At 43.8% G+C, this 237,747-nt stretch overlaps 6 protein-coding genes across 14 annotated transcripts; 4 read left to right on the plus strand and 2 right to left on the minus strand.

Annotated features, from left to right (window-relative positions):
• Positions 1-1,785: 1,785 nt before the first annotated feature.
• LOC124038181 (A-kinase anchor protein 13-like) lies at positions 1,786-101,105 on the minus strand. Of its 8 annotated transcripts, none has more exons than XM_046353754.1 (39): positions 100,753-101,105; positions 78,985-79,028; positions 67,860-68,013; positions 62,090-62,413; positions 58,250-58,436; positions 55,074-55,269; positions 52,440-54,756; positions 49,507-49,586; positions 34,904-34,991; positions 31,168-31,292; positions 28,777-29,153; positions 28,038-28,094; positions 27,199-27,258; positions 25,991-26,159; positions 25,705-25,804; positions 24,617-24,727; positions 22,528-22,570; positions 22,291-22,405; positions 20,245-20,401; positions 17,297-17,364; positions 16,960-17,014; positions 16,439-16,592; positions 16,076-16,188; positions 15,555-15,701; positions 15,103-15,356; positions 14,858-14,983; positions 14,533-14,650; positions 14,101-14,352; positions 13,804-13,880; positions 11,970-12,151; positions 11,521-11,603; positions 11,210-11,410; positions 6,907-7,071; positions 6,729-6,799; positions 6,150-6,194; positions 5,867-5,917; positions 5,278-5,742; positions 4,672-5,008; positions 1,786-4,537 (listed from the first exon to the last, which is right to left on the minus strand). In XM_046353754.1, the coding sequence occupies exons 2-39, from the start codon at positions 79,015-79,017 to the stop codon at positions 4,479-4,481; spliced, it is 7,716 nt and encodes a 2,571-aa protein (XP_046209710.1). In that variant the 5' UTR covers positions 79,018-79,028; positions 100,753-101,105; the 3' UTR covers positions 1,786-4,478. The 8 variants fall into 8 exon arrangements, with proteins under 8 accessions (XP_046209710.1, XP_046209685.1, XP_046209701.1 ...); XM_046353729.1 differs by having other exon boundaries at positions 16,954-17,014; XM_046353745.1 differs by having other exon boundaries at positions 16,960-17,017.
• Positions 86,019-90,891, plus strand: LOC124043524 (putative proline-rich protein 21). Its single transcript, XM_046362243.1, has 3 exons — positions 86,019-86,581; positions 86,634-87,400; positions 90,767-90,891. Exons 1-3 carry the CDS (start codon positions 86,019-86,021, stop codon positions 90,889-90,891), a joined length of 1,455 nt encoding a protein of 484 aa, XP_046218199.1.
• Positions 101,106-105,170: 4,065 nt separating the features above from the next.
• Positions 105,171-155,135, plus strand: LOC124038216 (synaptic vesicle glycoprotein 2B-like). The gene is given in 14 exon segments (XM_046353796.1): positions 105,171-105,283; positions 142,937-143,279; positions 143,282-143,660; positions 147,304-147,484; positions 148,691-148,842; positions 149,691-149,824; positions 150,032-150,121; positions 150,251-150,364; positions 150,473-150,561; positions 150,862-151,026; positions 151,554-151,687; positions 152,008-152,208; positions 152,543-152,702; positions 152,875-155,135. Coding segments are annotated over 13 exon segments (2,064 nt in total). The 5' UTR covers positions 105,171-105,283; positions 142,937-143,198; the 3' UTR covers positions 153,059-155,135.
• A 2,618-nt stretch (positions 155,136-157,753) lies between these two features.
• LOC124043588 (mesogenin-1-like) lies at positions 157,754-158,810 on the plus strand. The gene is made up of 3 exons (XM_046362374.1): positions 157,754-158,351; positions 158,406-158,557; positions 158,757-158,810. Exons 1-3 carry the CDS (start codon positions 157,754-157,756, stop codon positions 158,808-158,810), a joined length of 804 nt encoding a protein of 267 aa, XP_046218330.1.
• Positions 158,811-175,737: 16,927 nt separating this feature from the next.
• LOC124043651 (mesoderm posterior protein 2-like) lies at positions 175,738-176,702 on the plus strand. The gene is made up of 2 exons (XM_046362494.1): positions 175,738-176,460; positions 176,643-176,702. Exons 1-2 carry the CDS (start codon positions 175,738-175,740, stop codon positions 176,700-176,702), a joined length of 783 nt encoding a protein of 260 aa, XP_046218450.1.
• Positions 176,703-178,728: 2,026 nt separating this feature from the next.
• On the minus strand, positions 178,729-205,618 carry LOC124038217 (aminopeptidase Ey-like). 2 transcript variants are annotated; one of them, XM_046353820.1, is made up of 21 exons: positions 205,312-205,618; positions 193,896-194,294; positions 190,714-190,856; positions 190,064-190,200; positions 189,710-189,836; positions 189,453-189,607; positions 189,235-189,348; positions 188,922-189,065; positions 185,603-185,668; positions 185,309-185,374; positions 184,683-184,858; positions 183,392-183,468; positions 183,121-183,248; positions 182,966-183,021; positions 182,720-182,867; positions 182,514-182,605; positions 182,302-182,412; positions 181,981-182,148; positions 180,546-180,686; positions 179,763-179,844; positions 178,729-179,561 (listed from the first exon to the last, which is right to left on the minus strand). In XM_046353820.1, exons 1-21 carry the CDS (start codon positions 205,563-205,565, stop codon positions 179,409-179,411), a joined length of 2,937 nt encoding a protein of 978 aa, XP_046209776.1. In that variant the 5' UTR covers positions 205,566-205,618; the 3' UTR covers positions 178,729-179,408. The 2 variants fall into 2 exon arrangements, with proteins under 2 accessions (XP_046209776.1, XP_046209768.1); XM_046353812.1 differs by lacking the exons at positions 178,729-179,561; positions 179,763-179,844; positions 180,546-180,686; ... (15 more) ...; positions 190,714-190,856; positions 193,896-194,294 and adding exons at positions 197,323-197,895; positions 198,023-198,104; positions 198,235-198,375; ... (14 more) ...; positions 204,402-204,550; positions 204,665-204,807 and having other exon boundaries at positions 204,913-205,601.
• Between the last annotated feature and the right edge of the window lie 32,129 nt (positions 205,619-237,747).

Here is a 237,747-nt window from a genome sequence, read left to right on the forward strand (position 1 = left end):
GATGTCTGCTCCTCCTGGCCACGCTGCTTGGTCCATTTTTTGGTAGGCTCTTCTGTCACGTTCATCATAAAGAGTGGACCAAGATGCAGCGTGATATGTTGCCAACATAAATCACTAACCAGCTAGATGACCCACCCTAGTCACTATCACTCGCCAACCAACAGAGAATAAACAGCTCTCTATGATCAGGCCGTGTCCATATGTAGATGTCTTTATTAGAATACCACTATATTTCCCTCGACGGAGTGATGCTGAATGAAAAACGATCAACTCCAGCTCTCCACTATGTTTACTATCACACCGATCAGCTCATTGAGGTTTGTCCTATAATACTGTATGTAAAAGGGGAATAATGACTCATGTCACCAGGCTGCCACTATTGTTCTAGCGAACATACGGACGATATTTATATGCCCATCGTCACGCAACACAACAAAGGCTCAGGTTTCTTTTGATTGTTTGTCCCTTTCCTTTCTTCCCCCAGATGGAGCAGAATGGCTTGGCTCTTTCACATTACACACCAGTCTGCACCAGGAGCTGGAGAAAGGTCACTACTGACTGTGAGCAATGCATGATAATATAATCCGTCACAAGCCAAATCTTTGCTGATCTGCTCTGCTCACATTCTAATGGTGTGACAGGTTGCCCAGTCATTCTTCCACTGCAGTGGAGGGAGAGAGGGAGGGCATAGGGCCAGGGGATTTGGAAACACTTTGAAAAGGTCATACTAGCAAAGATTAATATGTGGTTTGGTGAAGTTATAATGGCAGACATCTTGTAGGCTGGAGCTCGGGGGCCTTTCGGAATGTATATAGATCTGGACCTGAGTGTGTGACATTTCAGAGAATCTGCCAGAGAATGCTCACTACAGCCAAAGACAACGGTCTGTAATCCTTATCCAAATACCATTATCAATCTGACTATAAACGTCAAATACGGATACTAATTTGGACAACATAAAATTCAGTAAGACAGAAACTAAAGGGTGGTTAATGGGTTAGTTATACCACTGGTATTTTCACGAGTTAAACAAATATTTGGATGAACCGTTCTTTTTATGACAAACTTGAGAAAAATGAGTGCATTCTTCTGTCAACACTTGGGATAAGATGAAGATTGGATCTGATTACAAACCATTTTCTTACCTTAAAGTCCTGCGTTCCTCCTATGCGCAGTGCGGTATGGTGCAGGCCAGCTGGGCAGGGTCACTTGTCACGGACAAAGGCAGAGCTAGTCACGTCCAGAAGTGGGCTCCGCCACATCCTCTCCCACAGAATTCCTGCTGAAGCCACTCTCAGCCCAAAGAGCTAGCAGTGAGCTGAATGAAGAAGCAAGCTTTAGTGAGAAAAAACAGCATATTTCTATCATGTCAATGGAATTGAACCCACCAGCTCAAAGACAGACAACGTCCTCTGCAAAGAAGAACGGCAGAGAGAGAGAGAGAGAGAGAGAGAGAGAGAGAGAGAGAGAGAGAGAGAGAGAGAGAGAGAGAGAGAGAGAGAGAGAGAGAGAGAGAGAGAGAGAGAGAGAGAGAGAGAGAGAGAGAGAGAGAGAGAGAGAGAGAGTAACAACAGGTGGCTAAATCAAACATACTACCCTCCATGCAGTTGGCATCAGTCAAGTCAATTAAGGCATACATTCACCCAATAACTGAGAAACACGATCCTGTCCTGCCTGACTGACTGGCCATTATGTGTGGTCCAGAGGTACACCAAAGCCATTCTATTCTAGTACAAGCTATTAGCACACGAAAACAAGGGGAGAAAATAGACACAGACACACATCTCAGTTGACAAACAATAATAGTTATTTATTAAGGGGAAAATGAATGTACATTTTATGCCTCCAAAACAGGGAGGACACTGATAAATAAAGCCTCATTATAAAAAGCTTAAATTGATCCAAAAATCCACAATCAATACTTTAAAAGTTGAATTTGTACATGACACATATTTACATAATTGTTGCTTTGCCCTTTTTTTATTTTATTTTTTTACATGGAATTCAGCAAGAAAATAAAAATTGTACCTTTTTAGTACAAACAACAGTTTACCTTAAAAGCACTGGTTTACAGTATCACTGTCAAACACACTCCAACCCCTCACAGATGCTGGTTAATAGTGCATTTCAATTTGAGCATAATATCTTTGCATTTGCCACAATGCGTCATGTACAACATTTCAGAGCTACTGCATCACTGCTCAACTTCCACACCATAGACGGCCATGACAGTTCATGTTGACGGGATAATTAGCATATATTCCTGGAGGAATATAAAGTGGTAGGATCTACTGTAGGTGCGTTCACACCTGTCAAAAGTGGAATCTGTCTTTTAATGCAAGTCAGTGTGTGAATGACCCAATCAATCAAAATGCCAAATGATCCCTTCCTATGCTTTCACTTTTCTAAAATCACTAAGCAAGGCCATAATACACCATGTTAACGTGGTGATTCACGTTTTATATACATGACCAGGGGGAATTGTTGTGAGATATCAAGATGACAAATGCCACAGAGTGAATAGTGGTGGGAGAAATTGACAAAGCTCTGTCTGATGGTCAAAAAAAAGGCAAGATTAGCCAAGGCAGAAAAAAATAAGCAGAACAGTTATGAGTTAGTGATTAGCACCATATTTCAGTTTTACAGACAGTCAGGAAAGGGGATGGCCTTGCTGTGCTTTCGCTATCAATTCTGCTCATCGGCAGAAAAGAGAAAGAACATACCTCTGCTGAAATATTAGGCTTTATGCAGCTCTGGTTATACGGATCAAAACCCGAAACTGGAGCGTGGATGGGGGAAAAAAATCTATGAATAAAATCCAGGGACATTAATTATTCTGGACCATTTGAGAGGCACAAGAGAGTTTATGGCACCACAGTCCATCAATACAAGAGCAGACTGCAGGGAAAATAGGGAAATATGGGGTTGTCCAGAGTAAAGGTTCGGTTTGGTTTTAATAAAAGAACAGCCTGTCCCGCAGGCTGATTTATCAGTGTAATTCCAATGGGATTAACAAAGGGAATGGTTGGTCAGGTCTAGATTAATATATTCCAATATCAGCATTCAGATATTACTATGGGAAGATAATCAGAATTTCGGTCCATTCTTGTAAAATAGCTATTCCTTAGTTTCGACTCATTCTGGGTCATTTGAATGATTGTCACTCAAAGTCAAGGAGAAAGTCTCTTCTCTTGTAACAGAGTGAATATAATCTAAAGTGCTCATCACCTTCAAACCATGTGTGCCAGTATTGCATTGCAGTGATTGACAAATAAAATGGTTCACAAATTCAAGTGTGCAGTGGAGGAATACAACAAGTACCGCAAATGTTTCTTCTACCCATTCCGTCTGCTGGAACCGTAACAAACAGTTTTCATCATTACATTCAATTGCAAAGTGGACAATTATCTCCCTTACAGACTCTCTTTCTTCCTCATTTGGCTCTCTCGCTCTCTCTGAGACGTGCTCATCTTTCTCTCCTCTGCTATAAGCTATTCTTTCTCTTTGCTCGTCTTCCATTTCTCCCAGACTCATTCATCCTCCTGTCATAACTCTGAGTCAGTCATGTTTCCTCTGCCCGGACCTTGAGTCGCTTTTCTTTAGAACTTTTAAAATGTTACCTTTTAGTCATTTTGCAGACACTCTAATCCAGAGCAATTTACAGGAGCAATTAGGGTTAAGTGCCTTGCTCAAGGACAAAACAACAGATTTCTCACCTAAGCAGCTCAGGGATTCAAACCAGCAACCTTTCGATTACTGGCCCAATGCTCTTAACCACTAGGCTACCTGCCACCCATTTGAGTGATTACATTGCATAACTTTTGATGTAGAGTTGATGGGAGAAATTAGCCTCTAGTTCCTTACAGGCGGGAGTGAAGCATTATGGGGCCCAGTGTTAAGCAATACCTTAACAAGTATGACAAGAAACACCATTATATAAGCTTGACTCACTGAACTGGAGTTGTTAAATAGTGCGTATGCTCTCTTTTGTCATTTTGGCTATTAGGGTATACTTGAATTTGCAAAATGCAGAACATTCTAATACAGGTCCCACGGCACCCGCAGATCTTCCCTTCGGATAGAAAATGAATGTTAGCTACTGTATACTTCATGAATGATAAAACTTCCTCTAGCCATGGTATAACTCCTGAAACTGTCCAAATCATATCTGAACACTATCAAAGCCAAGGCAACCAACCCATGCAAGCCAGTCCAATCCATGCCACATCAGACTTGCAGAATCCTAATTCTGTTCATCCAAAAGTCACAACTCGACACTTCAGAATTGCTGGGAAGCGTCTGCATGTTTCCCTATAAAGGTCACAGGAAATGCTCTAGTTGTACTTCCTGTCCATGGCCATCCCCTTCAGGTCAATGGGGTGCATATCTATCTTCCCACGCTAGTACAGAGTCTGGGCAGTCAGCTGATGCAGTCACTGTGAGTGTGGGGCATTGTGGGATAGTGGAGGACCAAGGAATCAGCAGAAGAAGATCTCTCCATCGGCTTGAAGCTCTGTGACCCCAGTGTTCTGGGGATCTGTGGAGAAGAAAGATGGAGGTTTAATTGAATTAAGACTACACCGTAACAACATCCCTCAGTGTCTAGCACAGGTAAGTAAACTTTTACCATGGCTCTATTTTCCTTACAAAGACATGTGCTGCTTGTTGTACCTGGCTGTGATTGCTGTCCCTTCCCCTTCTTCTTCTTCTTCTCCTTCTTGTCCTTGGTCATGGCCAGCTGCATCAGGCGGTTGGGGATTTGGTTCTGGCCCTCTGTGCTGCTCTGGGCCTTAGAGCTGGCGTTGGAGGACGAGGACGAGAAGGGGTTCAGGTTCTTCCCTTTCCTCCTGGAGCCCATCCTGAGGAAGGGGTCTTTGGTGGCGGGGGAGGAGGACAGCTCTGCCTCCCCTCCACCAGGCTCTTTATCCAGAGAGGTGGAACTCTGGAACTTCATGGACTCCTCTGAGGTGGTGGAGGGCGTCCGCTGGGTCCTGTGTGCCTGCTCTGCCTACCGATCAAATCAAACACCACGCAACGAGAAAAATAGTTAGCTTTAGGATTAGAAGCTCAGGCTTGAGCCCAGGTGGAAGTTAGGGTAAGCAGTAACTAAAGGGTTATTCTAAGGGCATCACTAAATAATGTATGTGTAGTCATTTGTGGTAAAAACGCTGTCACATAATAGCAGGTACGTCCTTTCTGGAGCGCAGTAGTATAAGGTGGCAGACGGAGAGCAATGAGCAGCACGGTGGGATTGCAGAACCAACTGTTCTAGCTCACCTCAGCCTTTTTCATCTGCTCCACCATCTCAGCCTCCCGCCGCAGAGTATCCCTGTCTCTGTCCAGCTTCCTCTGGGCGTCCCTCAGCCTCTCCAGATCCCTCTGATACTCCTCCTTCCTCTTCTGCAGCTCCTGCCTCTCCTCATCCAGCTGCCCGCGCCTCCTCAACGTCTCCTCGTCCTGCTCTTTCACCTGCGCCTCCCTGTCGCTCAGCCCCGACTCCCTCACCTCCCACTCCCTCTCCCTCCTCCTCCTCTCGTCGGCGTGGGCCGCCTGCTGGCGCTGCAGGTTGGCCACCTCCTGCCTCTGCTTCTCCAGGCTGCGCTGCTTCTCCTGCTCGATCAGGGAGTTGGGCCGCGAGGAGGAGGAGGACAGGGAGGAGGTGGAGGAGTGGCGGGAGGCTGGCCGCTCAGCCAGAGCATGACGCTGGTCCTCGATGAAGGTGTCCTGCTGAACCACCACTGCCTGCAGAGCACACACGGATGTAAACAGTTTTATCCCCTATACTAATGGATCGCGTGTGTGTCTGTGCGACTGGTTTGCAGCTCTTTGTGGTCTAGAGAGGAGATGTGAGGAAGAGTGTCCGTACCTGCAGCGTGTTGAGGAGATCATGGAGATATGTGACACTGTGGAGGACCTGCTATTAGTCAGGAAGAGAGATGATAAAACACTTCACTTCTGCATATGGTTACACAGTAGGTACACATACAATAAAATACTTCCTATGAAATAACCTACTGCATAGTGCTGTCCAGCAGAGACTAGAGAGGCGTGGGAGCAAGTAGTAATAATGCCTCTCTCACACAGCCAGTTAGTCAGTCAGGGATGTACAGTATGCTGGTAGTGTAACATAGCGTGGGAGTCAGACCTACCTCACTGTTCCTCTTGAGCAGCAGCAATAGGTTGTTGTTGCCCCCCTGTGGATGAAGACAAGCACAGCTGCAGTTAGTTACTGAGATATTAAGGAGCTACTGAGGCGAGGGGCCATGTTAATCACCCCCTCGGAGGAAGAGCTTGATCCCACCTGCCTGCCGGAGAGGCCTGGGCCTGAGCAAAGGAGATTACAGGCGTTCAAAGCACAAGACTGCTCCCACACAGCCCGGCCCAGGGGCATCACCTAGCCTAATGGAGCCTTAACGACATGGACTTCCTCAGCTTAGCTCAGACCTCAGTCCAGGGCCCAGGGCCGGGCTAATGTCTGTCTGTTAATGTCAGTGGTGGTGATGGGCAGAAGCAGGCCTATTGAGACACAGCTCAGTTTAAATCCCTTCTGATGGCATGGGTTAGGAGAGTTCAAAAGAATGTAAAGTTCATGCACAAAGTGCACTGTGTGTGCGTGGTGTGTGTGTGTGTATGTGCGTGTGCATTGTGGTGGGCGTGTGTTGTGCGTGCATCCTTCACTGTGGCTCACTCACACACACACACACATCTCTGAGCTTAGTTGTAATTACCTTCTTCAACACACTGTCTGACTCAGTCCTCCGAAGGTCTAATGAGTCCTCCACATCTTCTTTCTCTCCATCTGGAATGAAAAAGAGGACACCTTTAGCCCACAGCTACTGTTAACCACAGTCAGCTGCAGTACGACAGCCAGTCAGGGTACATCGGAAGAAAGGGAGGTGTTCTTACTCTTGGAGATGTTCATCTGGTGGCTGTCGAAGCCTCCGAAGGTCTCAGCGCGACGAGGCAGACAAACCGGCCCCACACTACCCCCCGATGCATCCTGGGTACTGGACACCTGCTGCCCCACGGCCCCGCCCAGACTGCCATTCACCAGCACATGGAGAGTCTCCACTGGAACGAAACAAACAAACCACACCCGTGAAGATAGGTCCTGCACTCCGGTGTAGAGGGCTACAGAGATCATTGCGGCGTGGTTTGCTGCTTCAACTTCAGTAGCCTACCTCTCCTAGTGTGGCGTGTGAGATCAAGTGTGCCTAGTGTATGTGTGGTCTCAATGAAATAGAGTAGGTTGCCTATGCATGGGCGGAACATCAGACAGCGGTTATCTTTCCAAGGAAATGAACTTAACTATGATCAGGCTGTGGTTTACTACAGTGTCTGTAAATAAATATTGATAACGGAAAGAAGTGGACGGCGCTCAGCCAAAGTGAGTCGAGCTGCAGTCAAAACATTTGATCATCCAATTCATGTGGTTTTTCTGCAAGTGGGAGGACCATGTTAGGATTTATGTAAGATGTTCTCAAGACATTTGTTTTACCAGACATCAAAGCATTATAAGTAAAGTAGTGGTATGGTGGTTTTAAAGTAAGTAGTAGGCTGTTCATCTTCAATTATGAGGTAATCAGTTCATCTGAATATTCTCTCATCATTGATTTCATTGACTAATTTCAGCAATTTGAGTTTTTCTTGAGTGTATCTGGTATTTTATTAGGATCCCCATTAGGTGTTGTGAAAACAGCAGCTTCTCCTCCTGGGGTCCACAGAAAACATTAATAGACAAGAACAGCCCAGGAGGAGCTGTGCGCAAAGCATGCATATTGGCTACCATGGTGAATGAGCGTTTTCAATAAATATTGGTTACTCATTTATCTGACTCTGGCAATATCCAAATATGCCAAACGTAGCGCAAGTGTCCCGCACTTATCAGACTTGCTGCTTCAAGTTCAGTAACCGTACAGCACATGCGAGATCTGGTGCGCGTGTGGTCTCAATCAAATAGCCTAGAGTAGAGGCTATAGCCTATGTATGGGTGGAGAAGCATCGGGCAGTTATCTTTCCAGGGACATTAACTTCCTAAATATGATTAGCCTATAGTTTACTACATTGCCTAGACATACATATTAATAACTCACATTTGTCCCCGTCTGGAACTCACTCCGCTCCTAAAAGGTTGGCTATAAGACATAGCCCTCATCTAGCCTATTGGCTGATATTGCCCAGTAATAACGATGGCCTAATATAATAAGCCACGTGAGAATATCTGGTAATTTAACCTATTTCTTTGGTTATTTTTCCACTTTTTGTTTTTGCATATTTTGTATACATTTTATATATATTTTGCCATGGCTGGCAAGTGACCTGCGTCACATACGCCCTAAATAACATTGCAAGACAGCGGTTGGGTTTGCGACAAGTTCTTGCAGGAGCGGATGGGAGTTGGGCAGAAAGCCAGCAGGAGGGAGCGGGCGGTGCGGGATGAAAAGCAGTGGGAGCGGCGGGTGCGGGATTAAAAGCGGTGGGAGCGGAGGGTGCGGGATTAAAAGCGGTGGGAGCGGCGGGTGCGGGATTAAAAGCAGTGGGAGCGGCGGGTGCGGGATTAAAAGCAGTGGGAGCGGCGGGTGCGGGATTAAAAGCAGTGGGAGCGGCGGGTGCGGGATTAAAAGCAGTGGGAGCGGCGGGTGCGGGATTAAAAGCAGTGGGAGCGGCGGGTGCGGGACTAAAAGCGGTGGGAGCGGAGGGTGCGGGATTAAAAGCGGCGGGAGCGGAGGGTGCGGGATTAAAAGCGGTGGGAGCAGAGGGTGCGGGATTAAAAGCGGTGGGAGTGGAGGGTGCGGGATTAAAAGCGGTGGGAGCGGCGGGTGCGGGATTAAAAGCGGTGGGAGCGGCGGGTGCGGGACTAAAAGCGGTGGGAGCGGCGGGTGCGGGACTAAAAGCGGTGGGAGCGGCGGGTGCGGGATTAAAAGCGGTGGGAGCGGCGGGTGCGGGACTAAAAGCAGTGGGAGCGGCGGGTGCGGGACTAAAAGCGGTGGGAGCGGCGGGTGCGGGACTAAAAGAGGTGGGAGCGGCGGGTGCGGGACTAAAAGCGGTGGGAGCGGCGGGTGCGGGACTAAAAGCGGTGGGAGCGGCGGGTGCGGGACTAAAAGCGGTGGGAGCGGCGGGTGCGGGACTAAAAGCTGTGGGAGCGGCGGTTGCGGGACTAAAAGCGGTGGGAGCGGCGGGTGCGGGACTAAAAGCGGTGGGAGCGGCGGGTGCGGGACTAAAAACAGTTGGGAGCGGGCGGTGCGGGACTAAAAGCGGTGGGAGCGGCGGGTGCGGGACTAAAAGAGGTGGGAGCGGCGGGTGCGGGACTAAAAGCGGTGGGAGCGGCGGGTGCGGGACTAAAAGCGGTGGGAGCGGCGGGTGCGGGACTAAAAGCGGTGGGAGCGGCGGGTGCGGGACTAAAAGCTGTGGGAGCGGCGGTTGCGGGACTAAAAGCGGTGGGAGCGGCGGGTGCGGGACTAAAAGCGGTGGGAGCGGCGGGTGCGGGACTAAAAACAGTTGGGAGCGGGCGGTGCGGGACTAAAAGCGGTGGGAGCGGCGGGTGCGGGACTAAAAGCAGTGGGAGCGGCGGGTGCGGGACTAAAAGCTGTGGGAGCGGCGGGTGCGGGACTAAAAACAGTGGGAGCGGCGGGTGCGGGACTAAAAGCTGTGGGAGCGGCGGGTGCGGGACTAAAAGCGGTGGGAGCGGCGGGTGCGGGACTAAAAGAGGTGGGAGCGGCGGGTGCGGGACTAAAAGCGGTGGGAGCGGCGGGTGCGGGACTAAAAGCTGTGGGAGCGGCGGGTGCGGGACTAAAAGCAGTGGGAGCGGCGGGTGCGGGACTAAAAGCGGTGGGAGCGGCGGGTGCGGGACTAAAAGCGGTGGGAGCGGCGGGTGCGGGACTAAAAGCGGTGGGAGCGGCGGGTGCGGGACTAAAAGCGGTGGGAGCGGCGGGTGCGGGACTAAAAGCTGTGGGAGCGGCGGTTGCGGGACTAAAAGCGGTGGGAGCGGCGGGTGCGGGACTAAAAGCGGTGGGAGCGGCGGGTGCGGGACTAAAAACAGTTGGGAGCGGGCGGTGCGGGACTAAAAGCGGTGGGAGCGGCGGGTGCGGGACTAAAAGCAGTGGGAGCGGCGGGTGCGGGACTAAAAGCTGTGGGAGCGGCGGGTGCGGGACTAAAAACAGTGGGAGCGGCGGGTGCGGGACTAAAAGCAGAGGGTGCGGGCGGTGCGGGATGAAAAGCAGAGGGTGCGGGCGGTGCGGAATTAAAAGCAGAGGTGCGGGCGGTGCGGGATTAAAAGCAGTGGGAGCGGGCGGTGCGGGATTAAAAGCAGTGGGAGCGGGCGGTGCGGGACTAAAAGCAGAGGGTGCGGGCGGTGCGGGATGAAAAGCAGAGGGTGCGGGATGAAAAGCAGAGGGTGCGGGCGGTGCGGGATTAAAAGCAGAGGGTGCGGGCGGTGCGGGATGAAAAGCAGAGGGTGCGGGATGAAAAGCAGAGGGTGCGGGCGGTGCGGGATTAAAAGCAGAGGGAGCGGGCGGTGCGGGATGAAGAAATCAGGCCCGCGCAGACCTCTACTCTGGTGCTGCATTCTTGCAGTGCCGTGACATAAAATCATTCACAGTTGTGTGCTGTTTATCATTGCTATTTGCCAGGTCTTGTGACCATTGCCTGGTTACATGTACGCACATGCACACACATCTACTGTACTATTTCAGTAAAGACGACTACACACACTACTCTATCAGCTGAAGCAACCCGGTCAGACCTACATAAACTGGCTTACTTAGGGAGGAGAAAAGGAGGAAAATATCAATATCTGGCCCATTACTCAACCTGCAGTATTAAAGCAATCCATTTGTTTTCTTTCTACACTGCTGAATCAGATTACACTTATGCATTGATTCCATCCCTGTCTGCAGAGGAAAAACAAGGATATAAATAACTATGACAAGTAACCATATATCACTCTGACTTAGGTCAAAAACGTGTTTTCAGCAATATTCTGTCATCTCTCTGCCCTGGTCTTTCAGCTGCTACTGGCATTATATTATATAAAGGGGATTTTCAAGTAATTCCCTGATTACTTCTGATTGGTTCTGTGTGTCTTCAGGGGAAAATCACTGGTTGGGCCATGTGACCAAGTAATTCAATAGGTCACCAGTGATTGGATCAAGGGTCACCTGTGTTGTGTGTGTGTGGTCTCTGGGCAGCCGACCGTCCACTCTTGACTCACCTTCCCTCAGGGCATCCTTCATGATGGGCTCTCCCTTGGTGACGTAGTCTGGGGTGGCTCTGAACAGCATCTTGGTCCTGATGGACTGGGCTGGGCTGGTCTCCTCCGCCGGGCCGCTGCCTCCCTCACACATGTCCCTGAACACCTTAACCTTCTCCTCCAACAGACACACGATCTGCTCGTCCTTCTTCCTCAGCAGCTCTGAGAGGAACAGACAGACAGAGACCCACTGTGGTTATGACCCGTCTATCACGCCACTGACCACCGCTTTGGGACAAATGGTTAGCAGAACAAAAGAGAACCGGTTTTACCTCTCATCTCCCGCGCTTTGGTCTCCAGCAGTCTCTTGTCTTCCTCCGTCTCACTGGGGATTCCCTCATCGTCATCCTTCTCTCTGTTCACATACACAATCAGTTATCAATCAAACCATTTGCACTGCATGGGGAAAAAAACGATGTCAAAAAAACTTTTTTTTTGTAAACTAACACTCGCGTCTTTACTTTTTTCCCTACTAGCGCTGACTTTGCTTATAGCTTCTTTATTGAGGAGAAATGTACTTACAATGACTGTGATATGTGGTTGTTCCACCTAGCTATCGTAAGATGAACGCACTAACTGTAATTCACTCTGGATATGAGCATCTGCTAAATGACTCAAATGTCAACGTAAATGTAGTGTCAAGCTAATATGCTGTGGTCTGAGGGGCTTCTCCCATTCAAGTATTTCTATATCCATGTGTGTTCCTGTCTAACTGACTCACATGGAGTGCATGGCGTCCTGTATGAGCTGCATCCAGGTGTTGCGTTCCTCCTTGGTGCTGGCCAATACCTCCACCATCTCTGGCTTCTCTATGCCTGCTGTGATCAGGAAGAGACCCCTCTCCTCGTTAGCCACCTCCCGCACAATCAGCTTCTGCAGGGAGATCACTGTGGACCGCTGGTCCTGGGGGATGGGAGAGAGGGGGTGGAGGGGAAAGACAGGGGGAGGAATGGAGGGAGAGGCGGGAAGGAGCGGGAGGAAGGAGGTGAAAGGATGTTTAGACCAGTTCTATTGAAGGATGTATAGACCAGTGGGAGGTTTCTATGGAAGACACTTTGGGGAAATGCAATGTTTAGCCCAAGGAAAAGGGAACTGAATGAAAACTCCAATCTCCACTGAACGATTTAAAAAACTGCAGGACAGCAAAGTGTAACCATGCCAATGTCATTAAAACGTGCATCTACCATACAATAGCCTTGTGTGCCAGTCTTACACAATATAGCTGGTAAAACATAGATACACCTGTATTGTAACAGCAGAGCAAGCTAATCTTGCAGTAAACTAATACTCGTATTGTAAAAATATATATATATATGTTTTTTTAATGAATTCTTAGAGGTAGGAATACTACAGCGTGTGGTACAATGTGCAGAATACATAATGAATTCTTAGAGGTAGGAATACTACAGCATGTGGTACAATGTGCAGATTACATAATGAATTCTTAGAGGTAGGAATACTACAGCATGTGGTACAATGTGCAGAATACATAATGAATTCTTAGAGGTAGGAATACTACAGCATGTGGTACAATGTGCAGAATACATAATGAATTCTTAGAGGTAGGAATACTACAGCATGTGGTACAATGTGCAGAATACATAATGAATTCTTAGAGGTAGGAATACTACAGCGTGTGGTACAATGTGCAGAATACATAATGAATTCTTAGAGGTAGGAATACTACAGCATGTGGTACAATGTGCAGATTACATAATGAATTCTTAGAGGTAGGAATACTACAGCATGTGGTACAATGTGCAGAATACATAATGAATTCTTAGAGGTAGGAATACTACAGCATGTGGTACAATGTGTAGAATACATAATGAATTCTTAGAGGTAGGAATACTACAGCGTGTGGTACAATGTGTAGAATACATAATGAATTCTTAGAGGTAGGAATACTACAGCGTGTGGTACAATGTGCAGAATACATAATGAATTCTTAGAGGTAGGAATACTACAGCATGTGGTACAATGTGTAGAATACATAATGAATTCTTAGAGGTAGGAATACTACAGCGTGTGGTACAATGTGTAGAATACATAATGAATTCTTAGAGGTAGGAATACTACAGCGTGTGGTACAATGTGCAGAATACATAATGAATTCTTAGAGGTAGGAATACTACAGCATGTGGTACAATGTGCAGAATACATAATGAATTCTTAGAGGTAGGAATACTACAGCATGTGGTACAATGTGCAGAATACATAATGAATTCTTAGAGGTAGGAATACTACAGCGTGTGGTACAATGTGTAGAATACATAATGAATTTACATTTACATTTAAGTCATTTAGCAGACGCTCTTAGAGGTAGGAATACTACAGCGTGTGGTACAATGTGTAGAATACATAATGAATTCTTAGAGGTAGGAATACTACAGCGTGTGGTACAATGTGCAGAATACATAATGAATTCTTAGAGGTAGGAATACTACAGCGTGTGGCACAATGTGTAGAATACATAATGAATTCTTAAGAGGTAGGAATACTACAGCGTGTGGTACAATGTGTAGAATACACAATGAATAACAAACATAACATACCAGTGAGGCAAAGACATATTTCTGGTCTTTCTCCTGGAGGAACACAAACACGTCAGACAGCAGCATGGCCTGGACATCTGTGGAAAACAACAGTCGGGATCAGTGGAGGAGAGAAGGGGGGGGGAGAGGGAGGGGAGGTAGAGCGATAAAAGAGAGGGAGAAAAGGGCAAGAGAAATACAGAAAGAGAGGAGAGGATGAGAAAGGGAGGAGATGGAGAAAGAGAAACGGATTGAGAGGATAGACAGGAGAGAGCAAGAAAGAGAGTGAGACCGTGATAAATGAGGCTGGTGCCGTACCCTTTAGCCTGCCTGCAGAGTTCTTGAGCTGCAGTGGTCCGTCATGCAGCAGCCGCCTGCCTCGCACCAGGTCCTCCCGTGCAAACATCTGGCCGCTCTTCATCCTCTGAATGGACTTGCTGTCCGTACGGCTGTACACCTCTTTTAACCGTTTCTTCTTGTCGTGTTCGTTCACCTTGCTGTCCACCGCATTTAGAATCTCCTTCACCAGCCTCAGAGCCTGGGTTATATCGTCATGGTCCTCCTCGTTCTCTGCACATGTCAAAGATCAGCATGTCACGTCAATACATATTGTCCAGAGGTCAAGACTCCCCAACAATCTCCATCGCGGTTCTTTCTGCTACCAAGTGGCATTCAAAGCATAAAGAATAACACTATATAACAATTCTCAGTAGAGGTGCAATTATAAGTCTCACAGGAGGTGTCTCTCACCTTTTGTGTGCTGCAGTATCCTCTGTAGTAACACAGGGTACTTGGTTATTCGCTGTGTCACTAATAAGATGCACTCTGGGATGCCTAGTCTTCGGACGATTGTGCTGCTCATCTTTTTCTGATAAACAAATAAAATAGAGATACTCATATAGTGCTTCATACATTGTCTTAATGATGACTTAAGCAGATGTCAATGTGTGTTTAAATGCACACAAAAAAAATCACAACAGAGTGTTGGCACCCCCTGGTGGAGAGAGGGATTATTTTCCATACATTATAATGGTGAGACTAGGATGGGTAAACAAACATCATGCTGACACCATACCTTGATAAAGGCTTGGAAGCGTTTATCTTTGGTGTGAAGCTCCTTATAGAAGTTGACCGCCTCGTTGTGGCGGCTGCAGAATTTCCCATAGACTTTCTTCATGCGGTCGGCATTGGGACCCGAGAACTGAACACCACACAAGAAAATCCCGTGAGATTACTACCAACAAACCGATTAATAATCCATTTCCACAACATTTCCACAACGTCATCTAAACTCCCGAGTCCCCCACCCCCCATGCTGACCTGTGAGACGAGCACGTCTCCTATCTTGCGGATGAGGAAGCTACCGTCGTCCCGGCCCTCGATGGACGATTTCCGCTTGAGTTCCAGGAGGTGTGCGAAGAAGTGTGTGTGTAGTTCCAGGAGCTCGTCCAGCATGGGGAACACTCGCTCCACTACCTGGGTATCCAGTTGCACCTCCTTCTGCAGGCCCTTACTGTACACCTCAGACATGATCCTCAGCGTCCGCACGTGGTGCATCTCTGTCTGGACCAGCTCTGGAGAGGATATATGGTTAAAGATGAGGGGTTATAGAGTGAATTCCCAATGAACAGCATCCTACGATTGCGTTTGTACTGAGTAACCGATATCCTAACCCGCCACGCTGATGATATGACAACATCTCAAATAAATTGCGTGAACGAAAACAAAGTGTATCCCGGTGAGGTGACATGAGTGGTAGCGCGACATCCTACCGTAGATGACGTCCTGTCTCTTGACCACCTCCTTCTTGAGCCCCTTCACATACTTCTTGTCCACAGTGAAGGTCCAGGAGTCCGCCTCCAGATCCTTGGACTCCGCCTCAAACTCCCCCATCAGCTGGCTGTCCATCATTTCAGTCCCTACGGCAACAGACAGGAGCACATGAGGGCTTGCTGTATGGTGTTCACCGTGAGCAGACGAGCACGCTCCTACACATACACGGTTCATTATTGAACGAGGATCAATACAATGCATTAAAACATTGAAATAAAACGGCTGAAAACATTGGAGGCAATCTGAACATGTTGAATGTGTTTCACATTTGCTCACTCATTTGAAGCGAGCCCTTCAATGATGGGGGAACATGATTGGACAATACAGGCAATGATGGGGGAACATGATTGGACAATACAGGCAATGATGGGGGAACATGATTAGACAATACAGGCAATGATGGGGGAACATGATTAGACAATACAGGCTCTGTGACTTGGGGTCTCTCAGGGTAACTCACCTTCATCGGTGAGAGACTCAGTGGACTCGTTGACCTTGGAGATCTTGTGTAGTGAGTCTGTGGACTGGGACAGGTACTTCAGGCCCTTCAGAGGCATCTCGTCCATCAATGGCCTGCACAGACAGACAGACGGGGTGAGAGAGAAACAGAGTTAGTGAAGGAGGGGCTATGAGAGTGAAAACATAAGTCCCTTACACACTCCGGCTGCACAATTGCGGTACAATGCATTAGACACGACACTTGTGATAGAACAGGTCCAGTAATGAGCGCGTCGGCATGAGAATGTACAAGCCGAGTATGTGAAGGGGTATGTGAAGGGGGCGATGGTGAGCTGGTTGCTGGTTGAGTGGTGTTGTGTCTCACCCTGCAATGTTGCTGATGGAGATGCTCTTGGACAGGTTGCTGGAGAGGATGCTGGTATTCCTGCGAGGCACCACCGGCGCCACCATGACCATGGCCTGGTCATCAGGGGGCAAGATGGCAGACCACGGACGCTCCCGAGACGCCGCCGACGTGGCTGATCACAAACACAGAAATGAGTATATATATATTTCGTAGGAGGTGTGGGTGCACATAAATGCACAGGCAGCCTACTGCACATGGACACAAACGTACTGTACTTACAAATATACACGCAGTAGTTGAGGATACATACATGCAGTACTTGAGAATCAGTGGAGGCTGCTGAAGGGAGGGCGGCTCGTAATGGACTGAATGGAATGAAACACATGAAAACCAGACGTTTGATATCGCTCCATTAACCGCATTCCAGCCATTACTGTGAGCCGTCCTCCCCTCAGCAGCCAGATCACAGACATGGACACAGGTTTGATCAGAAAGACAGACATGGAATTAGTGGACAGAGAAGTATGTATTACATTTACTTCTCAACATGACTCCGGACACGGACGCAGAATCTACCACGGTCTGCTGCTTCTGCTGCTGAAAAACACAACGGAAATACAGTATCACGTATTACGCTAAATCAATGCCAATAACAAGCCTGTTACCCATTCATTCACACGTTAGACAGAGACTGATCAAATCAAATCGTATTGGTCACATGCGCATGTTTAGCAGATGTTATTGCGGGTGTAGCGAAATGCTTGTGTTTCTAGCTCCAACAGGGCAGGCACATTCTGTTCCTGTGTGTGTGTGAGTGAAGACGCATTGTCGATGTGAGTTGAGATGCTTTACAGACAGAGCAGAGCCAAACGTTACCTTCATTTTGACCTGGACACACACAGGAAGACTGTCTCTGCAGCCCTTATGGACCTGTGCATTGCAGTCTGAAACGATCAGAAGAAAAACAACATTAGGACAAAGAGTTGGTTGAACAATCGGTCAAACACTGCAGAAAAAGCCTCCACTCATCTCACGGGACAGAATACTGTGATTCTAATGTAAGTAGAAAAAATACAACCTTATACCTGCATCACGTGACTCATACCAAATCAACACAGCTTCGTTTCACCTGCATCACGTGACTCATACCAAATCAACACAGCTTCGTTTCACCTGCATCACGTGACTCATACCAAATCAACACAGCTTCGTTCACCTGCATCACGTGACTCATACCAAATCAACACAGCTTCGTTTCACCTGCATCACGTGACTCATACCAAATCAACACAGCTTCGTTTCACCTGCATCACGTGACTCATACCAAATCAACACAGCTTCGTTTCACCTGCATCACGTGACTCATACCAAATCAACACAGCTTCGTTCACCTGCATCACGTGACTCATACCAAATCAACACAGCTTCGTTTCACCTGCATCACGTGACTCATACCAAATCAACACAGCTTCGTTTCACCTGCATCACGTGACTCATACCACATCAACACAGCTTCGTTCACCTGCATCACGTGACTCATACCAAATCAACACAGCTTCGTTTCACCTGTATCACGTGACTCATACCAAATCAACACAGCTTCGTTTCACCTGCATCACGTGACTCATACCAAATCAACACAGCTTCGTTTCACCTGCATCACGTGACTCATACCAAATCAACACAGCTTCGTTTCACCTGCATCACGTGACTCATACCAAATCAACACAGCTTCGTTTCACCTGCATCACGTGACTCATACCAAGTCAACACAGCTTCGTTTCACCTGCATCACGTGACTCATACCAAGTCAACACAGCTTCGTTTCACCTGCATCACGTGACTCATACCAAGTCAACACAGCTTCGTTTCACCTGCATCACGTGACTCATACCAAATCAACACTGCTTCTTTGAACCACCCTAAACTAGAGAAACAGGAAATTCTAATCTGAAAACGCTGAGAAAATGCAGGCGCCATCAAATAACAGCTCATCTAACCACATAAAAGCGACACAATGACTAACAGAAGAATCCGGGATTAATGTGGAGTATGAAAAGGCCATTGAGTTGAAAGAGTTCCTCTGCACCTCCAGCCCATCCAACACAACAACAACACTTCAGGGACGGAACAGAAGGAAGACAACAATGAACAGGCTGTTGCGCTCTCCCAGATGGAGGTACTAAACAGTGAGAGGGGATTGTGTTGTGCAACAGGGTGTGTGCCCTTCAATTTTTCCGTGGCCAACTTGTGGGAGTTGTTTTGATTGTGTGTCAAACACAGATCCTGACAGACTGAATCTCTCAAAGTTGAGCTGAGAGAACAGAGAGAGGAGGCAGGTGTCCATTAGAATAAACTCTATTTCTTTATATTTCAGACGAAACTCCCTCACTCTCCACAAAGCCCTATTTGACTTTCTAGCTAGGAGATAGAGGCGAGGATCAGTCACTGATCAAGGTACCTCTGAATAACTAGGTCAATTGTCAAAACTAAGGGCTTGTTTCAAATCTAGGTCCGTGCTCGTCAAACCCTATGTGGGCCGCAATGCTGTGAAACACTGCATGTCTAAAACTAAGTCACTTCTGAGAAATGTGCCACGTAAACCTAACTTAGGGTTTACAGTACAGGATCCTCCGCTAGTGTGTGAGACAGACAGACAGACAGACAGACAGACAGACAGACAGACAGACAGACAGACAGACAGACAGACAGACAGACAGACAGACAGACAGACAGACAGACAGACAGACAGACAGACAGACAGACAGACAGACAGACAGACAGACAGATAGACAGACAGGATGTTCGTCACCACACAGCAAAGTGCAGAGAGACAGAACCGAGCTGTAAGAGCAGAGCTGACTTCTCCCAGCTGTGTCAGGGGCAGGGTGATGCAACCCAGTGAAAGACTGAGGGGACTAGCTGGGCCGGGGGCCACATCCGTCCCCTGTCCCTGGTTCCATCTAACCACCCACCCCCTCTTCACTGGGACAGACCCACCCAGTCCATCACACTTCAGACAGACTGACAACAAACAAAAGAGTTTGAGAACTATGCTTGGGAACTAGGCTCTGCTGTTCTAATGCAAGCTGCTGTCCATACAAAGATGGTGGGAGGAATGTACATACTGTCGTGACAGAGAGGTTCTATACGTCCACTTCTGTTGGCCCCAAAATAAACAACATCCTCTTAAGTTCTCCTCAGACAGACCCTCGGCGTGTAGGATTTCCTGTGTTTTGCTTAGTATGGACTTTCTCAACTAGACAAGCTGACTAGGCCGTTTCAGGGAACTGAATATAGTAAGCAGTCCCCACTAGGCAGGGTAGCCTAGTGGTTAGAGCATTGGACTAGTAACCGAAAGTTAGTTGCAAGTTCGAATCCCCGAGCTGACAAGGTACAAATCTGTCGTTCTGCCCCTGAACAGGCAGTTAACCCACTGTTCCTAGGCCGCCATTGAAAATAAGAATTTGTTCTTAATTGACTTGCCTAGTAAAATAAAAATAAAAAAATTTAAAAAATAATCACATGGCTTGGAGCCAAAGTAGGACGTTCCATCACCAGATACACAATGACTGCAAACACAGCTTGGGCCCCTGAAAACCTACAGGTAGAAACCCACTGTCCAGAGCAGCACCAATCATAGGCCTATATAACCACCATGTAAAGAAATAGGGGTTTTGAGGGGTTAATAAAACTAGAGCAGTGTCTCTTACCCTGGAACTCTCTAGAGCAGTGTCTCTTACCCTGGAACTCTCTCATAACACCTGACGTGGGCTGGAGGGAGGAGGAGGAAGTGGTTTACAGAAGAGGAGGGGGTGTCTTACTGGTACAGAGGAAGGCTTCTTTAGTGTTGATGGGTTTGTTGCACTGGTGGCAGGTTGTGGAGGGGGCTGGGTTCACAGAGCTGAAGAGATGGCCGTTCAGGCTCTTCTTCTCCTTGCAGTCTTTCTCCTTACCCTGACTCTTCTCCTTGTCCTTCTCCTGTTAGAGATACAAAGACAAAACGCCATCAATTATCTGAGTCAAAGCACAGTGATGCTTTCGGTAGTTAAGCAATCAAGGTCTTACAAATAGATCTCACGCTTGGATAATAGTTAGCCAAAGACGTGATGCATGAGTCACTTGCACAAAGATATACTAAGGAAGTATGCTGACAACATTGACCACTAGTCAAAACGGCATGTGTTTTGGCAGTCTCAAAAACCCATTCCTAATATTTCCGTATTTTCTATCTAGAAGTCTCATTCACAAACAGAAACTTAATTCCGACAAACGGTTACAGTATATCAACGTAACCACATACAATACACCGGGCTGACAGAAAACACACTATCGGGTGTTTTGTACAGATAGACACTAATTCATGCCGGGTACAGGAAACAACCAATATCCTGTGATTCTGACTCAACCTAAATAAGATTCTAAAATCAATTCTCCTGAAAGAGGGAAGAATGTGTGGTGAGAAGAGAGTGTATCATGATGTGTTCCCGTCTGAGCCGTGAGCCAGGCACTAGCCAACTCTAAACAACGAGGCTGGAGACACTTCTTCCCCTTCTCATCAAGACACAAGTCACAGGCTGCCAACGAAAACCCTGCACTGTTCGACGTCATAGAAATAAACTAGTAGATATGATAAACAAATACAGTAGTTAGTGACATTGGGAAAGTGCGAGGCACACCTTCGACATGCAGTAGTTAGTGACAAAGTACATTATGGTGACTAACAACTCCCGGTTTCTTCCCAGAAGTCCCAAATGACCAATATCCCCTACCTCATCCTGTCCTGCCTCAGCCCTCAGCTTCAAGGAGCGACCGTGTGCCAGGAGACGTCTACACAACATTACAGTAACAGTCTGTCTGTTCGCTGGTCTGGAACAAAAGGCGCTACAGCCTCTACAGACAGAACACTGGCGTTCCCATGACGCCAGCCATCAGCCCACCAGGAGGAAGTGAGATACCATGTGTAGGATGAGGGGGGTGGTGGAGGGAGGATCTGTGCTGTGCCTCTGCTCTGCTGTATTCTGCCGTCTCTGTTACACAGCAGCCCCACTGCAGCTTCCGGCCTCTGGCTCGCAATCTCAGCAAATATTTCTACAGTATGTACAATGTACATACTTTCAAGTATGAACAAATCTTAATGGAAATAAAATGTATTTTTGGGGATACAATCACAGGGAAATAAAATCACAAGAGAACTGTGTTGATGCATGGTCTGGGCGTGACTGTTTTTTACTGTAATGTTATCAGGAAACATGGTAGAATTAAGTCTAAGAGAGTGGTTTGTTTTCGCAGAAGCAGTGATGCCATACAGACGGCTTTTTGAGAAAGACCACAGCATGCCTCTGTTTCCTGTTTGACTTCCCTACTGCGTGCAGAACAGGCGCCTCGCTCTGCTACTCACACCTCACAGGCGGATACACTTACCTAACAGAAAGATACTGTAAATCCCTTCTGAATACATGTACTCTGTATAAATGTATCCATAGAACTGTATGTATTGAGAAACCTTTGAACACCTAATAATCCATTTGATTTAACGTCAGAAAGACCAAGAGGGAACAATAGCGCTAGGGTCAGAGTGAAAATGTACTACTGGGGCTTCTTCAATTTAATTAACCAATACAACTTGATTTATCCTCTCGCATACAATTCTGAGCCAGGCCCTGTGCTCTGCTAGTGCAGGAAGTGGAGGAGAGGAGGAAATGGAGGAGGAGGAGGAGAGGAGGAAATGGAGGAGGAGGAGGAGAGGAGGAAATGGAGGAGGAGGAGGAAAGGAAGAGAAGCAGGAGGAGGAGGAGAGGAGGAAATGGAAGAGGAAAGGAAGAGAAGCAGGAGGAGGAGAGGAGGAAATGCTGAATGGACAGACTCACCTTGTTCTTCTTAGTACTCATTTTGCTCTTGAGGTAACTGAAAGTGCGGCTGACCTTGGTCCCTTGTCTCCCCTCAGTGTAACTCCGCAGGGGACCCGGGTCCTCCTCAGAGATGCTGAACCAGACAAGAAAAAATGCACTGAACATACGGCCATTTACACTTGTTCTGCTGGAGAAATAGCAATCACAGTACGCATTGTAAGAAAGGCCCCATTGAAAAGAAAGCCTCTGTCGTACCTGTACTCTAGTGATCCAGAGGTGCTGGAGTAGGATCCCATTCCTACGGTAGAAATAGAGAGAGGGGGTGATGAGCTGGACCAATGGAAGCATGTTGAAATAACATGTTGAAATTACAGACTGGAATTCCTCTGTATAAAATCATACAGACTTACAGTATATAACCATGAAACAGGCTTGTCATATTTTTTAAAATCAGAATTGTGGTTCAGTACATGTATAAATGACATATTACATAATCATTACAAGACATTTCCAAGCAGAGGTGATATCACATAACACGTTTGTACAAACATCCAACTGAACCAGTGGGTACTTGGTAGGACGGGTTACATGTGGAATTGCACACTGGGTAATATGGTTAAGGACATAGCCAATTAACATCAAGCCCCCAAAAAATACATACACTACCGAATGTGAACAATAGACAGCATATATTTACAGTAGTAGTCATGGGCGGCCAGTAATAAAGAAAGTTACTAGGGGCAAAACACAGTCCTCCGGCAAAGCTCAATAAGGCACACATCACGTGACAAACACAGCCCTCCGGCAAAGCTCAATAAGGCACACATCACGTGACAAACACAGTCCTCCGGCAAAGCTCAATAAGGCACACATCACGTGACAAACACAGTCCCCCAGCAAAGCTCAATAAGGCACACATCACGTGACAAACACAGTCCTCCGGCAAAGCTCAATAAGGCACACATCACGTGACAAACACGGAGACATTTTCAAAAACTGCCATGCAACATCTCTTACAGCTCTTAAGCTGCAGCTCTGAAACGCTAGAGCCGCGAAAGCCCTCTGAAACGTCATCCCCCAGTAACGGCCCGGCCAGGGATTTTCTTCCTATCGTTCGCCCCCAAAATAATATACAAGCCGTTCTTACGAGGCTCAAAGGAGTGTGAAAGCAGCAGTGAAATTTCCTAAAGGAAACTCAATCCTTTTTAGCAGCTGTGAAGCCCAAAAGGAACACTTTGAAATGTGTTTATGTGGATTTCAAAGAATGGAGGCTAGAGGGAATAAATAGAAGTGATGGAAAGAAAAAGGGGAAGAAATATGTGGAAAACTCACAGGAGGGACATAATATGCATGGCAGCCATGTCAAATACAATAGGAAAAGGGCTACTTGGGGACCTGGGGAAATCTGTGCTAGGAGAACGCTGATTCTTTAGCCTCCGTTCGATACCAATAGTGGGAAATAGATTCTGGGGTCATGGGCGTCTCCTGCAGATATTCATTAAGGGCTGAATGATGATGATGATGATGATTCCAGATGGCTGACTGGACTGCAGAGGGCTTTTTACTCTGAAGCTGCAGTATTTATTCGTATAAAAGACCTCATTGAGTCTGAAGCTGTTGCTAGGTTTTCAGCCGTGTACAAATCGTTCATAAATACAACGCTCTTAAAAGGACAAAAGAGTCAATCTTGTCCTTGACTGTTTCATGAACATTTAATAAATATGTGAACATCTTGGCGGATTTTTATTTATTTATTTTGAATTAGACTGAAATGAAAAACATGGACATGGTTTGGCATAATCCTGTCATTCCTCTTCAGCCCTGGTCTTGGTAACCAAGATTTTCAGAACTAAGCTGTAGGCATTGCTTTCATAAAATAGATGAAGCCATAGTCAGAAAATAACATAGAGCACAATAACTTAACAGACACAATTAGTGCACTGGTCAGACTCGCCCAATTTACAAGACCTAATAGTCTATGTGGAAGCAATTGTCTTATTCTATTCACAAACACTTTGCTTGAATTTTCACTAAATCGACTTTCATTACCAGTGCATATCTGATCACCTGTTCCGTTTTGGTGACTGCAGATGAAAACCTACTTCTTTGAAAACAAACCTATGTACATGTTGAATTTCTCTCGAACCAAATGACTTGTCGACAACTTCAGAGACATTGACCCTGTTAAGGGGAGGGGACCAAACAGAGATTAGGGCTGGATTTAGAGTTTAGCGGGATGTGATGTCCATTTAGTGACACGGGCAGAAGAAGAGGCACACTACACAGGAAGCAGCCAGGGGCTAGGTGGGCACTCAGGGCATTCTGGGAGCTGTACAGTACTTACTCACAACCTCCTCCTCATCACTGGAGGAAGAGCCAATAGAAAAGAATGTTCTAGATTTGGGGATGCTGAAGGAGAAGGAGATGCGTCTCTTTGGTCGAGTCCGTCCGCTCGCTATCCAGTTCAAGGGTACAAAAGACATCAAATCACGCATTAAATGAGCACAAGAACCTGGGCCGAACCTCAATGCCTTCCAAGTGATCAAATGAGCCCTACACAGACTTGACCTCATTCCCTACCAATTGATTGAATGAGTGACACCCCACACAAAGGGACAGGGAAACCAGAGAAGGGAGAAATCCCCGCCCCCAGTGATAGTGAGGAGAAGCTGTAACAGTAGCCTCTGTTAGCCCCAGAGGAGATTGGGATTGAAAGAGTGAACTAACCACCTGATTGGATGCTGTCCCTGTCAACTGTCTGGAAAATGAACAGCAGATGTACAGAGAGAAAATGGACCTGAAGGATGAGGTTGGAAACAGCAGGTGACAGGAGACTTGATTGTTGGATAGATAGAGGCCTGGCCTTTTGTGCCACCATGCCACCACAGACAGAGAGAAGGCTGTAGGGCAGGGGGATCAAACTCATTCCACGGAGGGCAGGGTCTGCAGGTTTAAAAAGGTTTCCCTTTCCTGCAGTAACATGACCAACTCGCCCTCTAGTGGCCTCATGGGTGGAACGTTATTCATATTCTCCATAATTGTATCATTAATAAACATTGTTTTTTTTAACACTGAAAATCCTGTGTTTCTATGTCATATTTCAGTCTTCTGCGATGTATATAAAGTGTAATATTGAGATTCAAACTCAAAATTGAATCCATTTCAACATCTTTTTTTAAGCCCATAACCATGTGCGTGAGGTGTGAGGTGTATACTCTAAGTAGATTTCTTTAAGACTACCAAGAAACACTGTGACACTAATGTAGCCCACTTCAGTACAAGGTGAGGGGAATTCCTTACTAATCAGTGACCTTAAGTACAAGGGTGGAGCGAAACACTCGCATACACCAAGGCCCTCCGTGGAATGAGTTTGACATGTGTGCTGTAGAGGGGAACCCAGAGAAAGTGTTAACGTGTTAGAGTGAGCCTCACCGTCCAGGTCTCTGTGACTGATGGCCAGCATGGACACCGACTTGGTGAGCGCTTGGTGAGGTATGAGGGGACGTCTCACAGGCAGAACTCTCCCTGACAGCTGAAATAGAGGAGAGAGAGAGTGATCAGTGAGCTGTCTGCAATCAAATAAAACACAATTTCACTCAACTACTGGGCATACAGAGAGCCACTCTACACGGGAAGTTGCAAAGATTTGGCGATTGCGCAAGCCTTTGCGCAAGCAAGACACAGGACCCCTATGGTTAAGATAAGCCTGGACACATACCTGGCTGTCGAGGCTGCTGCAGTCGCCAAGGTCTGACTCCTGCTCCTCTGTTAGGGACAGAAGCGAGCCTCTCTCCTCACTGTCCAGGCGGGTCACACGTCCAGCGCTCCCCACGTCGGCGGAAGCCTTCCCAGCATCCTCCTCTCCAGCCAGGCCCTCCAAACTGTAACTGCAGCCACAACACAACAAAACTGTGTGAGTTACTGAAAGCATTTTGCGTCGGGACAATAGATACTAACACCCCGAGAGATGTTTAAACCACAGGCAGGCAGTGAATTCACACCCAGCAGATCCTCGTGCTCCGGGCAGATGATCAATCAGCTGGTTCAAAACTGAAACCAGACAGGTGTAGCGCACAAGTACATGCACATGTAGACACTGAACTAGATCCCTGCAGGACGGCAGTGAGGAGGTGATGGGAGGAAGGAAGGAAAGCATGTATAGCCAAAGAGGAATACATGAACACCAGCACAAACAGGAAGGAACACATACATGCAAACCGAAATATAATATAAAGGGCAAATAACTGAAGTATAATACATATTTCCCCCCAAAGCTTCAATTTCAGGTTGGCAACTTTTAGTTTAGTTGATTAAAAAGTGTAGAACATTTAAGACAACAGAACAATTCATGTTAAATAACAGCTATCAAATAACACACTTGAGATCATGAATGTATAAGAAATCAGCATTCAGTATTGGTGTACAAAAAAACTAGCACCTCGTTCCCGACTGTGTGATGATTGGTCCTCTCACTGAAGCTGCCAAGCGAGGTAACTGAACTAAAACCATAACTCACATGTACGGCTCACTGATGACGATGCTTATACTGGCTGTTTTAAGCTTTGCCATAGTTAACCAGCAGTGTAGCAGTCAAATACGATCGTTCTAAAGATGCTTGATGCTTCCTCTCTAAATTCTAGCTTCCTTGTCTCTGAGAGTGAGCCAGAGCGAGAGAGGCAGAAGAGAAGTGACTGCATCCCTGAGGTCGACCACGACCGACCAAACAAAGTGACAAAGACAAAGAGACCACAGTGAAAGCAGCAGTGACACACACCAAGCCAGATACAGTACATCCCGCACAGAGCACAGAACATGCAGGGGCTCCCGTCTCTTTGGTATCTCATCTTGTTAATCCTCCTATACTGTCAGTGCATTCTTTCCATCTTTATTTCTCTCCCGGTTAGTTGACACACAGTGATGGCATACCTTCTGCTATCAATCTGTTCCGGGTGAGGAGGGGGGATGTTGGAGGGACACCAGCTCATACTGACAGGGAGATGCCAGGGAGAGGGATGGAGAGGGACATGAGAAATGGGTGGACAAAGGGAGAAACAGGGTGACGTTATTACAGGGTGAAGGGGGGGGGTCAAAGGTGAAAGTGGTGGGTTAATGATTAATCCGGCAGTCGGATGTTATTAATATTGTTCATTATTTCATCATTAATAAACATTATTTTCTTTTTTTACACAAGAAATCTGATGTTTCTTCTATGGCAAATGGTTTTGTTATATTTCAGTCTTCTGTGATGTATATAAAGTATAATATTGGGATGCAAAGTCAAAATGGAATATATTTCAACTCTATATCTGACATGGTAAAGGTGTCATCCTTTTAAGCCCACAACCATGTGTATGAGGTGTATACTTTTGTTTCAAAGTAGATTTGTTTAAGACTACCAAGAAAAACTCTGTGACCCTGACTAATTACATTTACAATTATTTTATTTTATTTATTTAAGTAGGCAAGTCAGTTAAGAACAAATTCTTATTTACAATGACAATGATTTAGCCCACTGCAGTAAAATGTAGGCTTTTTTCCCCCCATTGGGAGTGGTTTGATAAAGTATTTTATTGGGGGGGAAACCTTTTTGCTTGGTTTCCACTCTTTCCAGACATAATTTGACAGTACTCTCATACTGTTTTAGAAAGGATTTTTCCACAGCATATGTGTGATAGAGGTAAAAGTAGGGTTAGCATTTTCTTCCCGTAATTGCAACACACCAGGGAGAGTCAGAATGGAAACATTGAGAAATAACAGTGTGGTACCTTCTCCTATGAAACGTTGGCTTTCGAGGCTTCCCCTCCCCTTGACTTCGCAACGAACTGAGAAGATGAATGGAGAGATGATCAGAAGACAGGAGAGGTGGGATGGACAGATAGAGATGGGAGCACTGACAATACAATACATGACCAAATGGGTGAAAATGAGCGAGAAGGAATTGGTTGCAATAAAAACAAAGGCTATTCAAATCAAGCCTCTGGATAGTGTCTCAGTGTCGCAGACTGAAACATTGAGCAGAATGAGTGATGTCAGAGGAGTGATGGTACAGTACTTCACAAACAGCTCGCGCAGCTGTTGAAGGAGGTCAGAGGTCAGTGTTTAACCTTTGACCGGGACCAGGCCTTTCCCACAAAGTCCACTTACACAGAGGAGCCTCCAGGCTGACTATACTGTACACAGGCCCTCTGAGGGACAAGCACAGAACACACACACACACACACACACACGAGGCCGTATGAGGACCACTCCTCTGGGGGCCAGTCTCTGTCCTAGTCTCATCTCTGTACACTGTACTTCCCAGGCTACCAGAGTCTCAAGTGGCTCCACAATAGATATAATCATACTGAGGACAAGTCAGAATACTGTAGGAGTTGGCGGTGTATGGTTCACACAGATGATGGCGTTTTACCACCATAGCTATCCTTCCTGGGGAGTACTGTATGTTTATGTGAGTGTGTGTGGGGTACATGTAAGAGGTCAGTGTCTGGGTCTAAGAGGACTCACCTGCGTTGGTTCACGTCTGTTTCTCCTTCGGGATTCTTCCCCGGGCCCCAGCTGTGCCGGCGGAACGGAGAGAGCGAACGGATACATGGGCGCATGACGGCAGAGCATACAGGCACCTCTGTCAGTTTGTCTTTCCTCTCCTCCTCCTCTCCTCCCTTCCCTGTTGTCTGCCAGGTGTCTCCAGAGCTCCAGCTGGTCCGAGTTCCCACCGCCCCCGCCCCGGCCCAAGGAGGGCCCACGCTGCCCAGGGAGGAGACACTTGGGGGACCTACACTGCCCTGAGAGCTGGCGCTGAGGGGACCCACACTGGCCACGTCGTCTACGGAGGAGAAGGACACTGACACCCTGCTGGTGCTATCCCTTGGCCCTTCCACAGCCTGGGGACAGAGAGAGACCCTGTTAACCACTGGAGTCAAAGTCAACACAACTCAAAGGCATTATATTTGGGTGCAAAAAAGAGGGAGCGCTTCTTTTGCATCAAGTATGAAGACAAAGAGAGGTGGTCATGGGAGAACGGGGTATGAATTAGTGATCAAATTAAGTTGCAGCTGTGTAAAAACACCATACTTCAAAACCATCCAAGGTAACTTTATTTTAGGGGATGTTGCAATTCAAAAATAAAACGGACCAACATGTCGGGACTCACAGATCATCTTCAGTGTGTGTGTATATTATATATTAGGGTTTGGAAAGTCTGTAGGGGACTTTTTTGCTGGAACAGACTTATTTTAGCTGGAGTTGCACATTATAACCTAATCTAACAAGTCTAGTAAGCATGATGTCAAATGTGTCCCTAAATGTCAAAACAAAAATGTCCTGTCTCATTATCTCTCAGGCTGTTTCTCACACATGCCAGGCCTGGGAGGTTAGGCCTGATGATGACTGGCCAGAGCTGTCATTAGTCTGAGCTTACTGCGGGCTTCAGACTGGCGAGAGGACAGGGCAAGGCAGGGAGAGAGACATACTGATGGGAGAGAGAGTTTTTTCCAGCCCTATAAAGGTTACATAACAACTGAAACACACACCCTTTAGGGAGGCAGGCTGCAGATGATCTTCATTGGGAGTGTATCATTAGTTTTCACATTCTCCAGCAGTGCCAGCACTGGGCGGGTGTTAAGGTAACGGTCGGCCGCAGTGGCTCGGAGCATAATAACCATACAGGCCTCTTTATGAGGAGAAGGCTATGGAAAATCAACTTCCAGAACAAATGACTCAGCCTGCCTGAGATCACGCAGCAGGGAAGCAGTCAGCCAGCTAACACTCTCTACACAAACACACACCTACACTAATCACACGCAGTAACGCAGTCACACACACACACACATAAACGCACATTTCGAAAATATGCTCTAGAGAAAATTGGACTTGGAATAGGATCGTTTTAAAAGAGCCTTTCGAGGAATGAAAAGACTAGTAGAATCGAGTCATGTTACTCAGGTCCTTTTTTGGTCACTGCCTGCCTGTCTCTGTCCAAAGTGCTGAGGTCACCCGAATTTTCAAAACCTGTTGCGTAATGACAAACCTCAAGACGGGAGGCGGAGGGGCAGAGACTGGTCTGGGAGCAGTTAGAGGGGACTTGTGTAGCTTCTCAGGAAGAAAACATTTGTTAACGTTTCTAACATTTTACTCATTAACTTACTATTTTTTTCCCTTTCTTTTCTTTTACATACCAACATGAAAACCTAATGAAATAAAACATGTAGCCTACAGACTGAGTTGAAGTTACAGTGTGCATGTGTGGTTGAGTGCTAAGTAGATGCCCGGAGAGGAAATGACCTCATGAGTGCAGAGAAACCAAAGCCTGTTGAAACCAAAGAAATGAGGATCAAGGCTGTAGTGGAAAAACAGCTTTGGAGTGCCGTCAACCGCCCTCCACTGAGTGTACACTATGAAAGAAGGGTGGAGGAGGAAGGGTGGTAAAGGAGAAAATGAAGGGGATGAGGTCATAATGGGGTTTGCTGGCCCAGGAAGGAGGGCTCATGGGAGCCTGCTGATGTCACATGGTAGAGGAAGCTAACCAGTCTGCTGTGGTCTGAAGGTGCAGACTAGCTGGGAAATCAATGGAACTACATCACCAAAAACATACAACAGGGAAGACATAGACCGTGTTGCTTGTTTTCTACAACTGACTCATACGGACTCATAATGTACTAATATGCTATCATGTCACAGCCGATGAAGACTCCTACTCCTCTCCTTACATTGTATTGTAGAGCATGGCGCTTGTAACGCCAGGGTAGTGGGTTCGATCCCCGGGACCACCCATACGTAGAATGCATGCACACATGACTGTAAGTCGCTTTGGATAAAAGCGTCTGCTAAATGGCATATATTATTATTATTATTATTGTGACTGAAAGCGAGTGTCTGGGTCCAGTCCAGTGTGCTCACCTTTCTGAAGACACTGTCCTCTCCCAGACTTTCCACATCACTGATTGAGTCTCTCAGGGCACCAGTGGTCGACAAGGAGCCTCCAACACTCTCAGAGCTTTCAGAGCACGGGGACACAGGGAATTCTGTGAGAGAGAAAAGGGGTATCAAGATGAGTGTCCGATACTCACCATGGCCTTGCCTTGTTTGTGTGTGTGTTGGTGTGTCAGTGTGTGTGTGTGTGTCTGCAGGGCTGTGGTGGTCACTAAAATTTCATCAGCTGGTGATTGTCAAGCAAATAACTGCCGGTCTCATGGGAATTGACTGTTAATTAACATAAACACATTTCAGCATCTCCTGGCCTCCACACATAGCCTTACAAGCCACTGATGCAGTCCTTTGGAACATTTACATTTTAAAAAGTCTAATAAATCCATGTAATATAGCCTACACCATCACAATGAATCCATGATTTATTTTCGACAGGTCTAAAGAAACATGATATGAAGAAAAGGAACAGAAAGAGGAACAGAATAGCATACTCTGCGTTATCCGTATGTTAGGTCCTGATCTGGCTATGCCATATGGCTGTGGGCTACACTAGCTCATTAAGCAGACAAGATTTGCTTAGAATTCCGTGGCATTTTTTGTTATAGTATGAATACAATTAAACATAGCTGAATAAAACAGAAAGGATATTTTCTCCAAATGATTTGAGGGAATGTGGCTATTCTATGTTGAGCGGTTAATAAAAATTAGGTACTCCTATATGCTGAATTTAGAGTTATTAATGTAACTTTAGTTGTTCCACAAACGGTGGGCTATATGTTTTGATTTCTAATACATTATAAGGCTGCATGATGAGACTCCAAGGATGATTTGAAAAATGTCGCTTGAAAGGCATGAGCTCTGCTTTGTTCTTTCACAGGCTGTACACACTACATCAGTCACTCATTCACAATTTGACAAGCACTTGGTAATGCCTACAATGTCATGCCGGCATCCCCTGTGTGGCCATAATGCACCCTAAAAAACTCTATGCATTTTGTGCTCGTTGTGCCCTCCGAATCACCTCTCAGTCACATGGCTCTCCGTCACGTGATCATGTCTTTCTCACAGGCTACAAGTGAAGACAGACACATCGGTTACGCAACTGAGCGCATCCTAATCTAATTCCGAGGTGCATATTGAAGATATTGGAAGAACTGTCCACATTTACTTTTCGTCAGCCAACAAGATGAGTAGACCTAATGAAGAGCAAAAGCACTAGCCTATGTCAATCTACTGTCCCCCATAGCACAAAAATCAACCTATTCTGTTCTCTGAGAGAAATAAATATTAAAAACATAGTCTGGGACAGTTATGGGATGCCATAGATCCCAAATTAATACAAGCAAGAGCATCCCAAACATTTTTTACGCAATGTAGCTGACGCAACAGATCAGAATGTTAAGCTTAAAATGTTGATAAACTATATAAACTAATACTTCACATAATAAGCGCAGCAATGTCCACACGGCAGTAGGCTATAAGCGCAAATGTTCCATAGCGGGAAAACACCATTATCCAAAGTGACCACAAATGTGACCATTCATGTATGCTTTTATTATAAAGGTGCATTTTAATGGTGAAAATGATCGTCCCCAAACTTAACTCACGTGCTGCTTATACATGCCAGTTAGGCTCTACAACCCTTGTAAAGTGGATTAATGTGCTTCATTTTAAGAAGTTATTTGGCCACTTTAGTTACTTTAGATACAAACCATATCAAAACGTATAGGCCTATGGGCTAGGCTACATGAGGTGTGTGGCTATGATTAGAAAAAGTCGAGAGAAAAAAAGGCATTGTTTCTTATGCTGGGCATCATTCATACGTGATAATATATCATTCACAATTGATAGGCTAATATTGTCACCCATCAGACTATTCTTGATTTAACCTTGTCTTACATATACTAAATAATATATGTGTGACATTTTGTTATGATTTAAAGAGGACCATTATCATGCACCTGTATTGAAACCGGGGCAGCGGAAACATAAATGTAATCTATGCACTTAAATAGCGAATGGAGGACGCTTTTCCTGTGGTTAATGTTCATGCCAGCCAGGTAGGCTATACTCCTGTTGTAAAGAGAAGCAATGTGCTTAATATTAGGAAAGTTGAGAAATAAAGGTAGTAAGCCTAGCCTATAGAAAGCTGATGGGATCTTCCTATTTTTAGTAGAGGCCATCACTGTTTTCTCACGCAATTGCACAGCCTACAGAAACCTCGTGCAACATGAGCTCATGGGCTCTCATGAAGTGTTTGATTCGATTTTTGATTACATTTGCATTGATGTCAGAGTGATTAGAAGGACAATAGAGTGCTGAGTACCAGGCAGTTAGCAAGTTTGGTAGGCTACTAATGACCCTCAGCAGCATCAGAGCTTGGAGAAGCCTAATTACCGGGACTAACGGTCACATGGAGTTTGACTGCATAAAGACAGTGAAAAATAGGGCCAACTCAGATTGTCCATGTAGCCATTTTGTTAGCTATTAAGTTAGGGATAGAAGCTGTTCGGCGGCCTGTTGGTGTCAGACTTGATGCACCAGTACTGCTTGCTGTGCGGCAGCAGAGAGAACAGTCTATTGCTTGGGTGGCTGGAATCTTTAACATTTTTCCCATGTCTTCCTTTCACATGATCAGGAAGAAAAACGAGCTGCGTTGTATTGATAGTTGCTATCCTCTTGGGTATGATGTTGATGACGTCAGATGCCGAAAATATTATAAGCTCTTTTTTTATTTTAACAAGAAGGATTTTATTGTTTGAGTGGGTTGCTGTTTTGTCATTGTTTGGCCTAGCAACCAGAACGATGGGACTGAAAGCGTCTCAAAGGGAGGGGACAAAGATACAGAGATGCAATGGACAATGCAGTGGTATGGATACCTTTTAGAGCTATGATGGCAACTGATCTCTGCACAGATGTGAACGCTAGTCTAATTCCTATGACATAAGGTATTTTCTTCCAACTGATCTCTGCACAGATGTGAACACTATCTTCTTCAGACATCAAAGGTGGTAGGGTTGCACAACATGCTAACCTAGTCTACAGGTACGAGATACATTGACTGATACTATGGGGACACATGGTACAGTAGGTATAGAAGTTCAGATGAAAGCAGGTCCATGCCATCCCCATCTTATCTGAATCAATGATGTGCCATTTTAAGCATTTCACTACTCTTACAGAGAGCTGCTCTCTTCTCTACAGTACATCTCAATCCTCTGAAATTAAGTTACAACCTGGTCTTTCCAACTGAGATCTTCCAGACATCAAATTATATTCTGACATGTGCTCTTCCATGATCCAAGCAAGGACCGCCATACCCCTGACAACCCTCCCAATCTTCATTTCTGCTCTTCTCTATCTCATATAACCTGTATGATAACTGACTGCCTGGCAGAAATAAACTGCCTGGGATTGGTCAATACAAATTATTCTGAAGAGTTCTTTTACTCTGCTGTCCCCATAGGAGAACCCTTTTTGGTTCCAGATGGAACCTTTTTTTGGTTCCAGATGGAACCCTTTTGGGTTCCATGTAGAATACTCTGTGGAAAGGATTCAAATGGAACCCAAAAGGGTTCTACCTGGAACCACAAGGGTTCTACCTAGAACAGAAAATGGTTCTTCAAAGGGTGCTCCCTTTGAGAAAGCCAAAGAACCCTTTTAGGTTCTAGATAGCACATTTTTTCATCATCATATTTAGACTTACCTGTGGATTCTGTTATGGTAGTCTTCACCTGTAATGTAGGATCAGTGCAGGGCTGGGCAGGGTAGAATGTCTCCTTCTCTCTGTGGATCTAGAAAAAAAATACATTTGGGATCAACAAGACCGAACTTATACAACAGATGTGTTTAGTAAAGTAGCGGTAAGCATATTTTTTTGGTGGAGAAACAAAATGACTACTGAATATACACCAACCTCAAGTTTTGTAAGTACTTTCTATTTTCAAAAACCTAAGAATCTGGGAAGAATTCCTAGTATTCTCAACCATGCTGTCTTGGCAGGTTGGTGTTATAGAACAGTCAGACAGATATACAATAGAATCAGTCTCAGGACATTAATATTGATGGCCTCTACTTTGGAAGACCCAAACCTACCACAGAACACAGAAGACCTACCACAGAAAACCTACCACAGAACACAGCAGACCTACCACAGAACACAGAAGACCTACCACAGAACACATAAAACCTACCACAGAACACAGAAGACCTACCACAGAACACAGAAGACCTACCACAGAACACAGAAGACCTACCAAAGAACACAGAAGACCTACCACAGAACACAGAAAACCTACCACAGAACACAGAAGACCTACCAAAGAACACAGAAGACCTACCACAGAACACAGAAGACCTACCACAGAAGACCTACCACAGAACACAGCAGACCTACCACAGAACATAGAAGACCTACCACAGAACATAGAAGACCTACCACAGAACATAGAAGACCTACCACAGAACATAGAAGACCTACCACAGAGCACAGCTTTGCATAGAAGGAGAAGAAAATACATGTCTGCGAGGTAGAGAGAATCTAATCACGTGAATGAAAGACCATAAACAGTGTGGCTGTGCCTCGATCTGACTCACCAGGCCCACATCTGGCCTATTCCCTGGGCCCAGGTCTGCTACAGTCAGTAGGCTCTCTCTCTCTGTGTCTGGAACTGGCTGTGTTGAGCTCTAACTGCTGCTCACCATACGTGCTGCTGCTGGGAATTTGGACCGGGAGTCGGAGAGGAATTCTGCCCATATGTAAACATCAGGCCTGATTGACATTCAGCTGACAACTGCTAGCAGTCTGAGGCTCTAGGCCACACTGGGCACCCAGGGAGCTGTTGTTGTGGGGCTTAAGTGCCTTGCTCAAGGGCACAACAGCAGGCAATGGCATCTAGGCGGACCCAGGATTCAAACTGGCAACTCTCAGGTTGCTGGCTCGCCTCTCTGACCTCTGGGCTACCTGCCGCCTCTTGATCAGTGTTCACTGTTCAGATGGCAGTAAGAACAGAATGGAGGAGGAAGAACACCACCCAACCCTCAGATAAAAACAAAGAGACTGAAAAGAGAAGAACACCACCCAACCCTCAGATAAAAACAAAGAGACTGAAAAGAGAAGAACACCACCCAACCCTCAGATAAAAACAAAGAGACTGAAAAGAGAAGAACACCACCCAACCCTCAGATAAAAACAAAGAGACTGAAAAGAGAAGAACACCACCCAACCCTCAGATAAAAACAAAGAGACTGAAAAGAGAAGAACACCACCCAACCCTCAGATAAAAACAGAGAGAAGAACTATTACTTTTTCTGGTAGATGCCCTTATTAAAGCCCAAATACATTAGTTGAATATTTCAAGAGTTACAATTTGGTAACTATAACAACCACACCTCTCTAACTACAACAACCACACCTCTCTAACTACAACATCTCTCGAACTACAACAACTCTACCAACTACACCTCTCTAACTACAACAACCACACCTCTCTAACCACACCAACCACACCTCTCTAACTACAACTACACCTCTCTAACGACAACTACACTTATCTAACTACAACAATTACACTTCTCTCCAGGGAGGGGTTTATTGAGAATGAGGACAGAGAGTAGATTCCATGAGGACAGAGATTAGATTCATACAGCTCACCGTCTGTTCCTCATCATCCATCATCAGCCCCAGACATCACACCCATTGGCAGACCACTCTTCATGTGATCAGGTCGCCAACTACAGAGCCAGTCTTCCCACGCCTTGTACATGTGTTCATGTACGTGTGTTTGTAATAAGTGTGTGTGTGTGTGCCTGCTTGCGTGTGTGTGTACGAGTGTGTTTACATGAGTGCATACGTGAATGTACTCGTGCATGCAAGTGTGACTGCATGTGTGTGTGTGTGTGTGTGTGTGTGTGTATGTTGAGGTGTCTGTGTGTGTATCCAGGAAATTCTCCCCTCACACACGGCTGTAGATACAGGGCCTTATTGTTCCGCCCCTGCTCAGAGGGACAGGGTCTCAGTGTCGTGACACAGGGGGGTGTGGGCGTCGCCCCTCTCTGTGTCCGTCCAATCACACACAGCTGCTGCTGCTCAGAACCAGACCAGGGGAACAATACGGACAAGTGACCTAGAGATACTGTCCTCTCAGACCACACAATGGCTTTATCACAATTCACAACCCATGGTCAGATAGACAGACGACCCACAATCACTTACAGATTACCCAAGTCAGGACATAAGCATGGTTTATCACAAAACAGAGGATACTTTAAGGCCTTTACCATTCCTTTATCGCCTATAGATGGCCTTAGTGTTGACTAGGCTTGGGGAGGTATACTGTATATACCGTATACAGGGGTATTTGGAAAAATGTAAATACCGTCAAAACTACTTATTTTTAAGTTTTTAAATACATTTGAATATTTGTAGCTACTTTTTAAGTTATTACCTGCAGTCAACTTGTGCAATTTCTTAGGATATAAAGCAGATTTCGTTCTTCATTTCACCTGTCACAAATATTATGAAGCTTACTGTAGTTCCCCAGTTGAGCCAGTCACAGGTTTGTTTAGAAATAGCACAACAGGAGAAAGCATTAGCACAACTGGAGAACATGTCAGCACAACAGGAGAACATGTCAGCACAACAGGAGAACGCGTTAGCGCAACAGGAGAACGCGTCAGCGCAACAGGAGAACGCGTCAGCGCAACAGGAGAACACGCTGGCGCAACAAGAGAACGCGTTAGCGCAACAGGAGAACGCGTCAGCGCAACAGGAGAACACTTTAGCGCAACAGGAGAACGCGCTAGCGCAACAGGAGAACACGCTAGCGCAACAGGAGAACACGCTAGCGCAACAAGAGAACGCGTTAGCGCAACAGGAGAACGCGTTAGCGCAACAGGAGAACACTTTAGCGCAACAGGAAAACGCGCTAGCGCAACAGGAGAACACGCTAGCGCAACAGGAGAACACTTTAGCGCAATAGGAGTACGCGCTAGCGCAACACGAGAACACGCTAGCGCAACAGGAGAACACGCTAGCGCAACAGGAGAACACTTTAGCGCAACAGGAAAGCGCTAGCGCAACAGGAGAACACGCTAGTGCAACAGGAGAACACTTTAGCACAACAGGAGAATGCGTTAGCACAACAGGAGAACACGTTAGCACAACAGGAGAATGCGTTAGCACAACAGGAGAACACTTTAGCACAACTGTAGAACGCGTTAGCACAACTGGAGAACGCGTTAGCACAACGGGAGAACGTCCATAGACTTCTATATCTATTGGCGAGTCTCTTGTGCCGAGCGCAGAAGGCGATGAAGTTACAATTGTGCTGTATGCAATTCACAACTAAATGTTTGCCATCAGATGTCTTATATTGTCTTTCTGCCAGAAGTCAAAGACCTCTGGATCAGTTCTCTCTACAGTTGCCATTTTCCCTGTGCTTTCTTCTAGTGGTTTTTTCCTTCAGAAAAGCATACAATCACAACTTTGTTAATTTGCACAATTTCACTTTCGCTTGTAAATGTCCCCACTCACCGAAAATTACATTCGGTAGCTACAAGCTACGCTTATATATAACTTTCTGAGTTGGATTTGCCTGTCTTTGCAATTAGGTCATGTATGTTTTTAATCTCGTTAGCATTTAGCTAACAGCATATACGTGATTTTGCAATTAGTTTGTGCTAATTTTCAGAGCGACTGTAATCAAGATATATGGAATACAGAACACATAAACCTCAGAGGTAGCTCAGTATATCTTCGCTCAGAAGGCTCAAACAGACACTATGCAGTACATTCTCAAAAAGGGACTTGTAGGTTACGGGGTCAAAAATGATGAAGTATAAAATTCTAGTTCACTGTCTATTTGGTTTCCACCAGCAAGAAAAGAAAGCTCAAGAAAGTTGGGATATTTTTGTAATAGTGGAAATATATCAGTCAGTCAGTTATCTGTCTGGACTAAACGGTTTAGCAGACAGAGTGGCCGGAGAATGAAACAGACAGTACAATGGAACTATTAAGAAACCCTGAACAAAGGATCCATTGGCTACTATGATTTATGACCTGACTATTAAGTTATGGAGTAATTCCACTGCTTTCTTGAGCAATAAAGACAAGTGCACTGATGTTCATTATTAGTGACAACTGACCTGATGGCAGAACTGATTGAGTCTTGTAAAAGTTCATTATATTTAAAAGCATTAAACTCATTAAAGACCATACGCATTTTTGTTATGTGTGCGTAAGAGAGAGAGAGAGAGAAAGAGAGAGAGAGAGAGATAGGAGTGGGAAAGAGAAGGAGTGGGAGAGAGAACAAAGTCTATGTGTACATGTCTCTCCTCTGTAGGGAATGTGAAAACATGTGGATTTCCCCAGGCTTGTGGTTAATTGTCTTTCCCCCACTAGTAGAATGTGGGGGGCAGGGGGCTTCTTTACCAGGTTTCTGTACAGTCTTAAAGTGGCTAGTGGACAATGCACAAGGCCTCATTGATGGGCCTGCCTACAGCCCAGTGCAGCACTGAGCAGCCTCTGTGTGCCCTGCAGCGCTGGGCGGAGGGAGAACACTACACTCTTATCCTACAGAAGCAGACACACACACCAGACAAACACATGTAACGTACAATATAGAACACGTGTACATACCGTACACAACATGTTCAGGTACGGACACATTTCCCTTCTTATCCAACAATGGATAATAGTTTGTTTTTGTTCAAATCTATTTTATTCTATTCTACAATTGTCACTGGTACAAACATAGATGAGCACATGCATTTATAAAGTAGATCAGTCTCCTGCGCTGTCTAGTAGATCAGTCTCCAGTCTCCTGCGCTGCCTAGTAGATCAGTCTCCTGCGCTGTCTAGTAGATCAGTCTCCAGTCTCCTGCGCTGCCTAGTAGATCAGTCTCCTGCGCTGCCTAGTAGATCAGTCTCCTGCGCTGCCTAGTAGATAAGTCTCCTGTGCTGCCTAGTAGATCAGTCTCCTGCGTTGCCTAGTAGATCAGTCTCCTGCGCTGCCTAGTAGATCAGTCTCCTGCGCTGCCTAGTAGATCAGTCTCATGCGCTGCCTAGTAGATCAGTCTCCTGCGCTGCCTAGTAGATCAGTCTCCTGCACTGCCTAGTAGATCAGTCTCCTGCGCTGTCTAGTAGATCAGTCTCCTGCGCTGCCTAGTAGATCAGTCTCATGCGCTGCCTAGTAGATCAGTCTCATGCGCTGCCTAGTAGATCAGTCTCCTGCGCTGCCTAGTAGATCAGTCTCCTGCGCTGCCTAGTAGATCAGTCTCATGCGCAGCCTAGTAGATCAGTCTCCTGCGCTGCCTAGTAGATCAGTCTCCTGCGCTGCATAGTAGATCAGTCTCCTGCGCTGCCTAGTAGATCAGTCTCCTGCGCTGCCTAGTAGATCAGTCTCCTGCGCTGCCTAGTAGATCAGTCTCCTGCGCTGCCTAGTAGATCAGTCTCCTGCGCTGCCTGGGAAAAGGAGATGATCAGCTATAAATGGATACATGTGGGTAGAGAAGGAAGCCCCTGGTGAAAAGAAACCCAATATAACGAATGGCAGACTTCAGACTTGCACTTTCCACAGTGACAGCCAATGTCTGGCATGACTCAGAGGCACAGCAAGGGAGAGGAATGTCCTTGGAGAGAGGTACATTTAAGTGCTTTGCTACAGTACTTACATTGCAGACAGAAACAACAACACTCCCAAGCTTAATTTAGGCCCAAACAATCAATACACGCCCTTGGAATAGGTGGAGTTGTTCTGAAGCAGAGACATTGCTGGAGAAAAAACATGTCAGACATGTTTTCTCCCAGGAGTTGGACTCGAGAGACACTCTACCCTCGTCTATCTGTCACCAAGTTCACTCTGCCCTCCTCGCCCTTCAGGGAACACAACACACAGCCTGAGAGGGAGGACCAAGGCTAAGGAAGGGAGATTTGATCTGACCACAATTCATCTTCATTTTTGGGGTGGAATTGCAATAGGGCCATCTAATATGGACCATCTTGTCTATTCCCTTTGAAATCTAACAAACCTGTGCATAATGACATCCTTGAGGAAGAAGTCATCTCTTACGCAGATCTCTTCCCCTCTGTATTGAAGCCATCCAAATCGAGTCCAGCCTCATGCCTGTCCAAAACAAGTCTGGCCTGGGTTCTGACACCCAGAGATGATGGAGAGCAGAGGGGAGAATTCCCAGGTCCCATGCCCAAAGATAGAGCCTGACGCCTGCCCCCAGAGATGCAGCCTGGCCTCTTATCGCAAAACTCAAATCCACAGGCCACTCTACTCTGTCCAAGCGCTCCAACATGCTCTGCTGTTCTGCTTTGGTCTGGGCTCTCTCAGATAAAGATACAGTGCCCTTCCTTACCAGTACATATATATATATTATTCACCAACCCAGAGCCCACATCCCACTGGAATTCCAGTGCTGTTCCCAGTCCCACCCAGCTAAAGTACAGAGAGATGCTCAAAGTGGTGGTGAAGAGATGCTGAAAATTTGACTTAAACCTGAGCGGTTTGGTGGAGCACTGATTTGTCACATCACTGAAACACCTCCCTTGCCTTATGCTGAAAGCACCGCCGTGCCATTGTGTTTCACAGGAAAGACAAATTCAGGGTTTTCCAGAGTTCGGAGCTTGTAGCTGTGTGTCTGTGGAAAAACAGGATCTGATCGAATGAATTGGTTGAGCTAGATGAGGCAGGCTTTGACGTGATACTTGAGGCAAAACCGATCCAAATCAGATATGGTGCCACTAGTAATAGACAACATTTGGAGACAGAAAACAGACAGAGGAATTTACACAAAGTTTACATAAATGATATACAATCCCGACACGCACAGACAGCAGAATATGCATCACATTCAGAATCCTAGCATTGTATTCCGTGACTCACACTTTGCACACGGACGAAGTGTCATCCAAAGTAAACAGAGGGAGAAAGAGATTGGGAGGAGGAGGGAGCGAGAGGAGACAGAAAGAAAGAGAGAGAGAGAAAGAGGGAGGGAGAGGAAATGAGAGAGAGAAAGAGAGAGAGAGAGAAAGAGAGAGGGAGAGGAAATGAGAGAGAAAGAAAGAAAGAAAGAAAGAAAGAAAGAAAGAAAGAAAGAAAGAAAGAAAGAAAGAAAGAAAGAGAGAGAGAGAGAGAGAGAGAGAGAGAGAGAGAGAGAGAGAGAGAGAGAGAGAGAGAGAGAGAGAGAGAGAGAGAGAGAAGAGTATGGACCACTTCCTGAGATCTGGCCAGCAGGCCTTCATTCTCCATCCAAAGACAAAGTCCACCCTGAGAGCACACTGCTCAAGGCTACTAACGGCTCACAAACACTCCACATCTCCTGAGCACACACTGAAGAACGGCAAAAAATTAGACACATCCGGACAAATACAAACACACACAAAGAGAGTAAATGACTCTTCTGTGACACGAAAGGTGACAGTCATCTTCCCAGTGTAGATGTGAAATCTCAGTTGTTACCACGAGGATACAGCGGAGACGAAAGGCTCCATGAAAACACGTCATGAAATTTGCTAAGAAAACCTACAGCCTGTTTTTTTGGGGGGTCTCTTCCACGACCACATCCACAGGCGTAGAGCGCTCTCTCACACATGTGGCAAGTAAAAAGATTCTCTGTCCATTCGTACCTTTATCAAAACGACATCCACTGTTCTCTCCCCCTTTCCACGCAGACTATACCTCCGCTTGTGTCGCTCGTACATCTTTCCAGGCAGTGAAAAGTAGTGGTTATTAACAGAAAGGCGCTAGATTCCAACATGAAGCTCAGGCTTGTGGAGTCCTTTGTGAAGTTTGGGGGAAATGAGCAACTCTTCCCACATCTGCTCGCAGAACCAGCCCCTCAGTCTGACCCTCCCTTCTTTTCCTTCTCCCTCTCTCACACACTCCTCCCTCCTCTCCTCTCTTTCACTGACATTTTTTTCTCTCTCTCCTCTCCCCTATTCATCGCTCTCCATTTTCTGTTCGATTTCAACTCCTCTTATCCTCTCGTCAATCTGCATCTATCCCCCCCCCCCCTTCCCCCTCCGTTTCTCCCGTGTGGCGACGAGTTGAACAGCTGTACCCAGTGGGTGCTGTGATGCTGAGCGGCATGGAGAGAGTGTCTATGGAAACAGGCTGATAAGGAGAAGCCACTGTGATGCATGACCTGCATACAGGCTGGCACCAGAAGAGGGAAGCTCTCCTACACACAGTGAGGAGCAACAGATCAGATAAACTATGACTAGAGACATAGTCAACTGCTGTTGCTTGTCCCCATAGGTTTGATGTAATAACACTGCTAATAAGGACAGTACCTTTAGGAATTAAAATCATACGTCTTCTATCTTTACTTAAGTACAAACATGGTCCTCGTGATGAAAAACACCCCAAGCGTATCACAATCTCAATGCGTGTAACATGTTCTCAAACAGTGGGTGTCCCGAAGCAGAGGAGAAAGCAGAAGTGTCCTCTGTGTGAAACACTTGAGCAGGGAAAAAAACTCCACATCTGTAGACAGTCATCAATGGAACGGACAAACAGTTGGAACCATGGCAACCATTACAAACTGTCCACATGACGCACAGAGAGAGATAGAGAGCGGGGGGGTGAGAGGGGGAAGAGAGAGAGATAGAGAGGGAGGGGAGAGAGAGAGAGAGAGAGAGAGAGAGAGAGAGAGAGAGAGAGAGAGAGAGAGAGAGAGAGAGAGAGAGAGAGAGAGAGAGAGAGAGAGAGAGAGAGAGAGAGAGAGAGGGTTGGGGCTCAGTCGGTCCTAACACGTCTGGGCAGCTTAGTGGAACGAAAGACAACCCCTGGAAACAAGAGCAACTTGCCCCAATTCCTACTATTCCCCAGGGCACACAGCTTGTAACATTATGAGAGGAAAACAACAGACCCAGATACATGACATGCTAATCATGTTTAGGGGACTTTTCTAAAATGGCAATTCTCATTGGTTAAAACCACTACGGAGGAGGGGGGAGGAGGGGGGGGTTAATCAACACTTCCTGATTTCTTCCAGCCTCTTTGTGCTAACCAAGGACTGGCTTCTATTCTCATACTGTACAACCACTGTGCATACCACAACAAACTCTCAACCCACGTCTACAGTAAATAACAACCTATTCCAAATAGTGAAAAATGCAGAATTCTCTGAAAGCAACCTAAGAGTCTCTGAAAGCAACCTAAAATGTGGTTGTGTGACAAAATGTCAATAAGTGTACGATGTTACGTGCTGCCTGCTCAGTAAACATAGTGGTGTGGGTGAAGCATGTGAGCTCCTCCACTGAGAGAAGGATCAATCGACATAAAAGGCTGTGGGTCAGGGTGAGTTCAGAGAGGTGGTGGATGGGAGAGGGGGCGCTCCGTGAAGGGCCCTTTGTAAGGCCCTGATGCATACAAACACAGAGGGTCTGAGCCTGAGCACCTATGGAGTTCTTGGGCTGGCATCGGACCTGTAGTCAACAGGACCTAGGTAGGTAAGTGGGGGGGGGGAGACAAACTACACGGTTGCGTGTGTCCTCATATCCTGCTGTACAACTACAGAGGGAGGGGAAGAGAAACCAGAGAGGAGGATGAATGGGAAAGAAGAGGGACGTGGATAAAGAGACACACATACAGCCAGACCCACCCAAGTCAGGTTCAGTGAGCGATGAACAGACTCACTGAAGAATTCACCGCAACTAGCTACCCCCTGCTTCCCCCCAAACCAAAACAATATGGAGGAAAATATCCTTCCTTTTATGCACTGAGCAGCCTCAGGACCTACAGTGCCCAGGCAGCCCATTCCACTGCAGTAGAGAAGCACATTTATAATCATGCTTGGTTTAGTAACCTGTGAAAACTCCAAAATCATAAACCATGACAATTCCTGACTAGAATGCAGGCTGTCAAGCACGCCTCTGCAAGATTAAGACAGGCAATATATTACTGAACCAAACATTCTGGCAAAAATATGTTTTTTATGTAATCTGTATTTTTCTTGTTAACCGTTTGAAATGCTGTACACATCGGGAGGTAGTTATACCAGAACACAACACTAGGGGGTGCCTGAGGACACACAGAGCTGGCAGGAACATTCATTATGGTTTTGGCAGGCAGCAGCAGCACAGTCTGTCCGTATTTCAGGACTTCCTCCTTTCCTGGCTGCTCTCTGCAGTACTCGCAGTTCTGTTTTACGAAGATTACTCAACTGTACCTCACACAAACTCATTGACACTGAAAGCTGTGTTGCATCATACAATTCAATTAACCAAACATTCTGCATCACATCTTATAGCAATGTAAATGTCGATGCTAATTCTGAACTGTAGTGCTCTACGTTGTTTTGTATACATTCTCCACTTATCGTTGAAAACTTTGGCCATCAAACACGTTCAAACAGACCTCTGGTGCCGAGTCTGTGGACCAAAATGCGGCTCCAGTTGATGTTAGACTGTCCTCTACTGGCGACTAAGGTTAGCACCAAATTAGTATTCCATGCAGCTCCTCCCACTCTGTAACAGCTCACAGGCTGTCTCTCTGACAGGTTGTCATAATCAGCGAGGCGGACACCAATGACGTGATTCCATCAACAGAACAACGAGAAACACTGCTGGAGCAAACTGAATTAGACGGAAAGGATCTGAGAAGTGGCATCTGCTTTCACTCTCACTGGCAGATATTTGTTTCAGGTGGAAGAGCACTGAGCGGAGCAGGCCCCGGCATGGACCTTCAACAGCTGCTAATAGGAAGACATGAATGAGTCCTGCACTGCACCCAATCTTCATCTCTCTCATAGTCAATCAATCAATTGCATTTATTTATAAAGCCCTTTTTTTTACATCAGCCGATGTCACAAAGTGCTGTACAGAAACCCAGCCTAAAACCCCAAACAGCAAGCAATGCAGGTGTAGAAGCACGGTGGCTAGAAAAAACTCCCTAGAAAGGCAAGAACCTAGGAAGAAACCTAGAGAGGAACCAGGCTATGTGGGGTGGCCAGTCCTCTTCTGGTTGTGCAAGGTGGAGATTATAACAGAACATGGCCAATATGTTCAAATGTTCATAGATGACCAGCAGGGTCAAATAATACTAATCACAGTGGTTGTAGAGGGTGCAACAGGTCAGCACCTCAGGAGTAAATGTCAGTTGGCTTTTCATAGCCAATCAGTCAGTTACGGTATACAGCATGTCTACAAACTCTGTTTCTATTTTCTAACTGACATTAAAAATCAGATGTACCCTGATCCTCATACTAAACACTGTGGTACCCACAGCCTTGGTTCCATCCAGTGTCTGACTCTGATAGACATTCACAGAGTACACTACATTGCTTCTAACTGAAACTAGACTCAGACCGTTGAAAAAGATCTTCATAAAAGAGTTGAAATATTCTTCTCCTCTGAGACTATGTGGTTTACGTGCCACAGACTTCTGGCTGTCTGGCTGGCTGTCTGGCTGGCAGGCTGTCTGGCTGGCTGTTGTGTTTGACCTGGTGAGCTTCTTATAAAAGACAGTCCTCCAGAGTTACAGTGTAATTCCTCTCAAAGGCTAATAATGAAGTACAGAGGGAGTCTGGCCAAGAGAGAGCTGTGACAGTGGCCCTGTCTACATGCCTCTCTCCAGATAAGCAGCACAGCTTAGCCACATTCACAAGAGGGGGGTGAATTGCAGAACTAAATCACCGCTGAACAATACACCTAATCCTTCATGCATGAAGACAATTATCATACCAGAAGAAAGTTGCCTGCAGATTGCGGCGTGATCACAACAGAGATATGACATGGCCGAAGCATTTCAGTATGACATCATCTCAGTCACATAGGCCCTGTGGACTATGCTGACAATTACGCACCACACAAAACAACCCAGGAAAATTGTAGAGAATCACAAAAGAAAATCACAGAGGATGTCTGCCCACAACTGCACGGTCAGTCCCTCACCATAACACAAGACCTACTATACAATAGAAGGTCACCTTTCAGAACCAGGTAGTCAGAAACAGAGAATGACAACGGTAGGGAACAATATGGCTTCCCATAGGAAAAGGTGTGCTTCTAGAGCTGCGTGGGAGGGCAGTGCCCTGACCTGCTGGTGTGGATGTCTCCTGCTGCTAATCAGACACTTCCTTCCTTCCTCTCTGTCTTCACACTGCTGCTGCAGCTACTGTCAGTGGGACTGTGTTATCTCTGCCTCCCTCTCTACGGCTTGTTTCGCACCCCTCATATCACTCCTCTCAGGGGAGAGAAGAGACGGTGAGGTCATCTTTTATTTTTCTCTCCTCCTGGTTAAACAGGGTAGGGCACACACACACACGCACACGCACGCACACGGTGAACCACGTGGCCACAGCTTTCCCATATCTGCCCACCTGACCTTTAGAAACAAGAGTTCAGCTTGTCAGGCCGAGAAGTGCGTCATGTTTGTACGGACTTTCCCAAAAGTGAAGGCAAACAACATGACAAAAAAAGGGTTTATTTAGTGAGGTCAGGTGGGAATGCTTGGCATGGAACAGCGATAAGATAATTGCTTCCCAGAAACAAATGATCTCCCAGTCATGGAAAATGTTACATCAATCAGACTATATGTGACTTCAACTGATTTGTGGGGACAGGAGTCAGAGTTTTACTCATGTTCCAAATCATTAGAGTACCAAGAGTTTTTCCATCTGTAAATTGACAAAGACATGAACGTGATATAATGATAATAATGATTGTTGACTAGATGTATTACTACCATTATGCTGCTGTTCATTGACTATGGATTGCTTTTACATTTAGTATCTATTTATTCTGCTACTGGTCACTATTACTTCTGTTTACATCTACACTACCGTTCAAAAGTTTGGGGTCACTTAGAAATGTCCTTATTTTTTTAAAGAAAAACACATTTTTTGTCCATTAAAAATAACATCAAATTTATCAGAAATACATTGTTTATGTTGTAAATGACTATTGTAGCTGGAAACGGCTGATTTTTAATGTTGTAAATGACTATTGTAGCTGGAAACGGCTGATTTTGAATGGAGGCCCATTATCAGCAATTATCAGCAACCATCACTCCCGTGTTCCAATGGCACGTTGTGTTAGCTAATAGCTAAGTCTGTCATTTTAAAAGGCTAACTGATAATTAGAAAACCATTTTGCAATTATGTTAGCATAGCTGAAAACTGTAATGCTGATTATAGAATATAGAAGCAATAAAACTGGCCTTCTTGAGACTAGTTGAGTATTTGGAGCATCAGCATTTGTGGGTTCGATTACAGGCTCAAAATGGCCAGAAACAAAGAACTTTCTCTGAAACTCGTCAGTCTGTTCTTGTTCTGAGAAATGAAGGCTATTCCATGTGAGAAATTGACAAGATACTGAAGATCTCATACAACGTTGTGTACTACTCCCTTCACAGAACATCGCAAACTGTCTCTAGCCAGAATAGAAAAGGGAGTGGGAGGCCCCGGTGCACAACTGAGCAAGAGGACAAGTACATTAGAGTGTCTAGTTTGAGAAACAGATGCTTCACAAGTCCTCAACTGGCAGCTTCAATAAATAGTACCTGCAAAACACCAGTCTCAACGTCAACAGTGAAGAGGCTACTCCAGGATGCTGGCCTTCTTCTGTTGACGTTGAGACTGGTGTTTTGTGGGTACTATTTTCTAAATTGTTAATGTATTTATTGTATTTTATCCCCTTTTCTCCCCAATTTTGTGGTATCCAATTGTTAGTAGCTACTATCTTGTCTCATCGCTACAACTCCCGTACGGGCTCGGAAGAGACGAAGGTTGAAAGTCATGCGTCCTCCGATACACAACCCAACCAAGCCGCACTGCTTCTTAACACAGCGCACATCCAACCCAGAAGCCAGCCGCACCAATGTGTCAGGGGAAATACCGTGCACCTGGCGACCTGGTTAGCGTGCACTGCGCCCGGCCCGCCACAGGGGTCGCTAGTGCGCGACGAGACAATGATATCCCTACCGGCCAAACTCTCCCTAACCCGGACAACACTAGGCAAATTGTGAGTCGCCCCATAGACCTCCCGGTTGCGGCCGGCTGCGACAGAGCCTGGGCTCGAACCCAGAGTCTCTGGTGGCACAGCTAGCACTGCGATGCAGTGCCACCCGGGAGGCCTTGGGGGTACTATTTAATGAAGCTGCCAGTTGAGGACTTGTAAGGTGTCTGTTTATTTCTATATATTTAAAAAAAATGTTTTCTATATTTTCTATAATTGTCCATACTATTATTACTATCACTGCATTCTTGGCAATGAGCTCTCAAAGTATCAACTTCACTGTACTGTTTTCCACATGTGCACAAGGCGAATAAACTTTGAAACATGAAACGTTAACTCACCAGTGTAGAGTCTTCCCTGTATGCGAGAGATTCCTTCTTTCCCTTCTCTTCTCCCTGGGCTGGACACACCGTGTCTTTGTCTGGGGAGTGATACAGTATGACACAGGTATGACACAGGTATGACACAGACATATACGGAACCTGAGCGTTTGACCCTATGAACAAACTAACACAGAATCCTCTCCATAAATGAAAACTTCAACTCAAGTTCAAACTATGAACTCAAAATAATGAATCATACCAGTAGTATCTAATGTATAAACAGCATAGGCCTTGACAAAAGCAACAATAAACAAGCTGCCATGCATGAAGAGAGGACAATGATCTCTATTTATACTATGTCAGTGTAGAATCAGAGGATCTATTCTGCTCCATATTCCCATCCAGACAGGAAAAGGCCTGGGTGTAGCCATGTGCTCACGGACTGCCAAGACAGGGAAGGCTCTGAGTGGAAGGATACCTTTATTTTCAGAGCCTACTGTAAGGTCTGGAGAGATCATTGTACTGCTGCTTGGATACGTAAATACACACACACACACACACAGCCCCATTCACAATCACACAGCTCTCTAGATGACTGACATGGAGCCTTTGACCTTTTCAGACTGACTCAGGGACAAGAGGCCAGAGATAGGCTTGGGTGGTGTACCATATATACCTTATACCGGGGGATTTGGAAATGCCGTTTAAACAATTTCTCAGAAGTTTTGGAATAAATTATAATATTTAAAGCTACTGAACTTGAAGTAAATCCCTCCAGTCAATTTGTTCTATAGGTTAGGAGATAAAGAAGATCGCAATCTTAATTTACATCTACCACATAATCTTACATTATGAAGTTTACCGGTAATCCCCAGTCATGTGGTGTTTCTTTATAAACACAGCACGACTTTTATACTGTTTTTATTTATTTATTTTTCTGCTCTTTTGCACACCAATATCTCTACCTGTACATGACCATCTGATCATTTATCACTCCAGTGTTAATCTGCAAAACTGTATTATTCGCCTACCTCCTCATGCCTTTTGCACACATTGTATATAGACTGCCCATTTTTTTCTACTGTGTTATTGACTTGTTAATTGTTTATTCCATGTGTAACTCTGTGTTGTCTGTTCACACTGCTATGCTTTATCTTGGCCAGGTCGCAGTTGCAAATGAGAACTTGTTCTCAACTAGCCTACCTGGTTAAATAAAGGTGAAATAAAAAATAAATAAAAAATGAGAGACCGGAGCTCAGTCGCTCACTGTTGTGCAGCACTTGTCAGGTGAACTACTTACAGTATGGAATTCACAGCTAAATGTTTGCCAGCTAGACATCTTATAACTATTAAGTTAACAGGTTAAAATGTGCTACATTTTCTGCAATTGTGCATTTTGTTTGCTAATTTAGTATCTAGTTAGCTATCTAGCTAAGTGGTTGGTTAGCTTCTTCCAAAATCCTAACAGCAGAAAATCCCCTCCTGGATCAAGAGCCTTGATGTCTAATATGTGTCTTGTGCTTGGAGTAAACTGCGAGTAGCATTTCTGTGCTCATTGTAAAACTTGATGAGTTGGGAAGTCTGTCCTGCAAATAGTTTAGGTCAGAGACTGTATAAAATGTTCACGTTGCGCTCGTTAGCATTTAGTTAGCATCCTCTATGTAATTTTACATGTACTTATTAGCATTGCTAACCTTCGGATTACAGATGCTAAGTGTTGTTTGTGTTCAGTGCTGGTATTACAGGATATCCCGGTATGGCACAAGGTCTGTATGAAGGTATGACAATCTGGATACTGCCCAAGCCTAGCCAGAGAGTCTCATATAATGTTTCTCCTGAAAATCAAGCATTCTACAATTTACATGGTATAGCTGACAAAATGTGTTAAAAGTAACATTTTAATATATTCTACTTCCTGTTTTGAGGTAAATATTCTGTGGTTCAACCTCCACAGAATGCCATGACAAATGACAGCATATCCCCTTTTAGCAACGGTAAAAGCTCAGGCATAGCTGAACTAAATGGTCACATGCTCAGAGTCGTACGACAGTGTGCTCACACAGAAAGGACGGTGCAGTTATGAAACACGACAAAAATGCACACCAGGAATGAATTTAGCAGCTGGGATATAAAGTAGGGGATATGTAGTAAAGGGTTCATGTACATGAAAAGTGAGCTTCAGATTTTCCTCATGACCCAAATCTACTTGAATTTGAGCTTGTACTAACTACTGCAGCTGGACGATATGAACAAAAAAAATGATAAATTGACAATTCTTTGGCGACAATGATAAATCAACAACAGCTAGACATCCCCCACGAATGATGCAGTGCCCCCCTTGGGCCAAGCAGTATCGTTTTGTAAATGCCGGCTCTCTATGGCACGACGCGTCATTCACCTAAATTTGAACAAAAATCGGCCCTGAGTTGTCTGAAATGTTGTCTGTGGCTAACGTACAAACATGCTAAAGTACTAACGGAGACAGATCCACAATCCCCTGACCAATTTCCTTGTGGGGGGGGGAAAACTAGAACAACAGTAGCTGCTTTTGAAAACAGTATTTTTCCTGCAACTGCATTTTAAGTAACGGTCATATGCTTGAGCTTCTCCCCTCCTCTGAGCGCTGAGGGAGGCTCACTCACACAGCAGCCGGCATCTGAACTGGGACAGATACTTCCAGAGAATGAGTCAACATAATGCATAGGCTATTACCGCTGACCAAATAATGGTTGTAGAACAATCCACAGAAGCCCTGCGTAGCGAAATCCTGTTGTATTTCTCACATATGCCAAATACAACAGGTCTATAGACCTTACTGTGAAATGCTTACTTATGAATCCTTGAATGAAATGTTTCAAATAAATGGTTTCTTCTTATTCATCTGCATTAATGAATCTATAGGTGAGCAAAGCAAAAGCAGTTATCATTGTTTTGTCATGGTGTGGCCTTACCTTTCACAGACTTGTCAAGGGGTCTCAAAGCTTCAGAACACTCCACTTTAGTATCCAACATTCTCTCACTCACTCCATCCAGGCTGGCCAGTGTGTCTGGGGACTGCAGGCCCAAGGACAATCCACCGTCTACTTCCACTGAGAAGCTGTGCTTCTCCTCACCCGGGCCTGTTTCACTGTCTAGCTCCGAGAGGGAAGTCAGCTCTGGACTCTGGGCCGTACCACTGTCAGAGTCACTGGCTGTATGTAAATCTGCAGGTGTGGCCGGTCTCTCTGGAATAGCCTCCTGATGTGTCAGCTCTGAGGATCTCTCTGGGGAGATAGTGGAGGAGGATGTGATGACCTCATCGCTCTGTCTGTCCACAGCCCTTTCATCATGTAACAACATGTCTGTCTGAGGGTGGGAGTCTCCACACTCTCTGCTGGCTTCTACACTCTCTCCCTGGGTCAGACTCAGGCCTGCTAGTCTGGCCTCCACTTCATTCTCATTCCCAGGTCTGGCTTCGGATAGGTCACTGCTCTCCTCCCCTTGTAGAAGACGAGGCACATCCTCTCCCTTTGAGGGGTTCTTGTCCATCACATCCCCCAGTAACTCCCCAGGTGAGACAATAGGACCCCCATCCAAGGTAAGGGTCTCAGTGGCCTCAGAAACCGTGACCCCTGACCTTGGTGCAGTGTCTTTGGGTCCAGTCTGATGCTCACGCTGGTTGTCAACAGCCTCCGGTACACGGCTTGCCTCCAGCATTGAATTGGAGTGGCATTGTTCTATGTTTGCTACAGCAGCTGCTACTGCTATGGCCACCACTGCTACAGCTGTGGCTGCTATCTCCTCCCTACATGACAGAGAGTCTGCCTCTTCTAACGATGCCCACTGTATAGACACCTTCTTCTTTGCAGGGGTCTCCTCTCCTGTGACTGTCCCCTCTTCAGACAGTTTGTCCGCGGAGCAACTATCCGACTGGACGAGTTCCTCCTCCTCATGAGAGGGTTTGAGGTCTGTGACATCATCAGAGTGCTGTGGCCCCATGGTCCACTTCTCTACGCTCGGTCTCTCTCCATCCTCAGTTGTCCTTCTGGCTGAGTCGGTGGACGCCTGTTCCTCCCATTCCTGCCCAGCCTTGTGGCCCTGGCTGTGGGCACCGTCCTGGTTATGCTGTGGTGGTGGTACCACTACCTCCACTGTGCCCTCCGCCGTCTGATCCAGGACCTGCTCACTGGGCTCTGGTGCTGTAACGCTACTGGGTCCTTGTGAACGGCTGCTCTCGCTTTCTCCCTCTGTCATACTGGGGCTCTGCTTCATGCTGTTTGTGTCAGTCTCTCCACTTCGGCTGCTGGCTGACTCAGTGCTACCGTTAGTCTGTTGGTCGGGGTTTCCTGCCTCTCTCTTTCTCTCGTGTGTACCGCCAATATCACCAACTCTTTCAGTCTCAGACCCCCGGGTCTGGCTGCTGTTATTGGCCAAATCCTGCTCCTCAGAATAACTCGTCAGCGCTGTGGTGATTTCCTGTCTTTGTTCGGGGTCTTGTGACTGTGCAGCCTGTGCCTGATGGCGGCTCACAGCTCCTGTCATTGTCTGCAGAGTACATTCAGAGGCGGCTTCCGCGTACTCCACCTCCACCTCGCCGCCATGTTCACCGTGCTGCCCGTTCTCCACAGGAACCCCAGCCTCTATCTGAGCCCAGGGTGCTCTACAATCCATCTCCTCGATGTTGTCAGGCTCCCCCTGCATTTCCATAGTCTTTTGAGCCCTCGTGTCCCCACAGCTGCTACTGCTGTTGACTGTACTCCTCTGCCCAGTCTCCAGGGGCCAATGCTTGTCTTCCGGTTGTTCCGGGTGTTCCTGGGACTGTGCGTGGCCCATGGCTGGCGTAACCGTCGTCGGAAAAGCAGCAGCCTTATCGCCCGTCTCAGTCTCTGCTCGCCTCTTCTCTCGCTCTTCCTTGTTCCTTTTACGGCGCCCTGCCTTGCTGCTCTGCCTGGCAGTGATTACGCCTGTCCTCTCCCTATCAGCTTCCTCCTGCTGGTTTCCACAGGACGGTGTGCTGACAGCTGGAGTCTCACCCTCCCTCTTCCGCCGCTGTGCTGCAGCTTCACTTCTTTTATCTAACGCCTTCGCAGAGTCCTTTACTGCTGCCTGAGCGGGGCCCGCCTCCCCTTCCTCTGGCTGGCCGTTCGGACAAGGCCGCGCCCCTCCCGCGATGTGGGCATGGCTGTGTTGGGGGTGTAAAGCTGTGTGCGCTGACGTGTTGCTGATGCCGCCGGATCCTGCTGTACTGTTTAGCTCGTCTGGTGACTGCTGCTGGAACACATGATCTCCCTACAGTACAAGCAGAAATGCAGGGTGAATAATTGTCCCATTAATTAAACGTCATTTACACACATTATACATCACACATTACACACAGGGATCTTCACTTCGAGTCAAGAGAAGACATGCACAAAATGTTCAGAGCAAACAAAAACCCACAGGTAACGTACAATAGGCTGGCTAGCTAGCCAGAAGATATGATACTGGGTTCTGAGATGACTTAGTGTATGAGAATACGGCAAGTAAGTCATAGTTCAAAGCAACAAAACGAGACAGCAGACAGAGTTGAACGCAGACGGAGTTAAATGCAGAGTTCTATAGCTCACCTTGTTGTCTCTGTGTGAGCGGATGAGTTTCTGTAGCTCCTCCACCTCTCCCTGCAGGCTGGGCGGAGTTTTCCCTGGCACCGTGTCCACCGTCAGGGTGTAGGTGTTCAGTCTAGGGTGGTGCTGCAGCGCTCGGCCTCCTGGGTAACACTGCCTCTCCTCTGTCTTTATCCGGGTGTCCGGCGAGGTCTCAACCCTGCTCAACACAAACAGAACACACCTGGTCAGAGAGGAGGTAGCCAAAGCACTCAGCACTGACTCAGAATTCAGCAGCACTACCTACGCCCATATTATAACAGCTATTGTGATCCACAGGTTCATTCCCAGGGAGACCAACCGTTCACCATTCCACCGCCGACCTCACCACCAAAACTGGTCAGCTTCATTGCTACTTCTATCTCAATCACAGAACTGGTATTTAATTCATTGTTCTATGATATCGGTGGAATTGAAAAAGTAAACGCCACTTCTCCCTTTCTAATCTCCTCCACCAGTGAAACCAGTTCTACTCAGTTACAAAGAGGAACAAAAAACAAAGAGATCAAACATAGCCGTGCTAAAATGACGTTTTCGGCATGGACCTATTCTAAACGCCTCTTGTAATGGCTAAATCCTGGGAGGGACTTTAGTAGTGTATTGTCCTGCGGTCCTGGGTGTGAATCTCTCTCTGCCTGGGTTGAGTCATCTGTTCTGCTCTCTCACAATGAGTGGAACTGACTCTAATCGACTCAGGGGTGATGATGTCACCATGGTAAACTCCGGTGAGAAGGACACAAAACCAAAACAATCTGATGGAAGCAAAGGGCATGAGGGAGTCATTCAGTAAATGGATTGGATTAGTAAGATTCCAGCCCCTGGTGACAGGAGTGCAGACCTGGGTTCAAATACTATTTGAAATCATTTCCAATACTTTATTCCATGCTTGATTGAGCTTGCCCGGCTTAACGGACCAATAGAATAGTTCTGCTCCATATCCCACTCCAAGCAGGCTACAGCAAAAACTCAATGGTTGGAAATAGTATTTGAGCCTTGGACTGCAGGAGCGATGAGATCAGAGGCTGCTCTCACCTGCCTCTTGGTGCTCGGTGCCAGCACAGGGCTGAATGGGTCTCCATGGCAACCCCCTAACATCATTCACTGGGGAATGAAAGGCAGGACACGGCACGGGAGAAGAACACAACAGAGCCACGTTGTGGGACCTGAGTAGGGAACCTGAATGCAGCCAGGACCCAGCCTCAATCTCGGGAGCCAGGGGAGAGAGCTTTTAACAACACACAGTTGTCATGAAGACAACTGTACTATAAACGTTGGGTTTCTTATTCCTTTGTTAATGGTATATGACCTAACCAGCTTATTCCTACAGCCAGCGGGTGGAATGTTCACAACTATGCTGTTGGGATTCAGCCATGACACCTAATTGTTCTCCTGTGCCAAATAAACAGCCGGCTGTCCCTGACCTGAACTAATCCTGTCTCAGAGCATTTAACGTCAGAAGCCAGGTGACTCAATCTCTCCACTCCCAGCTTAACTCATTTCAGGAACCTTTCCACAACTCTCCCGAAAACAACACCGAACAACAGCCTCCCCAACGACACCAAGCAACATCAGAGAGATGAACATGGGTTGGTGTCTATGTGACTGGTGTAACTGTTACATGCAGACGAGGAAGCGCAGGAAGAGTGGATACGGAGAAATCCCTGGTCTAGTCTAGTGAAAACAGTTGCTTTGTTCTCTTCTGTAACACACACAGTGCCTCTGAGGAGCTCCCGCTAGTGCTGCTCTCTCTCGCTCTCCTACGGTGATCGGGTTTCACAGCCTCCACCAACCCAGGTCGAAAGAGACCCGACAGAGACCGTTGACCCAGGGGACAGCAAAGCAGTCTGTGTGCCGCAGATAGAGAGACACCATGCGGTGTTGGGCCCTGAGAGTGTCCCTATGACCCGGTCTCTACTGGTCCACGCAGGTCCAGCACGTCCCTGTCTGGGACTTAGGTGACATCTGAACCTCAATGTCATAGAGAGGGATAAGTGACCGCTGGTGAACTCTGTAATGAGGTCAAGCGTATGTGCTCAGCTGGAGAACAGATCAGCACTGTGTCACGGACGGCACTGATGGTAAAAGCAGGTAATCAAACTGGTTTGGTGAGGTGCTAGTTGAGGCTGTGGCTGGGAGCAAATTATATCTATTAGATAAACTGGAAATGCAGTTTCTATAGTAGTTCCATGAAACCACTGTTTCCCACCATCTTCACTACAATTTTTTTCAGTGGTAAATCTGTCATCTGTGTTTGGGGGATGTAACCTACTGGGGCTGCCGAGTTAACATTGGTCTAGTTTTGAAACCAAAATGTTCGCTGTTTTCTTGTGTTATTTTATAGCTCAGATGTGTGAGCACATGTAACCAATCCCATACAGCTGGTACAGCCTGTGAGACCGCAGAGTAGCGTACGAGCTGTCGTCCAACACGTTAACATCCCCTCCTGATTCTAAAACAGTACAAATTAAAAAGACGGACCTGAAATGTATGCCATCATGAGGCGCCAGCTAGGTACATTTTGTGATTTTTGTCCCACAAAGACGACCAAATACTGGTCTGGCTTGACGTACTTAAAGTGCATATAGCGTTGGACTCTGTGCTGACAGCAGCAGTTCGGAGCGAAGCTGCAGAGTTCATCCTTGGTCTGTCTGCTTGTCTCTGTGTTCCCCAAACACTCCAAACACATTTCAACATCCCCAGCTCCTAACTAACCAGAGCTGTTCCCATTCCCACGGTTACATAAAAGACACCTCTCGCTGGTTTGGATCCCAAATCCTAATGAGCTCGCTTGAAATTCTTGCCTATTCATCTGTAGGAATGCAAAACTATGTGTTAACGAAAAGGGCGACGAAGAGCTACCTAACGACTTGAGATCAACTAAATGCTGTGGAGAGGGTTGTGCATTTCATTCACAGACAACATTCTGAAAACAGCAGAATATATTATGAAGACACGGTTTCTTTAACAGGTTCTGCTTTTCTTTCACACGTACCTGAGGTAGTAGAAATGACTGGCTGGCTAGCTTACTCCTATAGAAGCATAGCAATTGTGTATCTGAAGGTTATCACTACTGTAGTAAAGGTTGTTCATATTTAGGCCCTGTGTGAAGTATATAGGATGGGACACAGGTGAGTACTTACCCAGTGAAGAGCTGCTGTAGCTGGCCGTGGCCCCTCTTCTCTGCCACGCTGACTGGTGTGGAGCCCTGCTTGTTGGGCAGTCTGAGAGCCTCTCTGCCTCCTGGCTGCTGGAGCAGAAACAAGGCCACCTTCCGCAGACCGCGCCGAGCCGCAAAGTGCAGGAGGGTCTCGTGTGGCCCGGGCTCAGCTGAACGGGACACACAGGGAGGGAGAGTTACACTGGGCTCAGCGACGGTCAACAGTTCCAGTCCTCTCACTAGAACACGACACACATGCAACGATGTGCTGCCAGCAGGCATCCAACAACACTCCAGCTTCTGCTTAATAGCCGACGTGTTTACTCTGCCACTGTGTGATCAGTAACCTGTTTGGCAGTGCAGTATGTTCACGTGTAAATCCCTATGTGCATTTTCAGGCATGCACGGGCCGAGCGCCTCCCTCTCTCCCCTCTCCCTAACTCCTCCCACCTTTGCTATAAGCCTGAAGTGATAGCCCTGTCAGAGTCCCGCCCTCCTAACCTGTGTGACCCACTGTCCTGTCTGAGTCATGTGTCTAATAACCCCACCCCTTTTCCCCTCTCACCCCTCCCACTGGTCAGACTGCTGAGCCTCTGCTTCAATACACACTGAACCAGCTGGATGGCCTGACACAACCATACAGCTACAGTCCCATTTCAGTGTGGGTAATTAAGTGGTATTAACGCAAGACTACTCACAATGGTGTATTAGGAGATGATCTGCAATGTTACAGGTGGCTCTATTCTGAGAGCAGAGAGCCTCGTCGACCGGGCGGTCGCCATTACTATCCCAGCAGTACGAGGACACACAGTGGGAGGATTGTTCTACTTTGGTTAATGAGAGTCTGGGAAAGAGACTGCCCTGGTTTCAACGGCCCACTGGGAATTCAACAAACCAATTTGGAGCCCCCATAAAAAGAGGTGTTGCACAAAAAGGAGTCCTACTAGAAACGTAATCCGGTGCTGAGGAGTTGGGGATTAGGTCGTAGCGGAGCTGAGGGTACTAATTTAACACCGTTTGCACCAGGTCTGACACCAGGAGTCTACGTTTGAAGCAGATCATTTAAATGACTGCTGCACATCAGAGCAGACCAGAGTAGTGAAATGCTGTCAGAGAAAAGGCAAGTAAAAGAAGAAACACGTACTCTATTGCATCCCACGGACAGACATACTCAATACAATACATTGATGGGAAACTATCCAATGTGAAAAGGAAAATCAACCCTTGTCCTGACCTCTATTAGACTCAGTTCAGTGCATCTGATTTGCAGAAACACGGAGACAATATGAGCATGGGCCTTCATTTCCTCTCCGTCAGCCACATTCTATGGTAGGACTCAGCGTATTCACTCCAGCCACTTACAGGAGGAGGGAGAGACCCTAACAAATCAGATTTTCCACCAGCGCTAGATTCTCATGGCTGCTTCTCTCCCACAAACCCTCAGTATAACTGCTACGCGAAGCTCTGGAATGCTAGCAGATCATCTGTTGGCATTTAGAGTGTTGGCAGTCAATGTGACAAGGGATAAAATATGCCTTTAGGAGTTTTACTGCATTTTTTCATGATAATAATGGCCCTCTGTGCTTTATTTCAACCAGAATGAGTTGTTGGCTGGGCACTGGGGTTGGGCACTGGGGCCGGGCAGTGCCAGCAGAGCCAGTAGAGAGAGAGAGCCTCTGGACGTAAGGCCCGCTAGTTCCAGGGCTCACCGCCTGTCGTCCAGGTACCCGGGACCAGCTTCAGGAAATGCCAGGGCTGGCCCACTCAACCGTTGGGGAGAGGAATTTAACCTGGCTGCAGGATCATCTATTCTAACAGACCCCCCCCCCCTTTTCTTTTTTCAAACATCAGAGAGTTTTGGAATCAAATATTATCAGGGGCCTCAGGTCACAGTGGACCCGGAGGAGATGCAAATCACAGAGGAAATAGGCAGAGTCACATGTCCCACCTCATAAAGGACTGCAGTGCTTTCGTCTGAGTGCACGTCAGGCCCAGAACCACTTGAAACATATAAACCATCTGACAGGTGTTTCTAGGTCGCCATACATTGTTGCCTAGTTCTGTACATTGTTGCTGGGCAGATATCTCTGCCAAATCACTGAGCTCTTACAAGCTCAATCCCTGAGCAAAAAGGGACAGACGTCATTCAGATACTACAGATCCCAAAAGGTTTAATAGGATATATTTTTCACTGAGAGGCCAAGATCAAGTAGTCCTTTAAAGACGCTGATGGGATAAAAACAATTTAAACCTGGAGGAGGGGCACTCTCGGTCTTTAAGCTCTCAGCATTTTTTGTATTCCTCTTATCTATGCCTGACAGAGGCACATGGTAACATCACAACAGGACATCTGCTAGCCATAACAGCCGTCAGTGGCTCAGCATGGCCTCCATCCTCCACATTCTGACAGCATGCACGATGTGGAACTAACATTAAAGCATTAAACACATTCTGTTAGTATGACAATCTGTCATCAGTCAAGGCAAAATACAAAGACAGTAGACGCCTGGACGCAGACATGCATAAAAAGCATGTGGGCTCTAGATTTCAGTGAGTTGGAATGAGACCGTATGTTTCAACAACACTCAATTTGGTGTTCCAAATGATCTGCAGGAGCCCATAGGTTTCGTGTTGGGGCCTGTACTATTAAATGGCTCTATAGGGCCATACATTCCAACCGATCTTTCAAGTGACTGTATGAAACTTAATTCATACAGTCTTTAATTCCCGGTGCAGAGAGAGAACGAGAGAGAGAGAGAGAGAGTGAGTGAGTGAGAGAGAGAAAGTGAGAGAGAGTGAGTGAGAGAGAGAGGTAGAGAGAGAGAGAAAGTGTGAGAGTGAGAGAGAGAGAGAGAGAGAGAGAGAGAGAGAGAGAGAGAGAGAGAGAGGTAGAAAGAGAGAGGGGGGAGAGAAAAAGAGGAGAAAGCACACTAACACTCTACTGACAAGAACAGGCATACAGGCTCCAAATGTAACAAGCATCAGTCAGCTGTGACCAGAGCCCCCGACATGTATCACAACAATCCCCTTTGAGCTCCAGAACAAGTCCCAGGCTCTGGTTAATAGACCAAATAAACACTGTTGGTTACTGCCCACTTCTTCATTGGGTGGGAATGTTTGTTTTTAGCATATCTAACATTGCGTTCCTGACTTATGACGACCCAATAGGAGCAGAAAACAGAAACACAGAAGAGGAAATAAAGTGGATCTAAACTCAGCCGGAGAGCCCAGCCAAGAACATCAGGAGGGAGGACTGGAGCTATCCCAGGGGACACTGGGGCATGATGGCAACCTTCCTCTCTCAGATAGAGCCCTTCCTCTCCTCACTAGGGCAGTCCTCTCTGGTCAGACTCTCACTCCTCTCACTGTCAGGATTCCTGTGTGCCAATTAACAAAATCACTGCAGTGGGATTGAAATGTCTGAGCCCCCCTTCCAAAAAAAAACACAAGGCAACAAAGTGAGCTCTGATTGGTCGTTACCACAACCGGCTCTTTCCCCAGAGGCCGTGAGTGGCTGGAGCAAATTTTATGCATGCCCGGAAGGCGGAGCTGAAGTATCGTTAGTGAACCACCCGGTGGGCGCGTTCCACTACTCATTCAGTAGAATGGGAACCCGGCCAAATCATCTCTCAGTTCGGGAGGAAGGGAACAAATGTTTCTCAGTCTACTTAATTACCTCACTGAGGCGTGAACCGAACACGGCAGCACATACTGTATGAAATCTACAGGCACATTAAGAGGGAATAAAGCAGAACACACCGTGAGAAGCACTCAAAAATAGGTCCACGGTGAGACACAAAGCGCAGACCATATCCCTACTCACCTATGCTGTTGTCCAGGTTGGTACCTGGTGGTGTGCCCACGTGTGTACCCAGGACGCTCCACCCCTGGGGCAGGGCCAGGTGTCTAAGGGCCAGGGAGAGGCTGTCGTCCAGCCGCTCACACTCCTGCAGCGGGATCTGGCACTCGTCCAGCAGCAGCGCCCCCTCCAGGCCGTCAGCCTGCCCCGCAGCGCTCACCAGGAACTGGGCCATGTCGAAGGCCAGGTCCTGGACGAACTGGAAGCGCTCCTCAGCCACGGGGTCCACGGAGCCTCCGGGCCGCGCCGAGCACAGCGTGACCTGCACCGACTCAGAGCAGTCATGGGCTAGGAAAGAGACGGAAGAGAAGGGGTTAGTGTACTTCTTACGTAAAGGCATGGGACCTGTCTGTTACTGTATAGACACATGCTTCAGACATGCCAAAATACTTTACCGCGTGAGTTTACAGCGTGAGTTTACAGCGTGAGTTTACAGTGTGAGTTTACAATGTGAGTTTACAGCGTGAGTTTACAGCGTGAGTTTACAGTGTGAGTTTACAACGTGAGTTTACAGCGTGAGTTTACAGCGTGAGTTTACAGTGTGAGTTTACAATGTGAGTTTACAGCGTGAGTTTACAGCGTGAGTTTACAATGTGAGTTTACAGCGTGAGTTTACAGCGTGAGTTTACAGCGTGAGTTTACAACGTGAGTTTACAGCGTGAGTTTACAGCGTGAGTTTACAGTGTGAGTTTACAATGTGAGTTTACAGCGTGAGTTTACAGCGTGAGTTTACAACGTGAGTTTACAGCGTGAGTTTACAGCGTGAGTTTACAGCGTGAGTTTACAACGTGAGTTTACAGCGTGAGTTTACAACGTGAGTTTACAGCGTGAGTTTAGAGCGTGTATCGGCCTATACAGCTCAGTTGAGCCTTCGTTTGCCCAAATAACTTGGCTGGTGTCAACAGGTTTCAGAGTGGACAAACATGAATCTACCCTCCCTCCCAGTGGACCTTTAAACAGGCCATTTTAATTATATTTAAAGGTGTATTATTGTAGAAGCCTGTGAACCAACAGGTAAATATGCTATTCTCACAATCAGAGGAATATCCAATAGCTACAGGTGTCGCAAACAGGGGTGATAACCATCAAAAACCTGTTAGCATCTATGAAAAGTGTCTAGCCCTTCACCCTCGTAACCGTATACGGCTTGAAAATGTTTTGTTGTCTGAGTGAAGGGAAATGCTGTAAATTAAGAGCACTAATACATACCGCTTTGATGTCATACACTTCACATTTCCATATCATAAAAGCCATGTCATATACAGTGTTGACGTTTATGATCAGTGTTTGATGTACAGTTACAAGATGACATGGCGTCACACCCGGGGTTGTCCTGAACAGAATGAGCCTATGGTTGTCTCCTACGAAGAAAACAACCACCTGAATGTACACCACTCCTTTCCATGCGCACCAACATTAAGATCTGTTTCTCTGAATTGCCCTGAAGGCCTAACACTGTAATATCGTATTTTAGAACTTAGCTAGTCATGTTGGCAATAGAACATTTATAATGGGACGTTTCTTGGGGGATTGTGTAAACAACAGTGATTGTGTGATGCAGGGCTGTGTTCCAAACTAAACAGTGGCAAGTGTGCTTGCTCTAGTTCCTCAACGGCACAGCTAGGAGAGCTAAAAAATATACTGTAGTTGAAGTATATACTGTAGCACCTTATACTGTCTATTTTGAGTCACAAAAGTGCATTGAAATGACTTAGGAACCGTGCACACTTTGGAGAGGTGTGCGCCTGTGTAGCCACGTGGTGACACCAGTTAGTCCTCTCACTCAAGCCCTTAGCATTTCTTGGTCTTATGTTTAGCTGACCCCACATTTCCCAGGAATAGCCGTATCATGGTACTGAATGTATCCAGAGTATTTTCAGAATGTGGCGACACAGAAAGTACAGAAAATGTCAAATCAACAGTGTAATGTTTGGATTGTCTTGTCAGGTGAACTGTTGTGTCCTCAACTTTGGTCTAATCATTTCGCCCAAAATGTTCAATTGCTATCATGGTTATGCTTTTCATATTTCTTCTGTAAGAAACATTTCCATGGAGCCCTATCCACATAGGCCAATTCCCACGAGTGTAAAGGGTTAAGACATGGCCTAGTGACATGATGTACTGTTCTGTTCCTTTACTATGTCCCTCCCTGTTCTGAAAATGAATGGACTCCACAGCAAAAGGCCATGTGAGAGCCATATATTTATTGACAGCTCATATTAGTCGTGACACGGGTCTGATAGGACAGGGGGGACAGCACGCAAACATTCAGGAGGCCCACCCACTCCTATTCATGGCTCTGCTGACGTCCATACACACAACACAAACACAGATAAATCCGAGCTGGGGCAGCCATCACGACATCATCAATATGCCACATGTCAGCCATGTTTTTACACGGTGATAACTGAAGCCGGGGTTAAATATAAAAACTACTTTTCTGCCCGGAACAAAATTATATTTGGGATTTATCTCTCGGACATCTTCTGGTTAAGGCTGCCTAGACAAACACCCCGTGGATGAAAACATGGTTTACTACCAATGACCGGACTGAGACAGATATAATTATGGAGCAAAGTTCTCACATTGTGAACAATGTATTTCCAAGGACTGGGAGAGTGGTGTACATGTAGAAGAGAAGCAGTCATAAACAAAGACGACATTCCTGTGTCAGCTGCCAAGAGGCTCGTCCCATCGCAGTGTAAACAAAAAGCACACATCATTAGCTGAAAACCCATGTAAAATGTCTCTATTTGCCCATGAAGAGTGGTGTGTGCGGGCGCGTGTATGTGTGTGCGTGAGCGTGCGTGCAACTATAAAAGATTTGGTTCATCCAAACGGCTCTGCCACACAGACAAACACCCGACCAGTACCACCGTCCAGCACCAGAATGCTGTTTAAAACCTCATCTCTCGTCTGACTGTCCCGTGGGGTTAAAAAAAACAAAATGTCAATGTTTCAATTCTGTTGATAAAAACGTCCTAGCAACCATCAGTTCCGGGACCAGCGGCGGCGGCAGAGCTCTGTGAGGGAGACAGAAGTGCACCTGAGGAGGATGACAGAGCTCTGTGAGGGAGACAGAAGTGCACCTGAGGAGGATGACAGAGCTCTGCGAGGGAGACAGAAGTGCACCTGAGGAGGATGACAGAGCTCTGTGAGGGAGACAGAAGTGCACCTGAGGAGGATGACAGAGCTCTGCGAGGGAGACAGAAGTGCACCTGAGGAGGATGACAGAGCTCTGTGAGGGAGACAGAAGTGCACCTGAGGAGGATGACAGAGCTCTGTGAGGGAGACAGAAGTGCACCTGAGGAGGATGACAGAGCTCTGTGAGGGAGACAGAAGTGCACCTGAGGAGGATGACAGAGCTCTGCGAGGGAGACAGAAGTGCACCTGAGGAGGATGACAGAGCTCTGTGAGGGAGACAGAAGTGCACCTGAGGAGGATGACAGAGCTCTGTGAGGGAGACAGAAGTGCACCTGGGGAGGATGACAGAGCTCTGTGAGGGAGACAGAAGTGCACCTGAGGAGGATGACAGAGCTCTGTGAGGGAGACAGAAGTGCACCTGAGGAGGATGACAGAGCTCTGTGAGGGAGACAGAAGTGCACCTGAGGAGGATGACAGAGCTCTGTGAGGGAGACAGAAGTGCACCTGAGGAGGATGACAGAGCTCTGTGAGGGAGACAGAAGTGCACCTGAGGAGGATGACAGAGCTCTGTGAGGGAGACAGAAGTGCACCTGAGGAGGATAATAATATAATAATATATGCCATTTAGCAGACGCTTTTATCCAAAGCAACTTACAGTCATGTGTGCATACATTCTACGTATGGGTGGTCCCGGGGATTGAACCCACTTCCCTGGCGTTACAAGCGCCATGCTCTACCAACTGAGCTACATGACAGAGCTCTGTGAGGGAGACAGAAGTGCACCTGAGGAGGATGACAGAGCTCTGTGAGGGAGACAGAAGTGCACCTGAGGAGGATGACAGAGCTCTGTGAGGGAGACAGAAGTGCACTTGAGGAGGATGACAGAGCTCTGTGAGGGTGACAGAAGTGCACCTGAGGAGGATGACAGAGCTCTGTGAGGGAGACAGAAGTGCACCTGAGGAGGATGACAGAGCTCTGTGAGGGAGACAGAAGTGCACCTGAGGAGGATGACAGAGCTCTGTGAGGGAGACAGAAGTGCACCTGAGGAGGATGACAGAGCTCTGTGAGGGAGACAGAAGTGCACCTGAGGAGGATGACAGAGCTCTGTGAGGGAGACAGAAGTGCACCTGAGGAGGATGACAGAGCTCTGTGAGGGAGACAGAAGTGCACTTGAGGAGGATGACAGAGCTCTGTGAGGGTGACAGAGTTGCACCTGAGGAGGATGACAGAGCTCTGTGAGGGAGACAGAAGTGCACCTGAGGAGGATGACAGAGCTTTCTGAAGCTCTTCTTGATTTGAAGGTCTTGATGCACTGGCCAAAATCCTTTAAGTGTTCTTACACTGGATTGATTACACAGGCCGTGCCAAGGAGCTGCTGCTGCACAGTGGCATGTGTTACAGTCAGATTGTCCCAAACAGCACCGTACTGCCTACACTGTGGGCCGTGGTAAAAAGTAGTGCACAACTGTAAATAGAGAATAGGGTGCCATTTGGGGCGCAAAGGGAGCCATTCCACTGGAATCTTCCACCCCGCTCTGTTCTCCCCTCCTCCGGCCTCACTAGGACTCTCTCCGTCAACTAGCCGCCCAACTGTCAGGGCACACAGACGTTTATTTCACTTTCACGCCGTGTCTTCCCTGATTGTCTGGCACCGCACTGAGCTGTGGAGTTTTGTGTATATCAACAGGCCAACGACACGGTTGCTGTTGCTGTTGCTGTGGCTCTTTCCACAGGACGAAGAAATGTACCGTAGCTACGCTGTGAGGTCATTTTATATTATGTAGATGACATCGTAGCCACTAAACCACACAGAGGGAATACTTTAAACAGTCTGCAGCACATCCAGTTCTACCTAATTTAGTGCTGCGACAGCAGGGATGAAGCGTATTGTAGATAGGCTAGATAAGGCATCCCGACATTGGGGGTGAAATGGTTTACTGGATTGGCACGCGGACACACTGTAAGGCTGACTGATGACAGCAAGGGTTGTGGAGGTATTTATTAGGCTATGGTGTGTTTACTACTTTGGGAAAAGGGATTTTAGAGATAAGGATTGAGTTATTCCATTCTGTTTAATACTAAGGGAAAGGAGTGGAAACACATGTCCTTATACAGGTACCTAGGGTCAATATGCACACACGCTCGGGGCAAGGCTTTCAGGAGCTGAATATATTGGTGTTTACTTCTCTAAAGCCTTGTCAGGTTTTCCTCCACTTCCGACATCCGTTACATTAAGATGGAATGTCTCCGAACATCAACAGCAATTAGAGGTCTCTAGCCATAAGTGCAGTGTATGTTTGACTGTCTCAGAGTGAATTATTAGTCTAGTTTCAATCTGGAACACTTTGAGAAACGCCGGCCGTATTCCCAGGACTCCCGGTGGTATGGTAAGTCATTGGGCTGCGGGTGTGTTGGATTGCGTGAGCTTGAGTAGCCATGTGTGGTGTACAGTGTGGCAACGGATACAATACGACTCGAAGTGTTGTGGAGACAGACGGCCTGCAGTGTGGCAGGACTCCTGTACTTTCCATTGGCCTGTTCAATGGAATGTTTGGGACCTTTACGCCCTGCGGTGCATTGTGGGACTTACCTGGGCACACGGCCTGCAGGGTGACATGGCTGATCCTCAAGGTGCTGGTCAGGTGCCTCTGGTTGGTGCCAGCAAACAGCAGGTAGAACTCTACATCCTCCTCATCCTCCAAATGATCTTCATCACCAAGCTGCACCGTCAGAAGACACTCACCCTGGAAAAAGACGGATGGAAATACAGTCATACTGTACATTTGAGCCACATACTTGGATTGGTTTAACTCAGTTTACATCTTTCGAGCTTGCAGCAGAATGGCAAAGGAAATGACCTACTCTCTAAACTAGGGCTGGGAAATGCCAGGGACCTCATGATACGATATTATCACAATACATAGGTGCTGATACGAAATGTATTGCGATTATACTGTATATGTATTGCAATTCAGTACTGCGATTTGATTGTGATTCGAGGTTCCAGACATATTGTTCTGTATATGTCTGCGGCAGAAAGACACGAGAGAACGTGAGGAAATCAGTGTCGGGGATGAAAGTGCTCAAAACATGTTGGCACACTCTTTAAAACATTTCAAAAGAAGACGGAGGATAACCTATCGTTATAACCGACTAGCACTAAAAAAAGTATGGGTTTTATTTTTTGCATTTCACAAATGCAATCGGCAAAGATTATATTGCGATACTCAACTGCAGTGTTTCCTCTGCGTTCATTGAAGTGTGGCGCTGCGCCACGGCAGAATCATTCCTGCTACACCAAAAGTAACATAATATATTTCTACCAAACATAGTTTCAATAAAGTTCTGTAATGCACACTCTTTTCTTAGTAAATAGATCATCCATTCTGGGTTCAACAGTTCTGAAGGTAATTTAGCTGTGTGAGCTGTTGCAGGCAGCCTGCAACCCAAGAAACACAGTTTTCCTGTGACCAGTGCTCGTCACAGACGCTCTGCGGCGCGAAAACACAATTCACTTGAATCACCTCAGAGTGCTCCTGCATGAGAAATTGCAAGAAAGGTACGTTAGCTTGTTTGTTTGACTAACATTAGCTAGCTATGGGCAAAGGGCAACCAAAAAAATGGTGCATATTTAGTCTGTACTAGTCTAGAGGATCATGTGTTTATTTTTGAGCCAACTCCACCAGGACCTCGACCCAATGGGTCTGGGAGCATTCAACATCAAGGAGGCGGAGGAGAGAGAGGCCAGGTGGAGACGACCAAGACCAGGGAGCAGTTCTGGGCTTGGTTCAGAGAGGAGGTGTGTTTTCAAATGCTGTGATGAAACCGATGTTAATTCATGTGTGTTGGATTAACTAATGAGGTCATCTTGTTGGGCTCCAGGACAGCCTAGACCGGAGGTTCCAACCCCTGGAGATTCTGGGGTGTGTTGGGACCTCAGGCTGCGTTCTCTAGTGAGAGGATAAACACCTGTAGTTCAGGGGTTGAAACACCTGTATTTTAGGGGTTGGACCAGCTGACGGCAATGTTAAAGCTGGCCTCGCAGTTTGATGAGTGGGGACAGACTACTCCTGACTATACCAGTGTATTCTGTTAATTGTGCGACGGACTCCTCTGCAATGAAACGAGTAAGAACATTTAAATGTGAAAGTAGATCGACTCTCTTTGTCCCTCCCCCTTCTCTTATTTTTCATTCTGTTATTGCAGATCAAAACAGACTTGAGGAACAGACTGCAGGGAGAGCATCCAGCCGGCTCTCCATCAACGCCCCCCCCCGCCAACAAGGAGCTCAATTACAGGAGGGCGTTGGAAATATTTTTCCAAATGCCCAGAAGAATAAAGTGCTCTGACAAAGGCTGTCAGAACTAGGTTTTTGTCGGAACCTGAAAAGACATTTCTAACGCTCTCCTTTTCTAATGAACATGAATTAGTGGGCTCTAATTCATGTTCAGTCAAATGCTCCTCTGGTCATTTTGTCAAGATAAACTTTTTTATTTCAGAAAGGTCTCTGTTGTGTTTCTTTAGATAGCTGCAACACTCAACCTTAAATTGCAGACTGTATACTGATACGTTATTGAGCTCATTTCTGGGGATGGAAATTATATTTTAGATGGTTTATTTGATGGTTTTATTTTTTCATTTTAAAAAGTCACCAGAACCAAGCTTTTCAGTACTTATACATATTTTGTTTGGGGGGGGGCCCCGGAACCCCCCCCCCCAAAAAGGGGGACACCCTCCCTTAAACCCCCTCCCACTACCACTAACTGCCCCCCACAGCTAACACAATTTCCAGTGGAAAAACTGCTCTACTGTATCGATTCCCCCCATCCCTATTCTAAACCAGAGGAGAAACCAACACAGAAATATAGGAGAACAAAAAGACCCACGGGCAGGTATCAGCACCTGTTTATTACGGTAGGAAGAGGCTGTGTTTTATTATAGCACTATCAACCCATCATGTAGGGCGGAATACTCGACTGAATACATAAAAACAAACCCTGCTAAAACAATAATTACCCTGCCTTATTTAATTACAGTGTATTGCACAAGTGTGTGTGTGTGTGTGTGTGTGTGTGTGTGTGTGTGTGTGTGTGTGTGTGTGTGTGTGTGTGTGTGTGTGTGTGTGTGTGTGTGTGTGTGTGTGTGTGTGTGTGTGTGTGTGTGTGTGTGTGTGTGTGTGTGTGTGTGTGTCTTCTTGCATCAGTGTGTATTATAACGAATGATTTATTTTTTTAGAGACCTCTTTATACTAATAACTCTTGAAATTGATAGAGCCCCCAGCCTGGAGTTACAACCAGGCTTGTGTGCAGTTCTCTGACAGGTCTGTTATAATGAAGGACCCGGTGTAAAACCATGACTACCTGTCATTCCGCTTCAACCAGTGCATGGTCCAGTGTGACAGCCAGCTGCACACAGCAAGAGAGGAAGAAAGTAAGATTGGAGGATGACTATGTTTCCTGGGTCCTGTTTCCTTATTTCTAGGTTATCCGTGGGCCGGTCCAAAGCACTGTACTGCTGGAGCTGTCTGCCTACCGTCTGTTGTTTTCCTCACAGGTCCACATCATCTTATCACACGCAGCAGGAATAACAGAGGAGGAGGGGGACAGAAAGCTGCTGACTAGTCCAGATAACCCAAATCTCTCCTTCAGTGGATCTTTTCACACAGAAATAAACACTGAAGATGGAAAATGCATAGTTTGCATAGTTTACTCAGTCACACGCAAAAAAAAAATACAAGTGCAAATACACGCAACGTGTCCGGAGCTACCAATTGTAGTCTTTGTAGCGGCTCGCTAGCTAGCTTTGTATAGTGGATGTTCAATGGCGTACAGTGGCCGTATGTGGACACGACGGTTGACTTTGGACAGACTGCACACATCCTTCAGTGCTGAATGCCAGTCAGCGGGTCTGTCTGTGGCTGATGACAAGCGGTTAGAGGAGGAGAGGCACAATACAGGGGAATATAGTATGAAAACCATATAGGCTAACACTGCAGCACTTACTTTAACATAAAGCTATGCTTAGAACCAACGGGAAAGCTCTTGCACCGTGTACGCTAGAACTGTTTAACATACAGCCGTGCTTAGAACCAACTGCCTGAGGACAGAAAAGCCCCAGCCATCCTATGGTTCATCTTGTATACACCACATGACCAAAAGTATGTGAACACCTGCTCGTAAACGCTTGGCATTGCACGTGTGTGCGGCTACTCGGCCATGGAAACCCATTTCAGGAAGCTCCCGACTAACAGTTATTGTGCTGAAATTGCTTCCAGAGGCAGTTTGGACCTCGGTATTGTGTGTTGCAACCAATGACAGACGATTTTAACTCGCTACTCGCTGCCCTCGGTCCCGTTCTGTGAGCTTGTGAGGCCTACCAATTCCACTTCACAATAACAGCACTTACAGTTGACCGGGGCAGCTCTAGCAGAGCAGAAATGTTATGAAACGACTTGTTGGAAAGGTGGCATCCAATGACAGTGCCCTGTTGACAGTCACTGAGCTTTTCGGTATGGGCCATTTAAATTTTTTTCACCTTTATTTAACCAGGTAGGCTAGTTGAGAACAAGTTCTCATTTGCAACTGCGACCTGGCCAAGATAAAGAGTAGCAATTCGACACATACAACAACACAGAGTTACACATGGAATAAACAAAACATACAGTCAATAATACAGTAGAACAAAAGAAAACAAAAAGTCTATATACAGTGAGTGCAAATACAGCCAATGTTTGTCTATGGAGATTGCATGGCGTTGTGCTCGATTTTATATACCTGTCAGCAATGGGTGTGGCTGAAATAGCCAAATCCACTCATTTGAAGGAGTGTCCACATACTTTTGTATACATAGTGTAGGTGCAAAACGTATTTGGCCTGGAGCTCTTTACCTTAATGTATGCATCTTAAAAGTCTGATTTTGTCTATGTGGTAGAGCAGATCATCTGAAAGAAAGACCCTTGTTTTACAGGTAGAGATTAGTAATGGGATCTTTCTGCTGTAACTGCAGCAGCCATTTTCTACATGAGTAGCCGACGGCAACACAAAAAGAGGAGGGTAGCTGGCATGTCTGTCTGCAGCTCCCTCCCTCCCTGTCTTGTGTTCGACTCGGCTCTGATCGATGTGGAGGACACACCTCCTTAACCTGTTGATGTGTCCTACTCCGTGGTGTTGACATGGCCCTAGGGTGGCAGACGTGAGCATGTACTCTGAACAGAGGCTTCTATTTGGAGATGCCAGTTGGGCGTGATGAGGGAGAAAGAAGTAGACTTCACTTTAATTTTTCTCATTTAGAACAGTCAAAAGGTTTTTCCATTATGTAAAAGTGGCTAGGGAAGGGAGTTAGACAGGTTTTAGACCGAGGTCAAATGACAAAATCCTGTGACACAAAGCTATTAAATCATTTGAGCAGCCAGTATGACTTGTTTGGAAAAGGCTTCAGGACTGTCATCAGCGATATAAAAGGCAATCGGAAGACCTCTGAAGACAAATATTTTATTTCAAGCAATCAAAAGTACAAAAGGTCACAGTCTAAAACAAATCCAAGCAATACAAAGTGAAACCATGAAGTGCTTCTCAACAATGAGAAAAGGCTGAAGACAAAAAAAAAGACTAGTTGGAAAAAAGAATGAATCAAAACATGAGAGTAAAATGCAGTGGTGTTCAGGAGGAAGAGCATGCACACTAATGGTAAACTGGGCCTTGGGCCACTTCCACTGTAAAAGCTCAATATAGACAACAGGTGTTGAAGCCGAAAGAAAGAGAGCAAGAGCAAAAAGAGAACTAAACCAAAACATTTGCCAATAGACCACCCTGCAGGGGTTTGTGAAATATAATTTTTAGGTATCAAAAAGAAAGAAGGACCAAGGCACTTTTCATATAATTCATTAAAATGCCTATATTTGTATGGAATGGAAACCAACTCTGACGCGTTTTGGTTGCATGACCTTCGTCAGGGTGTACTTCATGCAGGAAAAACCCATAGCAGTTTTTAAACTTTGTCTACCAAAGAGCACCTTGTGTCTACCAAAATCTACTATTGTGTACCTTAACAGAGCTTCCCTTCCTCCTTTTTATATACTTTTGATGGATTTGAAAATGTGATGAGTTCCAAATTATGTAAGCTACATGTGTACCAGAAGTTTGACAGATAAGTTCACAGAACAAATGTCCCAACCATTCCATTTGGAATCCAACGGTTCCACTGCTCTTGGGTCTGGAGTGGTTTGCCTCTAGTCTAGCGTGTTCTTAGGCATTCTTGGGTTGTTTGTGATGCTGTTCCAGAGATCAACATCAGAGGTAGTTTTAAAAGCTGACTGGAAATAACCCCAGAGAGTGAGTCCAAGGAGGAGAACCTGACTGGAAATAACCCCAGAGAGTGAGTCCAAGGAGGAGAACCTGACTGGAAATAACCCCAGAGAGTGAGTCCAAGGAGGAGAACCTGGCTGGAAATAACCCCAGAGAGTGAGCCCAAGGAGGAGAACCTGGCTGGAAATAACCCCAGAGAGTGAGTCCAAGGAGGAGAACATGGCTGGAAATAACCCCAGAGAGTGAATCCAAGGAGGGGAACCTGACTGGAAATAACCCCAAAGAGAGACAGTCCAAGGAGGAGAACCTGGCTGGAAATAACCCCAGAGAGTGAGTCCAAGGAGGAGAACCTGACTGGAAATAACCCCAAAGAGAGACAGTCCAAGGAGGAGCTCCTGACTGGAAATAACCCCAGAGAGAGAGTCCAAGGAAGAGCTCCTTACTGGAAATAACCGCAGTGAGAGACAGTCCAAGGAGGAGCTCCTGACTGGAAATAACCCCAGTGAGAGACAGTCCAAGGAGGAGCTCCTGACTTGAAATAACCCCAGAGAGAGACAGTCCAAGGAGGAGCTCCTGGCTGGAAATAACCCCAGAGAGAGACAGTCCAAGGAGGAGCTCCTGACTGGAAATAACCCCAGAGAGAGACAGTCCAAGGAGGAGCTCCTGCCTGGCTGCCTGCTACTGAGGTACTCTAATGACAGACTGACCTTGACACCACTCACACCAAAAAAGACTGGGTGGCTCTCGGGCCCAGTGTGTGTGTGTGTGTGTTTATGTGTGCGTGAGTGTGTTTCCTCCTCGTCAGGGACAGCTGTATTACTCCAAGGACATAAAGTATCCCGGCAGCACACACCCAGGCTTTCTAGAAGGGCAGGACACAGACTCTGTATTCCTACATTTGCTCTCTTAGCTGGAACAATTACATCAAATCCACGGAGGGCAGGGCATCTGATTGAATTAGCCACACTGTTCCCCTGCTCTAACTTATTTAGCACTTAACCAAGGCCATGACCAGAGTTGTCCCTGACAGCTGAAAATCAGAGCCTTCAAATGAAACAAGTTACAACACACTTATCAGGTGAACAAAACTGCTTTTTCTTGAGCTTGTATGTGCAGGATCCCTTGCTGAAATGGGTCCCTGTACAGACACAACCCAGCCACACTAGCGCACCCCGCACATGTGAATGAGTCACTGTCACGAGTGGCCCCAGCCCTGTTACATTCCTGACTCTCTACTCACACCACACCCAGCGCGAGGGGACCATAGGGCCAGGGGGGGGCAAACTCTGAGCTCACCGTCTCATTGTCTAAGGTGAGGAGACAGGAACAGACGGAGAAAGAGAGAGTGAGACCAACAGAGGAGAAGGAATGAACTTCTCCATGTGTGTAGCTAGTAACTCCCTCTCTCGTTCTGCAACCCCCAGGGCCTAACCAGCAATGCGTATCAACTGCTCTCACACCACTTAACTTATAATGTGTTCTTTTAGAACAAGGGGTTACTTGAGTTCAGTTGCTGCTTGTTTTTTTTTATGTTCCCTGTTCAATATTTAGAACAGAAAGGTGGCAGGTGGTAATGCACAGGAGACAGCGGACACACAGGCAGGAAGCTAGCAAAAAAGCGTGACCACAGACTGCAGCACATCTCAGTCACGTTGATCTGCAGCTTTCTAGTTCTGAGGAAGGTAAGACAACACCAGGCTGAGTGTAGGAGAGGTACTCCTAGACAAAGTGTTTAGGAGGATTCCTGGATTCCTGACAGAATCCTCTAGTTAGCATGGCCCACCACAACAGGCACAAAGAGGGATAGGTCGCACGCTTCCAGAGAATACCGTTTTAGTCACGAGATACACGTCAGTCTTGACTGACGTCAGTAAACTCAGCCAAGTAGAGTTTTAAAGCAAGTGCTGAGCTGCAAAATGAGGTAATACGCAGAGGTGTAAAGTACGAATTACAACTACTCTTGTTAATGTAACTGAGTTGCTTTTCCGAGTACTTTCTTGAGTATTTTTCCAAATGAGTCATTTTACTTCTACTTGAGTAAAATGTAATTGAAGTAACAGTACCTCTACTTGATGAGGATATTTCAGTTTCCACTCCTGGTGAGTGAGTGAAAGGGGGAGTTTGTGAAATTAGTATTGCACGTTAATTTCCTCTTCCTTTTCCGTTGAATGTATGGAAAAGATCTCGTGTAACAACATTCAGGTAACCTTAGTGAAATTAGCTAATTATCAAGGTCAATGTTTTAATTTTAAAAGTAACTAAATTACTTTTACCCTGAGTACTTTTTAAATGCTACTTTTTACTTTTACTTGAGTCATTTTTTTAAACTCCAGTAATTTTACTTCTACTTGAATAAAATGTAATTAAAGTCACAATACTTCGGTACTCTTTCCAGCCCTGGTAATACAGCAGGCCTCAGATCTGAGGCTAGCTAAGGACTGTATGAATGTATTAGATCAGAGTCGTAATAGCTGATCTTGTGTCTGAGCGCAGAATATCTGTGGTGGAGAGGAGGGCTGGGATCGCATCCTCAGAGTGATCAGGTTCTGTTTGCTTTCCTCCCTGTTAATGAGGATGAATCAGCACATATTGCATGAACGACGTCTCCTTCCTAAACCACATCTAGAGTGCTGATTTGACACAGACGTCTCCTGTCTCTGCCCAATTAAAACCCCTGGCTGTCAGAGGAAGAGTGGAGCCTGTTCCTACTATATGTCTGATGGCCCTGGGCTTCCTGTTTGGTGTACTGAGCATGCTCAGAATGCTCTGCCGGGAGGAGAGCCCAGACCTAGCTGTGTGCACTGAGCCCAGCTGATCCCCTTCTTCGTGTGGCTGCTCGCTGAAATCAGACGCTGCCGGGGCGCACATCACACAGCAACAACCCCCCCTTCCCCCTCTCTTCCCCCGCTCCACAGGCCGAGCTGAAAGCTCAGCTCAGGGATCCAATGGCAACTTGAAGCCAGGCCCCATCCAAAGCCACACCCACACACCCAGTTTACAGGCCTCTAGAGCCAACTCATGCTACACACTAACAATAGGCCACGGAGATGGTTGAGATATCCCTAACTCACGCAGGCCTCCCATTCGCATCACCGAGATTGTCACACAGATAACATTGTCCATTGACTCCATTTATGAGCAGGGTTCTAGACCAACTTTTTCAGTTGATGGCACCGGCAGGATTTGGTGGCACCAATTTTCCCCGGCGCTGAACCAGGATAATTTATGACTAGCCATCTTTTAAATTAGCATGCACGGGAAACGGATGATGTCCGCAACATTTAAACGTTATCTTTCATTTGCGGAATGAGCAAGAAGCCTACAGCCTATAATAGCCTACCCTCCATATACAAATAATTACATTTGAATTAACTTAACAGTATCATATTCACTGTGATTGTTAGGGGGGAGAGAAAAAATAAAACATTTGCGCAATGACAACAAAAAAAATGGATATTCTAAATCCACAACGACCACATCAGAAGACCACTTTTGAGCTCTGGGAACAATCATCATAAGAAATTGGAGGGTGTAGTTGCCCTTTAGACTCAATTGCTCACCTAGTAAGAGACTGGTGTGTTTGGCTAGCTGTACTGTTCAATGTACAGCGTAGGTTACATGTGATGGCAGAGTTTGCGAAAACAAATGTCCCCCGCGATTGGTTCAAATCATCGGGTAGTCCTACTTTTTAGTCAACATTTCATTGGGAAGGTTTTCTGGGAAAGCCTTTAGAAACATTCTTTCAAACAGAGTTTGATGACTAAATTGCGCATTGCAAATATTCAACCAACTTTTTGAATACCTGGTTTGCATCCCAATTGTTGCATACCCATTGTTGCATACCCATTGTTGAATACCCATTGTTGCATACCCATTGTTGCATACCGATTGTTGCATACCCATTGTTGCATACCCATTGTTGAATACCCATTGTTGCATTACCCATTGTTGCATACCCATTGTTGCATACCCATTGTTGCATACCCATTGTTGCATACCCATTGTTGCATTACCCATTGTTGCATACCGATTGTTGCATTACCCATCGTTGCAGACCCATTGTTGCATACCCATTGTTGCATACCCATTGTTGCATACCCATTGTTGCATACCCATTGTTGCATTACCCATTGTTGCATACCCATTGTTGCATACCCATTGTTGCATTACCCATTGTTGCATACCCATTGTTGCATACCCATTGTTGCATTACCCATTGTTGCATACCCATTGTTGCATACCCATTGTTGCATACCCATTGTTTTTTGAATAAATCTCGATAATAATACACTTTCAAAAAGATAATTGTGAAGCAGAAATGAACATGACCAGCTAAAAACATTGACTGGCACCCTAAAAACGGTGTCACACTGCCAAGTCAAAGGGTCACAAAGTGCTTCGGTCACCGTTTTAAGGCCCACTTAGGAATTACTTTCAGTGCCTGACTTGGGCAGGAGCTTACCGGGAGTCCTGGCACCTCAAATGTTCTACTTCTTGAGTTCCTGCACCTCTTATAGAATAATAGCTCAAACCTATTGCGGGGTTCCTGCACCTAAATATAAACAGTACCCAAAATGAGTACCGGCACCTATTTCAGTGCTAGTCAAGCACTGGTTACTTTACAGAGATGGGTCATATGTCACATTTCCCTCCCTGCCTGGATGCATCAACATGTTTTGTCATAAAAAAAATACAAAATTTCAAGAACAACTTAACAAAGTCGAAGCAAATCTTTAACTTATTTAACCCACACATTCGGTTCTAGGATATGAGCAGCAATACTAAACTATGTTTACAAAGCAGACTTGGTATCACTAAGACGATAGGGCGAGGACCTCGCCACCAACACAGACACACACGGCCATTATATATCCATGTTCAGATAGACCAGACGGTCTGGTTTAACACACAGGGTGAACATGGACAACCAGCTTTACCGGGAGGTACCACCTGCATGTTTAAACAGAGTCTAACAGGTTTGCCACATAATCTAGTAACAGTGTTATGTCTCCAGCCCAGCCACCCTTGTGACACGTGGGCGCCTCATACCCCGTGTAAATCGAATGAAACATGCTCGAACCCAAACAAAGCACCAACATGCAATTATCCAGCACAGCCCTACAACCCACCCTCATCGTCACAGAGAACAGACAGGCCTCTATCTATCACTCACTCAACCCAATGTTATGTACACATACATCTTATGTACGATCTATCTATATAATGAATGCAATTCTCTCTTTTATTCTTAGGTTCCATTAATCCAAATATTTCAACAACACTATATAATTTACATGTCACCAAAATATAACTTTTAATTAGCAATAGAAAATAGCCATAATATGTTTTGATGCTTTGAATCCATTTCCTCAGATGCAGCAGACAGATTTGGGATTAAAGTGGAGTACTTACATATAGCGGAGCTTGCTGTGGATTTAGTTTCATGACACTGGACACTGTGGAGAGAGGAGAAAGACCATCAGTGTTGCAGTAGTAAACCCAGAAGCAGAGGGCAGCATGAGGTAAGCAGCCATTATCCAGCCTCGCGCTACCACTTCTCTGTATCAGTCCACACAATCGGCCAACAGCCTGAGTCAGCCCACGGATGGCGGTTTGGCCTGCAGCAACACCAGGCTTGGGATCAGACGAGGCATTTAACAGACAAAAATCAGGCCTAATAACCATAATTAAGAGCACATTACAGTAACTTAGTTGCCTGGGCCTTTAATGGCCACCCGGTTTCTCCTTTTCCCCTTTTCTCTAAACTAAGGCGTCTAGCTGGTGGGTCGTTTCATATGATTCCGTTCACTTTCTGACTGCACCCCTTTTGATTCGAAACGAAGCCATCCATACATGTTTGACCATCGTAGAAGTGGTCAGAAAGTTTCTTTTTGAACCGAACTGCTAAAACATTCAGGAGATTGAGGTGCTCAAAGTTAGAGGTGCTCAAAGTTAGGCCATGTTGCATAAAACCCACCCCACCCTTAGACACCATGTCTTCACCACTGAAAAAGATAAACGGTTGAGTCTGATACCAATGTGAAAGCTTACAAACAGGGTTGTTAAACTATTTGATGATTTATTCAGAAGAGAGAGAAAAAAGTGTTTTAATGAAACTTGTGTCATAATCTGAGGTGTTTGTGTTGTGCCTTCCATCGGTTGAGACACAGCATACTCTTGAATCCAAGATGGGTGTCGCGTATTGGCTGATAAATGGACTCAAATGTGAATAAACGTTCAAACTTTCAAATGGTACCACAAAGATGGTTGGAGGTCCACACATCAGAGAGTGTTGACTTCAGTAGGAATATCCATTGTTTCTAAATCAAAACAGTCACTCCTCCACGGGAACCGTATTGAAATCACAGAAATATACATAATAGAATAGACATCTCCATTCAATTTGGCATTTGATGGTGGATGGACCAGCGGCCATCTTTCCGGTAGTAATTGGAAGTAAAAAGTTTCAATTCAATATATATTTCAATGGTGTACCAGCAAAATTGCAGTGGACTGAAGACTTAAGACTGAAATGACACCTTGAACTCAAGAGTATGCTGCATCTCAACCGTTGGCGGTCACAACACAAACACCTCAGACGACGTTACATGGATGTCATATGATGGGGTGGGTTTTATCCAAAATGGGTCCATTTTGAGGCTCTCTATCTCCTGAATGTTTTGTCATTCAGGTCCAAAAAGTCCCTTCCGGACCCTTCTACCACTCAGCAAATGAAAGGTTTCATCCCAATCAAAAAGGGTGCAGTCAGAAAGTAAATTAAATCATATGGAACGACCCTGCTTTCTTTCTCTGTGTAGAACGCTGCAGACTGAGAGAGAGACAATTCCTGAGGTTTGGGCTTTTGTTGTTGATGAATAAGGTCTAAATAGTTGAGTATTTTGTGTGCTGTTTTTATTGCCTGGCTACCCAGACTCCTTGCTCCGGCCAAACACTACGCCACGCCCACAGGCGTTAGTTTCTTCTCTGGCAATGAGTCTGGATCTCGTCAGCACAAACAACTTCAAGACTGGCACTCTCAGACTAAAGTACACTATATATACAAAAGTATGTGGACACCCATTCAAATTAGTGGACTAAGCTATTTCAGCCACGCCCATTGCTGACAGGTGTACAAAATCAAGCACACCGCCATGCAATCTCCATAGATAAACATTGGAAGCTGATTGGCCTTACAGAAGAGCTGAGTGACTCTGGAGTGATGAATCACGCTTCACCCTCTGGCAGTCCGATATACAAATCTGGGATTGGTAGAAGCAAGGAGAATGCTACTTGCCCCAATGCATATTGCCAACTGTAAAATTTTGTTAGAGGAGGAATAATGGTCTGGGGCTGTTTTTCATGGTTGGGCTAGGACCCTTAGTTCCAGTGAAGGGGAAATCTTAACGCTACAGCATACAATGACATTCTAGACAATTTTGTGCTTCCAACTTTGTGGCAACAGTTGTTTCAGCAAGACAATACCTCCGTACACAAAGCAAGGTCCATACAGAAATGGCTTCTCGAGATCATTGTGGAAGAACTTGACTGGCCTGCTCAAAGCCCTGATCTCAACCCCATCAAGCACCTTTGGGATGAATTGGAACGCCGACTGCGAGCCCGGCCTAATTGCACAACATCAGTGCCGACCTCACTAATACCCTTGTGGATGAATGGATGCAAGTCCCTGCAACAATGTTCCAACATCTAGTGGAAAGCCTTCCCAGAAGAGTGGAGGCTGTTATAGCAGCAAAGGGGGGACCAACTCCATATTAATGCCCATGATTTTGGTATGAGATGTTCGATGAGCAGGTTTCCACATATTTTTGGTCATGTAGTGAATGTAGCGAACGACAGAGCAGCGAAATAATTTAGTGTGAGTCGTCAGGCTACTGTTTTCATGGACTGGAGGTTTAAAACATGTCTGTGTAGATGTGGTGGAACTTCACTCCTTTGAGCAGGCGATTCCTTTGCCTAAGTTTAAGTCGCTCTGGATAAGAGCGTCTGCTAAATGACTTAAATGTAAATGTAAATGTAAAATCTCATATCCAAAATGATTGGCACCCTTGATAAAGATGACCAGAAAAGACTATTAAATAAATAATACAACTACTGATCTATACTGCATGCTACAAAAATGTGATCAAAAATACACAATAATATACTTTTTTTCAATCATATAATATTGCTCAGTATTTGTATTATTTATTTTATAGTCTTTTTTTTGCTCGTCGTTATCATTGGTGCAAATAATTATGGGCCTTACTGAAGTGCGAAATGAAAACAAAATCATCACCATTAATCATGTAATACCCTGATCCAAAGTCAGCTGGTCTGTGTGATGTGGCTCTGTTCAAAGCAGCAACAGGAAGTGTCTCCATTGAGAAGTGAACAGAGAGGCCTAACAGTCCTGGCTGGCACGAGCCCTGCCATTCATCCCAAACATGTCACTTTGCATTACAAGTAGAGTCTCATAGATATGAACAGGAAGACAGGCAGAGCAACTGTGCAGGGACACTGACCACGACAGACAATGTTGCACTACAGTGAGCAACGAATATCTTCTAAGGAGAAAGTCACATTACTTTTCCAACTGCAACGCTTACTTCCTCTTTAACTTTATTTCCTCGTGTACTGTGTACTCACTTTGAACTTGGACCAGTTATTATATTATCTTTGATCAATGCATAAAACCACACAAACACGCTTGAGGCTGCCTGCTTTTGTGTACAGAGTGACGCAGAAACACGCCTCACCACAGGTTTATGTTTTGAGAGAACAGAGCAGGCCGTGTTTTATTGTCACATACACCAGGTACGTGCAGTGAAATGTGTTTTACAAGCTCAGCCACAGTACTATGGTGCCCATGGAGTAAATGAGGGTTACGTGCCTTACTCAATGGCCATTCGACCAATTTTTCACCTTGTCGGCTCGGGTATTCAAACCAGCAACCTTTCGTTTACTGGCCCAACGCTCGCCCCTGCCATTCTGGAGAATCTCACGAGAGCTGGCGAGCGTGATACCCACCTATAACAGGGCGCTGGGGTCTAACCAGCTCTACCCGGGCATTAAAACATCTCGGCACCACACACTAGGCCTTACACAGACTCCAACAGCAACGCTGAACTAGTCACAACTAACCTCTTTATTGTATCATTGGGGAAAATGTCCGCCCTTGTCAACCCATTACAGCATCCATTTCATCTGTGAAGCAACCGCTCAATGGGAGCCTAGAGCTGAGTAAATAGAAAACCCATCCTACTTATTGTTATCTTGTCCACCTTCTGTCTACTTAAGATGATAATCCACCCCCACTATTGTTTAGCAATCAGCTTCAAGTCACATTCTGCAGGGGGGAGTTTAAAGAGGCAATCTGATTATTGAGTCTCAAATCACACGGTGTACCCATGTCCACCAGCAAAATGAAAAGCGGATTTAAACAGACTTTAAACTGAATTGCAGTCTTGCAGGTGCCGGTCAGTCACATAGAGGGGCTCGTTAATCCTGCACTGTGAAGTCAAAGTTCCAGCTATAATTCCCTTCAACAACCACCAGCACAACTACACAGACCATAACTCTGCCCAACCCCCACTCTATAAGCCACTTCTGCAGCTCAAGCCCCAGCCCCACTCTGCTCTCATCAAAGCTCACATCCCAGTCCTAGCTTAACACCGACCACCCTGAGTCCCAGGCTCTGCCTCAGCCCCAGTTTCAGCCCCAGCTCTAGGCTCCAACTCCATCCCCAGCCTCAGCCTCAGCGCCAGGCCAACCCTCAGCCCCAGACAGGAACCAGACAGCCTGGCCTGCTGCTGCTGGCCTCACACTAAGCAGGTGCTGGTTTAACATGTAACTTGGTCCAAATACATCATCCACCTACTGAGCAGTGAAGTGATCACCATCAACGAGGAGCATCTCTATCTCTACCAGCAGCCAGGACCAGGCAGGGACAGAGGGTGGAAGTAAGGCAGAGTGGTGAACAGTGTACTGCTGAACATGGCTACAGAGGGGAGATTGAGAATGACGAAGGAAAAGAAACAGCAAAAAGAGGCAAAAAACCCCTCTAGGATGGGCCAGGAGAGCGACTGTAGCAGCGAACTGCAGAATCAGCATTACGGTTGCGGTTTTCCACACCATATCAATTTCTTAAGGCATTCACACAAAAAAGGGGTGCGGGGAGGGGGTTGTGTGCCTTGGCTAGCTCTCTGGCACCGCTGAAACTCGACCTGTACATTTGGTCAGCTCCAAAACCCCCACAAAAAACACTATTCTAATTAGGGAGAGGACAGGACAGAACAGGAAGTGGGGGTCCGGACAACAGGAAGCTCAGAGTCAGCTCAGCATCATGAATAAATCAGGAGGAGTGAGGGGGCATCCATCATGGGGCAGGTCCTGCTCTCTATTCCTGGATCAGTTTCTAGTTCTTTCCTCAGTAAATGGGCTACTGTTGGAGTCAGACATACAGACGGGATAGAGGGATAATCAACTGCCTCTAATTATACCCACTGATCTCACCCTGACGCTCTAAGCCCTCACAGCCAGACAGAGGGACGGACACACACAGCCCTATATACCGACTGACTGACTCCCACAAAGAGCTTGAACTCTGACCTATTAAGCATCTGGACATCCCCTGGCTGTCAAAAATCTGTGAGGAAAGGAGATGCTAGCCAAGCGTGTCTTTCAGAAGTTCACACTCTACATGCTTAGAAAAAAGGATTCCAAACGTGTTCTTTGGCTGTCCCCATAGGAGAACCCTTTTTGGTTCCAGGTAGAACCCTTTTGGGTTCCATGAAGAACCCTCTAAGAAAAGGGTTCTTCGTGGAATGTAAAAGGGTTCTATCTGGAACCAAAAAAAAGTTATTCAAAGGGTTCTCCTATGAGGACAGCCGAAGGACCAAATTAAGTTCTAGATGGCACCTTTTTTTTTCTAAGAGTGTACCATGCAGAACATTTTAGCAAAAAATCCTGAAGTTAAAACTACGTCAAAATAGCACATCACAGTATAGCTAGAACAAGAGAGTGAGGATAGCAGCACGATTTCCACTGTATCAAGAAACACTGTAACATGTTTCACATTAGTCGTATGTCCCCTGATTAATCCTTAAAAACAGGCCAGGGTACCTATGGTGCATGACGGAACACTGCCTGGGGATTATTCTACATGTCTAGAAAAATACCCATTATTAAGCAACAACATCCTGTGATCTTCAAAGGGAGAGAGGGGAGAGGGCCTGGCTGGGCAACGGGCTGCAATTTTTGCCCAATAGACCACAGAACACAGAAGCCTTTAGCCCAAGCAAACCAGTACTGTTTCCAATCAAAATGGCTGCTACAGTTATGCAAGCAATGCTTTTGTCAACACAACAATTATGCTTGTCATTTTGGTTTTGCAGTCTCTCATCCCAAAAATTAGCGACGGCATTCAAAAAGGACCAGTGACTCGTTCTGCGCTTGAAAACATTTTAGCAAAAGGCTAGAGACTGCTTATTGGTGATAACGACGACAAGGAGTCTGACAAACCCCGACACAACTAACATATTAACTCTGTGTTTGTGTACATCCTCGGGTTGTTGTCTCAGTCTGTGTTGATGAGAGGCGTGTGTGTGTGGAGTTGATTTGCTCTGCAACCACAGCCTCAGTGGCCCCATAAGAACTTTAGTTTGATGGACTGTGGTGGTGGTGGTGAACTGGATGGGTAATCAGCAAACAGAGGACACATACCACAGTGTGGTAGAAAGAATAGCTGGTCCGCAACAAGAACTCGGTCAGTGAGTTTAACTTCATTCAGCTATCTGCTGAAATACAAAGCTGCAACACGGACTGTTTGTCAGGTTAGAAACCTAAAAGCAGAGTGTTCCACTAAACAAAAATGGAGAACTATGGTCAATCCCAGAATGTGTGGAGAACTGTGAGTTCAGCAGCTAAGGCCAGAGCCAAACACCCATTTGTTTAGTCTGGGTAAATTCGTCAAAAAACACTCTTCAGCTCTATCTCGGCTCCCTGGTCTCTTTTAGGGGGGAATTAACTGCACTTAAACTGTCTCCTCTTAATAAAATCATAAAGCACAACAGTTCTGGCGCACTACTAACATACCGCAAATCAAAGGCGAGGGAGGACCCTAGTAGTAGGTCTAGGGAGAAGAGACAGCAGTAATGTAGTGTAGTTTCAGCCTAGGTAAGCCAATTCCCTGTTGCACCACACAGTTACCAGAGAAGGATATTATTGTGTGGATGTGGATGATGCTAAGACTGCACCATGAATGACATGAAGCCTGAAATAGGATAAGGTGATTACGGATTAGCTGGCTACTTGCTAGCCCATTCATTACATTACATTTGATTAGCTGTAACCCTCCGTCATCTGCACACGTAGTAATTATATGAAAAGCATTGCAGCTATGAGGTATCCTGGTGAGGTATCTCAGGCTGTTATATGTGCATGCCTCCGTCATGGTGGAGACTCTCAGGCTGTTATATGTGCATGCCTCCGTCATGGTGGAGACTCTCAGGCTGTTATATGTCCATGCCTCTGTCATGGTGGAGACTCTCAGGCTGTTATATGTGCATGCCTCCGTCATGGTGGAGACTCTCAGGCTGTTATATGTGCATGCCTCCGTCATGGTGGAGACTCTCAGGCTGTTATATGTCCATGCCTCCGTCATGGTGGAGACTCTCAGGCTGTTATATGTCCATGCCTCCGTCATGGTGGAGACTCTCAGGCTGTTATATGTGCATGCCTCCGTCATGGTGGAGACTCTCAGGCTGTTATATGTGCATGCCTCCGTCATGGTGGAGACTCTCAGGCTGTTATATGTCCATGCCTCCGTCATGGTGGAGACTCTCAGGCTGTTATATGTGCATGCCTCCGTCATGGTGGAGACTCTCAGGCTGTTATATGTGCATGCCTCCGTCATGGTGGAGACTCTCAGGCTGTTATATGTGCATGCCTCCGTCATGGTGGAGACTCTCAGGCTGTTATATGTGCATGCCTCCGTCATGGTGGAGACTCTCAGGCTGTTATATGTGCATGCCTCCGCATGCCTCCGTCATGGTGGAGACTCTCAGGCTGTTATATGTCCATGCCTCCGTCATGGTGGAGACTCTCAGGCTGTTATATGTGCATGCCTCCGTCATGGTGGAGACTCTCAGGCTGTTATATGTGCATGCCTCCGTCATGGTGGAGACTCTCAGGCTGTTATATGTGCATGCCTCCGTCATGGTGGAGACTCTCAGGCTGTTATATGTGCATGCCTCCGTCATGGTGGAGACTCTCAGGCTGTTATATGTGCATGCCTCCGTCATGGTGGAGACTCTCAGGCTGTTATATGTGCATGCCTCCGTCATGGTGGAGACTCTCAGGCTGTTATATGTGCATGCCTCCGTCATGGTGGAGACTCTCAGGCTGTTATATGTGCATGCCTCCGTCATGGTGGAGACTCTCAGGCTGTTATATGTCCATGCCTCCGTCATGGTGGAGACTCTCAGGCTGTTATATGTGCATGCCTCCGTCATGGTGGAGACTCTCAGGCTGTTATATGTGCATGCCTCCGTCATGGTGGAGACTCTCAGGCTGTTATATGTGCATGCCTCCGTCATGGTGGAGACTCTCAGGCTGTTATATGTGCATGCCTCCGTCATGGTGGAGACTCTCAGGCTGTTATATGTCCATGCCTCCGTCATGGTGGAGACTCTCAGGCTGTTATATGTGCATGCCTCCGTCATGGTGGAGACTCTCAGGCTGTTATATGTGCATGCCTCCGTCATGGTGGAGACTCTCAGGCTGTTATATGTGCATGCCTCCGTCATGGTGGAGGAATGCGTGAAAAATCTGAGTACAGGGGCTGATGCTCATTCACAAGGGCCTGCAGAAATAGTCTGGATGTCAATGTGTGTGTGTGTGTGTGTGTGTGTGTGTGTGTGTGTGTGTGTGTGTGTGTGTGTGTGTGTGTGTGTGTGTGTGTGTGTGTGTGTGTGTGTGTGTGTGTGTGTGTGTGTGTGTGTGTGTGTGTGTGTGTGTGTGTGTGTGTGTGTGTGTGTGTGTGGCTACAGAGCTGACTCAGAGGGATAACAGTACATGGAGGGCTGGATCGCGTACACACACACCCCTTGTGGCACCAACAGGATGTAGCATGTGGGACAGTCTCAAGGGGACTTCCCCTTGGAACATGAGAAAGCCTTTGTACTGTGGGCCAGTCAGGCCCTCTGAGAGGTCAGGGGTCATGTGCAGCTAAGGTCATCCCCCGAAGGCAGATAGATAGCAGCATTACACAACTGGTTACGTAGCTTATACCAATATGCAGGAAAACAGGCATGACAAAGGATATGGGCTATTTGTGTTCTTCTTAATCAAAGCCTGGATGTGTCTCTATGAACAAGCAGTCATGCGGTAGGAACACACCATTAAGTTACGTAATGGTTACATTAAGGAACCATTCACTAGGGAAATGCCAGCTTAACTGAACACCTTCAAAGCTCTCCAGCTTATCTACTCTACCATGACAGCTTTCCAATTTTGGCAAATAATGTTTCATGCATTCAATACCTTTTTTATCTATTAGACTTGTTTACCATCGACTGTGGGATTCACAGTCTACTTAATGCCATGCTACCGTCTGTCTGTCACTCAAAGAGATATTGAAGCGGCCAACAGTTCATGTAAACTTTCATGTTCGGGAAAGTAGACTCCCTAGCCTTACCTGATACCACTGGCGCCACTGTGACCCAGGTAATAGCAAGGTCACCTTTCTACCACACACACCAAATAACAGACAGACAGACCATGTATTCTACAGCGGCACTTGCGTTGCTGCAAGCAGAATGCAAACGGCGCCGGGCTGAAAAATGACGGCAAACATCTGGGATTTTCTCTTAACAGCTGATCAGAGAGTTATGATGTCGTTACGAAGCTTAAAATCTTCTCTTTTCTACCGTATAGATCTTAAATGTGTATTCTGTGGTCCTGTTAATGATAGAGCAAGTTACATATGTTTTACACATTTGTAATAAAACAGTTATTCTCATGTTCATTCACCTGTGACCTGCTAATTGCAAATGTAAATTAAATCCATTCGTCCAGACGTCATATCAACCTCTAGTTTTTATTTACATTTGGTTCAGCTAACGTGAATTCCCATGAGAAATTAACAAAACGTTTCACCATGTTATTGGATATAGGTTCAAAGTTGGGTGAAAAAAACACAAAATTCCTTTACGTTGATAACTTTTTGCATATCCAATCCGTTTTCCACATTGATTCAACGTCATTAGATCAATTTTTTAATTGATGTTTTAATTGATGTTTTTGCCCAGTGGGTAGCTAGCTTCGTTAATGTTAGTTGTCACTCAGGGGATGCCAGCGCCAAACTATGTAGACACGCCCATGACCACTGAGAGGAAGAGCCGAGTATCTCTGACGACCAACCTTTTTAAGGCTACACGCATGCGCAAACTATGAAATCACTCAATTAAATGAATGTAGGAGTCAGGAATGCGCATGTGCAACAACTATTTTTATGCATTTCAGTGAAGGGGAAGGTAGGCACTGCATACAGCAATCAGCAATGTTGCCTGTTGCCCCTCCTGAGGTTTTCATGCAGTTTTAGCAAATATGGGGATTTTGAGCATACCGACCACCAGAATCTTTGAGGTAAAAACAATGTAACATTTATATATCATTTTTTATTTTTTTGGCTTTTCATAACAGCTATTTTGATTAAATTATGACAAGACATAGACTGCATGTCACCAAAGTTTCCTAAAATCTTTTGGAGGACTGAGCAAATTTCAGGTTTGCCCGGGCGCAAACATGATTATTGTTCAAATATGTTTACTGTGAACACTGAGGCTGTACCCATTTTAAGTTACAGTTTTATACACCTCCTGAGGATCTAACTCTTTTTGTCAAATTTTGCCTAAAATGACATACCCAAATCTAACTGCCTGTATGTAGCTCAGGACCTGAAGCAAGAATATGGCAGCAGTGTATGTGCAAAGTTTTAGACTGATTCAATGAACCATTGCATTTCTGTTCAAAATGTTGTCTCAAGCCTGCCCAAATGTGCCTAATTGGTTTATTAATACATTTTCAAGTTCATAACTGTGCGCTCTCCTCAAACAATAACATGGTATTCTTTCACTGTAATAGCTACTGAAAATTGGACAGTGCAGTTAGATTAAAAACAATTTAAGCTTTCTTAAATTGGGGGGGGGGGGCGCGATCCCGTAGAGGTCAACAGTGTAGGCTGCTGTGACTATTAGGCTGCTGTGACTATTTGATCATCATGTAGGACTGCCAGGGTGGACTAAAATAAAATAAACTATGGAGATAAATGCATCCCATAACATTTTAACATGGAAATAGCTGTTCTGTCAGAGGCAGCAAATGTGTGGTGTTCAATGTAGGCCAAAATCCCATAAGACATTCAAAAAAAGCTCTTTACCTAACTCGCTTTTCAAAGATGACTAGAAATACACACATTTTGTGCTCTTGCAGGAAGCAACCACTCCCTAATTGTTGACTAGAAACTACCCATAACTGGGATAATAATTCACTAACTAGCAAAGAATATGAACAAATGTGCACAGGTGGGTAGATGCAGCTCTTGCTTTGATATCAAAACATGCACATTTATTTGCGACCACTAATGCTTAAAAATCAGAGTATGTGACGAGGATCGGAGCTGGAGCGAGATTCCCGAAGGCTGATGTGTCGGCCTTCTCGCCCACTCCAATATAAATATCTTCAGCGAGAAACTGATAGAACACACAGGTGCTAAATCAAGGTGACTTACAAAGATGAGGAGGACCAAGAGCAAGAGAGGGAGTGCAGTGATGTAGAGTCCACAACTAAAGAATCATTGTGGAATCTGAAAAGACACCTATCCCCAAAGCATGATGGTGTACTTACCGCATGCACATGCTAAAAGAAAGGAACGAGGTGGGTAGATAACAAAGTGTGTCATTGTTGCAAAGTTTTTAGTTTCCTTCATGTTTGTTATATTATCTATACAATAAGCCATAATTGATTTTGGCCCAATAGATCTGGCATCTTCCAACATTCAAGGAGCTTTCCGTTTTGATTGGGTTATTTTGCCTAAAAACCTTAAGGCCGACGTATAGAAGAAATAACAACTCCGCATCCCTGCCCAGCCTGGCAAGAGTGGCCAAAAGGGTGTTTAGCATCCCCAGTGGCTCTGCAGGTGTGGAGAGGATATTCTCTACTGCTGACCTGCTCTCCAGGCACCATCGCATGAGCCTGAAGCTACACACTCTGGCCAAACGCATCTTTCTAAAAAAACAAGTATTCAAAGGCACTGTATACTGAGCCTAATAATGATTTTTGTTTTTGTTTAATTCTAATTATAAACTGGGTGGTTCGAGCCCTGAATGCTGATTGCCTGACAGCCATGGTATATCAGACTATATACCACGGGTATGACAAAACATTTATTTGTACTGCTCTAATCACATTGGTAGTCAGTTTATAATAGCAATAAGGCACCTTGGGGGTTTGTGGTATATGGCCAACATACCACAGCTAAGGGCTGGGCACTCCGCTTCGCATCGTGCACAAGAATAGCCCTTAGCCATGGTATATTGGACATATACCACACCCCCTCGTGCCTTACTGCTTAAGTAAGTCACAGCCTATGTACACAATTTATAGACTATAATGATTTAATACAACAAAATGTTGTTGGAAATGCTGAGCGCTTAATGTCCCTGACTCCCTACCAGCCTAGTGTGTCGCACTCGCCAGTGTATTTCACAATGCATTTCTTTGTAGGCTATAGCATTGAAATTATTGAAATAATATAGTCTAAAAGCTTGTAGTTCCTTCTTAGGCTCCCTGTCTGTCTCCTGACCTATTTAGATAGTTAATATGCTGTTTAATATAACATGCAACCAATTTGAAATGATGAGCACTTCCTACATTCACCTTTTCAAGTTTATTAAAATACCTTTAATTCAAATCGTGTGGTTTGGTTTCAATGCTTCAAATCCAAAATGGTAGGTCCAGGTAGGAACAAAAAAAGATGGGTGTTGGTTAAATTGTTATTTGAATTCATTTTAATCTCAATTTGGAGCGTCGGTTTTCTTTCCTGTGAGGGTGGAGTGGTTTTTAGTGGAGCCGTTGGCCTGAGCATTTGCGCAAACACCGCTTGAGCAAGATTTCTGATCACTCAACTCTGCTCACATACTCCACTATAAACACAGTCCAGTTCAAAGTGAATGACACAGATCCATATATGGCAACGGCTATTTGCATAAAGGCCTACTGCCACTCTGATTGGTTATGGCACACCGGTCTGTGTAGAGTACGGGCCTGAGTCCTGCCTGTCAATGAATCCTACTCCAATGAATCCTACTCCAATCCTACTCCAATGCGCTTTGCCTACAAGAAAATCTCACGCACAGTTAGTTTTGCATACTAAGCCTTGAATAATTCATTTTGTTTCGGAATGTTTCATTGAAAGTGGCTAATATTGCGTTGATTCGAGCACAATTCCCACAGTATAGCGAAACGTTGATGGTGTTAACTAAAGGGCAAAACTTTAGAAAATTGAGTGAAGTTCAATCTCGGCACGGGTTGATATTTCTTCTGTGTAGCAGTCCGCAGTTTAGAGGGAACATTGCACTTCACTTATCATGGAGCTCAACCAATCAGCTGTCTCACTGTTGAAGTCTTCATGCCGACAGACAAAAGCAGCTTGGACATTATAACTGACTGTTTGGAGATCCCTGCTGCAAGTCAATCCCCGGGATTTCTAATTGGAGCCCCAGTCATTCCGAGGTTTAGGGAACTGAACTGCTGGCAAAATCAGAAGGGAATATATTATGGCTACAGCTGGGTTGGGATTATGATGTAGAAAGGCCAAGAGTGGTTTGAGATACATTAAATGTCTTCAGAAGTACTCAACAACTGGTGATTCATCTCGCTGCGCTGTGAGTGCATTTTGTAAAACAATAGTGTCTAATCAGTCCTCACATCAATAGCCCCATAAAAACACTAAACAGCCAGTTACCACGGAGATAAGTGTCGAGCAGAAATAGCCCCACGCTCGCTGTGTTTAAATCTGTCTAAATCTGTCTAAACAAGCCTTCTCAGTTTGGGGTGAGGGACTGTGTGTGACTGTGTGTGTTCTGATGGGGGTGGGGTACAGGCATGTGTTCAGGTCAGGAGGGTGGAGGAGGGTGGTATGATCGAGTGGAAGTTTAACCAGAGGCCCGGTTAATGCTCCCCTCAACGCCTCACCTCATCTCTAAAGAGTCATGTTTATATGGCGGCCATTCAGTGTAAAAAATAAAAAACTATTTTAGTTTATAACGTGCTGCAAAAATAAACGGAGACATCTTTTGAAGTAAACCTTCTTAAAAAGGTTTGGCATTTGAGTGGCTCCTCTGAACCAGTGAAGGGTTCTGGTGGAATGCATACCAAGGATGGAGAACACTCAAGAGCAGACGGAGTATTTAAGGGGCCTGATAACAGCTTGGCACTGAAGATGGCGGTGCCCAAATACAGAGATTGCTAAGAGCCTGTTGAGAGGTTTTCATGCATGTGAGGAGCACTAAAGAAAGCGAGACTCTGGGGAAGCTAGAGGAGGTGGGGGGAGTTAAGACCAGAATCTGCCCCTGATTTAAACTGCAAAACGTAGCTCTCCTGCTGTAACAGGTTGTCCTCAAGGCAGGATCGAGGAGCAATAGAGGTTTGCTATTGGATGAGAGGATCAGCCTGCCTGTGCCCTGCTTTAATAGATATCAGGATATGTACCACAACATTTTACCTGGCCTCCACAGATACAGCTGTGACCGACAAGCAGAGCCCGAACAACTCACAGGCCCAGAGGGTGGGTGGGGGGGTCCAGGTTTCCACAACTTGTTTTAATGAGCAGTTATGTGAAGCTGACACAGCCTTTCTCTGCAGTCTGAACAAAACAAACCCCCATCAGGAGACTCCCTCCACAGCAAGGAATCAAACGTTTGTGGATGAGAGAATTTAGGACACGAGGGAGAGACACATTTTTCCCTGAAACTAAACTTCCAGGCTTTAACTTGAGCCTTGCTCTTAGCAACCATTCTGCTCCGATAAACACAGAGGAAAACCGCGTCCCAAGAGCGGTACATTCAGCCAAGCAGGAAGACAGGCCTATTGAGAAGAATTAGTGAACTAAATCAGAATATGGCCTGTTGTTTGTGAAAAACAAAGCTCTTCATTTGCATAGTTGTAAAATCTCAAATACCTTGTTAAAAAGTACCTGTCCGGTCAAAGTGCGGTAAACAACGTCATAACTTCATTATCACTTTCTACACCGGAATGACATTTTGCTAGATAATTTCTCAGGAACGGCTGCTCTCCACCAGGATGTGAATAACAAGTGTTTGTAGCAGGAGAAAGGAACCCTCAGCTCCATCCACCAGAACTATGACAGTAACACCATCACACCACAACAACCAGATATTAGGGAACCACATAAATGTGCACAGCGGACCGACCCGGAGTGTGAGTAGTGAGGGTTTAGAGACAGGGCTTAGTGCAGTATTGTCTGTAAACAAACCCAGTCTGATAACACAATGACACTCCTCCCGGTCAGTCCCAGGCAGCTAGGCCGCTCCATAGGCAACACTCTGGCAGAAAGACAGAGAGCTACAGCTCATTCACAGACAGACAGAGAAGCACAGACATGCAGGCAGGGGGCCGGATTGACAATCCCCATCCACCTCTCTACACTGACTGTCATCAGTCTGAGGTGAAAAATAAAACACTGGTATCAGAATAAAAAAGCTTCTAGTAACTGATACAAGTGTCAGCCAGCCATAACATGGTGCCCCAAACTGAGCCCTAGCTTCCTGTCTGCCTGCCTTCTTAATGTGGCTTAATGAGATGTGGGAACGAGAGGCTAAAGAAAGAAAGATGTTCTATTACAGGTCAATGTTCTATTACAGGTCCTGACTGAGGTCATAATACCTGAAGGCCGGGGTAGAGGGCAGTCTTACATCTTTAACGAGCGGAGAGGATGTTTTATCACCTGCTGCTGGTTCATCTTATCACACCAGCCTATCAGGCCCTGAAAAGGCCTATTGTACAAACCTGCCACGGTATTTACACTGCGTCTTCTTTACTAGTTAACCAAGGCTTAATAAACATCCATTTATAGTCCACATCAGTAGTTAACTCCAATGTGGTTCAAAGGATGTACAAAGGTCATGAATGATGAATGATTTGACTTCCCAGAAGGACATGACTAAACTCTCCAAACTCCTGATATGAGACTATGATGCGCAGTGGACCATGAAATAGTGCTAATTAAAAGTAATTATCAACACAGCCATTTCCTGCGAGGAGAGTAATCTGAAATCTCTTACTAAGCCCATGCCCACGCCCAAACGCTAAATATGGCCTCTGCTCTAATGGACACACCCCAAAAGAAACCCAAATCAATTAAAATATTTATACTGTAAAAATATGAAATTGTGTTGCTGCGGATTAAAAAAACAAAGTGGGTGTAGTGAATTCATATCATACCAAATAAAAAAGAAAACAAAAAAAACTGCTCTTTACTGACCTAACCTTTAAGAAAAATAGAAACATGAGTGTTATTACTGATAACACAACAGAAATGGTCATGTCTACAGGGTTCACTGCACACTGGCTACAAAAGGGACACGGTTAACTAATAGCAACAATCCCTTTCAACATGACTTTATTTTCTCTCAAATATAATCATGACCTATGATTACATTAGGACTAAGTAGTTTCGTGTTAGCTCCAGAGATCCCCACCCCCACAGTGCATGACAGAGGCAGATAGAGGCTGAGCAGGTGGAGGTGAAGGCTACAGTAATGATGTGGACCTGGAAAGGACAGGCGCAGCTTGCACACTGCTGCTCTCCTCACACGCAGGCACATCATCATTAAAAGTACAGATGTGGGATCAACTCATACAAGGGATGACAATTTGGAAAGGAGGACGAAGAGCCTTTCCTCTCAGGGTTTACTAAAGGTCACTAAATTTCATGGCAAGGTTCTGCTTTGACAGTATCTTTGCACTTTAAAACTCTGACCACTGTCAGGTCAGAGTGAATGATGTTCATGACTTGTTTTCCATCCATTTTCACAAAAACCTCAACGAAAATGACTGTATTTGAAATACACATATCGAACGCAGACTTAACTTCCCCATTAAACAAGCAAACAAAAAAAGGAACCAGGCAGTGAAGCCAGGCAGTGTTTAACGCAGATGCGGACTCCAGAGGAACCTGTGTGAGTGTTTGAAGCAGGTGCGGACTCCAGAGGAACCTGTGTGAGTGTTTGAAGCAGGTGTGGACTCCAGAGGAACCTGTGTGAGTGTTTGAAGCAGATGCGGACTCCAGAGGAACCTGTGTGAGTGTTTGAAGCAGGCACGGACTCCAGAGGAACCTGTGTGAATGTTTGAAGCAGGCGCGGACTCCAGAAGGACCTGTGTGAGTGTTTGAAGCAGGCGCGGACTCCAGAGGAACCTGTGTGAGTGTTTGAAGCAGGCGCGGACTCCAGAGGTACCTGTGTGAGTGTTTGAAGCAGGCGCGGACTCCAGAGGAACCTGTGTGAGTGTTTGAAGCAGATGCGGACTCCAGAGGAACCTGTGTGAATGTTTGAAGCAGGCACAGACTCCAGAAGGTCCTTCTGTAGCTCAGTTGGTAGAGCATGGCGCTTGTAACGCCAGGGTAGTGGGTTCGATCCCCGGGACCACCCATACGTAGAATGTATGCACACATGACTGTAAGTCGCTTTGGATAAAAGCGTCTGCTAAATGGCATATATTATATTATTATTATATTAGAAGGACCTGTGTGAGTGTTTGAAGCAGGCGAGGACTCCAGAGGAACCTGTATGAGTGTTTGAAGCAGGCGCGGACTCCAGAGGAACCTGTGTGAGTGTTTGAAGCAGATGCGGACTCCAGAGGAACCTGTGTGAGTGTTTGAAGCAGGCACGGACTCCAGAGGAACCTGTGTGAATGTTTGAAGCAGGCGCGGACTCCAGAAGGACCTGTGTGAGTGTTTGAAGCAGGCGCGGACTCCAGAGGAACCTGTGTGAGTGTTTGAAGCAGGTGCGGACTCCAGAGGAACCTGTGTGAGTGTTTGAAACAGGCGCGGACTCCAGAGGAACCTGTGTGAGTATTTGAAGCAGGCGCGGACTACAGAGGAACCTGTGTGAGTGTTTGAAGCAGGCGTGGACTCCAGAGGTACCTGTGTGAGTGTTTGAAGCAGGCGCGGACTCCAGAGGAACCTGTGTGAGTGTTTGAAGCAGGCGAGGACTCCAGAGGAACCTGTGTGAGTGTTTGAAGCAGGCGCGGACTCCAGAAGGACCTGTGTGAGTGTTTGAAGCAGGCGTGGACTCCAGAGGAACCAGTGTGAGTGTTTGAAGCAGGCGCGGACTCCAGAGGAACCTGTGTGAGTGTTTGAAGCAGGCGCGGACTCCAGAGGAACCTGTGTGAGTGTTTGAAGCAGGCGCGGACTCCAGAGGAACCTGTGTGAGTGTTTGAAGCAGGCGTGGACTCTAGAGGAACCTGTGTGAGTGTTTGAAGCAGGCACGGACTCCAGAGGAACCTGTGTGAGTGTTTGAAGCAGGCGCGGACTCCAGAAGGACCTGTGTGAGTGTTTGAAGCAGGCGCGGACTCCAGAGGAACCTGTGTGAGTGTTTGAAGCAGGCGCGGACTCCAGAGGAACCTGTGTGAGTGTTTGAAGCAGGCGTGGACTCCAGAGGAACCTGTGTGAGTGTTTGAAGCAGGCGCGGACTCCAGAAGGACCTGTGTGAGTGTTTGAAGCAGGCGCGGACTCCAGAGGAACCTGTGTGAGTGTTTGAAGCAGGCGCGGACTCCAGAGGAACCTGTGTGAGTGTTTAAAGCAGGCGTGGACTCCAGAGGAACCTGTGTGAGTGTTTGGCCGACCAGGCCGCACTATACTCTGTTTACAGAAGGGATAAATATGTTGATGGTGATGAGGGGGAGAGCAGGCCAGCCACAGGCAGGTGTGTCAACAGCACTGGAGTGCCTGGGACATGTGCTGTTGGTGGCCTTCTCTGGAGCAGACTTGGCTTGGTTAACACCTGCTCCCTTCTGAACAGTTGAGGGCACTTCTGTAAAACCAGCTGTAGTTAGAATGCTATAAAGGAAAGATTGATAAGGAGGATCTGGACAGAGTTATTCATGTTTATTATGATGATACTGTAGTAATCGAGCAGATCCCGGAAGTGCAGAGTTTAATTCGACGCAGCAAAATGTCAGAGGTAGACCTCGAGCCTCTATCTGTTTGCAATCAATGTCCTCCACTAGAACACATGGTACAATCCAAGTGAGACACTGACTCAACACAAAAAAATGGCTAATTTGGTTAGCTAAATGACTCAGTGCTATGAATAGATCTGTTGCCATCATGTTTTCAACACTATCCAACACAGCTTCCATCTGAAGTACTGTCCTTCTATTGTCCTGTCCTTTGTTGGAGGAAATGTGCACTGCGATTGAGGGCGCAACCTTTCACAAGGGGCAGTTAGCACTAAGACAGGCATGCCTCGTATCACACCGAGACATTTGGGCACTGGAAAACCACTTCTGAAGTCGGAGAGCAGCTTAAAACCGGAAAAGCAGGAATGATTGGAATTGTGACCATGCTTACAAAGCAGCAAAACCACAGGCATATAAGGGGAGTGAAGAGAAAACAAATCACTGGGCAGCGAAGACAGCATAGGCCACTGAGCTCTGCGCTCAAAACATTACTTCCCTGTGAAACAGCCCAACAGCCACACGAACTGATGAAAGTTTATTAAGATTGAAAAACTGAAATATACATAACTATCCCCAGAGGTGTTGATGATTCAGAAGCGTGGTATGGTCTCCCTCTGTGTCACTGGTCCCCTCTCTACCAGGTTACCCAGTTGGTGCGTCATGGGTGTTTAGTCAGAAAGGCCTGTGGGGCCCAGTACTATGTTCATAGAGGTCTTTAATGTTGCCTTACCACATTGAAAATGGAGGAAACTCAGGCAGCGAACGCATTCTCCAATCATCCATTACATGCAAAGACCTCCCATGGATTTGATTCGTGTCCTGTATGTCCTCTGGACAGCCCGAGAACACCTACTATTCTACTGCTTCTGACAAGATGACAGTACGCCATTTCCTTTAGCAGCTCAGTCCTTAAAATCACACTTCAATAAGAAAAAGGTCATATTTTGATCAGTGAGTGATAAAATTGGCGAGAAAACAAGACATATGGCTAAAACTCAGACAGGATAATTCCCTATACCCCAATGTTACCCCAATGTTACCCCAATGTTACCCCAATGTTACCCAAATGAAAGAACGTTCAGGTCAATCTGTGCAGGCCCTGTGGTCCGTGAGGAACCACTCTCGTAAGGATTTGAAATTCCAACCCAGGCAGTAAGTGGCAGATGGACCCACTTACGTTTCATTAAACAGAGTATTCCACTGTAAGGAATGTCAGCCACCACTTTCTCCTGTTTGACAGTTCTATTTCCAGAGCTGCAAAACACACGTAGACCTTTCCTGCAGTCAAATGACTAGTGGCCTCATGGGTGGAACATTATTCATATCTAGCATAGTTTCATCATTAATAAACATTTCAAAACATGTAACAGACAAAAAAAATCTGGTGTTTCTATGGCAAATAGTTTTGTTATATTTCAGTCTTCTGTGATGTGTATAAAGTGTAATATTGGGATGCAAACTCAACAATACATTTCAACTCCATATCTGACATGGTACAGGTGTCTCCTTTTTTAAAAGCCCATAACCATGGCGTGTGAGGTGTACACTTTTGTTTCAAAACCAAGAAACACTCTGTGACCCTGATTTAGTTTTTCACAAGAACGGCTGCATTGCTTTGAGCTTCATACACAAGACACACTATTTACAGGATGCAGTGCAGCGATTGGTTTTAGGACTATTATCAAAGTACTCTATCAGTCTTTATGAACCACTATGACCAAGTCCTACACGAAAACATGCATGATAGCTTACAGATAATTGGGCAAACCCTTAGGACAAGACCTTAGCGCAAATGAGCCAGATATAGAGCCTTGAGGGGGAAACACAACATGCATGTGTGCCAGACAGCTAGTCCAACTGTGTGTGATCTCTAATGCATGCTGCTGCTACAGTGGGAAACGGAATTCCACTGCTCCTAGTCTTAACAACAACAAACTCAAGGCTACTAGTATGTAATCAGAGGGGGGTTAAAGGTAAAGAAAATGTCAAAACAATAACAAACTCAAGACGGGAAATCCATGAGTCCCCGTTAACATGTACTGGAGGCTGGCTCCCAGGCCTTGGCATGTTTTACCAATCACAAGCCCTTTAGAGAAGTCGCACCGGAGTCGGTGGCGCTGGCCACACCCATTTAGATGCGGCACGCAAGGGGCAGTATCTTGGCCTAGGTATGCATGTTAATAACTGCTGCTACAACTGCACATTGGGTATAAACGTATGTTTCTAAACACCCAGATGGCTTATAATGAACAATATGTTGTTCAGAAACATGTGTTATTATCACAACCCTAATGCAATGAACTAGTAAACGTTACATCTACGTCACAGCTGATTCAATGTGGCTATTTGTTTCAGACCACAATCAGAGCACCATTACTCCTAACAATAATAGCTACTGTACTTTGGTCATTTATAGCTATTGATAATAATAACCAGATGAACTAACATCACAATTACATGTAATTACATCAAAGCAACTATGCACGTTATTAATATGGCAGGGGTCTGGGGGTGACTTTTAGGAGGTCATTCTATTCATTCCGGGCACATTTTTAGTGGCACAACAGTGGCGTGCAATCCCCCATGTTTTTTGATGGCCGCTAGGATTTAAATCTGATCCGAAGTTAGGGGGGTGCCTGGGACAGGGTAGCCCACTACCGAGGTGTGCCGCATTATTTACCACGGAATAGGCTTTGATTCTTTGGATTCTAACCAGCAAGGCCACCTCCGTTTCACTACAACATGTGTTACATTGTTACAATCATGAGGCCAGACCCGTAGATGATAAATCAAAACGGCTATAATGTGCCATAGCTCATCTGAAACATGTAAATTGTATCTTGTACAAAATAGACCAACTAGAGTTGTTTCAAAACCACACTGTCCTTTTACTTAGTTCGTGCTATTGCCTACAATGTATCTTACCTCAAACTTTGGGGTGTTTTAATGCGTGCTTTCCTCTTTCCGAAGCATTCCCCTGTTCGGTCTAACACAAGTTATCGGGACACAAACCGCACCTATCTGTACTAATTGATCTGCAGAGAGAAGTCCAGAAGATCACTTGAGCATCTAATCTTCATATAAAGTCCCCTTCTTCTCAGCGTAATGAATGGCCGCTAGTACTCAATACAGTAGGCCTACTAAATAGTTCGCAGAGCACCTACTTGTTGCTCACGACAACAACTCTCTATTCTTCCGAATCAGTCCACGAAGCATGCATCAGAGGGCGGGCTATACCGTCACTTGGGAGACGAGATTGAGTTGGAGCTGTGTTCCATTGTCTTCTCTCACCGGTCCAACAAGCTGTCACTCAGCCATCCCTATAATATATCGTTCTGTTTGTGTTTATGTTTTTTTTCCCCTGAGATAATGGGATGGGCGTCGGAATTGTAACGGGTTTCTATCTACGCAAGCCATATTTTGACATGCAGACATTACAGGTGTTGAAACAACTGTATATAAAGTTGTCAACTTGGTCATTTTCACATAAACCCTTTTGGCAGCATCAATACATAATACTGTAGTAGAATATGCTTTGCAACCATAGAGCATTAAGGGAAAACACATTGCATTTTATTAGGCAATAATGTAGGTTACTCCATGTGGGTAAGGTGGACCTCTAGTGGCTATGCGAAGGGACATGGTTTACTAATATCTCTAACCTATTAATACATAGGCTCAGCAGCACTGTGATTGATATGGCAATCATGCATTGCTCTGCATGACCAGTAGATCTAGCAGCAGAATGAGCTCTTTAGCAGCCCGCATGCAAGCTACCCAGTAGCACTCTGGTCCTTTTCCTGGAATCCGAGAGGAGGGCAAACAGAGGCTTAGCTGCTCCCAAGCTGAAACAACACCATCCACATACACACACACACACACACACACACACACACACACACACACACACACACACACACACACACACACACACACACACACACACACACACACACACACACACACACACACACACACACACACACACACACACACACACACACACACACACACACACACACACACACACACACACACACACACACAACACACACACACACACACACACACACACACACACACACACACACACACACACACACACACACACACACACACACGAACACGCACACACACACACACACACACACACACACACACACACACACACACACACACACACACACACACACACACACACACACACACACACACACAAACACACACACACATACGCATACGCAAGCATGCACACACTACCATTCACTTATGTCCACTCGTGCACAGTGACACACTTCATTCATCCCGGTGGCAGAGAGATGGTGTGAATGCTTTGTTGTCATTCTGAGAATACACCCCAGTTTTGTGTCCTCGGGAAGTGTGGCAGTATGTCAGGAAACATGTGAATGAGGCCCGGTCTCCAGGAACACTGGCCCCCTCTATTTGGACACCTATAGGAGATAACTGTTCATGTGAATCCTCCTTGAGACGGCCGTATAGTCATTCCAAACCCAGCCGGGCTGCTACAAGTCATAGCCACAATAACCACATTATAATCATTAGTATACTGTATGTTTGGGTTTTGTGAGTTAGAAGAATTTCATTCAGCTGAGACCTGTTCATACCATCCAGGACCATGTAACTGGAAATGGATCACGCATCCTCAATGATAATACATGTTATCTGTGTGGACCTGACCTGTGCTGTGTGGTCACTGCATGTAGGTGGGAGTGAGGCTCTCAGTATAGTCAGGGTACTGCTCATTGTTCATATTTGGGGTTTTCATAATGTTAGGTTTTATAGAACCCTTTTTGCTTCCAGGTATAACTCTTTTGGGTTCCATGTAGAAACCGCTGTGTAGGGTTCTTCAAAGGGTCCTCCAATGGGGACAGCCGAATAACCCTTTAAGATTCTAGATAGCACCTTTTTGTCTAAGAGTGTAGAGTCTCAGGTTAGCGTGCTGTAGTATGATGCAATATGTCATATTATTTTGGTAAATGTGTCTGCTCTTTCTGCCATTTTCTTCCCATTCTGCCTCCCCCTTTTCCTGCTCCTCCGCCCTCTTCTCCTCCACCGTTCCCCCCAAAATAAGAGCAGGGTCCCTGGAGTCCATTCTGGTTCCATGGCTACCACGTGTCAGTGGACTTTGAAGAACTCTAATGTTTTTCTAGGCTTGGAATGCTCTGCTGTCTCTTTTCCTCTCTCTCGCCTGGTTCTTCAGTGAGAAACCCAGAGGTTAGATAAATATGAGGCTGGGCGTGAGGAGGTGCAGCTCGGGTTTCTGTCACGCTGGGCTGCTTTGAAACACATTTGTCCAGGGCTGCATCCGGCATGATGCTGGGGTTGGAGGAGCGTGGAGGGAATCACAACAGAGGTGCTGTAGGACGCTGCTACTGTAGGCTGGCTGGGAGGATTGATGGATAGAGAGAGACACAGGGGGCCACTGGCCCGTTAGGACACAAATAAGCGACAAGTAGATTCTGTTATTACTGCACCAGTGATTTTAGGTTAGATTACATCTTGATATGGAGTACATGTGTATAAAATTGCATTGTAGTTTTCAATCATCCATTTTATAGTATGATACTTACACAAAGGCAATAATATGTACTTTCAACAGATAATTAAGAAAAACATCTTACTGAAATCCACTGCATATCACCTTCACCAGGCAGGAGACCTACAGGGAAGGAACTCCCGTGATATGTGTTACAGAGATTCCTGCCAAGACCAATAGGCAGTAATGACTGAGGTCTAAATGTAGTTTCTCTCATCCTGCAGGAGCTCCAATGTGGGTTCATTTACAATATGCTGACCCTAACAACAATGAGATTCATTCCCCTTTTAGCTTCAGCATTACTTTGACCACACTTGATCGATTGCTAGGACTTTGCATGACCTGGAAGTGGTAATCTTCTCAAGCCAATGCATATGAGCTATTTCTAAGCAATAGAAATACATCAAGTTTTGGACATTGCAAAGTAGATATATGTCAAATGAAATGAAAATGTGTTTATCCCGACAGTGCGGGCATTACCAGTGAAAGAATACTGCTTCATTTGTCAAGTAGAGGGCACTGTTAGCATAGTAATTCAAACAAATTTACAATGGATGTTTTGGCTGAATGAACAAAGGACAATTTAAAAACCACAATGTACATCTTTTGGCTTGAGACATTACATTTTTTTATTGCTTCTATTCAAGTGATCAACCCATGATCAATTCATCTAATATAGTTTGTTGCTGCAATACTGTAAAAGGGCCTACACAAGACTGCACACATTTCATCTATTTTGTGTAAAAGGCAGCATACACCTGAAGTTAATGAAGTGAATCTGTTCTCAAACAACACCCTTTCTATGTAACTTATTCTGATAACACTTTACATTGCATGATAGTGGCTATTACATGGTAATAAACAGGAAACCAGTTGAAATTGGCCCAAGAATCAGAATGAAAAATGTACAAGATAAGGGGTGTGCCACAAACATTTCCACATATTTTCATTCTTTAGTATGGTGGTGGTGTGTGGGGTGGAATGTCTGCCCATGCTGCATAAAATATGAAAGATGACTGCTGCAAGCTGCGCTCTGAAATAATGCATGACAGACTCCAGCCTAGACAGGCAGCAGCTAGTGTGTAATGTCACGTCGATATTGGTAGATTATTTAGCTGTGAACTGCATGCAGTCAGAGACAATGGGTTTCTGGAGGTGGTAACACAACAAAACATGGGTTTGTCCGCTAGAACAACAGTTAGCTAATACAGATGTATTTATTTTTCATTCGCTCAATACCATTTTCAGATTAGTTGAAAATATAAGTGTGCTGACGGAAGTGTGAATGGTTTTGGTTGGATCCTGTTTGTTCCCATACAGCAGGGTTTGCTCTGCAGTTTGCCTGGCTACCTAACATACAATACATACAGCCCCTCCAGTCATGAGTTAGAGGCAGGCTGGCGGTGGGTCTATAGTCTGATCCAGTTTGTGGATAGTGCTGATTGTGCTGGTTCCTGGCTGTGAGTGGGTGCTGCAGGAAACCTGACAAGATATATGGAGGAAGTCTGCTCTGCACTCCTCCACTCCTGGGGAAAGGCCTCCACTATCTGATTAGCATTCAGCTAGTACCCAGACTGCATCAAGAAACTCTGCTGCTCCACACACCACACCATACTCCCTCCCTTACACTTCTCTCTCACTCTCTCTCTCTCTCAGCACGCTCTCTCTCTGTCTTGCTCGTTCTCTCTTGTTCTCTCTTGCACTTCCAGCTCTCTCTGTCTTGCTCTTCTCTCTTGTTCTCTCTTGCACTTCCACTCTCTTGCGCTCTCTCTCTCTCTCTCTCTCTCTCTCTCTCTCTCTCTCTCTCTCTCTCTCTCTCTGCATCATTCTGCTGGACTGGGAGGACCCTCTAATACAAAGGGAATGCCGTGCAGGGGTCCTCCGGTCTCCAGGATGAAGGTAAACAAAATTCCATCTTCCTTGTTTTTACAACTTGGCTGAACTCAGAGATTATTGTAGGGGTTTTTAAAAAGCAAATCTATACTTGTTGGTCTCACTGGGTGTACACTAAGTTCTGCATGCTGATTTTACTGAGGATCCTCATCACTAACTGCTGTGGGAATATCAGTGTACTTATATGGGAAACATGCTACAGCATAAAACAGTGTCTTTGAAGATGTCCCTCTTGTCCTGTTAGTCTATTAGCATTACTGAATGACTTAACACTGACTCCCCAGAAAGATAATGTGATAAATTGATAGGTGAACAGGTGTTTATATACATATGTTGATGTATTGTTGGTTTTTAACGAAAAGGAGACTTTATGATACATGAAGACAGTGCTGTTACAGTTGATCATGAGATGAGCAATTCCCTACTTAGACCGTCCTAAGGTGGGGCAGCACCTGTAGCTTATTGCAACTTTTGATTTGTTATTATTATCTGTTGTATTCTAATTCTATTTTTGAACCGTCCTTTTTTTCAGTCTTGCAAAGCTCTCCATCTAGTTGTAGTGTTGGTTGTGCTCTGATGCAGTAGGGTTGGGGGTTGCAGTATTTCAGCATTTCATGAATCTTGATTTATTTTTGTTATTCTTTTTTCTCACATTATAACATTACCATCTCGTGATTGTGGAAATACTTGGATTAAAATAGTGTGAAGTTTCTTTGTCACTTTCTCTAAATATTTCGAGGTGTCTGAAAATAATATTTATTGAAAGAAGTGTTGTAGCCTTGAGATTATAATGACGTTTGTGATTAGAGCCTTCATTTCCTCAGCGCATCCACCTTTTCCCATTTATTCAAAGGAAAATTAATGAAGCATATCCATTTTTCAGAAGGAAATATTCCATCCACATCCCACTATTCTGACAAAGGGTGTGGACATGGATTGATGATACCCACTTGGATATACAAAACTAATACAAATATACAATGAATTTGTTCCCAAGACAGTTGTTTTTCTAGAGTTAATTAGGAGAGCTGTCTATTGAGTTCCAGCCCGCCCTCCCTCCCTGTTCTCTGCAGACGTTGGCCCAGGTGTAACTATGATGCCATTACCCATGGTCTAGGTCAGTCAGTACAAGGTAATTCATCAGAGTAATGAGGGTTGAAGGCTAAGACGGGGACACAGAAGGCACTGACACTACAGGGGAGCTAACACGACTCATAGATACGCAGCACATCATTATCATAGCTTTCATTACTCACACACGCCCCATAACATCACCAGGGATATGGCCTTATATAATTATAGGGATTACCAATCAAGGACAGGGCAAGAGCTGCAGGCACTGGTGGTGCATCCTTACATCCCATTAGTGATGAAGAGTTATGCTCTCAGGATGCCTAGCGCAGTGAATATGCCAAGTGTACAAAACATGCTCTTTCCATGACATGGACTGACCAGGTGAATCGAGGTAAAAAGCTATGATCCCTTATTGTTGTCACTTGTTAAATATACTTCAATCAACATAGATGAAGGGGAGGAGACAAGTTATAGAAGGATTTTTAAGACTTCAGACAACTGAGACATGGATTGTGTATGTGTGCTATTCAGAGGGTGAATGGGCAAGACAAAATATGTAAGTGCCTTTGAACGGGGTATGTTAGTAGGTGCCTTTGAACGGGGTATGTTAGTAAGTTCCTTTGAACGGGGTATGTTAGTAGGTGCCTTTGAACGGGGTATGTTAGTAGGTGCCTTTGAAAGGGGTATGTTAGTAGGTGCCTTTGAACGGGGTATGTCAGTAGGTGCCTTTGAACGGGGTATGTTAGTAAGTGCCTTTGAACGGGGTATGTTAGTAGGTGCCTTTGAACGGGATATGTTAGTAGGTGCCTTTGAACGGGGTATGTTAGTAAGTGCCTTTGAACAGGGTATGTTAGTAGGTGCCTTTGAACGGGGTATGTTAGTAGGTGCCTTTGAACGGGGTATGTTAGTAAGTGCCTTTGAACGGGGTATGTTAGTATGTGCCTTTGAACGGGGTATGTTAGTAGGTGCCTTTGAACGGGGTATGTTAGTAGGTGCCTTTGAACGGGGTATGTTAGTAGGTGCCTTTGAACGGGGTATGTTAGTAGGTGCCTTTGAACGGGGTATGTTAGTAAGTTCCTTTGAACGGGGTATGTTAGTAGGTGCCTTTGAACGGGGTATGTTAGTAGGTGCCTTTGAACGGGGTATGTTTGTAGGTGCCTTTGAACGGGGTATGTTAGTAGGTGCCTTTGAACGGGGTATGTTAGTAAGTGCCTTTGAACGGGTATGTTAGTAGGTGCCTTTGAACGGGGTATGTTAGTAGGTGCCTTTGAACGGGTATGTTAGTAAGTGCCTTTGAACGGGGTATGTTAGTAGGTGCCTTTGAACGGGGTATGTTAGTAGGTGCCTTTGAACGGGGTATGTTAGTAGGTGCCTTTGAACAGGGTATGTTAGTAGGTGCCTTTGAACGGGGTATGTTAGTAAGTTCCTTTGAACGGGGTATGTTAGTAGGTGCCTTTGAACGGGGTATGTTAGTAGGTGCCTTTGAACGGGGTATGTTAGTAGGTGCCTTTGAACGGGGTATGTTAGTAGGTGCCTTTGAACGGGGTATGTTAGTAAGTTCCTTTGAATGGGGTATGTTAGTAGGTGCCTTTGAACGGGGTATGTTAGTAGGTGCCTTTGAACGGGGTATGTTTGTAGGTGCCTTTGAACGGGGTATGTTAGTAGGTGCCTTTGAACGGGGTATGTTAGTAAGTGCCTTTGAACGGGGTATGTTAGTAGGTGCCTTTGAACGGGGTATGTTAGTAGGTGCCTTTGAACGGGGTATGTTAGTAGGTGCCTTTGAACGGGGTATGTTAGTAGGTGCCTTTGAACGGGGTATGTTAGTAGGTGCCTTTGAACGGGGTATGTTAGTAGGTGCCTTTGAACGTATTTAGATATTTTTTTACATTGAACCTTTATTTAACTAGGCAAGTCAGTTCAGAACAAATTCTTATTTACAATGACGTCCTACCAGGGAACAGTGGGTTAACTGCCTGCCTTGTTCAGCGGCAGAACGATAGATTTGAACTTGTCAGCTCGGGGATTCGATGCAGCAACCTTTCGGTTACTGGCCCAACACTCTAACCACTAGACACCCTGGGTATGGTAGCAGGTGTCAAGAACTGGAGCACTACTGGGTTTTTAACGCTAAACAGTTTCCCGTGTGTATCAAGAATGGTCCACCATCCAAAGGACATCCAGCCAACTTGATACAACTTTGGGAAGCATTAGAGTCAACATGGGCCAGCATCCCTGTGGAACGCTTTCGATACCTTGTAAAGTCCATGTCCCGACAAATTGAGGCTGTTCTGAAGGCAAAAGGGCGTAGGGGAGTGCAATTCAATATTAGGAAGGGGTTCAAATGAAATCAAATGTTATTGGTCACGTACACATGGTTAGCAGAAGTTAATGCGAGTGTAGCGAAATGCTTGTGCTTCTAGTTCCGACAGTGCAGCAATATCTAACAAGTAATCTAACAATTGCACAACAACTACCTAATACACACAAATCTAAGTAAAGGAATGGAATAAGAATATATACATAAAAATATATGGATGAGCAATGACCGAGCAGCATGATGCAATAGATGGTATAAAATACAGTATATACATATGGGATGTGTAATGCAAGATATGTAAATATTATTAAAGTGACTAGTGATCCATTTATTAAATTGGCCAATGATTTCAGGTCTGTATGTAGGCAGCAGGCGCTTTGTGTTAGTGGTGGCTGTTCAACAGTCTGATGGCCTTGAGAGAGAAGCTGTTTTTCAGTCTCTCGGTCCCAGCTTTGATGCTTTGTTCCTAATGTTTGGTATGCTCTAGATCCTAGTGGCATGGGCACGATTCAAAATAGGTTTTTGACATGGTTTTGATATTGATATAAGGCTGTGAGAGTGCTGCCTGTTTCTCCTAACTTGTTTCAGAAGTACGTTTGGTACTGTGCTAGTAGTATTTGACAAGCATGACATAATATGTATTAGGAAGAGCTGCCATTGTACTATATCAAAGATGACTTATACATTACTTAAACATGTAGTGGTTGAAGGAAAATGACTGCGGGTGTCCCTTACTGTGTAGCCATTGCAGTAAATGCAGTGGGTGATGTCACACATTTGACTGCCACAGTGCCTTTCAACTGTGTAAAGAGCAGGAGAATAGACACTCCGCCCCCACACCTCGACACCTGGCTTCCATCATGGATGGCAGACAGGTAGCTGGGTTGTTCCACCAATTCGGTGCCTTTTGAGATGTGTAACTTGGTGGGGGAAAAACTTTTGGCTTCACCTAATTTTAACATTCCGTCACAAAGAGCACATTTAACATAATAAAAAACAAGCTTTCCCATCTCAAGAGGTTAAATAAACAAGTGACTATAGTAAGTGCCTATTAAGTGCCAAATAAAGTAACAGGGTTGATCATAACAATCGTAAAAATATTTTTAAAGGAATATTTTCACCATATTAAAATGAGAGTTCAGTTATCGTAACAGGGTTGACCTTAAGGATCTGCCACTGTTTTGAAATTTTCACCTAAAATTATATACCCAAATCTAACTGCCTGTAGATCAGGACAAGGATATGCATATTCTTGATACCATTTGAAAGGAAACACTTTGAAGTTTGTGAAAATGTGAAATGAATGTAGTAGAATATAACACATTTGATCTGGTAGAAGATAATACAAAGAAAACAGCATGCATTTTTTGTACTTTGTACCACAAAGTATTATTCCAGCCTGGGTGCAATTTAGATGTTGACCAGTGTATGTGCAATGTTTTAGACTGATCCAATGAACCATTGCATATCTGTTCAAAATATTGTATCAAGACTGCCCAAATATGCCTAATTAGTTTATTTGAGTCATATATTATGTTAGCTTAACCGTCCCGTGGGTGGGGGATCGATCCTGTAGAGGTTAAAATTAGTTTTTATTTTAACCTTTTTTACCTTTACCTGAATGAGAGACAGTAAATGAATCACTAATCACATGAAATAAATAATAATCTTCAGAAATTACTTTGTCAAAGCTACAACATAAGTGGAGCTTTACAATGATGAGGAAAACTTTGAGAAATATTGGGGTTACATTTTCCAGGAAGTCACAGTGGGTGCACGGGGGGAAATGTCAAAATGCTGAATCTTGGCTCTTTAGCAAGTCTTTATTCACCTAAAAAATCTGCTTTATTGAATTCTCCATGTGATTTATATTAAAGGGCACAATTGAATATAACAGGGTTTTAAAATGCATATTGGTGCACATTTTCTGCTTAAAATATTAAAGGGATGCAAAGAGGCACTCATTTCGTGGAATGACCCAGCTCTCTGTTATCCTTTGTTCTCCTTTAGGCTTTTTAAGCATCCCCCTCTATTCCCTGGGCTAGATCAAGGGGAGGCAGACACAAGCCCTGATAATTATTTTTGTGGTGTGCAGAGAGGGTTATGAACCAGGAAAATTATTAAAAGTTAGGTAAGGTAATTAATTGTGCTCTAACAGAGAAAAACTATTAGCATAGTGTGTCATGTTTGTCATTTATTGTCATGTCTTGTCCCTGTGCTCCCCATGCTATTCGTTTCCCTCTGCTGGTCTTGTTTGGTTCTATCCCTCTCTCTCCCCCTCCCTCTCTCACTCTCTCGCTCTCTCTTCTCTCTGTCGTTCCGTTCCTGCTCCCAGCTGTTCCTATTCCCCTAATCATCATTTAGTCTTCCCACACCTGTTCCCGATCCTTTCCCCTGATTAGAGTCCCTATTTATTCCTTTGTGATCCGTTCCTGTTCCGTCGGTTCCTTGTATTGTATTCACCATGCTGTGATTGCGTTTCGCCCTGTCCTGTCGTGTTTTTGCCGTGATTGTGTATCACCCTGTCCTGTCGTGTTTTGTGCCTTCATCAGATGCTGCGTGTGAGCAGGTGTCTCAGTCGACTACGGCCTGCGCCTACCCGGCGACCTGCAGTCTGTGGCCGCTTCTCCAGTTGTTTCCCCTCTACGAGTCTAGAGGATTTCTGTTATTCCGTTTTGGACTTTAATAAACTCTGTTTCTGTTAAGTCGCGTTTGGGTCCTCTTTCACCTGCATGACAGAAGGAACCGACCAAGGAATGGACCCAGCGACTTCAGACGCTCGTTACACTGCCGTCGAGATCCAAGGAGCCATGCTCGGCAGACACGAGCAGGAATTGTCTGCTGCTCGCCATGCCGTGGAGAACCTGGCCGCTCAGGTTTCCGACCTCTCTGGACAGTTCCAGAGTCTACGTCTCGTGCCACCTGTTACTCCCTGGCCTGCCGAGCCTCCAGAACCCAGGGTTAATAACCCACCTTGCTACTCCGGGCAGCCCACTGAGTGCCGCTCCTTTCTCACGCAGTGTGAGATTGTGTTCTCTCTCCAACCCCACACATACTCTAGAGAGAGAGCTCGGGTTGCTTACGTCATTTCACTCCTTACTGGCCGGGCTCGAGAATGGGGCACAGCTATCTGGGAGGCAAGGGCTGATTGCTCTAACAGATTCCAGAACTTTAAAGAGGAGATGATTCGGGTTTTTGACCGTTCAGTTTTTGGTGGGGAGGCTTCTAGGGCCCTGGCTTCCTTATGCCAAGGTGAACGGTCCATAACGGATTATTCCATTGAGTTTCGCACTCTTGCTGCCTCTAGTGAGTGGAACGAGCCGGCGCTGCTCGCTCGTTTTCTGGAGGGACTCCACGCAGTGGTTAAGGATGAGATTCTCTCCCGGGAGGTTCCTTCAGATGTGGACTCTTTGATTGCTCTCGCCATCCGCATAGAACGACGGGTAGATCTTCGTCACCGGGCTCGTGGAAGAGAGCTCGCATCAACGGTGTTTCCCTGCTCCGCATCGCAACCATCTCCCTCCTCTGGCTTTGAGACTGAGCCCATGCAGCTGGGAGGGATTCGCATCTCGAATAAGGAGAGGGAACGGAGGATCACCAACCGCCTGTGCCTCTATTGCGGAGTTGCTGGACATTTTGTTAATTCATGTCCAGTAAGAGGCCAGAGCCCATCAGTAAGCGGAGGGCTACTGGTGAGCGCTACTACTCAGGTCCCTTCATCTAGATCTTGTACTACTATGTCGGTCCATCTACGCTGGACCGGTTCGGGTGCTACATGCAGTGCTTTGATTGACTCTGGGGCTGAGGGTTGTTTCATGGACGAAGCATGGGCTCGGAAACATAACATTCCTTTCAGACCGTTAGACAGGCCTACGCCCATGTTTGCCTTAGATGGTAGTCATCTTCCCAGTATCAAATTTGAGACACTACCTTTAACTCTCACAGTATCTGGTAACCACAGTGAGACTATTTCTTTTTTGATTTTCCGTTCACCGTTTACACCTGTTGTTTTGGGTCACCCCTGGCTTGTATGTCATAATCCTTCTATTAATTGGTCTAGTAATTCTATCCTATCCTGGAACGTTTCTTGTCATGTGAAGTGTTTAATGTCTGCCATCCCTCCCATTTCTTCTGTCCCTACTTCTCAGGAGGAACCTGGCGATTTGACAGGAGTGCCGGAGGAATATCATGATCTGCGCACGGTCTTCAGTCGGTCCCGAGCCAACTCCCTTCCTCCTCACCGGTCGTATGATTGTAGTATTGATCTCCTTCCGGGGACCACTCCTCCTCGAGGTAGACTATACTCTCTGTCGGCTCCCGAACGTAAGGCTCTCGAGGATTATTTGTCTGTGTCTCTTGACGCCGGTACCATAGTGCCTTCTTCTTCTCCGGCCGGGGCGGGGTTCTTTTTTGTTAAGAAGAAGGACGGTACTCTGCGCCCCTGCGTGGATTATCGAGGGCTGAATGACATAACGGTTAAGAATCGTTATCCGCTTCCCCTTATGTCATCAGCCTTCGAGATTCTGCAGGGAGCCAGGTGCTTTACTAAGTTGGACCTTCGTAACGCTTACCATCTCGTGCGCATCAGAGAGGGGGACGAGTGGAAAACGGCGTTTAACACTCCGTTAGGGCATTTTGAGTACCGGGTTCTGCCGTTCGGTCTCGCCAATGCGCCAGCTGTTTTTCAGGCATTAGTTAATGATGTTCTGAGAGACATGCTGAACATTTTTGTTTTTGTCTATCTTGACGATATCCTGATTTTTTCTCCGTCACTCGAGATTCATGTTCAGCACGTTCGACGTGTTCTACAGCGCCTTTTAGAGAATTGTCTCTACGTAAAGGCTGAGAAGTGCTCTTTTCATGTCTCCTCCGTTACTTTTCTCGGTTCCGTTATTTCCGCTGAAGGCATTCAGATGGATTCCGCTAAGGTCCAAGCTGTCAGTGATTGGCCCGTTCCAAGGTCACGTGTCGAGTTGCAGCGCTTTTTAGGTTTCGCTAATTTCTATCGGCGTTTCATTCGTAATTTCGGTCAAGTTGCTGCCCTCTCACAGCTCTTACTTCTGTCAAGACGTGTTTTAAGTGGTCCGGTTCCGCCCAGGGAGCTTTTGATCTTCTAAAAGAACGTTTTACGTCCGCTCCTATCCTCGTTACTCCTGACGTCACTAGACAATTCATTGTCGAGGTTGACGCTTCAGAGGTAGGCGTGGGAGCCATCCTATCCCAGCGCTTCCAGTCTGACGATAAGGTTCATCCTTGCGCTTATTTTTCTCATCGCCTGTCGCCATCTGAGCGCAACTATGATGTGGGTAACCGTGAACTGCTCGCCATCCGCTTAGCCCTAGGCGAATGGCGACAGTGGTTGGAGGGGGCGACCGTTCCTTTGTCGTTTGGACAGACCATAAGAACCTTGAGTACATCCGTTCTGCCAAACGACTTAATGCCCGTCAAGCTCGTTGGGCGTTGTTTTTCGCTCGTTTCGAGTTTGTGATTTCTTACCGTCCGGGTAGCAAGAACACCAAGCCTGATGCCTTATCCCGTCTGTTTAGTTCTTCTGTGGCTTCTACTGATCCCGAGGGATTCTTCCTTATGGGCGTGTTGTCGGGTTAACAGTCTGGGGAATTGAAAGACAGGTTAAGCAAGCACTCACGCACACTGCGTCGCCGCGCGCTTGTCCTAGTAACCTCCTTTTCGTTCCTGTTTCCACTCGTCTGGCTGTTCTTCAGTGGGCTCACTCTGCCAAGTTAGCTGGTCATCCCGGTGTTCGAGGCACTCTTGCGTCTATTCGCCAGCGCTTTTTGGTGGCCGACTCAGGAGCGTGACACGCGCCGTTTCGTGGCTGCTTGTTCGGACTGCGCGCAGACTAAGTCGGGTAACTCTCCTCCTGCCGGTCGTCTCAGACCGCTCCCCATTCCTTCTCGACCATGGTCTCACATTGCCTTAGACTTCATTACCGGTCTGCCTTTGTCTGCGGGGAAGACTGTGATTCTGACGGTTGTCGATAGGTTCTCTAAGGCGGCACATTTCATTCCCCTCGCTAAACTTCCTTCCGCTAAGGAGACGGCACAAATCATTATTGAGAATGTATTCAGAATTCATGGCCTCCCGTTAGACGCCGTTTCAGACAGAGGCCCGCAATTCACGTCACAGTTTTGGAGGGAGTTCTGTCGTTTGATTGGTGCGTCCGTCAGTCTCTCTTCCGGGTTTCATCCCCAGTCTAACGGTCAAGCAGAGAGGGCCAATCAGACGATTGGTCGCATACTACGCAGCCTTTCTTTCAGAAACCCTGCGTCTTGGGCAGAACAGCTCCCCTGGGCAGAATACGCTCACAATTCGCTTCCTTCGTCTGCTACCGGGTTATCTCCGTTTCAGAGTAGTCTGGGTTACCAGCCTCCTCTGTTCTCATCCCAGCTTGCCGAGTCCAGCGTTCCCTCCGCTCAAGCGTTTGTCCAACGTTGTGAGCGCACCTGGAGGAGGGTGAGGTCTGCACTTTGCCGTTACAGGGCACAGACGGTGAGAGCCGCCAATAAACGCAGGATTAAGAGTCCAAGGTATTGTTGCGGCCAGAGAGTGTGGCTTTCCACTCGCAACCTTCCTCTTACGACAGCTTCTCGTAAGTTGACTCCGCGGTTCATTGGTCCGTTCCGTGTCTCCCAGGTCGTCAATCCTGTCGCTGTGCGACTGCTTCTTCCGCGACATCTTCGTCGCGTCCATCCTGTCTTCCATGTCTCCTGTGTTAAGCCCTTTCTTCGCACCCCGTTCGTCTTCCCTCCCCCTCCCGTCCTTGTCGAGAGCGCACCTATTTACAAGGTACATAAGATTATGGACATGCGTTCTCGGGACGGGGTCACCAATACCTAGTGGATTGGGAGGGTTACGGTCCTGAGGAGAGGAGTTGGGTTCCGTCTCGGGACGTGCTGGACCGTTCGCTCATCGATGATTTCCTCCGTTGCCGCCAGGATTCCTCCTCGAGTGCGCCAGGAGGCGCTCGGTGAGTGGGGGTACTGTCATGTTTGTCATTTATTGTCATGTCTTGTCCCTGTGCTCCCCATGCTATTCGTTTCCCTCTGCTGGTCTTGTTTGGTTCTATCCCTCTCTCTCCCCTCCCTCTCTCACTCTCTCGCTCTCTCTTCTCTCTGTCGTTCCGTTCCTGCTCCCAGCTGTTCCTATTCCCCTAATCATCATTTAGTCTTCCCACACCTGTTCCCGATCCTTTCCCCTGATTAGAGTCCCTATTTATTCCTTTGTGATCCGTTCCTGTTCCGTCGGTTCCTTGTATTGTATTCACCATGCTGTGATTGCGTTTCGCCCTGTCCTGTCGTGTTTTTGCCGTGATTGTGTATCACCCTGTCCTGTCGTGTTTTGTGCCTTCATCAGATGCTGCGTGTGAGCAGGTGTCTCAGTCGACTACGGCCTGCGCCTACCCGAAGCGACCTGCAGTCTGTGGCCGCTTCTCCAGTTGTTTCCCCTCTACGAGTCTAGAGGATTTCTGTTATTCCGTTTTGGACTTTAATAAACTCTGTTTCTGTTAAGTCGCGTTTGGGTCCTCTTTCACCTGCATGACATAGTGTAGGATATGTAATCTAAATTGGCTGTACTGCGTTTGGTGGTCATCGTTTATTCGCGGATATTAATGAACTTGTGTTAATTAATGATAAATACTGTGGTGGGTGTTAATTATCCTGTGTTCAGGGGTTGATGCCAAATGAGCCTGTGTTGTCTGGTAACTGCCATCTGTTTGTAGGTAATTAGCATATGTTGGGATGGAGGTACAGTGCCACTGTGTGAGTGTGTTCTACAGCCCACGGTAGTAAAGCATACATTATCCCTGTTTAGCGGCGGTTGATCCAGGAGAGATGACAGGCTCAGCAGAAAAATGGAGAGACACTCCTTTGGGTCCAGGCTGATTTATGAGAGAGAACGGGAGGGAAAGAGAGAGCCAGAGGGCCCATCCATCCCATTCTTCCAGGGCCCTCCCTTACAGTGCACAACCAGTCACTGATAGAGGGAACTGAGAGGTACCATCACTCAAGCAATGCAGCATTTTCTCATCTGCATATAAACGCATGGGAAATTCACTCCCTGTTCTATGGCAGAAAGTCCTGAGGTGGTGGGTAGAGCAATCCCTATAAGGTTAAAAGACCGGCTGAACTCCCCGATTCCACGTGTTTTTCTGCAGCTCATTACGAAAAACAATATTTGCATCATGGTTCGATGTGGATGTGTTATGTTCACTATATCTTACACAGGCAGTTATTGTTGTTTGTCACCCTTGAGCCACGGTAGCAACATCTCGCCCTCAAAATAGTCAGAACGAATCAAGTTCATTAATGAACATACATCAAGAAATCTGTAATGGAGTGGACTTAGTTGCGCAATTTTCGATTTAGGTAAGGTGTTTGTTTTTTCTCCAGTATTTCGCAAGTAAAACAATGTGCGTGAAAACGAGTAATTCACTGCAGACAGTTGTGTGTCAGCTGCTGCCGCGCAGGACTGATTTCTGAAAACACGTCTACAACTTCATCAGCAAGCTGTCAAAATATGACAAATAAAGCAGAAGCTATACACTGTTTTAACAGTAACAAAAATACCTGGCTTGGTAAGATCCATCTCTGTGTTTGACAACGTAGCTAGCAGGCAGGCCATGTGAGCTAAATCCGTTTTTTTAAGTCACTGGCCAGTGCTAAAGTACTTCAGTGTTTTTACAACCATATTGTACTTGTGTGTGTCTGTCTGGCATTATTTCATGTTAATCATATCACAAAGCAGGTTGTGGTGGGACACAAGATGCTCGCCAATGGGTTTTGAATTTTGGAATATTGACAAGTGGCAGTTGGGGTACAAGTGTGCATATTGTCAAAAATGGTATTTTGCCCAAAACAGTGGCAGACTGGTGTGATCCCTATCAAACACATCATCAAGTGGCCACTCCATAAAGGGCTTAGGGGCCAAGTGTTCTTTCAACATAACATTGGCAACGTGTTGTCTTACGTAAACAAGTACGAGGCGCTGCGGAATGTGGGCTGGTCTGCCTCACTGTCTGTAGGTTCTGCCGTACGATTGGAATAGAACACAATCAGTGCAGCTGTTTCTCACATAGGTGTTAACCTTCCATGTTAGTGGGCCTGATGGTAACCAAAACCCAACCCTCAAATGTCCAATACCTTTAGGAACAGCTTCCACAAATCCCGCAAATATCAATTTAGGAAGATACTGACTTTATGGCCCAAATGTGTCTATTCACATTAGATGAGATAGTCGATTTTTACACTAGAATAAATGTTTCTGACTATCGATGAAACATATGCCGTTTTCAACCAGAGAATTCGCTTTTTTAGTTCAGCTGCCCTTTAATGAAATGCAGCCGCACTGATACAATCAAAGTGGTTATGCATACAAAGGAGGTTGGATGGCCACTGGAGAAATATAAACCAGCTTATGATTTGAACTCAACAAAATCACATCACAGACAATAATAAAATGCAGCTTTATTCCACGAGCCTAGTGGAACCCCTAGCTCTATCTACTTCAGAGAGCCTCCTCCCTGAACCTCAAACACACACACGGGGTCAGTTGGAATCAAAGCTTATCGATCCTGTGTCGACGGTTACAACAACTGGACGCTTCAGTTATGCATGCCGATGTCACCAAACCTTCGCAGTGCAAGGATTCTAATGGTGTGTGTAGTTCATTTAAGTCTTAAACAGACATATATGAATGGGATTGGTGAGTGGAGGAGGATAAGTGGTACCATGGTAATGGTCAGTGATGATGAAGACAGATAGTCTATGACCTATATTTAGTTGATGATGGTTCTTCTGCCTGACTGACTATTTGTGGGAGTAATCCTCTTTTGAGCAGAATTATATGGCATGGGGATTAGGTATCTTCCCCCCCTGTTCTGTGTGGGTCATCTACTCTCCAAAATGTTCTAGCAGACAGCAGCAGGACAGACCAACTGGTACTCTCCAGGGGTGGGCCCTCCTGCCTGGCCACAAGGAGGGGCTTAGGGGAAATCACCCACGTCACAGCTGTGCAGTTAGGGCAGAACTCCATTTTAGGACTATAGCAGAAATCCTACTACACCATTTGAGAAGCATATACATATTTCATCGTAAACAGTTATTATACAGGGGTTGTATGCTGATTGAAAAAGAGCGCCACCTACTGGCGGTGGACTCCGATAGAGGTGCCGGTTTAGATACAGTTAAAGTTAGAATTTTACATACACTTAGGTTGAAGTCATTAAAACTAGTTTTTCAACCACTCCACAAATTTCTCGTTAACCAACTTTAGTTTTGGCAAGTCCATTAGGACATCTACTTTGTGCATGACACAAGTAATTCTTCCAACAATTGTTTACAGACAAATTATTTCACTTATAATTCACTGTATCACAATTCCAGTGGGTCAGAAGTTTACATACACTAAGTTGACTGTGCCTTTAAACAACTTGGAAAATTCCAGAAAATGATGTCATGGCATTAGAAGCTTCTGATAGGCTAATTGCCATCACTTGAGTCCGTTGGAGGTGTACCTGTGGATGTATTTCAAGGCCTACCTTCAAACTCAGTGCCTCTTTGCTTGACATCATGGGAAAATCAAAAGAAATCAGCCAAGACCTCAGAAAACAAATTGTAGACATCATGCTGGAGGAAACAGGTACTAAAGTATCTATATCCACAGTAAAACGAGTCCTATATCGACATAACCTGAAAGGCCACTCAGCAAGGAAGAAGCCACTGCTCCAAAACCACCATAAAAAAGCCAGTCTACTGCACATGGGGACAAAGATCTGACTTTTTGAATAAATGTCCTCTGGCGTAATGAAACAAAAATATAACTGTTTGGCCATAATGACCATTGTTATGTTTGGAGGGAAAAGGGGGAGGCTTGCAAGCCGAAGAACACCATCCCAACTGTGGAGCACGAGGTGCCAGCATCATGTTGTGGGGGTGCTTTGCTGCAGGACGGACTGGTGCACTTCACAAAATAGATGAGATAGAAGGAAATGTATGTGGATATATTGAAGCAACATCTCAAGACATCAGTCAGGAAGTTAAAACTTCGTCGTAAATGGGTCTTCCAAATGGACAATGACCCCAAGCATACTTCAAAAGTTGTGGCAAAAATGGCTTAAGTACAACAAAGCCCTGACCTCAATCCTATAGAAAATTTGTGGGCAGAATTGAAAAAGCATGTGCAGGCAAGGAGGCCTACAAACCTGACTCCGTTACACCAGCTCTGTCAGGAGGAATGGGCCAAAATTCACCCAAATATTGTGGGAGCTTGTGGAAGGCTACCTGAAACGTTTGACCCAAGTTAAACAACTTAAAGGCAATGCTACCAAATACTAATTGAGTGTAAACTTCTGACACACTGGGAATGTGATGAAAGAAAAAAAAGCTGAAATGAATCCTTCTCCCTGCTTCTGACATTTCACATTCTTAAAATAAAGTGGTGATCCTAACTGACCTAAGACAGGAAACTTTTACTAGGATTAAATGTCAGGAATTGTGAAAATCTGAGTTTAAATGTATTTGGCTAAGGTGTATGTATGTAAAAATTCCAGCAATGGCATAGTAATGGGCTAGCAGACAATAGTAATGGCTATAATAGCGTTAGCGGTGCTAGTATGTTAATACTATTGGCTGGTAATAAATATACAGTTATACACAGAGCCTAGGAGGCTAAACTGCTAGAGTAGTAATGCAGGCCAACAAGCCACATAGCACAAATGATAGCATACTGTAGTAAGGGATAGAATAGCATAGGCAGTATAAACCAGGATGCAATTAGTGACTAGCACAGTATACAATACATACAGGGGGAGCTAGCATGCTAAACTAGCAGCCCGAGAGCTAGTAGGCCAAAGGCTGTAGGTTAGCATCAGGGCAAGTTAGGATCAGTTTTGGCGGCTATAAAGGTTAGGATGCAAACATGCTAACAAGCGGCCATGATGGATGTGGCTATGACCATATCAGGAAGTGACCGGGCCATGATGATGTCACTGGTCGGCCATTTTAGGTGAGGTTGTCGAATGACATGACTGGCAGCCATCTTGGTTCATAGAAAGCAATGGGCTGAGATTTTCCCTAATGGCTGAAAATAAAGGTACACAGACCTATGCTAAAGGGAAAACTGTGAAGCATGTAACATGAGATTACAGAAGGAGGCAATCCTGTCATATACACATTTTAAGGAAGCATACAGTATATAAGTATATAAGCATACTAACAAAACAATAGAAGGAACAATGCCACCATTGTTCCTGTACCCAATGCCGCAAAGGTTGACTATCGCCCCGTAGAACTTACTTCTGTCATCATGAAGTGCTTTGAGAGACAAGTCAAGGATCATATCACCTCCACCTTACCTGTCACCCTAGATCCACTTCAATTTTCTTACCGCCCCAATAGGCCCACAGACGATGTAATCACCATCACACTGCACACCTATGTAAGCATATCTATGTAAGAATGCTGTTCATTGACTACAGCTCAGCATTCAATACCATAGTACCCTTCAAGCTCATCATTAAACTTGAGACCCTGGGTCTCGACCCCGCCCTGTGCAACTGGGTACTGGACTTCCTGACAGGCCGCCCCCAGGTGGTGAGGGTAGGCAACAACATCTCCTCCCCGCTGATCCTCAACACTGGGGCCCCACAAGGGTGCGTGCTCAGCCCCCTCCTGTTCTCCCTGTTCACCCATGACTGCGTGGCCATGCATGCCTCCAACTCAATCATCAAGTTTGCAGACGACACAACAGTAATAGGCTTGATTACCAACAAAGACGAGACAGCCTACAGGGAGGAGGTGAGGGCTCTCGGAGTGTGGTGTCAGGAAAATAACCTCTCACTTAACATCAACAAAACAAAGAAGATGATCGTGGACTTCAGGAAACAGCAGAGGGAGCACCCCCTTACCCACATCGACGGGACAGCAATGGAGAAGATGTAACATTTTAAGTTCCTCTGTGTACACATCACGGACAAACTGAAATAGTCCACCCACACAGACAGTGTGGTGAAGAAGGCACAGCAGAGCCTCTTCAACTTTAGGAGGCTGAAGAAATGTGGCTTGTCACCTAAAACCGTCGCAAACTTTTACAGATGCACAATTGAGGGCATCCTGTCGGGCTGTATCGCCGCCTGGTATGGCAACTTCACCGCCCACAACCGCAAGGCTCTCCAGAGGGTGGTGCTTGTCTGCACAACGCATCACCGGGGGAAAACTACCTGCCCTCCAGGAAACCTACAGCACCCGATGTCACAGGAAGGCCAAAAAGATAATCAAGAACGACAACCACCCAGGCCACTGCCTGTTCACCCCGCTACCATCCAGAAGGCGAGGTCAGCACAGGTGCATCGAAGCTGGGACCGAGAGACTGAAAAACAGATTATATCTCAAGGCCATCAGAATCTTAGCCCATGCCGCTCTGTCATCGCTCATTCATATATTTATATTTATATATTCTTATTCCATTCCTTTACTTAGATTTGTGTGTATTAGGTATCTGTTGTACAATTGTTAGATATTACTTGTTCGATATTACTGCACTGTCAGAATTAGAAGCACAAGCATTTCACTACACTCGCAATAACATCTGCTAACCATGTGTATATGACCACTAAAATTTTATTTGATAACATGTATACGGATCAAATACACACTAACCCCTAAAACAGTCCACTTACATGTTCAGTGACGCACTAACACACAGTTGGGGGAGTCCGAGGAAGGCTGGTCTATTCAGGAAAAGTGTTGTAATGAGTTGTAATGAAGGACAGGACTTTCCAGAATCTTCTCAACCTACCCTCCTGGAAACAACTAAAGGACAAGTAGGAATGGTGGTCTGTTACCCCCTAGCAGGTAGAGCCTGTGATTGGCTGGCCCTGGTCAGCTGACTGAGTTCCCTGGCAAACTAGTGCCTAACACATGGGGGTGAAGTGCCCTATGCCACTAAACAATAGAGTCTGATGAGGCGGGGGATGGTAGCCAACCTCAGCAGTAAAAGGCAACAAAGTTTGTGTCTTTCCAAATAAAATAAAATCAAATTTTATTGGTCACATATACATGGTTAGCAGAAGTTAATGCGAGCATAGCGAAATGCTTCTGCTTCTAGTTCAGACAGTGCAGTAATATCTAACAAGTAATCTAACAATACCACAACAACTACCTAGTACACACACATTTAAAGGGATGGAATAAGAATATGTAGATATAAATATATGGGCCCCAGGCCAGAGAGAGGGTTAAGGAGAGAGGGTTTTTAACACTGATGTTTGAATTATTGATGCGCAATCTGAGGATAGTCTGAGGACAGGAAGTACCAGAAGTTTCATCCTAATTCTGCGCTGAGAGAGAATGTCATTCTATTAATTTGATAATTTCGGCAAATGTTCAGTTGAATGTTACTGGCAATAGGAAACAGATAGGTAGCACTGACATACTGGCCAGTTTATCTCAACACTACAGCCATTTCCCCCTAAAATTATTCATATTGAACAAAGTACATCAAGTAATCTAAATTTGCTGGACAACTTGGCATTCTGACTGACCATCTCATGAAAACCATATCATTAAGTCAACTTTTTTAACCTTGGAAGACAACCACCTTAGTTTTCAGTATAGTGCCTCTGGCAGAGGAAACAACAGCCACAGCATCTGTCTATGAAAGTCCAAGTCTATCTAATTCTGACAGCAAACTTTTATCCCGTTATAATAGCAGGTTATTTATCACTCAACAATTCCACCCAAGGAACTCTCATCAATGAAGATGAACGAGGATTATGACAGGGTTGCTTCAATTACCTGTCATTTTATCATACAAACAGCTAAAAGATTACAGTGTTTTTAGGTGCTATTGTGAAACATTCAAGGTACAGTGGAGTGTGGAAGCCTACAGTTGTATTTGACAGTACACTGCCTGTTGCATCCTCCTGTGTGTAAAATCACTCCATCTTTGAGAGGAAACTGGAACAACACAGACAGTCTGCAGTAAATCACCTGTCCTGTGTGACACTACAGAGCCCCTGCTCCTGAAAACCCATCTCAAAGTGTCAAAAGACCAGCAGCACCTCTGAGATGCCTCTCCTTCCGCTGTCTATTGTAGAAGTACAGCAGCAACATCCACTTCCACTTTGACCTAAATCAACGCATCTGTCATAGAGGCGGGCTACCCACCACCCACCACCCACCCTTCTTCCCCACAAGTCCCCCATCTGCCAGCCTCTATCCTTCCTCCCCATCTCTGCTCTCGCCTCATTTTCACTCTCACTCCATCACGCACACACAAACACGCAGATCAGCGCAGCGGTGTGTCTCTTCCTCCTGCCGGGGGGGTGGAGCTTGTTGTTGCAGAGAGGCTGGGTGGACGCTACCATACCATTGTGAATGTGATGGGGTGGGCGTGATCAGGAATAGGGAGCTCCTCCTTTGATGAGTGGGGCGGATAACAGGCACAGACCCTAATCTGTTCCTGAGCCGTATACTGGAGCTAGAGGAAGGCATCCTCTGTGTTACTTAACTACCGTAGGCCCCGGTCCTGGGTTTGACCCCTTTCATGGGTTGCTTTGGTCTTTATCAAAAGGAGGAATAACTGTTTTGATGCCAACTCTGGTAAGATAACAGATTTCTGCATTCTAATCTCTTGATTTTAAAATAGATTCTGACAAAAAAATAATTCATGGTGTTTTCATCCATTAAAAAACAGAGGAAAAGGCTGAAGATGCTATCTCAAAGAGCCCTGCACGTTTCAGAAAACTTTTTATATCTCAAAATATGAAATCACAGAGGTGTTTTTGAGAAACCTTAAAAGAGAAGCTAATGCAGTAAACAGTGTACATAAATGTAAAACCCGTCTTCAAAATGAATAAGGAGGACCATGCATTTTTAACACGTGAGCATGAAACTCCAATTTCATCAAGATAGATTACGGGTGACATTACACAATCAATAGATACAGTTCAGATGCACTTTGCCCTGAAATGTATTGATGCATCAATGTAGCATTGCCAATGAAAATGTATTTGATACCATTGTAAGGGTAGGAAATCATGACCAGAATAGCAAGGATGTGAAAACAAAGTCTAAAGGGAGATACATCCATTGACCTTTTCTCGTACTGTAATTTCACAAAGATACTCATGAAAGATGGATCGTCATAGATTCCAGCACGATTCATTTTCACGGTAGTGTGCATTGAAAATAGCTATGGATGAGAGCATTTCGAACCAGGAGTTTGTTGATGTGTTCTATGCTACTTGGATCACAGAAGTGATTTGATGCCGCGTCTAAATGGGTGTAGGTTTGGCTGCTCTACTTAGCTGGGCTGTACTGAGAGAGTGTGTGTGAGAGAGTGTGTGTGAGGGGGCAGGGTTCTTGCTGCACTGGAAAGGAACATGTGGTACTTATCCATAATAAATGTCTTGCCTACGCAAGCCAAAAGCCAAGCGTGGCGGTGTGTTACCGTCTTTAGATCCCACAGCCAGAACCGGCCTGTTAGCACGTCATCCCCCTCCTAAGGAGACAACAGCCAGAGATCCCACTTCCATTCTACCTTATCCTGCTGTCATGAGGAGAGTGTTGACAGATGGGAGTGGAATGGGACACCCGTCATAAGGACTCTCCATGCCAGGTCACAGAGGCCAGTGGGCCCAGAGTGGTCCTTATGTAATTCAGTCAGGTTTTTGTCTCTATTCCACATGAATCTTGATCACGATCAGACAGAAGAGGTTATGTGGGTAACAGCTACATGAAATCCTCCAGACCAACTTTTAGATGTTGACAGGGTCACTTAGATTATTATATTTTTAGGATGGTTGTGTGCTTTGAGATAGGGCTTATATGGTTTGTACCAATACAGTACATAGTCTGGCCAGGGAAATGTGTGTTTGATCAAAATAGACAGGTTGATTGGAGACTCCATATTGAGCAATAGGACAAATCATCAATGCTTTGCTGCTACAAGTTCTGTAGTTAACTTAGATGCCCAAGGGAAATCACACAATCCAAGGTCTACTTTCACTCTGACGATTTCTCCACTGTTGGTCGATATAGGGACAATATGTAGATTCTAAAAAGTGAAAATACCAGGACTATGGTAAAACCAGGTATGAATACTTCAGGCATAAAGTAAAAACCACAAACAAATAGAACTAAATATATCCATATGAAATATTCATAGAGGTAATTTCAGGTCAATCTTCATAAACAAATAGCTGAATTAAAAGCCAAATACTTACACAATGCTTTTTGAATGTACCAGGGGCATTATGTGGTTAGTTCAATATACTTGGGGTTGAGAGCCAGGACCAGTAGTTTGTATTTAAAGTGGGCCCTCCCACAGTAAGTGTCTGATAGAGGGAGTAAAGTGACTGATATGTTATACTAATGCTTGTACACATACAAAATCACTTCCTGCAATCAACGCAGAAGAGTCATATCCATTCATATCCATTTTCAATGAAAAGTGGACAACTAAAAAAAGCAACACTAATGATGCTATACATTATAATAATAATAATAATATATGCCATTTAGCAGACGCTTTTATCCAAAGCGACTTACAGTCATGTGTGCATACATTCTACGTATGGGTGGTCCCGGGGATCAAACCCACTACCCTGGCATTACAAGCACCATGCTCTACCAACTGAGCTACAGAAAGACCACTAGAGCTCTATCCTCTAAATCATCAAAACATTTCAAAATGGTTGAAACTGTACTCGCATGCTAATTGCTTACGAGTCTATTGATGCTATTTAGTTGTACAGCCGAGAGGTTTGGCGGCTGAAAATACTCTTGTACAGACTGTCCCTATGTATGAATCTTTAATATGCTGCACTTTAAAGCATCTCTCTCTCTCTCTCTCTCTCTCTCTCTCTCTCTCTCTCTCTCTCTCTCTCTCTCTCTCTCTCTCTCTCTCTCTCTCTCTCTCTCTCTCTCTCTCTCTCTCTCCTGCTCTGGCACTCTCCCACGTTTTCTCTTCCTTTTCATGCCCCTTTCTCTCTCCGTAGTCTCATCGAACACCTCAAAGGTGAGTTTTGACACTTTGTAGTTACATTTGATCTGTTGACACCATTCCTAATGTTTCTCATAATTTAAGTACATTTTCACAATTACAACAAAATGGTCTTCCAGAACACTACCGGCAATAAAAAAGAACATAACAATGTGCTTCCTGAGACCCGTCTCAGAGAAAGTGTCTCTTGCTGTAGGATGGATGGTTACAGGAGGCAGTAAATAGAATGTGGAGTCAGATGCCAGTGTTTTAATAGGTAACCATGAGTTACAGAAGCACAGCGGCACTTCTCCTAACGACACGGTAGATCTCCCACTTCATCGTAAACCCACGGCTCGGCTGGCATCACTGAACCTCTTCCAGCAGACCCTCTGCTCTCGCTTCCGCTCTCCCTCCCCGGGTCACAAAGGCTGTTCAGACCCATGCCATCATATTTCTCATAACATAATGTCTCACAGCTCAGGCTTCCCAAATGATTCGTTGGATTTTAATCGTCGACAATTTGAATGTTAGCTGCCAAGGCATATTGGTCATAGGAGACATGTCCTCTGTCTGCCTGAACATGCACATAGTGATTTGTCTCTCCCTACAGCCGCTGCTGTGGGACAACATATTAATAATCATGACGACTTAGGCTATTATCTCAGATTGTAATAATATTATAGTAATAATAATTCATACTATTTGACTTATTCCACATTTTGTTGTGTTACAGCCTGCATTCAAATGAGATATTTATGTATTTCATTTGTTAAAAAAATAATCTAAAACCATATTTTCAGTTTGTCGTTATCGGTTATTGTGTGTAGATGGGTGAGGGAAAAACTATTTAATCTATTTTGAATTGAGGCTGTAACCCAACAAAATGTGCAATATAAAATAAAAGTACAAATAAAAACCACACAGGAACTATGATGTGAGTTAAAGAAACACGATAATGCAAGTATATACAGGTCAGTGCCACTACCTTGTTCAATGTGCAGGAGTACTGGAGTGGTTGTATATACAGGTCAGTGCCACTACCTTGTTCAATGTGCAGGAGTACTGGAGTGGTTGTATATACAGGTCAGTGCCACTACCTTGTTCAATGTGCAGGGGTACTGGAGTGGTTGTATATACAGGTCAGTGCCACTACCTTGTTCAATGTGCAGGAGTACTGGAGTGGTTGTATATACAGGTCAGTGCCACTACCTTGTTCAATGTGCAGGAGTACTGGAGTGGTTGTATATACAGGTCAGTGCCACTACCTTGTCCAATGTGCAGGAGTACTGGAGTGGTTGTATATACAGGTCAGTGCCACTACCTTGTTCAATGTGCAGGAGTACTGGAGTGGTAGTATATACAGGTCAGTGCCACTACCTTGTTCAATGTGCAGGAGTACTGGAGTGGTTGTATATACAGGTCAGTGCCACTACCTTGTTCAATGTGCAGGAGTACTGGAGTGGTTGTATATACAGGTCAGTGCCACTACCTTGTTCAATGTGCAGGAGTACTGGAGTGGTTGTATATACAGGTCAATGCCACTACCTTGTCCAATGTGCAGGAGTACTGGAGTGGTTGAGGTGGGTTTATACATAAAAGGTGACTGGTTGGCTACATTGTTTACATGTACTGTATGTCTTGTCTCCTGTGCTGAAGCATTGTTCACACAGCAATGTCATTGGGAGACTTGTTGAATGAGACTGATGAGACTGCCCGGAAATGAACAGTGGTTTCAATGAGCAACAGGATATGAGATCCATCCAGTAAATTCCAGTTTATCCGTAAAACGGTGCTCATAGCAATTTCTCTTCCTACTGGTACTATGTTTTACATCTTATAAGTGTTTTATAACTAGGGCCAGAGAGGGAATCGATAACAAAACATTCTTGAAGCTAATGTGTGATGTGCTTTATGTGCCTTGATGCAACGCTGTACACACTGCAGGGCCAAGTGCTAGATGTTGGCCTCCCCCCTCTCCGTTTAATGGACCTCTCATTTTTATTTATCCCTCTCCATTTGCCAGCACACTGCCATCCCTCAGTCTGGCCCCTGACTGGCACGACAGGCCTTTAAAGAGATGCTATATTCTCCTACCTACAGATGTAGGATCTTAATTTGAGCCAGTTTGCTACAGCAGGAAAATAATCCTGCAGCAATAAGGATAATGTGAATTATTTTGTAGATTATGTTGGCAATTTCCGGCGCCGACAGAGATGGCCGCCTCGCTTCGCGTTCCTAGGAAACTATGCAGTTTTTTTTTTTTTACGTGTTATTTCTTACATTAGTACCCCAGGTCATCTTAGGTTTCATTACATACAGTCGAGAAGAACTACTGAATATAAGATCAGCGTCAACTCACCATCAGTACGACCAAGAATATGTTTTCCGCGACGCGGATCCTGTGTTCTTCCTTACAAACAGGACAACGGAATGGATCGCATGCAGCGACCCAAGAAAACGACTCCGAAAAAGAGGGAAACGTAGCGGTCTTCTGGTCAGACTCCGAACAAGGGCACATCGCGCACCACTCCCCAGCATTCTTCTTGCCAATGTCCAGTCTCTTGACAACAAGGTTGACGAAATCCGAGCAAGGGTAGCATTCCAGAGGGACATCAGAGACTGCAACGTTCTCTGCTTCACGGAAACATGGCTTACTGGGAAGACGCTATCCGATGCGGTGCAGCCAACGGGTTTCTCCACGCATCGCGCCGACAGAAACAAACATCTTTCTGGTAAGAAGAGTGGCGGGGGCGTATGCCTCATGACTAACGAGACATGGTGTGATGAAGGAAACATACAGGAACTCAAATCCTTCTGTTCACCTGATTTAGAATTCCTCACAATCAAATGTAGACCGCATTATCTTCCAAGACAATTCTCTTCGATTATAATCACAGCCGTATATATCCCCCCCCCCCCCCACAAGCAGACACATCGATGGCTCTGAACGAACTTTATTTAACTCTTTGCAAACTGGAAACCATTTATCCGGAGGCTGCATTCATTGTAGCTGGGGATTTTAACAAAGCTAATCTGAAAACAAGACTCCCTAAATTTTATCAGCATATCGATTGCGCAACCAGGGGTGGTAAAACCCTGGATCATTGTTACTCTAACTTCCGCGACGCATATAAGGCCCTGCCCCGCCCCCCTTTCGGAAAAGCTGACCACGACTCCATTTTGTTGATCCCTGCCTACAGGCAGAAACTCAAACAAGAGGCTCCCACGCTGAGGTCTGTCCAACGCTGGTCAGACCAAGCTGACTCCACACTCCAAGACTGCTTCCATCACGTGGACTGGGACATGTTTCGTATTGCGTCAGATAAAAATATTGACGAATACGCTGATTCGGTGTGCGAGTTCATTAGAACGTGCATCGAAGATGTCGTTCCCATAGCAACGATAAAAACATTCCCTAACCAGAAACCGTGGATTGATGGCAGCATTCGCGTGAAACTGAAAGCGCGAACCACTGCTTTTAATCAGGGCAAGGTGTCTGGCAACATGACTGAATACAAACAGTGCAGCTATTCCCTCCGCAAGGCTATTAAACAAGCTAAGCGTCAGTACAGAGACAAAGTGGAATCTCAATTCAACGGCTCAGACACAAGAGGCATGTGGCAGGGTCTACAGTCAATCACGGACTACAAGAAGAAGCCCAGCCCAGTCACGGACCAGGATGTCTTGCTCCCAGGCAGACTAAATAACTTTTTTGCCCGCTTTGAGGACAATACAGTGCCACTGACACGGCCTGCAACGAAAACATGCGGTCTCTCCTTCACTGCAGCCGAGGTGAGTAAGACATTTAAACGTGTTAACCCTCGCAAGGCTGCAGGCCCAGACGGCATCCCCAGCCACGCCCTCAGAGCATGCGCAGACCAGCTGGCCGGTGTGTTTACGGACATATTCAATCAATCCCTATACCAGTCTGCTATTCCCACATGCTTCAAGAGGGCCACCATTGTTCCTGTTCCCAAGAAAGCTAAGGTAACTGAGCTAAACGACTACCGCCCCGTAGCACTCACTTCCGTCATCATGAAGTGCTTTGAGAGACTAGTCAAGGACCATATCACCTCCACCCTACCTGACACCCTAGACCCACTCCAATTTGCTTACCGCCCAAATAGGTCCACAGACGATGCAATCTCAACCACACTGCACACTGCACTAACCCACATGGACAAGAGGAATACCTATGTGAGAATGCTGTTCATCGACTACAGCTCGGCATTCAACACCATAGTACCCTCCAAGCTCGTCATCAAGCTCGAGACCCTGGGTCTCGACCCCGCCCTGTGCAACTGGGTACTGGACATCCTGACGGGCCGCCCCCAGGTGGTGAGGGTAGCCAACAACATCTCCTCCCCGCTGATCCTCAACACGGGGGCCCCACAAGGGTGCGTTCTGAGCCCTCTCCTGTACTCCCTGTTCACCCACGACTGCGTGGCCATGCATGCCTCCAACTCAATCATCAAGTTTGCGGACGACACACCAGTGGTAGGCTTGATTACCAACAACGACGAGACGGCCTACAGGGAGGAGGTGAGGGCCCTCGGAGTGTGGTGTCAGGAAAATAACCTCACACTCAACGTCAACAAAACTAAGGAGATGATTGTGGACTTCAGGAAACAGCAGAGGGAACACCCCCCTATCCACATCGATGGAACAGTAGTGGAGAGGGTAGCAAGTTTTAAGTTCCTCGGCATACACATCACAGACAAACTGAATTGGTCCACTCACACTGACAGCGTCGTGAAGAAAGCGCAGCAGCGCCTCTTCAACCTCAGGAGGCTGAAGAAATTTGGCTTGTCACCAAAAGCACTCACAAACTTCTACAGATGCACAATCGAGAGCATCCTGGCGGGCTGTATCACCGCCTGGTACGGCAACTGCTCCGCCCTCAACCGTAAGGCTCTCCAGAGGGTAGTGAGGTCTGCACAACGCATCACCGGGGGCAAACTACCTGCCCTTCAGGACACCTACACCACCCGATGTTACAGGAAGGCCATAAAGATCATCAAGGACATCAACCACCCGAACCACTGCCTGTTCACCCCGCTATCATCCAGAAGGCGAGGTCAGTACAGGTGCATCAAAGCTGGGACCGAGAGACTGAAAAACAGCTTCTATCTCAAGGCCATCAGACTGTTAAACAGCCACCACTAACATTGAGTGGCTGCTGCCAACACACTGTCATTGACACTGACCCAACTCCAGCCACTTTAATAATGGGAATTGATGGGAAATTATGTAAATATATCACTAGCCACTTTAAACAATGCTACCTTATATAATGTACTTACCCTACATTATTCATCTCATATGCATACGTATATACTGTACTCTACATCATCGACTGCATCCTTATGTAATACATGTATCACTAGCCACTTTAACTATGCCACTTTGTTTACTTTGTCTACATACTCATCTCATATGTATATACTGTACTCGATACCATCTACTGTATGCTGCTCTGTACCATCACTCATTCATATATCCTTATGTACATATTCTTTATCCCCTTACACTGTGTATAAGACAGTAGTTTTGGAATTGTTAGTTAGATTACTTGTTGGTTATCACTGCATTGTTGGAACTAGAAGCACAAGCATTTCGCTACACTCGCATTAACATCTGCTAACCATGTGTATGTGACAAATAAAATTTGATTTGATTTGATTATAGTTCATGGACGTTTTCATAGGGGTTGATACATTTTACATCAGGGAAAATCAAGTCTGACATTTTTTAAGTGAAACCTTGAATACACTACAAGTTTCCATTTCCTGTTGTGCAGGAACATTTACATAACTAAACAAATGAAGAACCTAAATCTGTAGGGATGGCTTGGTTTATACACTATACAAAAATATGTGGACACCACCTCACTTTTGATCGTGTAGCGTATCTTGGATATTTACTATACCACCTAAACAGTGACAGGGTAGCCTAGTGGTTAGAGTGTTGGGCTAGTAACCGGAAGGTTGCAAGTTCAAATCCCCGAGTTGACAAGGTACTGTTGTTCTGCCCCTGAACAGGCAGTTAACCCACTGTTCCTAGGCCGTCATTGAAAATTAGAATTTGTTCTGAACTTACTTGCCTAGTTAAATAAAAGGTTAAATAAACATCTTTAAGGGATGTATAAGAATGTGTCTGTATCTCACTTGAATGTGAGATGTTGATGAAATACAAGTAACTGCCAAAATGAGGGAAACACCAACATAAAGGGTTTTAAAATGCACCACAAGCCAGAACAGCTTCAATGCACATTGGCAGAGAAGATTCTACAAGTGTCTGCAACTCTATTGGAGGGATAAGACACCATTCTTACATGAGAAATTCCTTCATTTGGTGTTTTGTTGATGGTAGTGGAAAACGCTGTTTTAGGATGCGCTCTAGAATCTCCCAGAAGTGTTCATTTGGGTTGAGATTTAGTGACTGAGACACAGACATTTTTTAAACCCCCTATGTTCCTTTCAGATGCCTCTTTCAAAGTCAGAAATCTCTTCTCTTTTTATTTAACTCTGCAAAATCATTTAAGAACAAATTCTGGGCCTCCCGGGCGGCGCAGTGGTCCAAGGCTGCTGTGCCACCAGAGACTCTGGGTTCGAGCCCAGGCTCTGTCGCAGCTGGCCGCGACCGGGAGGCCCATGGTGTTGCGTACAATTGTCCTAGCGTCGTCCGGATTCGTGAGGGTTTGGCCCGGCAGGGATATCCTTGTCTCATTGTGCACTTGTGACTCCTGTAGTGGGCCGGGTGCAGTGCACGCTAACCAAGGTTGCCAGTTGCACGGTGTTTCCTCCAACACATTGGTGTGGCTGGCTTCGGGGTTGGAGGCTCGCTGTGTTAAGAAGCAGTGCGGCTTGGTTGGGTTGTTTTTCTGAGGACGCATAACTTTTGACCTTCGTCTCTCCCGAGCCCGTATGGGAGTTGTAGCAATGAGACAAGATAGTAACTACTAATAATTGGATACTATGAAATTAGGGAGAAAAAGGGTGTAAAATTCCTGGGTGCGAACCCAGAGTCTCTGGTGGCACAGCTAGTGCTGCGATGCAGTGCCCTAGACCACTGCACCACCTGGGAGGCCCCTTGAATTCTGAGTATTAGTCATTGCCTATATTCGCAAAAAGTGCACAATGATGTAACTACACTGAAAAGCACGTATTCTGTCACGTTCATGAGGAGAGACAGAGCAAGGCTCAGTGGATGTAGAGTTCCACATATTTATTATAAAGTGAAACAATAACTCAATAACCTAACAACGAAACGTGACTACGTTGTGCAGGGATAAATGCTACCTAAATATGATCCCAATTAGAGACAACGATTACCAGCTGCCTCTGATTGGGAATCATACAAATCACCAACATAGAAAAATAAACTAGAACACCACATAGAAATAATAAACTAGAATACCCCCATTCACGCCCTGACCTACTACACCATAGCGAAAAAAGGGCTCTCTATGGTCAGGGCATGACATAATCTTCCCTTTATAATTAGAATTACTTGAGCATCAGATCTCAATCTGATACACCAGATGTTTGATTCAGCCCTCATTAAGACCAAAATAAAGAGATACGTATCGCTAATGGAGAGCACAGTGAGACCCCAACTAGTGAGAAGAGGGGATGAGAAGAGATGACAGGACAGCCAGTTACACACTCTGACGTGAAGAGAACTCTTTCAACTTGTGCAAAATTACAAGACATCATTAACTGTTGAGCGACACGTTTCAAATGAACTTCAGAAGCATTAAAGTACTGCATCTCTTCGAACCAAACAAACGTCATAGTCATAATAGTAGAGTATGTGTCCTCAGTATTTTCTATGGTCTAGTAATAGATAGAGTCAAAGTCATAGATATAGATATATATGGCTTGAGAAAGAGTGCTTACCAAATGTGAGAAGCACAGGTTGGCGTTATGTAACACCCAGCTGGGAATGACATCATCAGAGAGAGAGAGAGTGAGAACCACGGCAGGACGGGCGGGGCAGTGACCTGAAGACCCCAGGATCATGGGAGAAGTGCTGCCCTCTGACCAGAGCAAGAGGGATGTTCATATGAGACATTGTTTCGATGAGATAAGTTACGAATGGCCTCCTATGTCACCTTTCAGGGAAAGATTTCACATTTCCCAGGTTACATTTCTACTGTGTTATCCTCCTTTCCAGACAACTAATGCCTAGATTAGATCCAGTCAAGAAGCAGAGATGTCAACATGGTCTCATAAAACCGGAGAAAGGAAAAAGGCAAACCAAGGAAATGGAGGAGGGTTTCTTCATACAGCCAGACATTCATTTCCTTCTCAAACACATCAATAAAAGCCAGGTCTCCTCCTGCTATCCTTCAATCCTGACTTTATCAGTGCTGTGTCCTGCATGCCACAGCGAGGGTCGTACTATAACAGGGCAAGGGAGGATGGAGTACTGATTTAAAAAAATATATTTGGCCCTTTTTCTCTGCCGCTGAAAAAGTAATCTAAAGCTTTTTGAGCAGCTCTGGACGGAATGCAATTTCTGCAGTCTTAAGCAGGATTAAATTGTGGCTTGCATCTGTCGATCTCAATGGCTGATTTCTCTCTCTCTCTTTCACACACACTCGCTCTCCCTCTCTGCATTAGTGTAAGGGTGTGGCCCTTCCCTGTGGAGAGAGAGAGAGACAGAGAGAGAGATGGAGAGGTGCTATTGACCAGCCTGAACACAGATCAGATCAGACGAGGGGGCTGGCTGAGGTTTAATCTCAGTGCAAAGGGGATTACAGATTGTTCATTGTGTATGAACACTGCACAGCACGTACTGCATGTCATTTAGTTCCGGCCAACCTCTGATCTCATTGCTCAACATGTATTCCATCAAGCAATGCCAATAATCACCATGACTCACAGCCTCTCATGTCTTCTTGGTTTGATTGAATAGGGGTCTGTTGGGCCTGTCAATTAGCAACTAACCTCTCAAATTAACTTTTTGAAGCTCGTTACAATTGAGAATTGTACAAACTGAGAATTGTATCATGAAATGTGATGCCTTTCTCCCTGTTCGTGAATATGTCATGTATGACATTAGGCTTTCCACGGGTTATGTTAGCTGCCTAAACTTTTCCTCGAATAACAGCTTGGCATGTCAAGGTCAGACAGAAGGGTTGTTACAGAGGTTGCTATTATTACAGGTTCAGCAATTACGTAAGTGTACCGCAGGCCTGACGCAGCACCCAGGTGCACTTCGCCGTACTCTAGCTCCCTAATGGTTCTCCTGTGTCCTTCTACCTGATTACCTGCATTATAGCCGTCTCTGTTCCTTTGATCACTGGAGTAGTCATGATGTACTACCGCTCAGAAATAACCACCTCATCACCATACACTCCTTAGAAACACAGAACCAGCTATATTAAGGGAGACGATAAGAAGCGAGCCACTGAAAATGAACCGCTGGCCGGATGTGCAGATCCAGGCGAAACCGAAAGAAACCTGACTACAGAAACAAAGACCACTTCTACCAGGTTGACCCAGATGTATGCCTGCAAAACCTCAGATGTAGCCTACGCGGGCGGATGCCAAGGGAGTGACGGTCCATAGCCTCGGTACGTTGGTATGAAGAAGGCATGTAGAGAAAGGTTAAAAACCTAACGGTTACAGATGCTTCTGATGCAGACTGAAATCACTACATCATCTCATTACGTGATTGATTGAGGGCAGAACACATCATTCCTTTTGTCAAGACGCCAGCTGATCAAAATCTCTGCCCAGGCGTAGCATGGTGACTCATCTAGCATGGCTGATAACAATGTTATAAAGCCCAAACAAAATGGAGCTTTTGCCGCAGAGACTTTTGGCATCGCCGTTGTTACTCAGAGATCTGAAGATCAGGTTGTGACTCGTGCCCAGAATGCCATCCTCAGGATATCTCCACCTGGTGTTGTCATGATACGCCACACACTGTGCCAGGAAACAGAGGCTGTGCCCACCAATGAGGATACACAGGGGAGGGGGGGGCTGGCATACACTCACAGACAACAGACAGGAAACAAATGGTGTTGCAAGGCAAGCATCAATGTAATGGTAATCGGGTCCAGTTCAGTTCGATCAAATTGTCTTCACAACAATGTCTGGTGGAGAAATACTGTAGGAGGCTATATGAGTCTACCCCGTCTGTTTGCTTATGCCGGCTTCGTCAAATGTAGTAAATCTATGCCGATATGTGTTAAATATTGAGATTTTACCGAAAAGGAAAAGTAATACATATTTAGTCTGTAGCCTTGAGAGTGTCTGCCTCTCTCACTCCGTTGAATTACTCTGTCAGAAGACACCACAATACATAATAAACCTCATATTTCACGCTCGAATTCTCCTGATGAGCACAGAGCTCATGAAGCTGAAATGAAAATACATTTAGCTGGATATTCCCCTATGATTTAAGCGAGCTCCTTATTCTCTTCTCCGCTGTCTACACATGCGCACACACACACACATGAACACGCGCCCACACACACACACCTTTCCCGAGTTGCTGTTAATGAAGCAGAACCAGACTTCCAATCCCACTGTACACAGTAATCAGCATCAAGGTCCTCAGTAATGGCCCTTTATTTTCCACCATGCTCTCCTTCACTATAGAAAGGCCTTTTCCTTCTGTTCCTGGAAGGAGGCCTAATATGCGTGAAACGATGTCTGTGTAAAGAAACTTCTCGTGTCATGCTCTCCTCCAAATAATGAGCTTCGGATGTTTTGAAAGCAAATGGTAGCGAGATCAGTTTGAAAAACATCCGTTCAACTAAATAGCACAGGACTGGGTGGGCTCACTGCTCCTCATCACATCTTTCTTGCAATTTATTGCTGTGGACCATGAAAGATTCTAAAAGCTATGTATTACTATCATCCACTCTCCAACAACAAGGAAGAAAAGACAGATAGGGTTGAGTAGGAATGGTTTCAGAGGAAAGGAAGAACACATTGTTACAATGTCGCAAACAATTCCCACTGTGGAAGCCTGAATCCTGATATCCACTGGTGACCTGGGAGGAGAAACTGCAGACCACACAACTGAAATGTTCAGTGAACTATAACACAAAGTACCATGATATACTTTCTTTTTTTTAAATAGTGTCTATATGCCTAAAAACAATCTCCATTCAGGGTCAATCACAGGACAGTAATGAATAATACACCACTGTGTTTTGATCATCACTGTGGTTACTAGTCTGCCTTATGTAAATGTATACAATGTTGCTGCTTCCAACATAAAGCCTATTTATTTATTTTTCGTTAGTGAAAAGGAATCCCTATTTGAGTAGCACATCTCTATGCTACCTGCAAAATGTTCTACCTCGTTCAAGGAACGATTCGATTCCCATGGACAGCCCCTGTGTCAAGCTTCCTTTGTTACATTATGACACTATTGTATCCTCTCCTGGTGCTGCTAGTAGAACCTCTCCTGGGCTGTATCCTCTCCTGGTGCTGCTAGTGGAACCCCTCCAGGGCTGTCCTCTCCTGGTGCTGCTAGTGGAACCCCTCCAGGGCTGTATCCTCTCCTGGTGCTGCTAGTGGAACCCCTCCAGGGCTGTCCTCTCCTGGTGCTGCTCGTGGAACCCCTCCAGGGCTGTATCCTCTCCTGGTGCTGCTAGTGGAACCCCTCCAGGGCTGTCCTCTCCTGGTGCTGCTAGTGGAACCCCTCCAGGGCTGTATCCTCTCCTGGTGCTGCTAGTGGAACCCCTCCAGGGCTGTCCTCTCCTGGTGCTGCTAGTGGAACCCCTCCAGGGCTGTCCTCTCCTGGTGCTGCTAGTGGAACCCCTCCAGGGCTGTATCCTCTCCTGGTGCTGCTAGTGGAACCCCTCCAGGGCTGTCCTCTCCTGGTGCTGCTCGTGGAACCCCTCCAGGGCTGTATCCTCTCCTGGTGCTGCTAGTGGAACCCCTCCAGGGCTGTCCTCTCCTGGTGCTGCTAGTGGAACCCCTCCAGGGCTGTATCCTCTCCTGGTGCTGCTAGTGGAACCCCTCCAGGGCTGTCCTCTCCTGGTGCTGCTAGTGGAACCCCTCCAGGGCTGTCCTCTCCTGGTGCTGCTAGTGGAACCCCTCCAGGGCTGTATCCTCTCCTGGTGCTGCTAGTGGAACCCCTCCAGGGCTGTCCTCTCCTCGTGCTGCTAGTGGAACCCCTCCAGGGCTGTATCCTCTCCTGGTGCTGCTAGTGGAACCCCTCCAGGGCTGTCCTCTCCTGGTGCTGCTAGTGGAACCCCTCCAGGGCTGTATCCTCTCCTGGTGCTGCTAGTGGAACCCCTCCAGGGCTGTCCTCTCCTGGTGCTGCTAGTGGAACCTCTCCAGGGCTGTCATCTCCTGGTGCTGCTAGTGGAACCTCTCCAGGGCTGTATCCTCTCCTGGTGCTGCTAGTGGAACCCCTCCAGGGCTGTCATCTCCTGGTGCTGCTAGTGGAACCCCTCCAGGGCTTTCCTCTCCTGGTGCTGCTAGTGGAACCCCTCCAGGGCTGTATCCTCTCCTGGTGCTGCTAGTGGAACCCCTCCAGGGCTGTTCTCTCCTGGTGCTAGTGGAACTCCTGGTGCTGCTAGTGGAACCCTCCAGGGCTGTATCCTCTCTGGTGTTTCATTCCTTCCTTTTATCACGATCACTCTAATATTAGAACAAAGAATAATGTAGTAATGTGGTAAGATTCTGTAAGCCTGAAATGTAAGTTATCTTTGCATGGTGCTCCCCATTGAATCTAAATAAAAATAAACATTCCCTCCAGGGCTGTATCCTCTCCTGGTGCTGCTAGTGGAACCCCTCCAGGGCTGTCATCTCCTGGTGCTGCTAGTGGAACCCCTCCAGGGCTGTATCCTCTCCTGGTGTTTCAGAGTTCCTTCCTTTTATCACGGCATCACTCTAATATTAGAACAAAGAATAATGTAGTAATGTGGTAAGATTCCTGTAAGCCTGAAATGTAAGTTATCTTTGCATGGTGCTCCCCATTGAATCTAAATAAAAATAAACATTCAACTGAAAACAAGAAAGGGACAATACCTAGAGTACTGGACCCTCCACAACTTTCTCAAATATATATATACAGTGGGACAAAAAAGTATTTAGTCAGCCACCAATTGTGCAAGTTCTCCCACTTAAAAAAGATGAGAGAGGCCTGTAATTTTCATCATAGGTACACTTCAACTATGACAGACAAAATGAGAGAGAAAAAATCCAGAAAATCACATTGTAGGATTTTTAATTTATTTATCTGCCTCCTGTGTCTGCAGCTGGGTCTCGCCTTGTGCCTTGTTATTTGTATGTTAAACATGCCATGCATTTGTAAAAACTTAAAGTTTTGGCTGTACTATGCTGCAAAACACAGCCTGCAGTCTTTGTACAGTAGTGAATTCCACCATTTACACCTCGTTGTACTGGTGAATTGGAAAACAGAGCATAGGTTAATACTTCCTTCTCTCTCTGTTCTGTCTCAGTAAGGAACTCGTTGTGTCTCTGGGTTCTCAGAGTACAGGGTATCAGGTGGAGTTGGTAAACATGCTGAAAGTGATTCCCTCCCTGTGCCAAGTCTATATGGACGCTATCTGTGACCTTCACTTGTCTTAGTCAACATATAAAAAGTGGCACTGGAGCAGGTTCAGCAGATTTCAGGCATGGTCATGGCTTTCAGGAGGGGACAAAAGTGCTGCATTTTCACACTTTATGAAGGGAAATAGATGATAATGTCAGGGTTATTGAAATGCGGGTCTTAAGGTCTGCAGAGTTGCTAGTTTTCAGTTCTACCTGATAGACATACTGTAGAGTACAGTATCATCCAATGGTAAGATATATTGTATTTAGCAGACACTTGACTTGCATCCGTTTTACATATGGGTGGCCCCAGGAATCGTACCCACAACCCTGGCAGTGCAAGCACCATGCTATACCAACTGGGCCATGCAGGACCGCTGTATCTGTCCATTAAGAACCTAGCGGGACAGGAGGAAAACCAGCATAGCTGCAGAACTGCAAGGCCTGTATCGTATGCTTTTAATAGTCTTGCCTCTTCAATATGAAAGAAAAAACTAAATGTGTACTGTACCGTTGTGAATCCATCTCAACAACTCTAGCTGATTGTGTTGCATTCTTTAATCTAAACATAGACGGACAAACAACATCATTCCGAGAGCTATGGAATTAGGCAGGGGTAACAGCTGCTTTGAAATGTATTACACATTGATTTTACTCAGACACCCATCTTCAAACTAGATCGCAGTGGGACCAATGCCTTGGGGAGCCGTGCATTACTGATGATACCATACCTTGTGGCATATTCACAGTCTTCTTCCCCTGACCCCCTATTCTATTCACTCAGGGTGATTGTGTCACACAAGACAACCTTCCAGTCTGTCACAGGTATTGCTTTGCTCTGTTCTGTTCTCATTCAAATGACCATGAATTTCATCTTTGTAGTGAAAAGGCCCTTGGTAAGAGCTGTGTGTAGAACAGAAGTACTGTACTTGGCGAGGGAAGGCTACGGTATGCGTGGAGGAGTCTTGGGAAGACGTATGGCTGAAGGCAGGCAGGCTGGGTGTGAATGAGGTTGGGAGGCGTTAATGAGATCCCGGAGGACAGAGATCCTGGAGAGTTACACACACACAAGCACACACTAGCACCTGGCTTGGCTGCATACCTCCTGGGTCTCTGTGTTTGTTTAATGAATCCAAGAACATGCTAATGTCCCTCACAGTGTCTCTCTCTTTACACCATGATTCAAATTAGAATGTTAATTCAAGTTTAGTCCCTCGTATACAGATGTAGAATCTTAATTTGATCACTCTTTTGTTGCTGAGAATTTTCCCGCACAACAGGAAATGCAAACTTGTAGTGTATTCAAGGTTTTAAAAGGCTTCTGAAGTTAGTCATTTCCACATTAAAATGTCAGACTTGATTTACCCTAACAAAAAATGTATCAATTATAACCCACATAATAGTTCACATTGCCTGTTGCTAAAAGATTATTTTCCTGCTGTAAAAAACTGTCTCAAATTAAGATCCTACATTGGTGTGATCATTGGTGTGATCATGTCCAACAGAATGTAGGCTATTACATCCTCAAAGGTTGGCTGATATAGAATATTTAGAGGAATAAGGAATAACTAAACATTGGGATTATTCTCAGTGAGACATGTGATTTCTAATAGATTAACGATTAAACTATGATACCCATGTAACTCCACTTCTCGACAGCAGCCACAGTGTGGTGACACAATGGTAGTAAGTGATGGAGAGGAGGGGGTGTAGTTGAGGCATCCAGAGAGCCAGTAGAGACTAGTGACAGCCAGCCAGCATTAACCCGGGCGAGACAAATCTCATTTGCAGCATTACCAGGCTCTTTGTTGTGTGAGAGGGCCGAAGAAAAGGCTTACTTGTGAATGTGACAGCGTGGCTTCCCTCCTTTACCACGCTCAGGCTGTAGAGATGTAAAGATAACTGTTATAGGGTGGATTAGTGGGGGAGATTTGTTTGACTGGTTATGTCATTATCAGAGTTGTCAAAGACATGAAACGGCTTCATCTGAAATGGAACAATAGAAAAAAGAAGACAAAATAAAAAATAAAATAACTACCCTTCAAATTGTATTTGTTTGCTCGGGAAAATAGTTGATACAGAATTACCTAGATGTGATCTATAGGTTTAGAGGTTTAAACTAGAATCTAGATTTCAATCTGCACAAATTAACTACAAGTAGTGCAGAATTTATTTGGCAAGTGATTCGTATCCAAGAAATAAGAAAAATATGTTTTTTACGCTCAATAATTACACAATTATACGTCTCATTGGGTATGGTGTGTGTTAATATTGATGTCTACTATATTCCATTTGTGTTGTAGTGTGAGCTGAATCTGAGAGGGTATGACATTATACATCAAGGCTATGGCCTAAGGTAGCATATTACTACAGACATGTTTAGGTAGCAGTAGGAATTCTCTAAGGAACCTATTAAAATGGATAATTTCAAGGAATTCATTTATCATGCCAGTGAACCTCCGGTGACATTTTCATGCAATCGGAAACTGCATCCAGCTGTTTCATTGAATGCATTAGTATTGAATGCATTAGAACTGGGAAAAGGCCCTACAGTAGATAGAGGCAGTAGATCCCAATGATCTACAGTATGTCCAGTTTCAGCTCCTAGTCAAATCTATACAAAATGGATGAAACATTCCCAAGTGTTCTGAGTAAATCAACAGAGTATTGATTTTGTTATCAATCAAGAAATATGAATAGCATAACTGAATAAACTTTCTCTTTCAGGTTCAGCATGAGGCCTTGTGAAGAACTGAACAGGCAAAAAACACTATTGTTCCAATACAGGTACTGCTAAAAAGAGTAGTTAAACAACAACCTCCTCAGAACAGGAACAAGAAACATCTACAGCATAGCACCTGGAATACAAGAACACACACGGAGCAAAGCACCAGAACAAGGTGTCCAGGAGTATGCCAGTCTAGTCCAGAATCATCTGAAGGATTTCACTGCAACAGTGCTGACTTGGCTGTAGCGTCTCAGCGGCATCATGGCAGACCCTTACCAGAACAACGTGTACCACCAAGGAGGAGGTGACCCCTACGGCACCTACGGAGAGGGAGGAGACCAGGGGGCTACGGTTACCAGGGCGAGTCCTACCCTCAGGAAGAGGACGCAGCCAGCGATGCCACGGAGGGCCATGATGACGAGGACCAGATGTACGAGGGGGAGTACCAGGGGATCCCCCACCCTGACGAGGTGAAGGCGGCCCAGAGGGCAGCGAGGGCCAAGGCCAGGCAGGCTCAGGCAGGGGCCACGGAGCTGGAGGAGCTGGCTGAGCAGTATGAGGACATCATGGAGGACTGTGGGCATGGACGGTTCCAGTGGACCCTGTTTATAGTGCTGGGTCTGGCCCTCATGGCTGATGGGGTGGAGTGCTTTGTGGTGGGGTTCGTGCTGCCCAGCGCGGAGAAGGACATGTGCTTATCCAATGGAGAGAAAGGCATGCTAGGTGAGTCATGGCTAAATGACATTATTTGTTAGAAGACATACTAACAGGTTTACAATGTCTGGGTCAACAGATTCCAGCCAATAGCAGCATGGCAATCAATACTAGCCAGGAGGTACTTAAGTACTCCGTAAATTAGAAATGCTCTCAAATTAGCTAATGGCACAGTCGATTTCAAGATTAATCTGTTTGCTTGTCATGCACTACTGGACGTCAATATATTCCTGCTTAGTGAAGCAGGTGGGAAATTTATGATCCGTATCCCCACAGCAAATAACACATTATTTTTGGCAACCGGAACGGGTCTGCGGCACGCCACCAATCACACTGATTGAGACCATGCAGCATTTTGCAGGTCCATGTCTGAGGAAATGGGTCCTCTTTCCATTCCACTTTAACAACAGCAGCTAGCTAAATAAGCACGTCAGACGAGTTCGCAACATTTCTGAACGGTTCTTCTCAGAGACTGATGTAGAATATTTGAACACATAAATGGGCATTCAAATGTTCAAGGTTTTCAACTCAAAGGCTTGATAAATGTCCGCCTATCTAAAAGAAATGGCCTATCTAAAATAACTGACGGAGATAAATCAAACTAGACATGGGAAAATAAGGTTGAGAATAGGACGTCTTTGAAGAGTGGGACACATTGTTCTAGTGCAGTGGTGAATTAGTAATTCAGAGTTAACAACGCGAGACAAGTCCTTCACTTTGAAGCCTGTGGGTGGAAGCTGTCCAAGGAGACAAATGTCTGGGATGAGAGGGCAGTTTCCTTTCTCCCTCCCTTCCAGCCAGCAGCCTCCTCCCAGCGGCCACAAGCAGGCTGTACTGAAAGTACTGAGTCAGCAGGTAGCTGAGGAGAGGAGATCGATAGCTACTCTACTGACCTTGCGTCTAGGATACGTACTGTTCGCCTGCTGCTTCACTTTCCTTCGGCTAACTTATGCTGCAGTGATCACAATCACAATCAACTTTTATTCACTGCATTCTGCAGCCCTCACATCTCAGACTGACTGACATGCCCAAAGTAACGGCACTTCGGGTATAAATAATGTTTTGAATTGAATTAAATTTAATAGGTATGGGGGTGTGAGGGTACTTTTAGGTACTCGGAGGCAACAGGGTATGCTTGATCACAGTGGAACATCTCATGCAGCATCTCCTTTCAAAAGGAATAAGTTAGCAGACGTTCCGTTTTAGTGTGGCATGAATGCTGCTCTTTACAGTAATTTCATCTACATATTTTAGTCCAAATTTACAGAATGCACTCTGGTTTTTCCTCAAGGGTTGATATTTTCACTCCTTAACTATAAGCAATCAGCTTCAATGGGACTGAAATATGAGCTGCCTCTAATCCACACTTTCACTGTGATCACCACAGCATACATTCTGACTCAATGGGTAGAAGCTGTCCAATCAGAAGGCAGAGTGGCAGTAGTGTCACTATACTTCGGGTAGAGGAGGGTGGGGGATTGGTTGTCTTCTCCTTATCCGGTGATGGGCGGGCCTTCGCGCTCACACCAGTCATCACCCACACCCCCCATGGCAGTGCCATCTGCAGTGCCATCGTGGCCCAGAGCGTGATACCAGGCTTTGGCGCTAGGCACATTGATACATTTAGTTATTTTGGGAAGATTCCTCCCCAGTGATAGATGGGTATGGTTGCTAGGCTACGTGTAAGCTGAGGGAAGCTTTAGGCGTACATATACAGTACAGTGCATAGAAAAGTGTCAAAGAAAAGTACTGGAAGGGTCACATACGTTATAGGTACTTATTTGGGGCTTAAATAGTCTTTATCTGAAAATACTGTACCTGCTTGCTGAGGCACAAACACAGCCAACTACAGGATTCTATCAACTGTCAGTGTAACAGTATAATTTTTAAACCGTCCCCTCGCCCATACCCGGGCGCGAACCAGGGACCCTCTGCACACATCAACAACAGTCACCCTCGAAGCATCGTTACCCATCGCTCCACAAAAGCCGCGGCCCTTGCAGAGCAAGGGGAACTACTACTTCAAGGTCTCAGAGCAAGTGACGTAACCGATTGAAACGCTATTTAGCGCGCGCCGCTAACTAAGCTAGCCGTTTCACATCCGTTACATCAGCATTTACTTGAACTAAAAGAAAATTATACTTGTTGCAGGCTTTCATTATATGCTAAAAATACTTGTTCCAGCCAAGCTTTGCAAGATGGTCAAAGGTACACATTAAACAGTATGTTCTAAAAAGAGACACCCCACTGAGAAGTAAAAACACAAAAAAAATCATTATGAGATCTAAATAGCATACCTGTTACCATTGTTAAGGCTTTACAAAAGACCACTCAAGGCTGTTAAATTTGACCAAAAACACTTAGTCTGTTGTTACCTTAGAAACAACAGGGTTTTACCTCTCTGACCTAGCCCTGGAGAGAGTAAGAATGCAGAGTACAAAACATGGGTATAAACATGTACAATTATTCCAATAAAGGTTTGTGTTTGTCTTTGAGTGCGTCCAATTAAACATGTTTTTTATTACACTAATTATTTCACTAATGAGAGATTTCTCAATACTGTCCATAGGACAGTGTCCTGCATTTTGGCCGGGGTAGGTCATCATCTCTCAGGAGAGATGGACAAGCCTGCCCCACGGTGGACAACATCAAAGTGTCACCAATGCCCAGCTATCACAATGTGCTGGGGCTACTGGGGCTACTGGGGCTACTGGGGCTCGCTCTTTTAGTAGTTGAGCAATTGAAGAACAACTTTGTATATATATATATATATATATTTGTATGTTTCCTAAAATACAACGCTGCGATCCATAACAACACAACCAGAATATAGGGTCATAAACAGAATGTATGGTCACAACCAGAATATAGGGTCACAACCAGAATATAGGGTCATAAACAGAATGTATGGTCACAACCAGAATATGGTCACAACCAGAATATATGGTCACAACCAGAATGTATGGTCACAACCAGAATGTATGGTCACAAACAGAATGTATGGTCACAACCAGAATGTATGGTCACAACCAGACTGTATGGTCACAAACAGACTGTATGGTCACAAACAGAATGTATGGTCACAACCAGAATGTATGGTCACAACCAGACTGTATGGTCACAACCAGAATGTATGGTCACAACCAGACTGTATGGTCACAACCAGAATGTATGGTCACAAACAGAATGTATGGTCACAACCAGAATGTATGGTCACAACCAGACTGTATGGTCACAACCAGAATGTATGGTCACAAACAGACTGTATGGTCACAACCAGAATGTATGGTCACAACCAGACTGTATGGTCACAAACAGAATGTATGGTCACAAACAGAATGTATGGTCACAACCAGAATGTATGGTCACAACCAGACTGTATGGTCACAAACAGAATGTATGGTCACAACCAGAATGTATGGTCACAAACAGAATGTATGGTCACAAACAGAATGTATGGTCACAACCAGACTGTATGGTCACAACCAGACTGTATGGTCACAACCAGACTGTATGGTCATCTCAACAGTGTGTTGAGTGGAATCTGCCTTCCACTTTATTCACAGAGTTCATATCACTAGATACATGTCTGCTAGTGAACTGTAGTCGTGCTGGCCTCTGACTGTGTCTTGCTTCTCTCTCTCTCCTGCAGGTTTGATAGTGTTCCTGGGCATGATGGTTGGGGCGTTCATCTGGGGTGGAATGGCAGACAAACTGGGCCGCCGGAAGTGTCTGATCTGGGCCCTCACCGTCAACTGTGTCTTCGCCTTCCTCTCCTCCTTTGCCCAGGGATACGGCTTCTTCCTCTTCTTTAGGCTCTTCTCTGGCATCGGGTAAGAAAGAACCCCATCTATAGAGAAAGTGGAAACAAGGGATGAATTGCTACTCAAAGGAATTTGGGTTGCAACTAGGATTGGGGCTTAACCTGAACATGATCCTCTCCACCTGATAAAATGTTGACAATGTTACGTATGTGTCGCACGACGCGATGCTTACACATCACGACGCGATGCTTACACATCACGACGCGATGCTTACACATCACGACGCGATGCTTACACATCACGACGCGATGCTTACACATCACGACGCGATGCTTACACATCACGACGCGATGCTTACACATCACGACGCGATGCTTACACAGCTTCTAAAGAACTACAACAAACAAGAAATAGTTAATGCAGGACAACACATTCAGAGCCTTCCTCCTCCTACAACAACGCAGCACTGTGCTGTCTCAGAATAGCGTTGTTCCACAGGGATGTAAGCCTATGCATGCTGACTCCAGAATCAGGTCAAAGCTACAGTACGCAAAAACATTGTGTTGTGTAAAAAGAAAAGCTCAGCTGCAAGAGCATGGTGTATTAGTTCCGTGTGTATCCATGTATGTTTGGATATTTGGGGAAGCTCAAACTACTGACAAAAATCTGCAAAAAAATAGTATTCTCCTTTATGTCTCCTGCTCCAAAAATATATTTCAGTACCAGTAATTTACTCTCTAGGTTTGCATTGAAATACATCTCAGTGCAGAGTCCACAATGTGATTTCCCTGTGTTTTATATATATTTCCAAACTATGAGGATGGAATAATTCTGTGAAATTGTGACAATTATGATAATGCCCTTTTAGTGTAAGAGCTGTTTAAAAAGACCGCCTGAAATTTCTGCCTGTTTTGGCGGGATGGAGTTCTGGCCTGTCTGGTGACAGGCAGTAAATTACTTAACAGACCAATAAGAAAGAGATTTCCAAACCTCTCTGCCAATAAAAGCTTTTTCAGTTGTCCCCTCCCACTCAGACCACTCCCAGACAGTCCTAGCAAAATTCTTGCTTGAGAAATTGCTATTTGCTAAGAAGCCATTTTTCTTTCTTTTTGACCATTTTAATTGAAAACAATCACAGTAAGGTAATTCATTGTTACCCACAAAAACGGCTGCGTTGGACCTTGAAATAAAGATAATACTTGCAAGATTACACATCTGTTGTGTAGTCTACAATCTTGTTGAGTTCCTATACTAATCCTGTGTTTCTCCCTTCAGCATCGGAGGCTCTGTCCCCATAGTCTACTCCTACTTCTCAGAGTTCCTGCAGATGGATAAGAGAGGGGAACACCTGAGCTGGCTGTGTATGTTCTGGATGGTGGGGGGCATCTACGCCTCCTTCACTGCCTGGGGCATCATCCCTCGCTACGGTATAGTACACACTAAGCACTCAACAGGAAACTCTTACTATGACCTGGGATCAATATTATCTCGCTGACATAAGCATGTTTAGCTACAGTGGTCCGTGTCCAGCATGTTGTGTAAATGTAACCAAATTATATAGCATATGTATTGAGGTCATTAACTGGCTGATATTAGTCTGTAAACGCACAGTAAAATATATTTCAGGACCAGTAATTTACTCTCTAGGTTTGCATTGAAATACATCTCAGTGCAGAGTCCACAATGTGATTTTCCTATAATACTGTGAAATAATACTGTGAAAGTGTGAAAATGATCATAATGCCCTTTTAGTATATCTTACTGTGATTGTTTTCTAGACACATTGAGAGATTTGGTTGTGTTGTGTTCCAGGCTCTTGAGTCTAGATGTAGAGAATGAATAAGGATTATGTTGTGGCTGTGTTGTGTTCCAGGCTCTTGAGTCTAGACGTAGAGAATGAATAAGGATTGTGTTGTGGCTGTGTTTTGTTCCAGGCTAGACCTGAGTCTGTGTTTTGTTCCAGGCTCTTGAGTCTAGATGTAGAGAATGAATAAGGATTGTGTTGTGGCTGTGTTGTGTTCCAGGCTCTTGAGTCTAGAGTCTAGACGTAGAGAATGAATAAGGATTGTGTTGTGGCTGTGTTGTGTTCCAGGCTCTTGAGTCTAGATGTAGAGAATGAATAAGGATTGTGTTGTGGCTGTGTTGTGTTCCAGGCTCTTGAGTCTAGACGTAGAGAATGAATAAGGATTGTGTTGTGGCTGTGTTGTGTTCCAGGCTCTTGAGTCTAGATGTAGAGAATGAATAAGGATTATGTTGTGGCTGTGTTGTGTTCCAGGTTGGGGCTTCAGCATGGGGACAGAGTTCCAGTTCCACGGCTGGAGGGTGTTTGTGCTGGTCTGTGCCCTGCCTGCCATCACCTCCCTGGTGGGGCTCATGTTCATGCCTGAGAGCCCCAGGTTCCTCCTGGAAGTAAGATCTGTTTTCTCCAATTAAAAGATTGTTCACAGATGAACAGTTCAGGAACGTTATACTCTGGGTTTAACATATTGTGTCAATCCTTTTTTCCCCGTTCATAAATCAACACCGATTTTGATAAATAAAACCAAACTGATCGACAAAAAGAGTGAGGACTACTATCCTGAGGTTTCACTCAGAGTATGTGGTTGTCTTTGTTAGAATGCCAAACATGACGAGGCCTGGATGATCTTGAAGAATGTCCATGACACCAACTGGAGGGCTAAGGGCCAGCCTGAGAAGGTCTTCCAGGTGAGTGGCGACACGACAACAGTTTGACAATAAATAACACGCTCTTGAAGGGCTGCTTTGCCGTTTCTCAGCATCACAGAATATCATGAAACCTAACTAGAGGAGTGACCATCATTTCATTCCCGTCAGGTGACCCACATCAAGGCTCCTAAGACCAATGAGGATGAGTTCATTGAGATCCAGAGTGCCACAGGGACGGCTATACAGCGATGGGCCGTTCGAACCCTCACTCTGTGCAAACTGGTAGGCCCCAAAATGTCCTGAAAACAAACGTGTTACCTAATGAGACCAACATTAACAGTAACAGGCTATTAGTAGGTGACGTGTCACTATGCCATGTTTTCATTGCAGATGCTGAGGAACGTTGCTTCTCTCTTGGGACCTGAGCTGAGACTGAGTACGCTGTTCATGGCCATCATCTGGTTCACCATAGCCTTCAGGTAGCTCAGTTGGTAGAGCATGGCGCAATGCCATCTGGGACCACCCATTCACACATGACTGTAAGTCGCCTAAATGGCATATATTATTATTATATATTAGGTAAATATATGTACAATATATGTGATGCCAAAGAGGTAAGAGTGTATATATAGTGTGTGCAGCTGATTGTAAATATATCAAGACTGCATCACAAATGGCACCCAATCAGGATGCAAAAATACTGTATGTGTATTCTAACGTTGGTTGTCAATGTTCCTTTTTACATTGGTCCAATAACTCTTGTTACCATTGTGTTCCAGTTACTATGGACTGGGTGTGTGGTTCCCTGACATGATCAAATACCTGCAGCAAGAGGAGTATGAGTCCAAAGTCAAGGTGTTCCATAGAGAGAGAGTAGAACGCTTCCACTTCAACTTCTCCCTGGAGAATCAGATCCACAGAGAGGGAGAATACATCAATGACAAGTATGGCACCTCTATCGCCCCCTTCTGGGCCTTCTCATTACTACACCTAAGTACGTGTAGTAATATTACAGTCATTTCATTATCATGTCTCTTTAATATGACAGTGTAACATTTCATTCTACGTAAGTATGGTGCCCAGGGGCGCAACTTTGGTTTTAGAAGTGGGGTGGACATAATTATAATAATATATATTTTTCAATGATCCAGTCAGATAAACACTCCAAACATCCTACCTGACCGCTAGGAGGTGTCCGCATGGTCCTAAAGCACACCATTGCCTCCATTTGTGTCACATTCCAATTATAAAACTGTGTGGGGGGACAACAACAAACGAGCATTTCTGAATGTGGGGCCCCATCCCCAGTGAAAGTTGCGCTCCTGATGGAGTGTATAATTTCTTTCAAAATTCGACAGACAATTTTGAAAAGGGATAGTGCTGTCTGCCATTCTAGCATGTAACCATTAGTTAGCTGTGTGCCACTTGGTCAAAAAGTCAGGAATCATGCTTTTGTGTTCCATCCCTTTAGGTTCATCAACATAGAGATGAAGTCTGTAAAGTTTGAGGATTCACTGTTTGAAGATTGTTATTTTGAGGACATCAAGTCCACTGAAACAATGTTTGAGAACTGCACCATCAGATCCACCGTCTTCTATAACACAGGTGGGAGCCACTGGAGGTGTTACAGTAGGCCAACCAATGCATCACATTGTTAACAAGTTTAACCCTTTGGAAAGTTTCCAAAAGCAAAAAAAGGTTAAACGGAGATTGAACTTTTGCAATAATCAAGTCCTGCTCAATATGAATGAAACATTGTGACCATACAGTGTCTAATGCATGCCAGCATCATCAATTACTATTGCTATGTTTCACTGTAAAACGACAGTACATATTGACCAATGGACTAAGAATTGCAAAGCCATGCATGTTGCTCCGTGTATACTATTTATGTATTATCAATGCCCTTGTCACATTTCCTCCAGACCTGTACGAGGAGAAGTTCATAGACTGTAAGCTGGAGAACACCACGTTCCTCCACAACAAGAGGGGCTGTCACCTGGACATCGACGAGGAGAACGACGTGCTTATCTACCTGGTCAGCTTCCTAGGGTCCCTGGCTGTTCTCCCCGGCAACATCATATCAGCTCTGTTCATGGAGAAGATAGGCAGGGTCAAAATCATAGGTGAGTAGGTCTGCATTGGACAAAGTACAATGGTAAAAGCTTCCTTTCGTTTGAGCTGTATTAGCTCTTACAATGGACAGGTAGGACAAGTGCAGATACTGTGTAGAGCAGCAGCTCAGCTATTGCTCCCCTGGGATTCTGCTCTGCAATTGTCAGATGAGAACGTTGTTATGAAGTTATATCTATGGGTGTGAGCCTTGAAATATGATCAAAGAACATTGAAGTGTGAATGAATCGTACCGCACACCTCACGGCTACATCACCCTCTGCACACAACGTGCCACTGAGCTAAGCGACCTTCTACCGTGAGCCTGCTCTGCTCCTCTCTCTGCAGGCCTCTCCATGCTAATCTCAGCTGGGTGCACCCTCTTCCTGTTCCTAAGCTTCAGTCAGGCGGCCATCATAGCCTGGCAGTGTCTGTTCTGTGGGGTCAGCGTGGCAGCATGGAACGGCATCGAGGTCATCACAGTGGAACTCTACCCAGCCTCCAAAAGGTACCATACAGCAATTTCTTAGATTAGGTCTATTGGATTTATAGCTAGATTATTCTATATCGTATGGTTGATTTTTATACTCTTAGAACTACGTATGTCAACCCATTATCAGAAAGTTATAAAGTTAGTTTCCTGTGGTTACTTAACCTGTGTCCCTGATCTCCTCCCACAGAGCCACAGCGTTTGGGGTGTTGAATGCCCTGTGTAAACTGGCTGCTATCCTGGGTAGCTCCATCTTTGCCTCCTTTGTGGGAGTCACCAAAGTCGTCCCCATTCTCCTCTCCTGCGCTGCTCTGGTGTGCGGAGGCCTGGTTGCCCTCAAGCTACCTGAGACCCGGGAGAAGATCCTCCAGTGAGGTGGTCATACTGGCCAAAAGGTCAAAGGTGCCAGGAGCAACCTTTACAGGTGGAGTTACTCTGAGAGACACACAGGCATTAAGCAAGATTGGCTGTGACCAACAGGAATTGACAGGAGTTTTTTTCAGCAACATATTGAGAACCTTTAATAACATGCTAACTAACAGTGTGCTTCATTGTCTGTTCTGTCTCACCAGTTATGATGTGTTTGGAGTGAAATTCTTTCAAATCTACTCCGTATATATAAATTATTCTTGAGACCAAATGGACATTTTCTCTAATTCAATTGCTTATTTATCAGTCTATGAATCCTAATTTGCCCTACTAATGTATGATACTGTACATCTGAGACCAGATGAAACATCTGAACATGTATAAACCTCGACGGCGACTTCGGTAACCAGAAACAGATTTCTGGTTGTGGAAATCTTTCCCCAGTGCCATTTTGAATTCACATACTGTTGTTTTGTTCTGCCAGAATTACGTTGTTTTTTAAATCTTGGCCCTGCCTCAATGGATAGCTCTCAACTCATACCCTCTACTTTCTCGCCAAAATGTAAACTCTGTAGACTGTAGCACCCCCTCCCTGTTCTTGTCTTGTGTTACAATCAACCTACGGTATGGAGTGGGAGAACAGCAAATATCCTTCACCACATCTGTACTGTATTTTTGAATTTCTAACTTTAGTTGAGTGTTAAGAAGTTATAGTCCATCAGTAGGTCGCCACAAGAGAAACAACATAGAACTGCAATTTACTGCAGTATTTGACCGTTCCATTCTAATGTTATTTTCCTGATGAATATGCCCTTGGAAACCACGATAAAACGATTTATTTTGTCGATTTTTGTGGTCCAACGTCACAATTGAATCTAACTAGCAACTTCATTTCGCAAACTGTTTGGTCCATGAGTGTGTTTATGTGTTTGCTTGTAAATGTTATCAGTTTCAACCTCCACGTTACTGCACATGATGCTCTTGGCTGTGCTTTATTTGTGTTGTCTATGTGACGACATCTTTAGTTTTTCTGTTTAAGTGGTACCACATAGAAATATGAAGGAAAATGTATTTTACAATATGTGGGGGAAATGCTATTATTGTATTGGGGATGGGGGATTCACTGAAGCACACCGTGCTGTTACTGATAACTGTCGACTGAGTTGCATGTGGGTGTGTGGGTGTTATCTACCTACCAGGTAATGTTTCTGTGTCTTTTTCATGTGTTGTTCAAAAAGCAAGTCGTCTGAATGATGTTTGCTGTCTGTGTCAATATAATAACTGATGGGATTGTAGCCTGTACCGGCTTGAAATAACAATCACTTTAGCTAGTTTAAGCATTCATAAGCTGTTTCTTGTCAAGTATTGAGGAGCCAATTGCATTTATTTTCCAATACAAAACAATACTTTTGCCAATTATTTCTGTCATACTAACAATCAAACAGTTACATGCTTTGCTGTTGAAACACTATTTTACATTTGACTATCGTTATTGTATCTACACTATATTCACACAATAACGTAAGCCATTTTTAAATAGAGAAAGTTACAAAGCAAGAATGGTGATATTGAATTATCCTTCTTCAAAGTGTAGCTTTGGTTTCCTTTAGCTAGTTTATCGAGCACTTGTTCCATCCTCCGGAGGTAGACACAATCACATTATTGCCGATACATGATGTAGTAATTAATACTTGTTATACCTCTCTTGAAAACATACATGGAGCTGTTATCAACTGAGCTGCAGGAAGTTATCCGCCTTACCTGAATGCAACGGTTCTACCGAACCTACCAAGAAAGTCATTGTGTGTTTTCAATAAAAACCTGGTTTCTTTCTCAAGCACATGTTTGAACTGCATCACTGCGGTTATCAAAGGATCGGCTTATGAATACAGTTCTTGGGCGGTTTGTTTTTCTGAGTTAGTTTGTGTGTCCGTCATTGTAAAACAGAAAAAGCCATGCGTTGTTCTTTGATTTTTTTCTATTTTGATCTCAAAATGTTGTCTGTCACGGTAAAAGACATTCATTTCACATACATGTTTCGTTTTGTGACTGTAACAAAAAATAAAAAACAATCTATCAGTGTACTGTGAGCGATGTCTGGTTTCTACTTGGCATCAGCGATGTAATATGCTCGGTGGTAGACAGACCTGGTTGGTTCAGGTTTCTCCAGTGATATGAAAGGTGTAAAACACGAGCATGAGGAACTACACAACTCTCATAACGCATTCATTCTGAGTTGGAAACATGCTCTCTTTACGCTTGGTTGAGATGTTTCGAGTCAGACATAGAACCCATTCAGGGCTTCCCGTCATTTCACCTGTTTTGAGTGGGGGGACATTGGAGGCGAGGGGGAGGGTCCTCAACAGAGAGCATTGAAGGGGGGGGGGGTAGATTTGTGGGTGATGATGTTTACTCTACCAGAGGTGTGAAACAACTCACTTCCCCAGGGACAACATCAGGACACTGGGTCCAATACAAGAGTAAAAATGGGAGCTGTGGATATTTATAGGTAGGGCAGGACAGAATACTAACAGTGAATCAATCATATTCCTTGGTTTGCATATTGTATGAGGAATTGTAAACAATTATACAGGACATAATAGAGGTTCACTGCTATACAAATATGAATCTGGTGAAAATCCATCACAGCTCTTCTCTAAAACCACAAACTGGGTTCTAAGGCAAAAACTAGACTCACTGCTTTAAACAACTGTGGAGTGCTGAGTGTGCGCCCCTGGGAAGGCTTGGGCCACGTCAGGCAGGCTGAAGGTTCTGGTTGCGTGGGGGGTGGACAGGACAGGTGCCAGCTCTGTCTCTAGCTGTAACTCTGAGGTGCCAAAGGCCACCACAGGCCCACTGGCCTCACCCCCGCAGTCCCACTGGCTCCTCTCACCCGGACCAGGGTGAGCCTAGGGTCACTCAGGGCCAGGGCAGCTGGGGATGGTGATGGATGCCAACCGTTGTACAATGTGTACAATAATGGAACACTGCAATACAGATACACTACTGGCTCCACATAGACATGTGACTGAGAATGATTGACAAAAAAATATATGCCATTTAGCAGACGCTTTTATCCAAAGCGACTTACAGTCATGTGTGCATACATTCTACCTATGGGTGGTCCCGGGAATCTAACCCACTACCCTGGCGTTACAAGCGCCATGCTCTACCAACTGAGCTACAGAAGTACCACAAGCATGTTCAAATATCCGGTAGCTCAACTCTCAAATGAAATGAACACATTTTCTTTTGTGGTTTGAATGTTTAGTCACATAAGGAAATGCAAAGTTGTGTGTACAGCACAGTGATCTGGGTCATTTTTTCTCTCTCACAATGTCCAGATCTAGACATTCTATTCACAGCTACATACTTGATCTATCTACAGAGGGAAATTCAGTGATCTTGACCTGTTCACCAAGGGTCGAGATGGGTCATGTAATTCCGAATCCTGCACTGTTTCCCATGGAGATGTTCACGAGTTAACAAAACCAGGCTTCAGGATAAACATAAACGTGTGAGGAAAACCCCCACGGACCTCCCCCAGTCTCAGTCCCAGTGCATCAGGTGGGCAATGCATCCATTGCTCATGGTGCTACTAGCAGTTGCATAACTATCAATAACATTCTCTTTGGCTCATATTTGAATTAATGTCAACGTATAGGAGTGTGTGTTGGTGTGGGAGGGGTACAGATGTCTCATTCAGGGTGAATGTACATATCTACTATGGCAGCCTAAAACCACAACATGACAGGTCAACCGGTCACAGAGTACACCGTTGGTCAGTTTAGGTTCAGAGAAGAGTCAGGAGTGACTCTCTCACAGCCAAGGCGTCACTTGGCACCTCTAATGGGCTCAGCTAAAGACACAACCACTGTGTGAATCTGTAATGGAAAGTCACGCCACACGTGTAACTGGGACTAAAGAGATAATCAAACATAATTAAGACCTTTCATAGTGGGCTGTGATGACCAAAATGTACACATAATGCCATGCCCAGGGAATGGTAAGCTGTAACTGACTTACATTGTTAAAAATTATATTACGCAGCAGTCTTTCAAATTTTCCCTATGTTATATCAATGATTAATGATCAAGTGATGGATTGATTGACAATTGTTAGAAATATTCAATAATATTTCATTTAACGTGTAATAATGGCTCTATATGCATAAACATTTGTTTCAGTTATTGTCATTGGAGCAATTATTTCCCGCCTCATGAAAAATTAAGGCAGTCAATGAATCTGAAAATTCAGCCTCTGAACTACTATGGTCTAAATGAATAACTTGTGAACAGTGGCCTTTTTCAAATCATTGGCTGATGTAACTCATGAGGGAAATGATTACAAAACCAGATGATTTGAGACCACAATGGCAAAAACATTATGAGAGCAAAAATGTTTATTGTTTTGGTCAGGGGTCAAATTTGACACGTCTCTCTCTGAGCAGCAGTAGTTGTATGATTTCCCAGCAGAGGACTGCATGGTGGAGCCTCTCTCTGTCCAGTAGGGCTGAGCTCTGGGAAGCTCTGAGAAGCTCTGGGAAGCCATGTTGATGGCCTGAGAGGGCCTGCAGAGGTGTCACTTCACACCTCCGACTCCTGCATAAAACCAGGGCTCTCCTCTTCACCAGCCCACAGGCCAAGCTCTTCAGTTCAGTCCTACCGCTCAACACGCAGGACAGGACACAGACAGACAGCATGGATATGTCTGCCCCTCTTCTCAGCAACTATGGTGTTGGTGTTCAGTACCACTGGAGTTATCCCAGTTCGGACTCTGAGTTTTATAACGTCTCCTCTCCAGAGACCTGCATCCTCTCCCCTTCTGCCTACGTGGACTTCTCATCCTCCTGCCTGCCTCGGGGGACCGCCACAGAACCTCACAGGTCCACACACTCTGGAGGAGCCAAGGCGTCCGCTTCCCCATCCTCCAGCGACGAGGGAGGACCCTCCGGAGGGAGGATTAGAAAGAACCGCTCCAAGAACCCCAGCAAGCAGAGACAGAGTGCCAGCGAGAAGGAGAAGCTGAGGATGAGAGACCTGACCAAAGCCCTCAACCACCTCAGGACCTACCTGCCCCCCTCTGTGGCTCCGGCTGGACAGACTCTGACCAAGATCGAGACCCTGCGCCTCACCATCAGGTACATCTCCCACCTGTCGGCCCAGCTAGAGCTCAGCGAGGAGGCTGTGTGTCAGAGGAAGGAGCTGAACCTCACCGTGTCAGGACACCACGTATCGCCTCAACAAGATTCTGTGGGCCTGTGCCAGTTCAACACCTCCTCCTCAGGGTACTGCTGGGGTGAGGAAGCAGAGGTGGGGAGACGTGCAGGGCAGGAACAGATCCTCCACACAGCAACGCCCACGTACCCGCTCCACAACACTGGGATGGAGAGGCACCCACTCAGCAGTGAGATGGACACGTGTGCTTACGACAACAGCTTCAACTCCAGTTTGGATTCGCTGTTGGAATCGCCAGAGTATGCAGAGGCTTCACAGTCATGTCAGGTATGTACAGATTCAATGTACAGTATTTAGATGTTAAAATATTTTTCCATTTATATGGTCAATGACAAGTTTTATTGCTGTTAATTTTGTTTACTCACAATAATTGGTATCACTCATTGCAATTTTTCAGTTTGATGGTTTTCAGGAAATTAGAAAATCTGTTTGAACCAGTAAACAAAATCATTTTTTTCTCCTTCAGATATACAGAAAAGATGTCCACTATCAGAACATTCCTCAAGACTTCTGGATGTAACAGAAGTCCTCATCAAGAGAATCTACTGTCCAGTCATAGACGTTTACTTTGATCTACAGAGTATTTATATGTTAATATAACTCGTTTCTATTATTTCCAAATTCTAGATTTTATACAATGTTCATTGTAAATACAAAACTTTTTTTAAGTGTATAATAAAATATTAACTAATAACTAACTAATGTGTCTTTGGCTATTTCTGTATGTAAAAGTAAGGGTTTTGTAAGTAAATTAGCAAGTTTGTAAGTAAAGAAGCATTTTAAGTTGTAAGTAACAGTATTGAAATATTAATGGAATATTCTGTACTTTTAAGAGAATCTACTGTCCAGTCATAGACATTTCAATCTACAGAGTATTTATTTGTTAATATAGCTAGTTTATTACTTTCAAATTCTAGATTTTATAAAACGATCATTGTAAATACAGAACGTATTCTAAAATGTATAATAAAATATGAACTAATAACTAACTACTGTGTCTTTGTCTATTCCTGTATTTGATTCTTAAAGGTTTTGTAAGTAAAGTAGTACGTTTGTAAGTAAATAAGCATTTTAAAATGTAAGTAACAGTATGTAAATATTAATGGAATATTTTGTACTTTTTCTGTCTAGACGGTTTTACTTCCTCCATAAAAGTCAGTCCACACCACCAGACATTTACAGAGGCATATGACAATGAGTGCATTTTGTGATTATGGAACACAGCATGGAAGATTTGCCAGCATTATAACTGCTTTGATATAAATAAACTCAAACAGTCCGGCTGCCAGCTAACATAACCACAGCACCAATTGAATGAAAGCGAGCGCTCTGTAGGTCAAAAACGTCATTTTCAAAACAATATTTTAAATGCATGAGTAGCCTATACCTTCCATATCAGTACAGACACTGAGGAAAGAATAACATAATCAAGAATGACTATGAAACACAGGATCAAATTAAGATCCTACATCTGTACATACCAAAGCTTCAATTGTATGCTTCCACACAATCTCCTTAACTTCAGAACACTGTTTATCTTTCACAGAGAAGCTATAAGTCAGGACCCACACTCCCCTCTGACATTAGCATTCTAATGACCCCTCTTATCCTAGACCAGATAAAGAGCTTAGCACTCCCATGCTAATACAAGGATGAGAGAGTACTGGTTAGAGCCCTGGTGGGCACAGTAAACAACAAGCTATTTTTGCCCTGGATCATAAATCAGATTCATGGAGGATAATTAATGAACTCCTTCACTTATCTCAAATCTTTAACTTTGACTGAAACCATGGATGCTGGCAACCTGTTGGTAGAAATGACTATATTGTAGCGATAAACAGGTAGATCAAGCTTGGATGAAGTGCCATGTCGTGGTCAGTATGCCACGATGTGGCAGAGACTGGAAGTGCTGCCATTCCACACACGTGTCACAATATCAGCTATGTATCGGCAATGTATCAGTATCAACTATGTATCAGCTATGTAAAAGTAGCAACTATGTATCAACTATGTATCAACTATATATAATCTATGATTCAGCTTTGTAACAGTATCAACTATGTATCAACTATGTAACAGTATCAACTATGTATCAACTATATATCATCTATGATTCAGCTTTGTAACAGTATCAACTATGTATCAACTATGTATAAACTATGTAACAGTATCAACTATGTATCAACTATGTATCAACTATGCAACAGTATCAACTATGTAAGAGTATCAACTATGTAAGAGTATCAACTATGTATCAACTATGTAACAGTATCAACTTTGTAAGACTATCAACTATGTATCAACTATGTAACAGTATCAACTATGTATCAACTATCTAACAGTATCAACTATGTATCAACAATGTAACAACTAGGTAACTGCATCAACTATGTAACAACTATGTAACAGTATCAACAATGTAACAACTAGGTAACATCATCAACTATGTAACAACTAGGTAACAGTATCAACTATGTATCATTTTTACATTTACATTTAAGTCATTTAGCAGACGCTCTTATCCAGAGCGACTTACAAATTTGTAACAGTATCAACTATGTATCAACTACGTATAAACTATGTAACAGTATCAACTGTGTATCAACTACGTAACAGCATCAGCTATGTATCAACTATGTATCAACTATGTAACAGTATCAACTATGTAACAGTATAAACTATGTATCAACTATGTAACAGAATCAACTATGTAACAGAATCAACTGTGTATCAACTATGTAACAGCATCAACTACATATCAACTATGTAACAGTATCAACCATGTATCAACTATGCAACAATATCACCTATGTATCAACTATGTATCAACTATCTATCATCTTTATATCAGCGTTCTAACATGATTAATTATACATTATCTACGTATCAACTATGTAACAGCATCAACTACATATCAACTATGTAACGGTATCAACTATGTATCAACTATGTAACAGTATCAACTATGTATCAACTATGTATCAACTATGTAACAGTACCAACTATGTATCAACTATGTAACAGCATCAACTATGTATCAACTATGTATCAACTATGTAACAGTATCAACTATGTATCAACTATGTAACAGCATCAACTATGTAACAGTATCAACCATGTATCAACTATGCAACAATATCACCTATGTATCAACTATGTATCAACTATCTATCAGCTTTGTATCAGCGTTGTAACATTATCAACTGTGTATCAACTATGTAACAGTATCAACTGTGTATCAACTATGTAACAGTATCAACTATTTAACAGCATCAACTATGTATCAACTATGTAACAGTACCAACTATGTATCAGCTATGGAACAGTATAAACTATGCATCATCTATGTAACAGTATCAACTATGTTTCAACTATGTAACAGTATCAACTATGCATCAACTATGTAACAGTATCAACTATGTAACAGTATCAACTACTTATCAACTATGTAACAGAATCAACTATGTATCACCTATGTAACATTATCAACTATGTATCAACTATGTAACAGTATCAACTATGTATCAACTATGAATCAACTATGTATCAACTATGTAACAGTAACAACTATGTAACAGTATCAACTATGTATCAACTATGTATCAACTATGTAACACTATCAACTATGTATCAACTATGTATCAACCACGTATCAACTATGTAACAACTATGTATCAACTATGTATCAACTACGTATCAGCTATGTAAGAGTATCAACTATGTATCAACTATGTAACAGTATCACCTATGTAACATTATCAACTATGTAACAACTATGTATCAACTATGTAACAGTATCAACTATGTATCAACTATGAATCAACTATGTATCAACTATGTAACAGTAACAACTATGTAACAGTATCAACTATGTATCAACTATGTATCAACTATGTAACACTATCAACTATGTATCAACTATGTATCAACTACGTATCAACTATGTAACAACTATGTATCAACTATGTAACAGTGTCAACTATGTATCAACTATGTAACAGTATCAACTATGTATCAGCTATGTATCAACTATGTATCAACAATCTAACAGTATCAACTATGTAACAGTATCAACAATGTATCAACTATCTAACAGCATCAACTATGTATAAACAATGTATCAACTATGTATCAACTATGTAACAGTATCAACTATGTAACAGAATCAACTGTGTATCAACTATGTAACAGCATCAACTACATATCAACTATGTAACAGTATCAACTACGTAACAGTATCAACCATGTATCAACTATGCAACAATATCACCTATGTATCAACTATGTATCAACTATCTATCATCTTTGTATCAGCGTTGTAACATGATCAATTATACTGTAGCTCAGTTGGTAGAGCATGGCGCTTGTAACGCCAGGGTAGTGGGTTCGATCCCCGGGACCACCCATATGTAGAATGTATGCACACATGACTGTAAGTCGCTTTGGATAAAAGCATCTGCTAAATGGCATATATTATTATTATTATTATTATTATCAACTATGTAACAGCATCAACTACATATCAACTATGTAACAGTATCAACTATGTATCAACTATATAACAATATCAACTATGTATCAAATATGTAACAGCATCAACTATGTAACAGTATCAACCATGTATCAACTATGTAACAGCATCAACTATGTATCAACTATGTATCAACTATGTAACAGTACCAACTATGTATCAACTATATAACAGTATCAACTATGTATCAACTATGTAACAGCATCAACTATGTAACAGTATCAACCATGTATCAACTATGCAACAATATCACCTATGTATCAACTATCTATCAACTATCTATCATATTTGTATCAGCATTGTAACATTATCAACTGTGTATCAACTATGTAACAGTATCAACTATGTATCAACTATGTATCAGCGTTGTAACAGTATCAACTATGTATCAACTATGTAACAGTATCAACTATTTAACAGCATCAACTATATATCAACTATGTAACAGTACCAACTATGTATCAGCTATGGAACAGTATAAACTATGCATCATCTATGTAACAGTATCAACTATGTTTCAACTATGTAACAGTATCAACTATGTTTCAACTATGTAACATTATCAACTATGTATCAACTATGTAACAGTATCAACTATGTAACAGTATCAACTATATTTCAACTATGTAACAGTATCAACTATGTATCAACTAAGTAACAGTATCAACTATGTATCAACTATGTAACAGTATCAACTATGTTTCAACTATGTAACAGTATCAACTATGTTTCAACTATGTAACAGTATCAACTATGTATCAACTATGTAACAGTATCAACTATGTAACAGTATCAACTATGTATCAACTATGTAACAGTATCAACTATGTTTCAACTATGTAACAGTATCAACTATGTATCAACTATGTAACAGTATCAACTATGTAACAGTATCAACTATGTTTCAACTATGTAACAGTATCAACTATGTATCAACTATGTAACAGTATCAACTATGTAACAGTATCAACTATGTTTCAACTATGTAACAGTATCAACTATGTATCAACTATGTAACAGTATCAACCATGTAACAGTATCAACTATGTTTCAACTATGTAACAGTATCAACCATGTAACAGTATCAACTATGTTTCAACTATGTAACAGTATCAACCATGTAACAGTATCAACTATGTTTCAACTATGTAACAGTATCAACTATGTATCAACTATGTAACAGTATCAACTATGTAACAGTATCAACTATGTTTCAACTATGTAACAGTATCAACTATGTATCAACTATGTAACAGTATCAACCATGTAACAGTATCAACTATGTATCAACCATGTATTAACTGTGTAACAACTATGTAACAGTATCAACTATGTATCATCTATGGAACAGTATAAACTATCTATCATCTATGTATCAGCGTTGTAACATTATCAACTACCGTAATTGCTGGACTATAAGCCGCTACTTTTTACCCATGCTTTGAACCTCGCGGTTTATACAATGACGCGGCTCATTTATGGATTTTTCCCACTTTCACAAGATTCATGCCGCCAAAAAACTGAGCACCTTCACATAATGTGACGTAAATCGAGCGCGCTCAAACTTCCCATCATTCTGATTACGGTAGTCATTTTGTCACCCTCATCATGGCAAAGACACGGAGAAATGCATATGATGCAGCTTTCAAGTTGAAGGCGATCGATCTGGCTGTTGGAAAAGGAAATAGAGCTGTTGCACGGGAGCTTGGCCTTAATGAGTCAATGATAAGACGTTGGAAACAGCAGCGTGAGGAACTGGCTCAGTGCAAAAAGACGACAAAAGCTTTCAGAGGGAAGAAAAGCAGATGGCCCGAACTAGAAAATGATCTTGAAGACTGGGTCAACACACAGAGAGCAGATGGCCTGAACTAGAAAATGATCTTGAAGACTGGGTCAACACACAGAGAGCAGATGGCCTGAACTAGAAAATGATCTTGAAGACTGGGTCAACACACAGAGAGCAGATGGCCTGAACTAGAAAATGATCTTGAAGACTGGGTCAACACACAGAGAGCAGATGGCCTGAACTAGAAAATGATCTTGAAGACTGGGTCAACACACAGAGAGCAGATGGCCTGAACTAGAACATGAGCTTGAAGACTGGGTCAACACACAGAGAGCAGACGGCCGAACTAGAAAATGAGCTTGAAGACTGGGTCAACACACAGAGAGCAGACGGCCCGAACTAGAAAATGAGCTTGAAGACTGGGTCAACACACAGAGAGCAGACGGCCGAGGTGTTTCTACTGTGCAGATCCGACTGAAAGCCAAAACAATACCCACCGCAATGAAGTTTGAGGATTTTAGAGGTGGACCATCGTGGTGTCTAAGATTTATGAGACGTACGGGCCTGTCCATCAGGGTACGGACGAGTCTGTGTCAGCAGCTCCCTCCCAACTACGAGGAAAAAGTTTCAAACTTCCGCAAATTCACTGATGCAAAGATAGAGGAGCATTCCATCGGCCCGCACGACATCATACATATGGATGAGGTTCCTCTGACGTTTGACCTGCCTCTCACTCGGACTGTCAACAGGAAAGGCGAATCATCCGTCACGTCACGCTGAAAACAACTGGGCATGAAAAAAGGCACTTCACCTGTGTTCTGAGCTGCACGGCATCGGGAGAAAAGCTTCCACCGATGTTGATTTTTAAACGCAGGACGATGCCAAAAGAAAACTTTCCGAGAGGAATTGTTATGAAAGTCAACAAGAAAGGATGGATGACGGAAGGCCTAATGCATGAATGGCATACGGAGTGTTACGGCAAGCGACCGGGAGGATTCTTTCACAAGAACAAGGCATTGCTCGTGTTGGACAGCATGAGGGCCCACATAACAGATTCTGTGAAAGAAACCATCAATAGGACAAACTCAATTCCAGCTGTGATTCCTGGGGGCACAACAAAGTATTTGCAGCCACTGGATATCAGTGTAAATCGTGCATTTAAGGTGGCACTCCGTGTTCAGTGGGAGGCTTGGATGACAAATGGGGTGAAATCCTTCACTAAAACGGGCCGCATGCAAAGAGCCACTTATGGTCAAGTCTGCCAGTGGGTCCTGACAGCGTGGAGCATTGTCAAAAATCCACTATCATCAATGGGTTTCGAAAGGCTGGACTGCTGCGTGTTGTTGAGGGCAGTTCAGCGGGGAATTTGCCTCCGGATGAAAGTGACGAGAGCAACAATGAAGATGATCCAACTTCGGATGAAGCAATTCTGAGGCTATTCAACTCCGACACCGAAGGAGATGACTTCAGTGGTTTCAGTGCACAGGAGGAGGAAGATAGTGACCAATGACTTTACTGTTAGGCTACTGTTTAATTTTTTTACAAGCCGTGTTTCGTTAAAGCCTATTTATTTTTGTTACAAGCCGTATTTCGTTAAAGCCTATTTATTTTTGTTACAAGCCGTGTTTCGTTTAAAGGCTGTGTAAAGTTCATTTGTTTCAATGTACCGGTAGGCACCTGCGGCTTATAGACATGTGCGGCGTATTTATGTACAAAATATATATTTTTTTTTAATCAGTTGATGCGGTTTATATTCAGGTGTGCTTAATAGTCCAGCAATTACGTATGTATCAACTGTGTAACAGTATCAACTATGTATCAACTATGTATCAGCGTTGTAACAGTATCAACTATGTAACATTATCAACTATGTATCAACTATGTAACAGTGTCACCTATGTATCAACTATGTATCAACTATGTATCAACTACGTAACAGTATCAACTATGTATCAACTATGTATCAACTATGTAACAGTATCACCTATGTATCAACTATGTATCAACTATGTATCAACTATGTATCAACTACGTAACAGTATCAACTATGTATCAACTATGTAACAGTATCAACTATGTTTCAACTATGTAACAGTATCAACTATGTATCAACTATGTTTCAACTATGTAACAGGATCAACTATGTATCAACTATGTATCAACTAAGTAACAGTATCAACTATGTTTCAACTATGTAACAGTATCAACTATGTAACAGTATCAACTATGTATCAACTATGTAACAGTATCAACTATGTTTCAACTGTGTAACAGTATCACCTATGTATCAACTATGTAACAGTATCAACTATGTTTCAACTATGTAACAGTATCACCTATGTATCAACTATGTATCAACTATGTATCAACTATGTATCAACTACGTAACAGTATCAACTATGTATCAACTATGTATCAACTATGTAACAGTATCAACTATGTTTCAACTATGTAACAGTATCAACTATGTATCAACTATGTTTCAACTATGTAACAGGATCAACTATGTATCAACTATGTATCAACTATGTATCAACTATGTAACAGTATCAACTATGTAACAGTATCAACTATGTATCAACTATCTAACAGTATCAACTATGTTTCAACTATGTAACAGTATCACCTATGTATCAACTATGTATCAACTATGTATCAACTATGTATCAACTACGTAACAGTATCAACTATGTATCAACTATGTATAAACTATGTAACAGTATCAAGTATGTTTCAACTATGTAACAGTATCAACTATGTATCAACTATGTTTCAACTATGTAACAGGATCAACTATGTATCAACTATGTTTCAACTATGTATCAACTATGTAACAGAATCAATTATATTTCAACTATGTAACAGGATCAACTATGTATCAACTATGTATCAACTATGTAACAGTATCAACTATGTTTCAACTATGTAACAGTATCACCTATGTATCAACTATGTATCAACTATGTAACAGTATCAACTATGTTTCAACTATGTTTCAACTATGTAACAGGATCAACTATGTATCAACTATGTATCAACTATGTATCAACTAAGTAACAGTATCAACTATGTTTCAACTATGTAACAGTATCAACTATGTAACAGTATCAACTATGTATCAACTATGTAACAGTATCAACTATGTTTCAACTATGTAACAGTATCAACTATGTATCAACTATGTTTCAACTATGTAACAGGATCAACTATGTATCAACTATGTATCAACTAAGTAACAGTATCAACTATGTTTCAACTATGTAACAGTATCAACTATGTAACAGTATCAACTATGTATCAACTATGTAACAGTATCAACTATGTTTCAACTATGTAACAGTATCACCTATGTATCAACTATGTATCAACTATGTATCAACTACGTAACAGTATCAACTATGTATCAACTATGTATCAACTATGTAACAGTATCAACTATGTTTCAACTATGTAACAGTATCAACTATGTATCAACTATGTTTCAACTATGTAACAGGATCAACTATGTATCAACTATGTATCAACTATGTAACATTATCAACTATGTTTCAACTATGTAACAGTATCAACTATGTATCAACTATGTTTCAACTATGTAACAGGATCAACTATGTATCAACTATGTATCAACTATGTAACAGTATCAACTATGTTTCAACTATGTAACAGTATCAACTATGTAACAGTATCAACTATGTATCAACTATCTAACAGTATCAACTATGTTTCAACTATGTAACAGTATCACCTATGTATCAACTATGTATCAACTATGTATCAACTATGTATCAACTATGTAACAGTATCAAGTATGTTTCAACTATGTAACAGTATCAACTATGTATCAACTATGTTTCAACTATGTAACAGGATCAACTATGTATGAACTATGTTTCAACTATGTATCAACTATGTAACAGTATCAACTATGTTTCAACTATGTTGACCTTCTTGATCCAAATCAGTCAGGTTTCAAGACTAGTCATTCAACTGAGACTGCTCTCCTCTGTATCACGGAGGCGCTCCGCACTGCTAAAGCTAACTCTCTCTCCTCTGCTCTCATCCTTCTAGATCTATCGGCTGCCTTCGATACTGTGAACCATCAGATCCTCCTCTCCACCCTCTCCGAGTTGGGCATCTCCGGCGCGGCCCACGCTTGGATTGCGTCCTACCTGACAGGTCGCTCCTACCAGGTGGCGTGGCGAGAATCTGTCTCCTCACCACGCGCTCTCACCACTGGTGTCCCCCAGGGCTCTGTTCTTGGCCCTCTCCTATTCTCGCTATACACCAAGTCACTTGGCTCTGTCATAACCTCACATGGTCTCTCTTATCATTGCTATGCAGACGACACACAATTAATCTTCTCCTTTCCCCTTCTGATGACCAGGTGGCTATGTATCGCATCTCTGCATGTCTGGCAGACATATCAGTGTGGATGACGGATCACCACCTCAAGCTGAACCTCGGCAAGACGGAGCTGCTCTTCCTCCCGGGGAAGGACTGCCCGTTCCATGATCTCGCCATCACGGTTGACAACTCCATTGTGTCCTCCTCCCAGAGCGCCAAGAACCTTGGCGTGATCCTGGACAACACCCTGTCGTTCTCAACTAACATCAAGGCGGTGGCCCGTTCCTGTAGGTTCATGCTCTACAACATCCGCAGAGTACGACCCTGCCTCACACAGGAAGCGGCGCAGGTCCTAATCCAGGCACTTGTCATCTCCCGTCTGGATTACTGCAACTCGCTGTTGGCTGGGCTCCCTGCCTGTGCCATTAAACCCCTTCAACTCATCCAGAACGCCGCAGCCGTCTGGTGTTCAACCTTCCCAAGTTCTCTCACGTCACCCCGCTCCTCCGTTCTCTCCACTGGCTTCCAGTTGAAGCTCGCATCCGCTACAAGACCATGGTGCTTGCCTACGGAGCTGTGAGGGGAACGGCACCTCAGTACCTCCAGGCTCTGATCAGGCCCTACACCCAAACAAGGGCACTGCGTTCATCCACCTCTGGCCTGCTCGCCTCCCTACCACTGAGGAAGTACAGCTCCCGCTCAGCCCAGTCAAAACTGTTCGCTGCCCTGGCCCCCCAATGGTGGAACAAACTCCCTCACGACGCCAGGACAGCGGAGTCAATCACCACCTTCCGGAGACACCTGAAACCCCACCTCTTTAAGGAATACCTAGGATAGGTTAAGTAATCCCTCTCACCCCACCCCCCCTAAGTTTTAGATGCACTATTGTTAAGTGACTGTCCCACTGGATGTCATAAGGTGAATGCACCAATTTGTAAGTCGCTCTGGATAAGAGCATCTGCTAAATGACTTAAATGTAAATGTAATGTAACAGTATCAACTATATTTCAACTATGTAACAGGATCAACTATGTATCAACTATGTATCAACTATGTATCAACTATGTAACAGTATCAACTATGTTTCAACTATGTAACAGTATCACCTATGTATCAACTATGTATCAACTATGTAACAGTATCAACTATGTATCAACTATGTAACAGTATCAACTATGTTTCAACTATGTAACAGTATCACCTATGTATCAACTATGTATCAACTATGTATCAACTATGTATCAACTACGTAACAGTATCAACTATGTATCAACTATGTATCAACTATGTAACATTATCAACTATGTTTCAACTATGTAACAGTATCAACTATGTATCAACTATGTTTCAACTATGTAACAGGATCAACTATGTATCAACTATGTATCAACTATGTATCAACTATGTAACAGTATCAACTATGTAACAGTATCAACTATGTATCAACTATCTAACAGTATCAACTATGTTTCAACTATGTAACAGTATCACCTATGTATCAACTATGTATCAACTATGTATCAACTATGTATCAACTATGTATCAACTACGTAACAGTATCAACTATGTATCAACTATGTAACAGTATCAACTATATTTCAACTATGTAACAGGATCAACTATGTATCAACTATGTATCAACTATGTATCAACTATGTAACAGTATCAACTATATTTCAACTATGTAACAGGATCAACTATGTATCAACTATGTATCAACTATGTAACAGTATCAACTATGTTTCAACTATGTAACAGTATCACCTATGTATCAACTATGTATCAACTATGTAACAGTATCAACTATGTATCAACTATGTAACAGTATCAACTATGTTTCAACTATGTAACAGTATCACCTATGTATCAACTATGTATCAACTATGTATCAACTATGTATCAACTACGTAACAGTATCAACTATGTATCAACTATGTATCAACTATGTAACATTATCAACTATGTTTCAACTATGTAACAGTATCAACTATGTATCAACTATGTTTCAACTATGTATCAACTATGTATCAACTATGTATCAACTATGTATCAACTATGTAACAGTATCAACTATGTAACAGTATCAACTATGTATCAACTATCTAACAGTATCAACTATGTTTCAACTATGTAACAGTATCACCTATGTATCAACTATGTATCAACTATGTATCAACTATGTATCAACTATGTATCAACTATGTAACAGTATCAACTATGTATCAACTATGTATCAACTATGTAACAGTATCAAGTATGTTTCAACTATGTAACAGTATCAACTATGTATCAACTATGTTTCAACTATGTAACAGGATCAACTATGTATCAACTATGTATCAACTATGTAACAGTATCAACTATGTAACAGTATCAACTATGTATCAACTATCTAACAGTATCAACTATGTTTCAACTATGTAACAGTATCACCTATGTATCAACTATGTATCAACTATGTATCAACTATGTATCAACTACGTAACAGTATCAACTATGTATCAACTATGTATAAACTATGTAACAGTATCAAGTATGTTTCAACTATGTAACAGTATCAACTATGTATCAACTATGTTTCAACTATGTAACAGGATCAACTATGTATCAACTATGTTTCAACTATGTATCAACTATGTAACAGAATCAACTATATTTCAACTATGTAACAGGATCAACTATGTATCAACTATGTATCAACTATGTAACAGTATCAACTATGTTTCAACTATGTAACAGTATCACCTATGTATCAACAATGTATCAACTATGTAACAGTATCAACTATGTTTCAACTATGTAACAGTATCAACTATGTATCAACTATGTTTCAACTATGTAACAGGATCAACTATGTATCAACTATGTATCAACTATGTATCAACTAAGTAACAGTATCAACTATGTTTCAACTATGTAACAGTATCAACTATGTATCAACTATGTAACAGTATCAACTATGTTTCAACTATGTAACAGTATCACCTATGTATCAACTATGTATCAACTATGTATCAACTATGTATCAACTATGTATCAACTATGTAACAGTATCAACTATGTATCAACTATGTAACAGTATCAACTATGTATCAACTATGTTTCAACTATGTAACAGGATCAACTATGCATCAACTATGTTTCAACTATGTATCAACTATGTAACAGTATCAACTATGTTTCAACTATGTAACAGTATCAACTATGTAACAGTATCAACTATGTATCAACTAAGTAACAGCATCAACTATGGTGTTTATACTTGCGTACTATTGTTTGTACAGATGAACGTGGTACCTTCAGGCGTTTGGAAATTGCTCCCAAGGATGAACCAGACTTGTGGAGGTCTACAATCTGTTTTCTGAGGTCTTGGCTGATTTCTTTTGATTTCCCCATGACGTCAAGCAAAGAGGCACAGAGTGTGAAGGTAGGCCTTGAAATACATCCACAGGTACACCTCCAATTGACTCAAATGACGGCAATTAGCCTATCAGAAGCTTCTAAAGCCATGACATACTTTTCTGTAATTTTCCAAGCTGTTTAAAGGCACAGTCAACGTATTGTATGTAAACTTCTGATCCCCTGGAATTGTGATACAGTGAATTATAAGTTAAATAATTTGTCTGTAAACAATTATTGGAAAATGTACTTGCCAAAACTATAGTTTGTTTACAAGACATTTGTGGAGTGGTTGAAAAACAAGTTTTAATGACTCCAACCTAAGTGTATGTAAACTTCCAACTTTAACTGCATGTAACAGTATCAACTATGTAACAGCTTTGTAACAGTATCAACTATGTATCAACTTTGTATCACCTCTGTAACAGTATAAATTATGTATCAACTCTGTATCAACTCTGTATCAACTATGTATCAACTATGTAACAGTATCAACTATGTATAAACTATGTATCAACTATTTATCAACTATGTAACAATATCAATTATGTATCAACTATGTAACAGTATAAACTATGTATCAACTATGCATCAACTATGTATCAAAAATGTATCAACTATGTATCAACTATGTATCAACTATTTATCAACTATGTGTCAACTATGTAACAGCATCAACTATGTAACAGCATCAACTATGTAACAGTATCAACTATGTAACAGCTAGGTATCAACAGCTATGTTTCAGTATCAACTTCTGAGTAGTGCAGCGGTCTAAGGCACTACATGCAAGAGGCATTCCTACATTCCCTGGTTCGATTCCAGGCTGTATCACATCCAGCCATGATTGGGAGTCCCTTCAGGCGGCACAGCTATGTATCTGCCATGCATTAGATATTTAGCCATAATCTATGCATCAGCTATGTATCAGTGATGTATCAAGCCGCAGAGAGACAAACTGATCCTCAGGTCAATAGAGACACCGCTTTGGCACCTCTCAGTCTGGAGAGAGAGTATGATCCCTTATCTTAACAACCCTAATGTGAGAGAGGATGAGCTAGGATATGCATATCACTGGAGAGGTGAGGTGTTGGATATCTGAGGAATTAAAATGAAGCGCCTGTTTCATCAGCTTGCCAAGGGCATTTGATGTGTTAATAGAAAGCTTAAATCAGCCAAACACACCAACAAAGGAAAAGAATTAGACTTATGTTGTTTACCTGAAATATACAATTCACCATGCAAGCTGGGAATAAAACTAGTTCACGTTGATTTGCTAATCAACCTAAGATCATAAAGATGGCAAGATTTTCTTATTCTTATCCCTTATTCTGGTTAAAGGGACCATCATCACATGTTAGAAATCTCCTGTAGAGTTGCGAAGTATATACAACAACAAAAAAAATACAAAAATAATATTTCATAATTCAAAATTGATAATACAAAAAGTTATGCGTGTTAGAAAATGTAACACCGACAAAACACTACTGCGATACAAAGTCATGGCAAAGAACTATGTCTCATATTTTGGCTTCACTAACCTCGATGAACTAGCCAGTAGCTAAACACTCATAATATTACATTTGCAACACATTCAGAAGGGTCAGATTTAGAGGTTAGGCTGAGGATATGAGAGGAGACGGGAATGCTACCTTCTGACCTGTTCTTCAGTGCCACAGAGGTGAGACACCTCTCACTCACCATGCTTCCTTTAAAAAAATAGAAGGAAATCAGTCAGTGGAGAGTCAACTACTCTAGTAGTTTTAATTCTACCCATTCTCCTTCTTTTATTACCAAATTTGGCTCTACTGTGGAATGTGGGCATTATATTTGTACTCACCATTGGTTGTGTTGCTGTGAGACATGCTATGTGTGTGTGTGTGTGTGTGTGTGTGTGTGTGTGTGTGTGTGTGTGTGTGTGTGTGTGTGTGTGTGTGTGTGTGTGTGTGTGTGTGTGTGTGTGTGTGTGTGTGTGTGTGTGTGTGTGTGTGTGTGTGTGTGTGTGTGTGTGTGTGTGTGTGTGTGTGTGTGTGTGTGTGTGTATTCTGGCCATGTTTTAGGTCTCATCAACAGAGCTCTACACCTATGAGGGAAGGGGATAAATGTGACTCTCTTCTGTGGGAACATTCTCTTATGACCGATTCCACAACCACTGCAATCCACACTCCCGGGGTGGGAAAGGTAGAGGTGCCAAATAGCACCTCAGGCCCAGAAACACAGCTAAGACCACAAAAACACAATGTTATTTCTGTGCACAGGGGTTATGAATATGGAAAAGGAGTTAGAGGTTGTTAATGATCAAATTACTCTTTCCAAAAGTTGTCATTAGAGCCCAGTTTCAAGTTTTGTATACAGACAATTATTATAGACTAGTTTTCACCCACATGTGTGATATCGCATTGAGACATCCCCAGACAATTATTTATTTTTGCATCCAGTGACTAATTCAATTGCTGCATAGAAAGTCACCCATCACCTTGATCTTGGCAGAGCCAATCTCTTCAGAACAAGACTCGCTATAAATTGTGATACAACATTGGCAAATAATAGTCAAAACAGCTATATTCCCTCTGTTTCCCAAGGCAGTGTAGGAGTTGTCTGCTTGTCTAAACAGAGGAGAGGTGTGAACTTCACACATTACAGCTGGCACACTTCTTTTACCAGTGTGGTCTGCTGAGATCCATGGGACTATTGGTCATTGAGAATGACAAGATTCTGCTGAAGGCCGGCAATGTGTTATGTAGATATAGGATAGTATTTGAGTTTTTATAGTTATTTGCATAATCTGCATTCCAAAACACAAATATAATAATTATAACTGTTTTTAACAGTCCCCACCCACTGGGCACAGACGTCAGTTCAACGTCTAGTTTTGATTTACATGTGGTTACGTTGTCAAATAATTTCACTGTGAAAAAAAAAACATCCAACCAGTTTTCCACATTGATTCAGCGTCATCACATTGCATTTTTTATGGTGTGGAAACAACCTTGATTCAACCAGTTTTTGTCCTCTGTCCATATTAATTCATCAATACATCTGTCCATATTAAATAATCAATACATTCCTATTCGATACTGCCCAATTTAGTGAATTTTTAAAAACAATAATCTCTCCCACCATGAATTCTTGAACTTGATGCATATTTCATTCTAATCTGCCTGCCACCTAACACCTGGCTCTAGGATGGTGTTTCCCAGGAACTCCGTAATTCTAGTGTGATCTGTACTTGGGCACTTTGAAGTCCAGGCACCCTGATGGTGCCATATCACACCTGCCTGTAGGATAAATTGGGGAGCAGCTCTGGGGTCCTCCAGTACTCCTCACAGCCTCTCCAAGGACAGACAAACTGAAGATATTCATAGCTCAGAAAACATTGCAGTAATGGAGTCCGTTGATTTCGCTAAAGTCTTGTTTCTCCAGGCTGGAGAGCATCTGATGGACAGTGATGGCTTTCTGAAGCCGAGCTGTCCCAGCTCCGACCCTGGTTATTACAGTGCCTGTAGTAGCCTGTCACCTGCCTCCTCCATTGACTCCTTCTGCCTCTCTCCCCCTTGTTTACAGTGGGGAGGTGGTCAGGAGAAGGAAGATTCCGACGCTTCCGGCTGCATCAGCCATGTTGCCAAAAGAAAGAGGATAGAAAAACTCCCAGCTCAGGAGAAGAGGTCTAGGTCCAAGTTCCCTGGGAAGAAGCGGGAGAGCGCCAGCGAGAGGGAGAAGCTGAGGATGAGAGACCTGACAAAAGCCCTCAACCACCTCAGGACCTACCTGCCCCCCTCTGTGGCTCCGGCTGGACAGACTCTGACCAAGATCGAGACCCTGCGCCTCACCATCAGGTACATCTCCCACCTGTCAGCCCAGCTAGAGCTCAGCGAGAAGGAGCCATGCCTGAAAAGAGAGATGGAAACCACACCACGCCAGTATATTCCACAATGCCCTCAGGGAAGCTCCATGTCTGGACAATGGTATCAGGAGAGACTACAGGGGAACATCCAGAGCAATGATCAATACTGTCTGCCACTGGTCACATCATGTACCAACAACACAGAACCACAACCAAACTACCTGACGTCAGCGGTCTCCTATCAGGACATGATCTTATATCCGGTAAATATGCCTCTATATCACCTCTATAATATTGTCTGTAATCTTCTAATTCATATTATCCAAAAGCAAACCATTGTGTCTGTTGAGAAAGAGCAATTTATAAAGCAGATCGTTTATATCCCATGTCCTCTTTGAATTCTACATTTGATCTGAAACTAATAGGAATGTACTCTCTTCTACAGATGCACAACCAGGTGTTACAAAGTGACGTCAAGTCATTTGATATGGCCTACTACCAATAATGAGTGAAGAGGTGAAAACACCTGAAGATACAGTGCCTAGATCAGAGACATTATGGACAAAAAAATGTACCTAAATATCTATTTATAAACTGTGATATTGACAATTGTTGGTTGTTTCAATGAAAGTGATAATATGTATGCAGCTATTTATGAGATTATATTTTTCTAAATCTAATTTATGCGTGTCTTGGATCATATTTTTAATAAAAACAGACAATAATATTGCTTTGTGTATTTTATTAATTGAATAATTAAACAAACTCGAACATGTTTTGACCTTCAGTAAGCCTAATTACAATTTCTGAAATATATCCATTGACTGATGAATATAAGGAATACTTCAAATGTGGCTACCTTAGTGAGATTAGTAAACAGGCCTACAAAATTGTTTGTTTCAACTTTATAAACGAGTGATATACCTTGAACCTTGATGCAAATGCTTGATGAGGATAAAACATCTGATAGTTAACTCTAACACATTAGGCCACTAATCCCGTGCAAGGACTAACCTAAAGTAGGCTAATTCTGCACAAATATTATGCAATTTGTAATCGTATAGTATCCCTGAATCGTCCTGCATCGCCAAACAACCTTCGCGCTCAGCTCACCTCAGCCTCGCCCAATCTAATTTTTTTAAACAAACATTACTGTAGCCATATATTCGATGAAAATGCTATTTTTCTCAAAAGATCGTTTTATTTAGGACATATATGATTTTCATTGCAAACCAGAGATGAGATTTTTACCAGCTGGGCTCCCGTGTGGCGCAGCGGTCTAAGGCACGCCATCTCAGTGCAAGAGTAGCTGTTTCGAACCCAGGCTACATCACGAAAATATATACAGGTACATCGGAGCAGACCTACATATTAGGCTACAGCAGGTCGCATATTGTAACCTAACGTAGCGGTCGCAAAAGAAACGCCTGACCCTAGTTTTTGCTTTTCAACGGAAAAGGAACCTAGGTTGAATTAGCTGAATCCATGAACAACGAATTACATCCCGTTGTTGGAAACGATTTGTAACTGCGTTTCTTTCTCACGCGTTGAAGGCGGAACGAAGCTGACGTTTCACTGGACGTACAGGCGGTTGGAGAGGAAACGGTATAAACATCCCATGACAAAAACTTTTTTACATTTTTATTTTTAACCTTTATTTAACTAGGCAAGTCAGTTAAGAACAAATTCTTATTTACAATGACGGCCTACCTTGGCCAAACCCAGGCGACGCTGGGCCAATTGTGCGCCGCCTTATGGCACTCCACATCACGGCCGGATGTGATACAGCCTAACATCAATAGCTATACGAAATATATACAAGTGTCTAGTCATAGTACAAAAGTCAAATTTGCTAGATTATTTTATCACTCCCCTCACAACCTTTTTAGTATGTAAAATGTTAGAAGGCCTAACTAATAACTTTGTGTATTGGATGGTAGATCAAACACATATTCAATCTTCCTTTACACAGGGGTGTTAATTGAACCATCATGGGGCTTGTAAGGGTTTCAGAGGATTTTCAGGGGCTGGAAGTTGAGCTAATTGACAATAAAGCATCATTTCTTCCTGACCTGAGTAAACAAATGAGACCTATAAGCCCAGCAAAAGCCCTCTTTTCGTATTCATTCAGTACAGACAGCACCATGTTTACTCAAACGAGTAGCTTTTTCTGGGTGAAATATCTTCATTTCAGATTCCACAAGACTGATCTACAGTAGCCTACATTAGTCCAATATCAAGATGGCAGTCATGAGGTATGTTTTTCTGTGCACAGCCATGATATACTGTAAATTGCTTGTAGAGTAAACCTTAAAGAAGGGGTGGGTGGTCAGACTAGGCAGGTAAAGCTTAAATCTCTGCATGTGCTGTGGGTGAGTCAAGGTGACAGCTAGTCCCCCTGCTATCCGTGTGTCCTGATTCCCAGACAGTCAGTGGCAGAATGTCACACTCTGCATCTGTCCCTTTCCCATCTACTTGCTCTTGCCAACACTTTGAAGGCCATTAACATGACAGCTTGACAACCGTTTTGTAATGGACAGGTTTATTGTTTTTCAACAAAATAGCATATAATCAAACTTATTTCTGAAACTGTAACATAATAGAAGTTCATAGACACTCGTAACATTATTGTGCTCTGGGAAATTGATATGGTATATTGACTAAATGTTATCACCAGGAAGTTAATGACCTTACCCCAACATTTCTGATTTAAAACCCGGTGCAGTCTAAAACGTGATTTCCCTGTGTTTTATATTTCCACACTTTGAGGTTGGAATAATTCTGTGAAAATTAAGATAATGTCCTATTAGTGTAAGAGCTGTTTGAAAAGATTGCTTAAAATTTCAGCCTGTTTTGGTGGGAGGCGGTAAATGAGTTAATCGAGCAATAAGAGAGTTCCAAACCTCTCTGCCAACAGCTAGTTTTCAGTATTCCCATCACCACTCCAAGCACTCCGTCAGTCCTAGCAAAATTCTTGCTTGGGAAATTGCTCTTTGCTAAGAAGCTATTTTTATTTTTGACCATTTTAATTGAAAACAATCACAGCAATGTACTTAATTGTGACCCAGAAATGATTTGTTATTTAGATTTTTTAAACTACTGCATTATATGTTTAACATACAATTAAAACCCAGCAAATAATCTAAGCACTTTGTCTGCCATAGTAAAATAACATATTTAAACCTGTTGGACAACCAAAGCATTGAGGAGTTTAGGCAATCTCACTCAAGAACCAGTCCCACACTTTCTTCTTGTTCTCATCCACCCATTTGATATTGGCTTTAGTTCTCTCAATGGCCTGCTCCAAAGCCAAGGTCCCTGAGCCAAAACCAATATTAGAGTGGTCCTCCTTGAATTTCTGGAGCTGACATCATGAAAAACAAAGTTACATTTTAGTCTTAGTAACTATTCCCCAGGTCATTGGTGTGAATGAGAATGTGTTCTATATTTGACTAAATACAAATATAGTCAGTACAATTCTTCATAAAGTAAGCTATTTATTAACAGTACAGCTAAAGAAAGTACTGTACACCCAGTCATTGAAACACTTAAATTAAAACATTACCTGCTCAAGTTCAGCTTTAGTTGAGAATCTCATTGTCACACCACTTATCAGATTGGCAAATGAGAAGGATCCAACACCATACCTAGGAATGATGACAATTACAAGTTAATAATGTCCATACACAAACCAAATATACACTGAGTGTACAAAATATTAAGAACACCTGCTCTTTCCATGACTAGGTTTTCACCTCGTCAGTCTATGATCCCTTATTGATGTCACTGGTTAAATCCACTTCAATCAGTGTAGATGAAGGGGAGGAGACAAGTTATAGAAGGATTTTTAAGACTTCAGACAACTGAGACATGGATTGTGTATGTGTGCTATTCAGAGGGTGAATGGGCAAGACAAAATATGTAGGTGCCTTTGAACGGGGTATGTTAGTAGGTGCCTTTGAACGGGGTATGTTAGTAGGTGCCTTTGAACGGGGTATGTTAGTAGGTGCCTTTGAACGGGGTATGGTAGTAGGTGCCAGGCGCACCGGTTTGTGTCAAGAACTGCAACACTGCTGGGGTTTTCACGCTCAACAGTTTCGTGTGTGTATCAAGAATGGTCCACTACCCAAAGGGCATCCAGCCAACTTGACACAACTGGGATGCATATAAAGTCAACATGGGCCAGCATCGCTGTGGAACGCTTTGGACACCTTGTAGAGTCCATACCCAGTCGAACTGAGGCTGTTCTGAGGGCAACAGAGGGTGCAACTCTCTGGTGTTCCTAATGTTTTGTACACTCACTGCATTTGATTTACTGATATAAGTGCCTTTTGGGGGTACAACTTACTGTGTGAACATGTACTCCCAGTTCTGTGTCACAAAGTCCCAAGCCAATGTTTGGCCTTGAACATTACTGGAGATGTACACGATGACAGACGTTGCATCCTGCTTACGGATTTTGTCTGAATCCAAAGTGTATCTCAGGTACCTGAATTGAGTCCATAGAGTGTTGATACGTTTAGACAGATTGTTATAATTGACTGTATTTGTCAATATGAAGACAATGGAAAGCGAAAACAGTTCAATATGATACAGTGCATTCGGAAAGTATTCAGACCCCTTGACTTTTTCCACATTTTGTTACGTTACAGCCTTATTCTAAAATATATTAAATAAATACAATTCCTCAGCAATCTACACACAATAGCCCATAATGATAAATCGAAAACATTATTATTATTATTTTTTACAACTTGATTGGAGTCCACCTCTGGTAAATTCAATTGATTGGACATGATTTGGAAAGGCACACACATCTGTCTATATAACATCTCACAGTTCACAGTGCATGTCAGAGCAAAAACAAGCCATGAGGTCTAGCGAATTGTCCGTAGAGCTCTGAGACAGGATTGTGTCGAGGCACAGATCTGGGGAAGGGTACCTAAACATTTCTTCAGTATTGAAGGACCCTAAGAACACAGTGGCCTCCATCATGCTTAGATGGAAGAAGTTTGGAACCACCAAGACTCGTCCTAGAGCTGACCACTCGGCAAAACTGAGCCATCGGGTGGAGAAGGACCTTCGTCAGGGAGGGTTTTTTCAGCGGCAGGGACTGGGAGACTAGTCAGGATCGAGGCAAAGATGAACGGAGCAAAGGACAGAGAGATCCACGATGAAAACCTACTCCAGAGCGCTCAGGACCTCAGACTGGGGCGAAGGTTCACCTTTCAACAGAACAACGACCCTAAGCACACAGCCAAGCCAGTACAAGGGTAGCTTTGGGATAAGTCTCTGAATGTCCTTGAGTGGCCCAGCCAGAGCACAGACTTGAACCCGAGCGAACATCTCTGGAGAGACCTGAAAATAGCTGTGCAGTGAAGCTCACCATCCAACCTGACAGAGCTTGAGAGGATCTGCAGAGAAGAATGGGAGAAACTCCCCAAATACAAGTGTGCCAAACTTGTAGCATCATACCCAAGAAGACTCGAGAGTGTAATCGCTGCCAAAAGTGCTTCAAAAAAGTACTGAGTAAAGCTTCTGAATACTTACGTAAATGTGATGTTTTTATTTGGAATACATTGGCAAACATTCCTAAAAAAACAATTTTGGCTTTGCAATTGTAGGGTATTGTGTGTTGATTGATGAGGGGAAATAAACATTCAATCCATTTTAGAATAAGGCTGTAACGTAACAAAATGTTGAAAGAATCAAGTGGTCTGAATACATTCCGAATGTACCGTATGTTTAATAGTACCCTCACAAAATAACCAGATGTAACCTACTTATTCAGAAGTTCATGGTCCTTAGTACATGCCAGAGATGACATCAGTTTGTCTGCATCGCTAGCAATAGTGGCAGTCTTGAACATGTTCCAACCAAAATCCCACTCTGCAGCACCGCCTGCTGCAATGGCACTGCAGTACACTGTCATCCTCAAATTAGGATGTATCCTGATATCAAATGTTTTACAGTGTTGTTACAGGGTAGTATTCTTTGTTGTTGAAAACCACGCAAAAAAATCCAGATATACGGTAGTATAGGCTAAATTGATACCAGACACTTCCTATAGTTTATAAATCAATGGATAACCAATATGAACTCACAGATTGTTGTCAGGGTCAGCCTTCCATTGACTGTACCAGCTTTTAGTCAGATTCTGACACTCAACCAGTCCACTGCTACAGGCCATCCTAATGGCATTCACCTGGTTGTACCTGGAAGTGAAAGGTATTCCTTGTTGTTATTATTAAAGCCTTATACTCCTTTCAGACCACATCAAATACACCATGTCAACGCTCTGGATCATTCCACTCACTGCTCATTATGCCCATCAGGAACTTTACTCCAGTCTGCAGTAATGGTCTTGAAGTGTTGAAAAAGGGGTGTCACTAGATTCCTCACATAATGCTATGACAAGGACAGAGAATAAGATGCTACGTATGTATTAAAGTAAGATCAGTATATCTATATCAGTTTCAAAATATCTCATGTGTAATTGTAACAAATTAAATGACATTCTACCTGCATAGTGCCATAGACCTCAGTGCGATCAAACATGAGGTAAAAATAATCCAAGTTGTTCAGAGCCGACTGCCACGGTATATATTCAATTTCTTTGGAGAGGTATTTTGTTGTTTTCAGAGCTAATGTTGTGGGAATTAACTTTGCCCTGTGTAGAGAAATACGATTTAGAAATACAATCACCAAAATATGATGCACACAACACTTTGTAACATTGTAGTGGTTCAAAAACGTCGAAACCCCAACCTTGCTAGATTAAAAGCATCATCCACAAGTTGTGCTCTGTTGATAACTGGTATGACCTGCAAGAAAAATACAAATCTGACTCTTATCAATGTTGTAGTGAAGCAAAATAACAGTAATACCCTTCGAACATGTGATGAGTCAGCTTTTCCTTTTACCTGGTGATTAGTGCTCAGTTGGAAGAGGAGACGTTCCCAGTTGCCAAGGTCATAGTTAACCCTGTAGTATCCAGTCACATTGATGTTTGCGAGTACCCAGTGACCACTTGTCAATTTATTGTTTAGGGCTGAGGGGGGAAATGAATTCATGACAGTGAAGCTACGGAGAGTAGATCAAATCTGCATGTTATTTCATAGGACTATTTTATGTGTTCATATTCGTCCACAGTTTTCTACAGACGGCACTAGTTAAGAGGTTCTGTATCCGTACCCTCTTTCTCAAGCAGCCATATCTCTTTCTGAACCACTCCTGCTTCCATCCATTTGATTGGTACTATCCACTCGTACCTAGGCACCAAAATGAACTGGGCTTTTTTATTATATATAATCTTAATCATATGTAATACATGAAAATGCTATGACCATTCATTACATATACAGTGCTTTCAGAAAGTATTCAAACCCCTTGAGTTTCCATTTTAGGTTACAGCCTTATTCTGAAATTGATTAAATGTTTTTTCCCCCTCATCAATACATCATAATGACAAAGCAAAAATTAAATATCATATTTACCAAAGTATTCAGACCCTTTACTCAGTACTTTGTTGAAGTACCTTTGGCAGCAATTACAGCCTCAAGTCTTCTTGGGTATGACGCTACCAGCTTGGCACACCTGTATTTGGGGAGATTCTCCCATTCTTCTGCCCAGATCCTCTAAAGCTCTGTGAGGTTGGATGGGGAGCGTTGCTGCACAGCTATTTTCAGGTCTCCCCAAAGATGTTAGATCGGGTTCAAGTCCGAGCTATGGCTGGGCCACGCAAGGACATTCAGAGACTTGTCCTGAAGCCACTCCTGCGTTGTCTTGGCTGTGTGCTTAGAGTCGTCCTGTTGGAAGGTGAACCTTCGCCCCGGTCTGAGGTCCTGAGCACTCTGGAGCAGGTTTTCATCAAGAATCTCTTTACTTTAATCCCAAGAGTCTTGGTGGTTCCAAACTTCTTCCATTTAAGAATGATAGATGCCACTGTGTTCTTGGGGACTTTCAATGCTGCAGAAATGTTTTGGTTCTTTTCCCCAGATCTGTGCCTCGACACAATCCTGTCTCGTAGCCTTACGGAAAATTCCTTCGCCCTCATGGCTTGGTTTTTGCTCTGACATGCACTGTCAACTATGAGACCTTATATAGACAAGTGTATACCTTTCCAAATAATGTCTAATCAATTGAATGTACCACAGGTGGACTCTAATCAATTTGTAGAAACAGCTCAAGGATGATCAATGGAAACAGGATGCACCTGAGCTCAATTTTGAGTCTCATAGCAAAGGGTCTGAATAGTTATGTCAATAAGTTATTTCTTTTTTTAGTGTTCTATACATTTAACCAACATTTCTAAAAACCTGTTTTCACTTTGTCATTATGGGGTATTGTGTGTAGATTTCTGAGGAAATTGTTTTATTTAATCCATTTTAGAATAAGGCTGTAACATAACAAAATATGGAAAAAGTCAAGTGGTCTGAATACTTTCAGAAGGCACTGTATATCTCTCCAGACCAGTCAGACGTACTTGAAGTCAGATGGTGGTACACTCCCCACAGAATCAGGGTCCAGTAAGAAGTGCTTCTGGGTGATCAGTCCAGTGGCTGTGTTTATGGTGACCACTGGGAAGCCCATCTGAAGGACCCAGCGGTTCATGATGTCATGCACTGTACCAGGAAGTTCCATGTCACTGGCATCTATTGCCTAGAGAGGGAGACACACAGGAGAATGATTAGAGATAGTATTATGTTCCATGTACCATAGGAGGGCAGCATTTTCATAATTCAGAAGTCCACATTCTCATTGACATGACTGCAAATACAATGTGAGCTCGGTCAGTATCATTTGCTGCTGTAAAGGCACACATAATATCCAGGCTGTATCATATCTGGCCGTGACTGGGAGTCCCATAGGGTGGTGCACAATTGGCCCAGCGTCGTCCGGGTTTGGCCAGGGTAGGCCATCATTGTAAATAAGAATGTGTTCTTAACTGACTTGCCAAGTTAAATAAAGGTTAAATAAATACATTTTCTCCACATTCTGGCGGAATGTGTAGTACTGCCACAGATGAATCTTTAATTCCAACAGTACAAAGTAACTAGCTGAAAATAGGACTAGCCAATGCACGCTATTGATTGTTTCTAAGGGACTTACTCGTTGTAGATGATCCCAGAGGTCTGTCCCCACTGTGTTGTCGTAGACAAAGTGATTCAGGTAGCTCTACAGGATAAATATGCATTCTGCACTTAGAACAATTAATCATAGAGGCAATATATTCTACAGTTAATAATGAGAAATTCACTTTCAAGGGGTCTACTCACTTGTTTTCCTCTCACACACTATGCAAACAGCATTCCTTAATGCTTAACATAACTATGATAAATGTGTATCATATCAAGAGAAGATCCTGGGCTGTAGCAGTGCCTTGGGACGGTAAGAAATACATACACTTAGTCCTTGGACGAAGACTGGTTCAGTTAGAAAATCTGACAGCATTCTCAACACTGATGCCCCCTGTAGAGAGAGTACAAAATGGCTGAAAACTCAAATGCTTTCAAAACATAAATAATTCAACAGAAATTGAAGAGTATAGGTTGTAGAATACTATCATTCACAACACTACATGAACACATTTACTTTTATTCATTTATTTTTATTTAACTTTTTTTTAAAGTATTCACACCCCTTTAATTTTACCACAGTTGCAGCCTGAATTTTTTTTTTTTGTGACTGGCAAAAGTCAGATGGTGGTACACTCCCCACATATTCAGAGTCCAGTAGGAAGTGCTTGTGTGTGTGTGTGTTATGGTGACCACTGGGAAGCCCATCTGAAGGACCCAGTGGTTCATGATGTCATGCACAGTACCAGGAAGTTCCATGCCACTGGCATCTACTGCATAATTCCACAATGTCAAAGTGGAATTATGTTTTCAGAATTTTTTCAATTTAATTAAAAATGAAAAGCTGAAATGTCATGAGTAAATAATTATTCAACCCCTTTGTCATGGTAAGCCTAAATAAGTTTAGGAGTAAACATTTGCTTAACAAGTCACATAATAAGTTGCATAGACTCACTCTGTGTGTGGTAATAGTGTTTAACCTGATTTTTGAATAACTACCTAATTTCTGTACCCCACACGCAAATACCGTGCATTCAGAAAGTATTCAGACCCCTTGACTTTTTCCACATTTTGTTACATTACAGCCTTATTCTAAAATGGATAAAACAAAATGTTTTCTCGTCAATCTACACACAAAGGACATAGCAAAAACAGGTTTTAGAAATGTATTAAAAATAGAAAACTGAAATGTCACATTTACATAAGTATTCAGACCCTTTACTCAGTACTTTGTTGAAGAACCTTTGGCAGTGATTACAGCCTAGAGTCTTCTTTGGTATGATGCTACAAGGTTGGCACACCTGTATTTGGGGGAGTTTCTCCCATTCTCCTCTGCAGATCCTCTCAAGCTCTGTCAGGTTGGATGGGGAGCGTTGCTGCACAGCTATTTTCAGGTCACTCCAGAGATGTTCGATCGGGTTCAAGTCCGGGCTCTGGCTGTGCCACTCAAGGACATTCAGAGACTTGTCCCGAAGCCACTCCTGCATTGTCTTGCTGTGTGCTTAGGGTCGTTGTCCTGTTGAAAGGTGAACCTTCGCCCCAGTCTGAGGTCCTGAGCGCTCGGGAGCACGTTTTCAACAAGGATCGCTCAACTTTGCTCCGTTCATCTTTCCCTCGATCCTGACTAGTCTCCCAGTCCCTGCCTCTGAAAAACATCCCCACAACATGATGCTGCCACCACAATGCTTCACCATAGGGATGGTGCCAGATTTCCTCCAGACGTGACGCTTGGCATTCAGGCCAAGGAGTTCAATCTTAGTTTCATCAGACCAGAGAATCTTGTTTCGCATGGCCTGAGAATCCTTTAGGTGCCTTTTGGCAAATTCCAAGGGGGCTGTCGTGCCTTTTACTCAGGAGTGGCTTCCGTATGGCCACTCTACCATAACAGCCTGATTGGTGGAGTATTGCAGAGATGGTTGTCCTTCTGGAAGTTTCTCCCATCTTCACAGAGGAGCTCTGGACCTTCTCCCCCGAATGCTCAGTTTGGCCAGGCGGCCATCTCTAGGAAGTGTCTTGGTGGTTCCAATCTTCCATTTAAGAATGATGGAGGCCACTGTGTTCTTGGGGATCTTAAATACTGCAGACATTTTTTGGTACCTTTCCTCAGATCTGTGCCTCGACACAAACCTGTCTCGGAGTTCTACGGACACTTCCTTTGACCTCATGGCTTGGTATTTTCTCTGACAACTGTGGGACCTTATATAGACATGTTTACTTTTCCAAATCATGTCCAATCAATTGAATTTACCCCAGGTGGACTCCAATCAAATTCTAGAAACATCTCAAGGATGATCAATGGAAACAGGATGCACCTGAGCTCAATTTTGAGTCTCATATCAACGGGTCTGAATACTTATGTAAATAAGGTATATCTGTTTTTTTTATAAATTTGCAAACATTCTAAAAACCTGTTTTCGCTTAGTCATTATGGGGTATTGTGTGTAGATTGATCAGGATAAAAAAATATATATATTTTAAAATAAAGCTGTAACGTAACAATGTGGAAAAAGGGAAGGGGTCTGAATACTTTCCGAATGCACTGTATGCACTGTAAGGTCCCTCAGTTGAGCAGTGAATTTCAAACACAGGTTCAACCACAAAGACCATGGAGGTTTTCCAATACCTTGCAAAGAAGGGCACCTATTGGTAGATGGGTAAAAAAAAGCAGACATTGAATATTCCTTTGAACATGGTGAAGTTATTAATTACACTTTGGATGGTGTATCAATACACCCAGTCACTACAAAGATACAGGTGTCCTTCCTAACTCAGTTGGCCAATGGTGACGTTAAAACAGTTTCAGAGTTTAATGACTGTGATAGGAGAAAACTTAGGATGGATCAATAACATTGTAGCTACTCCCCAATACTAACCTAAATAATAGAGTGAAAAGAGGAAAGCCTGTACAGAATACAAACATTCCAAAACATGCCACCTGTTTGCAACAAGGCACAGAAGTAATACTACAAAAAATGTGGCAAGGCATTTAAGTTTTTGTCCTGAATACAACGTGCTATTTTTGGGGGAAATCCAATAAAACACATTACTGACTACCGCTCTTCATATTTTCAAGCATACTGGTGGCTGCATCATGCTATGGGTATGCTTGTAATCGTTAATGACTGAGGAGTTTTTCAGGATGAAAAAGAAATGAAAATGGAGCTAAACACAGGCAAAATCCTAGATGAAAACCTGGTTTCGTCTGCTTTCCACCAGATACTGGGAGATGAATAAACATTTAATCAGGACAATAATCTAAAACACAAGGCCAAATCTACACTGGAGTTGCTTACCAAGAAGACAGGGAATGTTCCAGTTACAGTTTTGACTTAAATCTACTTGAAAATCTATGGAAAGATGGTTGTCTAGCAATTTCCAACAACCAATTTTACAGGGCTTGAAGAAATTTGGAAAGAATAATGTGCAAATGTTGCACAATCCCGGTGTGTAAACTCTTAGAGACTAACCAAGAAAGACTCACAGCTGTAATCTCTGATTTTCACTTTGTCATTATGGGGAATTGTGTGTAGATGGGTGAGATTTTTAAAATGTAATTCATTTTGAATTCAGGCTCTAACACAAAATGTGGATTAAGTAAAGTGGTATGAACACTTTTCTGAAGGCACTGTACATTGTCTTATGTTTACCTTGCTGTAAGAGATGACATCAAACTGTTCACTGATTTGCTCAGGCTTCTGGATGTCATCGTCTTTGGAGGACAGGGGGTGAGAGGAAGCCAAGGCATCCACTGCAAACACCCTGTGCACCTCATCAAGAACTATGAGATCTTTCTGTGGAGGAGAAAGATAGGGCTGTAGTATGCTGTACATGTTGTGACTTTGTGACTGCTTGTACACAGAAAGTTAGATTACTAATCACATCTGGCACCACTATCACCTTTTTATCAAATGCTAACGGGAGGGGATGGATGTGTGTCTTGTCTTTAATGGGAAACCTTACCACGTTCCAAGTGGATTCAGCATAATCCGCCCCAAGATATGACACGTAGGATGCAAAGCCCTCATTCAGCCAGACTTCATTCCACCATCTCAGGGTCACTAGATTTCCAAACCACTAACGAAAAGAAAGACCATTACAGATTTTTTTTTTTATGAATGTTTGAATTCGTCTTTTTAAGAACGAGCAATGATAGTCTGATTCCCTGGACTGTATCCTACCATGTGTGCAAGTTCATGTGCAATGATGGTGGCTGTTCTCTCCTTGTTTCCATTGGAGGATGTTAAAGGATCGTAAAGCAGATTTGTTTCCCTGTAGGTAACTAGTCCCCAATTCTCCATGGCCCCAAAATAGAAGTCAGGAAGGGCAATCTGGTCTATACAGGAATGTTTGAAAATAAATTCAACAATTATTTTATTTTCCAAAACAAATCATGGTGATATCATTTGCAAATCACGTGGTCAATTTAAAATCTTACCTGATTTGGAGAGAGGGTAGGTGGTATTGTAATACACCTCAAAAAAGGACAGGATTGGTCCTGTTAGATTGAGCGCATATTCTCCATGTCCTTCACTGATGGATTTTCTACGAGCCCAGATCCGAATCTGCGCGGACAGGCCAGGAGATTTATTCCAATCACAACTCTTACTGATGTAAACACTTACAGTACACTTTGTACTGTAAACACCCACCCAACATGGACAAGAACCATCACTGGTTAGATTACGGTTGAGAAAGTACACAATACATCCACAGGCTCAGCAAGAGCGTACCTTGTATGATTGTTGTTACTGCAGTTGAAATTATGCAAACATTGAGTTGATTTCATTACCAGAATATCTCCCTCCCGAGCGCTGATAAATGAATAGTCACAGACAATCAGGGCCAGTAGGTAGGTTGACATGATCTTGGTTGGCTCAAATATGGTCTGTGTGACAGCCTCTGTGTATACGGTGGCGTTAACTGTTTCTAAAGAAGATCAGGAACAGATTGTCAGGACAATATGATCCCGTGAAAGAAGGGCTGTCAAATGTTTTCAGTATAAACAGTAACATAATATATTATTTAGTTTAAAGGTGCAATATGAAGAAATCACTCCGCCATTTCCTGGTTGCTAAAATTTGAATAATTTGCCTAATTTCAGTTTATGTGACGAACAAGCAATGCATAGTGTAGAGAATCATTGTACCATCTAAACCGCTGTAAAATATATTTTCATTAACCAAAAATATTAGATTTTCAGCTGATTGAAGCTGGTGTATAAAACCGAAAGCAAAAGACGCAAAAATGAAATTTAAGATTGGGAAGCATAGAAACAGCACGCATAGAACATATCTACAGCTTTTTAGACCTGCTTTCATAACTTATATTTCTATGTGAATTTGGTCAGGTTGCCCAAAAAGCTACATTTTGCAGCTTTAAATAGTTGTGATTCCTGGAAACTAGTGCTATGTTTGGATGGATATAGCCATTTCAACTAACCTGGCTCCTTGCCGTTTGACAGGGCCACAGTCCCACGGGGATGGAGGAGTGTGATGTGGAAGACTGCTTTCCTCGCAGGCTCATCAAAACAAGGGAAAGTTTTCCTGGTGTGAGTAGGGTGCATCTGAGAGGTAGCTACAACCCTGTGAAGGACAAGCATAGTTTGATTATTACTGAGTCTGCGTGGAAAAATCAAGAGTATAAGGTGTACCACCATTGAGGTTACACCATTTAGACATACATTTATATTGAATACAAGATTCATGATATGCATAATATTACGTAGCTGAGTATCTGTGTATTGTTGTACAAAGGTTGGTAAACAAACAGCGTCTGGGACATTTTAAAGGGAAGACTAATCACTCACTCCTCTAAAGCTACTTCCTGTTTCACTGTGGGAGAAAAACTCCAGGTTCCTGTTTTTCAGTGGAAACCCACCTCTTGATTTGCATATTTACGATACACAATTTTGCTGAATGTAAATGATTAGATATGACTGAGTTTATTTAACCTATTAGAGTTTTCAATGCAGTATGACACTGAGTACTGATATGTTTCGTGAGTAATGGAAGAAAATATTAAACATTTAAGTCATGTAGCAGATGCTCTTATCCAGAGTGACTTACAGGAGGGGGGGGGGGTTACTAAGCTATATGGAATTGTTTTAAGAAGGTCATATCAAGGATCATTTAGCTCTTTGATTATGAATGTTAAGACCCCTTGAAGTATCAATTTATTTATGGCCTTACTGCTATTAGCCCATAGAAACACATTGAATAACAGATAACAGTCCCAAAAAATATCAAAAGGAAGTTTGTTCTGAAGTGTCTCTCCTATATCTGAGAGACATAAGTTAGATCAGGAAACATTTGTTTGTTTTTTACATGTATTTAACCCCATATGTTTGGCATTAAACAGTCTCAATATATACAGTGCCTTCGGAAAGTACTCAGACTCTTTGACTTTTTCCAGCCTTATTTCAAATAATAATTATTATTTAAAAAAATTTTTAAATACTCAGCAATCTAAACACAATACCCCATAATGATAAAGTGAAAACTGTTTTTTACAACTGTTAACAAATGTTTTAAAAATAAAAACAGATAAACCTTATTTACATAAGTATTCAGACCCTTTGCTATGAGACTCGAAATTGAGCTCAGGTGCATCTGGTTTCCATTGATCATCCATGAGATGTTTCTTCAACTTGATTGGACATGATTTGGAAAGGCACACACCTGTCTATACAAGGTCCCACTGTTGACAGTTCACGTCAGAGCAAAAACCAAGCCATGAGGTCAAAGGAATTGTCCGTAGAGCTCCAAGACAGGATTGTGTCGAGGCACATATCTGGAGAAGGGTACCAAAAAATGTCTGCTGCATTGAATTCCTCAGGAACACAGGGGCCTCCATCATTCTTAAATGGAAGAAGTTTAGAACCACCAAGACTCGTCCTAGAGCTGACAGCCTGGCCAAATTGACCAAGAACCTAATGGTCACTCTGACAGAGCTCTAGAGTTCTGCTGTGGAGATGGTTGTCCTTCTGGAAGGTTCTCCCATCTCCACAGCACTCCACCAATCAGGCCTTTATGGTAGACTGGCAAGGCGGAAGCCACTCCTCAGTAAAAGGCCAACTTGGAGTTTGCCAAAAGTGACCTTAAGACTCTCAGACCATGAGAAACAAGATTCTCTGGTCTGATGAAACCAAGATGAAATTATTTGGTCTGAATGTCAAGCGTCACATCTAGAGGAAACCTGGCACCATCCCTACAGTGAAGCATGTTTTTTTTAATACTTTCGCAATTTTTTTTATAAAAACCTGTTTTTGCTTTGTCTTCATGTGTCACGCCCTGGCCATAAAGAGGCTTTTTATTCTCTTTTGGTTAGGCCAGGGTGTGACTAGGGTGGGCGTTCTATGTTATTTTTTCCTATGTTTTTGTATTTCTTTCTTTTTGGCCGGGTATGGTTCTCAATCAGGGACAGCTTTCTGTCATTGTCTCTGATTGAGAACCATACTTAGGTAGCTCTTGCCCACATGGGTTTTGTGGGTAGTTATTTTCTGTTTAGTGTGTTTTGCACCTGACGGAGCTGTTTCGGTTGTTTATTTTGTTCCTTGTTGTATTTAGTGTTCAGTTTATTAAAATAATGATGAACACTTACCACGCTGCATCTTGGTCCTCACCTTCTTCCACCAACGGCTATTACATTAAGGGGTATTGTGTGTAGATTGATAAGGGGAAAAACTATTTAATCAATTTTAGAATAAGGCTGTGATGCAACAAAATGTGGAAAAAGTCTAGGGGTCTGAATACTTTTCGAAGGCACTGTACTTCCATTCATTTTTTCAGACTTTCAGACGAGTCTTGTGAGGCCTGTGGGCAACCTAGAGCAAAACAACTGACATTTCACCTTTGCACAGAGGGGTCATATTAATGTGTAGCCCAAACGGTTTGGACGCTACAGACAGAAGTTGTTGTACCAACTCCTGATAGTTTTGGAGGTCGTAGAACAAAACAGAGAATACCATCGTGTTCGAGAGAGTCTCGGCTTTCCATAAATGGGTAATAACAGTTTGTAGGCGAAACCAGACGCTACAGACAATTTTGTGAGAAGACTGATTTCCGGGATGTCTCATGGTCTGACAAGCATCGTTCTAACTCTGTCACCTTTTACCGCATATTTTTTTTACATTTTACCTGTATTTAACTAGGCAAGTCAGTTAAGAACAAATTCTTATTTACAATGACGGCCTAGGAACAGTGAGTTAACTGCCTTGTTCAGGGGCAGGACGACAGATTTTTACTTGTCAGCTCGGGATTCAATTTAGCAACCTTTTGGTTACTAGTCCAACTCTCTAACCACTAGGGTACCTGCTGCTCTAATGCAGAAGATGCAGAGGTGCGACATAGACGGATGCGGTCGATTGAGACAAAAATGCAAAAATATCTCGAGCTTAAACGGACAGATTTTTATGTTGATTGTTGTATTATGCTAATGAGATTTCCGTGCAGCCGCAGACATCAACCTTAGGGGTTTAAGTGTCTTGCTCAAGAGCACATCGGCATACATTTCATCTAGTTGGCCCCGGGATTAGAAACCAGTGACCTTTCGGTTACTGGCCCAAACTCTTAACCACTAGGTTACCTGCTGCTATTATCATAATGAAGGTTCAATTGACTCACTTTTTAACTCCATCTTCTTCATATTCGCTCCTATAGAAACCTGCTAGGTCATCAGCCAGCTCCCCAACAAACACTGTGTCCAGCTGGTAGGATTCTCCAACAGCTAACTTGCCATTCAGTTCCAATACCAGAAACTGAGTTGTTGGCTGTAGCCAGGATTTCTTTATGGTTGGTGCGGGTGTGCTACCGAGAGCAGACAGTTTAGCCAGATGGTCATCCCCCCACTTGGTGTAGTTCAGCTTGTTGGAGTGTATGAGGATCAGGTCCGTCTCCTTCACACATTGGAAGACCACATAGGATTTCCCTGTGAAGATGTAGAGGCCTTGTGCGTTGACGGTGAGTCGGGGCCACAGGGTTAGGTTGTAGTGGTCAGGCTTCAGGGTGTCTGGGAGACGGTACTTGTCCCATGGGGCGACGATCTTTACGCTATCTGTCAGTGCAATAGCCCACAATGTAACGATGGTCGCCACAGAGAGGACTCCCAGCACAATGCAGAGAATAAAGAACTTGCTGATTTTGCAGGATTTCTCCATGTCCTAGAGGAGTCTCAGCACGCACTAAGTGAGAGGGCTGAGCTGATATCAGTGCTTCCCTTCAAAATTAATGGATGATCTATTTAGTAGTAGCTTTTGTGGGTGGGGAGTTGCTGACAACTTGAAGAAGATGATAAGAGAGAAAAATGGGCAGTAATAACTTTTTATTGTGTTGTTCCATAAGCAACTGGCATTTTTACACATTCATCGATCACCATTCCAGGGATGACCAGGGTTGGGTAGGTTATTTTCTAAATGTAATCTGTTACAGTTACTAGTTACCTGGACAAAATTGTAACCAGCAACGTAACCTTTGGATTACTAAAACTCTAATGTAATCTAATTACATTCAGTTACTTTTAGATTACTTTCCTTTTAAGACGCATGAGAAGAAGATAAAAATGTAGGTTACCAATTGAATGACATCTATTGCAGGATAAATCGATGTCAAAGTTTACATAGCTGGCCATATATGAATGTTAAATTGTACTTGATTGGGTTGATTATGTAGACTTCTTCTAACCCATAGCTTTCTACTACATTAAATGATATCTTTACATTCATATGTATAATTTTTAAGTCCAAAAATGGATGTAGCAACTACAGATTGCAGTCTATCAAAAGTCTATCAAAAGTGTGTGAGTTTGAGCATGTGTCCATTAGGCCTATGGATGTATGTTTTTATGAGCATGAATTAAATTGAGTAACAAAAGCCCTACATTTATTCCAAAGTCTGGGATCCGCACTATGCAGCTGTTGCAAGAGCTCATTTTTTGCTGTCCACTGGTTTCAAAACCAATGATTGATAGGCAGCTTAAGTTTCTTGAATTCAACCATTATTGGGTTCAAATACACATTTAGATTTGTGAACAGCCATCCACAACAATCACAATCCAACCAAAGGCGTAAATAGCTAAATCAGAGAGTAGCAGTATGATTTATATCAATGCTCTATGTACAGTACCATTCAAAAGATTGCACACGCCTATTCATTCAAGGGTTTTTCTTAATTTTTACTATTTTCTGCATTGTAAAATAATAGTGAAGACACGAAATTATGAAATTACACATGGAATTATGTAGTAACCAAAAAAGTGTTAACCAATTTAAAATATATTTTATATTTGAGATTCTTCAAAGTAGCCCTTTGCCTTGATCACAGCTTTGCACACTCTTGGCATTCTCTCAACCAGCATCATGAGGTATTCACCTGGAATGCATTTAAATTAACAGGTGTGCCTTGTGAGCCAATCAGTTGTGTTGTGACAAGGTAGGGGTGGTATACAGAAGATAGCCCTATTTGGTAAAAGACCAAGTCCATATTATGGCAAGAACAGATCAAATAAGCAAAGAAAAACAACAGTCCATCATTACTTTAAGACATGAAGGTCAGTCAATCCGGAAAATTTCAAGAACTTTGAAAGTTTCTTCAATTGCAGTCGGAAAAACCATCAAACGCTATGAAACTGACTCTCATGAGGACCGCCACAGGAATGGATGACCCAGAGTTACCTCTGCTGCACAGGATACGTTCATTAGAGTAACCAGAAACCACTACTAAAAGGACACCAATAAGAAAAAGAGACTTGGTGGAAATTAGTCCAAATGTGAGATTTTTGGTTCTTTGGTGGCTACTTTGAATAATCTCAGATATAAAATATTTTTTAAATTGGTTAACACTTTTTTGGTTACTACATGATTCCATATGTGTCATTTCATATTTTTGATGTCTTCACTATTATTCTACAATGTAAAATAAAGAGAAACCCTTGAATGAGTAGGTGTGTCCAAACTTTTAACTGGTAATGTAGATATCAATAGTAAGTGATATCTGTATCGCCGTAGACTACACCACTGCTGTCATCATTACCTCCAAGCGCTTATTCAAGTTGGTTAATCTTTGGATGCCGACAAGTCGCACCATTGGAAGAAATGTTTGGACTGTAGCCTAAAAAGCATATTCATGCTCTTTTTCCGTGATCCATCAAACACATTTGGTGTGTCATCATAGTGGTCTCTGATTTGTGGTCAGATTCGCTCAGTTGGAACAAACTAAAACTTGCTCCTTTTTTCAATGATGATTTGAATGTCATTGAGAAAACAGAGAAGTGTCAAAGATTTTTTTCCACAAACATCCTTTCTGAATTTAAAAGTAATCCTCGACGTAATCATCTAGTTTTTCAAAAGTATCTATAATCTGATTACAATATTTTTTGTTGGAAACGTAACAGATTGCAGTTACTCTTTTTTTTATTCCCTTACATGTTACTCCTCAACCCTTGGTATGACAGACATACTGTCACGAATCCCTCGGGAACTGTGTCATTACGCACACCTGGTCCCAATTTCCCTGATTGTATAAATGTTCCCTTTGGTTCACCATTGGGCTATTGATTAGTGTTCCAATGTCCGTTGGTTGTGTGAGTACCTGGGCCTTGTTGTTTTGACTTTCATGCTGCTTGTATTGTGCAGATGATTACGGGTCTCGTCCTGCACGCCGTAATTTGGGACATTTAAAAAAACAACACACAAAAAAACTATTACGCATTCCTGCGCTGGTCTCTCGATCCTTCATACCAGCGTGACACATACAATAGTTTTGTAGGAAAAGTGCAAAATACTTCTAGGCAACCCATTGAATTGGACTTTTTTTTTTACACTTTCTGTTACTAATTCTGTAATTACAGTGTAACAAGTATTGTAAACACTCTACTTAGGTTAGAGCTAAGGTTAGGGTTTAGTTTTTGCTGTGAGTACAGTGTTGTAATGAGTAATTACAATACGTGTTACACTGTACTTAGATGCACTTGACACCATATCTACTGTAATCAAATGTTTGTCCAGTGACTATTTCAGAATGTCCTCTGATTATCATAGAATGATGTATTACCTTGTTATAAGGAGAACCGTTTATTTCCAGTAATGTAAAAGCCCAAAAGAAGCAAAATTACATAAAAGATGCAGTGTAAAACAAGTGTATTATTTCCACAACAATAAACCAGTGTTTTATAACAAATCAGTATTGTAGATAGTTACTGTCTTCAAATATCTACAAATACCGACTTAAGCAAAATATACTATGATAAAAAATAAACTTCCCCTAAAAGTTATTCAGGATGCTAGCATGTATCAAAATGTCTTTAGTCTTTGTTAGAAAAAGCACATTTCAATTCATACATAGTATTTCTGATTAAACGGCAGGATAGCTGTAGAATCAAAATGGTCCTTTAACCGTTAAAGAGACATAAAACTCTCGTAAAAACCGGGAACATAGCTTTTGGATAGGTGTTTGTTTCTCCATGTGACCCTTATTCTTTAGGAACCTCTGTTGTAAACCATGTCTGCACTGAGTCCTTGTTCTCCGCCACCCATTTGATGTTAGCTGTTGTCCTCTCAATGGACTGTGAAACTGCCAAGGTACCTGAGCCAAAGCCAACCTCAGAGTTGTCCGCCTGGAATTGCTTGAGCTGTGACAGCGAAGAGAAATATGAACTTATATTGTGAAGAAACCTCAATATTCAGGGTCCACATAGTATTCCAATATAAACATGTTGAGCAGTACGTGCTGAAAAATCCCCTAAACTTTTATTTTACCTGTTTGAGCTCAAATTCTGTTGAGAACCTCTTGGTCACACCATTGATGAGATTGGAGAAGGAGAAAGATCCACCACCGTACCTATGACAGAATAAGAGGTAAGGCTAAATAACAGCGTCTAGTGAAGAGTTAGATCATATATCAGTGTGACAAATAATTACTTTGTAAATGAAACAATCAAAACAATATGTGTTTAAAAGCTCAAACTCACTGAGTAAAGATGTAATTCCATCGGTCTCTCATAAAGTCCCAGGCCAGAGACTGGCCCACCACGTTGCTTGCAATGTAAACAATGGTAGAAGTAGCATCCTGCTTGCGAATTTGGTTTGCGTCCAGGGTGTATTCCAGGTACCTAAATGTGGCATGGAGGTACAAAGACAATATGAGGCATTGAAGCACCTCATATTCATGTCAGACACACAAGGCTCTTTCAAGCTTTGTTTTAATAGGTCTCCTTTTGACGCCAGGCAGAGAATCAATGCTTTGCTGCTTATTGAATACTCTCTGACACTTACAAGAGGGCAAACAACAGATTGCAATTTCAGGTTAACATTACTATATTTAGTCTGGCCTGGATAAACTTGAACTCACTTGTTGAGTAGCCAGGGCTGCTTGGTACAGGCCAGGGCAGATCGAAGCTTGTCTGCCTCAATAGCGATGGTGGCAGCCTTGAACTGATCCCAACCAAATTCCCACTCCGCAGCCCCCCCTGCAGCAATAGCACTGCAGTACACTGTCGTCCTCAAGTTGGGGTGTATCCTGATAGGATATAAAATATATAAATATTTCAGCATCTATCATGCTGTGTGGTACTCAACATTTTGATATTTACTGTTACAGGTGTAGGATCTTACTTTGTAATGAAGAAAAAAACAATTATAATTAAAACATTTACTAATTTACACTTAAAACACTAAATGCTTCTGAAGTTTGTAATTTCCATTTTGACATTTCAGGTGTCATTTTCCCTTAGGAAAAATGTATCAACCCCTACAAAAATTATAATCTACATAATAATTTACATTTCCTTTTGCTGCAGGGTTATTTTCCTACTGTAGAAAACTGGCTCAGATTAAGATCCTACATCTGTAAGGGTATTCAGAAATGAATCTGAATTGAATTCAAATCCTACTGAACTCACGGATTGTTTGCAGAGTCTTTCATCCACTGACTGTACCAGCCTTTAGTCAGAGTCTGGCACTCTTCCATACCCGTGCTGCAGGCCACCCTGATGGCATTCACCTGGTTGTACCTGAAGGTGGAAAAATACAAGTAAAGGTGAGAGTAGAATAAGGGGATTGTCTTGGCCTTCAAATAGTGATATTGTGAAAAGGATACTTTTGTCTGGACATGGCTGGGTAAAAGCAAAAATTATATTATAATCAAGAAATGTAAGGCTGTTGATCTACTCACTGGTCCATATGTCCAGTGGGTACTTCTGTCCAGTTTCCAGTGATATTCCCAAAGTGCTTAAAAAGTGGTTCTATTTGATATTTTAGGTAAGTCTAAAAGATCAAAACAACATGAGAAAAAGTATAATTTCCAATACTATTTTGTTTAGTATACAGCCCATAATATTATTTGTAACATGCTTTTTATTTTTTAGCATTGCTTTTCTAGATAATAAACCAACCTGCATATCCCCATAGATTTCACTCCGATCAAACATGAGGTAGAAAAAGTCCAAGTTGTCAAGAGCTGACTCCCACGGCATATATTCCCTTTCACTTCTGAGATACTTCGTTGTTCGCAACGCTAATGTTGTGTTGATATATTTTGCCCTTGACAGAGAAAATATACAAATGAATTGATAATCCATCTAGGCCTACTATTTATGAATCAAATGCCAAGTATTAGTATTTAAATCACGCATAGAGTAAACTATGAACTCACCTTGCAAGGTTAAAAGCATCATCCACCAATTGAGCTCTGTTGATAACTGGAATAGACTATGCAAAAACATTACCATCAACATTAGCATGAATGACTGTTTCTGTATTTTGTGTAATTTGACGTTTATTTGGAGAATCGGTTGTTTTCATCCATGTCTGACCTCATGATGGCTGCTCAGTACACCGAGGAGACGTTCCCAGTTGGTGTTATCATAGTTAACTCTATAGTATCCAGAGACGTTAAGGTTGGCCAGTATCCAGTTGCTCCCAGTGACTGTCATTTCAGGCTTATTAGCTTAATATTTAGGGACAAAAGCAACATGTCAGTTTCCAAATCATCATATATCTAAATAATACTCTTTGATAAGATTCTCTTGGCTGTACTGTAATCCCTAGCTTTTGCTCATCTCCATCTGTGAACTGTTAATTACGTTAAATATACCACAATACATTTGACAGGTTCCCACATCGTCAGTGGTTGTAATGCATACCAGTTTTGTCCTCTAGCCATGTCTGTTGCTTTACAACTCCTGTGTTCATCCACCTGATTGGTACTATCCACTCATAACTGGGGAAAGACATTATCATTAAGTTATTGCGCGCTATACAGTTTTTTTGATTAGTATTAAGGTTGCTATGAATGATACTGAGACACTCATAAAGGTGTCATGACTGGTTCAGAAAGGTTGTATGTATACCCCCCTATAGTAAAGTGTTAGCATTTGTTTAATCCTCAACTTAGATTGCAATTATTTGTCCTTTACATTCCGACTTACTTGAAGTCAGATGGTGGTACACTCCCTGCAGTGGAAGGGTCCAGAAGGAAGTGCTGCTGGTTAATCTGTCCAGTGGTTGTGTTTATGGTGACCACTGGGAAGCCCATCTGAAGGACCCAGCGGTTCATGATGCTGTGCACAGTTTGGCCTGTGGGAAGTGTCGTGCCAGTGGAATTTACTGCCTAGAGACGAAGGGAAGAAACGTTAAGGTTAAAACAAATATATACAGTACCAGTCAAAAGTGTGGACACACCAACTCAATCCAAGGTTTTTCTTTATTGTTACTATGTTCTATATTGTAGAATAATAGTGAAGACATCGAAATAACACATGGAATCATGTGTTATTTCAAAAAAGTGAACACCAAAAAAGTGTTAACCAATTTAAAATATAATATATTTGAGATTCAAAGTAGCCACTCTTTGTCTTGATGACAGCTTTGTACAAACTTTGCATTCTTTCAACCAGCTTCATGAGGTAGTCACCTGGAATGCATTTAAATTAACAAGTGTGCCTTGTTAAAAGTTAAGTTGTGGAATTTCTTTCCTTCTTAATACATTTGAGCCAATCAGTTGTGTTGTGACAAGGTAGGGGTGGTATACAGAAGATGACCCTATTTGGTAAAAGACGACAGTCCATCATTACTTTAAGACATGAAGGTCAGTCAATCCGGAAAATTTCGAGAACTTAAAGTTTCTTTAAGTGCAGTCGCAAAAACCATCAAGGACTATGATGAAACTGACTTATGATGTTCGCCACAGGAAAGGAAGGCCCAGAGTTACCTCTGCTGCAGAGGATAAGTTCATTAGAGTGAATTGCACCTCCCAGATTGCAGCCCAAATAAATGCTTCACAGAGTTAAAGTAACAGACGCATCTCAACATCAACTGTTCAGAGGAGACTGTGTGAATCAAGCCTTCATGGTCGAATTGCTGCAAAGAAACCACTACTAAACCAAATAGAAGATATTTGCTTGGGCCAAGAAACACGAGCAATGGACATTAGACCAGTGTGATGGTGTGGGGGTGCATTACCGGTGACACTGTCAGTGATTTATTTAGAATTCATGGCGCACTAAACCAGCATGGCTACCACAGCATTCTGCAGCGATACACCATCCCATCTGGTTTGCGCTCAGTTTGACTATCATTTGTTTTTCAACAGGACGATGACCCAACACACCTCCAGGCTGTGTAAGGGCTATTTGACCAAGAAGGAGAGTGATGGAGTGCTGCATCAGATGACCTGGCCTCCACAATCACCTGACCTCAAACCAATTGAGATAGTTTGGGATGAGTTGGACTCCAGAGTGAAGGAAAAGCAGCCAACAAATGCTCAGCATATGTGGGCACTCCTTCAAGACTGTTGGAAAATCATTCCAGGTGAAGCTTGTTGAGAAAATGCCAAGAGTGTGCCAAGCTGTCATCAAGTAGGTGGCTACTTTGAAGAATTTAAAATATACTTTTGATTTGTTTAACACTTTTCATTTTACTACATGATTCCATGTGTTATTTCATATTTTTGATGTCTTCACTATTATTCTACAATGTAGAAAATAGTAAAAATAAAGAAAAACCCTTGAATGAGTAGGTGTGTCCAAACCTTTGACTGGTACTGTGTGTGTGTGGTATGTATGTATGTGTGTATGTGTGTATATATACTGTTTCAGCGTTTGATTATGTAATAATAGAGAGAACTTACCATTTGGAGGTGATCCCAGAGGTCAGTATACACTGTGTTATCATAGGCAAACTTGTTCAAGTATGTCTGGGAGAATAGGGGAAAGAATATACAGAAAGGTTATTCAGCAACACAATAAACATACATAATTGCTTTGGACTTATAGATGCATTTTACTATATCTACCCTGTACTTACTCTTCTCTTATGACAGCCAGAGACAACCATTTTTGTTCTACCACCTGCAGTACAGTGTTACTCAGGATTATATTAATAATATGATAATATACTGTACATACACTGAGTCCTGTGGAGAAGACCTCTTCAGACAGGAAATCCGAGAGCATTCTCAACACTGATGCTCCCTGTGGACGCCACAAAATTCAAATGACGATACATGATGTAGCTACAACTAAAACAAATGTATATCAATCAAGGATAGATATTTAATGTCTGCAACACAATTAGTCACATTTTATGATTTTATTTAAGTTGACATGTTATTTGTTCTTCAAAGATCATGGCAGAGAAAACACTTACCTTGCTGTAAGAGATGGCATCAAACAGTTCACTGATTTGTTCAGGCTTCTGGATGTCCTCCTCTCTGGAGGACAGGGGGTGAGATGAGGCAAGAGCATCTACTGCAAACACCCTGTGCACATCACCCAGAACTATCAGGTCTTTCTGTGGAGGGAAAGGACATGATTATACACTGAGTAAATGAGGGGAAACCTCTCCAGTCCACTCCATGTGGACAAGTGATATGCATCGTCTTCATAATTTGTTCAGCCAAAGAAAATAATATCAATGACAGAAAGCTGTCCATATGAAGATCTGAGATGAATAGTTGAAATAGTTGAAACACGTACAATGTTCCAGTCAGGCTCTGCTTCATTTGCCCCAAGATATTCTACGTAAGACGCAAAGCCCTCATTTAGCCACAGGTCATTCCACCACCTCAGTGTCACAAGGTTTCCAAACCACTGAACAGAAGAGATTCATGTTACTTACAAGACCATTCAAAATAGAACAAGTTGACTTCAATCCAAAGTAATCAGCTAACACAAGACATTAAGATAATATACAGTAGGTTATGAATTGCTAAAACATACAGTAACTGCATTTACTCATAAATGTCTCAAGTTAGCCAAAGTTCATGACCCAGTTAATCGTTTTATGAAAACACAAGGAGGTACAAGTTCCCATACCATGTGGGCCAGTTCATGAGCAATAATGGTGGCGATCCTTTCTTTGTTTGAATTGGAGGACATCTTGGGGTCGTACAAGAGGGCTGTTTCTCTGTATGTAATGAGTCCCCAGTTCTCCATTGCTCCAGCATTGAAGTCAGGCAAAGCAATCTGGTCTGGAAGAAAGAATCGGCAAACAAAAAGGATGACAGTTTCTCAGCCATATACGGTACTATAGAGCTACAATAACTCCATGAATAAAGACTTAACAGGTAATAATAATAATAATAATATATGCCATTTAACAGACGCTTTTATCCAAAGCGACTTACAGTCATGTGTGCATACATTCTACGTATGGGTGGTCCCGGGAATCGAACCCACTACCCTGGCGTTACAAGCGCCATGCTCTACCAACTGAGCTACGGAAGGTGCCACATAAGAGTTCATTGACAGCATACGGCTTCCCATAAAGAAGTGTCTGAAACCTATAAAGAAATCTAGCATCTAAAACCTTATAAAGATGTAAGAAATTAAACTTTTATAAAACCCTTACCTGACTTTGGCAGAGGGTAGGTGGCATTGTAATATTTTTCGAAGAATTTCAGGATGGGTCCTGTTTTGTTGAGGGCGTACTCGCCTTGTCCATCAGCGATAGCTTTTTTGCGGGCATAGATCCGGATCTGAAAACAATTTAGCAGCATTGCACTTCATACTGTACATCACAAACACAGCTATATCTACGTAGACTTTATGACACTTGAACGTTGAGCTTTTTCTTTGAATGTGACAAATGGAAAAGTGGGACTGAACAGTTATTCTAAAGAATAGGTCAAATACATTACCAGAACATTGTCATTTGTGCTGTTAATATAGTCGTAGTCACTGACAATAAACGCCAACAAGTATGTTGACATTTTTTTTGTTTCGTCAAAAGATGTCCTCCAAACACTCACAGGCCCCTCGGGCCCCACCTCAGTGACTGCAACAGGAGCTGAGCAAGAATTAGGAAAAGAGAAGAGCGGACAATAAGATGTTTTGATAAGAATCATAATGCAGCATTTCTGAATTATGACCAAAGCCTTTTTTAAACATTCACAGTACTGACCATGCTCCATGCCGTTGGACAGGGCCACTGTCATCGGGGGATGGAGGAGTGTGATGTGGAAGATGGCTTTCATTGCAGGCTCATCAAAACAGGGGAAGGCTTTCCTGGCATCTGTGGGCTGCATTTGAGTTGTCGCAACAACTCTGAGACAAACAGTACAATGGTTCAGAATTGTTTTGTCAAATGTAGGTGTAATTTATCAAGTCAATCTACATCAGCATTACAGTTTAAGCTTCATTACAACTTACTTTTCTTCTCCTTCCTCTGTATATACACTCCTATAAAACCCTCCCAAGTCATCAGCCAGCTCCCCAACAAACACTGTGTCCAGCTGGTAGGATTCTCCAACAGCTAACTTGCCATTCAGTTCCAATACCAGGAACTGAGTTGTTGGCTGTAGCCAGGATTTCTTTATGGTTGGTGCGGGTGTGCTACCGAGAGCAGACAGTTTAGCCAGATGGTCATCACCCCACTTGGTGTAGTTCAGCTTGTTGGAGTGTATGAGGATCAGGTCCGTCTCCTTCACACATTGGAAGACCACATAGGATTTCCCTGTGAAGATGTAGAGGCCTTGTGCGTTGACGGTGAGTCGGGGCCACAGGGTTAGGTTGTAGTGGTCAGGCTTCAGGGTGTCTGGGAGACGGTACTTGTCCCATGGTTCATTTGAGGGTGCAGTTGTGGGTATGACAGGTGTGGTGATCTGTGGCTTGACAGTTGACCCTCCAGGTGTGGTGACCGGTGGCTTGATAGTGGAACCTCCATTAGTCGGACTGACAGCCTCGTTTTTGGCTACCTCTTGAGAATAAACGACTGCCAACGCAATGATGGTGGCCACTGCCCCTGCACCAAACACAATGCCCACCACCCCAACAAACTTACTGATATAGAAGCCTCCCCCCATGTCCAACTGGCGTAAAACTACACAGCAAAAGAGATGATGTGGTGTCTGTGCAGTTTTTTATATAGCGGTACACCAGTGGACTCTCCTCCCACCAGGACTAATGGCTAAACCATTAACAGGACATAGCTCTGGTGGACAGAGACACACAGTTACTTCTAGGGGTCACAGATCTAGGTTCATTTGATGTATTTAACCAGGATTGTCCTCTTAGTAACAATTGCCACTGCTTGACAGGAGGTCTTAAAAAATGGCAGAGAAAGAGAATTGAAGGCAAATTTTGAGACGGAACACTATTCATGTAATAGCAACTCCATTTAATACGGTCGAACAAAATATTACACATTGTAAATAAACCACTTAATCCAATTCCTCATACGTAGAAATGCAGTCTTTTAGATGTTGAAAGCACGTTGTTGTGGCTATTAGATTTCTTTAGACATGCTTGGCGGTAGTTTCATTGCACAATCAAGCTACATTACCTCACCAGGTAAAGTCTTTACCACAGCTTCAGTAGAACTACATTTGATTGGTATGAAGCCAGAATACATAATAAAACTGTTAAAGAATAACTTGTTATTTGTTACATGCACAAGTATTATCTTGGATTGTTAGTGATAGAGTTATCCTCACGTGGAAGGCCTCCGACAAATGTCATAACAGCTCTTGTTCGTCAAGTTATCACATAATCATTACAGAACGTCATATGCAGTGAGTTGATTAGATGAAGAGCGGAAAGGCTTAGCCAAGTCTCAGACCTAGAGGAGACTAGCTACTACTAGTGATGTGTGTGTTTAATTTGTTCAACTTGTTCAACTGTGCAATCAAGGCTCATAGGCACTATACAGGCCTTTGTTTTCTCTTAAGATAGAAGTATTAGAATAAATGAATCACCATGTAATCAAACCAGCTCAAGGACAATCTGTACAACACATCTTTATGATGCATTCTATGGCACCTGATTTCACAATAGTTTCAGATATTAAAGCCAGGTTATTCCAGTTGAGTCCATAAAACCTCACCTTGGGTATCGTTTAATATCTACCTTGGGTGTTAACACATCTCAGCATTCATTTGATAAAGGGAATTTCAAAATGCTCTTTTGCACACATATATATATATATATATATATATATATATATATATATATATATATATATATATATATATATATATATAAATAACATCTGGAGGCACTGGCAAGCCATTAAGGCACACGAGACCAAGTTTAAATCCCGAGAAAATGTATGAACACTTGGAGCTTGATTCTATCATATCTGCGCTAACGGACACCTCTATAGCGGTTGTTTCGGAGGTGGAACTGCATTAGAGCAGACAAATCTACAAGTGTCTCCCGACATTATACCTGAAGCGGAAAATGCCATTAGCTGCACGAAGCTGCATTAAGAGAAATCCAATGCAGCTTGGTTTAAAAGTTGGAACACTGTAATGTGATATGTAATCTACACCTCGATAAGACTGATAGAAATCCACATTATTTTCTTAAATGATTTTCAACCGTATTGTAGTGGTAACCTACATGGTAACATATCCTTGTAAGTGGTCCTTATTACATGTGTAATTACATTGTAACAAGAATTGTAGTTAACTGTAACAACTGATAGTTACAATGCAATAACAAGATGTACCTGGTAGTAATTCGGTGTAACAACAAATTCTTGTTACCACGCTTGTTACGAATGGGCACGTTTCCACTAAATTCACCAACATATTGTTTTGTTTCTTCTCAGCTGCATCCGATTCATTAACAACTGTGACAAAGGTTGGGATCCCTTGTGAATCTGCTGGGTGTCTGAGAGATTATAGCCTATGCTCAGTAGGCTCTAAAGACTTACCCATGAATGTGCCCTCTTCAAAATATATCTCCAGTCAACTTTGTTAGCACTTGCCCCCAAAATAAAGTGTACCATCTGGGTTAACATGGTAAAGCTTACAAAAACAGATCTATTTAATATGAGTGTCATCCCAGATGTGGAAGAAGACACTATTGTAAAGCATAGTACATGTAATGTTTGCCTAAGTACAATGTAATTACTAGGTGTTACACAGGATTTAGCTGGTTAAAGTGAAGTGTATCTTCAGGGGTACTTACTTGTTTCAAGCTTCGGAAGTGCAATACAAGTGGGAGAATAAATACACTAGTACACCAGAGTACATGTAATATCTGCATAAGTACCATGTAATTACTAGGTGTTACACTTCATTTTAACTAGCAAATCCTTTGTATCTTCAGGGGTACTTAGTTGTAATTATACCAGTGGCAGTAGGTGCATGGCCTTATTTCTATTACAGCATATTGGATGACTGTCATTCATATTCCATTCACCCAGCTCAATGTAACATCGATAGGTTAAGGATACTACTGTATATGATACTCTAAATTTCCCTATACCCATCAGGAAGTTGCTACAACCTAGCCTATGAATGAAAGTTTACAACATACGCTAGGTGGACAGGTAGAGAGAAATTTGAGTAATCAAGGTGACAGACGTTGACACATTCAATGCGCCTTGCGCACTCTTGTCTGCATCTATCTGATCTAGGGTGTCATACAGTTACAAATGAGTTTCTATTGGACAACTTCAGAGATGTTTATCTCTGTTTCGTTCCATTTGCTTTCATTTAATGAAAGTTTTTCAACAGAATCGGTGGAATGAATACACCCCTGATCACACGCAAACATAGTTAACTTTCATAGCAGCCGCATACAGACAGCATGATCCATTTAATCATTGTATAATTTTTTCTCAACAGCAAATATCCCAAGCTAAACCTTCATAGTTTCATTGTGAGAACCACGAGACTCCTAGGTTTTGTATTGAAGTCAATGTACCCAGAGGAGGACGGAAGCTAGCTGTCCTCCCGGCTACACCATGGTGCTACCTACCCTACAGAGTGCTGTTGAGGCCATCATTGCAAAACAGTGTGTTTTTAATAAATGATTTGGTGATGTAAATATATTTTATATACTTTTATCTAAAAAGAATAACTTTTTAATGTTTCTGGAATTCTCTGGGGAGGATTATCCTCCCATTCCTCCCCTGAGTGTCACGCTTTGGTCATTGTATTTTGTGTTTTTGTTATATGTTTGGGTAGGCCAGGGTGTGACATGGGTTTATATGTTGTATTCGTATTGGGGTTTGTATTATTTGGGATCGCGGCTGATTAGGGGTGTTGTTAGGCTTGGCTGCCTGAGGCGATTCTCAATCAGAGTCAGGTGCTTATCGTTGTCTCTGATTGGGAACCGTATTTAGGCAGCCTGAGTTTCGCTTTGTATTTCGTGGGTGATTGTACCTGTCTCTGTGTTGTAGTCACCAGATAGGCTGTAATTAGGTTCACGTTCCGTTCTGTTGTTTTTTGTATTTAGTTTCAGTTATTTCATGTACCGTGTTTTTCATTCATTAAAGTCATGAGTAACCAACACGCTGCATTTCGGTCCAACTCTCTTCTTTCAACAGACGAACACGGTTACACTGAGGAGCCTCCGCTGAATTATAGTGTACCTACAAAGTATGTTTGTCATGTTCTGACCTTAGTTCTTTTGTTATGTCTTTGTTTGAGTATGGTCAGGCCGTGGGTTTGGTGGGTTGTCTATGTTAGTTTTTCTATGATTTGCTATTTCTGTGTTTGGCCTGGTATGGTTCTCAATCAGAGGCAGCTGTCAATCGTTGTCCCTGATTGAGAACCTTATTTAGGAAGCCTGTTTTCTATTGTGTTTCGTGGGTGATTGTTTTCTGTTGTGTGTCTGCACCAGCCAGAACTGTTCTCGGTCATTTCTCTTTGGTATTTTTGTTATTTCCGTGTTAATTTTAATAAATATGGACACATACCACACTGCACCTTGGTCCTCACCTTCTTCCACCAACAACGGGCGTTACAATGTTAACCATTCTAACAATCTAATCGTTAGCTTCTGAGAGTGCCATGCAGGTGATAATGAACACACTACTACACCACAGAGGACATGTAATATCTGCATGAGTACAATGTCATTACTAGGTGCTACACAGAATATAGCAATTTCTATATAGTTACTACTCCTTAACAAATGAAAATACCTACAAACAATAGATGAGCTTCTTCTTCAGTCAGCTTTATTGCTACATGTAAAAATACTTTACATTTCTTATTAAATAAATACAATTTTTTTGTTCGATTAATAATTTGATGAATTAAACAAAACATAGAAATAACTATTCTAGTGGTGACTCAAGTCTGCAGCCTATAGAATGGTGAGTAACCTAATAGCTCATTTAGAAAAACGAGATTGTCTTTTTCTCGCTTTTTTAACATTACAGGTAACATGGAATTCGACAACTCTGTCTCTGTCTTCCCCTTTTTCCACTGGGATTCTCTGCCTCTAACCCTGTTACGGGGGGCTGAGTCACTGGCTTGCTGGGGCTCTCTCGTGCCGTCCCTGGGGGGGGGTGCGTCACCTGGGTGGGTTGATTCACTGTTGTGGTCGGCCTGTCTGGGTTCCCCCCCCCCCCCCCTTGGGTTGTACCGTGTCGGAGATCTTTGTGGGCTATACTCGGCCTTGTCTCAGGATGGTAAGTTGGTGGTTGAAGATTTCCCTCTAGTGGTGTGGGGGCTGTGCTTTGGCAAAGTGGGTGGGGTTATATCCTTCCTGTTTGGCCCTGTCCGGGGGTGTCCTCGGATGGGGCCACAGTGTCTCCTGACCCCTCCTGTCTCAGCCTCCAGTATTTATGCTGCAGTAGTTTGTGTCGGGGGGCTAGGGTCAGTTTGTTTATCTGGAGTACTTCTCCTGTCCTATTCGGTGTCCTGTGTAAATCTAAGTGTGCGTTCTCTAATTCTCTCCTTCTCTCTTTCTTTCTCTCTCTCGGAGGACCTGAGCCCTAGAACCATGCCCCAGGACTACCTGACATGATGACTCCTTGCTGTCCCCAGTCCACCTGGCCATGCTGCTGCTCCAGTTTCAACTGGCCTGGGCCCTAGGACCATGTCCCAGGACTACCTGACATGAGGACTCCTTGCTGTCCCCAGTCCACCTGGCCATGCTCCTGCTCCAGTTTCAACTGTTCTGCCTTACTATTATTCAACCATGCTGGTCATTTATGAACATTTGAACATCTTGGCCACGTTCTGTTATAATCTCCACCCGGCACAGCCGGAAGAGGACTGGCCACCCCACATATGCTCTCTCTAATTCTCTCTTTCTTTCTCTCTCTCGGAGGACCTGAGCCCTAGGACCGTGCCCCAGGACTACCTGACATGATGGCTCCTTGCTGTCCCCAGTCCACCTGACTGTGCTGCTGCTCCAGTTTCAACTGTTCTGCCTTATTATTATTTGACCATGCTGGTCATTTATGAACATTTGAACATCTTGGTCATGTTCTGTTATAATCTCTACCCGGCACAGCCAGAAGAGGACTGGCCACCCCACATAGCCCGGTTCCTCTCTAGGTTTCTTCCTAGGTTTTGGCCTTTCTAGGGAGTTTTTCCTAGCCACCGTGCTTTTACACCTGCATTGTTTGCTGTTTGGGGTTTTAGGCTGGGTTTCTGTACAGCACTTTGAGATATCAGCTGACGTACGAAGGGCTATATAAATAAATTTGATTTGATTTGATTTGTCTTCATCTGTTTAATTCTGGTAAGCATTTTCCCGTCCTAGAGTCTGCGACCTTGTAGAAATATGTGGTAGAGAAGAAGAATGTATGACAATTTAGCATTAGACAGTACATTACCCTATACTAATATGCTTTCTATAGTTTAGGCCTATATTTAGCTAGGCCTAGCAAGCTAACAAGGTAGTTATTGTGTTATCCAACTAGCTAGCTAGATTTTTATAACTAACTCAAATCTGTTAGGGAATGCCTACTCTGTAAAGTGCGGGTGGGCGATAACTCAGTTTGCCCTTGCACTCCTTGTAAATAATGCCATTTTTAAAAACTTTGGCAAAGAGGAAACAAAACGCAGTCCACTTTGTTTGTTACAGATTCTAGTTTGAGAACATAACAATATTGAGATCAAATGTGTAATATTCCACTGTTGTGGTTAATCGTTATTGTGGCTAGCTTATTGTGTTTGGCCTGGTATGGTCCGCCTCTTAGCCCGCCTCCGTGGCCTCTTTAGAGCGGCGACCCTCGCCGCCGACCTCGGACTGGGGACCCTAGCCACGGGTCCCGAATGGACGGGAGACTCCGGCAGCACCGGATGGGTGGGAGACTCCGGCAGCACTGGACGGGCGGGAGACTCCGGCAGCACCGGAGAAAAGGACGATTCCGGCAGCTCTTGGCTGACGGGCGGCTCCGGCAGCTCCTGGCTGACGGGCGGCTCCTGGCTGACGGGCGGCTTCGGCAGCTCAGGACAGACGGGCGGCTCCAGCAGCCCAGGACAGACAGGAGACTCCGGCAGCTCAGGACAGACAGGAGGCTCCGGCAGCTCAGGACAGACGGGAGGCTCCAGCAGCTCAGGACAGACGGGAGGCTCCGGCAGCTCAGGACAGACGGGAGGCTCCGGCAGCTCAGGACAGACGGAGGCTCCGGCAGCTCAGGACAGACGGGAGGCTCCGGCAGCTCAGGACAGACGGGAAACTCCGGCAGCTCAGCCTGCCCAACCCTAACCTGGCTGAATGCTCCCCATAGCCAAGCCAGTGTGGCGAGGTGGAATAGCCCGCACTGGGCTGTGCTGGCGAACCGGGGACACCATGCGTAGGGCTGGTGCCATGTACCCCGGCCCGAGGAGACCAGATGCGCTGAGCCGGCTTCATGGCACCTGGCTCGATGCCCACTCCAGCCCGGCCGATACGAGGCGCTGCTATGTACCGCACCGGGCTATGCCTGCGCACCGGGGACACCGTGCGCCTCACGGCATAACACAGTGCCTGCCCGGTCCACCTCTCTCCACGGTAAGCACGGGGAGTTGGGTCAGGTCTCCTACCTGACTGACCACCTCTCTATTTACTCCCATGTTGTAACCTCCTCCAGATAGCGCTGCTCCTTACCACGCTGCTTGGTCCTTTGGTGGTGGGTGATTCTGTAACAGTCGTCGTATGAAGGAGAAGAGGAGGACCAAGGTGCAGCGTGGTTTGTGTCCATATTTATTCAAATGAACACGGAAATAACAAAAATAACAAAGAGAAACAATCGAAAACACTTCTGGCTGGTGCATACACACAACAGAAAAAAAAATCACCCACGAAACACAATGGAAACCAGGCTCCCTAAATATGGTTCTCAATCAGGGACCATGATTGATAGCTGTCTCTGACTGAGAACCATACCAAAGACATAACAAAAGAACTAAGGTCAGAACGTGACAAATTCCAATATTTGTCTATGTAGATTACATGGCTGTGTGCTCGATTGTACACACCTGCCAGCAACGGTTGTGGCTGAAATAGCCAAACTTTTGTAAATACCTGTACTTTTGTATATATTGTGTAGGTGAGACCAGCTAGCTGGCTAGTTAGCTAGCGAGTAGCGACCATAGCTTAGCTATTTGCCAGCTTTAGGTTAGATAACTTAGCTAGCTAGCGTGCTAGCTAATCTAATAAAGAAACTACAGAAAGTCTATTCTGTAGAATGTGCTATGGTAACTAGCTAACTAGCCAGCTTAGTTGGTAGGCATAACAAAAATACCAGCTAATGTATGCTAGCTAGATAGCTACATTTGCTAGTTACAGTTTGCCAGAGCCCTATATCTCCAACACTAGGCTAGGTAGCTGGCAAATGCTAGCTAGATAGCTAACTACTTAAGCTAAATCGTCCAGCAGAATTCATGTATCCCCAAAAAATAGCTAAACAAATTGTATGGAAAAAAATCATTTCTGTCTCCTGTCTTGACGTTCTCTCATGTCTGGATTTTGCACACTGACCTTCTTTGGAGTTTAACGGTGGTTGGCATCCAATACATTACATCATTTACATTTAAGTCATTTAGCAGACGCTCTTATCCAGAGCGACTTACAAATTGGTGCATTCACCTTATGACATCCAGTGGGACAGTCACTTAACAATAGTGCATCTAAAACTTAGGGGGGGGGGTGGGGTGAGAGGGATTACTTAACCTATCCCAATACGTTTCATCACCGCCCACATACTTCTCTGCAGCTGCCAACACAACTTCTACTTTTTGTGATGTTTTGCGGTACAGTTGATAACCATTGCTATGAATTCCAAGATCCAACCTTACTGAAGCATACAGAGGGGAGAACAAGTATTTGACACATTGCGGATTTTGCACGTTTTCCTACTTACAAAGCATGTAGAGGTCTGTATTTTTTATCATAAGTACACTTCAACTGTGAGAGATTGAATCTAAAACAAAAATCCAGAAAATGACATTGTATGATTTTTTAAAGTAATTCATTAGCATTTTATTGCATGACATAAGTATTTGATACATCAGAAATGTCATGCAGGTGAATGAGGACCCAAAAGCGACTTGGCGAAAACAGAGTATTTAATCCAGAATAAACTTTACAAAACAAAAAGCATAATACTACACGTAAAGACAAGAACAGACTGGAGACTTGATCGAGAACTGCAGGTTGCCTCGGGAAGGCACTTGAACCTAGCAGACTCAGACACCTGCTCACCACGCAGCATCTGAGGGAAACACGACACGACAGGGCAAAACATTGACACAGCACGGTGAATTATAAATGAGGATCCGACAGGGCAGGTACGGGAAACAAGGAGTGAAATAGGGACTCTAATCAGGGAAAAGGATCGGGAACAGGTGTGGGAAGACTAAATGATGATTAGGGAATAGGAACAGCTGGGAGCAGGAACGGAACGATAGAGAGAAGAGAGAGCGAGAGAGTGAGAGAGGGAGGGGGAGAGAGAGGGATAGAAAGAGGGAAAGAACCTAATAAGACCAGCAGAGGGAAACGAATAGAATGGGAAGCACAGGGACAAGACAAGATAATAAATGACAAAACATGACAGTACCCCCACTCACCGAGCGCCTCCTGGCGCACTCGAGGAGGAATCCTGGCGGCAACGGAGGAAATCATCAATGAGTGAACGGTCCAGCACGTCCCGAGACGGAACCCAACTCCTCTCCTCAGGACCGTAACCCTCCCAATCCACTAAGTATTGGTGACCCCGTCCCGAGAACGCATGTCCATGATCTTATGTACCTTGTAAATAGGTGCGCTCTCGACAAGGACGGGAGGGGGAGGGAAGACGAACGGGGGTGCGAAGAAAGGGCTTAACACAGGAGACATGGAAGACAGGATGGACGCGACGAAGATGTCGCAGAAGAAGCAGTCGCACAGCGACAGGATTGACGACCTGGGAGACACGGAACGGACCAATGAACCGCGGAGTCAACTTACGAGAAGCTGTCGTAAGAGGAAGGTTGCGAGTGGAAAGCCACACTCTCTGGCCGCAACAATACCTAGGACTCTTAATCCTGCGTTTATTGGCGGCTCTCACAGTCTGTGCCCTGTAGCGGCAAAGTGCAGACCTCACCCTCCTCCAGGTGCGCTCACAACGTTGGACAAACGCTTGAGCGGAGGGAACGCTGGACTCGGCAAGCTGGGAAGAGAATAGAGGAGGCTGGTAACCCAGACTACTCTGAAACGGAGATAACCCGGTAGCAGACGAAGGAAGCGAGTTGTGAGCGTATTCTGCCCAGGGGAGCTGTTCTGCCCAAGACGCAGGGTTTCTGAAAGAAAGGCTGCGTAGTATGCGACCAATCGTCTGATTGGCCCTCTCTGCTTGACCTGGGGATGAAACCCGGAAGAGAGACTGACGGACGCACCAATCAAACGACAGAACTCCCTCCAAAACTGTGACGTGAATTGCGGGCCTCTGTCTGAAACGGCGTCTAACGGGAGACCATGAATTCTGAACACATTCTCGATAATGATTTGTGCCGTCTCCTTAGCGGAAGGAAGTTTAGCGAGGGGAATGAAATGTGCCGCCTTAGAGAACCTATCGACAACCGTAAGAATCACAGTCTTCCCCGCAGACAAAGGCAGACCGGTAATGAAGTCTAGGGCGATGTGAGACCATGGTCGAGAAGGAATGGGGAGCGGTCTGAGACGACCGGCAGGAGGAGAGTTACCCGACTTAGTCTGCGCGCAGTCCGAACAAGCAGCCACGAAACGGCGCGTGTCACGCTCCTGAGTCGGCCACCAAAATCGCTGGCGAATAGACGCAAGAGTGCCTCGAACACCGGGATGACCAGCTAACTTGGCAGAGTGAGCCCACTGAAGAACAGCCAGACGAGTGGAAACAGGAACGAAAAGGAGGTTACTAGGACAAGCGCGCGGCGACGCAGTGTGCGTGAGTGCTTGCTTAACCTGTCTTTCAATTCCCCAGACTGTCAACCCGACAACACGCCCATAAGGAAGAATCCCCTCGGGATCAGTAGAAGCCACAGAAGAACTAAACAGACGGGATAAGGCATCAGGCTTGGTGTTCTTGCTACCCGGACGGTAAGAAATCACAAACTCGAAACGAGCGAAAAACAACGCCCAACGAGCTTGACGGGCATTAAGTCGTTTGGCAGAACGGATGTACTCAAGGTTCTTATGGTCTGTCCAAACGACAAAGGAACGGTCGCCCCCTCCAACCACTGTCGCCATTCGCCTAGGGCTAAGCGGATGGCGAGCAGTTCACGGTTACCCACATCATAGTTGCGCTCAGATGGCGACAGGCGATGAGAAAAATAAGCGCAAGGATGAACCTTATCGTCAGACTGGAAGCGCTGGGATAGAATGGCTCCCACGCCTACCTCTGAAGCGTCAACCTCGACAATGAATTGTCTAGTGACGTCAGGAGTAACGAGGATAGGAGCGGACGTAAAACGTTCTTTTAGAAGATCAAAAGCTCCCTGGGCGGAACCGGACCACTTAAAACACGTCTTGACAGAAGTAAGAGCTGTGAGAGGGGCAGCAACTTGACCGAAATTACGAATGAAACGCCGATAGAAATTAGCGAAACCTAAAAAGCGCTGCAACTCGACACGTGACCTTGGAACGGGCCAATCACTGACAGCTTGGACCTTAGCGGAATCCATCTGAATGCCTTCAGCGGAAATAACGGAACCGAGAAAAGTAACGGAGGAGACATGAAAAGAACACTTCTCAGCCTTTACGTAGAGACAATTCTCTAAAAGGCGCTGTAGAACACGTCGAACGTGCTGAACATGAATCTCGAGTGACGGTGAAAAAATCAGGATATCGTCAAGATAGACAAAAACAAAGATGTTCAGCATGTCTCTCAGAACATCATTAACTAATGCCTGAAAAACAGCTGGCGCATTGGCGAGACCAAACGGCAGAACCCGGTACTCAAAATGCCCTAACGGAGTGTTAAACGCCGTTTTCCACTCGTCCCCCTCTCTGATGCGCACGAGATGGTAAGCGTTACGAAGGTCCAACTTAGTAAAGCACCTGGCTCCCTGCAGAATCTCGAAGGCTGATGACATAAGGGAAGCGGATAACGATTCTTAACCGTTATGTCATTCAGCCCTCAATAATCCACGCAGGGGCGCAGAGTACCGTCCTTCTTCTTAACAAAAGAACCCCGCCCCGGCCGGAGAGGAAGAAGGCACTATGGTACCGGCGTCAAGAGACACAGATAAATAATCCTCGAGAGCCTTACGTTCGGGAGCCGACAGAGAGTATAGTCTACCCCGAGGAGGAGTGGTCCCCGGAAGGAGATCAATACTACAATCATACGACCGGTGAGGAGGGAGGGAGTTGGCTCGGGACCGACTGAAGACCATGCGCAGATCATGATATTCCTCCGGCACTCCTGTCAAATCGCCAGGTTCCTCCTGAGAAGTGGGGACAGAAGAAATGGGAGGGATGGCAGACATTAAGCACTTCACATGACAAGATACGTTCCAGGATAGGATAGAATTACAAGACCAATTAATAGAAGGATTATGACATACTAGCCAGGGATGACCCAAAACAACAGGTGTGAAAGGTGAATGAAAAATCAAAAAAGAAATAGTCTCACTGTGGTTACCAGATACTGTGAGAGTTAAAGGTAGTGTCTCAAATTTGATACTGGGAAGATGACTACCATCTAAGGCAAACATGGGCGTAGGCTTGTCTAACTGTCTGAAAGGAATGTTATGTTTCCGAACCCATGCTTCGTCCATGAAACAACCCTCAGCCCCAGAGTCAATCAAGGCACTGCATGTAGCACCCGAACCGGTCCAGCGTAGATGGACCGACATAGTAGTACAGGATCTAGATGAAGAGACCTGAGTAGTAGCGCTCACCAGTAGCCCTCCGCTTACTGATGGGCTCTGGCCTCTTACTGGACATGAATTAACAAAATGTCCATCAAATCCGCAATAGAGGCACAGGCGGTTGGTGATCCTCCGTTCCCTCTCCTTAGTCGAGATGCGAATCCCTCCCAGCTGCATGGGCTCAGTCTCAGAGCCAGAGGAGGGAGATGGTTGCGATGCGGAGCAGGGAAACACCGTTGATGCGAGCTCTCTTCCACGAGCCTGGTGACGAAGATCTACCCGTTGTTCTATGCGGATGACGAGAGCAATCAAAGAGTCCACACAGGAAGGAACCTCCCGAGAGAGAATCTCATCTTTGACCACTGTGTGGAGTCCCTCCAGAAAACGAGCGAGCAGCGCCGGCTCGTTCCAGTCACTAGAGGCAGCAAGAGTACGAAACTCTATAGAGTAATCCGTTATGGATCGATCACCTTGGCATAGGGAAGCCAGGACCCTAGAAGCCTCCCCACCAAAAACTGAACGGTCAAAAACCCGAATCATCTCCTCTTTAAAGTTCTGGTAATTGTTAGAACAATCAGCCCTTGCCTCCCAGATAGCTGTGCCCCACTCTCGGGCCCGGCCAGTAAGGAGTGAAATGACGTAAGCAACCCGAGCTCTCTCTCTAGAGTATGTGTTGGGTTGGAGAGAGAACACAATCTCACACTGGGTGAGAAAGGAGCGGCACTCAGTGGGCTGCCCGGAGTAGCAAGGTGGGTTATTAACCCTAGGTTCTGGAGGCTCGGCAGGCCAGGAAGTAACAGGTGGCACGAGACGAAGACTCTGGAACTGTCCAGAGAGGTCGGAAACCTGAGCGGCCAGGTTCTCCACGGCATGGCGAGCAGCAGACAATTCCTGCTCGTGTCTGCCGAGCATGGCTCCTTGGATCTCGACGGCAGTGTTACGAGCGTCTGTAGTCGCTGGGTCCATTCCTCGGTCGGATCCTTCTGTCATGCAGGTGAATGAGGACCCAAAAGCGACTTGGCGAAAACAGAGTATTTAATCCAGAATAAACTTTACAAAACAAAAAGCATAATACTACACGTAAAGACAAGAACAGACTGGAGACTTGATCGAGAACTGCAGGTTGCCTCGGGAAGGCACTTGAACCTAGCAGACTCAGACACCTGCTCACCACGCAGCATCTGAGGGAAACACGACACGACAGGGCAAAACATTGACACAGCACGGTGAATTATAAATGAGGATCCGACAGGGCAGGTACGGGAAACAAGGAGTGAAATAGGGACTCTAATCAGGGAAAAGGATCGGGAACAGGTGTGGGAAGACTAAATGATGATTAGGGGAATAGGAACAGCTGGGAGCAGGAACGGAACGATAGAGAGAAGAGAGAGCGAGAGAGTGAGAGAGGGAGGGGGAGAGAGAGGGATAGAAAGAGGGAAAGAACCTAATAAGACCAGCAGAGGGAAACGAATAGAATGGGAAGCACAGGGACAAGACAAGATAATAAATGACAAAACATGACAAGAAAAGCCTAACTTAATATTTGGTACAGAAACCTTTGTTTGCAATTACAGAGATCATACGTTTCCTGTAGTTGTTGACCAGGTTTGCACACACTGCAGCAGGGATTTTGGCCCACTCCTCCATACAGACCTTCTCCAGGTCCTTCAGGTTTCGGGGCTGAAACCACAAATCCACTTTCTCCAAAAATGTCACTCATACTGGACCAGATTCTTCTTTATCATGTCCATTGATGCCATGCTCAGGTTCCAAGCTCTTCAACACACCTTCCACCTCACTGAACTCATTCACTTCCATTTCACCTCCAGAATTCTGTCTGGTGCTCGGCTCCTTCTGTTTGTACTTGACACCAATCTTCTTCGACACCCCATCTCCTTTTTTATCTCCATCTTCCTCAAATTAAAATCCAACCTCTGCTTTCCTCATTCTTTTTGACCTCTTCTTCGTATTTTTTCCCTTAAATTCCTCCTCAGAAATTCACCTTTCTGTGTCCCTTTCCCAATATTCTTCTTCTGCCAACTTTTCTTGTGGCCTGGTAACATCTCGAGGTAACTCCAACTCATAATCATCCTGCTCACCTCGGAAACTTGTCTTCTCCGGGCACTGACATTTTGAGAGCCTTCTGTCCACTTGCAACTTTCAACAACAAACGGCCAACTAAAAATCATAAATCCGTCCACACTGACCTTGTTCTCGACCCTGTTCTTTGTGAATTGTCACATGAAATCAGTGTCAACACAAGGGGACATACTGCGCATATGGGAAGACATGCCTTAATTTTTTGTCATTATGCCTTAATAAATAATTGCACCAATGCAAGAGTGTGCAAAGCTGTCATCAAGGCAAAGGGTGGCTACTATGAAAAATCTAAAATATATTTTGATTTGTTTAACCTTTTTTGGTTACTACATGATTCCATATGTGTTATTTCATAGTTTCGATGTCTTCACTATTATTCTACAATGTAGAAAATAGTCAAAATAAAGGAAAACCCTTGAATGAATGTGTGTGTCCAAACTTTTGACTGGTACTGTATATATGTGAACCATTAAAAAAATAATTTTCGCCATTGTGCTCATAGCTTCCATTAATTTGAAATTAAATCTTTACCTTGGCCTGGGCATCAGACTCCAGAACTCTTTATTACAGAGTTGTGTCAATGAGGTGATCGGTTCTTAGTTGGGTTACACATATAATGTTGTTTGTGCTGAAAATGGTGTGTTGGGATTCTATCGGCAGTGGTGTAAACTAAAGTACCAGTACTTAAATATGCACTCCAGGATCTTTAGCGCAACAAATTTGTAACATAGTACAAATTGGATACCTAACATATTATACGAATTGCACAACAAACAAAAAATACTTTTTTATCTAACCGCTCTCTCAATTATTTGTTTTGCAGGACGTAATGGACATATCAGGACATATCATATGAAATGGATGATGTATTACACAAAATTGGGGACCACTTTTGGCTCATGAGCATCAATTTTAAAACTAGCTGAAATTATACAAAAGTTTGAGAGTGCATCTTCAAGTAATTTATTTGTTGGTATATGTACTTTACTTTCCTATTTATATTTTTGACAACTTTTACTTTAACTCCACTACATTTCTATAGAAAATAATGTACTTTTTACTCCATACATTTTCCCTGACACCCATAAGTACTCATTACATTTCGAATGCTTAGCAGGAAAGGAAAATGGTCTAATTCACAGACTTATCAAGATAACATCCCTGGTTATCCCTACTACCTCTGATCTGGCATTTGTTGGAGTGTGCCCCTGGCTCTCCATAAATTAGAAAAACAAGAAAATTGTGCCGCCTGGTTTGGTTGAATGTGAAATTATTTATACTGGGTGACTAACTTTTACGTCAGTAATTTTCTATTAAGGTATCTTTACTTTTCCTCAAGAATGACAATTGGGTGATTTTTCCTCCACTGGCTATCGGTACACTATAATTACAAGTACCCCTCAAGATACACTTCATTTTAACTAGCAAATCCTGTGTAACATCTAATAATTACATGGTACTTAGGCAAACATTACATGTACTATGTTTTACAATAGTGTCTTCTTCCACATCTGGGATGACACTCATATTAAATAGATCTGTTTTTGTAAGCTTTACCATGTTAACCCAGATGGTACACTTTATTTTGGGGGCAAGTGCTAACAAAGTTGACTGGAGATGTATTTTGAAGAGGGCACATTCATGGGTAAGTCTTTAGAGTCTACTGAGCATAGGCTATAATCTCCCAGACACCCAGGAGATTCACAAGGGATCCCAACCTTTGTCACAGTTGTTAATGAATCGGATGCAGCTGAGAAGAAACCTGCCCATTTGTTACAAGCATGGTAACACGCATTCATTGTTACACTTCTGTAATTACAGACTGCAATTACTACCCGGTACATCTTGTTATTGCATTGTAACTATGAGTTGTTACAGTTAACTACAATTCTTGTTACAGTGTAATTACACATGTAATAAGGACCACTTACAAGGAAGTGTTACCATGTAGGTAATTATTGCCAATAAATCTGTGGCCGATCTCTGCCATGGCCTCAGCCCTGGTGACAAAGCAGGACATTCAGGTTGATGTCATCTAAGAGTGCTAACCAAAGTTGAGGTCAATTTCAGGTACAGTTCATTAAAAAAAGAAACCTAATTCCTAATTATCCTGACTACAGTATGATGTTGTATATTTACTGACAAAATACAGTTCAGCTGTAGAAATCCATTAAAAGTTGTTTTCACTATGTTCACCCCAACCCGGTAGCCGGTAACTTACTATAAAATTCCAAGAACATGTGAAAACGTGTTTTTGGAACACTTCACATGTGACTGTGTGTTTTTGGAACACTTCACATGTGACTGCGTGTTTTTGGAACACTTCACATGTGACTGCGTGTTTTTGGAACACTTCACATGTGACTGCGTGTTTTTGGAACACTTCACATGTGACTGTGTGTTTTTGGAACACTTCACATGTGACTGCGTGTTTTTGGAACACTTCACATGTGACTGCGTGTTTTTGGAACACTTCACATGTGACTGCGTGTTTTTGGAACACTTCACATGTGACTGCGTGTTTTTGGAACACTTCACATGTGACTGCGTGTTTTTGGAACACTTCACATGTGACTGTGTGTTTTTGGAACACTTCACATGTGACTGCGTGTTTTTGGAACACTTCACATGTGACTGCGTGTTTTTGGAACACTTCACATGTGACTGCGTGTTTTTGAAACACAAACGTGCAATACATGTATTATCTCTGTTCAGCTAAAATATGATCACGTGAAAGTGTTCCAACATCACATGGTTTTTCCGTAAGGGGTGTGAACGCAGTCAAGAGCGTTGGAGTGTGGTACATAGGAAAACGCTTACAGACGGTCTATTGTTTTATGAGATTTCTTTCCTGTGTGACTCTGCACATTTAATCTAACCACTCTCTCGACCTTTGATATCTTTAAAGATAGATACCCATATCTATATTTGTATCACAGGAAGAACGGGAAAATCATGGACTTGTCACTCCACTAATCCTATATATCTACTGATGTACACAACGTTTCTGTTCAAATATTGTCTGTACACTCCATTATTTGTATATATATATATATATATATATATATATATATGTACAGTGCCTTTAGAAAGTATTCACATCCCTTGACTTTTTAAAAATGTTGTGTTTACAGCCTGATTTTAAAATGGTTTAAATTGAGATTTTGTGTCACTGTCCTAAACACAATACATAATGTCAAAGTGGAATTATGTTGACACATTTTTACAAATGAATAAAAAATGAAACGCTGAATTGTCTCGAATCAATAAGGATTCAATCCATTTGTTGCGGCAATCATAAGTAAGTTCAGGAGTAAAAATGTGCTTAACAAGTAACATAATAAATTGAATGGACTCTCTCTGTGTGCAATAGCAGCATTTAACATGACTTTTTAATGACTACCTCATCTCTGTACCCCACACATACAGTTATCTGTAAGGTCCCTCAGTCGAGTAGTAAATTTCAAACACAGATTCAACCACAAAGACCAGGGAGGTTTTCAAGTCCCTCACAAAGAAGGGCACCTCTAACTAGATGGGTAAAAAAATAAAAGCCGATATTGAATATTCCTTTGAGCATGGTGAAGTTATTCATTACTCTTTGTATGGTGTATCAATACATCCAGTCAATTCACCGATGCAGGCATCCTTCCTAACTCAGTTGCCAGAGAGGAAGAAAACAGCACAGTTTAATACCGAGTTTAAAACCTGTGTTTGGAGAAATCTGAGGATGGATCACCAACATTGTAGTTACTCCACAATACTAACCTAACCGACAGAGTGAAAAGGGGTACAAGAAGCCTGTACATAATACAAATATTCCAAAACATGCATCCTGTTTGCAATAAGGCACTATAGTAAAACTGCAAAAAATGTGGCAATGTGTTATATTTGGGGCAAATCCAACACAACACATCACTGAGTGGTGATGGCTGCATCATGTTATGGGTATGCTTGTCATCGGCACGGACTAGGGAGCTTTTTAGGATAAAAAAAATTGAATAGAGCTAAGCACAGGAAAAATCCTAGAGGAAAACCTGGTTCAGTCTGCTTTCCAACAGATACTGGGAAACAAAGTCACCTTTTAGCAGGACAATAACCTAAAACAAAAGGCCAATTATACACTGGAGTTGCCTAGTTACAGTTTTGATTTAAATCGACTTAAATCTACGGCAAGACTTGAAAATGGCTGTCTAGCAATAATCAACAACCAACTCGACAGAGCTTTTGTAAGTGTGTGAACTGTCGGCAGAGAAGTCAGACGCAGGAGAGAAATAAATGTGTTTCTAATGGCGCAGTTTATTTATTTTTTTAAACACTGGAAAACATTATAAAAATCAATGGGTAACATAACCCGACGCAGACCAGTACAGACGTACACATACACTTACAATAAACAATCACCGACAAGGACATGAGGGGAAACAGAGGGTAAAATACACAACATGAAATGGATGGGATTGGAACCAGGTGTGATGGAAGACAAGACAAAACCAGTGGAAAATTAAAAATGGATCAGTGATGGCTGAAAGGTCGGAGACGTCGACCGACGAGCACCGCCAGAACAAAGAGAGGGACCAACTTCGGCGGAAGTCGTGACAGCTTTAAGAATTCTAAAAATAATAATGGGTAAATGTTGCACTGTCCAGGTGTGCAAAACTCTTACCCAGAAAGACTCAAGGTTGTAATTGCTGCCAAAGGTGATTCTAACATGTATTGACTCAGGGGTGTGAATACTCATGAAAATGAGATATTTCTGTATTTAATTTTTTATAAACTTTGATTTAATATGAAGATATGGTGGGAAGATATGTACAGTATCAGTGCTACATGAGATTAGATATTTACCTTTCAAAATAAACCTTTAACTTTCTTTTGGGAGGGGATTTGACCTGGTCATAAGGTATGGGCTTTCAGATCATGGAAACGGTTACTCAAGTTACGTAAATGCCTATAATTCTGTGTAACCTTAGGCCAAATGAGGTCAAAGCTGGATAAAATGTGAAAACCCTATTGCCCTCCTCCCTCCCCACCCTGAAACAGTGTATTAGCACATAGAAGGCGAGGGGAATATTTTCCACAATGTTACTATTTAGTGCTTGTTGTCAAGGGAAATCTGTATGGAAGATGTAAGGTCTGACGTTCAAATTCTTTATTATCTTCAATAGCAACAGGGACCTGACTGGGTGAAAAGGCACTGCAGCACTAAATGATGTGCTAATGATGAGCTATGACATCATCTCTTTCAATGTAGTACTCAGCTGTATACATCCAAAGATCTGTGGATGATGGTTTATATTTTGTCCATTATATGTAATGACTTTCAAAAAAACCTGTACACACATCAAAGTGTTGCTGAATAACAACCCTTAAAGTTAGCTGTAGAGTTTCGCAATCACATACATACACACATACTCACACGCCATTAATTAGAGTAAGCAAAAGTAAAAACATGAAATGTATCATACAGTCCCTATCTTCATAGGTGCCAACTGACACCATTTGCAGGCCTTTGGCACTGGGAGTGAAGGCGGTCCCCCTCAGATAGACGTGGACAGGAACAATGCTGTCAGAGTTTGATGCTCTGTTCCCAAGGGATTAAATGTACTTACAAACTATTGAGAAATGCCACTATCAGTACAACGACTGCACAGCCACTGACTACAGCACTGATTGCCCTTGTTTGGGTAACAGACTGGACCAAAATGTGGTCATTGCGTCAAATTGCTATGTTTCTAATAACCATTTGCAGTAAACTACTTTGGCTGTTGCCCTTAGCCTGCCAGGAGCTCAATAACAAATAGCCTCTAATACAACCGTAGGTCATCCATTCGACCTGCTGTAGCCCAGAATGTGGCTCGAGCAAAGCTAAGCTTCAGTTGATTACAATTACACCCATGCCGTATGAAAACGTGTGTTTAACAAACATCAATGCTGCATTGTAAATTATGTTTCATCAATCATGATAAAATATTTTAAAAGTATGTTCCATTCCCAGTAACAACATTTCTGTCTGAATTTTCATGGGCTGCTTTGTTCACATATTGCACATCATGTTCATGTTAATATAAGATCAACTTAATTGTAAGCAAAGAGAAGCTTGGCAATTTGATGTTGATGTTACCAGAGGATTTCAGAGGAAGGCCCAACAAATTGTCAAACACTCCAGCCACCAAAGCCATAGACTGTTCTCTCTGCTACCGCACAGCAAGTCGTACCAGTGCACCAAGTCTGGAACCAACAACACCCTGAACAGTTTCTACTCCCAAGCCATAAGACTGCTAAACAAGGCTGCTAAATAGCCAACCAAATGGCTACCCGGGCTACCTGTATTGACCCTTTTTTGAACAAACCCTCTCGCTAGAGAGCGATGAGCCAAGTAAATCCCCACGACCAAACCCTACACTAACCCGGATGTCGCTGGGCCATTTGTGCGCCGCCCTATGGGACTCTTTATCACGGCCGGTTGTGATACAGCCCGGGATCAATCCGGGGCTGTAGTGACGCCTGTAGCACTGCGATGCAGTGCCTTAGACCGCTGCTCCACTCTGGAGCCCCTACGTCCACACAAACTTAACATGTGCACACAGGCATACTGGCACCACTCCCACTCTTCCCCACTCATCACATACACTGCTGCAACTACTCCACATACTGTATGCTGCTGCTACAGCTTAGTCTATTACCTATCCTGTTGCTGAGTCACTTTACCCCTACCTATATGTACATAGCCTCCTCAATTACCTCGTAACCCTGCACATCGACTCAGTACTGCTACTCCCTATATATCCATGTTATTTTTACTCCTTAATTATTCGCTTTTCACTGTGTATTTATTCCTCGTGTCACTATTTCTATTTTATTTGATATTTCTTTATCTTTAGCTCTGCATTGTTGGAAAAGGACCCGTAAGTAAGCATTTCACTGTTAGTTTTAAAACTGTTGTTTACGAAGCATGTGACAAATAACATTTGATTTAATTTGATGATTTGACCAATATTGCTATTGCAAAGGAATTCTAGAAGCTTCATGTTCTCCACTGCAGATACTGTTAAGGATGGGGCATCTGTCCATCCCTTGAGAAACAGAAAACACTCTAGAAAGTTCATTGGCATCATTTTTGCAAAAGGGACATTTGCTTACGCACATAACCAGAAGACAATGAATATAAAAGAGAGGTAGTAGATGTTTGTCATTCAACACAGATTACTGTAAGGCACTGTGACCTTTGACACACTAAAGGTTTTATGGCTTTCTGGAATTTGAATTTGTTGTCCAGTAATGTGATACTGACTGTATAATACAGCAGCATCACATCACCAGCCCACCTGGTCTTATCATCACAATGCTCTTTCTGCGCATGTACCAGACAGGCTAAAGAGGTGTGACAAGGTCCACATATGTTCTGTACGATTTCAGCAATGAAAAGCCAAGGCCAAGAGGCTCAACAGCATATAGAACTAAATAACTGAACTTTGCAACCCTTGTTTTATTATCTCGACCAAGAGTTCAAAAACAAGCAGCTATGTCCTTCTTTCAAAAGTGTGAAAACAGTATGAGCAGTGTACTTTTTACTAATTGACTTTACCCAATTGGTGTTCTTTTAGCCCTCCTTATTATCCCTGGTTACTGTAAATTGTATAGTGATCACTGCACAGTAGATATATATACTCAACTCCTGATAAATGCAATGTCTTGGGACGCTAGTGGATGTAAGCACTAAATTGGAGCATGCAGATATCCAAAGTAATTATAAAGAATGTGCTAGAATTGACAGGACATACAGTGCCTTCAGAAAATATTCATACCCCTTGACTTATTCCACATTTTGTTGTGTTACAGACTGAATTCAAAATGGATAGAAATCAACGTTTTAATAACATAATAACAAAGTGAAAACATGTTTTTACATTTACATTTAAGTCATTTAGCAGACGCTCTTATCCAGAGCGACTTACAAATTGGTGCATTCACCTTATGACATCCAGTGGAACAACCACTTTACAATAGTGCATCTAAATATTTTAAGGGGGGGGGGTGAGAAGGATTACTTTATCCTATCCTAGGTATTCCTTAAAGAGGTGGGGTTTCAGGTGTCTCCGGAAGGTGGTGATTGACTCCGCTGTCCTGGCGTCGTGAGGGAGTTTGTTCCACCATTGGGGAGCCAGAGCAGCGAACAGTTTTGACTGAGCTGAGCAGGAACTGTACTTCCTCAGTGGTAGGGAGGCGAGCAGGCCAGAGGTGGATGAACGCAGTGCCCTTATTTGGGTGTAGGGCCTGATCAGAGCCTGGAGGTACTGAGGTGCCGTTCCCCTCACAGCTCCGTAGGCAAGCACCATGGTCTTGTAGCGGATGCGAGCTTCAACTGGAAGCCAGTGGAGAGAGCGGAGGAGCGGGGTGACGTGAGAGAACTTGGGAAGGTTGAACACTAGACGGGCTGCGGCGTTCTGGATGAGTTGTAGGGGTTTAATGGCACAGGCAGGGAGCCCAGCCAATTGCAGTAATCCAGACGGGAGATGACAAGTGCCTGGATTAGGACCTGTTCCTGTGTGAGGCAGGGTATGTTGTAGAGCATGAACCTACAGGAACGGGCCACCGCCTTGATGTTAGTTGAGAACGACAGTTTGTTGTCCAGGATCACGCCAAGGTTCTTAGCGCTCTGGGAGGAGGACACAATGGAGTTGTCAACATTTTTAGAAATGTTTGCAAATTGATTGAAAATTAAATACAGAAATATCGAATTTTCAGATCTTGCCATAGATTTTCAAGTAGTTTTATGTCAAAACTGTAACTCGGCCAATCAGGAACATTCACTGTCATCTTGGTAAGCAACTCCAGTGTATATTTGGCCTTGTGTTTTAGATTATTGTCCTGCCGAAAGGTGAATTCCTCTCCCAGAGCCTGAAGCAGGTTTTTCTCTAGGATTTTGCCTGTGCTAAGCTCCATTCCATTTATTTTTTTATCCTGAAAAACTCCTCAGTCCTTAATGATTACAGGCATACCCATTGCATAATGCAGCCACCACTATGCTTGAAAATATGGAGAGTGGTACTCAATACTGTGTTTTATTGGATTTGTCCCAAACATAGCAGGTTGTATTTAGGACAAAAAAAGTTAACTATTTTGCCACATTTTTTGCAGTATTACTTTAGTGCCTTATTGCAAACAGGATGAATGTTTTTAAATATTTGTATTCTGTACAGGCTTCCTTCTTTTTATTCTGCTATTTAGGTAAGTATTGTGAAATAACTACAATGTTGCTGATCCATCCTTAGTTTTATTCTATCACAGCCAATAAACTCTGTAACTGTTTTAAAGTTACGTGGCATTGTGAAATCCTTGAGCGGTTTCCTTCCTCTCCGGCAACTGAGTTAGGAAGGAGGCCTGTATCTTTGTAGTGACGGGGTGTATTGATGCACCATCCAAAGAGTGAGTCCATGCAGCTTATTATGTAACTTGTTAAGCAAATGTTTACTCTTTAACTTTATTTAGTCTTGCCATAACAAAGGGCTTGAACACGTATTGTTTCAAGACATTTCAGATTTTCATTTTTTATTAATTTGTAAACATTTCTATAAACAGTTTTCCACTTTGACATTATGGGGTAATGTCTGTAGGCCAGTGAAGAAAAAAACTCAATTCAATCCATTTTAAGTCCAGGCTGCAACACAACAAAATGTGGAAAAGGTCAAGGGGTGTGAATACTTTCTGAAGGCACTGTAGGTTATAATCTTCATTGAGTTATTAATCATTTGAAGATGACCTTTCTACATTAAAACCTCTACAGGATTGGTGTCCACCCCGCGGGACGGTTGAGCTAACATAGGCTAATGTGATTAGCATGAGGTTGTAAATAACAAGACCATTTTCCAGGACATAGACATATCTGATATGGGCAGAAAACTTAAATTATTGTTAATCTAACTGCACTGTCCAATTTACAGTAGTTATTACAGTGAAATAATACCATGCTATTGTTTGAGGAGAGTGACAGTTAGTGACAGTTAACTTGGAAATGTATTAATAAACCAATTAGGCACATTTGGGCAGTCTTGATAGTGGCCAAAATCTAAATTGCGCCTAACCTGGAGTAGAACATTATGGCCTTTCTCTTGCATTTCAAAGATGATGTTAAAAAAACTAAACACATGTTTTTTTTCTTTGCATTATCTTTTGCCAGATCTAATGTGTTATGTTCTCCTACATTGATTTAACATTTACACAAACTTCAAAGTGTTTCCTTTCAAATGGTATCAAGAATATTAATATCCTTGCTTCAGGTCCTGAGCTACAGGCAGTTAGATTTTTTAGTCTTTATCAACTGTCTCTCCAGAAAGTTCATCTCCTGTTTTGCATAATGGTGACAGACTATTGGGGGTATATTGAACAGCTATGAATATCAATGCAATGTTATCTACAAGTAATATTTATTATAAAATGGCACCAGTAGACAATTGTAGTTGACACAGTTAGACAATAGTTACATTTTTAATTAAACCAATGCAGCACCTTGATACTGACTGGTGTTTTTGGTATTTTTAGAAAAACTGTAGAAACGTGTTTTTTAAATCACTCTTACAGTTTCAGTATGCCAGAACTTTATTTATGAAACATTGGTTAGACTTTATTATGATAATAATAGACTACACTTGTGTAATATCACACTGTAATAAAATGAAACAGAAGGTTAGAAAACATCAAGTTGCCTAATGTAGTGGGGCCTAGCTTTAGTATTTGTGTAAAGACATCTCCAATTAATTTAATTTGCACTTTTACAAATGAAACCGAGTCAGAGGAGTAACATTTCTGTCTGCTGGACATTACACATTCTTAAGGCTTTTGCACCACCTGGTGGGAGTTGAAGCTTTCTGCACAGAACCCAATAATGTGTCATCAATTATCAATCAGTGCCATTGAGTAAACTAAACATTTTCTTTTAACTAAATTGTAGCTGAAAATTGTATTTTTGTTGCAAACAGATTAGGCTGTGTGAAGTCATTTCACTTTGTTTGTTTTCTGGTTTTGAAGCTCTCAGCATTCAGCTCAGAGTTACGTCCACCATCCCAAGTTTAGTTCAAATTTCTTTAATTCAACTAGAAAATGTTTATTTTCTGATTATTCAAGTTTTTGACAGACATCTACCAATTGCTTTGCAATGACCCAGTGTTACAAATTATGTCTTCTATTGATTTTGCAGCATACTCTGGCATACCCTTGAGGGTTGGAACACTGTTACTACCGATAAATCCACAATAATTGATCATTTCAATAAACATTTTTCTACTGCTGGGCATGCTTTCCATCTGGCTAACCCTACCCCAGTCAACAGCCCTGCGCTCCCCACAGCAAATCGCCCAAACCTCCCCCACTTCTCCTTCACTCAAATCCAGATAGCTGATGTTCTGAAATAGCTGCAAAATCTGGACCACTACAAATCAGCCGGGCTAGACAATCTGGACCCTCTCTTTCTAAAATGATCTGCCGAAATTATTGCAACCCTATTACCAGCCTGTTCAACCTCTCTTTTGTATCGTCTGAGATTCCCATAGATTGGAAAGCTGCCGCGGTCATCCCCCTCTTCAAATGGGGAGACACTCTAGACCCAAACTGCTACAGACCTAGATCTATTCTACCCTGCCATTCTAAGGTCTTTGAAAGCCAAGTTAACAAACAGATTACCGACCATTTCGAATCTCACCGTACCTTCTCCACTATGCAATCTGGTTTCAGAGCTGGTCATGGGTGCACCTTAGTCACACTCAAGGTCCTAAACGATATCATAACCGCCATCGATAAGAGACATTACTGTGCAGCCGTATTCATCAACTTGGCTATGGCTTTCGACTCTGTCAATCACAACATTCTTATTGACAGACTCAACAGCCTTGGTTTCTCAAATGATTGCCTCGCTTGGTTCACCAACTACTTCTCCGATAGAGGTCAGTATGTCAAATCGGAGGGCCTGTTGTCCGGACCTGTGGCAGTCTCTATGGGGGTGCCACAGGGTTCACTTCTCAGGCCAACTCTCTTCTCTGTATACATCAATGATGTAGCTCTCGCTGCTGGTGATTCTTTGATCCACCTCTACGCAGATGACACCATTCTGTATACTTCTGGCCCTTGGTTGGACACTGTGTTAACTAACCTCCAGATGAGCTTCAATGCCATACAACTCTCCTTCCGTGGCCTCCAACTGCTCTTAAATGCAAGTAAAACTAAATGCATGCTCTTCAACCGATCGCTGCCCGTATCTGCCCGTCCGTCCAGCATCACTTCTCTGGATGGTTCTGACTTAGAATATGTGGACAACTACAAATACCTAGGTGTCTGGTTAGACTGTAAACTATCCTTCCAGACTCACATTTAACATCTCCAATCCAAAATGACATCTCGAATCGGCATCCTATTTCGCAACAAAGCATCCTTCACTCATACTGCCAAACATACCCTCGTAAAACCGACCATCCTACCGATCCTCGACTTTGATGTGATTTACAAAATAGCCTCCAACACTCTACTCAACAAATTGGATGCAGTCTATCAGTGTCATCCGTGTTGTCACCAAAGCCCCATATACTACCCACCACTGCGACCTGTATGATCTCGTTGGCTGACCCTTGCTTCATACTCGTCGCCAGACCCACTGGCTCCAGGTCATCTACAAGTCTCTGCTAGGTAAAGCCCCGCCTCATCTCAGCTCACTGGTCACCATAGCAGCACCCACCTGGAGACTCTTACCTCCCTCACTAGCTCACCACTGCACCTGTACATAGCTCATCTGTAAATAGCCCATCCAACCTACCTCATCCCCATACTATATTTATTTATTTTGCTCCTTTGCACCCCAGTATCTCAACTTGCACATTCATCTTCTACACATCCTACCATTCCAGTGTTTAATTGCTATATTGTAATTAATTTTCCACCATGGCCTATTTATTGCCTTACCTCTCTTATCCTACCTAATTTGCAAATGCTGTATATAGATTTTTCTATTGTATTAATGATTGTATGTTTGTTTATTCCATGTGTAACTCTGTGTTGTTGTATGTGTCGAACTGCTTTGCTTTATCTTGGCCAGGTCACAGTTGCAAATGAGAACTTGTTCTTAACTAGCCTACCTGGTTAAATAAAGGTTAAATTAAAAATTTCAAAAATTAAAAAATGTACAGTTGAAGTCGGAAGTTTACGTACACCTTAGCCAAATACATTTAAACTCAGTTTTTCACAATTCCGGACATTTAATCCTAGTAAAAACGCCCTGTCTTAGGTCAATTAGGATCACCACTTTATTTTAAGAATGTGAAATGTCAGAATAATTGTAGAGAGAATGATTTATTTCAGATTTGATTTCTTTCACCACATTCCCAGTTGGTCAGAAGTTTACATACACTCAATTAGTATTTGGTAGCATTGACTTTAAATGGTTTAACTTGGGTCAAATGTTTCAGGTAGCCTTCCACAAGCTTCCCACAATAAGTTGGGTGAATGTTGGCCCATTCCTCCTGACAGAGCTGCTGTAACTGAATCAGGTTTGTAGGACTCCTTGCTCGCACACTCTTTTTCAGTTCTGCCCACAAATTTTATATAGGATTTAGGTCAGGGCTTTGTGATGGCCACTCCAATACCTTGACTTTGTTGTCCTTCGGCCATTTTGCCACAACTTTGGAAGTATGCCTGTGGTCATTGTCCATTTGGAAGACCCGTTTGCGACCAATCTTTAACTTCGTGACTGATGTCTTGAGATGTTGCTTCAATATGTCCACATAATTTTCCTACCTCGTGATGCTATCTATTTTTTGAACTGCACCAGTCCCTCCTGCAGCAAAGCACCCCCACAACATGATGCTGCCACCCCCGTGCGTCACGGTTGGGATGGTGTTCTTTGTTTGCAAGTCTCCCCCTTTTTCTTCCAAACACAACAATGGTCATTATGGCCAAACAGTTATATTTTTGTTTCACCAGACCAGAGGACATTTGTTCAAAAAGTACGATCTGGCATTTTTATGGCAGTGGCTTCTTCCTTGCTGAGCAGCCTTTCAGGTTATGTCGATATAGGACTCGTTTTACTGTGGATATAGATACTTTTGTACCTGTTTGCTCCAGCATCTTCATAAGGTCCTTTGCTGTTGTTCTGGGATTGATTTGCACTTTTCGTACCAAAGTTCGTTCATCTCTAGGAGACCGAACGCGTCTCCTTCCTGAGCTTTATGACGGCTGTGTGGTCCTATGATGTTTATACTTGCGTACTATTGTTTATACAGATGAACATGGTACTTTCAGGCATTTGGAAATTCCTCCCAAAGATGAACCAGACTTGTGGAGGTCTACCATTTTCTTCTGAGGTCTTGGCTGATTTCTTTAAATTTATTTGGCTAAGGTGTATGTAAACTTCCGACTTCAACTGTATAATGCTTTACATTTAACCTTTATTTAACTAGAAAACTCAGTTAAGAACAAATTCCTATTTACAATGATGGCCTACCCCAGCCAAACCTGGACAACACTGGGACAATTGTGCACCGCCCTATGGGACTCCCAATCACAGCCGGATGTGATACAGCCTGTAATCAAACCAGGAACTGTAGTGACTCCTCTTGCACAGAGATGTGGTGCCTTAGACCTCTGCACCACTCGGGAGCCCTCAAGCTGTTTAATCATCTTCTTGATATGCCACACCTGTCAGGTGAATGGATTATCTTGGCGAAGGAGAAATGCTCACTAACAGGAATGTAAACAAATTTGTGCACAAGCCTTTTGTGTGCATGGAAAATTTCTGGGATTTTTAACTTCAACTCATGAAACATGGGACCAACAGTTTACATGTTGTGTATATATTTTTGTTCAGTGTACAAAGACATTTCAATAGAAAATCACAACATAAAGCTAGTTTGCTCTCATTCCAGTTTCAATTTGAAGTGATTGTGTTTGCTGTCTAGTTGGCTACCTATCTCTTCTGAACAGTGGCATGGCGAGAGAAGAAATGTTCGATGCCAGGCGAAAATGCACATCATTAGCTCATTGTTATGGATGTATTCCCCCAAAATCACTAGCTAGCAATCAAGGGATAAGAACACTGCCAGCCATCATGGCAACAGAACATTTACAATGAACGACTGGGTCGCGAGTCCATAGATTTACAACAAAAAGTCTTAACAACTGGATTGCGTCTATGGCAACCGAACCGATAGAACGAAGGACCAGCCGGCTTAGGTAGCAACCCTAGATTTGTGTCAGGACTTTACAGTTCATTGGGAAAGTATTGCAGCCGTTTTCTTTATACAATTTTTTAAAATGATCAATCTACACACAATACCCCATAATGACAAAGGGAAAACAGGTTTTTTTTTTTTTTCAAATGTATTAAAAATAAAAACAGAAATACCTTATTTACTTAAGTATTCAGACTCTTTGCTAAGAGTGTCGAAATTGAGGTAAGTTGTATCCTGTTTCTATGGGTCATCCTTGAGATGTTTCTGCAACTTGATTGGAGTCCACCTGTGGTAAATTCAATTGATTGGACATGATTTGGAAATGCACACACCTGTCTATGTAAGATCCCAAAGTTAACCGTGCATGTCAGAGCAAAAAGCCATGAGGTCAAAGGAATTGTCCGTAGAGCTCCGGGACAGAATTGTGTCAAGGCACAGATCTGGGGAAGGGTACCAAAAAAATTCTGCAGCGTTGAAGGTCGCCAAGAACACAGTGGCCTCCATCATTCTTAAATGGCAAAAGTTTGGAACCACCAAGACTCGCCCTAGAGCTGGCCGCCCGGCCAAACTGAGTAATCCTCTGTGGATATGGGAGAACCTTCCAGAAGGACAACCATCTCTCCAGCACTCTATCAATCAGGCATTTATGGTAGAGTGGCCAGACATAACTACTCCTCAGTGACAGGGACTGGGAAACTAATGAGGATCGAGGGAAAGATGAACGGAGCAAAGAATAGAAAGATCCTTGATGAAAACCTACTCCAGAGCGCTTAGGACCTCAGACTGGTGTGAAGTTTCACCTTCCATCATTACAACTACCCTAAGCACACAGCCAAGACAACCTAGGAGTGGCTTCAGGACACGTCTCGGAATGTCCTTGAGTTGCCCAGCCAGATTCCAGACTTGAACCCGATCGAACATCTCTGGAGAGACCTGGAAATAAATTCAGCAAAAAAAGGAATGTCCCATTTTCAGGACCCTGTCTTTCAAAGATAATTTGTAAAAATCCAAATAACTTCACTGATCTTCATTGTAAATGGTTTAAACACTGTTTCCCATGCTTGTTCAATTAACCATAAAAAATGAATAAACATGCACCTGTGGAACAGTCGTTAAGACCCTCACAGCTTACAGATGGTAGGCAATTAAGGTCACAGTTATAAAAACTTAGGACACTAAAGAGGCCTTTCTACTGACTCTGAAAAACACCAGAAGAAAGATGCCCAAGGTCCCTGCTCATCTGCGTGAACGTGCCTTAGGCATGCTGCAAGGAGACATGAGGACTGCAGATGTGGCCAGGGCAATAAACTGCAATGTCCGTACTGTGAGATACCTAAGACAGCGCTACAGGGAGACAGGACGGAGAGCTGTTGCCATCGTCCTCACAGTGGCAGACCATGTGTAACAACACCTGCACGGGATCGGTACATCCGAACATCACACTTGAGGGACAGGTACAGGATGGCAACAATAACTGCCCGAGTTACACCAGGAATTCACAATTGCTCCATCGGTGCTCAGACTGTCCGCAATAGGCTGAGAGAGGCTGGACTGAAGGCTTGTAGGCCTGTTGTAAGACAGGTCCTCACCAGACATCACCGGCAACAACGTCGCCTATAGGCACAAACCCACTGTCGCTGGACCGGACAGGACTGGCAAAAAAATGCTCTTCACTGACGAGTCGTGGTTTTGTCTCACCAGGGGTGATGGTCGGGTTTCGCGTTTATCATTGAAAGAATGAGCCTTACACCGAGACCTGTACAGGGTCAATTTGGAGGGTCCGTCATGGTCTGGGGTGGTGTGTCACAACATCACCGGACTGAGCTTGTTGTCATTGCAGGCAATATTAACGCTGCACGTTACAGGGAAGACATCCTCCTCCCTCATGTGCTACCCTTCCTGCAGGCTCATCCTGACATGACCCTCCAGCATGACAATGCCACCAGCCATACTGCTCGTTCTTTGTATGATTTCCTGCAAGACAGGAATGTCAGTGTTCTGCCATGGCCAGCGAAGAGCCCGGATCTCAATCCCATTGAGCACGTCTGGGACTTGTTGGATCAGAGGGTGAGGGCTAGGGCCATTCTCCCCAGAAATGTCCGGGAACTTGCAAGTGCGTTGGTGGAAGAGTGAGGTAACATCTCACAGCAAAAACGTCTGTGGAACTTGATGTCTCAGTTGTTGAATCTTGTTATGTAGCAGAAAAGTAGCTGCCATTAATTTTGTTTGACCTTTTGTTCTATTGACATTTCCTTGTATATACATATATATATATCCATAAAAAAATATGCTGATCCATGATTTCGACTGGTAAAATATGATAAAATATGTCAATCTCTTCCTGACACGTTCATTTTCATTAGGACAGTGAAGATCGAATTTCAATATTGAAACAATGTTGCAAAAGTCGAGAGACAGACAGCAACATTTGTACAAACCCCTGTTGTTGCAAACAAAATGTTAGGCTAGAAGCAAGGCGAAATAATGTCTAGATACTTTTTACAGTGGAGATCAAGTTAATGATTTCAAGATGATTATTTTGAGTCAGGTTTATCATGCTAAACTGTTTTTTTAGTTTGGCTTAGGTCGCTTCTCAACCAATCGCAATGCTTGTTTTGACCAACCCGCTGTAGAACATGTATTGGCATATTTATGTTATTGAAAGCCTA

This window comes from Oncorhynchus gorbuscha, linkage group LG01 (assembly GCF_021184085.1).
Source record: "Oncorhynchus gorbuscha isolate QuinsamMale2020 ecotype Even-year linkage group LG01, OgorEven_v1.0, whole genome shotgun sequence".
Classification (NCBI taxonomy): Eukaryota; Metazoa; Chordata; class Actinopteri; order Salmoniformes; family Salmonidae; genus Oncorhynchus; species Oncorhynchus gorbuscha.

Excerpts from the sequence above, each read along its gene's own strand:
- LOC124038181 (XM_046353724.1), bottom strand. The coding sequence starts at position 79,017 with ATGAAACTAAATCCACAGCAAGCTCCGCTATAT. Across the intron at positions 55,270-58,249 it reads CTACAGCAGCTCTTCACTGG|GGTTGAGACCTCGCCGGACA; the intron begins GTAAGTACTCAC and ends TGTGTTGAGCAG. Across the intron at positions 11,411-11,520 it reads CAAAGCGCGGGAGATGAGAG|AGCTGCTGAGGAAGAAGGAC; the intron begins GTAAAACCGGTT and ends TGTTCCTCTCAG.
- LOC124043524 (XM_046362243.1), top strand. The coding sequence starts at position 86,019 with ATGGTGGAGACTCTCAGGCTGTTATATGTGCATGCCTCCGTCATGGTG. Across the intron at positions 86,582-86,633 it reads GTCATGGTGGAGACTCTCAG|GCTGTTATATGTCCATGCCT; the intron begins GCTGTTATATGT and ends GGAGACTCTCAG. Across the intron at positions 87,401-90,766 it reads GGAATGCGTGAAAAATCTGA|GTGTGGAGAGGATATTCTCT; the intron begins GTACAGGGGCTG and ends GTGGCTCTGCAG.
- LOC124043588 (XM_046362374.1), top strand. The coding sequence starts at position 157,754 with ATGGATATGTCTGCCCCTCTTCTCAGCAACTATGGTGTTGGTGTTCAG. Across the intron at positions 158,352-158,405 it reads CTCCTCAGGGTACTGCTGGG|CAACGCCCACGTACCCGCTC; the intron begins GTGAGGAAGCAG and ends TCCTCCACACAG. Across the intron at positions 158,558-158,756 it reads AGGCTTCACAGTCATGTCAG|ATATACAGAAAAGATGTCCA; the intron begins GTATGTACAGAT and ends TTTCTCCTTCAG.
- LOC124043651 (XM_046362494.1), top strand. The coding sequence starts at position 175,738 with ATGGAGTCCGTTGATTTCGCTAAAGTCTTGTTTCTCCAGGCTGGAGAG. Across the intron at positions 176,461-176,642 it reads AGGACATGATCTTATATCCG|ATGCACAACCAGGTGTTACA; the intron begins GTAAATATGCCT and ends TCTCTTCTACAG.
- LOC124038217 (XM_046353812.1), bottom strand. The coding sequence starts at position 205,565 with ATGGGGGGAGGCTTCTATATCAGTAAGTTTGTTGGGGTGGTGGGCATT. Across the intron at positions 204,240-204,401 it reads GCACAAATGACAATGTTCTG|ATCCGGATCTATGCCCGCAA; the intron begins GTAATGTATTTG and ends AATTGTTTTCAG. Across the intron at positions 199,529-199,656 it reads AAATCTATGGGGATATGCAG|ACTTACCTAAAATATCAAAT; the intron begins GTTGGTTTATTA and ends TTGATCTTTTAG.